General features: G+C 44.2%; 4 protein-coding genes across 10 annotated transcripts; 2 read left to right on the forward strand and 2 right to left on the reverse strand.

Annotated features, from left to right (window-relative positions):
- The first annotated feature begins 9,364 nt into the window (after positions 1–9,364).
- On the forward strand, positions 9,365–155,864 carry GIGYF2 (GRB10 interacting GYF protein 2). Of its 5 annotated transcripts, none has more exons than XM_030327406.1 (30): positions 9,368–9,454; positions 14,404–14,469; positions 41,369–41,452; positions 52,887–53,016; positions 53,947–54,042; positions 64,497–64,538; positions 67,757–67,868; positions 72,864–72,975; positions 73,828–73,868; positions 98,332–98,511; positions 102,373–102,590; positions 102,683–102,845; positions 102,934–103,122; positions 105,639–105,835; positions 106,823–106,982; positions 115,012–115,178; positions 118,546–118,637; positions 119,961–120,068; positions 121,097–121,197; positions 123,761–123,861; positions 126,234–126,395; positions 127,717–127,875; positions 131,199–131,435; positions 139,567–139,689; positions 142,691–142,897; positions 143,027–143,232; positions 144,632–144,786; positions 146,346–146,572; positions 149,314–149,461; positions 154,018–155,864. In XM_030327406.1, exons 3-30 carry the CDS (start codon positions 41,412–41,414, stop codon positions 154,083–154,085), a joined length of 3,942 nt encoding a protein of 1,313 aa, XP_030183266.1. In that variant the 5' UTR covers positions 9,368–9,454; positions 14,404–14,469; positions 41,369–41,411; the 3' UTR covers positions 154,086–155,864. The 5 variants fall into 5 exon arrangements, with proteins under 5 accessions (XP_030183268.1, XP_030183266.1, XP_030183267.1 ...); XM_030327407.1 differs by having other exon boundaries at positions 102,391–102,590; XM_030327408.2 differs by lacking the exon at positions 64,497–64,538 and having other exon boundaries at positions 9,365–9,454.
- KCNJ13 (potassium inwardly rectifying channel subfamily J member 13) lies at positions 80,226–83,152 on the reverse strand. The gene is made up of 2 exons (XM_030327411.1): positions 82,635–83,152; positions 80,226–80,848 (listed from the first exon to the last, which is right to left on the reverse strand). The coding sequence occupies exons 1-2, from the start codon at positions 83,092–83,094 to the stop codon at positions 80,226–80,228; spliced, it is 1,083 nt and encodes a 360-aa protein (XP_030183271.1). The 5' UTR covers positions 83,095–83,152.
- A 13,984-nt stretch (positions 155,865–169,848) lies between the features above and the next one.
- On the forward strand, positions 169,849–176,160 carry SNORC (secondary ossification center associated regulator of chondrocyte maturation). The gene is made up of 3 exons (XM_032594164.1): positions 169,849–170,182; positions 175,787–175,969; positions 176,051–176,160. Exons 1-3 carry the CDS (start codon positions 170,110–170,112, stop codon positions 176,158–176,160), a joined length of 366 nt encoding a protein of 121 aa, XP_032450055.1. The 5' UTR covers positions 169,849–170,109.
- A 1,954-nt stretch (positions 176,161–178,114) lies between these two features.
- Positions 178,115–286,773, reverse strand: NGEF (neuronal guanine nucleotide exchange factor). Of its 3 annotated transcripts, none has more exons than XM_030326480.1 (14): positions 286,573–286,773; positions 249,355–249,469; positions 213,883–214,025; positions 207,262–207,569; positions 190,101–190,261; positions 188,672–188,824; positions 187,127–187,256; positions 184,811–184,885; positions 182,694–182,783; positions 181,518–181,681; positions 181,109–181,264; positions 180,427–180,506; positions 179,592–179,696; positions 178,115–179,074 (listed from the first exon to the last, which is right to left on the reverse strand). In XM_030326480.1, exons 1-14 carry the CDS (start codon positions 286,757–286,759, stop codon positions 178,884–178,886), a joined length of 2,058 nt encoding a protein of 685 aa, XP_030182340.1. In that variant the 5' UTR covers positions 286,760–286,773; the 3' UTR covers positions 178,115–178,883. The 3 variants fall into 3 exon arrangements, with proteins under 3 accessions (XP_030182340.1, XP_030182339.1, XP_030182337.1); XM_030326479.1 differs by lacking the exon at positions 286,573–286,773 and adding an exon at positions 252,108–252,390 and having other exon boundaries at positions 181,518–181,639; XM_030326477.1 differs by lacking the exon at positions 286,573–286,773 and adding an exon at positions 252,108–252,390.
- Between the last annotated feature and the right edge of the window lie 982 nt (positions 286,774–287,755).

Consider the following 287,755-nt stretch of genomic DNA (forward strand, 5'->3'; position numbering starts at 1 on the left):
TTGCCAAAGGCCTTAGTTTGAGCAGCAGGGAAATAAACCAACAGCCAACCTTCTGCCTCTGCCCTGGAGGCTGTGTGATGAAATGGGATTTGGAGTCAGATAGAAGGTAGTAGCTGAGCCTCACTGATCCTGCTTCCTCACCTGTCAAGTAAAGATGATGATTGGGGCGCCTGGGTGGCTCCGTTGAGTGTCCCCTTTCGCCTAGGGTCACGATCTCTCCCGGTTTGTGGGTTCGAGCCCCATGTCGGGCTCTGTGCTGACAGCTCAGAGCCTGGAGCCTGCTTCCGATTCTGTGTCTCCCTCGCTCTCTGCCCCTCCCCCTCTCGCACTCTGCCTCTCTTTCTCTCAAAAATAAATAAACAGTAAAAACAAAAAAGATGATGATCGTCTACCTGGCTGACTCTGTGCTCAGCACTTATTAGTGCTCATGACATAATTGTTTCCGTCTCTATCTTCCACCTTGCGCGATGACCTCAATTCCATCTCCTCCTGAGCCCTGGGTCTCCAAAGTCACAGAAAAAGGATCCCAGGCCAGGGTGGCCCAGAAATGCTCAGTTCTGTCTTCTACCTTGACCCGAGGCACGGGTGCCTACTTTCTCACTTCTCTCTTCTTTTGAGGCTCCCAACCCAACCAGCCCAGGGGCATTCCTGCCAGTGTGCCTGCTCACCTGCCACGCGCCCTGCAGCTGCCACTTGCTGAGCCCTTCCGGCTGGGTCTCGTGACCCAACACCCGTGGCCTTGTCCCCACTCACACTTCTCCCTGCTGACCCTGCCTGTCCACCAGGCCAGATTCTGGCCACATCCCTGCCCACAGGGCTGACTTACAAGAACAGTGGTTCCATGGGGCGCCTGGGTGGCTCAGTCGGTTAAGCGTCCGACTTCAGTTCAGGTCATGATCTCGCAGTTTGTGGGTTCGAGCCCTGCTTTGGGCTCTGTGCTGACAGTTCCGAGCTCAGAGCCTGGAGACTGCTTTGGATTCTCTCTCTCTCTCAAAAATGAAAAAAACATGGGGCGCCTGGGTGGCGCAGTCGGTTAAGCGTCCGACTTCAGCCAGGTCACGATCTCGCGGTCCGGGAGTTCGAGCCCGCGTCGGGCTCTGGGCTGATGGCTCGGAGCCTGGAGCCTGTTTCCGATTCTGTGTCTCCCTCTCTCTCTGCCCCTCCCCTCCCCCGTTCATGCTCTGTCTCTCTCTGTCCCAAAAATAAATAAACGTTGAAAAAAAAATGAAAAAAACATTAAAAAAATTAAAAAAAAGAAGAGGGGTTCCATAGCCACCCTCTGGGTCCTGTACTGGTGGGAGCCCCTGTGGGGCAACTTGGGTTCCGCAACTTAGGGAACTGCTCAGGATGGACCTTATCAGGGGTCAGTTTCCCCTCCCCTGCCTTCTTTCTGAAATGTTTGGCACTCTGCCATGTGGTATTGGTGGGAGTGCGCCTTGCTCTTGCCTTTTTGAAGGGCAATTTGGTAAACTGTTAAAATGTAAAATTGTACCTGTATTATTTATTTTTGCTTTAACGAATCATCCCATCACTTAGCGGCTTAAAACAATAGTTAATATTTATTATCTCACATGGCTTCTGAGGGTCAGGAATTCAGAGGCAGTTTAATTGGGTGGTTCTAGCCCAGGGTATCTCATGAGGCTGCAAAATGTCAATTGGGATTGCACTCAGATGCTCAACCAACTGAGCCACCCAGGTGCCCCCTTTTTTTTATTCTTTGTTTTTCTTTCTGTTTGTTTATTTATTTACTTATTTAGAGAGAGAGGGAGAGGGAGCAGGGGCGGGGTAGAGAGAGAGGGAGACACACATTTGGAAGCAGGCTCCAGGCTCCGAGCTGTCAGTACAGAGCCCGACACGGGGCTCAAACTCACAAACCGTGAGATCGTGACCTGAGCTGTAGTCAGATACTTAGCCCACTGAGCCACCCAGGCGCCCCTAAGCAGGCCTGATTTAAGCAGAAGAGATGCTGATTGAAAGTCACTGAGATGCTCACATGATCACTAGCAGGGCTAGGGGATGAGGCTGAGAAAAGAAACCAGCTGGAGGCCAGGTGGCTGAGACGAGCGTCAAAAACACATCATGGGAACCAGGCAGGCATGTGCCTCTGCCCTGGCTGACCAGACCTTTGGGGTGTCCCGTTTTCTTCAGGTTCTTAATCCAAATCCAGAGTCTGAGGCCGAGCCCAGCCATATGCCCACATGTTGAGGGTAGGAAGGGTTAGTTTGTCTTCTGTAAAAGAGGCAGGCTCTGCCTCTCCCTAAGATTTTTGTTTCTCCCAAACATGGGAAAGTATTGCAGGTGCAGAATAGTTGTGAACGAGTGGCGGATGTCCATTGCAGAGACCTCATGAATTTGATCCAGGGATTTTACTTCTGAGAATTTACCCTACAGGTAAACATAAGTGCGAACCAGGTTATATTTAGAGGCATACTCATTACCGCATTGCTTGTTAATAGCAAAAATACTGGAAACAGTCAGGCTATCAGCAGGGAATCGATCAAGTATATTACAGTTCAAAGACGTAAATGAAGGCTGCTAAGCAATCACTTAAAGAATGCGGAGGACAGCAAGACATTGTTTCTTGGGAAAAGGTCAGGGGTAGAGCAGCATACATAGTAATTCTGAGGTGTTTTGTTTGTTTTACATGAGAGATGCAAAATCATGGCTCTGCCCATGTAGACTGAGGTGCAAGAGGTCAGAGACCAAGCGGATTTGGGGGCAACCATTGTATCCCCAGCACTTCGTGGTGCTGAAGGTGAAGATGTGCATCATGTTTGTTTATGCGTACGGCATTTTGGGGAAAACCATTCAAGAAACTGTCAACAGTGCGTTACCTGAGTGGGGGAGAACCCGAGCGTCCTGGGTAGGTCTTGGAGGGGGATTTAAATTTTTTCCTTTATATGTTTTTTTTTTAATTTTTTTTTTTAACGTTTATTTATTTTTGGGACAGAGAGAGACAGAGCAAGAACGGGGGAGGGGCAGAGAGAGAGGAAGACACAGAATCGGAAGCAGGCTCCAGGCTCTGAGCCATCAGCCCAGAGCCTGATGTGGGGCTCGAACTCACGGACCGCGAGATCGTGACCTGAGCCGAAGTCGGACGCTCAACCGACTGAGCCACCCAGGCGCCCCGATATGTTTTTGCATTCTAAAAATTTAAACACCATAAACGTGTATTACTTTACTACTATTTTTTAAAAGTGTTTCTTTATTTTTGAGGGAGAGAACGCAAGATGGGGAGGGGCAGAGAGGGAGGGAAAGGATCTGGAGTGGTCTCTGCACCAACAGCACAGAGCCCCAAGTGGGGCTCGAATTCACAAACTGTGAGATCATGACCTGAGCCAAAGTCAGACGCTTAACTGACTGAGCCGCCCAGGCATCCCGCTTTACTACTATTTTTAACAACAATTAATAAAAAAGAGAGGGGAGTGTCTGACCACCATGAAAATGAGAAGGGACATACACGTGGGAACCATTTGGGATAGCTGCAGTATAAAATCCTAAATGTGCAAAAGACTCAGGAGAGGGACCCGTGGCTGCCTCAGTCAGTAGAACATGTGACTCTTGATCTCAGGGTTGTAAGTTCGAGCCCCATGTTGGGTATAGAGATTACTTAAAAATAAAATCTTTGGGGTGCCTGGGTAGCTCAGTTGGTTGAGTGTCTGACTTTTGGTTTCCACTTTGATCATGATCTCGTCATGGTTTTGTGAGTTCAAGCCCTGCATTGGGTTCTGTGCTGACAGTTCAGAGCCTGCTTGGGAATCTCTCTCTTCCTCTCTCTCTGCCCCTCCCCCATTCACGCTGTCTCTGTCTCTCTCAAAGTAAATAAATAAACTTAAAAGAAAAAAAGGAAAAAAAGAATAAAATCTTTAAGGGCGTCTGGGTGGCTCTCAGTCAGTTAAATGACCAATTCTTGATTTCAGCTCAGGTCATGATCTCAACGTTGTGAGACGGAGACCTGTATCGGGCCCCATGCTAAGTGTGGAGCCTGTTTGAGATTTTCTCTCTCCCCCTCTCTCTGCCCCTCCTCTGTGCTTCTCTCTCTCTCTCTCTCTCTCTCTCTCTCTCTCTCTTTCTCTCTCAAAATAAATAAAGAGGGGTATCTGGGTGGCTCAGTTGGTTAAGCATCCCATCCGACTTTTGGTTTCAGCTCAGGTCATGATCTTACAGTTCATGAGTTTGAGCCCCTTGTCGGGTTTTATGCTGACAGTGGGAAGCCTGCCTGAGATTCTCTGTCTCTCTTTCTCTGTCCCTCTCCCGCTCACGCACTCTCTCCCAAAATAAATAAGTAAACATTAAAAAGAAAAAGAACGAAATAATTAAATAAACTTTAAAAAATTAAATCTAAAAAAAAAAAAAAAAAGAACCCAGGAGAAAAATAAAAATTTGGGACCCATTGTGGGACATTTATGTACAAGAATACATTTGTTATATTCCAAGATAGTTTTTTATGATTTAATTTTCTTGGTATACATCTGAAGGTTAGAAATGAGAATAGAATTTAAAATATGCAAGTACTTTTATAATAAAAAATGTTTTCAAACATAAAAATGGATCTGTTTCCATAGTTATCATCTGAGCAGCCTTTCCTTGGTGGCTTTGCTCAGCTCTCTGGCTCGGTATCTTCCCCCACTCTCTTACTTGTGTTTTCTCTTTGGTTTTCAGTTGTGTAGGCTACACTTTTAGTTAGGGTCCCATCTAACTAAGAGGGTCCCTCTTCACTAACAAATCCATGTGCCCTTTTCATCTGCTTTCAAGCTTCTACCTCCTTCCTTAAAAAAGAAAAAATTTTTTAATGTTTATTTATTTTTGACAGTGCATGAGTGGGGGAGGGGCAGAGGGAGAGGGAGACACAGAATCCGAAGCAGGCCCAATGCAGAGTTTGCAAAGCACAGAGCCCAATGCAGGGTTTGAACCCATGAGCTCTGAGATCATAACCTCAGCCAAAGTCGGCCATTTAACCGACTAAGCCACCCAGGCGTCCCATGCCTCCTTCCTTCCTTGTCACCTACTCTTGCCTAACCCTCTGTTCTTCCTGCTCTGTACACAATTCCAGTCACCAATTCAACGGCAGGCTCCCCAGCCCCAGACTCCTTGGCAATTCTGTAGATTTGGAATTGCCAATCAATTTCTTCCGGCCTCTGTTCTGAGACTGGCTCCTGCTTCTAACCTGGTCCTGTCTGTCGCTTGTCTCTGCCTGCCAACCATGCGTTTTCTTCCCAAGAGCCTACCTTCATGCTTTCCCCTTCTGCAATTGCTGGGTGTGGGTGATTCTCCATGAGTTCAAAGATCTTCTTCGTATGGATGATTCACAGATCTGTAGCTCAGACCCCCAAAATTTTAGCTGGGGCTGTTGCTGGAGGCAGCTACATGGGCCTCTCCCTGCAGTCTGGGTTCCCTCACAGAATGGCGGCCTCAGAGCCCTCGCATTTACGATCTGGCAGATCTTGCTTCAAAAGAGGCTGTTTTAGCAAATCAGGTGGAAGCTCTATAACCCTTGCATTGGAAATCACTTCTTTCACTTCTGCCATGTTCTATCAGTTACAAGGGCCCCAGGGAGGGGAAATTAGTCTCTACCTCTACGGAAAGGGTGGTGGCAAGGTTTGTTTCTGGCTAAACTCCTTAATCCCTCCTCCCCCACTGTGATCTATTATTATCAACTTCTCTGTTTCTATCAATGATACAATAAAGGTGAAACTTTGTTATTATCCCTCCCTAGAGTAGGCATCAGTCTACTGTTGTAACTTTAAAACCACTATTTAATGAAACATTTGGAGACACTGAAGGCACCCCTCCTGAGAAGGAGATGATCAAGAATTGATTAGATATTTACTTAGTTTCTACCCTGTGACAGGACAATGCCAGGGGCTGAGGGTGCAAAGTCAAGTACTTCTTTCTTCCTCCTTTTCCTCCTCCTTCTCTTCTCTTAGATTTGGTTCCTGCTCTCTGGAAGCCTACACTTTGGAGCTAAAAATGTGGCTAAGGCACTCTGAAAAACAGTTTCACAATTTCTGATAAAGTTAAAAACACCACATAGCCACCAAACCCATTTTGAGGTATTTACCCAAGTGAAATTAAAACCTGTATTCACGCAAATAACTGCTTGTGAATATTCATAATAGCTTTATTAATAATATCCCCAAACTGGAAAGAATCCAAATGTCCCTCAGTTGGGGAATGGATAAGCAAATACATACAATTAAATACTACTCATGAATGAGAGAAGAAGAAGGAGAAGAAGAAGAGGAGGACGAGGAGGAGGAAGAAGGGGAAGGGAGGGGGAGGAGAGGGCAAGAGGAGGGGAAGGAGGAGAAGGAGAAGGAAGTATTTAAACATGCAACGGTATATGGACAAATTTCAAGTACATTATACTAAGTGAAAGAAGCCAGCTGCAAAAGGTTCCATACTCTATGGTTTTATTTATATGATGTTATAAGACAAAACTATAGGGGCGCCTGGGTGGCTCAGTCGGTTAAGCGTCTGACTTCAGCTCAGGTCACGATCTCATGGTCCGTGAGTTCGAGCCCCGCGTCGGGCTCTGGGCTGGCTGATGGCTCAGAGCCTGGAGCCTGCTTCCAATTCTGTGTCTCCCTCTCTCTCTGACCCTCCCCCGTTCATGCTCTGTCTCTCTCTGTCTCAAAAATAAAATAAAAAAAAAAAAGACAAAACTATAAGGACAGAAAACATAACAGTTGCTTCAGGGGCCAAGAGTGGAGGTTAGTGCCAACTACAAAGGGTTGTTGAGAGAACTCTAGTGGATAATGGGACTATTCTGTACTTTAATTTTAGTGGTATTGAACACACCTGTGTATGCATTTGTCAAAAATTGCAGAACGACCACTAAAAATGCTAAATTTTAATATATATTAATTATACCTTAATTATATATATATTTAAATTATATAGTCTCTAGATCAATTACATACATTATCTATATTATCTCTCTATAAAATTACAGGTACAGATGACACAGCATCAGAGAGGCAGTTAGGGACATGGGCTCAGCAGTCAGTCAGCCTGGGCTACAAAGTCTTGGCTGAGATTAGGAGAAAGTAAGCAGTTGTTTCAGGTGCCTGGTTGGTTTTCTTAGTGCTTCAAAGTGCTCTCACCAGGATTACAAGAGAGAATGAAAGTAAAGCACTTAATGAAGTGGTTAGCATATAACAAACATAGTATTACCTTTTTTCTTAAAAATAACAGTTCAAAGGATAAGATCTTTGGTCTAAGGGAGGAGATTAAAAAAAGCTTCACAGAGGCACTAACATATGATTAGGCTTTTAAAGATGAGCAGGAGTTACACAGGTTGGCAGAAGTGGGGTAGGTGTTGGGAATGACATTGTAACAAGAGGGAACAGAATGGGCAAAGGCTAAAACAGAGTGGCATATTTGAGGACCCTCAAACATGGGCATATCCGGAACAATAAATTCAGGGGAAAGAGGAGGGGGAGGGGGACAATGCGGATTATAAAGGGTCTAGAGTTCAACAGCATGGAATTGTGAAGGGCCCATTTGAGGTTTTGCATGTTTGCTTTGTTTTGTTTTCAAGCCCAACAAGGGGCTTGAAATCACAACTCTGAGATCAAGACCTGAGCTGAAATCAAGAGTTGGGTGCTAAACCAACGGAGCCACCCACACGCCCCTGAGATTCTGCGTTTCTAACAAGCTTCCAAGTGATGCTATTGTTGCTGGTTCATTGACCACACTTTGAGCAGCAAGGACATAAAGATCAAGGAAATAAAGTATTGCAGAAAATAGGGAGTGGTCAATCGTATTGAAGATGGAAAAGCACTAAATCAAGATTGGGACTGAAAAACTCCACTTACCAACCTGTAGGTTGAGGTGTCTAAGGACAAGCATTAGGTGGATGAGTCAGAATAGAAGCCACACTGGAGTGGTTGACAATTGCTTGCTTGCCAGGTATGGAAATTGGGAAAGTGAGTATAAACAACTCTTATGTGCGGTTTGGCCTTGAAACAGAGAGGTAGGGAGGTGGAATTGTAGTTTTTACCATTAACTTTTGAGATGGAAGACATTCAAGTATTTTATTTTTTACTTTTTTAAAAAATACTTATTAATTTTTGAGAGAGAGCCAGCATGAGTGGGGGAGGGGCAGAGAGAGGGAGATACAGAATCTAAAGCAGGCTCCAGGCTCTGAGCTGTCAGCACAGAGCTGGATGCTGGGCTGTTAACTCTTGGACCCCAAGATCAAGATCATGACGAGCCAAACTCGAACACTCAGGCGCCCTTATTTTTTTACTTTTTAAAAGGCTAAATGCCCAACATGGAGCTTGAACTCACAACCCTGAGATCAAGAGTCACATGCTCCACCATCTGAACCAGCAATGGGCTCCAACATTTGAGTATTTTAAAACACTGTTAAGGGTGGCTCAGTCAGCGAATTGTGGGACTTCCACTCAGGGCATGAGCTCGTGGTTCTTGAGTTCAAGCCCCACATCAGGTTCTCTGCTGTCAGTGCCGAGCCTACTTCGGATCCCCTGTTCCCCTCTCTCTCAAAAATAAATATTAAAAAAAATTAAAAAGCTGTTCAGAAGGACCCTGTAAAAAAAAAAAAAAAAAAAAAAAAAAAAAAAAAAAAAAAAAAGCTTGGATGTACAAGAAAGAAGAGGATGACCTGAGAAGGGTTGAGTTGTCAGAGCAATAAAAATACAGGGCACCCAGTTAAATCCGATCTTCTGAAAAACGAGTAACTCTTTAGTGTAAATATATTCCCAATATTTCTGGGCGTCCTGTATTTTATTTGGCAGCCCCCAGATGGTAGATTTTTTGGCATAAGGGTTATAGCCCTTGACGCACCAGAAGGGGGTCCAAGCTCTCTAGTCCTTCTGAGCTGTCGCATTTCAACACTCTAGAATGAATTCCCAGTTCTACCAGAACCGTTAACAAGTAGAGAAACTGCTTTGAATTTCGGCTTTTGTCGTTTCCCCGTTTTCTACAGGATGGCAAACGGGCAGGAAAATGCTGGGTTAAAAGCTGTGGAAAAGTTCTAGTGTTGAAAATCAGCTCGTAAATGATGAAGAGCTTTTTGAACTGCGAACTGGCTCTGGATTGGGTGCATAGGACGGTGAGTCACACAGTGCCTGGCCGGGGTCCAACTCTGAACACCAACTCTACTCAACTCAAGGGCAGGCAGGGAGCCCCATCCCAGGGACCCGCTGGCGCCTGCGCCTTGCCGCGGCCCCGCCCTCTTCCAGCTTGACATCCGGGGCTCGGGCAGGGGCGTGTTCGGGGAAGAGGGGCGGGAGGCAGCGGAAAAGAAGGACGTCGTGGGAGGCTGGATCAGCGGGTAAGGGAGGTGAGGCGGGGCGGGGGAGGAGCAAGGGGCGTGGCGGAAGGAGCGCGCTGTCACGTGACGTGCGTGGCGACGTGTCGGCCATCTTGTGTTGTTGAGGCTGAAGACTGACTTGGATTCTGAGAGACTCCCTGTCCCGGACCGCAGGTAACCAGCGACTCCGTCTCACTCCCCTGCCCGGCTCCGCTCCGCGCCCCGACTCCGCTGTCTCCCATCACCCCCCCGCATGGAGCCGCCCGGGACTCCTGCCCGCGGTCGCGTCCCCGCCGCTCCGGTCCGACCCGGCCCAGCCGCATGGACAACCCACAGGCCGCCCCGGCAGCGGCCACGGCCGGCTAGGGCGTCAGGCGAGGGGACAGGTCAGGTGCTGGGCCGGAGGGAGCCTCCTACCCCGCGAGGCGGCACGCCGGGCCCGGGCGCGTCTCGACCGCCGAGCCGGGGAGCCCCCACCTCCGGGGCCCGGTGGCATCGCGGGGGGGGAGCCGAGGAAGGGAAGAGGGTGGTAGGGTGGGCAGTGTCAGGCCGATTTGTTCAGGGCCAGAGGGTTCGCCTTCTGCTACCTGCTCCCCGGGCCAGCCACCCGCCCAGGCTGGGGTGCTCGGGGTAACAGCTGCCTCGGCCAGACAGCTGCTCCTGCCGGCCCTCCTCCCCACACCTGGCCTCCGGGAGGTGCGCCTTTGCCTTCCTCACCGAGCATCTGCACTGTGGAGACTCCTTCCGTGGCGAGAGGACGGGTCTGGACCAGGCCTGAGGCAAGGTGGAGCCATGATCTGAACCTGGGACGGAGGTTGGGAAAGTCGAGCCCGAGGCAGCTTTGGGACCTGAACATTCTTGTCAGATTGAGATGGGTATTAGTCTTTTCAGTGTCAGCAGTTTCCCACGAAGCACTTGGAATACTTGAGTTTTGTGGCTGAAGCCTAAATCAGATTGATACTTCCGGCCACAGAATGGTCTATGAAAGAAGCAGGTTGCATGACCCTGTTTGGGAAGCAACAACGTTGCTTCGCATTTATATGGCACTGTGTTTTGTTTTCTTTTGTTTTGTTTTTTTTTTCCTTTCCCTGAAAGTCAAAGCACGTAAGCACACCTAGTTTCTCTGTAAAGGAAGGTGAGTATTCCAATTACACTTAGAAGAAATTGAGGATGGGGCCGGAAGCTGTGAACAGCCTTTCATCCAGTGTTGTGCGTCTCGGATTATAGGCAGTTTTGATTCCCGGTGGGGTGTGCAGGGAAGATATTTTGTCCTTCCGTAGTATTTCCTTTTTAGAATCTAATCACTTCTTAGATTTAAAACAGTTTTTTTTTTTTGTTTTTTTTTTTCATACCAAGCCCTTTCTGTACGTTAACTTTCACCCGTCTGATATTTGCAGCTCTGACCTTACGGAGTTTGTCCATTTTGGTTAGATCACAAATGTGTTCTCTCACTCATTGATGATTTCCTGTGTCTTACTAATTAGTGTAGCAGGTTTTGGAGTGCTCAGACGAGATGGATGGAATATGTACTTTTCTGTTACATCACATGTTGACATCAGTAGAGGATGCTGGGAAAAAAACTTGAAAGTGGCATGTATCTGGAGAAATGTCACACAATTGTTCCTTTACATTTGACGCCAAGGAATACACTGGTAATGGCACTGATTTATCGGCAAAGAAAGGACTTTACCTTTACACCTTTTCTGTACTTGACGAAGCATTTCAGAATTTTGAGACTGAGAAGGCGGAAGGGACTACGTGCTTCCCTTCCTTCATTCACGCATTCATTCATTTGACAAAGATTGGGACTCTACTACACTGTTTGGTGCTGGGGCCAAAACAGACCAAAAATCCTTTCTCTGGGGAGCTCATTTCTACACACACATAAAAAAACTCGGGTAAAATACATAGTGTTGTGGTAAATGATGCGGGAAAAAAAAAATGAGGCAGAAATCGGATGACCGAGATTTAGGGGTTAATTTTAAGTTGTGTGCCCGGAGAAGGCTGCACGGAGAAGCTCATGTTTGAGGAAGGACCTGACGTAGGTGGAGCGATTCCTGTAGCTGTATGGAGAAGGAATGCTCCAGGCTAGGCAAGCTAGGGCAGGGATACTGAGGCAGAAGCTGAAGTGGGTGCAGGTCAGGTGTTGGGAAAAGTATGGAGGCTAGTTTAGCCAGAGGGACCCGAGAAGACGGAGGCTAGTAGAAAATGTGTACCCTGCTCATTGGTGCTAAGAGGAGTTGTTCAGTGACTTAGAAATTTTTTCCACATCTCTTGTGACTATTGGAAGGGGAGACCAGATTCTGGAAATTTGGGCCAGTATGCCCAGACCCCCTTCCCTCTGTGTATGACACATGCCCCACCCGAGTTTGGAAAAATCCAGGATGCTCATATAACATATTTCAGGAAATTGTCTTGAAAAATCTTTCTTAAAAGTGTTTAAATGAGATGGATGATAGACTGCCTAAAAGATCTGGAATTGCTTTCGAGGGAGGGGATCTTTGGAACACTTAGAATATTTGAAAATGTAGGGAAATTAATTTCCTGTGAGGTTTAGACACATCATTAAGAAATATAACCTGGGAGAATGGTAGAATCAGCATATTAATTTGTTATTCTTAATCTGATTAGTAAGAATTAAGAATTCTTAATCATCTCTCTTCTGTCCATCCTAGTTTTAAATTCCTCAGGGTCTCTTCCGCTAGTTTGTTTGTATGTCTTTTATAGCATTTTACATGTGTAGAACTTTTTGTGCTGAGTGTTTTATTTTTCCCCTTTTGCCTTTCAGACTAGCTGACAAGTTCACCAATTAATTTGATACTTCATAGGCTTTTTTCTTTGGGAAAAAAATTTTTTTTCTGATTTCCTTCCAGCTTATCTCCATATGCTTATTACTGAGCTTTCATAAATGTCTTCTTGCATTTAATTCACCTGAGGAATTTAATATTTTGGTTTTGAAGTGCCTTTGCTGGTGAGTTGAGTTGCATATATGAAAAATAATTTGTCATAGCTTGCCTGAAGCTCATGAGAAGAGAGGAATTTACAACTTCAGGGTGTGAGTGGAGCTCCTTGGCTAAAAGGAGACATAGCAGTGATAGTGATGAGGTGGTATTTTAATGAATTTTCCCCCTCTTGTTCTTTTGTTGAATTTTTGAAATCACATTTTCATATTATGTTTTTGATGTCATATCATCTCATTTGTTCTCATGACTCTGCATTTTAATACTCTGTGTGTCTATTCTCTTTTTGTTGACTTTCACACTGGGAGATGACACTACTGATAGAGATTGCTGTCTGGGAGAACCTTTTGGGTGAAAAGATTATTGCTGACCCTTTTACCCTTGCCATTCTAAAGGATCTTTGATTTGTGCCATTTTCAAAGACTGACTTCATTTGCAGTTCTCCATTATCCCCTGCTGATTAAATTTTCAGTACTTTCTGTTTTATTCTATTTCTTATAGATTGTAGTGGGACCAGTCTCATTAGGTTGAATCTACAAGCCTCTGTTGGTGTTAATCCGGGTATCTTAGAGGCAAGTTAAATGTCCATTTTCCTTCAGCAGTTTGAATTGCCTTAACATCATTTGGTCATCATTGTAAAACTCTGAACCCAAGCCTTTTTTCCCTATTCACCCTCTGCTAGGGTTTTTATGGTAATAGAAGTTCTAGGATTTCCATTCATTTTTAATGCCCTGAAAAGTTACATATTTTTAAATATATGAGTAGATTTTTTACTCCATAGGAAGGCTTACTGATAGTTGGAATCCTAGTATTTCTTAACCCAATTGGCTTTTTTTTTGTTTGTTTTTTATGCTCTCAGATGACTGGGAAATACAGTAGATTAATTATATGGGAATGCAAAATGATACTTTTGTTGAATTGCTGGTAATTTAAAAAAAAATTTTTTTTTAAGTAAGCTCTACACCTAATGTGGGGCTTGAACTCACGACCCTGAGATCAAGTTGTACTGACTGAGCCAGCCAGGCGTCCCGAATTGCCCATAATTTTGTGTGAAGTTGAGGGGGAGGAATAGGGGGAGGTTTGAAAAACGAAAGAATACTCCCTTAAGTGGTTACAATTAATTTTATAAAAATATTTTCAAAGTATTATGTACCTACCTACTTCAAGTAATTAAAGTATACGATTTTATATTTTCTTGTTAACTGCAGAGTTTCATTAACTACAGAGGACTTGAACTTAATTATACTTGCAATAAGAGATACTTGAGAGCTTGTTTTTTTGAGTTAGGCCCAGAGAAGACTTTATTACCTAGTTGTCCCCTCTTTTCCTTTTGCCTGCCCTTATAAAACTAAACTAGACTGCCGTGCATAAAGTTGAATGACCTTTTGGGTATTAAAATAACACGGCTATGTTTTTGCAAAATTAAGGTCAAAAGGCAGAAGTCGCTTTCCCAAGTTACTTTCTTGATGTTAATAAAATCAACTTTAATTTGCAATTACTGTTTTTTTGACACATAACAGCATTCAAAGCATTATTTGATTTTAGCTAAGAAACCACTTGAAGCTGTTGTGTTTCATTCAGTCTACTAGTCAATTGAGATGTCACCATCCTGTGGATTTTTAAGATGCTGTCTCATTAGAGCATTAAATGAAGGTTGTGATTTTGCAACTGAAAGCACACCTGGAGTTTTGCTCCTTGGGCATTCTGGCAGTGGTTATATTTCTTGGGCTCACTGATTATTTGCATAGGATACATACTGTATTGCTGCGTTGGTGGCTGTCATTTTTCTATCAGATACGTTTAAAAATTGGTATCACATCCCTGCAATGTAGTTTGAATGAAAGCCCCAAGTAATCACTTTCCTAAACCCTGTATTGGTGCTCATTTGTCTTTATCAGAATCACTTAGAACTTCTCTTAAAAATATGTATTTTTTTAGTCCCCCTCCAGAGCTACTGAGAAACTCTTTAAATGTTAGGAAAATGGAAGTTAGTTTCTAAGCTAGTTTCTAAGAGACAGGGAGAGAATCCCAAGATGATCCTAATATTTTAACCAGGTTTGGAACCATTTCCTGTAAAACTATTCATTATAAGAGATTGTTTTTAAAAGTTTCCTAAGAGATTGATTGTTGGGTCAATTACTTTAATACTTTTGTTATTTACAGTGTTAAAAGGACCTGAACAAAGTCTGCTTGCACCTCCTGCTGTGAACCAGCAGAACTTTTGAACAGGTGAGTGTTGAAGGGAAGCACAGAGCTGAGGACTTAGGCAAACAGATGATTTTTGCTTTTAAGGTTTCAGGGTTTTTTTGCCTTTTTTTTCCCCCCTCCTGAAGTTATAGATAGTGATAGAAACAACTTCTTAGCTACTGCTCAGATTCCTTATGAACCACAAGAATAATCATACCCTTTCTACACTGTTCCTATTGTGAATTTGTGTCTTAAACTGTTGTCATGATTTTCTGGTGGTGTGAAATAGGAAGAGGAATTCTTTGGGAGCAGAAGTAAGGAGATACTTAAAGAACCTGGGGGCAGTTGGCTTTCATGAAGGACACGAACCAGAAACTGGGAAGCTTCTGGGAAGCGTTTGGGAGCTAAGGCAGTACAGATAGCACTTCCCTCCCTGCTGGCTGTCAGTGTCCTCTCTTGTCTCTTTTTATCCTGCTTTAGTTGTCTTTTCACAGTCTGGCCTTTCCTGCTTTAAAAACACATGGAAGAAAATCACCACTTTCATTCCTGGTGCCACATATGAACTTAAATTCTAGTGCCACTGCAACTGTTACTAGCTCATTGTCTACATTTTAAATTCCTGGGAGGGGAAATTTGATTGGTTGAAGTTTGTCCAGTTCTCCATTATTGGTCTAATTAGTAGGGCCATAGGACTGTAGTCTAGAAGTGCAAACATAATTGAAAGATTCCACTTTAAGAGTGGGGGCAGGTCTCAGAGAAGGTGTAGTGTTGGCTCTTCTAGGCAGAAACTTCTGAACATTTTCCTTTCATAGAAAAATTTCTTATAGGTAGCTTGGCAGTTTCAGTTTATATGTCCTGAAGAATTAAAATATAGGTTTATCTACTGGTCAGTGAGGCCTGGTAGGTTTCACCAAGCATCCTTATTTGAATTTCATAGTGCAGTGTTTTTTGTTTTTGTTTGTTTGTTTGTTTATTTTGAGAGAGAGCGTACGTGCATGTGCATGGGGGAGAGGCAGAGAGAAAATCCCAAGTAGATTCCTTGCTGACAGTGGAGCTTGTCATGACCTGAGCCAAAATCAAGAGTCAGACACATAACCGACTGAGCCACCAGGTCGGCCCCCCTCCGTGGCGTTTTAACAAAAGTTCTTGGTTTAGAAGGTTCAGGGGCACCTGGGTGGCGCAGTCGGTTAAGCGTCCGACTTCAGCCAGGTCACGATCTCGCGGTCCGGGAGTTCGAGCCCCACGTCGGGCTCTGGGCTGATGGCTCAGAGCCTGGAGCCTGTTTCCGATTCTGTGTCTCCCTCTCTCTCTGCCCCTCCCCCGTTCATGCTCTGTCTCTCTCTGTCCCAAAAATAAATAAACGTTGGAAAAAAAAAAATTAAAAAAAAAAAAAAAAAGAAGGTTCAGAGGAGTGTCTGTGGTAAAGGTTAGCAAATGAGAGACTTGGTTTGTGGAAAAATCATTGGTTGGTTATTTTTCATTGATTACTTTTGTAAATTTTAATTTCTGGGTACTTTTTACAGTGTTAAGCAACACTTGAGTATTAGGAAGCTATGGAGAATATGAAGGGTGGAACTTCTACATGTGAACATATATTCACATTATTTGAGCGGTAGCAGGAATTTTCACTGTTGGGAAAGGATCAGTTAGACAGTATATATAAACTTTTGTATTAACATCTTGTATTCTAGAATTATTAGGTAATACTGAAGAAAAACATTTTTTTTTTTTTTCAACGTTTATTTATTTTTGGGACAGAGAGAGACAGAGCATGAACGGGCGAGGGGCAGAGAGAGAGGGAGACACAGAATCGGAAACAGGCTCCAGGCTCTGAGCCATCAGCCCAGAGCCCGACGCGGGGCTCGAACTCACAGACCGCGAGATCGTGACCTGGCTGAAGTCGGACGCTTAACCGACTGCGCCACCCAGGCGCCCCTGAAGAAAAACATTTTTAATGGACCATTTTGAAGCCCTGTTTATTTTTGTTTATAGCTTGTATGTATTTGGTGATACCTGATTACTTAAGTAATTTTTATTGCTTAAATATTCTTAGTATATTGAGATTACTTTTTTAAAGATTTTATTTTTACGTAATCTCTACATCCAACATGGGGCTTGAATTTAGAACCCCAAGATCAAGAGTCACATGCTCTACTGACTGAGCCAGCCTGGTGCCCCTTGTATACCAAGATTTTTAATGCAGAGCCTAGGGATTACTAATAAAAGTCATCTGTTGTAGAGTGATGTATTCAATGACAGGCCACAGATGTGACTTCCTCTGATGCTTTTTTTCAGACAAGGTTTACTTTAGCAGATTGCAGCTGAATTCTTTTTTTTTTCTTAGCTGAATTTATTAAAATTTTTTTTAAATGTTTATTCATTTTTGAGAGAGAGAAAGAGAGACAGAGACAGAGTGTGAGCAGGGGAGGGACAGAGAGAGAGGCAGACACAGAATCTGAAGCAGCTCCAGGGTCTGAACTGTCAGCATGGAGCCTGATGCGGGGCTCGAAGCCACAGACTGTGAGATCATGACCTGTTGCTGAAGTTGGCCACTTAATCAATTGAGCCACCCCGACACCCCTTAGCTGAATTCATTTTTAAGGTAGAATAGCCCTCTCTCATATTGTATGTTCTCTTTAATCTGAATTTTGAGGTGAGGTATATTCAGGCTTACTGAGTTAAGGCTTTGTGAGGTTTTAAAAAGATTTCCACATAATCTGTGTAAAACTTCTCAGGCTCTGGGGTTCCCTTTCTGGAAAACATTGGCTTCTGGTGAGATTATCAAATGACATGGTAATGTTTATGGCCTTGTGATTTTTCCTAGAATAGTTCATTGATTCCTAATTTTGTTCTTCTTTACCAAAAGGAAGGAAAATAGAAATGTTTACATATTGTTCAGAAACAGTGGGGAGAATGACAGTAATAGCATTTCTTCTTACAGTGATATTGTGGCCAGTATGTTCTTTGGGAACAAAGCTCCTTTTATTCAAATTGTCCTGGGCCTGGAGGAAGTCTTGGGAACTCTGGTCTCTTCAGTATTGGTTCTTTGGTTGCAGATCCTGACAGGAATTGGCAGAGGTACTGGCTTGGTACTTTCTAATTGGTAAATCATGACTCAGGCCTTGAAGACATGGCCATATCGAGGGGCTCTCGTGGTTAGGTCCTTGAGAATTGAGGTGATAATGCTCAAGCCATGGCCAGTTGAAGGGCTGGATGTGAAGCCACCCTGCAAGATCAGTGTCAGCCTTAGTTTATGTTTTGGAATCTGATACTCTTTGGCCTTTGATCCTGCTTCCACCATTGTTAATGAAATTTCTTTGTAGCGTGTTAGGAGAAATTTCTTCTTAGTGTGTTTGGATCGTGAGTCTATTCTCTTCCCTACCCCGAGGGCTTAGTATATTGCTTAACTGAGTGATGCAGAGGAGTAGAAGTTAAAGGATAGTGGAGCAGAGTGGAAGATTGGGAAAAGGAGAAAAAGTGACTTCCACAAAATGAATTCCTCTGAAAACTGCAAGGGAATGGAGAAGAAAGAAAAAGGTAACCAAGGAGTATCGAGCATTGTAGAGCATTGTATCATTATGTAGTGAAAAGTTTGTGGCCTTTTAAAGCAGAGAAATGTGGGTTTAATTTTCTGTTACTTAATTACATGTAACTTGAGATAAAAAGTTAACTGCTGGTAGCCTTATTTCCTTCACCTGTAAAGTATATCCCATAGTGGTTGTGGGAATTAAAAATCTAAAATGCCATGGGGCGCCTGGGTGGCTCAGTTGGTTATGCGACCGACTTCGGCTCAGGTCACGATCTCACAGTCCGTGAGTTCGAGCTCCGCGTCGGGCTCTGTGCTGACAGCTCAGAGCCTGGAGCCTGTTTCAGATTCTGTGTCTCCCTCTCTCTCTCTGACCCTCCCCTGTTCATGCTCTGTCTCTCTCTGTCTCAAAAATAAATAAAATTAAAAAAAAAATTAAATGCCAGTGTAATGCCTGGTGCACAGTAAATGGGATTTCAGCAAATGGTAGCTTTTATGATTGTTATTACAATGTAAATAGGTAAATTTTGATTGTAAAATTTCATCTTTATAATTTGAATAGAGACATCAGTGAGTTCTGTTAGTAAGTGTTGTTTTGTTCTCAGTCCAGCAATACTTGAATAGCTGCTTTGTGCCGAGTGCTGGGCTAGCCACAGTGGTGAGCAAAACACATTAGGAACTATCTTCATAGGGTTTATAGCCTAATGGCAGAGGCAACCAAAAAATCATATAAGTAGGGGTGCTTGGTTGGCTCAGTTGGTTAAGCGTCTGACTTTGGCTCAGGTCTTGATCTCACCTTTCCTGAGTTCAGGCCCTGCTTCGGGCTCTGTGCTGACAGCTTGGAGCCTGAGCCTGGTTTGGATTGTGTGTCTCCCTCTCTCTTTGCCCCTCCCCCACTCACCTTTTCTCTCTCTTCTCTCTCTCTCTCTCTTTCTCTTTCAAAAATAAACATTAAACATCATATAAGTAAATTTCAAAATGTGAGAAGTCTCTCTGTCCTTGGAAAAGATACATTTTTAAGACCTAGACACTTAAGTGTCACATTTTGGATCTTGGTGTTCTTGTTGTCAATGATGTTTTATGCCTTTTGATTAGCTTTCCAGGCTACGTATGTTTGTTGTAAGTTAATTTATGTATTCCTTTTGTTTGTCATTTTTCCCTTTTTCTCTGAGATAGACACATCTCAACTAAAAAAAGAAAAAATTTTTTTAAATGTTTGTTTATTTTGAGAGAGAGAGAGAGAGGGAGGGAGAGAGAGAATCCCAAGCAGGCCTTTTGCTGTCAGCACAGAGCCCTATGTGGAGCTCAATTCTATGACCTGTGGGATTATAACCTGAGCTGAAATTGAGAGTTGGATGCTCAACCAACTGAGCCATCCAGATGCCCCAACACTTCTCAACTTTTTGATCTTAGGACTCCTTTATCCTTTTTTTTTTTTTTTTTTTAAGTTCATTTATTTATTTTTTTTGTAATCTCTACACCCATCATGGGCCTTGAACTCACAGCCCTGAGATCGGGAGTCAGATGTGTTCTTCTGACTGAGTCAGCCAGGTGCCTCAGGACTCCTTTATTCTTTAAAAGTTAGAGGACCCCCAAAGAACTTTTAGGCCTCTTAGTTCTATGTGTCTATATTATACTGAGAAATTTAAAATGATTTATTAGTTTAAAAATAATAGTCTCATTATATATTAACATGAATATATTTTTAATGAAGAATACCCATTTTCTAAAACATTTCACAAAAATTTGGTGACAAGAGTGACATTGTTTTATCTTTTTGCAAGTTGCTTTTTATGTCTTGCTTTGTGGAAGGCAGCTGGATTCACATATCTGCTTCTGTGTTCAGTCAGTTGCTCTTTATTACTTTGGTTGAAGTATATGAAGGAAATTAACCCTCACAGAGATATGAATGTAGTTGGAAAAGGGAGCAATATTTTAAGACTTTTTTCAGATAATTGCAGATTATTCTTTGGTATAGTACACCAAAATTCGACAAGTAGTAGCTTTTTAAATTTTTAAAAAATTTATTCATTTTTTGGGGAGAGACAGAGACATCGTGAGTGGGGGAGAGGCAGAGAGAGACAGAGAGAGGGAGAGAGAGAACAGGCTCTGCACTGTCAGCGCAGAGCTGATGTGGGATTTAAACCCATTAAACCATGAGATCATGACCTGAGCTGAAACTAAGAGTCAGACACTTAACAGACACTGAGCCACCCAGGCACCCCTTTAATTTTTCTTTAATGTTTATCTTAGAGAGAGAAAGAGAGAGAGAGAGACAGCACGTGCTTGGGGGAGGGGCAGAGAAGAGAGGGAGACAGAATCTGAAGCAGGCTCCAGGCTGGCAGGGCACAAACTCATGAACCAGGAGCTGGTTCGACTTAATCGACTTAGCTTAATCGACTGAGCCACCCAGGTGCCCGACAAGTAGTAGTTTTTATTTTTTATTTTATCTTATTTTTAGTTTTTTTTTTTAATGTTTGTTTTTGAGAGAGAGAGTACGAGCATGAGTGAGGGAGGGGCAGAGAGAGAGGAAAACACAAAATCTGAAGCAGGCTCTAGACTCTGTCTGAGCTGTCAGCACAGAGCTCTATGTGGGGCTCAAACCCATGAACTGCGAGATCATGACCTGAGCCGGAGTCAGACGCTTAACTGACTGAGCCAACCAGGCACCCCAAGTAGTAGTTTTTAAAGGTTAGTTGCAATATGAAATCTGAATTATGTCAGTGCACTTTTTATATTCTGTAACATTAAAATCCATTGGTCTGTCTTGTACCGTAAATGACTACCTTAAATGACATAGTACCAAAAACTTGCATTCAGGGGTGCTTGTGTGGCTCTGTCGATTAAGCGTTTAACTCTAGATTTTGGCTCAGGTCATGATGGCATGGTTTGTGAGTTCTAGCTCTGCTCTAGCTCTGCGTTGCTCTCTGTGTTGACAGTGGGGGCCTGTTTAGTATTCTGTCCCCCTCTCTCTCTCTCTCCCCTTCCCTAGCTTGCTCTCGATCTCTCTCAAAATAAATAAAAATAAACTTAAAAAATTGCATTTATTAATGTTAGTACTCATCAGGAAAGCCTTGAAGAATTGGGAAAGTCTGAAGTACTGGAAAACCCAGCAAACTCATGGCGAATAGAAGTTTTCCAAAATTCGAATTTTGCTTGAAAGTTCAAATTTTATTATTGGCCACAAGTACTGCCAATTTTTTTGTTTTTGAAGTGATAGTGTCATTTTGTTCATTTTTTTGTTAGGATGATTCTAGTTCTGTGAAGAATGCTGGTGTTACTTTGATAGGGATTGCATTGAATATGTAGATTGCTTTGGGTAGTATTGACATTTTTAAAAAAAAATTTTTTTTTTAAATTAAAAAAAAATTTTTTTTTTTTTTTTTAACGTTTATTTATTTTTGAGACAGAGAGAGACAGAGCATGAACGGGGGAGGGTCAGAGAGAGAGGGAGACACAGAATCCTCAACAGGCTCCAGGCTCTGAGCTGTCAGCACGGAGCCCGATGCGGGGCTCGAACTCACAGACTATGAGATCATGACCTGAGCCGAAGTCGGATGCTCAACCGACTGAGCCACCCACGCGCCCCCCAAAATTTTTTTTTTAACGTTTATTTATTTTTGAGACAGAGACAGAGCATGAACGGGGAAGGGGCAGAGAGAGAGGGAGACACAGAATCGGAAGCAGGCTCTAGGCTCTGAGCCATCAGCCCAGAGCCCGACGCGGGGCTCAAACTCATGGACCGTGAGATTGTGACCCGAGCTGAAGTCAGACGCTTAACCGACTGAGCCACCCAGGCGCCCCGAGTATCGACATTTTAACAGTATTTGTTCTTCCTATCCAGGACCATGGAATTTTTTTCCATTTTTTTTGTGTCTTCAATTTCTTTCATAAGCTTTCTGTAGTTTTCACTGTATGTATATACAGGTGTATAGTTTCACCTCTTTGGTTAGATTTATTCCTAGGTATTTTATGGTTTTTTGTGCAACTGTAAATGGGATTCCTTGATTTCTCTTTCTGTTGCTTCATTGTTGGTGTATATGAATTCAACTGATTTCTGGGCATTGATTTTATATCCTGCAACTTGGCTGAATTCATGGAGCAGTTCTAGCAGTTTTTTGGTGGAATCTTTAAGGTTTTCCATATAGAGTATCATGTCATCTGCGAAGAGTGAAAGTTTGACCTCCTCCTGGTCGATTTGGATGCCTTTTATTTCTTTGTGTTGTCTGATTGCAGAGGCTAAGACTTCCAATACTGTGTTGATTAACAGTGGTGAGAGTGGACATCCCTGTCTTGTTCCTGACCTTAGGGGGAAAGCTCTCAGTTTTTCCCCATTGAGGATGATATTAGCGTTGGGTCGTTCATATGTGGCTTTTATGATCTCGAGGTATGTTCCTTCTGTCCCTACTTTCTTGAGGGTTTTTGTCAAGAAAGGATGCTGTATTTTGTCAAATGCTTTCTCTGCATCTTTTGAGAGGATCATATGGTTCTTGTCCTTTGTTCATTTTTTTTTTAAAGTTTATCAGCAGGAGCGGGGGAGGGGCAGACTGAAGGGGGAGGAGAGAGAGAGAAGGAAAGAATCTCAAGCAGGCTCCACACTATCAGCATGGAGCCTGATGTAGGGCTTGAACTCATGAACCATGAGACCATGACTCAAGCTGAAATCCAGAATCAGATGCTTAACGGAGCCCCCCAGACACCCCACACTTTGATCATTTTTGAAAAAAATGTCTGCTAAATACCCCGGTCTGTGTATCGGTTACTCTTTCACTGCATGATTAGTGCAGCGCCAATACTGAAAAGTGTAATATCTTAGTATTATTGTAATAATAGTTTTGACATCATGGCTACCTTGAAAGAATTTCAGAAGATGTTACTTTGAGAATTGCTACTATGGGGAGTGGAACAGTTTTCAATGTTCTGTTCACATATGATACGTAGTTTTTTTGTTGTTTTGTTTTTTAAAGCATTAAAAAATAAGTAATGGTTTGAAATAGAAATTGAAATAAACATTGAGGTCTTTTAGATTTCATTGAGGGTTTTTAGTGCTGGGTAGATAAAGATTTGTTCATACGTTATGGTTATAAAGTAGCCCTCTGTTTTTAAGACTTTTTTTTAAAAGTTTATTTTGAGGGAGAGAGAGCATTGGTTCTTAAGTTGTGATTAGTGATAAAATAGCCTTCTCTTTTTAAGACTTTTTTAAAGTTTATTTTGAAAGAGAGCACTCGAGTGCACTTGTAAGTTGGGGAGGGGCAGAGAGGGAGAGAGAATCCCAAGCAGTCTCCATGCTGTCAGCACAGAGCCTGACACAGGGCTCACTCCTGTGAACTGTGAGGTCATGACCTAAGCTGAAACCAAGAATCTGATGCTTAACCAACTGAGCCACCCAGGTGCCCTTCAGATTCCCTTGTTTGTTTGTTTGTTTGTTTATTTATTTATTCATTCATTCATTTAAAAAAAAGTTTATTTTTTTCTTGTTCATTTTTTGAGGGAGAGAGACAGAGACAGAGATGGAGACAGAGCACGAGCAGGGGAGGGGAAGAGAGAGAGGGAGACACAGAATCCGAAGCAGGTTTGAGGCTCTGAGCTGTCAGCACAGAGATCGATGTGGGGCTCCAACTCACTAGCCGCAAGATCTTGACCTGAGCTGAAGTTGGATTCCCAACCGGCTGAGTCCCCCAGGTGCCCATATAGTAGTCTTCATTTTTAAGAACAGTTTTAGATTTACAGAGAAACAGAAGATGGTACAGAGATCTCCCATATATACCACACCCGGTTTCCCCTATTATTAATGTTTTATATTACTGTGGTATATATATTTAATGTTTATTTGTTTTTTGTGGGGGGGGGGGTTAGGGAGGCAGGGAGGGGCATAGAGAGAGGGAGACACAGAATCCGAAGCAGACTCTGGGCTCTGAGCTGTCAGCACAGAACCCGACTGGGGGCTTGAACTCACGAACTGTGGGATCATGACCTGAGCTGAAGGTGGACAGCCAACTGACTGAGCCACCCAGGCGCCCCTAATGTTTATTTTTGATAGAGCACAAGTGGGGGAGGGGCAGACAGGGGGGACAGAGGATCTGAAGCTGCTCTTGTGTTGACAGCAGCAAGCCTGTTGTGTGTGGCTTGAACTCATGAACCAAGAAATCATGACCTGAGCTGAAGTCTGATGCTCAACTGACTGGGCCACCCAGATGCCCCTTGCTGTGATATATTTGTTATAGTTAATAAACCAATCTTGATACATCATTATTAGCTGAAGTCCATAGTTTATTCAGATATCCTTGGTTTTTCTGTTCCAGGATCCATCTAGGATACCACATTTGGTCACATATCTATAGGGTCCTCTTGGCTGTGATAGTTTCTCAGACTTCCCTGTTTTTAACAGTCTTGGCAATTTTGAGGAGTTACTGGCTGTTTTTGTAGAATGCCTCTCTGTTGGGATTTATCAGATGTTTTTCTCACAATTAGAGTGGGGTTAAGGGTTTTGGGGAGGAAGACCTCAGAGGTAAATTGCCATTTTTATCAGATTATATTAAGAGCACGTATACTATCAGTGTGCTTTATCATTGTTAATGCTGACCTAGATATACTTGATAATATGGTTGACTTTGATTCCTTGTCAGGTTTGTCCACTGTAAAGTCACTCTTTCCCCGTTGAGGACCTAAATTAAATTTCAGTTGATTTTTACTTAACTTAACTTGATACAGCCACATGTGGCTAATGGGTACTGTTATATAAGACAGAACAGTTTTAGACAGTGTTCCTTGGTTTTATCTAAAACTTTAACATTTTTTTTTTTTTTTTTTTAGATTTCTTTTTAAGTAATCTCTACATGCAACATGGGGCTTGAACTCACAACCCTGAGATCAAAAGTTGCATGTTCTACTGACTGAAGCAGCCAGGCACCCCTAACATTTATTTTAATAGATTTAAAGAAAGATGACTTACGGGTGCCTGGCTGGCTCAGTTGGTGGAACATGTAATTCTTAATCTCAGGGTTGTGAGTTCAAGCCCCATGTTAGGTGTAGATCTTACTTAAAAATAAAATGTTTTTTCTTTTTTTTTTTTTTTTTTTAACGTTTGTTTATTTTTGAGACAGAGAGAGACAGAGCATAAGCAGGGGTGGGGTAGAGAGAGAGAGACACAGAATCCGAAACAGGCTTCAGGCTCCGAGCTGTCAGCACAGAGCCTGATGCAGGGCTCGAATTCATGAGCTGTGAGATCATGACCTGAGCTGAAGTTAGACACTCAACTGACAGAGCCACCCAGGCGCCCCTAAAAATAAAAACTTTAAAAAAATGTATAAAGAGAGATTATTTAATATAAAAGGAATATAAAATGTTCGTCTTGGAATGCATTGCTCTTTGAGGGAGCCAGTCTATTTTTAGTAAGCTCAGTCTTTTTAAAATTCACCTTTTTTTGAAGTATAATTTACATAGAATAAAATGAAGATATTAAGTACACCCATATTAAATGTACATTTTGATGAGTTTTGACAAATGTATGTACTTGTATAACCATCACCACAATCAAAATGTGTAACATTTTCATCACCTGTAGAAGTTTCCTTCTACATTTTGCAGTCATTGTTCCTCCCCCACTGAATTAGTTTCTGTGACTGTAGATTAATTTTGCCTCTTCTAGGGTTTTGCATAAATGGAATTATTCAGTATATTTTCTTTTTTGGTCTGGCTTCTTTGGCTCAGTTCAGTGTCTGATTTCATTCATTCGTGTTGCTGCAGGTATCAGTCATTAGTTTTTTTAGTGCTGAGAATATTGGGTATGACTATTATAGTATTTGTTTATCCATTCAACTTTGAATGAACATTTGGGTTGTTTTTGCTTTGGGGCTGTTAGGAATAAAGCTGACCTTACTTTTATGGCTTGGGTAGTGATTCAGATTGTGCCGGATTACAGTGCTTATCACGACACTGTAAATTAGGGATTGAAATTTCTTTTAGGATGAGGAGAAAAGTGAGCAAAGCATCTATAATTTTTTTAAAGATATGCTACAAAAGGGTAATTAACATGGAAATAAATAGTATTTTGCAAGGTTTCATATATAATACGTGGTCCAGATAGATGTGCATAATTCTTTTGATCTTTGGTAATTTTCTGGGAAAAAAGTTCTTTGTTCCTTTTCCTAGGATTAACTGTTTAGTAATAAAGTAGATAATTGAAGCCTAATTTTGCTTTATGAAGTTTTGTCCTCAGTAAATGTGTTAATAGATCATGTTTTCAAAATTATTCAAAAACATTTGCTTGTTTAGGGGTGCTGGCTGCCTCAGTCAGTAGAGCATGGGACTCTTGATCTCAGGGTTGTAAGTTTGAGCCCCATGTTGGGTGTAGAGATTACTTAAAACCTTAAAAAAAATGTTTGCCTGCTTAAAACTGAAGATCAGATGGGTGCAAAGGGAATAGTGTTTTCTGCTATAATAGCTGAGAGAAGAGTTTCCTTTTATTTTTTTACCTTAAAGTGTGTGTGTGTGTGTGTGTGTGTGTGTGTGTGTGTGTGTGTTTTAGTAATCTCTGTATCCAATGTAAGCCTTGAACTCACAATCCCACGATCAAGAGTCACACTCTACTGACTGAGCCAGCCAGGCACCCTCTTAAAATTATTTAAAAAAAAATTTTTTTTTTCAACGTTTTTTATTTATTTTTGGGACAGAGAGAGAGACAGAGCATGAACGGGGGAGGGGCAGAGAGAGAGGGAGACACAGAATCGGAAACAGGCTCCAGGCTCCGAGCCATCAGCCCAGAGCCTGACGCGGGGCTTGAACTCACGGACCGCGAGATCGTGACCTGGCTGAAGTCGGACGCTTAACTGACTGCGCCACCCAGACGCCCCTTAAAATTATTTTTTAAACTGAGTTAATGTTCAAGAGAATATTAACTTTCTATGACATTTATGTTGGGGTTGGGAAAATATTTCATAGAAACCAGGCAAACACTTCCTGTGAGAATTAAAATATATTTTGTCATAAAAGTAATTGAAGATTATTGTAAATTAGGAAAATAGGGATAAAATCCTTAATCTCATCTCACTAATTTTTCTTCATTTCTGTTTTCTTTTTGTCTTTTAATGACATATGAGTAATTATACTCTTGTGTGCAAACCTCATTGTACCTATATTATGTTGTGTGAATGTGCTGCTTTCATAAGATTGCTTCCTGTCTTTTATGAAGATAAGTGATGTGGTGTATGTGGTTCTCTCCTCATGTTTCCTTTTCATTGTTTTACTTAGCTTTAGCTTTTTTCTGAAGTTTGGGAAAAATACGCATTCTGAGACTTACATATTTTAGCTTAGTGGTTGAGTCTTGCCTTATTTTATTTTTTAAACTTTTAAAGTAATCTTTGCCCCCAACATGGGGCTCAAAGTGATGACCCCGAGATCAAGAGTTGCATGCTCTACTGACTGAGGCAGGTGCTCCTAGTCTTGCTTCATTTTAATGTAGACTTGTTTTTGGTCTTGAATAATAGATGTGTAGATTATTATATCAGTATAGCAGTATAAGTTTTTTTAATTAAAAAGTTTAAGTAGGGAATAAATTTAGTATTTGTTATCCGAAGATTGGCCTTTATTTATTTTTTAAATGTTTAATTTATTTGAGAGAGAGAGTGAGCACGGTGGTGGGGCAGAGAGAGAGAATCCCAAGTAGGCTCCACACTGTCTGTACAGAGCCCGACATGGGGCTGCATCTCACAATCGTGAGATCATGACCTGAGTCAAAATCAAGAGTTTTGAACACTTAACCGACTAAACCACCCAGGCGCCCCAGATGATTTGTATCTAAAATAGCTTTGCTTCGGGGTTCCTGGGTGGCTTAGTTGTTAGAGCATCCAACTCCTGATCTCTCAGGGTTGTTAAAGAGTCCCACATTGGGTGTGGAAATTACTTTAAAAAAAAAAAAAAGCCATCTTAAGGGTGCCTGGCTGGCTCAGTTGGTAGAGCACGCAACTCTTGATTATGGGGTTGTGAGTTCAAGCCCCATGTTGGGCATAGAGCTTATTTAAAAAAATAAAATAGCTGAGCTTCATGTCCACTAAAAAAAATATATTTTAAAGTTTATTTATTTTGAGAGAGATAACAAGCATGGAAGGGGCAGACAGAGGGAGAGACAGAATCCCAAGCCGACTTCACGCTGTTAGTGCAGAGCCCAATGCTGAGCTCAAATGTAAGGAACCATGAGATCATGACCTGAGCTAAGATCAAAATTTGGACGTTCAACCAACTGAGCCATCAGGTGCCCCTAAAATATTTTTAATTGGACTTTTTTTTTTTAGTGAAACTATCTTACGGTTTATTTTAACCTTATTTATTTATTTACTTATTTATTTACCTTTTATTTTTAAGTAATGTCTACAGCCAACATGGGGCTCAAACTCACAACCCTGACATCAAGAGTTACGTGTTCCACTGACTGAGCCAGCCAGGTGCCCCCTATTTCAACGTTTTTTATATTGAGGTATAAAATATAGTAAATAGGTGCACAAATCTGAAGTGTATAGTTGGAAGAAGTTTTACATATTATATACTTACGTAATCACCAGTTAGATCACAATAGTGAACATTTCCAGCACCCCAGAAGGCTTCTTCTTCTCCTTCCTCCTCACGAGTTCTACTTTCCTGATGAGCACATTTCTGACATCTGTCCCCTTTTGATTACTTATTGAACTTGTTTTCAAAGGAATCACACAGTATATATTCTTTGGTAGCTGGGTTCTTTGGTAATGGGTTCTTTTCTTTATTGATGAATGTTTCATTGTAGGAATATACTACAATTTAACTTATTTTGAAATAATTTCGAACTTACAGAAAAGTTGCCAAAAATTACTAAGATTTTTTAGTATGCCCTTCGTGTAGTTTGTTGTCACTAGTTTTTAACATTTTCTGTATTTATTTTATTCATTTCTTTCTCTTTTTCTTTCTTGTATGTGCATGTATGTATGTATATAATTCTTCACATAATTTGTAACATATAGCATTTTATATATGTTTTTTCCATTCCAGGGGCACCTGGGTGGCTCAGTCAGTTAAGCGTCTGACTCTTGATTTTAGCTCCAGTCATCATCTTAGGGCCATGATCTCATGGTTCATGAGTTTGAGCCTGGTGTCAGTTCTTTGCTGACAGCGCAGAGGCTGCTTGGGATTCTCTCTCTCCCTCTTTTTTTGCCCCTTTCCTGCTTGTATACTCTTTCAAAATAAATAAACATTAAAAAAAAAGTTTTCCATTCCATTTGAGAGTTTGATACAGACCTCATGCTCCTTTTCCCATAAGCATTCCAATATTTTTTTTTAAATAAACTTATTATTTTTAAAATGTTTAGGTTTTAGAGAGAGAGTGTGAGTGGGAGAGGGGCAGAGAGAGGGAGACATAGAATCTGAAGCAGGCTCAGTACTGACAGCAGAGAGCCCGATCTGGGGCTCCAGCTCACGAACTGTGAGATTGTGACCTGAGCTAAAGTCTGATGCTTAACAGACTGAGTCACTCAGGCGCGCCTAATTTATTATTATTATTGTTGTTGTTGTTTTTTAAGTAAGCTCTGTATCCATCATAGGGTTTAATTCATGACCCTGACATCAAGAGTCCCATGCTGCACTGACTGAGCCAGCAGCACCCCTTCAGTGTTATTTTCTAAGAATAAGCATTCTCCTACATAATCACAGTAAAAATTTCAGTCATAATTAACATTGATATGGTGCTACTACCTAACTCATTAACTTCTATTCAGATTATTACAGTTGTCTCTTTAATGTCTCTCTTTTTTTTAAAGTTCACTTGTTTTGGGAGAGAGCGAGCTTGTGTGCACTCACAAGTAGGGGAGGGACAGAGAAGGAGAGACAGAATCCCAAGCAGGCTTCATACCATCAGCACAGAGCCTGATGAGGGGCTCTAACTCACGAACTGTGAGATCATGACCTGAACTGGTATCAAGAGTCCATGCTTAACCAGCTGAGCCACCCAGGTGCTCCTCTTTAATATCTCTTATAGCTGGTTTAGGATGAAATTAAGAATCATACAGGCACCTGGTCTTTATATCTCTCAGTCTCCCTTAATCTGGGATGAATCTTCAGCTGTTTTTTTTTTTTTTTGGTGTCTTATGACATTGGTATTTTTGGAGACTACAGTTGATTGGTTTTATGTCTATCAGTTCGGGTAGATCTGATGTTTTTTCAAGATTAGTTTCAGTTTATGCATTATTGTCAGGAATGTAAACATAAATAATGCTGTGTCCTTCTCAGTGCAACACATCAGGAGGCACATGGTGTCTGTTTGTTTGTCTCATTATTTTTGAGAGAGAGAGAGAGAGGGAGGCAGAGCACGTATGTGCCCCAGAGCAGGGGAGGGAGAGAGAGAGAAATAATCTTAAGCAGGTTCCATGCCCAGCCTGGAGCCTGATGCAGGGCTTGATCTCAGGACTGACTGTGAGATCTTGACCTGAGCTGGAATCAAGAGTTGGACGCTTAACTGACTGAGCCACCCAGGTGTCCCTGTTTGTCTCATTATTAATGATGTTACCTTTCTCAGTAACATAGCCAGAGGGAAGAGATGCATAGGGCAAGGGAGCTGTGAGGAGGGGAAGAGCTTCAGTGCTCTGTCTGGCATACCACCCTCTCCTTGAAGCTCCACTGCAGTTTGTTTACCCATTCATCTGTTTGTGGAGATGAACACAGCAGCCAAATGTCAGTTTTTGGTAATTATGAATAAAGCTACTTTGAATAACTTGTCTTTGTCTTTTGGTAGAAGTTTCCCTTGCATATATGTCTAGCAGTGGATTATGGGATCATGGGGTAGGCATATATTTAGATTTGATAGATATTGCCAAACTATTTTTGAAGTGGTTGAACTAATTTGCACTAATGGAGTTATTAATCTTGCGTTATCTTAATCCACATCTGGCTAAGGTAAAAATAGCTTGCTGTTGGAATGGGGACAGAACTATTCATTTATTTGGGACTGTGTACGTGAGGAGTGCTAGAAGAGTAGCTCTTTTTTCTACTCTTGGGAAAATGGAATTAAAGAAGTGTGGGGGCAGATTCAGTTCCTTGGTGTTCATTCTGTTAGTCTTTGTCAGACTATCTGTAGTACTGGCTGGAGTTCATTCCAGATTTGCCATAGTTTTTTCTGGGTAACTTTTACATATCCAGGAGATGGAGGTTTGCATCAGCAGATAATATTTATAAGAAAAATTCAGGAGGTTTTAAAGGAGTATACGTTTTGAATTATTAGTAGCTGTAACTAATTGGTCTGTCAAGACTTCTGGAAGCTGGATCAGTTGAACTCTCCGCTGCTGTGCCGGATTCTGATTCTGCTTTTGCTTCTCCTTGCTGTGTTTCTCCAGTTAGAACTTATTTACGTAGATCTGCAGCTCCTTCATGTTGACAGTGACTATGCCCAGAAGGCGTCTGGCTTCTTGACATTGTGCCAGGTTGTGAGAAAACGGTAGACTTAGAGCTGAGGGACCAGGGTCTCCCTTTTCTTTGTTGCACATCCAATGGTAATATAGAGCTGGGTTGATTTCTTCTCTCTCCTCTCTTGAACATGCAGTCACATGCCCACAGAGTGATTGATGCGGTCCCAAAGAGGAGGTAAGGAACCCAGGAAAACAAAAAAAATACATAGAGAAAATATTTATACTAGTAATCAGAGATAAGATAATTGCCAGTGGGGGCTAATTTAGCACAGAGTGTTTTTTGTTTTTTTGTTTTTTAATTTTCTTTTAGTGTTTATTTAAAAAAAATTTTTTTTTTCAACGTTTATTTATTTTTGGGACAGAGAGAGACAGAGCATGAACGGGGGAGGGGCAGAGAGAGAGGGAGACACAGAATCGGAAACAGGCTCCAGGCTCTGAGCCATCAGCCCAGAGCCCGACGTGGGGCTCGAACTCACGGACCGCAAGATCGTGACCTGGCTGAAGTCGGACGCTTAACCGACTGCGCCACCCAGGCGCCCCTAGTGTTTATTTTTGAGAGAGAGAGAGAGTGAGTGAGTGTGTGAGTGGAGGAGGGGCAGAGAGAGAGAGAGAGAGGGAGACACAGAAACTGAAGTAGGCTCCAGGTTCTGAGCTGTCAGTACGTACAGAGCTCCACACGGGGCTCAAACTCACAAACCACGAGATCATGACCTGAGCTGGAGTTGGATGTTTAACCTACTGAGCCACCCAAGTGACGCTAGCACAGAGTTTTTAGGATGTTGACAAAAAGGCCAGATTATTTTGCATTCATTGTCAAATATAGATTGCAGTTTATCAAACAAGACCGATTTCCTAGTATTAGAAGGAATATATTACTTGAATTCACTTGTAAGGAATTTTGATTAATGGACAAGGTCTGAAATTTTGGTTATATAGGAGTGTTTTATCAGCTGTTTTTAAGTCAGCTCTGAAAATCTGAGGGTAGGCCGATGTCTGAGTTCCTTATCTCAGAATTGGAGTAGCCAAAGGAGAGAAACCGCTAGAGCCTTACCATCTATCTGTGCTGTCATAGTTGCTTTCGGCACGAGAAAGATAGGCTTATAGGGTGGTCTCTGAACTAACAGTATTTTGCACATATTCCAAAAGAAGCACTTTATGCCATTATATCCATTTTATGTCCTTTTCTGAATCCTTCCTGCAAGATTTGGGTGCTTTTATATTTCAGAGATGCTAGGACCAGGACTCGGACCAGGACTCGTTCTCAGAATTTTCCACTGTGCTGTGTGTTACTGTCATCCTTGGTCATGAGATGAATGAGGATCCCTCTGTTTATTCATCCTTTTGTTGTGTCATCTTCATAACCATGGAGTTTCTTTTACTGTTGACCCAGTCTCCTGGTTCTGTTTCAAGAACTATTACTGGGGTCTCTGTAATTTTTGTGTGTTAAACCTTTGCATATGTTAAATTGTTCATAGGATGTTTTTCGGCATTATTAAGGTAACTGAAGTCTATTGTGCCCTGATAATTTTACCTTCTCTTTAGCCCTCTGAGGTTACCAGAACATTTCCCTGTATGGTTGTAGATATGTCTGTTGTTGGTAGGCAGAATCAGGAATTTTATCATTTTATCTTCTTCCATTTATGGCCTGTTCTGTTCCTTGACTAGGGTGACCATTCAACCTGGTTTGCTTCTGTTGTCTCTGTGCAATTATTTATACACCGCTTGCAAATACTATTTTCTGGTGTGTATGTATATAAACCCTACCCCCAGTGTGGGGCTCAAACTCATGACCTTGATATCAAGAGTCACATGCTCTATCAACTGAGCCAGTCAGGTATCCCCCTCACATTTCTATAACTGCTTTTCAGGTCACTAGTGACTTCATTGTGGAAGCCAGTGAAGACTTTTCAATCTTTACCTTTTTTGACTTCAGTGTTTGAAACTTTTGAGTTTTTCCATTAAAAAAAATTGTGCCTGTACTATCTTTGTTGTATACATAAGTTAGAAACTTAATAGGAAAAGGATTATCCATAATTCTACCATTCAGAAGTAAATATTAATAACGTGGGGCATATTTATGTATACTCACTAAGAATATATTTTAGAATGTGTTGAATGTAATGATTCTCTGTGCTCTGTAACCTGCCTTAAACATTTAATATGTTGGTGACCTCTTTTTATGTCTGTGAATGTAGTTATTATTTATTATCATCACCTTTTTCTCTAGGTATATAGGTCTGGCTTCCACAATATCTGCTGAATTTCTAACACCTCTCCTTACCTTTTAGCTTTTTTTTTTTTTTTTTTAGAGAGGCGGGGGTGGGGGGGAGAGAATCCCAAGCAGACTCCATGTTGCCAGTGCAGAGCCCGGTGCAGGGCTTGATCTCGTGAGATAATGATCTGAGCCAAAACCAAGAGCCAGATGCCCAACCAACTGAGCCACCCAGGCATCCTTACGTTAGCTCTTGCTAATTCATTCTCCTCCTGGCATCTTGAATGATCTTCCTGAAGTGCAGATTTCATTCTAGACATTTTCTTGCCTTGATCTTTTTATAGCCTTTCATTGCCCTTGGGATATAAAATACAAAGTCTTCTATGGTATGGGCACTATTTTACCAATCTTCATTTTAGTTTTTAGCCTTATTGAACAAATGGATAATCTTCCCCAAAGATCCTGACTCTTTCTCCATTCTGTTATAGATACAGTGAATGTGGAGAAAGTGAGGGTCCATGATAGGGTGAAAGGTTAGTGTTAGAGATTTTTAACTGCGCAGTCTTTCTCTTCCTGCCAGTATCCTCCCGCATGGTGTTTGCTGGGCTTTGTTCTTGTCCCTTGAGCTTGTTCCTGTTTGATTTCTGCTTTGGGATAGTTTCATTCAATTTTGGTTGCAGTTGTGTAGATTTACTTCCAAATCTGTTTTCTCATCCCCATCTTGACTCTACACTAGAGTTCAAGGTCCATATTAATGGTCTTTTGGGGTGTTTCCTTAGGTGCATTCATTTTGATCAAAACTGTAAGTCTTTGCTCCCAAGTTTTCTTTTCCATTTTCTTTTTGCTTTCAAGTTATATATACTGATTCAAAAAGCACTGCCATCTCAGTATTGAATCCTATAGGTTCCATTCCATTTCTGCATCTTTTTTTGTTTTTTTTTTTTTTAGTTAATTAATTAATTAATTTATTTATTTAAAAAAATTTTTTTTTTCAACGTTTATTTATTTTTGGGACAGAGAGAGACAGAGCATTAACAGGGGAGGGGCAGAGAGAGAGGGAGACACAGAATCGGAAACAGGCTCCAGGCTCTGAGCCATCAGCCCAGAGCCCGACGCAGGGCTCGAACTCCCGGACCGCGAGATCGTGACCTGGCTGAAGTCGGACGCTTAACCGACTGCGCCACCCAGGCGCCCCTGAGTTAATTTATTTTTTAATTTTTTTTTTTTTCAACGTTTATTTATTTTTGGGACAGAGAGAGACAGAGCATGAATGGGGGAGGGGCAGAGAGAGAGGGAGACACAGAATCGGAAACGGGCTCCAGGCTCTGAGCCATCAGCCCAGAGCCCGACGCGGGGCTCGAACTCACGGTCCGCGAGATCGTGACCTGGCTGAAGTCGGACGCTTGAGTTAATTTATTTTTGAGAGAGTGCGTGAGTGGCAGAGGGGCAGGGAGGGAGGGGGAGAATCCCAAGTAGGCTCCACGCGCAGTGCAGAGACTTGACACCAGGTGATCCTATGACTGTGAGATCATTATATGAGCTGGTACCAAGAGTCAGATGCTTAACCAACTGAGCCACCCAGGTGCCCCCATTTCTGCATCTTATGTTTACATTTTCCTTTCCAGAGAGAGCAGTGCTGCTTCTACTTAGGAAATGGAGTAGATACTTGAATGGATCCTTGGTTTTATGCAGGCCATTGAAAGGGAGGTAGAGCAAGGCAGTCCTTCTGAGGCAAAGGAATGGCATGAACAGAGAAGCACAGAAGGACAATGCAGTGGAGAATAGAAAGTTCTCATTTGGCCTTGAGTTTGGAGGTGAAACCATAGGAGGTTGAGTTGAGGAGAGGGGTATAGATTATCAGGTTGGTGGTGACCTGAAATACCAGTTTTGACCCTACATGGTAGGTTTAATTGACTGTTTTACAGAGGGGTAGGCATGACCAGGGTTGTGCTTTAGGAAGATTGATGTTGTTAGATGTCAGTAGTTAGAGGGTGATTCAGGGAAGCAAGTTGGAAACTTTATTGTAATAATCCAAACATGAGTTAACAAAGGTTTAATTATAATGAGAGGAGAATGCAAGAAGAATCTTGAAGGAGGAACTGATTGAATTTTGAGACAGGCAATGAGGAAGAAGGAGCTGCAGATGATTCTGGGTTTTTGAGTCTGGCTGACTATTGGACTGTGAAAAAAAATGGTATCTTGATCTGTTGTTGAGGTAGATATATAGGAGGAGCAGGCAGCTGGAAATGCCATATAGGTCATGGGTGAAAAAAAAATCTGTTATTCACAGCAGGGCTGGGACCCTTCCCAAGGGAAGCAGTTTGGAAATTTGTGGGAGAAGTTTTTATTGCTCTTTTTACAGTCACCCCCCCCCCCCCCCCGTGTGTTCCTTGCTACCCCTGTGATTTAGTAGAGTTCTACCCTAAGTGCCAGTAGAGAACACCGCTGTAGACAACAGAAGGTTCAAGGCAATACCTATACAGTTTGTAGTTAAATAAACCATGGGTATGCTCAGGGAAGTTAGAAACTTTGGGGGAATGGCAGCTAAATAGGAAGGAAATGAAGATAGGAAAGCAGTACCAGTACAGCGCTGGTCATGGAGGAAAGAAGAGGGGATAGTTTCAAGAAAACTCAGTCTAGAGAGACAGAAGAACATGGTGGGAGCACAGCATCCAGAGTCTGGTCCAAATCTTGACTTGCTCTAAAAATTCAGAGCTGTTTTCTAAGGATCACAAACCTGGAGCTTTGCATTGACAACATTTAGCTCACGGCGAAACCTGTGTCATTTCAGTACCTCACTGCATCTTAGAAAGGACAGTTGAGAAATAGGCTCAGTTTCCATTCTAATATATAATTCAGGGGCATTGGGTAAGAGAGTCTCTCTGTTAGATACATAAAAAATTAGGACTGAGCTCATTTAAATCGATTTTGGAAGGAGCAATTTGAGGTGGGGACTTGAGAATTAGAGATTACAGTACTGTAAGAATTTAAATGAGATTTCTTCAGCAGACATGGCTCTTAGATTTCCTGCTTCAATTCATAAAAGAGAGCCTGAGTACAGTATCATTCTGAGTAATGTAGATCTCTTTAGCTGATAATTAAATCACTTGGATGATTATTCTTAGGTTCTTAAGAATTCTTCAGAAATCTTGGGGCGCCTGGGTGGCGCAGTCGGTTAAGCGTCCGACTTCAGCCAGGTCACGATCTCGCGGTCCGTGAGTTCGAGCCCCGTGTCGGGCTCTGGGCTGATGGCTCAGAGCCTGGAGCCTGTTTCCGATTCTGTGTCTCCCTCTCTCTCTGCCCCTCCCCCGTTCATGCTCTGTCTCTCTCTGTCCCAAAAATAAATAAACGTTGAAAAAAAAATTAAAAAAAAAAAAGAATTATTCAGAAATCTTTACATTGGGAAATAATCTTTGTATGGAAACCATGTTATAAATTGGTAATTAGGTTTCCAGCTCAGGGTGTTAAAGAAACTAAGCTTTTAATGTTTGTGTAGTATGGTAGTTGCACACTACCTGAAAGGTTTGTAGGTAGAATGATAAAGGGGACTGGAACAGGATTTCCTTGCCTGCTCCTGGGTTTTGTCTTGGAATTCAAGACTGCTCCCGGCAGTTATACAGGCAGTTATACAGGTTATGCGTTCAACTCCAGGGCCTCCAATTGCATCCTTTGCTGTGATGGTATCCTTGGAGTTTTGTGCTTCCAAGACCTGTGTGGCCTTAAGGTAGTAATTTAAGGGGGGGGGGGGAGGGATTTAAATCTCTAAATGATTTTAATATTTGCATAGCTGTCAAATAATTCAGTTTTTAATTGAGAGTCATTTGCCTTATAAATTCAGCCTGGTTCAAATCTTTTTTTTTTATTCTTTAATTTTAATTTTTTTATTCAAAAAAATTTTTTTAATGTTTATTTATTTTTTTGAGAGAGAGAAAGAGAGAGACAGAGCACAAGCAGGGGAGGGCAGAGAGAGAGGGAGACACAGAAACCGAAGCAGGCTCCAGGCTCTGAGCTGTCAGCACAGAGCCCGATGTGGGGTCGAACTCATGATCCGTGAGATCATGACCTGAGCCGAAGTCAAGACGCCCAACCGAGTGAGCCACCCAGGCGCCCCCATTTGTTCTTTTTTTAAATTTAATTTATTTTTTTAATTTACATCCAAATTAGCATATTGTGTAACAATGACTTCAGGAGTAGATTCCTTAATGCCCCTTACCCATTTAGCCCATCCTTCCTCCCACACCCCCTCTGGTAACCCTTAGTTTGTTCTCCATATTTATGAGTCTCTTCTGTTTTGTCCCCCTCCCTGTTTTTATATTATTTTTGCTTCCCTTCCCTTATGTTCATCTGTTTTGTCTCTTAAAGTCCTCATATGAATGAAGTCATATGATAATTGTTTTTCTCTGACTGACTAATCTCACTTAGCATAATACCCTCTAGTTCCACCCATGTAGTTGCCAGTGGCAAGGTTTCATTCTTTTTGATTGCCGAGTTATACTCCACTGTGTATGTGTGTATATGTGTGTGTGTATATACATATATGCATATATACATATGTGTACATATGTACACATATGTATATATGCATATATGTATATACACCACATCTTCTTTATCCATTCATCCATCGATGGACATTTGGGCTCTTTCCATACTTTGGCTATTGTTGATAGTGCTGCTATAAACATGGGGGTGCATGTGTTCCTTCAAAACAGCACACCTGTATCCTGTGGATAAATGCCTAGTAGTGCAATTGCTGGGTCGTAGGGTAGTTCTATTTTTGGTTTTTTGAGGAAGCTCCATCCTGTTTTCCAGAGTGGCTGCACCAGCTTGCATTCCCCCAATCTGGTTCAAATCTTGACTTGCTTTATAAATTAAGAGCTGTTTTCTGATGGTCAAGGTGCCCCAGGGGTTTGAGTATAAAACAGTTGGCTGGATGGGGTTTAAAATGGTAGTAAAAACACTCCTTCAAGATGTTTTTTATTACAGTAAAGTCTTATAGTTGATGTAGTCTCTGCATGTCTGTTTATTAGTCAAGTAGGTCCACATAGTTTTTAAAGGCACACTGATTGATTTATGCCAAGTATGGTCACAGGGATGATTTGTAAGCAGCATATCTGTATTAATTTACAGTGGGCACCTTACTTGGGGTCTGATCATCATAACCTTGACAAGTCATTTCAGTTGGAATGGAATCTAATGGAATCTAACATGTATCAGTTGGGAGATTCTTTATTTTATGTATTACTAAGGAAGAAATCATCCTGTGAAGTAAACTCTGCTAGAGTTTTTTAATTATTTAAAATTTGTATTTTACATTTTTTTCCCTTCAGTGGTCTGCGAGGGGCGCCTGGGTGGCTCAGTCGGTTAAGTGACCAGCTCTTGATTTTGGCTCAGATCATGAGCTCTCTTACATTAAAAAAAAAATTTTTTTTTTTAGTTTATTTATTTATTTACTTATTTAGAGAGAGTGCACAAGTGGGGAAGAGGCTGACAAGGAGAGACAGAATCCCACACAGGCTCTGTGCCATCAGCACATCAAGAATCAGGTGCTTGACTTACTGCATCACCCAGGCACCCCTTTTTATTTTACATTAAAAATAAATGTTTCTTTTAAGGGAGAGGGAAAGAAGGATGGTGGGAGAGGGGGAGAGGTAGAGAGAGAGAGAGAGGGAGAGAGTGTCAGCACGGAGCCCGATGTGGGTCTCCATCCCACAACCTCGGGATCATGACCTTAACTGAAATCAGGAGTTGGACGCCTAACTGAGCCACCGAGGAGCCCCTTATTTTACATTAAAAAACAATTTTTTTTTAAAGTTTGTTTACTTTTTGAGAGAGAGAGTGCGTGCGAGGTGAGCGGGAGGGGGCAGAGAGAGAGAGAGAGAGAGAGAATCCCAAGAAGGCTCTGTGCTGTCAGTGTAGAGCTTGACTTGGGGCTCAATCTCAGGAACCTGTGAGATCATGGTCTGAGCCAAAATCAAGAGTTGGTCGCTTAACTGACTAAGCCACTCAGTTACCCCTTATGTATTGTATTCTTGAATCACTAGTTGCTTAAGAGGTGGGGCGGGCTCTAAGTTGACCTCAGCTTAAGTCTGGTGTATAAGCTTGCCTGGTCAGGTAGCAGGGAACAGGGTTAAATTAAGTTAGAATACGGACATCTTAGAACCCTCAGGGTTGAAATCGGGCTGGAAATACCTTCCAGGAGGGGGGCAGATAAGTTATTATTTATTTATTATTTTTATTTTTTAAATGTTAATTTGAGAGCGTGCACAAGTAGGAGGAGGGGCAGAGAGAGAGAATCTCAAGCAGGCTCTCATGAAGCGTGAGATCATGACCTGAGCCAAAATCAAGAGTCGGCTGCTCAGTTGACTGAGCCATCCAGATGCCCCTGTTTTTTTTTTTTTTTTATTTTATTTTTTTCCCCCACCCACTGAGCTTCTTCCCTTTTTTTCTTTCCTTTTATTTTTTCCCCACAGGGCAGATAAATTAATAGCTGATTATAGACATTAACGTACTTTTACTTTGCCTTTTTTGCATTTTTGACCAATTTCTGGTTAATATTTTTAAGCCATCTTTCACTCAACATGGGACTTGAACCTATAACTCCAAGATCAAAGTTGAATGCTCTACCAACGGGTGTCCTGAGGCATATTTTTCCAGTTAACTGTTTTTTAGATCTTCTAAACATAAACAAAAGTCAGGGTGATGTGAATTTATCTTGGAGATATTTACAGTATATTTACAATATTTACAGTATTTTCCATTTTTAAGCTCTGATATCCTCCACCCCCTGCCCCATATTTGAGATGTAGTTGACATATAGCATTGTGTAAGTTTAAAGTATATAGTGTGTTGATTTGATACATTTATATATTGCAAAATGATTACCACCATCGCATCAAGCTAACACCTCATTCCAGCACGTAATGGCTATTTCTTTTTGTAGTGAGAAAATTTAAGGTCTAATCTCTTAGTAACTTTCAAGTATATAATATGGTATTATTAGCTATAGTCACCTTGCTGTGCATTAGGTCCCCAGAACTTGTTAATGTTGTAACTAGAACTTTGTACCCTTTGACCAGATATCTCCCCGTTTCCCCCACCGCCCAGCTCCTGGTGACCACCACTCACTCTTGGTTTCTCTGAGTACTCATTGGCACTTTTAGATTCCATACACAAGAAGTACCCTACAGCATTTGGCTTTCCCTGTTTGACTTACTTCACTTTAAGCTCTGATATTTTAAAATGGCTTTTGAAAGGTCACTCATGAAATTGATGGTTCAAGACAGTGTTTTAAAATAATCACTAGCGTGTAAAGTGCTAAGCAGAAAGTGGGGGAGAGTTGTAGGGGAAGCTGTGAGATAGGAAAGGGGGGTGCTTATTTTAAGAATCTTGAATATAGCTCATGGTTGGTTATGGGAGAGTCATTGCAAAGGAGTAATATAAATTAAAATGTAAATCTGTTACCTTTCATTCACTCCCTATTGCTCAGTGGCTGAAGGAGAAAGTCCTTAATTTGGTCCCTGGTGCCCTGTGTGGTCTGCATCCACCCATCTCATGGGCTTCATCTTAATACCACGTCTCCTTTTCCCACATGAGAAGATGTGAATTGAAATGTGAGGTAGATTTGTTAATTTCACATTGCTTGCTAGATTGTTGTAAACGGATTAAAACCCATTGTGATAGCTGCCCGGGAATGAATAAAACACCCTAGCTAGACTTTCTGGGCTGGAATTCTGCATTTGCTCTTGACTAACTGTATGGAGATATTTTTCTCTTTAACAGGTTTCTCCACATATAAAAATCTATTGTAAAAATACGGAAAATAATGGCAGCGGAAACGCAGACACTGAACTTTGGGCCTGAATGGTGAGTTTTCAGAATCTCATCCTGCTTGATATTGGATGTACTACTAGTACAGCAGTAAGGTATTTTTACAGATGTTGGGTGGTTTATAAATGTACATATTTTTGAGATTTTGATTTATGTGCCTAGTTGAAAACAGTGTAGCTTGTCTAGGAATAAATTCTGTTTGGTCAATGACTGCATTCTATATTTAAAAAACTTTTCTTGGTCTGGTTAGATAATAATGAAATTTTCTTGGTCTGGTTTTGTAATGATAATGGACTCCCTGCAGTCCCACCACCCTAGCAAATTACTTGCTTTTTGTTTCAGCCCTTGTCTAGGTACATATAAAATTTTACATATAATTGTAATCTTTTTATCTGTATGTTTTCTGCTACAATACTGTTTTGTAAGTGCTACTCCTAGACATCTTTGAAAACATACTTTTATTGAATTGCTGTTTGAATTTTTTTATTGATGGGCTAGGCAGGTGGTCCAGAATTATACTGGTTATTAACTGTAGCCCATCTAAGATTGGGATAGCATTTGCCATAATAACAATTAATTGACCTTTGAGTCTCTTACAGATGTGTTTGGACCCTGAATATGGAATTCTTATGGAATTTTGAGATCCATCACATTGTAGTGTGACTTTTCCCCCCTCTTCTTCCTTTCCCCCCAGTGTTGGTGATTGAAGATCCTCTCGTCAGTGGCATGAATAGTTGCTTTTTCTTTTCAAACCTTGAACCAGAGGCAGTATATAGTAGATAAATTGGAATAGTGTTTTAAATATTCTTGATTGTTTAGGTGGTGGTGGTTTGAAAAGTGATGCAGACTTCTGTAGTAACTCCCTATTTGAGGACACATATTAACTTATTTTATGCATACTTTTTATATGTAATTCCTAAATTTTCTCGGCCCTTTTAGTTAGCATTTGGAGACTGAGGAGAAATCTCTACTTGAAATTCTAAGAACTGATGCAAGTTCTATACTTTGATAATTTATTTTGGAAATGTTGACCTAAGTAATGCTGTACCTGTTTTAGTTTTTAGTTTATATTTAAAAAATAAGTTTCTTATTATTGAATCAATATGTTTCTAAAGAAATTAGAAATTACAAGTAAGCCAGAGGAAGATACAATTTTACCATCCATGATAACCACTGTAAATAGGTTTATCTCTCCAGGTGGTTCTGTGTATGCTTATTTGTGTGTGTGTACATTAATTTTCACGAAAATGGGATCATACTGTACATTCAACTTTGTAACCTGCTTTTAAAAAATAACCACATCAAAAGTATCTTTTTTTCAATAAATGTTTTCTATCATCTTAAATGGTTGCATTGTATGATGTACCATCGTTTATTTAACTAGACTTGTAGATGTAGCATACATAGGCCGTTCTCAGTTTTCCATTATTACAAAAATATTTTTGATGAACATTCTCATAGTTACATCTTTATTCACATTTTATTAACTTCCTTTATATGGTGGATTTAAATCCATATAGCTCATTTTGTAAACCATTTTGTGTGTGACTCTTCTGCCTTTATCTAGAATTTGTAACTGCTTCTCTTTTGTATTTACACGTGTTTCTTTCATTGTAAAAACATGATTAAAATTGTCAGCTAATTTAAGGAAGTTGTCCCCTACCCCCTCTGTCCCATCATCTATTAAGAAAAAGAGGCAACACCAGGAATTTAGCCTAAACAAAAGAAAAAAACTACTGGAGATGTTCTAGAGTCAGTACACATTTAGCTGGATGCTGTATACCATGGGTTGACAAACTATGGCCCGTGGAAGTATAAATAAAGTTTTTTTGAATAAAATTTTATTGGAACACAGATACACCTGTTTGTTTCCATATTATCAGGCTGTTTTCATACTACAGTGGCAAGGTTGAGTGGTTACAAGAGGGGCCATCTGACTCAAAAAGTTTATTTACTCTCTGGCCTTCTACAGAGAAAAGTTTTCTGGCCCCTGCCCTAAATCATGGGTTCCCAAAGTCATTTCAGTGTGTCAGTCCATCAGTCAGTGACCCAGTCCATCAACAGCATGGTACACATTTTTTCAGTGATGCTCAGAAGTCATGTTTGATGGTGTTTTGTTTGATCAGCCCAGTGCTTTATACCAAATTTGAGTTGAAGTAACTTTACTAGGAGACAGTTACCAGTCTCCTGCTTAAACAGTAGCTTTACCTAATTGTCACCCTTCAGGCATCATTATTAGAGCCTAGGAGCCTTCCCTTAGTCATATGAAATGCATATAAACTGAGGAGTGGGGCTCTAAGTAGGCACACTGCCTTTTTTTTGTTTTACCAGCTATGAAAATTCCTTTTGGCTGGGGCGCCTGGGTGGCTCAGTCGGTTGAGCGTCCGACTTCGGCTCAGGTCATGATCTCACGGTCTGTGAGTTTGAGCCCCGCGTCGGGCTCTGTGCTGACAGCTCAGAGCCTGGAGCTGCTTTGGATTCTGTGTCTCCCTCTCTATCTGCCCCTCCCCCGCTCATGCTCTGTCTGTCTCAAAAATAAATAAACATTAAAAAAAAAAAGAAAATTCCTTTTGGCAAAGGGAATATATGAGAACCTTAAGGAACTCTGGTAACTCTGAACTAGAAAGCTGCAGTATAAATAGAAGCTGCTACTGTGCTTTTCTGCATGTAACATTACATTCGTTGTGAAACTTGAGGCAAGGAGCTGGGTCCAGAATACTTTAGAATCAAAGTTTAGAGTGATTGCATTCAGTCAGTGTGTAACTCTGAACCATACAGAAACATTTAGTTATACTTTATTTCCTAAGATCATAATTTTTATTACGATGTAAAATATAAATGTTCAATGAAAGACGGAGAAAATGAAGAGATGTACTTGGGATAGTAGTGACGATGGGAGAGTGTTGACAGTTATGGTGGAGACAGACTACGGGTGACTGTATACATGGACTTGTTAAGGTAGGTCTGTGGAGTCATTGGGTCTTAGCTTATCTCTGTATTTGGGATAAAGGTATGTATTATATAATCACCAAAGCAATTCAAAAGGGTGTGATAGATTTAATGGAGGAGCACATTGTTTTTAGGAATAAAACCATTGTTTTTACTCAGATGTTGCCACCTTAGACCTCTCCTGACTATCTATATATAATGTCTTCCTCTTATTCCCTATCTTCTCTGCTTATTTTTTTCTTCATGACCTATATCCAAATAGAACATGGTAAACATTGTATTCACTTATTCTCTTTATTATTTATATTCCATTCTCCAGCTCCCACTAGACTGTGAGCTCCACTGAGGGCAAGTACTTTGGTCTCAATTTTTGTATACTTTGTTCACTGCTGTATCTCCAGTGCCTGCAAATAATAGGTACACAATAAATATTTGTTAAATGAGTGAATGAATTGTTGGAAAGTAAAGTTGTTTTTAATGTTTTTCTGTTATAAATATGTGTATACAGCCTTCAACAGTTTTGTTTGTGTTGCTGCTTATTTATTTTGGAATAATTCCCTGGAAGTAGAGTTATTAAATCAGTTTCATTTTTAAGGCTTTGGATGATGTATGGACAGATTGACCACCAGAAAGGTTGTGTTAGTTTAGTTCCCATCCCCTGCCTGTTTGCTTTACCCTTGACCAAACACTAAGTACTACCTTAAGAAAAACAATTTTTTTTGGTTTTAAATCTGGTAGGTTTAGGTTTTTTGAAATTTTTTGTTAGTTTCAGTAACAAGGTAATTCACGCTTGTTCCAGAAAACCTTGGAGGAAACAGTAGTACAAAAAGAAAAAGAAAAAGAAAAGATCCAAGTTATCCTTAATCCTGCCATCCAAAGAACCATCGCTAACATTTGGTTTGCTTCCTCCCATTTTTCTTATTCTTTTTTTTTTTTTTGCAAAATTTTGTTATGTATACTTAAAGACATTTAAAAAAAAACCCAAATTCATTATACTTGTTTTATATATATATATATATATATATATATATATATGTTTATATATATAAATACATACATTGGATTGAAAATAGATAAATGTAGATGATTAAGGAATTTATTATAGGGGGAATGATTGCAGATAGTTAGTCGTATTTATGGGGAAGGAGCCAAGGAATTGCCTTTAGGTTTTCTTGTATCTCATTACATGGTCTTAAGGAAGTTTTCCCAAGTGTTTCCTTGCAAGAAAGTGAGGTATTTGTTTCCCCTAAAGCACTTTGTTTATAACTGTGTTGAAATAGTTACGACTTTGTGTTGTGTTTCTATGTGTTTTCCTTACTCAGAACAGAAGAACGGCACTGTATTTCTCAGTTTTGGTAAGCACATGTTTAGCCTAGCTTACTGGACATAGGCACTTAGTAAATGTTGGATGAAGGCATTCAAGTCTCAAGGGGTGGGGAGAAATGGAGGCAAAGAAGGGAAACCTGAGGTTGCTGGGTTATTAGCCATCATCTTTGTGGGGGATGAGCGAAATTCTGGAGGATGGGATGCATTAATCATCCCAGTTTTCAAAAAGAGTAAAAGACATCTATGCAGTCTGAAGGGATAGTAATTCGATGTTATCCAGGGGTGTATTTTAGAAGAGAATGTTAAGATTTGTTTAGAAAACATTTCTCACCTGCCTCCTATATTCTGTGCCTTGGATTAGGTGCTGACGCAACAAACATGAAAGGACATGGTACCTACTTTTGGATTACTTATTTCTTTTAATCTGAAATACTACTGTGTGCCCATTTGCTCAAGCCGGAAGTCTTGGAGTTTTCTGGATATTCGGTTTCTTTTACTTCTGTATCTCTACATCTAGTTCATCACAGTGTTGTGTCAATTTCGTCTCCAACATATCTCTTGAAATCTGTTCATTTCTGTTTATTGCCATCACCCCAGTATAAGCCACCACCATCTCTGACATAAACCATTGCAGCAGTGGCCTGATGTTTTCGGGCTTTCATTCTTATGGTTCTCCCTACAGCATCCAGAATAATCTTAAGATATAACTTGGGTCAAGTTTTTCTCCAGAATCCTTCGATAGCTGTATGTGTATTTGTATGACCATTTGTTAGTTTTTTTCTTCCAGTAGCCAGTTAGATCCGTGAAGGTTGAGCAGGTACTTTTGTCTAGCCAAGGTCTTAAGGATTTCGACCTCTCTTCCTTTCCCTCTACAATTCTCTTTCCAACCCCTCATCCTCCTCATTCTGACTCGCCTCTTTTTTCCCTTCCTTCCACTTAACCTCTCCTCCTAGGAGCCCAAGTGAAATGGTTTCGAAGTATATTCCTGATAGCAGAAAAGGCACGTGTAAAGACAAGGGGGCAAGAAACAGCAAGTTTGAGAGAGGAACTCTGAGACGTTGTGTTTATTATAGTGTGAAGGGTGGGAGAGATGAGCTTGGAGGCAGCCCTTCTGTGTTAAGAAGCTCTGGGTTTTATTTGATCATCGTGTGTCAGTCAACAGTTGTTAATCAGGGGACATTTTATTCAGGTTTGCATTGGGAATATACGTATAGTTCTGTGGGAGATGGAAGATGACTGGGTACATCAGTTAGGATGCTGTTGCAGCAGTCCAGGTAAGAAATGAAAGTGTGGACAATAATGGGTTAGTTGATCCATGGGATGGCTTGAGAGATTTAGGATTTAATGTTTATTTATTTTTGAGAGAGAGGGAGACAGAGAATCCAAAGCAGGCTCCAGGCTCTGAGCTGTCAGCACAGAGCTCGACGCAGGGCTCGAACTTGTGGACTGTGGGATCATGACCTGAGCTGAAGTTGGATGCTTAACCAACTGAGCCACCCAGGCACCCCAAGATGTAGGATTTAAAACTGGTAGGATCTGGTAATTAGGTATGGGCAATGGTAGAATGAGTAAAGCGTGATTCCCTGACTGGTAATCCAGTGGTTTAGATGGTGGTGTCCTTATCTGCCTTTGGGAATACGGTGATGAAGGGGGTTGGAATGAATAAGCTGATGAGTGGGGTTTGGGGCTAAAGTGGAGAGGCTGTAAGTGATCGTAAATGAAAGCCTTGTTCTCTAGGGGAGAGGTCAGGGCCAGAGTTGAGAATCAGGAGCTTACCCAGAAATGTTTTTTGACTTCACACATCTATATTGACACTTCACATTGCTTTCATAAGCTGACATTAGGATTTGGGACAATAATAAGTGAAGATTTTGGGGGTATCATGGGTTTTAGGAGGCCCTGCTACTGCTACCTGTTAGTTACTACTACTTACAATAGAAGTGGGCCTCTTGTGTTAAACAGATCTCAGTATGGCCAGGAAGATGCTGTCAAAGATAGGAAATTGTCCCTTGGATTTGGTGATGTTATTTGTGAACTCTACTGGAGTAGTGGAATTGAAGGGGAGAATCCAGATTGCTCTGGGTTTTGAAGTGACCCGTAATTGGGGTTGTTGGGGATATTTCTGAATGGAAGAGGTGCGTAACTGGGGGAATGTGGTGCATTGTTTGGGGGTGCATGCAGTGGTGCATAGCTAGGGGGGATGCTGCATTAAAGGGGTTTTAAACAAATCACTGTTACTTATTTTTTAGTTTTAAAAATTATTTCCAGCTTTAAATTTGAAAAAATTGTACTAAAAAATTTTTTTTAATGTTTTTATTTATTTTTGAGACAGAGACAGAGCATGAGCAGGGGAGGGGCAGAGAGAGAGGGAGACACAATCTGAAGCAGGTTCCAGGCTTTGAGCTGTCAGCACAGAGCCTGACGCAGGGCTCGAACTCATGGACTATGAGATCATGACCTGAGCTGAAGTCGGATGCCTAACCGACTGAGCCACCCAGGCACCCCTAACAATTGTATTTTATAGAAAATTTTTTTAAAATTTATTTTTGAGAGAGAGAGCGCAAGCAAGGCAAGGCAGAGAGAGAGGGGACTTTTTTTTTTTAATTTTTATTTTTGAGAGAGAGAGTGCAAGTGGGAGATGGGTAGAGAGAGAGGGGGACACAGAATCTGAAGGAGGCTCCAGGCTCTGACTGTCAGCACAGAGCCTGACACAGGACTCGAACTCGTGAACTGCGAGATCATCACCTGAGCTGAAGTTGGACACTTAAGTGACTGAGGCACTCAGGAACCCCAACTTTTTTTTTTTTAATGTTTATTTTTGAGACCGCGTGAGTGGGGGAGGGACACAGAGAGAGGGGGACGGCGGATCTGAAGCAGACTCTACACTGACTGCAGTGAGCCTGACTTGGGGCTCGAACTCATGACCCATGAGATCATGACCTGAGCTGAAGTCGGACACTCAACTGACTGAGCCACCCAGGGGCCCCTAAACACATCACTTTTAGGTATACTTAGAGACTGAGGGGAAAGCAAATAGGGATTAAATTTCTAGAAGAGAGGCTTGTATGGAGCAAGAGCCAAGAGAGGTTAAAGATCACTGGTGGGGTTTTAGGGATATTTATTACCCAGGTATGAGTTAGCTTTTCCAAATATCTGTAGGTGAAGAGGGCCTTGGAATAGGATTTGTCAATTATTAAGTAGAGCACAATTATCCTTATTCAGGCCACCATCTTTGTTTGAATTACTCTCCATTTGTTTGGCTGTTCTCTTCACAGTAGCTGGAGGAATCTCTTGAGAATGCGCTCTGGTTACATTACTCTTAATAAATGTGGTGCCTATAAGAAGTATTCAGTCCTGGACACTGGAGGAGCTCTTGGGCATGGGTGATGGGGATCCACTGGAAGGGAACCGGGGTGGTGAGTGGATTTGAAGCCACTTGTCAGGAGCTGATGAACAAATTAGGGATGTTGGGCCATGAGAAGGAAAGACTCTTGAGGCATTGTGACTATTTGCCACTTTGGGAATGATTTTCACTTGAAAGAGCACCTAGATATGCCCTCTAGTGGTAGAAACTATTGGCGAGCACATCGGCTCAGTATAAGAAAGATAGGTTAAAATAATTTCTAATAAAATACATATATTTTAAAATTAACGTGTGGCAGAATAAACCCTGGCTATTTTAAATAAAATTTTGAGATATATTGATGGAAGGATTTTGATCTTTTTAGTCATGAAAACCTATGTTTGCATCTTTGCTCTGTCTGTGTGGGCAAGTTGTGTAACCCTTGTTTGTTACTGGGGTTGTTGCAGAGCTGAAATGAAATGAAATGAGGTAGTGCGTATGTAAAATTCCCAGCCTCAGCTCTGAGTGGGTATTAATTCCACTTCGTCAGGAGAGAATCCAGCTTTACGTGAATTTGATGGAAAGCAGTTTCCTGGAAGGTCCTTCAACAGAGGTTGGATCACTTCTTTGCGGGCATGTTGTCTTTCCTGGTTGTTCCAACCTGTCTTACAGGAGTTGGACTAAGTGACCTCAAAGTCCAAGAATAATCGGAAAGAAAACAAAAGACCAACCTAGTAGCAGTGAGTACTCTTGGCCCCTAAATTGTGCTCTTAGTATGTACCAAAGAGAATCAGGCTCCCTGGAGAAGCAGTTGATTCTAGGGCTGAGGCAAGAAATAATAAGCTGTGCCGGGAACATTTTGACACAGCAGATAGAAAAGAAGCTGTTAAAGACTGCTAGGGTTGTGTCAGAATTAGGAGCCAACCTGAAGAATCTCCCACGGCCAAAGAGGAGACAATTTGAGGGGCGCCTGACTGGCTCAGTTGGTGCAGCATACGACTCTTGATCTCAGGGTTGGGAGTTCAAGCCCCACCTTGGGTGGGGAACCTACTTAAAAAGCAAAAAAGGATGAGACAATTTGGACATGGTGAAGTGCATTGAATTGAAATACTTTAATAAAAAATAATTTGTTACCATTGGAGAATGCTAGTGAACTAAGTCCTTATTTTGAAAACTAAGAAGGCTTTTTTTCTAACTTTCCTATAAGAACAACATGAGTTCTTATAGGAACAACCTATTTCCTACCGAGTAACAACACCAAATAGTGTTAAGAGAGAAGTTTCTCCTTGTAGAAATACTCCCGCTAATAAAGAATAAAATAAAATCACTTTGTAACCTTAGTGAACTTAGGGACCTATGCAGGCATTGGTTCAGGGATTGCTAGACCCATAAAACCAGGGACTGCCTCCTGATGGCATTACACACCGCCACATCGAAGTACTCTTCACTTGCAGTCACCAGTGTACAGAAATGCAGAGAACAGCGAAACATGGTAAACCTATATCACCGGAATAAGATCAGCAAAATCCAGACTAGAAAAAAATCCTTATCTTTTAGAACATTCTAAAGTATTTACACATGAAATAACTTCCCTTCAAAAATTTCCTCAAAAAATCTTGAAAATAATTCCCTTCAAAAAATCTTTGAAAGCGTATGATTTCCTTCAAAACGGTATTAAAGAAGGGTTAGATGGGGTGGTGGAACGAGCAGGGTTGGCCATGGGTTATTGAGCTGAGGGCTGGGTGAGTGGTACATGAGAGTTTGTTCTGTAATTCTTGGCTTTTATAAATGTTCAAAATTGCCCATGAATGTTAAAAAAAAGTAAGTGCAAAAGAGAAGATAGAAACATTGAGAAAAGACTCTACCATTGAATTTACTAATACATTCCTTTTTTCCCCCTTTTTTTGGTATTACAATGCTCTGATTTCTTTCTTTTTTTTTTTTTTTTTTTACTGTGTAGATTATTCTTTTCTTTTTTGCTGATGTGAATGAAGTTAGCAATTTGGGGATGTATTTTAATGTTTCTGTTGAATTTTCATTTAGGCTAAAGTACACTGGCCCCTTTTACCCTTGGTACTTACTACTTTATAGAACTTCAGGCGGCCCCCAGACAATGAGTTGCTGCTGATAGTTTTGCCACTTGCTCTTTGACACAGTGCTGCAGTGGGATCTTACTCTTGCCATTTTTTGCTGAGGTTCCCCCACCTTTTTAAAATAAAAGCATCTTATAAAATTAAAAAAATGTTCCTCTTTCCCCAGTTCCATTCCTTTTAGGGTTATATATTTTTTCTGCCTAACAGTAAATATGGGTTAAATTTTTCTTTTTTTTGTATTTTCATTCTTCACTGCATTTTGAATTTCTCTACATTGATCATTGATTGCTTTTATTAAAAATGAATCATGAAATATTACAGGCATATAAAAGTATAAATTGTAGCAAATATCCATGTACCCAGTGCCAAGCTAAGAAAATAAAACATTGCAGGTATAATTAAAACTCCCTTGATGCTGTCTTTTTCTTTGCACATAGAATCTTATGTTGAGTTTTATATTTGTCAGTTCATGTTTGTGTCTATACTTTTGCTACATTTTGTATGGTTCTTAAACAGTGTAAACTTATTTACAGGTTTACGTGTATCTCTTTTTTGTAAGCTGTGTTGTTTTTTTTTTTAAGTTTATTTATTTATTTTGAGAGAGAGCAAGAATCCCAAGCAGGGTCACACTTCCAGTGCGGAGCCCAGTGTGAGGCTCAGTCCCACATACCGTGAGATCATGACCTGAGCCGAGATCAGCAGTTGGATGCTCAACTGACTAAGCCACCCAGGCGCTCCTAACCTTCTGTGTTTGCTTTTTCTTTCGTGTAGTATACTTTGCTAAATATTTTATTAAACATTAGCAGATTATTCTTTGAAGTGCTTGTTCCATTACAATCCCACAGTTACTACTTGAGAATTTCCATTGGTTTTCATACTTACTAGCAACTGATACTCCAGATTTATTAATTAGTATTGTCAGATTTATTAATTCTTATTAATCTAACAGGTAGAAGGTGATATTTCACTTCTTTTTTAAAAAGATTTTATTTTTAGGTAATGTCCATACCCAACGTAGGGGTCGAGTTCACAGCTCCAAGATCAAGAGTCGCATGTTCTTGTGACTGAGCCAGCCAGGTGCCCCTTACTTTAATCAGGTTACCTTTATAATTTCAAGGGGTACCTGCCTGGCTCAGTTGGTTGAGTGTCCAACTCTTGATCTCAGCTCAGGTCTTGATCTCAGGGTGGTGAGTTTAAGCTCCACATTGGGGGGCGCCTGGATGGCTCAGTTGGATGAGCATCTGACTTCGGCTCAGGTCATGATCTCGTGGTTGAGAGTTCGAGCCCCGCGTAGGACTGTGTGCTGACAGCTCGGAGCCTGGAGCCTGTTTCAGATTCTGTCTCCCTCTCTCTGCCCCCCCTCTGCTCAGTGCTCTGTCTCCCTCTGTCTCAAAAATAAATACAGACACTAAAAAAAAAAAAAAAGAATGTAAGCTCCACATTGGGCTCTGTGCTGGGTATGAAGCCTGCTTAAGATATTACAAGTTTGAAACAGTGTCACCTTTTCACTCCAGATTTCTCAAGGATATATCATGATACCTCTTTAAGTTAGGGAATTACCACATGGTTGTCTGTTTCTCAGTGAACTGCTCTCAACGTGTTGTGACAATGGTTATATGAAAGCTAAAATCTTGAGATAATGGGATTTCTTTCTGTTCTTTTAAAGACCTAAAGTGAACATTTTTATAGCACATAAAAACAAAAGTCCTTGGTGCCAGGATATTTGACCCTTCATTTTTGTATTTTATGTCTCTCCTAGGCTCCGAGCTCTGTCCAGTGGTGGGAGTATCACATCCCCTCCTCTTTCTCCAGCTTTGCCGAAGTATAAGTTAGCAGACTATCGTTATGGTAGAGAAGAAATGTTAGCACTTTTCCTTAAAGATAACAAGGTAAGGAAAAAGGAAAGACTTCAGAATTAGGAATGAGATTTCAGGGTATGTACAGTGATACATTGATAGATGATGGACTCATGGTTTTTCTGTTTGTTCCTGCTTTGAAACCTGTAGTAATTGACAGAGAATCTTCTAAGTGTAAGGAGCCCGTGTTTTTTACTGAGGACCTGAGATTTCATTATAGGAATAGAAAACTTCATGGAAACAGAATATTCAGCACTTAATACTTTGTCTGATTTCCTCTCAATGTCTCATTCATGTCCATTTCTATCCCAGTTTGATGTCTGAGAAAGGAGGAATTTCTTGTCTTTATTGTACCTCTTTTCAGTTAGAAGTTACGAGTGAGAAGAGGAGTTGCTGCTTTTTTTCCCTTCTTGTGTTAAATATACGATTTTTAGCAGAGAGAACATCTTAAAATATGTTACCACATTTGTGTTTCCTATAAATGGTCAAAACCCAAACAGTGTAAAGTACACTTAACTATCTGACTAGTGAGAGATAATATTTTCTGTTTTAACAATATACTTTGTTTTTGCTTTTATTAATGGGTTGGGGATGTCACATTTTAATGATGGCTGCTGAGGACAGATAAAATTGCTTATGAAACTCTTTACTGCCTTGTGCCTTGAGTTAAATGTGAGGATATTTACCCTTCCACTGTGCACTCTGGAATGCCAGAGTTAATGCTGTATATCAAATCTAAAGTGGTGGTCTGATGGGAGGGAGAGGAAAGGGACTGGGGTTGTTAATATTTAACCTTCTCAGAATATGTAAGTACTACTGGAGGTAATTGTGGTTGAATAAGCTTTATTCCATATTTGTAACAATCACCAAGAGATAAACAGAAGAGTATTTTTTTCTTTTTTTATAATTTTTGTTAATTGGAGGGATAGCATTAATTTCATGGTCATGTGTTTGGTCATACAGATACCTTCAGACCTTCTGGATAAAGAATTTCTGCCTATCCTACAGGAGGAGCCCCTGCCTCCGTTGGCTCTTGTACCCTTTACAGAAGAAGAACAGGTTTGTGTCTAACTTTGAGCCTTAGGTCAAACCCTTGTTCCTTTCCACTGAGTTATGAAAACAGGGAGTTACCACTTAGGCTCTAAGGCCCCAACATCCCCACAGGTCTGCCACCTGCTTTCTGTTTTCTTGATATGTGAATGCCTATCTTGGTAGATGAGATTCTGCTTTAGTTCTGAAGCTTTGAGTATTCTGTAGAGGTAAGGAAATGTTTCTATTTCCTTATGGATGATAGGAGCCATCCCTTATAATTTACTTGAGTAGAGGTGATTTTGGGGGGAGGTAGGGCCTTCTTTTCAGAAAAATGTAGTTGTCAGAAGTAATTGGCAACCTGATTTCTCACCAGAGCATTCTGCCACTAAAGGAAAATGTAGATTTTCAGCTCAAAATATGCTTAAAAATGTGTAGTTCTATCACAGATTTTTGTGTATGACATTGTGAGAAAGTTAGATTTTTAGGCTGGAAAGTAGATTTAGTGTTGTCTTTATTTATAGTGTGCTCTTTCCAAAGATAAATAAGAGTTTTTGGTTTTATGGAACTTATGGTAATTGCAGTAAATGGAAAAAAAGGAGCTTTGTTGGAATGTTGGAATGCCACTGTAAATGAATCATCACTGTTTTTTTGCTTTTTTAATTTTAAAAACAGCTTTCTTGAGACATAGTTCATATGTCACAATAGTCACTCTTTTCTTTACGTTTATTTATTTTGAGAGTGAGAGAGAGAGTGAGAAGGAGGGAGAGAGAGAGTGGGGGAGGGACAGAGAGAGAAGGAGAGAGAATCCCAAGCAGGCTTTCTACTGTCAGCACAGAGACTGTTGCGGGATTTGAACTCCTGAATCGTGTGATTATGACTGAGCCAAAATCAAGAGTCGGACGCTTAACTGACTGAGCCACCCAGCTGTGCCTATGTTTACTCTTTTAAAGTATACAATTCGGTGAGTTTTAATATATTCACAGAGTTGTATAACCGTCACCACTGTTTAATTCCAGAACATTTCATCATTATTTTTTGTGGTAACTCTGGGTATTTCGTTTACACTCTGGCCATATTTTCTATGAAGATATCACTATTAAGAAAGAGAGGCTGTGGCGCCTGGGTGGCTCAGTCGGTTGAGTGTCTGACTGGCTCAGGTCATGATCTCATGATTCGTGAGTTCAAGCCCCTCATCGGCTCCCTGCTGTCAGTGCAGAGGCCACTTAGGGTCCTCTGTCCCCCTTCACCTCTCTGCCCCTTCCCTGTTTGTGCTCTCTCTCTCAAAAATAAACAAACATTAAAAAAAAAAAAAAAGGCTTGTTAGAAGACCTCTGTCAGAACCGTGTTGAGTTCTAAAACAGGTGTGATATTATTAATCTTTGGTGATTTTCATCACCATAGTGTCATAAGCAGTTTTTGTTTTATGATTTCTTCTGAATTAGGCTAGTTCTGTCTTTATTCCTGAAATGTAATTTCATCTAGAATCATCAGATATTTTCATTGACCAAAAGGTGTTTATTGCTATAAGGAGTACACAGGAAAGGGAGTACACAGTGATGGCTGGGAATTTCCTTTTCAAAACTGGCCAATTTCCTTTTCAAATAGATTTGACATTTGGCTATATTTTGGTTTAGTTTTTCTTAAAAATATTCCTATTATAAAGTATTTGAAACAGACAAATTTGAAAGTATTACTACAAATAACGATACGTTTACAATTCAGATATATAAATCTTAAAACCATTACATATTTGTGTGTGTTTTTGTTTTAAAAAATAAGATTTCTCATTTGAGACTGCCTGGGGTATACTATACCCCTTCTTTCCCAGGGATTACTTTGAATTGGATTATTTTTCTCATTCATGTTTTATTATTTTCATTACATGCTTGTGTATTCTCTTGCTATAAAAGTTTCATTTTATAGGGCTATAAAATTTAAAAAAAATTTGTATTATTATTTTAAAAATATCTTTGAAAGTAATGTCTGCACTTATTGTGGGGCCACTGCCCTGAGATTGAGAGTCACACGCTGTATGTACTGAGCCAGCCAGGTGCCCCTAGAGTTTGTTTTTAAGTAATCTCTGCATTCAACATGGGACTTGAACTCACAACCCTGAGATCAAGACTTGTGTGCTCTACTGACTGAGCCAGCTGGGTGCCCCTATAGGGTTATGAATTTTGTATTGAAGGTAGCATACTATAGTTTTTATTCTGCAGCTTGCTTTTTTTTTTTCAGTCATGATTTTAGATTTATCTATGTTAATACACATAGCTTTAGTTTGTTCATCTCTCTTGCCTAGTATTTCTTAAGTGAGAAAATCCAGAGTTTTTCCAGTCTCTTCTGGTTAGATACGTAGGTTGTTTTCAAACTTTGCTGTTGCAAATTATGCTAAAGTAATCATTCTTAGAACATGTGTTGTAAAATTGGAATTGCTGGATTTGGTTCTGTATTTTTTAAAATTATTATTATTATTATTATTATTTGATTCTTTGTGTTTTTTTAAATATTTAAATATTTCTTTTTTAAAAATTTATATCCAGGTTAGTTAGCATTTAGTGCAACAATGATTTCAGGAGTAGATTCTTTAATGCCCCTTACCCATTTAGCCCATCTCCCCTCCCACAATCCCTCCAGCATCCCTCTGTTTGTTCTCTATATTTAAGAGTCTCTTATGTTTTGTCCCCCTCCCTGTTTTTATATTAGTTTTGCTTCCCTTCCCTTATGTTATCTGTTCTGTGTCTTAAATTCCTCATAGGAGTGAAGTCATATGATATTTATCTTTCTCTGGCTAATTTCACTTAGCATAATACCCTCCAGTTCCACCCATGTAGTTGCCAGTGGCAAGATTTCATTCTTTTTGATTGCCGAATAATACTCCATTGTATGTATATATACCACATCTTCTTTATCCATTCATCCATCGATGGACATTTGGGCTCTTTCCTTACTTTGGCTATTGTCGATAGTGCTGCTATAAACATTAGGGTGCATGTGCCCCTTCAAAACAGCATAGCTGTATCCCGTGGATAAATGCCTAGGTCGTAGGGTAGTTCTATTTTTAATTTTTTGAGGAAGCTCCATCCTGTTTTCCAGAGTGGCTGCAACAATTTGCATTCCCCCCAGCAGTGCAAAAGAGATCCTCTTTCTCCACATCCTCTCCAACATCTGTTGTTGCCTGAGTTGTTAATGTTAGCCATCCTGACAGGTGTGAGGTGGTATCTCATGGTGGTTTTAATTTGTATTTCCCTGATGATGAGTGATGTTGAGCATCTTTTCATGTGTTGGTTGGCCATCTGGATGTCTTCTTTGGAGAAGTGTCTATTCATGTCTTTTGCCCATTTCTTCACTGGATTATTTGTTTTTTGGGTGTTGAGTTTGATAAGTTCTTTGTAGATTTTGGATACTAACCCTTTATCTGATATGTCATTTGCAAATATCTTCTCCCATTCTGTCGATTGCCTTGTAGTTTTGCCGATTGTTTCCTTTGCTGTGCAGAAGCTTTTTATTTTGACGTGGTCCCAATAGTTCATTTTTGCTTTTGTTTTCCTTGCTTCCAGAGACATGTTGAGTGAGAAGTTGATGCAGCCGAGGTCAAAGAGTTTTTTGCCTGCCTTCTTTAGGATTTTGATGGCTTCCTGTCTTAATGTTTAGGTCTTTCATCCATTTTGAGTTCATTTTTGTGTATGGTGTAGGAAAGTGGTCCAGGTTCATTCTTCTGCATGTCGCTGTCCAGTTTCCCCAGCACCACTTGCTGAAGAGACTGTCTTTATTCCACTGGATATTCTTTCCTGCTTTGTCAAAGATTAGTTGGCCGTATGTTTGTGGGTCCATTTGTGGGTTCTCTATTCTGTTCCATTGATCTGAGTGTCTGTTTTTGTGCCAGTACCATATTGTCTTGATGAGTTCAGCTTTGTAATACAGCTTGAAGTCTAGGATTGTGATGCCTTCAGCTTTGGTTTTCTTTTTCAAGATTGCTTTGGCTATTCGGGACCTTTTCTGGTTCTGTACACATTTTAGGATTGTTTGTTCTAGCTCTGTGAAGAATGTTGGTGTTATTTTGATAGGTATTGCATTGACTATGTAGAATGCTTTGGGTAGTATTGACATTTTAACAATATTTGTTCTCCCTATCCAAGAACGTGGAATATTTTTCCATTTTTTTGTGTCTTCAGTTTCTTTCATAAGCTTTCTGTAGTTTTCAGTGTACAGATTTTTCACCTCTTTGGTTTTTGGTGTATGGTTCTTTACATTTTTATAAATGCACAGATGTGGATAATGTAATGTAGGTGTTGCTACATTTGTTTCTGTAGTGTTTTAAGCCCTTTTGCACTTTTACCTGCAGCAAATAAGAGGACTCATTTTTATGCAAACCCCCAGCTTTTGTTTTTTACATTTTGGCCAAAACATTGGCTGTGATAGTTGTTTTTAATTTGTATCTCACTAGTAACTAGTAGCTGGATCATCTTTTCATATGCTCATGGTCATTATGGTTTTTGATTTGCTTGTGTTATTTGTCCATTGTTTTACTCGGTTTGTCTTTCATGGTGATTTTACAATTTCTTTATATACTCTGTATCAATAAAATCTTACGTGTTTTAAAATAAAAGGTACTCATATTCATTGTAGAAAATACAGAAAAGTATAAAGGAGAGAATCTCCCCCATAAACTCATCATGTAGAGATAATTACATGATAATTACTGTTAACATTTAGTATGTTTTATTGCAGTTTGTTTTCTTTGTATATCTTTAGTTGCCAAATATACCAATACAGACTGAATCCAACAGCATATTAAAAGGATTATACACCATGACCGAGTGGAATTTATACTCAGAATGCAAACGTGGTGCAACATAAGGAAAATCAATGTAATATACCACATTAATCGAACCAAAGAAAAACCACTTGATCATCTCAGTTGGCACAGAAAAAGTGTTTGACAAAATTAATCACTTTTCTTGATAAAACTGTCAGCGAAGGTAATAGAAGGGACCTTCAACATGATTAAAGGCATTTTGAAAAACCCACAGCTAACCTCATTCCCAGCTGTGGAAGACTGAAAGCTTTTCCCCTAAAATTGGGAACAAGACAAGGTTACCTGCTTTTACTACTGATATCCAACATTGTGCCAGAGCATTTAGGCTAGAAAAGGACATAAGAGACCTCTAAAAAGGAAGAGTAAAGGGGCACCTGGGTGGCTCAGTCCAGTTGAACATCCAACTCCAGCTCAGATCATGATCTCGCAGTTTGCGATTCCGAGCCCCACATCAGGCTCACTCTTATCAGTGCACAGCCTGCTTTAGATCCTGTCTCCCTCTCTCTGTCCCTGCCCTGCTTGTGCTCTCTCTCAAAAATAAAGAAACATTAAAAAAATAAGAAGGAAGAGAAGAAGTAAAACTATGTCTATTTTCAGGTGACATGATCCTACATGTAGAATATCTTAAAGAATCCACATACAAAAAACTATTAGCACTAATAAATGAATTCAGCACAGTTGTAGGGGTCAGGATTGACATAATCTGCAAAGGGAATTATGAAAATAGTTTCATTTACAATAGCATCAAAAACAATAAAGTACATAGTTACAGATTTAACCAAGGGGATGTAAGACTTTTACATAAAACTACAAAATACTGTTGAAAGAAATTAAAAAAGATCTAAATAAGTGGGAAGCCATCAGTGTTCATTCAGCCTTGGAAGACTTAATATTGCCAGTCAATCTACTCTCGGTGCGGTCTCCATCAAAATCACAGGGGTTTTGGGGTAGAAATTGATAGGCTGGTCCTACAATTCGTACAGAATTGCAAGGGACCCTAAATAGTCAAAATAGTTTTGAGAAAGATCAAAGTTGGAAGATTCATACTCCCCGATTTCAGAACTTTACTACAAAACTACAGGGATCACAACTGTGGTATAAGGATAGACCTACAGGTCAGTGGAATAGAAGTCCAGAAATAACACCAAATTGTTCCATATGCTGAGTTGCTTTTAAGAAGCTTTGTACGAGGATCTTTCTTGTTTCGCTGATGCCATAGCTATAGCATTTTTCTAGTACTTTTGCCATGTTCAGTATTTTTATTTTTTCAGATTTATTTACTTATTTATTGTTTGAATAAAGAATAAGTCATAAGTCACATGGTTTCAAAATAAAAATCTACTGAATAGCATGTAATAGGAAATCGCTTTCCCATCACTTCCCTCAGCCACCAGCATCTCTTTCCCAAAAGCAGCAAGTGTTAGCAGTTCGTTTTATATTTTTCCAAGTAAATATTAAATATGTCTTCCCCCTGGGCACCTGGATGGCTCTGTCTGTTAAATGTCCGACTTTGGCTCAGGTCATGATGTCACAGCTCATGGGTTTGAGCCCCACGTTGGACTCTGTGCTGACATCTTGGAGCCTGTTTCAGATTCTGTGTCTCCCTGTCTCTCTGTCCCTCCTCTGCTCATACTTTGTCTTTCTCTGTCTCAAAAATAAACAGTCATTAAAAAAAATTTTTTTAGATGTCTTCCCCCTTTTATACACGTAATGGTATACACTATGCATTGTTCTGCACTTCAGACATTGAGTATTTTTACTGAAAAATTCACTGCACAATCGGCAAAAATGTTCTTCCATTGTTTTAGTTTGTGTATCTTTCCCCAGTATAGTGAAGAGTTTTTTGAATGTTCGTGTTCATATATAATGTTTTGTTCTTGTCTTTACCAATTTTTCTATGGATAGTAGTCTTTTTCTAGTAACTACTTATGTGAGCTCACCCTAATCCTGCCTGTTAAATTTTGTAAATTTTAATTTTTTTAATTTTAATTTTTAATTTTTCAATTTTAAAAATTTTAAAAGTGCACTTAATGCCTTAGTATACCAGTTTTATTTTATTTATTTATTTATTTTTAAAATTTTTTTTTTCAACGTTTATTTATTTTTGGGACAGAGAGAGACAGAGCATGAACGGGGGAGGGGCAGAGAGAGAGGGAGACACAGAATCGGAAACAGGCTTCAGGCTCCGAGCCATCAGCCCAGAGCCTGACGCGGGGCTTGAACTCACGGACCGCGAGATCGTGACCTGGCTGAAGTCGGACGCCTAACCGACTGCGCCACCTAGGCGCCCCATCTTCCAGTTTTTAAATGTATTTATACATACTTTTAATATTTTCTTTTTATTTTTTTCCTAGATTTCTTACAGGCTAAATGTAAATGGGCCAGAAAAGCTTTTTAAGAAGTAGGGAGGAGGACTTGTTTCTGTTTACCAAAACATGATAGACTTTTAATCAATAGAATAAATAATTGAATCATCTAGAAACACCCTGTAACACTTCTAAGAAATCAGTATTTAGTAAGTGCCAAATAAATCATTTGAAAAATCAAAGATCATTCAACAAAATGCTACTGGGAACTGTTGGTTAACAATTTGAAAAAGAGTCAAGTAAGGTTTGCACTACACCTACACAACAAAAGTATGTCTGGAATGACTAATGGAGTAAATCTTCTTTTGCATTTATAATGGAAAAGTTTATCTTAAGGTGCTATGGTCTGGGTATTATGATTACGATAACCACAGAAGATCATCAGGGTCCATTTCCGGACTCAGTTAAAACACATCATTTTGGATTCCTGACACTTAACTTATGTGAATCCTTTGTCTATAAAGTATGCTGGAGTAGGACAGTGCTTAAAGCAGGCAAAAGATTCACTAGCATTTTGATGTTGTCCTTTTGATGGTTAGGCACTCCCTTCAGGGATTGTTTAGATCTTTGAAGACTAGAATTTTGCATATTGTTTTTTCACCCATACCCTCATAGGGGAGGTGATTAGTTCTAATAACCTACAATAGCTTTTTGTTGCATATGTTAAATTTCTTGAAGTTACCTGAAATAGGTATTTTATGTCTTTAACATGCAAGTTAGTTTTGTGCATTCTCTTTTTGTATTAATGAATGGATGCACGTATGTCTAAAACACAACTTGGAAAAAATTTTTTTAAGTTTACTTATGTATTTTGAGAGAGAACGAGTGAGAAAGGACAGAGAGAAGAGAGAGAGAGAGAGAGAGAGAGAGAGAGAGAGAGAGAGAATCCCAAGCAGGCCCCATGCTGTCAGTGCAGAGCCTCATGTAGGGCTCGAACTCACGAACCATGAGATCATGAACTGAGCCAAAATCAAGAGTTGGACACTTGACTGACTGGGCCACCCAGGCGCCCTGGAATGACATTTTCTTAAAACAAAATTGAGGGGCACCTGGGTGGCTCAGTTGTTTAAGCGCCTGACTTGGGCTCGGGTCATGACACTATGTCAGGATGTTTCCCTGTCTCTCTGCCCCTCCCCTGCTTGCTGTTTCTCTCTCTCTCTCTCTCTCTCTCTCTCTCTCTTTCTCTCTTTCTCTCTTTCTCTCTTTCTCTCTTTCTCTCTCTCTCTCTCTCTCTCAAAAATCAACATTAAAAAAATTTATTAAGAAAAACACAAAAAAACAAAATTGATGCTCAGAAATCTGGTCACTATTTTGGTTTGGCATTTCCCTTGAATACATTTATCAGTTTGAGAAGCGGGACTTTTTACATAGCTGCTACCTAATTTACATTGTTGTATTTTATTTGTTTATTTTTTTAATGTTTGTTTATTTTTGGGAGTGGGCGAGTGGGGGAGGGTCAGAGAGAGAGAGAGAGGGAGACACAGAATCTGAAGCAGGCTCCAGGCTCTGAGCTGTCAGCACAGAGCCCAGCCTGGGACTCAAACACACTAACTGCGAGATTATGACCTGAGAAGTCAGATGCTTAACCATCTGAGCCACCCAGGCGCCCCATACATTGTTGTATTTTATTTATGTGATGTCAAAGGAAATTATGTATGCATTTTTGAATAGATAATAACATGTATTTATGTAAAAAATTAAAAAAGCACATATAGTGGGAAGCAATTATTCTATGAGTCACCCTAATTCTGCCTACTTATATTGTTCCTCAGAAGTAGCCACTGTTTCCATTTTGTGTTTCCTCTCAGTGGTGGTTAATATGTCTGCACCTACTTAAATATCTGTTCCTGTAAAAAAACACATAAACCTAAATGCAGCATGCTATGCACATAGTTCTGTACTTCATTATTTTCGCCTTTGGGTCTGTTGAGATGAGAGCAAATACTTTAGCTTTTAATGTGTCAGACACTGTTTTAAGCACTTGTCATGTAATGGGTTAAGTGCTGGCAGCGGCCCAGGAGGTAGATGTACTATGGTTCCTATCTACTTTATCTAGATGAGGAAAAGGAGGTTCTGAGAAGTGGGTTAAAGGAATAAAAGTCAGTCTCGGGCAATCTGGCCTTTCCATGCTCTTTACTACAGCTGTGCTTTTATCTTTATACATTCAGTTGATCATATGAAATTGCAGTTTTTGTGGGTCAGAAGTGGTTGAATATTAGCAGTTTCATATGGATCAACCTAATAGAGTTGCCTCAGTTTTTGCCTCAGTTTTTAAAACAACTGCATAGAATTTCACATGAAGATGGCCGTGATTTTTTTAATTCTTTTTAAAAGCTCTGTGCTTAACATGGAGCTTGAACACATGATCCCAAGATCAGGAGCGTCATGCTCTTACTGACTGAGCCAGCCAGGCACCCCTCATGATTTTTAAATTGCTCCCATTGGTTGATACTTAGGAGGTCCCCAATTCAATTTTACAACAGTACTGCAGTTAAAGATCTTTTTGCTTATGGGAGTTTTTACATGTGTTACAAGAGGAATTCTGTCAGAGGGTATAGACATCAAAAAAAAATTTTTTTTTAATGTTTATTTATTTGAGAGGGAGAGAGAGAGAGAGCCATAGAGTGTGAGCAGGGAGGGGCAGAGAGAGAGAGGGAGACACAGAATCCATAGCAGGATCCAGGCTCTGAGCTGTCAGCACAGAGCCTGAAACAGGGCTCGAACCCACAAACTGAAATCATGAAGTCGGATGCTTAACTGACTGAGCCATGCAGGCACCCCAAAGGGTATAGACATTTAAATATAGAACTTCCAGAAATTGCTTTCCAGAGAGGATAGAAGTTTGCATTTTCAGCTGCAGTGTGTGAGGGTGTAGGAAAGTATATGCAAGTTTCTCTGCACTCTATTGATGGGTACATTTGAGTTGTATACATGTTTGGTAATGTGTTCACCTGCATGGGATCCTGGCATTAATTAGTGAAGTTAGCTCTGAGCTCTGTTTAAAAAAAAAAAAAAAAATTTAATGTTTATTTTTGAGAGAGACAGAGCATGAGCATGAGCATGGGACAGGCAGAGAGAGAGAGAGGGAGACAGAATCTGAAGCAGGCTCCAGCTCTCAGCTGTCAGCACAGAGCCCAACATGGCGCTTGAACTCATGAATTGTGAGATCATGACCTTAGCCGAAGTTAGAGGCTTAACTGACTGAGCCACCCAGGTGCCCCAGAGCTCTGTTATTCCAGTATTAGATTATATTAATCTAGATTTTGGGACATCATAGCCTTGCTTAATTGTGTTCCCAGAGGCACTTCTTCCCCCGGTTGCTCTGTGCTCTGTGCTATAAGGTAAGTTGACACATTTGTTTCAGCCAGTTTTTTAAAAATTATTATTAGGTACGTTTTTTAACATACAGCTTGAAATAAGTGTTGGGCATCATCCTGTAAATTTTAGTTACTGATTAGACCTTAAATCTTGAGTTTTGAAGTTACTTGATTATACGCTTATATACCTATGAAACTCAAAGGAAAAAAAACTTAACTTACATTATAAATTTCTAAAATTTATCAGAACAAATTGTAATAAATAAAATTCTGAGAAAGATAACTAATGAAGAAGGTAATGAGAAAATGACCCATAAATTAAAAAACAAAAAAAATCAGTAATGGGGGCGCCTGGATGGCTCAGTCGGTTAAGCGTCTGACTTCGGCTCAGGTCATGATCTCAACAGTTTGTGAGTTCGAGCCCTGCATTGGGCTCTGTGTTGACAGCTCAGGGCCTGGAGCCTGCTTTGGCTTCTGTGTCTCCCCCTCTGTCTGCCCCTGCCTGCTCACGTTCTGTCTCTCTCAAAAATAAATTAAAGAATTAAAAAATTCAGTAATGAAAGAAGTTTTTTAACCAGTTGCATGTTGATTTCCTTAGAAGAGGTATAGAATCACATTTCAGTTGATTTTGAATTGAAACTGCAGATGGGGACTTCACAGTGGAAACACAATTTGGATTTTAATTATTAGTTGAATCACAAGATTCTCTTCAACCAAACTCTTAAGCCTTGTTCCTTGTCCTTCCACTAGCAGGGTCCTTAGCTGCAGCCATGCACAAGTTACGTTTTCTTCATTGTGCCATACCTCTGCGTGTTTGCATAAATGTCTGTTAGGTTCTAAGTATACAGAAAGTATTCCTGTAAGGATATATTCCAACATTTTCTGAGTTTAAAACTCCCTTGCAAAATTCTCCTTCAAATGCCCAGGATTTTTATATTTTATAGATCATTTTCAAGATTTTAAAAATTGCTTCTTGTTTTACTGTTTCCTAAGGCCTACGTATTGCATTTATCCAGAAGTGTCAACTAAACATATTTTTTGGCTCCTAGGCTTCCAGTGTTCCTTTATCTTCCCCTTTCCTGTTTGAAGGATTCCCACTCACTACTATCCCATTGTTTTTGACCCTATCCAAATTGGCTGTGGTTGCCAATGCAGGCTAATGACTAATTGGGATTTTGGTTTTTTCAAGCATGCTCTTCCCCTCCCCATTAAGATGGTTGATCTTGTTTATGTAGATTCTTATTTGGCCCTTCCCTTTTATTTATGATTCTTGTCATTCTATTAAATAATACTTGGTGCTACTAATTCACATTGGTGAGCAGAATGAGGCAAAAATGATCATTTTTCTCTTTATCGTGCTACTCTTGATTCAGACTTTTTGGTGACCATCTCTTGTTTCTACCTTTCACTAGTTAAAGAATCCTTTCAGGGGCATCTGGGTGGTTCAGTTGGTTAAGAATCCATTTCTTGATTTTGGCTCAGGTTGTGATCTCGTGGTTCATGAGATTGAGCCCCGAGCCAGGCTCTGTGCTGATAGTGGGGAGCCTTCTTGGGATTTTCTCTCTCCTTCTCTCTGCCTCTTCCCTGCTTGTGCTCTGTCTCTCTCTCTCTCTCTCTCAAAATAAATAAATAAACATTTTCCATTTTTTTGTGTGTCTTCTTCCATTTCTTTTATAAACTTTCTATAGTTTTCAGCGTACAGATCTTTTACCTCCTTGGTTAGGTTTATTCCTATATTTTATGGTTTTTGGTGCTATTGTAAATGGGGTTGATTTCCTTGATTTCTCTTTCTGCTGCTTCATTATTAGTGTATAGATATGCAACCGATTTCTGTACGTTGATTTTATATCCTTTGACTTTACTGAATTCACATATTAGCTCTAGCGGCTTTCTGGTGGAGTCTTTCGGGTTTTCTATGTAGAGTATAATCCAGTGAAGAAATGGGCGGAAGACATGAATAGACACTTTTCCAAGGAAGACATCCGGATGACTAACAGACACATGAAAAGATGCTCAGCATCACTCAGCATCAGAGAAATACAAATCAAAAGCACAATGAGATGCCATGTCACACTGGTGAGAATGGCTAAAATTAACAAGTCGGGTAACAATAGATGTTGGTGAGGATGTGGAGAAAGGGGAACCCTTTTGCATTGTTAGTGGGAATGCAAACTGGTGCAGTCACTCTGGAAAACAGTATGGAGGTTCCTCAAAAAATTAAAAATAGAACTACCCTACGACCCAGCAATTGCAACACTAGGTATTAAGTCAGAGGATACAGGAAGTGCTTTGAAGGGGCACATGCACCCCAATGTTTATAGCAGTATTGTCAACAATAGCCAAAGTATGGAAAGGGCCCAAATGTCCATCGATGGATGAATGGATAAAGAAGATGTGGTACACACACACACACACACACACACACACACACACACACTATGCAGTATTACTCAGCAACAAAAAAAGAATGAAATCTTGCCATTTGCAACAGTGTGGATGGAACTGGAGGGTATTATGCCATGTGAAATAAGTCAGGGAACGATAAATACCATATAATTTCACTCGTGGAATTTAAGAAACAACAGATGAACATAGGGAAAGAGAAGGAAAAATAAGATAAAAACAGGGAGGCAAACCATAAGAGACTCTTAAAATACAGAGAATAAACTGAGGGTTGCTGGAGGGGAGGTGGATGAGGAAGGGATGTGCTAGATGGGTGATGGGCATTAAGGAGGGCACTTGTTGGGATGAACACTGGGTGTCATATGTAGGTGCCGAATCAGTGGGTTCTGCTCCTGAAATCAATACTACATTGTATGTTAACTAAGTTAAATTTAAATAAATCAAAAAAAAAAAACATGACAAAATTTTTTAATAAAATAATAAAGTATCTTTTCAAGCAGGATTTCTTCTACCAAGTTCATTATGGTGCATATTTATCCCGTCTGCTTCTGGATACATACAGTGATTAGAGTTTATTTAATATTTCCTCACAGAACCTAATAAGATATAAGGCATTGGTTGTCAGTGTTTGTTGATCTGAAATGTTAATTTGAGATTTTCAGGTAAAATTAGGTTTTGGATCATCTTAGCATGCGGTGTAGTTATGGTTTCCCATTGTTTGTAGTAATTAGATGCCATTTTATAGTTGGAACGGGAGATGGGGTGAAGCAACATGCAGTTTTATCTGTTTTATCCTTTTTTTCTTTCTTTTTTTTCGTTTTTGTTTTTGTTTTCGACAGAGAAACTTTTCCATGTCTGTTAATAGTGCTGCTGTCCTGCGATTGACAGGACGAGGAGGAGGAGGAACAGTGGTGGGGGCTCCTAGAGGTCGAAGTTCTTCAAGAGGGCGAGGTGAGCTTCCATGTGGCAAATGTAATAATGGAGGAAGAGGAGAGAGAAGTCACTTTAAACATACAATACTTGATTTTAAAAAAACTGCTTTTGACATTCACTCTGTGTTCAGTGTCCGAATATTTGTTTCCTGAATCATTTCTCGGTGTATCAGCTCCACACCTCCTGATTTGGAGCAGAAGAGGGTAATTCTTGAGCGTGAGGGTTCCTCGTTAACTTTGGCAAATCCCCATCCATATTCCTCATCCCCAGGGAGCCTTGCCCTTTGCCATAGCTCCGGGAAGTGCCTTGGCTGCTGAGGCAGCAGCTAAGTCCCCGCAGGCCTTGGTGACACACCCTTTCTATATAAGGCCGTGTGCGAGGAGTGTCCCCAGCCAGAGAGACGCTTTAGTAAAAGCCCTCTGTCTCATCAGCGCCAGGGCTCTTTTAGAGGGTAGAGCAAAAAATAATTATGTATCAGTCAACTTACTTAACCTATGGTTTTATAGATTTGTGTCTCCGAAGAATTATTTTGTTGATATTACTTGTTTTTTCGCTGTCTGTTCCTTGTTTTTTATTCATTGATTTTCTGCAACATGAGGCCATTCTGGATGTTTTCAATATAAATATTCAGCATTTACCTCTTGAGTTGGTTAACTCATTGCAGTAGTCTAGACATCTCTTGTAATTTTTGAAGAAGTGCTTCAGAAGTGGAAGAGTTGGGTGTCTGCAGAGCCAGAGGCCACTGTCTCCACATACCACACCACCCAGGTTGGTGTGATCAAGGGTGTGGAATATCTGGATTCTCTTTTTCTTAAAGTTGTGCCTTATGAATAGAATAATTTATACTCAGCCTTTATAGAGGCCATATTAAGTTCTGCACTCCTGTGAAGAGGACACTTTCGGTAGTCCATTCCGAATGTGGGAATGCAGGGCGCCTGGGTGGCGCAGTCGGTTAAGTGTCTGGCTTTTGATTTCGGCTCAGGTCATGATCTCACGGTTCGTGAGTTTGAGCCCCACGTCAGGCTCTGCGTAGAGCCTGCTTGGGATTCTGTCTCTCCTTCTTTCTGCCCTTTCCTCGCTTGTGCACTCTCTCTGTCTTTCTCTCTCAAAATAAATAAGTAAACTTAAAAAAAAAGTGTAGCATGTGGGAGCGCAGGGGTGGCGAATAATAATGCGGCAGCTGAAGCTCTCCGCTTGTAGGCCACGTACTGTTAGCAAGGTATACGTGGTTTTTCCTTCTGAATTTGTCAGTTTCCAGAACGGTAGTTTTTAACCTGGGGATTTGTTAGAAGTACTTCTGCAGTCGGATCCTGGGTGGTGAGATTTAGGCATGTGTGTGCTTCAAAAGCTCCCCGTGCCATTTAGCTTCTCACGTGCAGTGAGGTTCCGTTGGTCCAGAATTCACCTGAGGTCTTTGTGGTGTGGTGCAGTGGTGATGTGGAGATGGCTCTGGGCTACTGCTTGGGTGTTGCCTATGATTTTCTTTGGTAGGCTGGCAACAGGGGGAGGTTGCACTCAGGTGGCTTTGCCTCCAGTGCTTTTTAGGGTAAGTTGTACAGAGATGATTATTCAAGAAGGGTGGTCCACAAGCCAGCACTTCTGTGAACCTCAAGTGATCACCAACTTTGTGTGCTGTAAATACACACCAGTCTCTCTAAACAGTCTTTAAAAAACTCCATATTGAGAAACAAACTGAAGGATTGGTAAATTTCTCCCTGCTTTCTGATTCTTTCAAGTGGGGGGTTATCGCATAGTGTCCTACATTCAGAATTTAAACTGGGCATGTGCAAAAAGATAGATACTGTGAGAAAAGCAGTGACTTAATTAACATTGATATGAACAAATGGTATGAAACTGGTCAAATGAATGAATTCACTTTGTAAAAAACATTTTTAGCATCATTGTCCAAGATGTGATTTCTTTTCCGATGATTTCATGAGATCATTAATCTGGTTTTGTTTTCTTTAGTTAGTACTTAATTTTAACTTGTTGGTTAAGTGATGATTATTATGGCTCCCCCCCATGGGCAAAACTAACGTTAGATGGTTATTTTGGCTCTTTTTAACTTGAGATTTTGTTTTTTTATTAAAATATTTTATTTATTTTTGAGAGAGAGACACACACACACTCACACACACACACATACACACACAGAGTGTGAGCAGGAGAGGGGCAGTGAGAGAGGGAGACACAGAATCCAATGGAGGCTCCAGGCTCTGAGCTGTCAGCACGGAGCCCGATGCGGGGCTTGAACTCATGAATCACGAGATCATGACCTTAGCCTAAGTTGGATGTTTAACCGACTGAGCCACCCAGGTGCCCCAAACTTGAGGAGATTTTGATGTGAAAACCGACTGACTTCTAGACTTCTAAATATCGGGAACTAGTGAAATTTCAACAAACAAATGGGTGGGGAAACAGTGTAAAATGTCATCTTTCTATTTTACCTGGTTAAGGTGTTTAAGAGCACAGCAGATCCACACAGCTGTCAGCCACTTGTCTTTATCATCGTTTAAAGGAAGTATATTTTAATCCCCCAAAAGAATCGGGTGAAATCTCAGACAATAGGACAGTCCTTTGAATATTTAGCTGTGTGAGAGATTCATCATGTTATGTGTACTTGCTGCTGCTTATATGAGAACTGTATTTAGAGATGATTATGGTCCTTACAACTGGAAAGCTCTAGAATCGGATTCTTTTTATGTGTCTCCTTATAATAAGCTTTAGTCTGATAAGGAGGACCAGTACCAGTGCTAGTTAACTTGGCAGAAAATATTTTTGTCTGTGGTTTGCTTGTTTTTCTGGCAACCTGAAGGCTTTTTTCATATTCAGGTTTCTAAAATAAAATACTTTTTCAAGGTGCTTGGTACTTATTGGTTTACTGAGAAAATTGTCCTCTTCAGAAGAGGGGACTTTCTTACACCCCAAGAATCATCATTGCAGGAGATCCACCCCAGTGTTACATAACACTTGGCATTATACTGTTTTAGGATTTTACATAAAATGTATACATTTGCAGTATCTTATCAAAAGCAGGGATTCCTAGCCTGTGGGTTGATATTCACTGGTAGCCGTGTTATTATAAGCATGTTATCGAATGAGTAATTATGTTATTATAAACGACTGGGAATCCGTATGTGCATCAGGCATTGTCTAAACACTAAATTATATTATTATACACATTTGATACTGTGTTTCAAATAACATGCACTTTTTTGATTAATAGAATGCAGATACTATTTTTTAAAAAATGTATACATTTCCTAAGGAGAGAGGTACTGAAATGGGAAACTGGGGAGTCGACTTTATGTTGATATAAAGTTAGATTGACTGGAAAGTAACTTTTAGATTATTATATTTTAAGCCTAGTCTCATTTCCATTTTACAGATGAAGAAATGTGGGTTACCTGGACTAGTTATGAGGGGTACCCTTCTGTGCATTTCATAATAAGGTTACATAAAAGTACAAGTATATTCTGAGTCAGGTTTTCATACATTATAAGCAGAAAGTAGAAATCCTATGTGGATATTTGAAATAATTATTTAACTCACTTGTATTTAGCTTTGGAATGCATTCTTTCGTTCGTAATTCATCATCATTTTTTTTACACTGTTAAAAATGGTGAGCTACGGATGATGGGTAATATTTTATCTAAGTACAGCTCTAAACTCCCCACCCTTTTCCAGTTTTCTCATCTGTGTGTTGGATACAAATGGTGCGCATTAGTTGAGAAAACCTCACATTGTGCAGAAAGTATAAAGCTAAAACGTTCCTATTGCTTTCTGCCCCCAGAGCACCAGTTGGATGGATATTCCTCCTGATCCCAACAGCCATATAATTTATATAAGCGGAGTTATTTTTATAAGTATTATTCTGTTATTCAACAGAATAACGTAGATTTCTTTTAATGTCACCGTTTTATCTTCTGTGGCTTCATAATGTTCTACTAAAATTTAATATTATTAAAATTTATTTAGGTTATTTCTGGTGTTACACATTGCAGTGAACATCTGCATATATATGTATTTGCATGTTTGTGTATTTCTGTTAGGATAAATTGTGGTTAGAATCGTTGAGTCAGATTTTGATAGATCTGACCAAATTGACTTCAGTAAAGACCAGTTTACATCTGAACATTTAGAACCTCTCAGTCTCTGCATACAGCACATTCTCACTAGCTCCGGTTCAAATTTAGTCCTGATGTTTTTCTTCCTTGAAGACTTGAGCAAAGGGGAAAGAGTGCTTTTGTTGGTGTAGAACATCCTTTACGGAGTTAGTTCCCAAAATTGATAGAGTTGGCCATATTAAATTATCCTTTCTTTTTTTTTTTTTTTTTAAGTTTTTTTTTTAATGTTGATTTGTTTTTTAGAGACAGAGACAGAGCATGAGTGAAGGAGGGGGAGAGAGAGAGAGAGAGAGAGAGAGACAGAATCCAAAGCAGGCTCCCAGGCTCTGAGCTGTCAGCACAGAGGCCGAAGTGGGGCTCCAACTCATGAACTGTGAGATCATGACCTGAGTTGAAGTTGGACGCCCAACCAACTGAGCCACCCAGGCGCCCCTTAAATATCCTTTCTGTGGAGTTAGATAAATTATATTAACGTTTGTGTTTCACTTTTGTATATTTTATCTGCTCTCTTCTGAAGCTCTCTAAATCTTTCATTTTTGTTGAAAATAATCCAATAAAAGGTCCAATTTGTAGTAATAGTTTACCGATCTTCTTAGAATTTTACTGTTAAACTTTTTATTAAAGAACTTAACGTTGACACTGTTTCTTATTCAGGACTGGGACTCTTAACACCTGTTTTCTAACTTGTTTCTTTCAACCTCCTGTGGTCTAGCCTCTTCAGTGCCATTATTGGTCTCTCAGGTAAAGATCCGTCAGGCCTTGCTAAATGTTTAAACATAGACATCCTCTTTGTGTGGAGACAGAACTTCAAAGATTAATCGTTGGTGTTGAATATGTGTCAAATATTGACATCTGAGTATCATTTTTTCTGTTTTCTTATTTTCAGGCAGAGGCAGAGGTGAATGTGGTTTCTACCAAAGAAGCTTTGATGAAGTAGAGGGTGTCTTTGGTCGAGGAGGTGGCAGGGAAATGCATAGGTCACAGAGCTGGGAGGAAAGGTAACTAAAAGATCCAGATCTTGGCAAAAAGACTCCTTGGTGTAAAAAAAATTTTTTTCTGCTTTCTCCAGAGGAGACGTTTCTTTGTATAGTTACAAGATTTCACTTAAAAAATGCTTTTAATTATTGAGTATCAAGATGTATGTTAGAAAGTTTTAAATGATCCTTATTTAATGAAAGAAGCATTGGAGATAAATAGGTTAATATGTTAGTGCCAGCATGGATATTTCATAGTCAGATTTGTTATTTTATTAGTGTTCAGTGGGAGGCATTGACAATTGACATTTTATTTTTTGTTGCTATCAGTCAAAGCATCTTCTCTGTTCTTTGTGACTCTGTGAAGTCTGTTGATGAATGAGGGCAGTTCCACAAAGTTGTATGTACAAAGATGTTCACTGTGATGATATTTATAATATAATTAGAAACAAGCCAAATAGCTTAATATCAGCATGGCTTCTTATGTAATGGTATATCCACACAATAGAATATTCTGTAACCATTAAAAGTTAGGATGATTTTGAAAATACCTAATGATGTGGGAAACCACGTGCCAAAAATAGTATATAAAACTATATATAGTGTGTATCTAAAGTAAAGCATCTATCTAATTTTATCTAATTTTAAAAAACATTTCTGGGTCAATAGAAGCTGGCTTTTGGTAAGTGAGATAGTGGATATTTTTGTTTTCATCTTTGTGTTTTCTTATATTTTCCAAATGTTGGGTGCTGTTTGTTTTTACAATTTGAAAAGGAAAGCAATGCTATTAAGGACAGATACAGCAGTGGTTGTCATGTATAGGAAATCTATATATTACTCCTAAGTCCTGTTTGAAACTTGTTTTATCTTTTCTAGAGGTGACAGACGTTTTGAAAAACCAGGACGAAAAGATGTAGGTAAGGCTTTCTTACTGTTTTGAAGTATTTTTATCTGAACTTCCATGATATTAGTTCCTAAAAGGCTCACATGTAAGGATCCATTTATTTAAAATTGACTCAGTTACCTGTGCCTCTCCAGTAGATGGAGTTGTAGCATTGCTTGGATTTATAATTCCGTGGTTATTTGATGGCTCTGTTGCACAAAACCAGGGGTGATGAACACAACCATTAGGATTTACTTGATTTAACTTTTTAGGTCTATGTATTCTTTGCAAGGCATATATTCTTTATTAAGGCTCTCTTGTGAAGTGAAATTTTAAGTTAGGAACCAGTCTGTTAACTCCTTTTCCAATGTAGATACTTCTCACAGGATGAAAAGAAACAGGGAAAAAGCTAGAATGCTTGTTTTTGTGTCAGAGAGCAAATTTTACAACTATGAATGTTCTTTCTTTAGCCTTTTATTATTGATCTGGTCTTTTTGATACCTAATCTTTGTTTTTTTTCTTGTTTTGAGATGAGAGGAGTCAAAATAAATTATAGTTAAGGTAGCTACTGAATTAAAAGGAACATAGTAAGAGAACAAGGTTTCAGTGTTTGTGATGAATTAATTATAGTTTATATTAAAGAACCTATAATGTTAAGATGGGCTTTTCTGACTGATTAAAGGTACTGCCTTCTAAAGTGCCAGTAGGTATTAAGGTCTGAGAGAAAAAAGGAATGCCAATTCATAGTAACATTGGATTCATTTATTTATGTATTTATGTATTTATTTAGAGAGAATGCGCACATAAGCATGTGTGAGTGGGGAACTTACAGGGGGCAGAGAGAGGGAGAAAGAGAATCCCAAGCAGGCTCTGCTCTGTCAGCATGGAGCCTGATGTGGGCTCAAACCTTTAAACTGTGAGATCGTGACCTGAGCTGAAGTCGGACACTTAACCGACTGAGCCACCAGGCACCCCCCCCCGGCATTGGAGTTATGAAAATTACCTTGTGATTTCCCAATTCCTGGAAGTACCAGAAAAGTTCTCCAGGCATGATTGTATCTGACAATAGTAAGCATTTGTCAAAAATATATGTTAAACATGTAAATATCATTCACAGACTGATTTGCAGATTTAAAAAAAATTTTTTTTTTTAACATTTATTCATTTTTGAGAGACAGAGAGAGACAGAGCATAAGCAGGGGAAGGGCAGAGAGAGAGGGAGACACAGAATCCAAAGCAGGCTCCAGGCTCTGAGCTGTCAGCACAGAGCCCGATGCAGGGCTCGAACCCACAAACCGCAAGATCATGACCTGAGCCGACGTTGGACGCTTAACCGACTGAGCCACCCAGGGGCCCCAAGATTTGCAGATTTTTTAAAACACCAAATAGTCAACTTGGCATCATTGTTTTCACACCAGTTCATTTTAACATATCAGTTATTTAAATTTCTCATTTATTAATATGCATTGGAAATAATCAATTATATTTATATTAATGAAAAGCCATTAAATGAGTGTAGCACCAAGAAATCTGGAACAGACTGGGTAGATAACTTACTGCTAGATGAATGGCTTTACTTGTATTGTAGACTGTTGGATAAATATAATTTGGAGGATGTTTTGAGACCTCTGCTCTCATCCTTGTCTGACTTAATACTTTTGCCAGTGACTAGAGACAGATAATGAGGGGTAGTTTAAAGAGTACACGGTTTTGAATCAGAAGATCACTGGTAATCTAAGCTCTCATATTCAGTAGTCTCATAATAAATACAGGTGAGAATGCCTTACAGAATTTTTAGGATTAAATAAGAGTATATGGACTCCTTTATTTGTTCAACAGTTACTGAATTCTGACTTGTATGATAGGTCTTGTGCTATGTGCTGTATAAACATTCCTTTTCTTTGGATGACAGTGTTGATGTGTGATCAGATTTTCAGATTACTCAGTAGTTAGAGGGGTAGCTATAGAGTGGAACACCTGGGACTTAAGATCAGAATTAAGATGGAACAAGAGACAAGATCTAATCAGATGGAAGTTTAACAGCAGAAAATGTTAACTCTCACGTAAACTCTAGAATTTAAGATATGGAATAATGGTGTAATAGCAACTTGCTGGGGAAAAGCACAGCTTTCTTAGCTGACTGTGGCCTCCGTGTTAACCAGCATAACATTTACTAGAACTGTAGGATCCTCATGAGGCGGGCAATAGGGACGCCTGCTGTCTTATGTTGACACAGGACAGCTTAAATATTGTGTGCAGGACTGGCCACACCTGGAAGGGATCCATATATTGGAGTAGAATGGGGCATTTGCAGCCCTGTGATGGTGAATGCCTGACGGAAATGGGGCTGTTTACACAGCAGACAAAACTGTGGACAGGACAGAGTGGGGAGGAGTGTTTTTAGGGTTACTGTCTGCAAATATTTGCTCAACAATTGAGAAAGAGGAATTAAGTTTGATCTGTGTTAGTCTAAAGGTTAGGTTTAAGGTGGTAGGTACTCAACATAGTCTCAGTTAAAAAGATCTAATAGAGGTGTCTGAAAATGACTTGGGTTGCTTTGGAAAAGCCCTGTGTTCTCTGTTATGACAGTAGCTCAATTTTAACTATTCACCACAGTCATACTTTCGTGGTTTGGTTAGAGTGTAAAGTTCGTTTTCATCATTATTTGCCCAACTTGTATTTTAACTAGTATATTAATTCAACCTGAGAAATCTCTCTGACCACTCTCTTTAAAAATACAGGTTTTGGGGGCATCTGGGTGGCTCTGTCAGTTAGCGACTGACTCTTGATTTCAGCTCAGGTTATCATCTCACAGTTTTGTGAGTTTGAGTCCTGTGTCAGGCTCTGGGCTCACAGCGTGGAGCCCACTTGGGATTCTCTGTCTCCCTCTTTCTCTGTCCCCTCCTTCACTTGTGCTCTCTCAAAAAAAACTTAAAAAAAAAAAACTTAAAAAAATACAGGTTTTTTCCTTTGTATACGTGTATACAAAGGTATATATTTGAAAAGATGAGTTCTGTAAAACTAAATTGATGTGAAGTGATTAAGAGTATAAAGAAAGTTTTCCCTACTAAAATATCAGGGCATGTTCCATATATATATTCAAATAAATCATAGTGGCTTTTATTGAATGTTTTTTGATAAGATGCTCACTTAGGTATATTAACTGTGCTAATAATTTTGAGCCTTTCTTTTTATAAGTAATCTGCTTTTGTTATAAATATTGTAGATTAAAAAGTTTTTTTCTTGGAGGTGCCTGGGTTGCTCAGTTGGTTGAGTGTCTATCTGACTCTTGATTTCAGCTCAGGTAATGATCTCACGGTTTGTGGGATCAAGCTCGGTGTTGGGCTCTGTGCTGACAGCACAGAGCCTGCTTGGGATTCTCTCTTTCCTTTCTCTCTGCCCTGCTCCCTGCTCATGCTGTGCACTTGTTCTCTCTCTCTCTCAAAAAAATTTGCTTTTGTATCTTCCACTTTTCAAGAATGGCAGTACTAAACTAGTTTGTTGGGGCAGAGTGATATATTGGTCACTTGTGAGATGTTCTCTGACATCAAATTAAGATAATTTGAGTACTAAAGGTTTCAGAATGACTTGTTTTTAAAATTAAAGATGGTTTATATCCTGTATTTGCTTCTTCTATTGGAGAGAAATGTGTATATTTATAGACATTGGGACAAGAATTGTACATAACGACTATGAACACATCTATGGGGCAATGTGGAGGTAGAAAAAGGCCTGTGATACTGGAATTATAATTTCTATTCAGTAGGAATTATTGTTGCAGAGGGGGAGATCAGTTCTGGTGATGATCTTGTAGTATGATTCTCTGAGGATGCAGTTGAAAGTTCATTAAATAAAAAATGATCCATTTGATACTAATAGGTTCAGCCTAATGTAATACCAGTTAGTGCATTTTGGTGTAAAATACTTTGAAGTAGACATAGCAGCTTTTGGTTATTAGGTGCTGCCTGCAGTAGGTATTATGGGCTTGTACATATATCAAAACTAGATGTTATGTTTTTAGTAACTGCTTGTGTAGTTTGTTGGGATTGTCATGCTTATCTGTATCAGTTTCCTAAATCATTTTTAAAGTTAATTCCAACATGGTCTTCTTAGTCATGAATCTAAGGTATCATCCTTGGGCTCCCAGGTGCCCCAGATTAGTGAGCTGTGTAGCCAGGAATTAGAGATGCTGTTCCCATCTCCCAGTAATCACCCCCTCTTTCCATTTGTACTCCCTTCTCCTGCCAAGGAGAATGGTATCTTGGCGGAAAACTTAATCCTTAATGTAGAAGCTGTGATTCACTGAAAGTAAGTGAAAGAATCATGAACAGTGCTTTCAGAAGCTTTAAGCCACCTAGACAGAAGTTTCTGATTTTCTGATTGCATTTCTTAGTTGTCTACTTGTGAAACATTTATCAAATAGCATTAGTATACCAACAGTTATTTTGGGGTGTGTGTAGGGGAAGTCACATCTAGTTTTCAGAGGCAGAGCTTATATGTACATTGTGTACTTTGAGAGTGCTCTGACTTGAATGGAGAACATGCTGTGTCTGCAGGGAGACTCATCCCAGATCTTTGGGCAGCTTCACCTAACTGTTGGGAGTTGTAATCTGTGTAAGTGATATAGAGCTCTTAGGAAAAAACATACCATGTAAATCTTTGATACTACTTTATTTTCACAGGTTAGGTGAATCTTGTTACTTTATTATAGAAATAAGAATTCCTGTTGTCTATATGGGTTATGACAGTCCTGGGTTGGAAAAAAAAGTCTGTTGGTCTGGTTAGCATTTAAGGATGCCTAAAAGTTTCAAACAGCAAAAGTTTACAATAATTAAGTTTCTGTGTCCTTGACTTTTTTTTTTTTTTTTTTTTTTTTTTTTTTTGCTGTTATCACGGTTTGACTACTCCAGAGCTCTTCTTTATTTGCTTTTCCTTTTGGTCAAAGAGTAGAAAAATGTGACTGCTGCTCTGCCCTGCTTGTCACACCAGATTGCCTTTACTAGGCTAGTATTTATTCATGGGCTGATTCCTGGCTCGGTCATCACCAGTGGGGAGGGTTAATCTTTTACTTTTCCTACTAAACTTGAAGAAGGAGAATTACAGAAAAGAAGAGCAGCCACAAATCTACTTGAAATCTGATAGGGTGACTTTTTTGGTTCTTGTTTGCTTTGAAGACAGTTTTTTCTTTTTTTAAATCAAAATGAAGGCTATGCAGAGGGAATGGTTTTAAATTAAACTGGAGGTAAGGGAAAGCGTTCATCTAAGTATATATTAAATAAAAATTGAAGCAGAGAGAGAGTATAATTTTCATGGAGTATTAGATTTGGTAAGAAATAATAGAGTTTATCTAGTTCAACCTCCTACTGATGAATAAACACTCATTTTGTGTTTATAGAAAAAACTATTTGAAGTTGGAAACAGGAATTTGGGTTTGAAAATACTTTGTTGCCTAATTATTTTTTGCTTTATCTACTGGAGATTTTTTTCCTATTTGAATTATGTATAAGTAAACCTTTATATCTACAAAAACTTAAATAGCTTTGCATTTATGAGTTATTTAGAGTTGTTGCATTGTTTTATACCATTGAATAGGTCATAGGTAAGAAGGGACTGTTTTTACTTAGAAGCCATTCAGATGAATAGTTGATTATGATTTTTAAATCACTGTTTGATAGTAGATATAATTTTGCATCTCCTTACAAAAATACCACCTTACAGGTTCCATTCAGGCTGGAGCTCTCACTTGATCTCATCACTTCTGCCACAAATATGTGAACATGTGCATGTGTTTGGGTATAATGCCTTTAGAGCTACATATAAATCTCTCCATTGTTTTTCTTGTGAATTTTTTTGTTCTTAGATGTTAAAAATTAAGGGGGGGTAATACTTACTCCAGCTTTGTAGTATGAAGAACCAGAGGAATGATCTTTGCTGTCTTGAAAAAATAACACTTTTAAAAGGATGTTCGCTAAATGTTGTGAAATCATCATTCTACCCAGGGGGCTAGGTTTCAAACTAGACTATTGCTTCAACTTGCAGATGAAAATGAGACATTTGTGGTTGATCTTAGAGTTCGGCTGAGTTAAACTTTACTGTCCCGTTTTCCCTTCATTAGTGGTATCATCCACGTTATGATAAATTCACCAACTTGCTGTTATATAAATATCTGTCATGTTGAGATGCATTGATTTCAGCAGATAACCACAGATACAAACTTATAAGGTAGAATGTTAAATTTCCAGAATGTGTATTATTAGCTCAGCCATTTTTATGGGCATAGGCTTGTTACCATGATATCATCAGAGAGATGTAATCAGCATTGAAAAAAAAGTTATAACGAAGGAAAAGTAGCTGCATAATACATTAAAAAATAGGGTGCCGTGGATACATCTTATTCTGTCAGTCCTGTTTCAGAGATCTGAAAATTGTCCATGCTTTGTCCATTGATACGGATGTCCAGGTCAGTCCTGTTTGGGCTCTTGGAGACCACAGGAGTGGGAAGTTCAGGAACAGTCTTGTCAAAATTCTCCATCTTGATTTGGTATTCACCTTTGGAACCCCGGGTCAACAGAGATGCAAAACAGTGATGTAACATGATTTCAGAGGGTAGGTAGGATGTCCTCCTTTGGCATATTTCTCCAGTCCCTTCCTGCATTGCTGAGAGGAATACAACTAATTCAAAGTGCGGAGGATTTTCATGCTGGAGCAGAGTAGCCAGAGGACTTGATGGTATAATGGAGTGATAGTAGGTTAGTGGAAAGATAAAGAATGGACATTCCTCAGAATTGATGCCATCAAGGTGGAAGTCCACACTGGTCTGGTAGAGTTCACCGTTTTCTCTTTCCTGATAGAGTACAGCGGAGACCCGGACGCTGGTTAGAGGGCTAGGTCGAGTGTTGGCCACTTGGAAAATTAGATTAGGTTTGCCATCTATGTGAGCTACTACTGCTAAGTCTGTAAAGCGAATTGAGAAAGCTCGATTTTTTGGCCGGGCAATCTTCGCCACAAAGGCACCTAAAGTAGAAACCATTGAATTTTTTTTAAAATGAACACTTGAAATATCAGTACCTTTTCTGAATGAGAAGGGTGTATCAAATAGTTACACATTCCTTGATGCGGTGCCTTCTAAGTGAGTCAAGAATTGAACACATTGTTAATTTGGGTAGTCTTACTTGCCTGAAGCATTTTTCAAAATGTACATACATCCTTATTTAAAAACTGTGATTTCAGAATGGTTAAGCAAAATTCACTTTGTTACAAAGAAATGTAACTGCGTCTTCTCATGTCTTATAAAATCAAATGGTCGTTTCCTACATTTCTGTCCCCACTTTAAAAAAAAGTAACAAGATTCACTTGTTACTAGAATCCATTTGTGATTTCGAGTTGAAGTAGAAATTAGATTTAGAGTAGAATGATTTGGGGTGGGGAATGGGACCAGTAGGATGAGGGATACACTGAGGAATTATTTAACGTGGAAACTTCTATAACTCCCCCCCCCCCCCCTTTATTAGAAGGTCTGCCCCTAAGGTGATTTCAGTGCACCTTTCAGAGTGCATCTTCTGTGTGCCCCCAACCTATAGGTTAGGGTTTCTTAACCACTTTTGTGCCACAGATCTTGTTGGCAGGCTGGTGAGGTCTATGGTCTATGGACCTCCTATCAGATTATGCTTTAAATGCATAAAAATAAAATGCATATACAGGAAACCAAATGTACTGAAATCCAGTTGAACATTTAAGAAAATTATAGTACTATATGTGCTTTAATAAAGCATTCAACAACAAGAAAAAATGCATTCAACAATGAAATTTAGTTGTGGGTTTAATAGTGTACTTTTGAAGTATCGGAGTGTGATACGAAAATGCTGATACTATTTTTTTGTTGTTATTGCCTACATTTATAATGGAAGAAATGGCAAATTTCAGTTGGGGTGAGTGAACAAAAATGCAAGTTTTTTCTAAGTTCTTGGATCCTCTAAATTTTATCTAATGACTGACCCAGTTAAAAAACCCTTGTAGAGCAGTTAGGTGATTTGTTACAGGTTATAAAGTTGGTTGGCAGCACAATGGACTTGACTCCAGATCACCCTTCATATGGCCCATTACTTACCTTTTCAGATTATCATTGGGTAGTGTGTTAAAGCCAGGTTTTCTTTTCGGGTTTTTTTTTTTAAATTTTTAAACTGTATGTATCACTTATAAAAATGACACTAACCCTACTTTATTAGAAGAAAGTCTTATGTGTTAATCAGGTTTATATGTAAAATTTCATAATCTTTGTGGCCATATTTCAAGTTAAGTATGTGTATACTTGATCTCTAAATATGCTGACTATGGTGCTCTGGGCTCACTGGTGAATGTTGAGTAAATGTTGAACAGATGAACTCAGAGGAGGAAATTCTAACCCAGTAAAGGGGGAAAAAAAATCAAATTCCTTTGTTAGATAAAACGATTGTCAGAATATGCACTGAAAATATTTATTCACCTATTTAACAAAGCATTTAGCTTCTCTGAAGAATACCCTTTACATCTTCTGTTAATATATTTTTTTGGTATATGGTGTTGCTTGCAAGTTAGTGTCAGAATGACCCTTTCTTTTTTCTTATAGAGTTCTAGTAGGTAAAATTTAAGAGGTTTCTTACAATTTCACCTATCACTTGGCCCCAGACTTTCTTTTCAGTCGTAGAAATTAGCTGCTAATAACGCAAGTAAATGATTCTACAACACAGTTGTTTATAACTGACTATCGCCTCTCCAAAACACTTGTAATTTTTTTTTTTTTTTTAAAAACAAAAACAATTACCTGTGATAAAAGCCTCTAGCATGAGGCCTAGTAGCATTTGTATGGCAAGTAAGGCGATTGCACTTGGACAGTCACCACTGGGGAACATGGTACCATAGCCAATTGTGAGTTGTGTCTCCAGGGAGAAGGAGAATGCAGCTGTGAAACTGGTGATGTACTTCACACAGATAGTGTGGTTTTCAGGTGGGGCATCATGATCTAGTTCCAGATCACCATTCATCTCCGCTAGAACATACCAGAGCACTGCAAAGACAAGCCAGTGGACAACAAAAGAAGCAGAAAAGACCAACATCATCCAGCGCCAGCGCATGTCCATTAGGATTCCCCAAGCATCTCGAAGATATACAAGACCTCTTTGGGCACCATCCATTTGCAGTGTGCTGTGGCCGTCCTTGGTGACCATCCTCCGGTACCTCTGAGTTAGGAGAGGAGCAGTAGCTTTGCAATTACTGCCATCCATCTTGGTCTGTAATTTTCTGAAACCAAGAATAAGTTAGTAAGCTCTTAACTGTTCTATAGCTAATATTAATACATTTTGAGACTTCATTCACTTTGTCCTGTTTTTGGAATGCTTCCCTAGCTACTGGGCCAGCTTTTCCAGTCTGACAGCTCTCTCTCCCCTTTCGTGAAGGGGGCATTTACTGACTAAGCCATTTGTATGCTGCCTGATCAGGGGCTGCCTTAGGATCTTATTGTTTCTTTTGAATGGCTGTTAAACTATTGGCATTTTAATATTTTTGAGTATATTTTAAGATCCCTGAAAGTTGGGGATATGGTTTGTGGCTTGTCAGTGCCCCCTCTCTTGCAAGCGTCCAGGCAAAAGTAGCTGTTGATTTGACTAAACGTTATGTGTTTATCTACTTTTCATAATTAATAATTTAACATTACGAGTAATTCATAATTAAGAGGAATAAGTTAAATATGTGTTCCTCTGTGTAAATAACTAGAAAGCATTTGGAAATGTAGTGTTAAGCTGTCTGCAAATATTTGGAAACCGAACTTCGTGCTAGGACAGGTCTAAGCATTTAGAGACCTATGGTTGTAATGTATACTTTTTTTAAATTAGCCTGTTGAAAGTTTTATGAATAGGCTTTATTTGTTTTTGTCACTTTGTGACCATTTTCATGGATTCTTTCCTTCTTGCTGCCCTCTGAATATTCTAGATTCTGATTTGATTGTTGGGTGGGGAGAGAATTACTTTCTTAAAAAAAAATTTTTTTTTTTTAATTTATTTTTGAGACAGAGACAGAGCATGAGTAGGGGAGGGGCAGCGAGAGAGGGAGACACAGAATCCGAAGCAGGCTCCAGGCTCTGAGCTGTCAGCACAGAGCCCAACGTGGGGCTCGAACTCACGGACTGTGAGATCGTGACCTGAGCCGAAGTTGGATGCTTAACTGACTGAGCCACCCAGGCGCCCTGAGAGAATTATTTTCTTGGTAAATAAGAAATTCCAGGTAGAGATCGCTAGATAATGTTAGTTTTGAAAGTAGGTAAACCAGAAGAAAAAGCTTCAAGTGTAATGAACTGAGATAACCATTAAGGCACCAAATGGCAATTTTTAAAAGTTAATTAATATAATTAGTTTTTAGCTATAAACAGTTAAATTGTAAATCAGTGGGTATGCTTTTCTCTGTGTGGTGAAAAGAAAGCTAAGGTATGCTTTCTATGTGACTGTTCTTGCATGTGTCAAAAGCATCTTAAGACTTTTATGTAGAGCCTACCAGGAACAGAATGGGAATTGAAGCTTTGCATTTGACTCTGCCTAGCTGCTTCCTTCAGAAGTAGGTGTCCTTGAGAGTACTGCATTTCCCCTTCCTACCTTTTGAATGGCAGTGACGCTTAAGAAGAAGGGGACTAGAGGCATTGTTGCTTGGGTTTGCTGGATCCTTCTTGTATCTAGGGACTTGGGGGTCTGTGGAGACTCCCTTCCTGTGTTATGGGAATTGCACATTGGCCAGCTGGATATATACTTTCCCTCCCTCTCCGCCCCCCCCTTCCCGAGGCTAATATAACATTTATTGGTGATAGTAGAGACATTCTCTTGTATTTTCTTCAGATCTGAATTACTGTCGGAACACGGAGATAATTGTTAAAATTTATTTAGAGTGGATAGCCATTTTAGTTTCATATTATAAACTTTAAAAAACTCTTAGGTCATTAATGCTTTATAATTCATTATTCTAACAAGTGGTCATTATCATTTAATGTATTTTTTTCCCTCAGCATGGCTATTTAATGACTCATTTTGCTACATTCTTTAAATGTTTTAGGAGACCTTATCTCTGCCCTTTTGAAAGTAACAACAGAAATAATAAAATTTTCGTAGGCACTTTGCTAGATGTTTTCATATTGCATTATCTTTAATTCTTTGGTATCTCAGCAAGGTAGACATTATTACCCCATTTTTCAGATGAGGTCACCAAGGATCAGACTAGGCAGGTGGGAGCCTTAGATTATTTATGTTATTATCCATGTCTGACTAACTTTACGAGTTAATTTTCTTACTACAAATTTACTTACTATTTCCTAGGATCACAAAAGTAGTAAGTGTTGGTGAATCCCACACCAAATCCAGAGTCAGCATTATATTGCTTAAAAAATAGACATTTTAATCCTGGTTAGCCTTTGTGAGTAATACTATGTTCCATTTGACTAGTTTTGTTTGAGTCATTACAGAATATTTGGTCTTCATGAATGCTTAGGTTCAGCCCTGTGACTTTTAGGCAAGAAATTTATTTTCAGTTAAGGAAGACATTTGTAAAATTTGAAGATTTGCACAACTACAATTATTACATAGTTACATACAATTATTACATCTTTTGGATGTTACTAGATCAGTACAAATTAAAACAAAGTGTGGAGAGGAGAGTTCTTAGTAGCATTGCCTACTTTGTATTTTTCCAGGGAGAAAATAATTGTTAGGATGTATCATCATAATTTTATAAAAGAAAGGCATTTTGACACTCGAAGAGGAAGAAGGAGGATATAAGAAAGGATAGTTGTTGGCTGCCTTCAGAAAGGTTGTGAACCACTGCAGTGTCCTATATGGTTTCTTTTATTTTTTTTTCTGATTTTCAGGTAAAATTGGTATGTAACATTATATTAATTTCACCTTTAATATTCCTTCCTGCTTTGTGTATAAAGGTCTATCATGGGCCTTGTACCCCTGGTGCTTATTCCACCTAGGGAACTGCTGTCCTGGTGAATACTACTAATTGTTTACTGTTTCACAGTAGTTTTTTTTGGTGGGGGAGGGGAGGAGCTGCATGATTCTTAATTTTCAACCTACTTTATTAAATTCTAAAACTCATTATCTAGGGAGATAGCTTTTATATATATATATATATATATATATATATACACACACACACACACACACACACACACACACACACATACTGTTGCTAACAAAATTATTATTATTTGGGCTTTTTCGGGGTTGTTACTTGTTACAGCTTTATAACAGTTAACTCTAGACTTCTACAATTTCATTTTTTCTCTTGCAATTAATCAATACATGAAAAACCCTGTGAACAAGGATGTCAAAAGGCTAATATCAAAACCATGAAGTTTTCTGGTTTTTGTATATAAATCCTTGCTTGAACTTGTTTAGATTGTGTTGAGAAGTGGAGTAGTTGAGAGAAGTAAGATTTTGATCCCCACTTAACAGATTACCCTGAATACGTCCATCTTTGGATTCATGTAAACAGTATGGCTTAGCATAATGAAGACAAGGTGGGGAATCTAGCCTACCATGCTCTGGCTCTGTTGGTTACATAGCTGTGTCAGTTGGGCAAGCTACCCAATCCCCTTGGCCAGGCTTCCTTCTATTTAAAAACAGAAAAAGACAGGGAATTAAATAACACGGTCTCCTAAAACTCTGTGAATTTCTAAACTTACTTCTGCTTCTTTCAACTGACATAGGTTTCTTAGATGATTTTTTTTTTCTTTTCTCTCATGGTTTTACATTTGCTTACATGGTGCTTAAAAATTATATAATTGTTGCCTGATGTATATAGATTTTCTCTCCATCAGATTTAAAAAAGTGACTGATGGGCAGACATTATGTTTATACTATTACATTTCCAAGTAATTTTCATATCCCTACAGGTGTACAAATACTCTTTGAATATATTTGTCTTGGTTTGTATTTATATGATTCTCACTAACTGATCCCAATAGACAATAGAATTGAAGCTTGGGAAGGTTTGTTTGTATCTCCATGTGTGGGCTGGTAAAATATTTGTCCATTTATAAACTTTGGTGGAAAATACTACTTTATAAAAATGATAGTTTGGATGCTTCATTCTGGCTGTCAGGATTATTGATTCATTTTACTTGGTTGTAACATTCAAAATTATGTCTTTTGCCATATTGTAAGGTAGTAGTATCCTTCATGTTAAACAGTTGAGATAATAGGCTGTAACTACAAATGTTAAATGATCACAGCATTGCTCTGTATTTTTTTATGTCTGGTGTGAAAACTGATTGTACAGAGTCTTTTCTCTTCTACCCTCTATAATCAGGGCAGTGTGCTAACTCTTATATAAGCTCAGAGATTCTTGTATATTTTAATTTCTTACTTGTAGAAGAATCTACTAATTTCAGTACTAATTTAAAAAGACATTGAAAATTAGATATTCATCACTTTTTTCATGGATTAAAAAAAATTTTTTTTTGGTCATTTGTTTCTGTAGGCTTATTTTGGATTTTTAAAATCGCTTCCAAAAGAAATATATCTATATATATTTTTAAAAGCCACTGATTTTTTTCTAGGGTCTTTCCTTTCTACTCATTTTTATATTATAATGGGGAGTTAGTATACACTGAATAAAACAAGAAAATTTCCAGTAATGCTTTCAGTAGGGCTATTATCCATTTCTAAAATTTAAGGAAAAAGAATAAAGAACCTTAATATATGACCCTGTAGGTAATATCTTTGTTTAAAGAGTAAAGATACTCAGTTTCTTTCTCTGTTCCTCTTAAGGAAAGAAATAATATTATTTCATGTACTCACCAGTTCTTTTGCTGGGTCAGCCTGTGTGCACAGGTAGGTAGGTCTTGAGAAAACCAGACTTGTGGAGTCTGTCTTTTTGGTAAGGTAATTTTAATCTACAAGCCTAGCTTTTAGGTTCTCTTCTTGGACTGGGTTTACAGTTCACATTCCTCTGTTTATAATGTCGTGGGGGCTAGTTTCAGCTGAAGCTGATGTGATTGGTCACTTAGTCTGCAGGGGGGCCAATTAGCTCTGATCATGTGGAAAAGAATGCTGGTTTGTTAGGAGGTCTTTCTTTACCCAACACAAACCTTAACAATTCTGGAGAAAGCCTCCAGAACTGACTTGGAGAAGGGGTGCATTTTTTCCCTCTAATCAGGACCGGTCTTTAGTAAGTTTGCATAATCTTACTTAAGAGTTTATTTGAAAGTTCAAAGGGATAAAATTCCCTGCAAGGTTTCCTTTCAGCCGTCTTTCCTTATATAGCATGTTGAAGTGTGAGATACTTCCTTTACTATTCTTTTTTTTCCCTCCATTTCTTTGGGGAAGATTTCCTTGGATAAGGAATTTTAGGCATGAATTAATGGATTGATCTTACTAGTTTTCTTTGCATATTCCATCTCACTAGAATGGCTACCACTAATTGTAGAACTGGTTAATATAGGTAATTTAGTTACCTGAATTTGGGGTGGGGGGTGGAGGGGCAAGGAGGCAGGCCTTCCCCCCCCCCCGCCCCCCCATTTTTTTAAGGCTGTGTGTAGAGATCTTGAATAAGAATAAACTTAATTGTTTGGTACCTGGCACTTATCTTTAAAAAACACACCTATGAGAAGGAGCTGAAGAATTTTCTTAAGGCATGTTTTAGTAATGTTTAGGGGATGATTTCCTGAGAAGCATATAGTAATGTTCGGTAAAATGTAGCATTCAGGGTACAGAAAATTTAACTTAATTGTCTAAATAGTGTTTAGGTAGAAAATGTCTGTGATCTAATTTGTAGCAACCTTGAAAGAGCTGTAGGGTGGCTTTGTGTAATGCCTTTACTGAGCAGTACTTTTCTCCACCTCTGTTAGCTGCTGATTTGAAAACTTTGATCAAATGTCACATGTAAGAGGATCTGAGAAACAAAGGCTGTGATTGTTCAAAGTAAAATCATGGAAGGCCTGCTGGGAAAATTATTAATGTAGACCAATATAATGCTACTTAGAAGGTGAAATCCGCCTTTGTAGATTCCTTCCCCTCCCCCCACAATTAAAAAAAAAGTATTAATTCCTTCTTTGTTTTAGTAATGCCAAACATCTCAATACAAGTTCAGACACAGCATTGGAAACTTTGACCTTTAGAACTAGAGAAGGTAAAAACATAAAGTAGGGGCTTGTGATGTGATGCTTGTTCCCTGCACACACTGGTAGGAATTATTTTTTATATCTATTGACAGTTGACTGATTGGGGGAGAAAAAGCCAGAGCAAATATAATGTAACAATGCCTTTCAGAAAGTACTGGAGTGTATCTGCCATATGTCTTGCCTCCACATTATAGTAAACATTATGGTGAAGGATTTTAACCAAACTTAGAAGCCTCTTTCCATAATATACTGTTTCAGAATCTATTAAGGCAAAAATGATTTGGCAAATATCTCAAGTGGAAAAGTATTCTGCTTTCTGAATTTCTACAATTTGAAAGTCTTGCTGTGGTCTATAGACCATGATTGCTAATTGTATGGATATTGTAGACCAGCTTTGGAGTGTCTACTCAGAAGCACAGTACTCCCATTAGAATGTCCTGAGCAGTTCAGTTCATTTGTGGCTGAGGTTGCCAGGTCAACTGAGATGAAACTGATACTGCATAGATGGTATGTCAACTTTACCCCCAAATACACAGGCCTTCCATCTAAACAGAATTCCTGATTTCAGTTGAGATGGCTCTGAAACATCTCTTCTATGAATAAACGTAAATGCTAGATATCTATTCATTGATTTATTTTTTAACGAAAAATTATAATGATTAAGCAAGGTGCCAAGAACAGATACATTCTTCTTTTTCTTTTTTTTTTAATGTTTATTTTTGAGACACAGAGCACAAGCAGGGAGGGGCAGAGAGAGAGGGAGACACACAGAATCTGATGCAGGCTCCAGGGTCTCAGCTGTCAGCACAGAGCCCGATGTGGGGCTTGAAACCGTGAGCCATAAGATCATGACCCGAGCTGAAGTTGGATGCTTACCCGACTGAGCCATCTGAATGCCCCTGTTATTCTTTATTAAATTCAGTTCTCTGTCCCTAAAGGTGTTTGATTTTCTTTCTGACTAAAGTAATCCAGTATGCAGTCCATAATTGTACCAACTTGTACTTGGGAATAACAAAAGCTTTAGTCGAAATGTAGTGTCCTGCCTATGTGTGTACATGGATAATCTCTGAACTTTAAAATGTTGGCCCTAGTCTCTTAGGTTCTTTCGTACATAGTATACTTTCTTCGGAAGGTGCCTCATCCCTTTCCAGTTGTACATTCAAGCCCATCTACTGATCGTCGTCTTCCCCAGAGATTTGAGGCAGTGTCTGGGTGTATACCAGAAGACAACTGAGCATGAAGGATGTAGGGATATGGGGCATATTCAAATCACAAGAGGTACTTTTTCAAAGAGATTTTGATATGCTACAGCCCCTCTAGTCTCTCTTCTAGACAGGAACTGCTGTGTTTTAAGGACCAATGTTAATGAGTGGAGCAGATTGTTATCCCTTAGGGGTTAGGATGGGAGAAAGTTAGAAATCTCTGGATAGGAGATTTAAACTTCTCCATCCAGCCATCTTGAGTTTGTTTACAATTAATTGTGGGGGGAAAAAGTAAATATCAACACTTGGATGGAATTTCCTTTCACTATTTTCTCTGGTATCAGAAAATATTTTTAGTGTTGATCAGAGAATATATATCTGAATAGAGGAATACAAAGTTTCTTACTAGAAAAATTTGCACATAAACAAGCTTCAAAGTCTGTCCCATAATTCCATTTTTGCTTTTGGAGTTTGGGCACTTGTAAGTTCCAAGTCTCACAGCTGTAGATTTTATTGGCTGAGTGCCTCTTTGCTCCATCTGAAGTTTTCCATAAACACCATTTTTGGCTGTGAGTCAAACATGCACACAGGTGCCCTTTTACTGCTCCTTCTCCTTAGGAAGTCTACTCAATTAGACCAGACTAAAACCAATATTACATTTTAATTTAATTTTATTCTTAGAAGAGTCCTATCTAGACTTAATACATTAGGTCAGAAACAACCAAGTATTAACTGCCATTGAGAAAATGTATATATATGTCGTACATTTGCATTTTAGCACCTTCTATACATCTCCAGTTACTGTTGATATAAGAACATAACAACATAACATGTATTACAAAGGTAGTATAGTTTGGTCGTGAAATATTATAAAGGTAGTATAGTTTGGTCGTGAAACAGTCATGTTTGCTACATTGACTAGAAGAAAATACATTTTAAATTTGTGTTTCTTTATCTTTTGGAGGTCATAGATACCTTTAAGACTCTTACAAAAACCTAGACCCTGGGGCGCCTGGGTGGCTCAGTCGGTTAAGTGTCCGACTTCGGCTCAGGTCATGATCTCGCGGTTTGTGAGTTCAAGGTCGGGCTCTGTGCTGACAGCTCAGAGCCTGGGGCCTGTTTCAGATTCTGTGTCTCCCTCTCTCTCTCTGACCCTCCCCCATTCATGCTCTCTCTCTGTCTCAAAAGTAAATAAACGTTTAAAAAAAAAAAACACAAAAAAAACCCTAGACCCTTTTCCTTCTAATTCAGGGATTCATAGCTGCCACGTTCATGTATTAACTATAGGTTAGGAATATTTGAGTCAGGCATTAAATTTATAAATTATTCAATTACATTTACTTCTAAGTCTTGTTTATAAGTTAATCTGTTAAGATTTTAAGATGAAGTCAAAATATGTGGTTACTCAGCTTTATTGTGATGCTGATGTTAATGGAAGGAGGAAGTCTTTGGTTTGAAATGCTAGGGAGGGTCTTGTGGGTGTCCTCACTGGCCACTGTGGGATTCTGGAATTTGTGGACACGAAAAGAACTTTAGATATCATCCTTTAAATTGCCCAGGGATGACTTTTAATATTTAGCTTTTATTTTAAATTATATCAGTAATATACAAATGTATGTGTTTTTTAAAACAAACTATAGAGATGACATTCCCTTTAATACTTTCACTCCCTACCCAAATCTACACAGGTACAAATCTGTAATCATTTAGGTTGTAAAGGATTAATTATTTTAATGTTTTAGAACAGTTCTTGCATGCAGTGTAATTATTAGTTGTATTAGTAGTAATTGGAATAGTGTGTGCATTATATATACAATTTATTTTTAGATTTTATTTTTCTTTAAATTTTTTTCTTTAACATTTATTTATTATTGAGGGACAGAGAGACATAGAGCATGAGCAGGGGAGGGAGGGGCAAGAGAGAGGGAGACACAGAATCTGAAGTAGGCTCCAGGCTCTGAGATATCAGCACAGAGCCCGATGCGGGGCTTGAACTCACAAATTGGGAGATCATGACCTGAGCTGAAGTCAGTTGTTTAACGAACTGAGCCACCCAGGCACCCCTAGATTTTAAGTAAACTCCATACCCAACATTGGGGTTGAGCTCACAACCTCCTCCATCAAGGGTGCCAGCCAGGTGTTCTGGAAATGTGTGTTTATTGGATGGTGCTTGAAGTCATTTTTTTTCTCTTCAAAATAATTTTTAGAGTAAAATATTTATATTGAAGAAACTGGTCGTAACATTTTTTCAAGGGTATACATTTTGACATCATTTCTGCTAGAAGATTAACACATTTAGTTCCATCTTCCCTTTTTAGAGATGTTGGTAGTCTTTGTCTCCAAGCTGAACCATGCATGGTATGTCTGTTGCCCTTTTAGAGTTTGTTAGACTTTGATCCCAGAGCTTCCACTTTCTGTGTTAGTTTTTCTGGATTTTTTTGCTCCTTCCAATGGGTTAAGTTTGTGAGTAAACCCAGGATTAAACCTATGACTTACTCACATAAGTGAGTAAACCTATGTTTTCTTTCTTTTTTTTTTTTTATTTTATTTTTTAAAATTTACATCCAAATTAGTTAGCATATAGTGCAACAGTGATTTCAGGAGTAGATTCCTTAGTGCCCCTGACCCATTTAGCCCATCCCCCCTCCCACAACCCCTCCAGTAACCCTCAGTTTGTTCTCCATATTTATGAGTCTCTTCTGTTTTGTCCCCCTTCCAATTTTTATATTATTTTTGCTTCCCTTCCCTCATGTTCATCTGTTTTGTCTCTTAAAGTCCTCAGATGAGTGAAGTCATATGATTTTTGTCTTTCTCTGACTGACTAATTTCACTTAGCATAATACTCTCCAGTTCCATCCACATAGTTGCAAATGGCAAGATTTCATTCTTTTTGATTGCCGAGTAATACTCCATCGTTTATTTATACCACACCTTCTTTATCCATTCATCCATCGATGGCCATTTGGGCTCTTTCCATACTTTGGCTATTGTTGATAGTGCTGCTATAAACATTGGGGTGCATGTGTCCCTTTGAAACAGCACACCTGTATCCCTCGGATAAATGCCTAGTAGTGCAATTGCTGGGTCGTAGGGTAGTTCTAGTTTTAGTTTTTTGAGGAAGCTCCATCCTGTTTTCCAGAGTGGCTGCACCAGCTTGCATTCCCAACCTATGTTTTATTTCTAATTTGGGCACCACTCAGCTATGTGACCTTGGGAAACCCCCTACAGGTATCTCGTTCCACATAAGAACGATAGAGATGATGATGTTTAACTTAACTCTTGTTATTACAAGGATTAGATGCAGTTTTTCAACTATAATAATCAGGACATGTGTGTCCCTGGGCTATGGACCTGGTGAGTAGGTGCTGTGTCTAAGTCTCTTCTTTATTTTTGATACTACATCTTTAATTGTATTTGTCCATACAGGAGGCAGTCACGTTAACGTTTGCTAGAGGTTTGAGTAAGACAAACAGGTAAAAAATGGTAAAGTAGTGCTATTTCCCTGGAAAAATATTTGGTACTACTAAAGTTGAATATACCTTATTTCACTAATTGGTACATACCAACAGAAATGCAAACATATGTTCCCCAAACTTCATATTCAAGAATGTTCATAGCAGCACAGTTCATAATAGCAAAAAACTAGAAACAACCTAAATCAGCAGCAGAATAATATATATTGCGGTCTGTCCTTACAGTGAGATCATATACAGCAATGCAAAAGAACAAGCAACTGTTCTTTGTATTAATGTGGATGAATCTTCCATGTGTAGCCATTTGTATGAAAAAGTTGAAAATCGGCAAAACTAGCCTTTAGAGAGAAGAATCGGAAATAGTGCTTACCTTGGGAAGGGTTGACTGGTGGGACATAAAGACTTTTGAGAGCTCCTGATATTTTCTTTTTTTAAACCTTAGTTATGTGGGGTGTCTGGGTGGCTCAGTTGGTTAAGGATGTGACTTCGGCTCAGGCCATGATCTCGCGGTTGCTGAGTTTGAGCCCTGCATTGGGCTGAGTGACTACTGTCAGCACAGGGCCAGCTTCAGATTCTCTGTCTCCCTCTCTCTCTGCCCCTCCTGCACACTCGCGCGCACACTCTCTCTCCTTCTCAAAAATAAAAAAATAAAATCTTTTATGTGGATATATTTGCTTTATGGAAACTCTTGAATTGTACATTGGTGATTTATGGACTTTTTGGCAAGAATGTTATATACTTCAGTAATAAGTTTTCACAAAGGGATGGGGAGGGGAGGAGTGAAGTCCACTTAAAAGTTCTTGAATTTGTTTCACCCTTCTCTTGTGAAGATGACAACTCCCGAAGGCAGAGCTCCACCTACCTTGCACTTGCATGTGGGGTATGTGACATATCAAAATTACATTATTCTGGCTTTCCTTGGTTCACTGCAGTTATTAATTATGTAGTATTTGACGTCAAAAAGTATATTGCAGTTTTTAGGAATTGTTTTCTGGAAACAAACACCCAGTAACAAAATTTGAACCCCATTGTTACAGAATTTTTAACCTAGAATGGGCCACTGTGGCTGTAAATTCAGGCAGCTTTACATAACACACGCACACACACACACACACACCCTCCCTCTATCAAATTGAGAATGGTCTTCCCTCCCCTCTCCCTCTCCCTCTCCCTCTCCCTCTCCCTCTCCCTCTCCCTCTCCCTCTGCCTCTGCCTCTGCCTCTGCCTCTGCCTCTGCCTCTGCCTCTGCCTCTGCCTCTGCCTCTCCCTCCCCTCTCCCTTCCCTCTTCCTTTCCTTCCCTTCCCTTCCCTTCCCTTCCCTTCCCTTCCCTTCCCTTCCCTCTTCCTTCCCTTCCCTTGCTTCCTGTCTGTATTCCTTACCTCAGAATTGGGGCCAAAATTTAAAATCAAATGTAGGGACTACAAGATCTTTATTCTTTCTTCAGGACTGTGCTTTTCTGTATCTTCAGAATATCTGTCTCAAATCCTCTTTTGGAACAAGGAGTAGCATAGTTATTCAAACTTTATGAGGTTGAAAATTATGACATAATTTTCAGTAAGTAGAAAAGCCAGATTTTTTTCTTCCTGTATTTTCCCTATATTTACCCTGTCCATTTTTTAAAAGATTATATCTTATTTAAAAATTTTTATAATTATTATTTCTTTTACTTGAGAGAGAGAGAGAGCGAGCAGGGGAGAGGGGCAGAGGGAGAGAGAGAAACCCAAGCAGGCTTCAGGCTCAGTGAGGAGGCTTTTGTGGGGCTGATTCCCATGACCCTGGGATCATGACAAGCCAAAATCCGGAGTCGGATGCTCAACTGACTGAGCCACCCAGGCACCTCTTAAGATTTTATTTTTGAGTAATCCCTGCATCCAACGTGGGGCTCAAACTTAGAACCCCAAGATCAAGAGTCACACACTCTACCAACTGAGCCAGAAAGGTGCCCTGTCCTGTCCTGTTTTTTATATTTTTCTTATTCCTAGGTACTAATATGAAAAAAATATATAGGACTTCACAGTTACAAAGGTGAAGAAGCTGTTAATTTAGAATAAAAATGCAAATAATTAACATAAAGGGACGTAAGATTAGTAAACAATATGAAAAATCTTTGATATGAAAAATTCATCTTTGAGCCACATTAGTATACCATTTTTATAACTGTTAAAGTAGTAAAGGTTTTAAAAGGATAGCTGCACTTAGTGTCCATAATGTAAAATGGTGTGGTGATTTGACCCTTTTTTTTGAGGGGGATAAAGTCGTGTCAGTGGATGAAGTCTGTCATTTCGCTAGTAATTTCACTCTTTTGAGGTTTTTTTCAGAAGACCTAGTTCAGAAAAGCAGATATTTCTTACTTTATCTATAGTTCACAAAAAATTGATGAAAAAGTAAATGTCAAGTGTAGTAGATTATGCAGTAGCAGCAAGGTATACCTAGTGTATATATATACCCACTTGTTAGGACAATGTAGAATCACAGAGAAATATTTGCTATACATGAAGAGTAGATTATAAAATAGTGGGTGTACTGATTACAGCTATATAAAAATACAAAGTTATGTAAAAGCTAACTATGGATAGAGTTCTGTTTCTCAGATTGAGGGATTACTAGTATTTTTATTTTTAATTTTCTTTTTTTGCAGTGTATCCTCTGTTAGGAAGAATTAGTGACCAGTTTTTGATGAGTTAAACATTTTACCATTCATGCTCTTTGCTTACTTTGGTACATTCATTACTTTTTCAAAGGCTTAGTGTAAAAGTAGGTGAAACATAGTGTTTGTGTGGCTCATCCATCATGTGATTACTGCTGTATTCCCAAATTATTGCATGGTACCTGGCACATGTTGCTTGTGACTGACTGTTTACGTGGGTTGAAGGCCATTTCCCATCATGTATCTATATGTGTCTCTTATCTATCTCTTTTTATGTGTTAGGGATTTCTTTAGGTTTCTTTTTTTGAGTGTAGCTACATTTTTCATCAAGTTATGTCAGCAGATGTGGTACTCTGTAAAATGGGTTGCCCCTCTTCTTCTGAGCAAGAGAACCTGGAAGGCCTTCTAACCCAAGGGCAGACATGGGATATCTGTACATGAATTCATAGAACTTGGCACTTAATGTGTAAGAAATATTTGTTGAATGTGTCAGAAGATCGATATTTGAATCCTGTCCATGCTGTTCAAATAGTGGTGTGTAAAAACACTTAAAAATGAGTGTTTTTATTATCTGTGGCTGTGTAACAAAATTACCTCAAGACTTAGTGGTGGCAAACATTTATTATCTTAGTTTCTGTGGTTCAGGAAGGAGCAGCATAGCTGGATGGCTTTGACCCGAGTCTTTCATGAGGCTGTAAGGCTGCTATCAAGGTGTTAGCCGGGGCTGCAGTCATCTGAAGGCTTGACTGGGGTTGGATCCATTTTCGAGCGCACTCATGTGGCTGTTGGCAAGCCTCAGTTCTTTGCCGTGTGAGCATGGCAGCTGGATTGCCTCAGAGAGAGCATCCCAGGGGGAATTCACAGTTGCTTGTGACTTAATATTTGTTGGCAATGACATCTTATCACTTTGTGCTGTATTCTCTTTGTTGGGAGCAAGTCAGTAAGTGAAGCCCACGCTTTGGGTGAGGGGATTACACAAAAGCCATAAGGCAGGGCTTGTTGGGGGCTGTCTTAGAGGCTGCCTGCATAAGAAAGCAGATCGTATTCTGCCCAGCAAATTCTTGCACCCCCCCTTCCCCCCGTTTCCAGGTATTTTATCCTTCAAGAGAATAATAAGCTAGTAACAACCTAATAGCTGTTTGGGCAGACAGGATATTGAATCTCACTACATATGAAATGACATATAAGAGAATGACAAAACATTAGAATTCCCTCATTTTCAGATGGAACTGTACAACATTCTTTCACTTTCACTGTGGTTTAGTGAAAAGAATTGAGGCTGTCACTGAAGTATATGTAACTTTAATTGTTACAAATGGAAGATATCAGTGTATGTTCTGGATTTTCAACTAATGTAAGATTTTATATCATCTGTTACGAATTGTGTTAGAACATGTAGGGTGGTGACTAAAGAATTTGCACAGTTTGGATTTGTCTTGTCCTTTGAAAATACCAGTTTTGTTTGCTTGGTGTATACCAGTCTCTCTTTCATCATTAATAGACTCTTAATTTGCATTAGGTTACACATAGCTTAGCTTTGAATTCTTTTCAAAAGCAATTTGTCTGTCTATAATGTAATAGGTGTTAGAGTGAATGAAAAATTTTAGTTCACACTCTCTACCTTTGAGTTTACAGTGTGTTTTAGGATAAAAGACCAGTTGAATTTCACAGATACCCTATTTGGGCAGAATCGCCAGTAGAAGTTAAATTAAATTAAGATATGTCATATAATTGAAAATCTTATATGACTTAAAAAAAGGTAGTACGTGCTGGGTGAGGTAGGTTGATTCACTTTTCATTGCATGCCCTTTTTTTTTTTTTAATGCACGTATTATCTGAAAAATAATTGCCCAGTCTGTGAACATTAAACTTTAAGAAATGTATCTAGTAATCTATGTATATACCTGCAATTATTTCATTTACACTGCCTGAATGTTGAAATTGACACATTTGCACAAAAGCTTGATTTGGGCAGTCCAGTCTCTTTTCAGAATCCTCAGTGGCCAAGGCACATGGTTACTTATTTTCATTACAGGGAGACCAAATTTTGAGGAAGGTGGACCAACATCAGTGGGAAGAAAGCATGAATTCATACGATCAGAAAGTGAAAATTGGCGCATTTTTAGAGAGGAACAAAATGGAGAAGATGAAGATGGAGGTTGGCGACTAGCTGGATCAAGAAGGGATGGAGAGAGGTGGCGGCCGCACAGTCCTGGTAAGAGATCTGAGTGAGGGCACAGGGACCAAAATAAGTGAGTATTTAATAAGGAAATTTTTACAGATTAAGCAGGAAAGGTAAGCTGGTAAAGAGGCGCCAATTACTTTATGTCATTGTACTCAGGCTTATTACTACAAAACATTTTCTTTCTTTCTTTTCTTTAATTTTTTTATGTTTATTTATTTATTATTATTATTTTTTTAATTTTTAAATTTTTTTTTCGTTTATTTATTTTTGGGACAGAGAGAGACAGAGCATGAACGGGGGAGGGGCAGAGAGAGAGGGAGACACAGAATCGGAAACAGGCTCCAGGCTCTGAGCCATCAGCCCAGAGCCCGACGCGGGGCTCGAACTCACGGACCGCGAGATCGTGACCTGGCTGAAGTCGGACGCTTAACCGACTGCGCCACCCAGGTGCCCCAATGTTTATTTATTTTTAAGAGTGAGAGAGACAGAGCGGGAGCAGGGGAGGGTCAGAGAGAGAGGGAGACACAGAATCGGAAGCAGGCTCCAATCTCTGAGCTGTCAGCACAGATCCCAACATGGGGCTCGAACTCATGGAACATGAGATCATGACCTGAGCCGGAGTCGGATGCTTAACTGACTGGGCCACCCAGGTGCCCCGACAAAACATTTTCAACATGAAAGTTCCCCACATCTATTCATTTGATGAAAATCATCTTTATTTTTCTGGAGCAAATAGTGTTAATGGGAAGCACCTACCCTTAACTGCAAAAACGTAAGAGGGTTTCATTTGGTTTTGTCTAATGCTAAATCTATCTTTTTCAGCATTGCTTTAAAACTTACAAATGTATAATTATATGCTCACTAAGGAATATGTGCTCCTACTCAAATGGGTATTTTTCCTGCGTAATAAAGGATTTATTCTTTCAAATTGTTTTTTGTCCTGAAAATGTGATTTAAGCTTATTTGAAGAATAAACTTTAAACCCAGGTCAAAAACGTAATCACAAGTTCATTCTTTTGTCCTTCTAACTTTAGAAAAAGGAGAGAGAAGAGTAGTGATTAGTGGTTTTGTAAGTTCTTCTGTTTGACTCTTAAGAATGCTTCAAACTGTTCTTCCCTGACATTAGATATGCTGGTAATTGAAGACACTGGTGCTTTGTGTCAAAGTTCATCCCCTACCAAAGTGCTGATTCCATGCCTCATGATAATCAGATGCCACTGTAGTTTGAATCGTGGGGTCATGCAGAACTGAAGCTTACAGAGTGTATATTTGCCTTCTGAATTTCATGTGCGTAACATTATTTTAGCTGTCAACCATATGCCAAAGAAGCTTACTTTTCATAGAAGAAATCATAAGCAAACTGGTTGCATTTACATTTTAAAATCAAATTATTAGCAAAGTCACTAGTCTCAGTCTGAGTAAACATTATAACAAACGTTCAGAGTGCTTTATGTACTTGTAGATAGGTAGAAACAGAATGAAGTTGATCTTTGGATAGAGTTTTGATGCTTTCATCACAGCTCCTCATGGCTGCCTCATGGGTGAGTTTTCTGTCATTAGTAGGCATTGTTTACATCACAGTTAACTAGGCAGTTCTCATCAGTCTGTGTGCTGGGCAACCAAATGTTGTAGTTCTCTTCAAGGCATCACAGCATTTTGTGCTGAGCTTGCCTGTAAGCAAAAGGATTTGTAGACTATGTTCCCAACAAGCATTCAGTGAAAGAATGGACAGGATCTGGACTGAGCGAGAAGAAAAATTCCAGCTGATCAAAAACAAACAAGGTGAATGTTTTGGAAGATCAACAATGTTTGTGAGCCCAAACATCTGATGTTGATTCTTAATAGAATCCCTTTAATAAAGGAGATGAAGTAAAATTTTAGTGTATATTCTACCACTGACCCTTTTCACCCCACACCCCAGCAACTTCGGTTTTGGCTATATGTTGTCTTTTTCTTAAGCCTTTCTCCCTGATACGTGATTTTCATGTCCAATTTATTTGTCATTAAGTTAACAATTTCCCCAAATTTTATATTGGTATATTTTTGAAAGACAGTTTGGGGTATATAACGATACATGGGGCTGAAAAATCAGTGGAAATAGCATTTTTTAAAAAGGACACCATCTGCTTTTTCAACCAAGCATATTAAAAGTTAAGTCTGATTATATCAGTTGTATAAATTACTGTTAACATTTCTTAGATTATACTTTATTCTTTTATGATTTGATTCAAAGTTTAAATATAATGGTTTTGACTGATTTTTTATATTATAAAAATTGTAGCAGACGTATGTGTTGGAAGGCCTTAAAAAGCAGTGATCAGTCTTAATAAGCTATAGATGCGCCTTATCTGCTATGTTTGGTTTAAGTAGGGCTCAAAATTGGATACATACGGAGATGCAACTATTAAGGTAGGGACAGCTAAGCATCCACTCTGGGAAGTGAACTTAAGAAACTCAGTAAGAGGAAAACATGAGCCAGATGCCTAGAAGGATAGATTCCTATCATGGTGCATACTTAACAGACGGTTTAGAAATGATAGTAGTAGAGAGAGTTCTCAGGAATTCAGCACTGGATCATGAATACTTCTTTTGAGTAATGATTCTAGGTTTGCATGGAAGCAAACTGGATATAAAGCTCCTTAGTTTTCGTAGAAGGCAATAGTTGTAAGTAAAAGAGTGTGGGAATAATGTTTCTTATCTTTTTTGTGAGTGACTTACAAGTAGCTACATCTATTGGGCTGATGTTTGCCGCCTTATTTTCAGTTTGAATTTTAGACTGCTAGGTTTAGCAAATTGAGCCTCAGTAGTAAGAACATTTGACTTTGGCTCCTTTCTTTTCTGTATCTCCCACAGAGAAAGCATTCAAAAAGATAGAAAATTTTAATAGGTTAAACCTTGTCTCTCTTTTGAAGGCTTTCTTAGACTCAGGTTTGTCAGATATTAACAAGATTTCCCCTCTGTGTGTGTGTGTGTGTGTGTGTGTGTGTTTAATACGTTAACTGACATCTTTTATTCTTAGGAAGTCTTTTTCTGTTGGAAAGTAGATGTAATAAACAGTGTGCTAGGGTGGATTTAGGAATGTCCCTGGGGGTATTATACAGAAATAAAAACTCCCTGGGGAGAGTTAAGAGTTGAGAATAAAGGAAAAGGAAAGTAAGCATGCTGTTGTGGAAAAAGCAGTATTAGATGCAGAATTCGATTCTAGTTCTGCTTTGCCCAAGTTATGCAAGTTACTTCTGTCAGAATTTTTGTTTCTTAAACTATAAAATTAGGATAGGGGGCTATATAAAATCTTTGACATCTGTCAATGCTGTAATTCCATGACTTTTTGTTGGGAATCAGAATTCCAACTGGAATCTTGTCACTAGCAAGTTGGCATGATGAGTTTGATATTAGGAATTGACACAGGGGGTTGGTCATATCCATAATAAAGAATGGTATTTTTATGAGAAGAAGGAAAAGGTGTAAGACCTGCCAAAGGGAAGGCAGGAACTTCAGTTATGGTCACATGGTGAGTGTAACAGATCTGGGCTAGGAGTGTGCCCTATGAATGGCTAACTGAAGTTTCGGTCACATAGCCAAAGCTTATCCAAAATGTATACTTTGAGTAAAGTGTCCTTTGAAAGTAATTTGTTTCAAATTTATCTTTCAAAACTGTAGAGTATGTTGTGTGGTTCAGTACTTATTGAAGATGACCACTATTGTCACTTAGTGGTATCATTTGTATGCTAAGCTCTTAACTTGATTTAATTTGCCTAATTTTCTCTTTAGTTGATTGATCCATTTGATTTCACAGTTAATCATAGTTTTCTCCTTTATTTCCTATTCATGGTTTTCTTTTTCAAATACTGTCATGAAAGTTTTCTAAGGTCTGTATCCTCCTCATCCCAGATGGCCCTCGTTCTGCAGGCTGGCGTGAACACATGGAACGACGGCGAAGGTTTGAGTTTGATTTTCGAGATCGGGATGATGAACGGGGTTACCGAAGGGTGCGCTCTGGCAGTGGAAGCATGGACGATGACCGGGACAGCTTGCCCGAATGGTGCCTAGAGGATGCTGAAGAAGAGATGGGCACATTTGACTCCTCCGGAGCGTTCCTCTCTCTGAAGGTAGGAAATCTGTTTTAAATGTCATGACACACACCGACCTTCCACCAAAGCCAAATGTACTGTTGACCTTCGGCTTTATTTTCTTGACACAGAAAGTCCAGAAAGAGCCGATTCCAGAAGAGCAGGAGATGGACTTCCGGCCTGTAGAGGAAGGGGGGGAGTGCTCCGATTCTGAGAGCAGCCATAATGAAGAAGCCAAAGAACCTGATAAGACAAATAGGAAAGAGGGAGAGAAGACAGATAGAGTAGGAGTTGGTAAGGCTCATTTTTGTCTTGTACCTTCTTCTTTTCATCAGATCAAAAGCTTCCTAAGGTGCTAATTTAAGATTACTTTATGTTACAGAAGCTAGTGAGGAAACATCCCAGACCTCATCATCATCTGCTAGACCAGGTACTCCTTCAGACCATCAGCCTCAGGAAGCACCACAGTTTGAGAGGAAAGAGGAACCCCAAACTGAGCAAACAGAAAAAGCTGAGGAGGAGAGTCAGACGGAAAATAGCCTGCCAACCAAAGTGCCCAGCAGAGGGGATGGTATGTATTTATGAGAGTAGATAAGCTAAAACAGGATTCTGCCCAGGCCAGTGATCATTGGTAAGATGGGTTTCCGTTTATGCCTCCTGGAGCTGCTTCTAGTGGTGAATTACTGAAACAGATTATTTCACTAGTAAACTTAGTCAAACTCTGCTTCCCATGTACGTGTCCTTCCCAAAGTTCACCGAAACAGAGAGGAAACGAAGGTGGAGCTCGGGAATCTCACTTTCTACAAGGTTATGACATGGTCACCTTGGTTATCAGTGGAGCAGACAGGGTTTCGGATCCTCCACAGTAATTTGATTCTCACATCAGACAGCTACCTTCCCAGTGGCTGCAGGATGTATGTCCAGAAGGCACACTAAAATGCTGTTGTTTCAAAAGAGGCCAGAAAGAATATGGATGAAGCTGTGGAGGTCCTACCACCTTTGCTAGTGAATAAGCTTAAAACATATCTCCTTCTCCAGTATTACTGTTTTGATTTTACTTTGCCTCATATGCCTTAGTGGGTAGTATTAATGTTTACTTCCATGTTTCTTCTGGTACATACTTAAAATTGACATTGTAATTCCTGATGTTGAAGGGTTAATGGATTGAGTCTCCATAAAAAGTCACAACTTTACCGTGGCCTGTGAGACCTTGCATAACCTGGCATCTGCCCGCCTCTGTACAGTTTGAGTGCCACTTCTGTCTCCTTCCTCTGTTCCCCAGCCTCACAGCCTGTTAGGTCCTCAAGTGTGCCCTAGCATGTGCTGTTCTCTGTGCCTGAAACTCTCTCCCATCCGAAGTTCCCAAGCCACGTTAGGTATCTTCTCTAGTTTCTTAAACAATTGACACTATTCCTCACATAGCAATACAGTATTAGAAAGATCTGTTTATTCTTTTTTTTTACTCAGTAGACTAATATTTTGAGGGCTTAAGCCAAAGATTTCTCTTCAGAGTTAAATGTCCAGGACAAAGCTTAGTGAGTGAATTCAGCGAGTATTTGAATCTCTATTAGGCACTGTGCGACTTGTCCATTTTGAGACCTGTTTGATACGTAGTAGTCATTTTTCAGTTACGATGTGCCCCCAAATTACTTGTGGTTCTTTCTCTTGAATGTACATTCCTGGGACCTTACTCTAGGATATCCTAGGATGGAGTCCGGATGTGTATTTTGAGAAAGCTTCATAGATGTGCATTAAAGATGAAAACTCTAGATAGATAATCTGTGAGGGGGATAAAGGATATGTGTATCAGGCATCTAGGGCTAAATTCCCATTTTTAGAGGGTAGGTAAAGAGTAGCCAGAGAAAAATCTTCAGAGACAAGAGTGGACTAGAGTGAAGAGAAAGGAAGGAATGGAGAAGGTTTTAGTTTAGGCTTGGGTAGATAATGTCAGAGGCTACTGAGGTCGGAAGATGAGGACTAGGTAAAGCCATTGCATTTGGGGACTTTGAGTCACTGCTTGTCTTTGGGAGAGAAGCTGTGTTGGAGGGGTGGAAGTGGAAGTCACAGTGTAGCAGGTGTGGGTGGCAGTGCATAGACTGTTCTTTTAAGGAGTTTGGCAAAGAAAGGAAAGACTGAGAGGAATGGGAATGTGGAGAAGCTGTCTGTAATTGAACCAATAAGGTTCCAAAGGGGAAGCTGCAATTGTATCTAATTACTTTCATCCCCCTTTTTATTTTAAGAGCCTGCATCCTGAGAGGTTAGAAACAGGACCCAAAACAGAACCTCTTTTGTGGTCTCTTTTCTTATTGAGAAGACCGTCTGCACTGTACATGTAGACTCCCAGGAGCTCTTTGTTATCCTAAAAACTAATGTATTGCATTACATTTATTATCACCTGAAATAGGTTCTTATTTAAGAGACATGCAGATACGTTTAATCAAAGTTTTGATGGTGAGATACGACATTTTTTGAGGAGATTTGCAGTGCTTTGTTAACAGTCTGCTATTTGGAGACACGTTATAAAGATAACAATGGTCTGATTCTGTTTGTTTTCAAGAGGTAGATGTGTCACTGTTGGGCAGATGCTGTAGTGACACAGGCAGGCACTGTAGGAGGACCTTTTAATCCTTATATTTTGTCATTCTGTAGAGTTAACTGCTGTCATCGTAGGGAGAAATACTACACTTCTCTGTAAGAAGTTGCTGCAGTGAGGGGTGCCTGGTTGGCTCAGTCGGTTAAGCATCCAACTCTTGATTCTGGCTCAGGTCATGATCTCAGGGCTCCTGACCTGTGTTGGGCTCTGTGAGGACAGTGCGGAGCCTGCTTGGGATTCTCATTTTCTCTCTCTGCCCCTACTTAGCTCATACGTGTACGCATGCGCCCACACCCACACCCCCCCCCCAACACCCTCTCTCTCTCTCAAAATAAAAAAAAAAAAAAAAAAAAAAAGCTGCAGTGTTTGATACATTCACCTTTCTGTTGAGCCCATTTAGTGAGTGGCCCAACTTGATGGAGAGCTAGTTATTCTTCATGAGAACCTCCGTAGTTTAAAGGTTTTTCATGTTTCTATGTTTTTTTCCCTTCTAGAAACGGTTTCTGATGTCCAGCAGTCCCTGTCCCAGATTCCTTCAGATGCAGCCTCTCCCCTTCTCATACTTCCACCTCCTGTTCCCAGTCCTCGTCCTGCCCTGCGGCCAGTTGAAACGCCGGTCGTAGGTGCTCCTGGTATGGGCAGTGTGTCCACAGAACCAGATGATGAAGAGGGCCTCAAACATTTGGAGCAGGTAAAAATCATGCAATTCTTTTTTTCTCCTCTCAAAGCACCATAAAAATTGAAAAGCATTGAACAGATATTCAGAAGTGGAACTTTTGTGCATTAGATTTTATGTACTGGAAAAGTTGTTTTAAATCTAGTATTTATTTGTATGAGTAATTGTCTTTCAAATCATTTCATGCTTTTAAGTTTCTGCTATGTAGTAGTCATTATGTCAGGTTATTTTTTCTCTTCTGAGGTTGCCCTTGGCTGTTTGCTTTTCTTTTTTCTTTTTGGAAATTAATGGAATGCCAAAAATGGCAAATACAAGCAGCTGTGGATGGGCACAGCATCTTCTGTATTTTTTACCTAAAGTGTAACTGGGAATAGTTAAACTCTCAGGATATTAACATCGTATTCACATCTCTAGATTTCCCTGAGATTAAGTATACCTTTGTTGGATGTAAATGGTGACCTGCTTTCTACAGAAGAATCTGTTTCCTTTGCTCTGGGGTGGTGGTTGGTGGCAGGAAATGCTTGAAGAAAGAAAGAAAGTGGGCAGTGTGTTAGTAAAACTTGTAAAACTTTTGTAATTGTATTCATTGAGCCTTTGTTGTATTAACACCCATGTTTTTACGGGTTTAGAGTATACGTTTCAGAATTGACCGATGGCTTACTGGTTTTAAAAGTAATCTTCTTAATGTGTTGATTAGAAGAAGCCTGGGCTTTGATCCTTACCAGTTTGTGTTTTAATTTCAGTTTGCTTTGCTTAATAATTTTGAGACTCTGAGCAAGATTTGACCTCTCTGAGCCTTAGTTTCCCCCTCTATAAAGTGGGGATAGTACATATTTTCATGATATTGATGGAAGAATTAAATGGTTGCCTGCTGTGTTTCTTGCACAGTACTACCTTTTACAGATCAAGTCGTTCAAAAAAGGTAGGCATTTTTATTAAGTGTACTAGTGTTAATTTGGGGTCGTTTGTTTCCTCAATCCATTTTTTTTGTTTTTCTATTAGCAAGCTGAGAAGATGGTGGCTTATCTCCAAGATAGCGCACTAGATGATGAGAGATTGGCATCAAAACTGCAAGAGCACAGAGCTAAGGGAGTCTCAATTCCATTGATGCACGAAGCAATGCAGAAGTGGTATTACAAAGATCCTCAGGGAGAAATTCAAGGTAGCTCGTTCCATTCTACTTGAAGCCATTATCTCCTATAAGATGGTCATTATTTAATGTTAATTTGCGTAATAGTGGAAAAAGTCAATTTTTACAGTTTTTCTTTGTGTGTGTGTGTGTGTGTACGTGTACATACACACACACTTACTTACTTATTTAAAGGTTCCTTCCATAATACTTTGCAATTTCAGTGGTGGGGGGGAGGGAGGTCCAGTGAAAATCATTTGAATACAAGGCGGAATGTGATAGTAAATATAATAGGGATGCAGACAAAATGCTTAGGACGCCCTTAGTTCTGGCTTCCCAGCGGGTTAATTGGGCAGGTAAGAGTTACCTTCTCTGCACTTCAGTTTACCTCCCATTAAAGGTGATGGCAATCATAGAAGACCTTACCTGAATGTTTTGCTCAAGTGGAATTGACATCATAAATGGTAAAGAACTATCTGAGAAAGGATAGTACCATATTATAAGCTAATCCCTTAAAAAAGATTTGTATGATGCATAAGTTAGAATGGGTAGAGAATGTTGTAAAAGAAATTTGTTGATTGATTTCCGCTTTTGAATTCTTTGTTTATAACCTGAAATTGATTGACTAATATTAGTGTCAGTTTCATGATACTCTTTTACCAAGTACACCCTGTGATCTCTTTGTGACATACTAACTCCCTTTCCACTCTAAGTCCCCTTACCCTCTATTGTCCTGCATAACATCTATTACTGCCTGGTTCTGATTTGTTCATGACCTGTTCACACCCCCATAGAATGGAAGGTGCTTGGGAGCAGGACAAGTGTGTGTATGTTTTGTTTTGTTTTGTTTTGTTTTGTTTTGTTTGTAAAGCAATCAAAAGTGTTTATCTGATATTTTAAGGCTTACAAATGGAGAGACAAAATGTGCTTCCAAATTCAGGGCTGTGTGTTTTAATTTTTTTTTTTTTTCAACGTTTATTTATTTTTGGGACAGAGAGAGACAGAGCATGAACGGGGGAGGGGCAGAGAGAGGGGGAGACACAGAATCGGAAACAGGCTCCAGGCTCTGAACCGTCAGCCCAGAGCCCGACGCAGGGCTCGAACTCCCGGACCGCGAGATCGTGACCTGGCTGAAGTCGGACACTTAACCGACTGCGCCACCCAGGCGCCCCATCAGGGCTGTGTGTTTTAATTAAAGCATATATGGAACGGCGCCTCGGTGGCTCAGTCAGTGGAGCATCCGACTCTTGATTTTGGCTCAAGTCATGATCCCACGGTTGTGTGATTGAACCCCACATCAGGCTTTGCACTGAGCATGGAGTCTGCTTAAGAGTCTCTCTTCCTCTCTCTTTCCCTGTCTCTCTCAAATAAAATTAAAAAATAAAATATAGATGTGTGCCTTAATTAAATATACTTGAGATAATTGCAACTTTACATGCAGTTGTAACAAATACTACAGAGATTTTATGTACTCTTTACCCAATTGCCGTGAGTGGTAATCTCATGCAAAACTGTAGTACCATATCCAGCCAATGTATTGACTTTGATACAGTTAAGATTTAGAACATTTTCTTTTTTTTTAATGTTTATTTTTCAGAGAGTGAGAGAGAGAGAGCATGCACACGTGCAAGCAGGAGAGAGGCGGGGAGGGGAGGGGGCGGGCAGAGGATTCGAAGCGGGCTCTGTGCTGACAGCAGACAGCTCAATGTGGGGCCTGAACCCATGAACCTCTAGATCATGACCCTAAGCCAGAGTCGGACGCCTAACTGACTGAGCCACCCAGGTGCCCCAAGATTCAGAACATTTTCGTTTCCTGTTGCCCTTGGATGCCCACATGCATTTCCTTTCCACCTGTTCCTGCTCCTTAACACTTGGCAGCCACTAATCTTTTCCCGATTTCTATATTTTGTCATTTCAAGAATTTTGCAGAAATGGAATGCATTTGCATCAAATGGAAAAAAAATTGTTTTCACTCAGCACAATTCTCTGGAGATTCATACAGGTTGTTGCATGTATCAGTAGATTTCTTCTTTTTATTTACTGAGTAGTACATCCATGATATAGATGTATCATTGTTTAACGGTTTATCCATGAAGGGCGTCTGGGTTGTTGCAGTTTCTGGCTGTTATAATAAAGCTGTTAAACATTTATGGATAGGCTTTTGTGTTAATACAACTCTTCATTCCTCTGAGACATAAATGTCCAGGAGTGCAATTGCTAGATTGTATGGTGATGACATGTTTAGTTTTTTTAAGCAACTGCCAAGTTGTTTTGTGGAGGAGCTGTACTATTTTTGTATTTCTGCCAGCAATCTGTGAGTGATTCATTTTCTCCACATCCTTGACAGTATTTGATGTTGCTATTTTTTACCTTAACCATTTGGGCTTGTTATAGTGGTATCTCATTCTAGTTTTTGGCTTGCATTTCCTTAACAGCTAAAGACGTTGGACATCTTTTAATGTGTTTATTGGTGTTTATCCTCTTCAGTAAACGATCTCTTCATGTTTTTTACTTGTGTTCTCATTATTTGCTTTTTTTAACCTTTGAGTTTTGAGACTTCCTTATATATTCTAGATAATAGCCCTTTGTTAGGTATGTGGTTTGCAGATATTTTCTCCCAGTCTGAATCTTTTTATCCTCTTAACAGAGTCTTTCAGAGATCAAAAGTTTTAGATTTTGATGAAGTCCAGTTGATTAGTTTTTTCCTTTAATGGATTGTGTTTTTGGTATTAAGTCAGAGATAGAAGAACTCTTTGCCTAGCTTCAGATCCCAAAATTTCCTTTCCAGAATAATTTAGGTTTTTTTCATTTAAGTCTGTGGTCTATTTTGAGTTAATTTTTGTATAACGTATGGGAATTAGGTCAAAGTTTATTTTTTTGCTGATGGATGTCCAGTTGCTCTGGAACCTTTTGTTGAAAAGCCATCTTTCCTCTTTTGAATTGCTTTTGTACCTTTCTCAAAATTCAGTTGGGCATATTTATGTTGGTCTGTTTCTGTGTTCTTCTATTCCACGGATCCATGTGTCTGCCTCGCCACTAATATCACAGTCTTGATTACTGTAGCTATATAATATGTTTTGAAATTGAGTAGATGGATTTCTTCCGTTTTTTTTTTTCTCCTGGTTTATTTTTAGCAAAGTAGTTTTTAGTTTTTCTAGTTCCCTTTGCCTTTCCATATAAATTTCAGAATAGTCTTGTCTATATTTACCATATAAATGTGTTCAGAAATCTATGTTTATATATCTTGCTGGGATTTTAATAGGAACAGTGTTAAACCTCTGTATCGTTTTGAAGGCTTGACATCTTTTTCATGTTGACTCTTCCAGTCTATGAACTTATGTCATTTTCAGCATAGATTCTGTACATGTTCTATTAGATTTGTACCTACTTGATTTTTTTTTTTTGAGTGATTGTAAGTTTTATTATATTTCAGTGTCTTTGTGTTCATTCCTACTATATAGAATTGGATTTTGGATTTTTGTCATTAGTCTGTGACCTGCTGAGCTCATTTATTAGTTTTAGGAGTTTTTGTTGTTGTTTGGGTAGGTTCCATAGGATTTTCTTTGTAGACATTGTTATCTGCAAACAGGGATCGTTTTAATTTTTCATTTCCAATCTATGCCTTTTATTTCCTTTTGTTGCCTTATTGTATTTTCCAACACTGTGTTGAATATGATGGGTGAGAGCAGACATATTTGCCTTTTTTTTCCTATGTTCCTATCTTAGGGGGAACACTTAGTCTTTAATAATTAAGTATGATGTTAGCTGCTTGGTTTTCTTTCTTTTTTTTTTTTAATTTTTTTAACATTTATTTATTATTATTGAAAGACAGAGAGACACAGAGCATGAGCAGGAGAGGGGTAGAGAGAAGGGGAGAACAGAATCTGAACAGAATCTGAAGTAGGCTCTAGGTTCGAGCTGTCAGCACAGAGCCCGATGCGGGGCTCGAACTCACAAACTGCGAGATCATGACCTGAGCCGAAGTCGGTCGCCTAACTGAGCCACCCAGGTGCCCCAGCTGCTTGGTTTTTATAGATGTTTGTTTGTTTGTTTGTTTGTTTATTTATTTATTTATTTATTTATTTATTTATTTATTTATTTTTAAGTAATTTCTACACCACCATGGGGCTCAAATGCATGACCCTGAGATCAAGAGCAGCAGGCTCCTCTCACTGACTCAGCACCCTTATCGATGCTCTTTATGAAGTTGAGGAAGTACCTTATTGTTTGAGAGTTTTTATCATGATTGGGTATTGGATTTTATCACATCCTTTTTGTGCATTTGTTTCTATGGTCCTGTGGCTTTCCTTCTTTAGTAAGTTTAAGATGGCGGATTAAATTGAGTGCATTTTGAATATTGAACCAGCTTTGCATCCTTGGAGTAAACCCCATTTGGTCATGGTGTGTAATTCTTTTCATATATTGCTGCATCCTATTTGGTAATGTTTAGTTAAGGATTTTTGTGTCTCTGTTCATGAGACATGTTGTTCTGTAGTTTTTTTGGTTTTTTTTTGGTGTTCTCATTGTCTGCTTTTAGTATCAGGGTAATAATATCAGCTTCATAAAATGAGCTGGGAGTTACTCCCTTTTCTATTTTCTGGAAGATTGTTTAGAATTGGTGTTAATTCATCTTTAAATGTTTTGGAGAATTCTCCAGTGAAACCACCTGGGTACCTGTTTTTAGGGAATTTTATTTATTTATTTTCTAAAATAGGCTCCATGCCCAACATATGGTGCTTGAACTCAGGACATCGAGATTGAGAGTCGCTTGCTCTACCGACTGAGCCAGCCAGATGCCCTGTTTTTTGGGAATTTTAAAATTACAAATTCAGTATCCCGAATAGTTACAGAGCTATTTAAATTACTGATTTAGTAAGGGTTGATTTTTGGTGGTTTGTGTTTTTTGACGAATTGGTCCATTTCATCTAAGATGTCAAATCTCTGTGTGTAGAATTGTTTAGAATATTCTCTTACTATCTTTTTGATGTTTGCAGGTACTGTAGTGATAGGCCGTGATTTATTCCTGATGTTCGTAATTTGTTCATTTCTCTTTTTCTCATTGTCAGTCTTGCTAGAGATTTAATTTTACCGATCTTTTCAAAGAATTAACTTTGTTTCATTGATTTTTCCCCCCACTTTTTTGTTTTCAATTGCATTGAGTTCTACTCTTTACTATTTCCTTCCTTTTTCTTAGGGTTTATTTTGCTTTTCTTTTTCTAGGTTCTTGAGGTGGATGCTTATATTATTGATTTGAGACTTTCTTTTCCAATGTAAGCTATAATAAAGACTGTAAATTTCTCTTTCAGCCCTTCTTTAACTGTGTACCACAAATTTTGATACAAGTATTTTTATTTCTGTTCAGTTCAGTGTATTTTTTTTTTGTGATTCCTCTTGAGACCTCCACTTTATTTTTTTTTTTATTTAAAAAAAAATTTTTTTTTTCAACGTTTTTATTTTATTTTTGGGACAGAGAGAAACAGAGCATGAACAGGGGAGGGGCAGAGAGAGAGGGAGACACAGAATCGGAAACAGGCTCCAGGCTCCGAGCCATCAGCCCAGAGCCTGACGCGGGGCTCGAACTCACGGACCGCGAGATCGTGACCTGGCTGAAGTCGGACGCTTAACCGACTGCGCCACCCAGGCGCCCCATTGAGACCTCCACTTTAAATATATATATATATATATATATTTTTTTTTTTTTTTTAATTTTTTTAACGTTTATTTATTTTTGAGACAGAGAGAGACAGAGCATGAACGGGGGAGGGTCAGAGAGAGAGGGAGACATAGAATCTGAAGCAGGCTCCAGGCTCTGAGCTGTCAGCACAGGGCCCGACGCGGGGCTCGAACTCACAGACCGTGAGATTGTGACCTGAGTTGAAGTCGGACGCTTAACCGACTGAGCCACCCAGGCGCCCCTATATTTATTTATTTTTAAGTAATCTCTACAACCCTGAGATCAGGAGTTGTATGCTCCTCCGACTGAGCCAACCAGCTGCCCTAAGAGACCTCCACTTTTACTCATGGATTATTTGGAAGTGTGTTATGTGGTTTCCAAGGGTTTGGAGATTTCCCTGTTACCTGTCTGTTAATGATTTCTAGCTTTATTTTATTGTGGTTGAAACACATCATATTTAATTTCAGCTTTTAAAATTTTATTGAGATTTATTTATGGCTCAGAATATAGTTCGTTTTGCTGTATGTTCTGTGGGTTCTTGAAAGAATGTATACTTTGTTGTTTTGGAGTGTTCTATAAATATCAGTTGAACCTTATTGATGGTGTTGTTGAGTTCTATAATCTTGTTGGTTTTCTGTTTAGTTCTGTCAGTTGTTGAGAGAGTGGTGTTGAAGCCTTCAGCTGTTACTGGAGATTTCTCTGTCTTTTCAGTTTTATTAGATTTTGCTTCACATATTTTGCAGGTTTGTTCAGTGCGTACGCTTTTACCGTTGCTGTGTCTTCCTGGTGGATTGACCCTTTATTAATATATAATATCCTTCTCTGTCTCTGGTAATTTTCTTTGTTCTGAAGTCTACATTATCAAATACTAATATAGCCACTCTAGCTTTTTTTTAAATTTGATTAATGCTTGCATGATATACCTTTTCCTATCCTTTTATTTTCGACCTGCCTATATTGTTATATTTGAAATGATTTTCTTGTAGATAGCATGTACTTGGGTCATGTTTTCAGATGTATATATTGGGTCATGTTTTTTGTTGTTTCTTCATTCTGGAATATATGAAGTAAAATGAAAGGTCAGGGAATTCACCTCCATGTGGTTCCTCAGGCACCAAGGCCAGTCTGCCTTCTCTCTACTGTTCAGAGTGTTCTTTTGTTTCCTTTGTATATATAACGTTAGGGTTTTTAGTTGTATTTAGCAGGAAGAACAGGGAAAAGTAGATCTACTCCATCTTCCCGGAAGTGGACATTATAGGCTTTTGTTTTATTTAACTGTTGTATTCTCATTACCTAGACTCATGTAATTGGTATTTAGTAAATATTTGCTGAATGAATTAATTAATTGTTATTGATCAGCGTGAATCTGTTAATTTTATGTATAAAATATTTGATTTTTAATTGTAAAACATGTAGAGAATGTTACTCTCCCTCCACCCTAAGCCAGATTTAGTCATACCTACGTAAATAATTTATCTTAATGTTTTTTTTTTTAATTATTTTTAACGTTTATTTATTTTTGAGACAGAGAGAGACAGAGCATGAACGGGGGAGGGTCAGAGAGAGGGAGACACAGAATCTGAAACAGGCTCCAGGCTCTGAGCTGTCAGCACAGGGCCCGACACGGGGCTCGAACTCACGGACCGCGAGATCATGACCTGAGCCGAAGTCGGCCGCTCAACCGACTGAGCCACCCAGGCGCCCCTATCTTAATGTTTTTTAATGCTCGGTTATTTTTGAGTGGCAGGGAGGGGCAGAGAGACAGACGGAGATTGAGACACAGAATCCAAAGTAGGTTCCAAGCTCTGAGCTGTCAGCACAGAGCCTGATGCAGGGCTTGAACTCAGAAACTGCAAGATCATGACCTGAGCCAAAGTCAGACACTTAACAGACTAAGCCACCAGTCTGCCTCATAATTTGATTTAATTTGATTATTTATATTTTGCCTAACCTTTAATAATCTGGCAGAAAGTGAAATTTAGAAAAAAGCATATTTAGCCCTACGTGTTTATATTCTTTATACATAAGTGATACAAAGTCTAACCAACACATTTTTCAGTTTTATTATACTTTTCTGAGAAATGAATTTGTAGAGATTGAGTGAGATGGAGACAGTTATGCTCCTTAAAGTAATTAAAACCCCACATACAATTTGGGATATATAGACATAAGTTTTATTTCAAAATCATTTCTGTTGTATTTTATTAGTTAGAAGCCTGTTTACCACTTTTGGAGATAAATTGAATTAAAATATTGTATCAAGTATTTGACAGGTGTTACCTGAAACAAGTTGTACCTCTGGATGAGGATCAGACTTAGGAAATATTTTTTTCCTCTTCAGTCTTAAAGGATTTTTATTGCCCTTCTGTTTAAATGGTGCTATTCTAGGTCCCTTCAATAATCAGGAGATGGCGGAATGGTTTCAGGCGGGCTATTTTACCATGTCTTTATTGGTGAAGAGAGCGTGTGATGAAAGCTTCCAACCTCTTGGTGATATCATGAAAATGTGGGGAAGGGTTCCCTTCTCTCCCGGTCCAGCTCCCCCTCCTCATATGGTAAGTACCGTATAGGTCACTCAGAACACATGCTAGATGCAGAAACACTTGCTTCTCTTTGTAAGCACAACCTAGATACTGTGTCTAATGAGGAAGAAACTGTAGTTCTTTGAAAGTAATTGAAATGGCAGTGGGCAGTCTGATTGGAGACTGCATACCTGTCCATAATGATCTTTTCAAAACTCAAATACCTGTGTCCTCCTCCCTCCCCCCGCCCCCGGTCTCCAAATTCTAAAGAAACAAAATCCTTCAGTAGCTTTCCAGCAGGTGTAGAATAAAAAACATCTTATCCTGACTTGCCTACCAGCTACTACATGTTCTGGCTCCTTACTTTTCTAAGCTCACTTCAGAGCTTTTACCTTTTTTTTTTTTTTAAGTTTATTTATTTTGAGAGAGAGATACTGAGTTCACGTGTGCGTGTGTGCGTGCGTGCGCAAGTTGGGGAGGGGCAGAGAGGGGGGGAGAGAGAATCCCAAGCAGGCTCTGTGCTGGCAGTGTAGAGATCATGACCTGAGCTGACACCCAGAGTCGGACCCTTAACCAACTGATCCCTCTAGGCCGCCCCCCCCCCCCAACCCCGAGCTTTTACTTTTATCCAAGATGCTTCAGTTAGGTGACTTCTTTGGAGTTTCTTTTTGCTTCTAGTTAGAATGCACATTCTCCTCTCCTCCCCTTTCCTTCCCGCCTCTCTGTTTGCCTCTTGCTTTCAGAATCATACATTTTCTGTCTTAGGTTTACCTTAAAGCAAATAAATGTTGCTAGTAGACAATTCCAGTGCTTTGAATATTTTGAAGACTTTTTCTTTTTTTAATGTTAGTTATTGGTATGTTAACTAAAAACTGGATCATAATGTAACCTTCGTTGTGTACTGGCACTGGAAGGCCTTTGAAGGGCAGATCTTCTTACTCCTCTGTAGCTGCGTCTGGGCCTCTTCCTATAGAGTTCGTTTGGGAGGGCTGTGGATCTGCCTTACTTTTCCTTCTCCAGGTTGGGATGTCAGGGGGCTGCCATAGTCAGAAGTGGCCACAGTTAAAAACGTTTAGTGTGAACATTGCATTTCTGCAGTAACATTCACCATTGATTTATTCATCAACTGCATATTGAGGGCCTGTGCTAGGCCTTGTGGTAGGTTCTTATGAGATGAAGGTAAATAGGGCACAACTTCTATGGTCAGAGGAGTTCATAGGTGAGAATAGCAGCTGTCAAACTTATTTGGCCATAGCCCATAGTAAAAAAAAAAAAAAAAGTTTTACACCACTCCTCTGTACATTCATATATACTGTATGTATATTCATAACTGTACACACATATACATATTTGTGCAATAAGCTTCACAAAATATTTAAAAAATTTTTTAATGTTTATTTTGAGAGAGAGAGAGAGAGAGAGAGAAAAACAGTGCATATGGGGGAGGGGCAGAGAGAGAGGAGAGAGAGAATCCCAAGCAGGCTCTGCACTGTTACCACAGAGTCCGATGTGGAGCTCGAACTCATGAAACCGTGAGATCACGTCCTGAGCTGAGATCAAGAGTTGGACCCTTAACTGACTGAGCCACCCAGGCACCCATTATAATATTTTATGCCATGCACTTTTTTCTTTCTTGCTTTCTTGCTTTCTTTCTCCTTCTCTCCCTCTCTATTCCCTTTCCTTTCTCTTCTTTCCTTTCACTCCCTCCTTTTCCTTTTCCGGTTCCTCCCCTCCCCTCCCCCCCCTTCTCTCCCCTCCTCCCCTTCCCTCCCCTCCCCTCCCCTCCTCTTCTTTCACATGTAAATGTTGATCTTGACCCAGTAATTGATGTCAGTCCGTGATGGGTTGAGACCTCCTGTAATTTGGAGAACAGTGAAGATTCCTAGATGAGGGGAATTATTTCTGACATTTCTGTTGTAAATACAAGGGAAAATTGTATTATGTATTATTGTATAAACATTTAATTTATATACCAAGTTGGAACTTTATTTCCATTCTCTGAAATTGGGATGAGTTATCGTGCATGTCTCAGAACTTTTGAAAGTTCATCCCTTGCCCATTGCCTGACTTCCAGTTACAGGGGCTGAGCCTCCATTAGACTGCTTAACAGGAAGAACCATGGCAAGCTGTGTCTCTGTCAGCTATGATTGCTAATCCCTGAATAGCCCTGATAAGAGTTCACCTGGATGATGAATATACCTTGAAGTGTAGGTTTTTATGTAGACATTTTATTTTTATTTTTTAAAAGATTTTATTTTTAGGTAATCTCTACACTCAACATGGGGCTCAAACGTACAACCCCAAGAGTCGCATGCTCTACCAACTGAGCCAGTCAGGCACCCCTTAATAAAAGTAAGCTCTACACCCAGTGTGGGGCTTGAACTCTTGACCCCAAGATCAAGAGTTAACATGCTGTACTGACTGAGCCAGCCAGGTGCCCCCTTATGTAGAAATTTGACATTAACCTAGTGTAGCTTCCAATCTTCAGTGTATAGTGGAAAAGAAAAATGTCCCTGAATTTCAGATGATCTCTACCCCCAAGAAACTGTGTATCAAATGTTTCATCTCAAACCATGATCTGTGCACAATAAAGATGTAAACTGTTCACTAATGATTTACCGTAGTCTGTGTTACCCTTATGCTTTTATTATTTCTTTTATTTTACATAACATTTTACATAACATTTTATTTTTCCGAGTTTTAACTTTGCAAAATTTAAATTCCAGCCATGTTATTTGAAATATAAACTAAACAACAGCTTATTTTTTCTAACTCATGATGTATTAATAGCAATAGAAACACCTAATTTTGGGGTGGAGAATTAGTTTTCAAAGATTTTTCGTATTTTGTTTAAATTAAAATTTTCTCTGCGTCCTTAAGAAGACCTACTTCTATATTGCTTTTCCTGTTCATTATGAGCCATTATAAAATTCTGTAACCTTTCCTTTTAACTTTTTTTTCCCTTTTAGCTTTAGATAATTTTACTCCTTTCTGTTTTGTTCCATTTCTCTAATTTCTACAGGATTCCCAAATTTAAGAATCACTTTTAACATTGGGAAATTATACATTTTTTAGTTACAGTAATGACTGTATGTACAGTACAACATTTAGGTTCAAAAGTAGGAGGGGAGGACAGCTTCTGACGTAAGGACCCTTACCTTACGGGAAATTCCTTACAGGGAATCTCTTAAAATGCAGATACCACCTTCTTCTGCTAGGTGGCACTGTTCAGCTTTTAAAGACGCTGAGTTTTTGCAATAGTTAAGCGTTTTGGGCAGAAAGGTGGAGTGTAATGTGAAGATCTCAGATTCAGTTTGCTCTCAGATATATGTAGTAAATGGCTTTTAGACTCTTTGCAATTTATTCAGTGGTATTTCTTCTCCCACCCCTTTGCTCCCAGGGAGAGTTGGACCAGGAACGACTGACCAGGCAGCAGGAGCTCACGGCCTTGTACCAGATGCAGCACCTTCAGTACCAGCAGTTCTTGATACAGTAAGAGCAGTAATGCTGTAGGTGGTAGTGCAGAATTCAGAGTGCCTTTAGGTAGAACTTCCTAAGTTTCACCTTCTACAGCAGAGAACTAAGAGTTGATAGGATACTTCAGTTACCCATCTAGTGACATGTTACCACTATGTATTTGGAGTTTGGTCTTATCTTCTTATTACCTACCATAAATTTGCAGAAAATGACATATAACTATAATCTTGCAAGCTCTTTGCCTTCTAAAGCAAGAAACAACAAGCATTTTAAGACTCAAACGCCTCCTAAATGGCTGGCTCAACTGTGAATGTCACAGAGAAAAAACATAGATGAGAGGGCAGGAAGAAGTAAAGATTTCTACTGTTAGTAGTGGTGTGGAATGATAGCAGACTCACTTAGATTGTGTGTCCCTTTGGTAGAGGAAGTAAGATTTGCTGTCATCTAGTGCAAAGATTGGCAAACCAGCTTGGTACCTTTTTATGAGCAGAGTTTTAATGGAACATAGCCACACCCATTTGTATATTGTCTGTGGCTGCTTCTGCACTACAGCAGAAGAGTTGAGTAGTTGCATATGGCCTACAAACTTAAAATATTTACCGTCTGGCTCTTTACAGATAAAAATTGTCTACCTCTGATCTAGTGGGGGGAAAAAAAACCCAGATTTTCCAAGCTGAAACATAAATTTTGAGAATTTTTATACAAGTGATTTTAGTTTTGGAAAGGGTGCTTCATTTGGAAATAGGTATTAGTTTGACTCTGTTTTATTAAAAAAGTTTTTTTTTTAACGTTTAATCAGTTTTGAGAGAATGAGAGACAGAGCATGAGCTGGGGAGGGGCAGAGAGAGAGAGGCACAGAATCCGAAGCAGGCTCCAGGCCTTGAGCTGTCAGCACAGAGCCCAACATGGGGCTCAAACCCAGAAACCACAAGATTATGACCTGAGCTGAAGTCAGACGCTTAACCAACTAAGCCACCCGGTTTCCCTGAATCTGTTTATTTTTCACTTGGTTTCTGATGAAAGGCTATTATTTTCAGAGAGTTTGCCAGTTTTTGACATTTTGTGATTTTTTTTTTCTATCCTCTTATAGACGACATCCTGAGGATATATATGTTGTCTATAAGTTCAGTTCTTTCTAGGATGAAGTAGACAACTTTCTGTGTAACTGTCGTTACCATGAAGCGTTGTTAAAATATACTTGATAGCTCTTTCTCATGGTATTTTTGGGGGGTGGTGGACTGGCCTTTTAGCGTCTTTAGTGTCTTTTAGTCTTTTAGTGTCTCAGTAAAGTGCACTAAATGTGGATAGACAGGTTATGCTTTATTTTACTTTTTGAAGACAACAATATGCGCAGGTTTTGGCTCAACAACAGAAAGCAGCCCTGTCTTCGCAGCAGCAACAACAGTTGGCACTTCTTCTCCAACAGTTCCAGGCTCTGAAGATGAGGTTGGTGGTCACCCCATGATGGGTCACGTACGTGTGTGTGTGTGTGTGTGTGTGTTAAAGAGAAGAAAGGAAATTTGGTATCGTGTGAACTCTGATATCAAAATACCCACACACGACACATTTTTGTGTATTGTGTATAAAAACAGGATATAGTTTTTAAAAATAATAATCTGTCAATGAAGCATTTTTAGTCTCTTTACTCATAGAGGATAAATTTGGAATAGTAACCAAGGAATAAAGAAAACATTTGAGAAGTAGTATATTCTTATAGAACCAGCAATAAAAAAATTATAGTCTAGAAGTTTAATCTCATTTCACCCATGGTATGTCAAAAGAGATATGAACATTGCCACACAGAGTTAAAATTTTCCAGAACCCAAAAGCCCCTAAGATAAGTCTGAGGAAAAGGAAATTATGCTTGAAGCCTTAAATTTCTATTATAGATTTCAGATTATCATTCAGTGTAGTACTTGCATTTCCTTCAAGTATATCGCTGACTGTCCTAAAAACCTTACTGTCCAATTTAACCAAAGCCTTTCACATTTCTCTTTTGAGTCATAACCCATCTTGTGGGGAAAACAGGTTAGGTAGGTGGTTAAGGTACCAGTTTACACCCTGGGAGGCTGAAGGACTTGGTTGACATAATACACAGAAAACTTCAGAGATAGAAAAAAATGAAGCCTTTTGACTTAAGGTCTGTGGGTTTTTCATTATAACATGCTGTCTCTATGACTTCTACTGGCTTTTTATTCTGGGGTGTTTTTTTTTTTTTCAAGACAGTTGGTATATTCATTATTTAGAAATCAACATTTGTTAACACCTTGACTCCAGAAGTGGGATGAATGTGCCTCTATCTTTGTTCCTCTCCTAAATGCTTTTTTGGTAGTGTTGTATTTTAGTTAAAACAGTGAAGGAGTTTTCTGGCCATATTGCCTGGAAAACCTACAGATCATGTAGAAATTTCTCTTTATTATTTTTTTTTTTGCAAATGACAAGAACACGTGAATTTTTTTATTTCCTTTTTGCAGAATATCTGATCAGAACATCATTCCTTCAGTAACTAGGTCTGTGTCAGTGCCAGATACTGGTTCTATCTGGGAGCTTCAGCCAACAGCCTCACAGCCTACAGGTAAAAATTTAGATTCGCCTTTAGTATAGCTCCAAGGATTTAGACTCTTACTTTGTAATTCAATTTTTAAAAAATGTGTCCATTTTTGAACCATTTTATTTATTTTTGAACCATTTTATATTGAATATTAACAAAGAGTCTCATTAGACCCCAGAAAAGGACTGAAAATACTGTTGAAACTATACTGTTAAAGATTTGCTAAAAGTCTTTAGTAGATAAATTTCATGAATTTGAGCTAGCCTCTCTTTTTTGTGTTGCTCTAATTGGTGTGGGAAAGTGTTTTAAATTTTGATTGATTTATTCTGCCAGAGTGAAAAAAAAAAGCTTTAGTAAAAACGTCTCTTCTTTTGAGTGAAGGGTTAATACATAGCTTAACACTCCAGGTACCCAGAAGTTTTGGGATGAGAAAAGCCTGCTTTATTTTATTGAAAAAATTTTTGATGTTTGTTTAATTTTGAGAGAGAGTGCGCGCGCGAGCAGGGGAGGGACAGAGAGAGGGAGACACAATATGAAGCAGGCTTCAGGCTCTGAGCTGTTAGCACAGAGCCCAATGCAGGGCTCAAAATCACGAACCATTAGATCATGATCTGAGCCTAAGTCGGACGCTTAACCAACTAAGCCACCCAGGCACCCCGAGGAAAGCTTGCTTTAAAGTGAACACCCTATTTCATTCTCTGATCTTTTTACATCAAATTAGGAAATTTGGGGCTGAGATTTTTTTTTGTTGTTTAAAGCCTTGATATTGCTGGAACACTTTTGGTTTTTCATGTCTGATACCTGCAGAAGTAGGTAGTTTGAGTGAACCGTAGACAAATCCTTACAAGAGGTTATAGTTAATGTTGACAATTCTCAGGAACCATGGGCATTGGTAGATTTTTCTTTTCTTTCTTTCTTTTTTTAATGTTTATTTTTTAGAGAAAGAGCACAAGTGGGGAAGGGCCGAGAGAGACACACACACATATAGAATCTGAAGCAGGCTCTAGGCTCTGAGCTGTCGGCACAGAGCCTGATGCAGGGCTCAAACTCACAAGATTGGCGGATTTTTCTTAGAGCCATTGAGCTATTCAGGCTATAGTTCTTTTACTAACATTGATCTTGGGGATTATAGCAGGAGAAGGACTGATTATCATCAACTTTTCCTGCTCTGTGTACTTGATTTTTTTTTGGTAGTCATTTATAGTTGTGATGTTAAAATATTCTCCAATGTTGGGAGACGTATTTTTAAGTACCTTATTGAACAGTTTCTTTTTGGGTATGATACAGTCAAGGCCCTTTAAAATTGTCCATTGGTTTTATACAAACAATAATTTATAGTATAGAAATAGGAGTGTAGGGAATAGAGAATGCTGAAAAGTGGTGTCCGTGGACCTTTTGCTGGCAGTAGGAAAGCAGACTCAGAAGACTTTATTTGTTTACTTCTGCATTTGACCCTGTGCTGCCTTTCAGGTCAGCAGGACCCATTGTGATTTGTGAGACTTGCCCAGCTTTTCCAGAGGCCTCCCTTCCTCCAGCTGTACCTCTTTCTCTTTGGCATGAAATTCATATAACATAAAATTAACGATTTAAGAAAATTAAAAAATTTTTTTGATGTTTATTTATTTTTGAGAGAGAGAGAGAGACACAGACAGACAGACAGATAGGCAGACAGCATGAGCTGGGGACGGGCAGAGAGAGAGGGGGAGACACAGAATCCGAAGCAGGCTCCAGGCTCTAAGCTGTCAGTACAGAGCATGACACAGGGCTTGAAGCCACAAACTGAGTGATCATGCCCTGAGCCAAAGTCGGATGCTCAACTGACTGAGCCACCTTGGTGCCCCAAGAAAAAATTTTTAATGCTTATTTATTTTTGAAAGACAGAGAGAGAGAACGAGCAGGAGAGGGGCAGAGAGAAAGGGAGACACAGAATTTGAAGCAGGTTCCAGGCTATCAGACAGAGCCTGATGTGGGGCTCAAACTCATGAGCCGCGAGATCATGACCTGAGCCCACATTGGACGCCTAACAGACTGAGCTACCCAGGCGCCCCCAAATTAATCATTTTTAGATGAACAATTCAGTGGCATAGAACACATTCACAGTATCATGCAACTACTCAGTTCTCTCCAGTTTCACAGTTACATACCTCTCTTGACCCCACTCCTCTTGGTTTGCGATAAGAGGTTGTATGGCTACTGGAAATACTGTGGGCTTTAGGGTCTAATGCACTGGGATTTAAATCCTGGCATGGCCATGTGCATGGTATGTGTCCTTGGGAATGTTACAGAACTACCCCCAACCCTTAGCATGTTCATCAGTAAAAATGGGGTGTGTGAACAGAAGTAGGGTTTTTGAGGATGAAATTAGTTTCCCAGTACATGCCTGGTAATTTCTTTTCTTCCAGATGTGTTGAAGAATACTGATTTAAACCAGAGCCCATATGCAGTTCAGTCTACCTAAAAGCAGCCCAGATTTGTATGATGGAGCTTATTCAGGGACAGGGAAATAGCTTTTTTCGTTATGCTTGTGGAGATGTGACCATGTACATAAGCTCTGATATTCCTCATTTTAACCCTTGTTGTCTTACAGTTTGGGAAAGTGGTAGTGTATGGGATCTTCCCCTTGACACCACGACTCCAGGACCTGCCCTTGAACAGCTTCAGCAGATGGAGAAGGCCAAAGCTGCAAAGGTCTGAACCTTATTCTTCTGTAATAAAGCATGCTTTCCAGCTGTCAGACACAGGGGTTTGTTTACTGACATCTCTGTCTCTCTGGCCACTTAGGCTTTGCCCTGTTAGTTTACTGTACTTACCTGTTATAAGCACTTTCGTATTCTAACCTTATTATTCCCTTTTCTCCCAGAAAAGACCTCAAACAATTAAAATTAGCAAGTTTAAATTAAATCAATTAAAATTGGTTGGTTAACACATTTATGATTATGATTATATGGATACTTTAATTACATTATTCATGGTGTAAACACCTGTTACAAATACTAAAACCTAAGAAAATATACACTGCGTTCTTATTAGACCCTTGATTTATGGCTTGAATTCCCACACCGAATCTTTATAGTGATGTTAGTTTATATTTCTTAGTGTCTCCAGACATGTGGCTGAAAAGTTCCAACATTAACATTAGATTCTATGTTCCATTCACATTTTCTGGAGGAGCAAGGAATCTTGCCAGCTGAGGATGTCTTATCAACACTTACGTCATTGTAATGACTTTTGGGTTCTCATTCCTCAGGGAAAATCTCGTTCCTATTTTATACTTAATGTGTTCTTATCCTCTGCAGTAGTGATAGTCCTTAGAGTGCCCAGAATGTAGAAAGGGTTCATGGTCAGAGTCTGTCTCCATAAACAAGTGAGAGACCATAATTCAAATAATTCTTGAGAGTTTTCTAGTACTGTAGTGCTTTGTGGTGGGAACACATGGGATAAAGGATAGGAATTTGCAGTCTTTTGTGTCTGGGGTATGTGTGTTGAAGGAGCGAGGGCAATGACAATCAGGCAAGTAACACAGTTACAAAATACTACCTACTCTCACCCACTTAGGTGGGCATCATGAATTGGGTGACACTGCTGATGGACAGAAATACATACACTAATTTTCAGTTGAAGAATAGTAGAATTTAACCCACTTGAAAGAAATAATTCCTGTAATGGCTCAGAAATGCCTGAGAACATACTGGTTCAGGAAGCAGCTAAATAATTTGGTTTGGCTTGGAGCCATGGTGTGTCTGAGGGATACATGATGAGAAGGCTAAGATGAGGCAGGCCAGTCACGAGTGCCCTTACACATGTCATGTTAGAGAGTAAGGATTTATTTTCAGGGTGAAGGATGATGTTAAATGTAAGCCCGGGAGTGATTTTTTTTTTTTTTTTTTTTTTTTTGGTGGAGCTTAAGATGTTGTGCTGGGGAATGTGGGCAAAACTGTATGCTGGGAAGACAAGTAAGGGACTCTTAGAAATGTGGTTGAGAGAGTGAAGGCTCAGGGGCGCCTGAGTGGCCCAGTCAGTTGAGCATCTGACTCTTGGTTTTGGCTCAGGTCATGAGATCAAGCCCTGCATTGGGCTGTGTGCTGACAGTGAGGATCCTGCTTGAAATACATTCATTCATTCATTCTCTCTTTCCCTCCCTTCCTCCCTCTGTCCCTGTCCCCTGCTCATGCATGTGCTTGCCTGCTGCCTCTTAAAAAAAAAAAAAAAAAAAAAAAAAAAAGGAGGTGAAGGCCTGAAATGTACGTGTGGCCGTGGGCTGGGCTTGGAGACTAGGGTCTGGGTTGAGCTGGTATCTCAGAACCGTAAATGATAGAATTTGTTAAGTGGTAGTTCTTCAAATTTTAAAGAACTCTATGATTCATGCTACCAGCTTTATAACATTGCTGTTGAAGCCTAACAGTGTAGACACTTCAGTCAGAAAATCTTCAGTAGATGTGAAGAAAATCAGTAGATCTTCAGTCAGAAAATCCTTTGTTAGAGATGAGCAAAGAGGTGCTGCCCCAAAAGAATTCTGACGTGACTCTTGTATTGGCCACTTTCACCCATCCCTAGAAGATCAGGTATGGTAGTGTGGAGCGAGGAGGCAGGTAAATGTCAGGGAGAGTGCATTCAATTTAGAAGAGCAGAACACTGTTCTGCTTATTGGGACATATCAGAGCTTAGTTCTCGTTTTTCGTTTTTGAAGTTTATTTTTTCAGAGAGAGAGAGAGCACGAGTGGGAGAGGGGGAGGAGAGAGAGAGAGACTATGAGAATGAGAATATCGTAAGCAGGCTCTGTGCTGTCAGCACAGAGCCCGCTGTGGGGCTCAAACTCATGAAGCCATGAGATCATGACCTTAGCCAAGATCAAGAGTCAGACGCTTAATCAACTGGGCCACCCAGGTGCCCCCAGAGCTTAGTTCTTACAGAGCTGGTTTCATCACTCAGCTGCAGTACAGGCACCTGTGAGTGGTGTAGTGTCTGCACCTTCCAGTTTCTCTTAATGGCAGTGGTCAGTCATGTTGGAGTGTTTCTGTGCTTGGCTTTAAGTTTCTAAGAGTATTTTCATGTCATCACAGCTAGAACAGGAGAGAAGAGAGGCAGAAATGAGGGCAAAACGGGAAGAGGAGGAGCGAAAGAGGCAAGAAGAACTCCGGAGACAACAGGAGGAAATCCTTCGGAGGCAGCAGGAGGAAGAAAGGAAGAGGCGGGAAGAGGAAGAGCTCGCCCGAAGGAAACAGGTATACCTTGGAGAGCGCTGACCCCAGCATTAGCCCTAAACCAGATTCATGGTTCTCGGAGACGGTCTTTTGAAGTTGGGAAGGAGTTAACAGCAGGATCGAGATTAGAAATTTAGGAGAGTCACTTCCTTTAGAATAAATGTCTGTTACCCGCTAGCAGCCCCTGCTGCTAGTTTCAGTCCGGGTAGATCTGGAGTTGCTTTTTTTTTTTTTTTTTTAATATTTTCAGTTAGATTTCAGAAGTAACTAAGTCCTTGCTTATTTATTTATTTATTTGTTTCTTTTTATTTACTTATTAGAGAGAGAGAGCAGGGGAGAGGGGCAGAGAGAGGGAGAGAGAGAAAATCTTAAGCAGGCTCCACACTCAATGGGAAGCTCGACTTAAGTATTTATGACCAGTGTCGAATGGCTTTCATGTATTTTAACCACTTATGTATCTTTTTTTGTGAATTCTCTTTTCATTTGCTCGACCTGTTTCTCTGTTGGGATTTTTTACTTATCCCAGTTGAAAGAATCCACTCTGAAATAGCTCCTAAGTGCAGTGTTATCTCACATTTCATCCCATTGTTGGCCCCAAGAAGTACTCTGTGAAAAACAAAAAGGTCCATGCTGAAATTAGATTTGAACTACTAATACTTCTTAGAGTTACATTCTACACTAGCTTGTAAGGGCTCTAAGAAGTATTGCAGTAAAGAAATCAGTTGAATCCTGTGTTGCTCAGTATTTCCTAAATTATTTTGACGATGAGACCCTTTTCTGTGTACTTGCGACTTTGTTCTTCAGAATAAGTTCTAGAATACATGGCTTTACTCAGTACTTCTGACTAGAGAACTTATTCCTACGACACCAGGCATTTTGGATTGCTATGGTGATTTGATCTGTGTTCTAGGTTCCCGGTTGATTGATTGATTGATTGATAGATAAAAGGAGGACTAATGGTACCAGCAGAGAAGCCAAAGTGTGAGGCCTCATGTGGCCCTTTCTGGGGTTAATCAGTAAATGATGTAGCTAATGTAGAACCCAGGGTAGACTCTCATTATAGTGCTGTGTAACTACTAATACTTCAAATACAAATTATTTTAATGGTTGATATGTCTGTCTCCTAACTCACATACTTACTTTTTACTCTAGATCCTGATTATATCCTTTTTATATTTACTGTTAAAGAACCTTAGCACATAGTCTATTTCTTTTCAAATTATAATGGGATATATTGAGATCCAGAGTTTTTCTCTCTCTTTCTCTCTCTCCCTCCCTCCCTTGTCCTCCCTCCCCCCCACACACCTTTTTTTTTTTTTTTTTTTTTTTTTTTTAAATTTAGGAAGAAGCTCTGCGACGTCAAAGGGAGCAAGAAATTGCATTAAGGCGACAGCGAGAAGAGGAAGAAAGACAACAGCAAGAAGAAGCTCTTAGGAGACTGGAAGAGCGGAGGAGAGAAGAGGAGGAAAGGCGGAAGCAGGAGGAGTTGTTACGCAAGCAGGTGACACCTGGCTTGCTCTTCTCATTGCTTCTTTGAAGCTAGGGGTTTGTGATTAGAAAGTGTTTGGATGCGAGGATGGCCTGTTGACTTAAAATTACCGTGAGACCTAACTCTTACTACTTTTATAATGACTGTTCCACGTGTAATTATAAAAGCTGAATGAAATATCAAAGAACCAAGAAACCCTCAGAGTACTGGACAGAAATCTAAAGGCCTTTAAAATACCAGCTGTGAGATCTGCAAGTTCACTGCTTCTGCTTGAGGGTGCTCTGCAGTTTTTTAAAGTGCACTGTTCAGTGCTGCGTGGTATTTTCACAGGCTATGAGCAGTCACCACTATCCAGTCCCAGGCCAGCCAGGCCATTCTGCCTCTGCAGCCAGCCAGAACACCTAAAGCATTTCCTTTTAATGTTTAAGAACTTTGTTTTTTTTGTTTTTTTTTTTAATTTAGGAGACTTTATTTTTAGAACAGTATTAATTAGATTTTCAAAAACGTTCGGTTGATAATATGGCTTCTTCTAGTATTATCTTACATTAGTACAGTACATTTGTCAACAGTAAACCAATGTTGATCCATTATTTTATTATTTATTTATTTTTTTCAACGTTTATTTATTTTTGGGACAGAGAGAGACAGAGCATGGACGGGGGAGGGGCAGAGAGAGAGGGAGACACAGAATCGGAAACGGGCTCCAGGCTCTGAGCCATCAGCCCAGAGCCCGACGCGGGGCTCGAACTCACGGACCGCGAGATTGTGACCTGGCTGAAGTCGGACGCTTAACCGACTGCGCCACCCAGGCGCCCCAGATCCATTATTTTAAACTAAAGTCTATGGTTTTTTCACATTTCCTCAGTTTCCTCCCAGTGTTCTTTTTCTGTTCCCAGATCCCAAATCCAAAATAGTACATTTAGTTGTCTCCTTAGCTGCTTCTTCACTGTGACAGTTTTTCAGGCTTTCCTTGTTTTTGATGACTTGACAGTTTTAAGGAATAATTAATGGTCAGTATTAGGTTAACCCTCTATTGGAATTTATCTGACGTTTTTCTCACAATTAAACTGAGGTTATGGGTATTTGTAAAGTAGATCACACAAAGGCAAAGTGCCATTTTCATCATCCTCTATCAAGGGTGCATATTATCAACATGACTAATGACCACTGGTGTAGACCTTGGTCACCTGGCTGCGGCCATGCTTGTTTGTTTTCTCCGCTGTAAAGTTACTCTTGTCCCCACGTACTATACTCTCTGGAAGGAAATTACTATGGGCAATCCACACTTCTAGGTGTAGATTGACGCAAGCTGGAGATAACCTGCTTTTGGCTAAATTCTGGATTGAAGCTCTTTGAACAACCTAAATACAATTAGAGGTAGAGAGCCTCAAGGGTACATTGTGTATTGATTTGTCATTTGGTTTATTCATTTAACAGTTAACATGTTTGGTTGAGGTACTATATGCCGCTTACTGGGCATGTTTCTCTGGTAGAATGTGAAACTTTTAAAGAAATTGTTTCTGTCCTCAGAAGTTCACAGGCTATGTTGGTGATGATTGTACAAGAAATAAATGCCACAGTTAGGATACATCAGCTGCAACACCAAAGTATTCACCTAAAAATAGTTGGTTTTTTTTTATTATTAAATATAATTTGTTATCAAATTGGTTTCCATACAACACCCAGTGCTCATCCCAACAGGTGCCCTCCTCAATGCCCATCACCCATTAAAATAGTTTAAACAACAGATCACATGTCAAGTAAGGCAGTTACGACTTGAGTAACTCAGAGGTGTCATTAAGGATCCGCGTCCTTTGCAGACTTCTGCTCTGTTTTTTAGGTGGGTTGACTTTTAACTTTAGATTTTTCATGTCCTGATTAGGCGTTTTGTATACCATATCCTTGGAAAGCCTGTAAGGGAATGGCCCTTCTCTTGTGCTTCTTTTGTTTCAGAAGAATATCTTCTCTAGAAGCCTTCCAGCAGGCATCCCTTTGGCCTAAATCATATCACATGATTCTAGTTACATTGGAAGCAAAATCTGGCATTTTGGACCTCTGAGGTGACATAGAGGCTCTGTCTATAAGGAAGACACCTAAAAGGAATGGTTGTTGGATAGGTAGAAATAATTGTTGACACAGGTGGTATAGGAGCAAACAGGAGGACAGGGTATAATTGGAGATCATGAAAAGGTGGGGGAGCAGGGAGGTGTCTGGGTGGTTCAGTTGGTTAAGTGTCTAAGTCTTGATCTCAGCTCAGGTCTTGATCTCAGAGTCGTGAGTTCAAGTCTTGCCTTGGGCTCCACACTGGATGTGAAGGCTATTTTTAAAAAAAAAAAAAAAAAAAAAGGAAAGAAAAAAGGCAGAGGGGAAGTCTGCCTCCTAAAGACTAGGGAAGTCATTCATAGAGTAGTTGACATCTGCCTTCAGTTTTGGAAAATGAAGGGGAATGTGCTATCAGGAAAAACCAGCATTGTAGGCACAGTAAGCAGACTCTGTGGAGGAAGGTGAGGAGCGTTCCAGAGGGCATAGTGGAATGGCTTTGAAGAAGGGAAGCAGAAGGAAAATGAGCCAAGGTACAGGACAGAGTAGTAGAGGGAGGGACAATAGGTCAAGGAGAGATGTTCCAAAGGACCTGTGGGACCTCCAGAGGTGTGAATCGGGGATGGAATTTAAATGATCTTGTAAGGTTGCTCTGGTTCCACAACTGGGTGAGGCTTTCCTGGTAATCTGTCCTTGCAAGGTCCTGGTAGGTTTTCAAACTCAGCATCCTGAAAAGCTAACTCTGCCTTAACGGAGGAACAGTTGCCAGAAGCTTTGCTACAGTCGGCGGGTGATCTCTCAGATCAGTACTTACTACAAATGGTCAAAGTGACATTTCTTTTATGGCGAAATTAGCAAATAAATTATAATTTTTTTTTAATTTTTTTTAATGTTTATTTATTTTTGAGACAGAGAGAGACAGAGCATGAACAGGGGAGGGGCAGAGAGAGAGGGAGACGCAGAATCTGAAATGGGCTCCAGGCTCTGAGCTGTCAGCACAGAGCCCAGCGCGGGGCTTGAACTCACGGACCGTGAGATCATGACCTGAGCTGAAGTCGGACGCTTAACTGACTGAGCCACCCAGGCGCCCCAAATAAATTATAATTTTATCCTGTGAGCATTCTAGGCTTTTGTGGCTATTGTAAATAGATTTTAAAAGAAATCTTCCGTCTTACATCATCATAAACAAAGTTCCTGATTTTTCTGGTGTATCTATAAGCCTTCAAAAGTGATTCAGACTTTTTTTTTTTTTTTTTTAACAAATTTTATTCTCTTTTATTTTTCTTTCTGGGAAGGAGGAGGAGGCTGCAAAATGGGCCCGGGAAGAAGAAGAAGCCCAGCGTCGATTAGAGGAGAACCGGCTGAGAATGGAAGAGGAGGCGGCCCGACTCCGGCATGAAGAGGAGGAGCGGAAGAGGAAGGAGCTGGAGCTGCAGAGGCAGAAGGAGTTAATGCGCCAGAGGCAGCAGCAGCAAGAGGCCCTCCGGAGGCTGCAGCAGCAACAGCAGCAGCAGCAGCTGGCGCAAATGAAGGTGAAGCCCAGACGCCCACCACACACGCTGCTCGCCGGTGTTGGGAGGTGGATGCCAGCAGCGGCAGGAGCAGTGGCGCAGTGTGCTTTCTTTACTCTGAATATTACCACTGTGGCTTCCTTTGTTTTTCCCCTAAGTAAGCTTCATGCCCAGTGTGGGGCCTGAACTCGCCACCCCAAGATCAAAAGTCACAGGCTCTAGGGGCGCCTTGGTGGCTCAGTTGGTTGAGCGTCTAACTCTTGATTTCGGCTCAGGTCATGATTTCAGGGCCGTAGGATCAAGCCCTGTGTCAGGCTCTGTGCTGAGCATGGATACTGCTTAGGATTCTCTTCCCATCTCCTCCCCCCCACCCCCCACCCCCTTAATAGCAGCCAGCAAGACTTGGTGACCTTCTGGAAATGAGGCACAAAGGGAGATCTGGGGAGGCTCCTAGAGAGGAAGCCTTTGGTGACCATAAAGTTGTGGCACGAGTGATGGAGTGAGAGTAATTGGGAGAGAGGGACAGCTTTGTGGCAGGGCCCACATAACTTTACACGGGGTCTGTGGTTAGCAGTGTGGTTTAGTGTGTCCTGTCTTCAGGGGTTCACAGGAGAAAGACATAGGAATGGGACACTCGAATACAGAGCGGTGAGTGTAATGAGAGAGATGGCATCAGGCAGCAGTTCTCAGAGTATGAGCCCCTGGGAATTTGTTAGGAATGCAGATACTCAGGAGACCCACTCCAGAACCTCTTGGGGTGGGATGCAGCAATCTATGTTCAAACAAAGCCTCCAGGAGTTCTGATGCTTACTAAAATGTGAGAGCCCCTGTCTACGTGGGAAGTTGGGAAAGACTTGCTACAAAATGATAACTCTTAAACTGAGGTATTAGTGAGGGAAAATTAAAAAAAAAAAAAAAAAAAGGAAAAGCCCAACAGGCAGTTTGGAGAATGGAGGGGGTTTTTGAGAGAGAAGACCTGGGGTGAGCAGAGGAATGAAGTTCAGAAACACTGTGGTACTTCGGGGGGAATTTGAAAGTGGTTACTGTTGTTGGAGAGTGAGGTATGAGAGAAGCATGGGCAGGGTCTGGGTCACCATGGCTTGTATATACTCTTTTAGAGAACCAGGACTTAAAGGTGTGTAAAACAGAGTGGGCCACTCGAGTGTTTTCAGCTAGGAAATAGCACTGTCAGATGTGCAGGAACAAATCTAAATGGAAGATGAATTTGGAAGGAGCAAAACGAGGTCAGCAGAGTGATTGCAAGGGGCTGATGGAGCAGTCCAGAAGGAGAAGGTGGCGATAATGGGATTGGAAAGGAGGAATTGAAGATAGCACTGATTATTGAGTGCTTGCTTTGTGTCAAGCACTGGACAACAGCTCTCCATATGTTACCTCATTTCATCTTTACAGCCACACTTAAAAGCTTAGGTGTGGATACCTGTGTTTTACCAAAGAGTAAAAATGTTCAGGAGCGAGAGCAGAGCCCTGTATTAGAACCCATATGTCTGTGTCTTCAGGGCTTGGAGGCCACATCATAGAATATGGTGACTGATAAGAAGGTGGGTCTGAGGGGGAAGAAAAGTCATGGGTAACCTCCAGATCTCTAACTTCTCTGACTGTATCTGTTGTGTGTCTGGCTTTGGCTTGTTATCTTCCAGTATTTTATAGATCAACATTCTGCACGAAGATAAAGAATTTGAGATTCAGTTATGAGGAATGGCTAAAGGCTCTCCTGAAAAAGGTTTTTTAAAGATGGTTTTATTGAGATACAGCTCACATACCATATAATTAAACCAAAGTATACAATTCAGTAGTTTTAGAATATTCACAGATAAGTGCAACCATTACCACAGTGGACTTTAACATTTTCAATACCACCCTAGGCCCCTCCTCCAAAAATCCTTTGGCGGTCACACCCTACTCCCTATTCTCCCAGCCCAAAGTTACCCCTAACTTACTTTCTCTCTTTATAGGTTTGCCTGTTCTAGACATTTGAAATGAATCATATAATCTACGTTCTTTTGTGACTGACTTTGTTCAATTAGCGTAATGGTTTCAAGGTTCACTTACACTGTAGTACGGCTCAGTACTTCATTCCTTTTTATGGTTGAATAATATTCCATGGTATGGACATCCTACATTTGTATTCATCAGTTGATGGACATTTGAGAGGTTTCTATCTTTTGGCTGTTGTGAGTATTGCTGCTATAAATCAATATTCACGGACGAGCTTTTATGTAGTTGTATATACCTAGGAGTGGAATTGCTGGGTCATAAGAGAACTAAATTTGATGGTTTGTGGAACTACCAGACTATTTTCCAAAGTGGCTGCACCATTTTCCATTACCACCAGCAGTATATGGGGATTCACATATCTCCACATCCTCATTAATCCTTATTATCTCACTTTTTGATTATAGCCATTCTTGTAGGTGTGACATGATATCTCATTGTGGTTTTGGTTTGCATTTCTCTGATGACTAATGATGTCGAGCAATACTGGCCCTGAAAAATGAGTTGAGAAATGTTTCCTCTTCTGTACTCTGGGAGAGTTTGTGAAGAAGTGGTATTACTTCTTTAAATGTTCTGTAGAATTCGGCAGTTAAACCATTTGGCCTAGGGTTTTTTTTTTGTGGATAGTTGTTTGATTACTAATTCTATATATTTGCTTCTTAACAGGTCTATTTAGCTTGTCTGTTTGTTCTTAAGTTTTTGGTAGTTTGCATCTTTACAATCTTTTTATTTAAGTTTATTCTGAGAAAGAAAGAGTGCAAGTGGGGTGGGGGGTAGGGGTGGGCAGAGAGAGAGAGAGAGGGAAAGAGAGAGAATCCCCAGCAGGCTCTGTGCTGTCGGTGCAGAGCTGGACGTGGGGCTTGAACTCACAAACTGTAAGATCACAACCTGAGCCGAAATCGAGTTGACACTTAATTGACTGAGCCACCTGGGCAGCCCCATAGTTTATAGTTTTATAGGAATCTGTCATCTTCATGTGGGTTATCTGAGTGGCAGACAGCTGGTGTTGGTATTCCTTTATATCCCTTTTTGTTTCTTTAAGATCAGCAGTGAGGTCCTTCTTTCTTTCCTGATTGTAATAATTTGAGTCTTCTCTCTTTTCTTGGACAGTCGAGCTAAGTTAATTTTGTTGATCTTTTTAAAGAACCAGCCTTTGAGTCTACTGACCTGTTCCTGTTATATCTGTTTAACTTCTCTAATTTTATTATTTTTTTCTGCTTGCTTTAAGTTTAATTTCCTCTCTTTTTCTAGTATTTTAAGGTGTAGCAGGTTAGTTTATTGATTTGACGTCTTCTTGTTCGGATGGTCATTTGCAGTTAGAAATTTCCCTCTAAGTATGGTTTAGGTGCTACCCATAAGTTTTGATTTGTTCTGGGACTCATTGGTTATGTAGAAGTGTTTTGTTTAATTTCTACTGATTTGTGAGTTTCCAGAATTTCTTTTTTGTTATTTCTCGTTCATTGTGATCGGAGAACATACTTTATATAATTTTTATTTTTATTTTATTTTACTTTATGTTTGTATTTTAAGTAGGCTCCATACCCAATGTGGGGCTTGAACTCATGACCCTGAGATCAAGAGTCACTCTACTGACTGAGCCAGCCAGACACTGCTGTTTTTCCCTTTAAATGAATTATTGAAGTTATGTCTTAGGTTTTACCTTCATTAGATGTATCCTGGAGATCTTTCTTTGAGAAGAATGTATATTCTACTGTTGCTGGCTCGGGTGTTATATATAGATGTCTTTCAGGTCCAATTGGTTATTATAGTGTCACCTAGTTGCTTGTTGATCTCCACCTAATTGGTCTGTTTTTGAAAGTGGAATATTGAAGTAATGATGTCTTTATTTTTTAAAGGCAGAGGCATCCCTACTCCTATTCTATTCTATTCTATTCTATTCTATTCTATTCTATTCTATTCTATTCTATTCTATTCTATGTTTTTAAATAACTCACATGTGCGAGTGAGCAGGGGAGGGCCAGACAGAGAGAGGGAGAGAGAGAATTCCAAGCAAGCTCCACACACAGCTTGGGGGTGGGGCGGGGGGGGGGCAGTGCAAGGCTCTATCCCACGACTGAACCGAAATCTAGAGTCGATGCTCAATTGACTGAGCCACCCAGACCCCCTAAGATTTTCTCCTTTTTGGCTTTCAGCATTTTTACCATAGTAATGTCTAATTATGGATCTCTGTGTTTATCTTGTTATAGTTAAGCTTCCTGGATGTATAAATTAATGTTTTTAAATAAATTTCAGCCATGGTTTCTTCAGATATTTTTTCTGCTCCTTTCCTCTCCTGCTACTTGTATTGTGCACATGTTGGTGTGCTCAGTGATATTTCCCATTTCTCTAAGGCTGTCTTCGTTTCTCTCCATTCTTTCTTTCAGTCGGTTTTTTGGATTGTGTAATCTCTGTTGATCTGCAAGTTTCATTAATTTCTTTGACCAGTTCAGATATACTTTTATTTTTATTTATTTATTTTTTTTTAATTTTTTTCAACGTTTATTTATTTTTGGGACAGAGAGCGACAGAGCATGAACGGGGGAGGGGCAGAGAGAGAGGGAAACACAGAATCGGAAGCAGGCTCCAGGCTCCGAGCCATCAGCCCAGAGCCTGACGCGGGGCTCGAACTCGCGGAGCGCGAGATCGTGACCTGGCTGAAGTCGGACGCTTAACCGACTGCGCCACCCAGGCGCCCCCAGATATACTTTTAGTTCCTCTAGTGATTTCTCATTTTAGTTACCCGGCTTTCAAACTCCAGGATTTCCTTCTGGTCTAGAAATAATCTTTATCCCTTTATTGATATTCTTTGTTTTGACATTGTCATCATGCCTTCCTTTACCACTTCAATCAAGGTTTTATTTAGTTCTCTGAACGTATTTATAAAACTTGGATGTTTTTGTTAAATCTGACATCTGGTCACTTTTGTAGGTGGTTGCCGGCTTCTTTCCTGGCGTATAGGCCATTCTTTCTTGTCGCTTTACAGTTCTCATATTATTTTGTTGGAAACTGGACTTGTTTTTGATCATATGTTGTAGGAACTCTGGTTACTGGTCCTGCAAGCCCCATCATTGTTTTGTGCCTGACTGAATTAATTTAGTGACCTCCCAGTCTCTCACTGCCTCCCCAGCAGGGTGGATGGAAATCTGCTGCTGCTCCTCAGGCATGCCCACGGTCACTCTGGGATCCCTGGTTTTGGCAGGACTCTTTGATTATCTTTTTCTAGCTTTGTCTATAGCTTTGTCTAACTGTTAACCTCCACTGATTGCTACCTGCATTGCTTTCCTGTTCTCAGAAGTGCCCTGGGGCGTAGATTGCTTCACCAACTGATCCAGTGAAATTCAGGCTTCTTTGAAGAGACACTTCCTGAGGTCTATTTTTGAGATTGTTTCTGACCCCAGGAGAACCACTTTCAGCAATTTCCTTGGTTCTCTGAGACAGAGTAGGGGCCCGCAGTTTAACCTGTGTATCTCCAGTAAATCTACTGATCTCCTCCTGGTTGCCTTTCACCTAGCCTCCACTGTTTTTAAAAGCGCCCTTTGGCTTGGACTTCTCATTCTCCTCAGTCTGTTACAAATAAAGTCAGTTCCTTTAGGAAGAGGTCCGGAACTCTGCATATTCCCATCTGTTCCTCTCACCTCCACCCCAAGGCAAAAGTATGAGTCACAGCTCTGGCGCTGGTGACAGTGGTGTGCTTTTCTAAGTGGTACTCTGCTTAGGAATTGAGCCCTTGGGGGAGGGACAGCGGCCTCGATTTTTCTTGGCTTGGCTCTGCCGGTGCATGGTAGCCGTTTGAGTCAGGGCAGTGGCACTCAGGACCCTAGTAGCCCTGGTGGCACTGTACTCAAGGGAGTTTCCATTCCACAAGTTGGGGGCTGGGCATAAAAAGGCCCCCCCCCCCCCCAGCTGTCCTTGCCGGTGCCTTCACCTTTGCAGCAGGTAGCTGTAGCCAGGAGGGGACATGCTGGTGTTGTGCTCTTTGTAAGAAGCTAGCCCACTGACTGGCGGTTGACAGGGACAGGGAGCCTGTGTTCTGAGCTGTGCTCATCTGGAGTGGCGCTTCTGTCTGGCTGAGCTGGGAGTCAGGAGAGAGTGGATGGATCTTGGTGCAAGTACCGCAGACTCTCAGTTCTTACCGAGTTTTACCAGGTTTTCTTGAAGACCTGTTTCTTCATATTCCTGTATGTTCACTTCCAGAGGCTTTAAGTAATTTTTTGAAAAGCAATTTTCACCCATTTTGCCGCGGAGAAGGTCTACAGAGCACTTTGTACTATCCTAGCAGAGGTGTAATGGTTATTTTTCAAAATAAAGTACAGTGCTGGAAAGTAAGGTAGCAATGTCATGGCAGAAAAAAATAGTAAATTTTTCTTACATTAGTGAAAGATACGAGGCATTCAGGTGATGAAGAATGTGCTGAACTCCCTATTAGTTTCTGATTTGGGAGTGAGTTGTTCTGAAAAGTATGATTGATAAACTGTAGTTCTCTGAGTGGGCAGTACAGGACATTGGTTGAATTGGAAAATGTCCTGAGGCAGTGTTGACGGAGCGATGGGATATCATTTTCTATGCGCAAATAAGACTTAAAGAAAATGATAGGTATCTGCAGACGTTTGTCTGTCATGTGAAGAAGACGGCTTTGTTCTCCATTAGTCCACAGAGCAGACCTGTGAGTCAGGAGCATAGAGTACAGTGAAGCGTATTTTGGCACAGCGGTGGGAAGGAACTCAGAGGTGCCGGAAGGGGGAACAGGCCATCTTGTGGAGGGAGAGTGCATCTCTTCCTGTGCTGATTGAGGCTCTGAAGAGGGCTGGGGATGGGTTCCTAGGGTACGCTGGGGTGACACATCTGGGATTTGAGATAGCTTTGGGGGTTACTGGCTGAATGCATCAGAATTAAAAACATATAAATTCTCTGGCCTCACCTTTGGATCTTCTGATTCATCGAATATGGGGCCAGGGCATCTGCATTTTTATAGGCCTTCCCAAATGCTGCTGTTGTGTTTGAGATCTACTGCCTTATTTGATCTTGATAGTGCCTTCCAATATGTCATTTCCTGTGGATAATACGAGTTCGTTTGTGCTTAATGTTGCCCACCTAGTGCCCAGTCTTTCTCTCTTAGCTTCCCTCCTCACTTCTCCCCGGTGACAGCAGGGGTGTATTTTGAGAGAAATGCCCCTGCTACCTCCTCTATCAGCCCCAGACGTAAACGTTCAGGACCGATGGTATTCTGTAGTGCTGAAGGTACTCCTTCCGAGAGCTGTTTGGTAATATCAGTGACAGCTTAAACTGTGTCCTTATTCCACCAGCTCCAGGTTACAGAGATTTCTGCTATAGAGCCATTCTTCTTTGGGCTTTTTGGGCATTTTGTATGATTTTTATTAAACATATTTCAAGTCTAGTTAGATTTGGTTTTTCTTGTTTGTTTGTTAAGAGCCACAAGATGTCTTGAAATTAAAGTGTGTGTTTTTTTGGCTCAGACAACCAAGAGATTCCCTTAAAATAATCAAGCATTTGAGAACATTAAAGTCTTCTGGACCCAAAAAATATTTACACTCTATTTTAGTCAGTGATTTTAAAGGATAGGAAAAATAGAATTATTTATTAAAAACAGCCTAGTGCTCATGACTAGAAGCTACAGCCTGGTTAACAGTGATTCACTTGTATAAAATACTGATTAAGAACTATGCCTGGCATCTTCTGTGAGCTCCCCACCTCAGCTTTTTCTTCAGAAATCTTGTCTTTCAGCTTTTCACTAAAAGTAGCATATCATGTCCTTCATTGCCCCCTTGGATTAAAAATGTAGTGATTGTTTTGTTTTACTCCTTACTCGTTGTATCTGTATATTGTTGTATATATATATCAGTGCCAGGTGTAACAAATTTGCAGTCCAAAATGGTAGATAAAAGTGTACCATGTATATTTTAAGTTCTAAAATAATCTGAGGTTTAGAGTAGTGATAAAAGTTTCAAAAGCAAACTGGGAGAATTCTAATATGCACAAGGATTGCAGGATGGAATCTTGAGTTAAATGTTTAAGTGGAGTTGAAGGAAACATGAATTCCCTGCCTATATATAATGCAGTATTGCCTCTTTGTTTCCTGTCCACATTTCCTCATGAACTCTTCTGCCTTCCTTTTTGTTAGCTTCCCTCTTCTTCCACGTGGGGCCAGCAGTCCAATACAACAGCATGTCAGTCCCAGGCAACGCTGTCATTGGCTGAAATCCAAAAACTAGAAGAGGAACGAGAACGGCAGCTTCGAGAAGAGGTACGTTTTAAAAGTAAAAGTGCTCTAGTCAGTGTTCCAGGATAGCTGGGGTGCATTATGGGTGGGTGGTTAGTAAAGGTCATGATTATTGTCATAGTTGCTGTGTGTCTGAATTGGATGTTCATCATTAAGCTCTTTAGCGAGTCTAGAATTTGGTGACTCCAGCAACTGTGAAGTTGCTGATAGGAATAACATTAAGATTAGGTAACATGAGGGGCACCTGGGTGGCTCAGTTGGTTAAGCGTCCAACTCTTGATTTTGGCTCAGATCGTGATCTCACAGTTCATGGGATCGAGCTCTGAGTCGGGCTCTGCTCTGACAGTGCGGAGCCTGCTTGGGATTCTCTCTCTACACCCCTCCCCTGCTCATGCTCACTTGCTCTCTTAAAATAAATAAGCATTTAAAAAAGATTAGGTAATGTGAATGTTCTTGAGGAAGTAGCTAATAAATAAAAGTACATGGAGTTTTCATAATTATGGGTGAGTTTTATATAGATATGTTTCTTACAAATTAGATTTTTAGAATGCAGAATACATCTCTTTAAGGATACTGGGTTTTCTGACTAGCCTAGAAAAATTTAAATATGACAGAAATAAAGTCTCTCTACTTGTGAGTCTACATCCTACCGTTTATCATTAGGATAAGACGGATACAAAAGAGTGAAGTAAAGGGAGGAAAGGGAAGAATACAGTTCTTGACAGAAGAGAAAATGAATAAGAAAATGGTTTGGTTCAGCATGCTATTAGGTACCGTATTAATTCATCCGTTCACCCATCCATTTGTCCGTTTATCCATCACATATTTGCTGACACCTACTCAGTTGTAGGTGAGTTTAGCTGATTCTAAAACAGACAAAATTCTCTGCTTTTATAAAGCTTGCCTTCGGGTTGAAGGGAGATGGAGAAAAATTGGTGGTGGTAGCAACTGAGTGCCTCATTTTAGGTCATGTGATCTAGGGAGGCCTCTGAAAAGATGGCAGGAGTAGCAGAGTCTTGAAGAAAGTGCTTTTCGTGGATATGAGTTGAGGCAGAGCAGTCGTCATTTTTGGATCTGGGGGGTGTGGTTCACTGAAGGCCGTGGGTACACAGAGAAGGGGGAGTTGTCTATACATACTCACCATGTAGAGTGCTTGACCTTATCCAGTAGGTGAAACTTTCTTCATCTTAAAAATTACCTTCTTTCCCACCCTCTAAAAAAAGAAGGACCACTTCCTGTAAAATAATTTATTTTCTAAAAAGTTACCAACAAGTAGATGCAGAGCAGAATAGATCTACTCTAAGACTAGAAACTGTTCCAGTATCTTTGGTCTCTGCTGAATGAAAAAATAATAGTGGTCATCAGAGTTGGAATCCTGGGACTTGTTCATCATTCAGTCAGTCAGAAGTTAATGGTTGCCTTATTTGTGTTTTCATTTGATTAATTCTCTTTGAACTGTTACTTTTTCACACTCTTCAAGAGGTATAAAATGCTACTCAGTAGATATTTCTCATGTAGGTAAACCTAGGATAATTGTATTTCATTCTTTCCTGGAGGTACCCTTTGCATGCCCCCCCCCCCCCATCCTGTTCAAATCTGGGTGCTCTTGGTTTGCTGCACAGCTTGGTCTATTTTCTTTCTCAAATTCTTACCATTTGTATGTTGCCCTCCTGGACTGTTTTTTTTCTCATAATTTCTCTCTTATTTTTAACCGTTTTATCTTTTTTGATGGGAGCATTTCCTTTATCTTCCGTTTCAGTCCTTCTGTTGAGCTGTAATGTATGTGATCTTATTTCAAATTTCCCTGAGTATTTTGTTCTCTAAGTGTTTCTTTTTACAGCCTCTTTTTTTTTTCATTGAATTCACTTCTTACCTTTCTAAAATTACTTACTGATACCTTTTAAAAAAGCTAGCTTGTTCCCATTTTCCCTTGTTTGTGTTTCCACTGAATTTCTTTTTTTTTTTTTTTTTCTTTTAATTTGATCTTTGGCTTTCATTTTAGAAGCTTATGTCAAATCGGTCCTGAGCTGTTTATTTATATTTAGGATTAGAGATTCTGGCATACACAAGACTTTGGTGGGCTTTGCCGCAGTGATCTCTCGCAGGGCTGTTCTGTTGGGGGAGTCCTCCCATCTATTTGTATTTTATAGGTGTATCCTTTTGTGCTAGGTCAGCTTCCCCACAGAATAACCCACCAATCTGGCTCAGCCTCTCTAAAGAGGAACTTTTCCGTTTTCTGAGAGCTGCCCACTTACGTCGCCTTGCAGAGGCAGCTGGGATCTTAACTGCTACTTTTTACAGATTTTCAGGCAGGTTTTCCTCTGTTACCCACACTTTTAATTCCTGAGCTTTCTAGATGAATTAGCCTGTTTCTGAGCTTCATTTACTTAGGTTTCAGTTTACTGGGTCTGTTACATTGGGTGTCATTATTTGCTTTTCTTTTTTCTTTCTTTCTTTTTTTAAAGACCTGAGATTTTTTTTCTTTTTTTCTTTTTTTTTTTTTAAAGTTTATTTATTTATTTTGAGAGAGAGAGTGCATGCGCTCTCATGTCGGGGGGTGGGGAGCAGAGAGAGGGACGGGCACCCCTGCTTTTCAGCTTGTAAAATCTGTTTTGTTGTTTTTGTCCTTATGGGTTTATGCTTTTTAAAAGCATATGTATATGTGCATACATACATACATATATATACACACACATATACGTATGTATGTGTATGTATCTGTGTATTTTATTATTTTTTTCCTGTCATTTTGGTAGGGCTTTAGGAAGTTCATATGATTTTCATTTCTATACTTAACCAAAAGTCCTACTTAATTTTTAAGAAGGAATTCTGCATTTGATCTTTTTATTCTCCTTTCGGCACCTCTGGTAGTTTACATCTTTATTTGAAGCAAAGTAGTTAACCCTGTCAGGCGCTTAATTTTGTACAGCTATTATGTATTTCCATTCCATTTACCACACTGGATATTTGTAACCAGTATTTTAAAATCCAGAATCTTAAGCTAGCTCCTATTTTTGTGCAACAGCAAAGGCGGCAGCAGAGGGAATTGATGAAAGCTCTCCAGCAGCAGCAGCAGCAGCAGCAGCAAAAACTCTCAGGTTGGGGGAATGTCAGCAAACCTGCAGGTACTGCGAAGTCTCTTCTAGAGATACAGCAGGAAGAAGCCAGGCAGATGCAGAAGCAACAGCAGCAGCAGCAGCACCAGCAACCAAACAGAGCCCGGAACAATACGGTGGGTTCGGCTTCCTAAGCACGCATGGTGTGGATTGGTGTTAGAAGTGACCTTTTCAAACTTTTGTGGACTCTCTTTTTATATTTTTGGTATTGTTAACCACATCATTTGTTTCTTCTTCCTTAACAGCATTCCAACTTGCACACCAGCATTGGGAATTCTGTTTGGGGCTCTATAAATACTGGTCCCCCTAATCAGTGGGCGTCTGACCTAGTCAGTAGTATCTGGAGTAATGCAGACACTAAAAACTCCAACATGGGATTCTGGGATGATGCAGTGAAAGAGGTGGGACCTAGGAATTCTACAAATAAAAATAAAAACAACGCCAGTCTCAGGTAGGGCTCAAAATGATCACACCTATGCTCCTCGGAGGGTTGGGGGATGGGGAGGGGCGTGTGTGGAGTGGGGATATTGGGTGGGCGTGAAAAGGTAGCTCTTCAGGTTTTGCTGGTTTTCATCCATGTCCAAGCATGGAAGGCTGTAGTTTGGTGACTGCTTTCTTCCCTATGGAAACATATCTGTATTATGTCTAGGGGCTCTTTGTATTGCTGGGCACTTAGTCCATTGCCTGTCACTTGGTAACCACTTAATAAATATTAGGAGTAGTATATATATATATAAAGTTTATTTGTTTTGAGAGAGAGAGAAAGTATTAGTCAGTGAGGGGCAAAGAGAGAGAGAAAGAATCCCAAGCAGGCTCCACACTGTCAGTGAAGAGCCCGATATGGGACTTGATCTCACAAACCGTGAGATCATGACCTGAGCCAAAGTCAGACACTCAACTGACTGAGCCACCCAGACATCCCGAGGAATAGAGTATTTTTTGTTGTCGTTGAACATTTCTCCAAGATATTCTCTAGATCTTAGCATTTTTTCCTAAATGTATATTTTTAAGTTAGTTAGACTGTAGGGAGTATTATAAACACCTCTCTAATGACCTTAAACCTATTTATTTTTATGGTAAATTAATTACATTTCACCTTTGTCTTTCTTTCCTCAGTATACGGTGTTCTTGGATGAGCATGGGTTTTAATGATAAATACATGAATCAAATCCCAGCACTACCACTTATTAGCTGTGTGACCTTGGGCAAGAGGGAACCTCTTTGAGCCTCAGTTCCCTCATCTGTAAAATGAAGATGATAATAACGATTTCATGGGCGTGGTTGTACAGATTAAATGAATGCACACGAAGTAGTTAGTGAAGTGCCTGGCACATAGTGACTACTTAATAAATGGTAGTGTTGTCAGATTGTCTCTTCTCGTTTGAGGGTCTCACATATTAAGAATAGGACTCTAAACAACGGTCAGTTTATTGAGCATCTTTGCCAGGCACTGTGCTCTAGGCCTTGACATACGATATCTTTTTTCCTTATAATCCAAAGAAGTATTAGTACCATTTTACAGATGAGTAAACTGAGGCTTAGCAAAATTTAAAAACTTACCAAAAGACACATAGGAATAATTTAACCATTTTTGTGGCAAGGCACCCTATATTCACAAATCAGAATGTATTAGCTGAGGCTAGGTTGTAAGCAGGTATTGAGTCCCCCTGGCCCCCAATCCATTTGAAGTATGGGGTTTTTTTGTTTTATGTTTTTCTTCGTTTTTGGAGCCAAGCGTTGGATTACTGGACAGCCATCCAGTGTTGCCAAGACATTATTTATGGTGTTGTAGTATAATCATATAGTAACAGTTTCTGGGAATATAATATCGCCCTATTGTTTTGCTTTAGTAAATCTGTAGGTGTGTCTAACCGGCAGAATAAGAAAGTAGAAGAAGAAGAAAAGTTGCTGAAGCTCTTTCAGGGAGTAAATAAAGCCCAAGATGGATTTACCCAGTGGTGTGAACAGATGCTTCATGCCCTTAATACGGCAAATAACTTGGATGGTAAGAATTGGGGAGGGAAACCCAGCATGTGGAATGGCAGAGTAGGAGCCCCAAAAAGGTTTGCAAATTGGAATAATGGGCCAAAACTCAGGAGGTGAAAGGTAATGGAGGTCAGATCCTGTACCTACCGTAAGAACTTGACTCTTTCATAGTATTGTAAATACTGCTTGTGAGAAAAGTCCTGTAATACTGTGCTCAAATAGGTTATCACTGGTTGCCAAAAAATAAGTACTATTGTCAGGCTGTCTTATGATGTACAGGACAGAGAAGGTCACGGTTCCATATGGGTCATTTTGTGGGGGACATGCCAGCCAGTCCACGTCCATAGGAAGGTAACTCATGGTAGAGACAAAGGTTATCCTGGGCGAGAAAAGCCTGAAGTGATGTGAGAACTTTCCCTTCCTGCCTTTGGCGGCAGGGGTGGGAATTGTGTGACAGAGCGAGTAGACTCATTTTGTGCTGGACGAAACTAGGACCAGTGAGTGGAAGTGAAAAGGTTTGAGGGCAATTTGAAGAAAACTTTCTAAGTGTTAGTTGATCACAGAAGAGAATCATCTGCCTTAGATGGAAATGAGTCCTTGCCCCTCCCCTCAAATGTTTGAACCAGAGACCAGCTTGGTGTGGAAGGGATTCCTGTAACTGATAGGCTACGTTGAACTAGTCTATCTCCAGTATCTTAACTACTAAAACCAAGGATGTTTTAAAAACAGAACAGTAAAGGAACGGAAGCGTTCCTTTGCATCATCGTTAACAATATCTAATGGTCTGAAAGAACCAGGGAAAACAATAGTAAATAATAGTAATGGCTACCATTCATTAAGCACCTGTCATGTGCTAGGCACTTTCTAGCAGTTAACATATGTTATTCCAGTTATTTAATTTTTGCAATAATTTCTTAAGGTACCTTTACAATGTAGGTGATATTATCCCCATTTTATAAATTAGGAAACAGAGGCTCAGAATGGTTAAGTAATTCATCAAGGTCACACAGCGAGCAAATTTCAGAGTCAGGTTTTCAACCCATGTCTGTCTAATTCTGATACTTGTGCTTTTTCTCCTGCACCACACTGCTTGCAATGCTCCATTTGATTCCTTTCTAAACAAATGATATCTCCATGAAGTGAAAGTTCCCGGGGCGTATGGTTGTATTTTTAGTTATCTGTCATGGTGCCCGACACACATCATAGCACTTAATAAATAATTGATTGAATTTAAGGAAAGAAAAAATGAATTTCCGGGTGACTTCTTAGGCAAGCAGTTTTTTCAATCAATATAACATTTAGTTTTTACTAAAGTAACATTTAGTGAAACTAAGCATGCATGATGTGTCTTTGTTGGACTTGATGCTATTTGAGATGATTTTGGTCATTGCAATGACAGTGGGCTTTTTTTTTTTTCCTCAGTAGATTAAAGAATATTTAACACAGTAACTGCTTACCTTTCAAGTTTACATGATTGAGTTGGTCGTAGGTGTGACAGTATATTAAAAACTGAAACCGATTTCTTGCATGTGATATTTCATTGTTACTTTTTATGTCTTCTCCCCTCTCATGTTGCAGTTCCCACATTTGTTTCTTTCCTGAAAGAAGTAGAATCTCCTTATGAGGTCCATGATTATATTAGGGCCTATCTAGGAGATACATCTGAGGCCAAGGAGTTTGCCAAGCAGTTCCTCGAGCGCCGTGCCAAACAGAAAGCCAACCAACGGCAGCAGCAGCAGCAACAGCAGCAGCAGCAGCAGCAACAGCAGCAGCAGCAGCAGCAGCAGCAGCAGCAGCAGCAGCAGGTATGAATGAGGCAGTAGTTTGTATGGTGCTCCTGAGAGGCAGTTAAAAAATTTTTGTTTTAATGTTTGTTTATTTTTGAGAGAGACAGAGGCAGAATGCGAGTGGGTGAGGGGCAGAGAGAGAGGGAGACACAGAATCCGAAACAGGCTCCAGGCTCCGAGCTGTCAGCACAGAGCCCGACGCGGGGCTTGAACTCACGAGCTATGAGATCATGAGCTGAGCTGAAGTTGGACGCTTGGCTGACTAAGCCACCCAGGTGCCCCAAAGATACCATTTTTAAAAAATGTTTATTTTGAGAGAGAGAGCGAGCATGCATGCAAGCGGAGGAGGGGCAGAGAGAGAGGGGAGACAGAGGATCCAAAGTGGGCTCTGCACTGATAGCAGAGAGTCCGGTGTGGGCTCGAACTCACGAACTGTGACACCGTGACCTGAGCCGAAGTCAAACTCTTAACTGACTGAGCTACCTAGGTGCCCCAGAAGATACCATTTTTATACCGTAGCTTTTTAAAATGTGGTAGATTTGGGGCACCTGGGTCCATCGTCCGACTCTGAATTTCGGCTCAGGTCATGATCTTGTGCTTCATGGGATCGAGCCCCACATTGGGCTCCTCCCTGGCAGCACAGAGCCTACTTGGGATTCTTTCTCTCTCTGCCCCACCCCTGCTCATTCCCTTTCTCTTTCTTTCTCTCTCTCTCTCTCTCTCTCTGTCTCTCTGTCTCTGTCTCTGTCTCTCGATTAAATAAATACACTTAAGAAGAAATGTGGCAGACTTGATAATTTCAAATTACATATCCAGAGACTTTTTGCAAATTTCCCAAATAGCACATATAATCGTTCTCTGTTCCATTTTCCGTGGTGCGTACATCTTCCTCAAATTGCAAATTCCAATTTGTCATAGACCCATAAATTTTTTGAGTAGTTAACACCTACAAATGTTAAATCTCCAGTGCGCAGGATCCACTGTACCCAATATTGACACTACTGTAGCATGTCAGACGTTCGTGTGTTGTTGATGGGGATGTAAAAGTACAGTCAGTTCTCGTTATTCGTGGTAGTTCTGTTTTGTAGATCACCACTGACACTGAATTAGCGGAGAGTGAACCTGTTGCTCCAGGGGAAACATCCAGTTAGGTTTCTGTGAACCTCTGGTCACAACATTTTTGTCAGCCGATCAATATGTAACCTTGTTTTATGCGTGTTTCTGTTTAAAGATGCCTTATTTAATATATTGTTAATTCCTTAACATTGCACTCATGGCCAGCAGCATAAGAGCTCATGCCTGAATAACGCTTATCTAACAAGTGTATTTTCTCCATAAGGTGTGGCACAGCCTTCTTGCACTGAGGAACACCAGACAGCACTTTAAACGTGGGGTCATTGCAAACAGTGACAGCACCAACAAGCATAAAAATGTGAAAATCATGACACTAAATAGGCTGAAAAAGATACTTGTTCACAGTATGGGAGCTAAGACAAGAAGGCAGCTTACTGCCCTGTTCCACCTTAGCTGGAAATGTGTTCCTCAGGCAAGGCAGAGTTTTCACTGCTCTGTACATTTGCATATTCAGAATAACCATAAAAGCATTGCAAGTTTTGATTTTGGGGTTACAAATAAACTATAGCCAGTGAGTGAATTTGCAAATCTGGAATCTGTGAATAATGAGGATCAGTTATACAAGTTTTATGAAAGATGAGCTGGCAAGGCTCATGGAGAGCTTAAGAATATTCGTGTTCTTTAGTCCTGTAATTGTGTTAGAGATCATGTTTGTTATCGGTCATTTCATATCGGTCATTACATATATTCACTGTATAAAAGATACAGTGAAGTACAAGGCGTTTAAAATCCATTTGGGTAGATGGGCTAACGGGGATCAAGTGAAGGAAAGTGAGAGGTATAAACATGAACAGCACCAGGAGAAATGAGGGATCAGAAGGGAAGATGTTGTGTAGCAATACAGACCGCTCTTTGCATTTGTGAGATGGCGTCGCCGTGTGCCTAAATTGGAAGGTGGAGGCCCCTTGTGCGTGCACATGTGCACATAGCCGGGCTTGTCCTTTCACCGCGCTCTCTCCACTCTTCCCCTGCCACTGCCACCACCTGTGCCTTCCACTAGCTCATTGAATCAGATCCCAGTTTAAAATGGAATTGTTCTAGTAAGAGCAACAGGCAAGTGTGAATGGCTTATAGACTGTTTCATAGTTTAACTAGTTGGTACAAAGTGTATGGATAACATTTGGGGACCAGATCTCTTCTAGGATTGCCAGTGGGAATAAAATACATGATACTAATTTTGTTTGGTAACATGCTGCCAGCTAGCCTGCAGCCTGTCCTCGCTGTCCTGGGGCTCAGAGACAAAGGGACCTTATACTCTGCTGTAAATTGCTGGAGTACAGAAGTCTGTTTGATTATTTGCTGTGTATTTGGTTTCCTGGTGGATGGTACAGACTCCTTGTATACCAGAGACATTTTGACGGATGTGTTGTCACGGTGGGGTGGATACCTGGAGTTACCAGGACAGGCCTTTTGGAGGCACAGAACTTGAATGGGATGTCTGAATCTAAGTGAAGGGAAAGAGTGGCCCAGTGAATTCCTCTTGGTTTCCCTATTACCAGAATCCATGATAGGCATTCTGTTTTTAATCTCGTACCTGATAAGGTAAGGGCAAATCCACCATTTTCTTAGAGGGGACCACACTTGTGTCCACTGTGTAACCTCAGTTGTGACATCTTGTTTCACAGGACTCTGTGTGGGGAATGAATCACAGTGCACTCCATTCAGTATTTCAGACCAATCAAAGCAACAACCAACAATCCAATTTTGAGGCCGTACAAAGTGGCAAGAAGAAGAAAAAGCAGAAGATGGTCCGAGCAGATCCCAGTTTATTAGGTGAGCAAAGGCCTAAAGTCTCAGCTGGGTGTTGGGGTGTGCAGGTTATAGCAGTATCATTGAGTCCCATGATGGAATGTTTTTCATAAAGGGAAATATTTCTTATATAAAATTAATTTTTTAAACCAGCTTAAATTAAGTAATATTTACTCGGCACATCAGTGTAAGAGCTATGCCTTGTGTGCTCTAGGGAATACGAAAAGTATTTACTTACATTGTCTGGTGCTGTAAACTTTGAAGGCTTAAATTTCATATTTAATATGAATTTTCCTGAAAGACCTTTTAATTTAGTTGGAAGATAATGCTAATGGAGAAAAGTAAAAGTTGTAAAAATTTAAATGCTGATTTGTAAGAAGCTGACCATAAATCCAATCAGGTATTCAAACAACTAGTATTTGTCGATATCCATTATGTATGTATGTATATCCAATTTTCAGAGTCATTCTGCCTTCCCAGGTCATGTTTCCAGTTTACCAGTGAGTAAATCAAGGCCCAGAGGATTTAGAACATTTTCTAAAGTCACGTAGCTGCTCAGCAGTAGGGCTGGGATTTCATAGGAGGCCTGTTTCCTTCCCACTCTTCCGTTGGCCACAGCTATTCTTGTCTAGCATTGAGAACCAGAATCTTCTTGCTAGGACAGCTTCATGGGAATGGTGACACCAGAACTGGGGCTTTGAAAGACTGGCAGGAAGGACAGGCATTAGTGTTTCTGGAATAATAAACCATCTAGACAAAGTTGATGCAGGCCCCTTGTGTTTCTTAAATAGGCCTCACACCCTCACAGGCTATGATGAAATTAAGATGATTCTCTCTCTCTCTTTTTTTTTAATGAATGTAAAATAGGCTATTAAAGACCATGCTTTCTGGAATAGAATGATTATATTGGCAAAGATAGCAGGTTGGGATGTTGGCCCAGGCAGGAGACAGACTAATAAGGCTGCACTATAGACCAGGTGAAAGGTCCTGGTGGCCTGGAATAGGGTTTTGGCAGTAGATGGAGAGGAGTTAGATGGATTTCAGAAACTTAGGGGACAGAATTGGCTGGACACGGGGAATGGAAGGGTTTGGGCAGCAGGATGGGTAGTGTTGCCATTTGCTGAAAGGATGAGCCCTGGAAAATGGAGCAGGCTGATGGAGTAAGGATGTGGTTGTTGAAGTGTGTTGGGTGGGTCCAGGGTGACATCAGGTGGTGATGCCCCTGTGAGCCGCAAACGCAGTGAGAGGTGGATTGCCATCCTCCTCTGCCCTCAGGGTCCCTGCCTTCCCTGCGCAGTTTCCTGCCCTGGAGAAAAACAAAATGTCAGTAATAAAAACCTACCTTTGTGGATTGTCCTTTGGAACTGAGGCCTGAAAGCTGGCTTGGAACCAGAGAGGTCTGGTGAAACGCTGTTTTCTTCTGCCTGTCTCAGAAATTTATGTTAAGAATGGATTGAACAGTCTCACATCTCATCCAGTTTTGACAGAAGTGGGTGAATATAGATTTAAAAGTGTTCCTAAAATTCTGGATGTGGGCTCTACCTAAGGAGACCTTATTTATTGCTCTTTAGCTGTGGCTCTCGAAGGGTAGGCTATCAGAGAAAAGGTTCTTCTGAAAAGGAGGTAAAGCTCTTTGAATTAAATATTCAGTCTGACCCCATCCCTCTTACAGACCCCAGAAAGAAAGGGACTTAAAACTCCCTTCAGGAGAATGAGAGATTATTTTAGGAATAGAGTTTAAGGAATCGATTTATCTTGAAGGGGAAGAAAAAATATATATAAGGGAAATAAAACGTTCAACAGAGTATAGAGAAGACTCATTTGTGTGGGCTTGTACCTTTTAATGAAAATTTCTGCTCATTTAAATTTCTCTCTGAAAATGCTTCTGATAATTACTAATTTCTGTCCCTTACCTTCTCATTTCTATTTATTACTATTTTAATTGATACATGTCTTAATTGGTTTACAGATTGAGAAAGATTAATAAATGTCCATCAGTCACAGTAACCCATGCACAGAATAGACAGGTTCTAATTTGGTCCAGAATTATCCATTGAGAAAGTAGTCACTGATCAAAAGAGAACTTTGCTTCTAAAATAGAAGGGTGCCCTTGTGAACCAGTATCCATTATTTGGATATGATAAGTTTCACACACAACAGCATTTCCCCCCAGTCATACTTCCCTTATAAGAACAGTCGCTCAGGGGTGCCTGGGTGGTTCAGTAGGTTATGCATCCGACTTCTGCTCAGGTCATGATTTCAGCATTTGTGAGTTTGAGCCCCACATCGGGCTCTCTGCTGTCAGTATAGAGCCTGCTTCGGATCCTCTGTCTCCCTCCCTCTCTGTCCCTTTCCTGCTCTCACACACTCTCTCTCTCTCAAAAATAAACACTAAAAAAAAAAAAAAAAAAAAAGAAAAAGATCTCTCAGACCTTAAAGAAGTCATGTGAGTGAGAGGTAGTCATTTGTTCTGATCCTAACAGAGTGTAGTCTTTAGAACCAGGCACAGTGGGCTTACATCCTCCTTTGTATTGCCCATTGTGCTGGGTTTTGTGACCAGTAAATGAAACCATGTCTGCTAAAAGCTTAGCCCAGTAATTGACATATTGTCGATTAATAAGTACTGACATGGGTAAGGAACTTTTTTTTGGCCCACTTTTTTTCCGTCTTCACATGATTAAAATTAATTTAGTTTGTGTTTTTATTACGTTTCCACTTTTATCACATGTAGCTCATTGTTTTTATCACGGTTCATCTGTTCTTGAGATACATGTGAAGTCAAAAACCTGCTTCTGAATAGAGTCATAGCTCATTTCATAAGCTGTTTGGTCTTTAAGTTTTTATAGTTACCTAATTAAACTGTTACTTTCAAATAGGGACACTAAGCCTTTTGTTATTTTCAAGACAAAAGTCTCGTGGGCTGTGGGAACACAGTTGATGGGTAGAACTACGGTTGGGGTTTGGAACCCTAACCCCTTGTAGTCTTAGGCCTTGTAAGCAACTTGTACCACAGCTTCCTCGCTCACTCTCCCTCTTGCTCTCCCTGTCTGTCTCTTCCTCTTGAGGAATATCAAATCTTGATATTTTGAGTCAAGAATATAGTGTAATTAAGCTATTTTTATTATGTGAGCCTTTTTAATTATTTTTTTTTAAAGTTAATTTATTTTGAGAGAGAGAAAGTGTGAGTGGGGGAAGGGCAGAGAGAGACAGAGACAGAGACAGAGAGAGACAGAGAATATCCCACGCAGGCTCTACACTGTCAGCACAGAGCCTGATGTGGGGCTCAGACCTATGAACCGTGAGATCATGACCTGATCCAAAGTCGGACGCTTACGTGACAGTGCTACCCTGGTGCCCCTATTATCCATACATTTAAAATGTGTCTTTGTTTGGGGCACCGTTATGGTGCAGTTGGCTAAACGTCGGACTTCGGCTCAGGTCGTGATCTTGCGGTTCGTGGGTCTGAGCCCCGCATCAGGCTCTGTGCTGACAGCTCAGAGGCTGGAGCCTGCCTCGGGTTCTGTCTCTCTCTGTCATAAACAAACAAACATTAAAAAAATAAATAAAATGTGTCTTTGTTTGAAAACTTGAACATTAAAGAAAAAAGGGGGCAGAACACTCAAGTAATGTTAACAACTAACTGCTTTTACATAGGAGAGTTTACTTTTTGATACTCAAATAAGAGCTGAAACAGATTGAACAGATTTCATTTAGAGTAGATGAACTGAAAGCTTTTTGGGAGTCCCTTGTTCCAAAGAAGCCCTGTTAATAATACTTTATCTATCTCTGGTTATGAAGTTTATCGAAAAATTACATATGTGTGGCTGAAGGGATTAGGTTTTCAAACGTTGGTAGTGTTTGTGAGTACTGATCGTTGCCTTCGATGGTGGTACTAAGATTACTTTCTCTAAACCAGATTCCATTTTGGTTAATCCATATGGCTAACTGAAATCCCTTCCTTTGCAAGCACTGTAATCTTTTTGTGCTCTCTACTCTCAGGGCTCACAGGATCATGTAGTGGATCTTGCCTGAAGCGTCCTATCCTCGAATGGCAAAAGCTCTTGGCCGAAACTTTGAAAAAGTTTTTGACCCATTGAGGGGGAAAAAGTATTCCCAATAGCCAGTGGGACTGAAGTAATATCTATCCCACTTAGAATTCAGTCTTCTGGTCAGGTAGTTACAAAGTATTTGGCATATGTTATTCTCTCTCTCCCCTCTGCCCACATCTCTATTAAAGTGCCCATCCTGAATGAACTTTCCCCGCCAGCCCCCCTGACTTGGCCTTAACACATGCTTACAGCCAGATTGTTCTCAGGAATCGCTAAGGCACTAGTTCGTAATTCATTTTTTCCCTCCCTAATTAAATTATACCAGAACCCTGAGGAGTAAATAAAAATAAAGAATCTCTCACTGCAAGGGCAGAATACCACTCTCCGACCTTCATTCTTCTTTCTTCTTCCTTTCTTTAGTATCCCTATGGCAAGCTAAAACACGAGAGACTTCTCTTTCAGCCCACTGATGGGAATTCAAGCCCCATGGTTGTTCGGGTGTGGTCACTCATTGCCAATTTTTTCCGGCAGGGTTTTCAGTCAATGCTTCATCAGAGCGACTCAATATGGGTGAAATCGAGACTTTGGATGACTACTGAGCACCTGCCAGTGGACTGGCCTTCCTTCTCCTCTCTGCTGACCATGGATTCTCCACCTTTGGACACAACACTTACTCACCATTTACTCTTTATCACTCTGCAACAAATCACAGAACCGATCATCTCAGGCTTTTTCTTCTAGCCCTTTGTGTCCAAGATTCTTTAAATTGTTTTCGTTGGTGAGCATCTCAGACTAGATAAGTGGACTGGACCCTGTGTCTTGGGGGTGGCAGTGGGGATTCCTCCCCAACAAGGCTGATTTTGGGCAGCACCTGTTTACTGTGCCGTGATTTCATCTACTGTGTCCCAGAAAGTGTGTTGGGATCTGCCAATAGCTATTTACTTTCTTATGTCACTTTTTTCCCTCCTATTTTCTTTTTCTTCTTTTTAACTCCCCGTAAGAGCAAGGGGTCTAACTGGTGCAATCGTGAAGAGAGTTAATGGTAACAGACATTGGCCAGCCACACAATGCCATGAACTGTGACTTGAGTGTCCAACAAGACAGTCAGAGCACCCCCAGTCTGAAGGTTGCATTGCCACTGTTAACTCTGGGATTGCATCAAAGAGGCCCTGAGTGGGGTGGAGTTTAGATTGGATTGGTTTGATGTTGCACACCCCTCGCCTGTTCTTTCTGAGCATCCTTTCGGAGAAAGGATTCATGTTTTTCTTCATTAGGTAGTGACTTCCAAGCAAGCTGACTTCTCCCTTGGCATACTCCAACCTGATTGGACAAAGGAAACTCTATGGCCTGGGAGAAGAACTTATTCTTAATTTTTCCTTTCTTACAAAAACTGATTTTTCCCATAAATATTTTTACTTCAGAGGACTAGGACCAGTTTGTTTTGGGCCTTTCTGCTGAAAATTTGTCTCGTTTAAGAGGCAGCTAGGATCTTTACCATATGTATGAATTTGTATAATTTCATTTTGGATAGGGATAAACTTTTGCTTCTGATAAAAGCCCGGAATTTCATCTGGTTCCTCAGAGCATTGTGTGTGTGTCTTGCTGTGGCCCCAAAAGGTTCTGTTTAAAGATTCTGGAATGGCAAGTTGCTTGCCTTTTCCGAAAAGAAAACATACAAAACCTGACCATCTTTAAGACCTTCATCCATGGAAACCACTACACAGGAGAATGCAGTGGGGTGGAGGGGATGGGAGAGAATGGGGGAGAGAAGCCTGGCTTTGGCTTCTGATCATGGCCCCCTAATACCCCTTCACTTCAGTTACAGACGTATTCAAGCCCTATTTATAAACAAGTACTCTTCCTGCCTCCCTCAGCCCCCCACAGAACATCACCTGGAATTGCCAATCACACTTTGGTCTGGAGCCATTGGACCGTCCGTCCCTGTGTGAGAAGTGCTGTGGTTCGGTGGCTCCTAGTCGAGCACCTTTTCTTTCTGTCATCATTGCCTGAAGAAGGCTGGAGTTGCTCTGAGAGCAGTTTGGTTTTGGCTGATTATATTTGGTTTCTATTTTTATTCTTTTGGGTCACCATTCTCCCTATCCCTTCTTGCCTTCCTCCCTCCCTCCCAAACATGTACAATAACTATACAGAGACTGCTACAAACTTGTATATAGTTTTTGGATCAAATAGCATGAGGAGATGGGGAACCATTCAAACTTGGGACTCCTGCTCTCCTTTGCTTTGTAAATTCAAAAGTGGGGGGTGGGGAAGAGGGATAGTTAAAATGTTTACAAAACTTTAAGCTCCCTCGGAACTTTTGCCAGTGTGGAGGAAAATAAAAAAGAACTTAAATAAAACATGGTGGTATTCTGTCTGAGCGCACCTCGTGTACTCACCTTTGTCAAGGCTAAGTTTTGCGCTAAACTGTTTTCTTGGCACCGTGGAGAAGCTCCAGGCACGTGAGCACCCGAGACATCGAAGCAGCCGTGACTTTTCCTGCCAGGTTATGGAACACTGGCTGGTTCTGTATTTGCGAATGTAGAGGTCACGATAAACACGGGTAAGTTTGACCAAATGTCTTTACTCCCTTTCACTGTCCCTTTCTGCTGACTTGTGGGTCGTCTCCTGCCCGCACACCACAGACACACACGCCTGAATGTGCCTTCCAGAGCCTGCCCACACCTTCCAAACTAGACTCCACCGTGTGCTTGTTCAGAGAAAATAAAAATAAATAGAACACAAACATTTGGGGTGGGGTAGGTACATTTGGGGGAGCAAAGTCATTTTTATCATGGAACATTCCATTTAACCAAGAACCTTGCTTCTACTTGAGGAATTTCCCACTTAGTGGAAACAAGCCACTCTTCCCCAGAAATGTTCTTCTGTTTCAGTCCTGCTCCTTTCCACATTCTCATCTGTTCACTCCACACACCACATTATATCCCTTCCAACCACCACATTATATCCCTTCCTGTAAACTTATTTGCAAATTAACGTAACTCTTTCTGAGTTTTAAAGTACTTGTTTTGTACGTGGTTTGCTTTTACTTATTTTAATTTGGATGTTTAAAAAACATACCCAGACGAGACAGTTTTATTATGGAGACTTTCCCCCCCCCCCAGGTAGTTGGTGTTCTCGTCACTGTTGCTGCATAACAACTTACCTCAAACTTATTTACAACAACCCCCTCATTTTGTTGGCAACTTTAAGAGTCACAATTTGGGGGAAGGGCTTAGCTGGGCAGTTCTCGCATGGGGTCTCCTCTGGTCGCGGTAAGATGTCAGCTGGGACAATCTTAGGGAGCTTCGATTAGGTTGGCAGGCCAAGACGGATCACTCAGTGTGGCTGGCAGTTGATTCTGGTTGTTGGCTGGGAGCTCAGCTGGGTTCGCGGCTGGAGGAACCATATACTCCTTTTCACGGTATCCTCAGGGTGGGTGGGCTTAGGTGGCACCTGGCTCCCACCCACCCCGAGGAGAACCAAGCAGAGGCTGCATCACCTTTTCTGACCTAAACTCAGAAGTTCCGTAATGTCACTTCTGTGGTACTTTTATTCTGGCAAAGCCCGTGCACACCCATCCAGCTTCAGCGGGCTGGGGACATGGGACTCTCCCCATCCTCGTTGAGCGATGTGGTAAGGTCACATCGTAGGAGAGCATGTGGGGTGGGCGATGTTGCCATTTGGGAGAGTTTTCTGCATAAGATGAGTTATGCATCTACATCAAGGAGTTTTAACTCTTCATTAGCTCTAAGTTGGGGGATTACTTTTTAATTTTAGGATAGGTAATAGCACTCCTGGCTTTATCTCAGTTACCTTTCTTTTAGGCATCCATTGTATAAATATGTAACATAGTGGTGTGTGTGTCCTTTTATACACTTTCTTTAAACTGATCAGATTAAGAAATTGAAATTTATACAAAATGCCCTCTCTGTGTTACTAATAAAAATAAAAAATCTGTATGACAGAAATGCTTCCGTGAAATGAACCCGTTTCTCTCTTGTGCTTCCAGTGTGGGAAGTAGAATTCCCTCACAGGAGCCTCAGGCGTGCACACTCCAAATAGGTGGTAACTTACAACCAAGAGCACATTCCAGATGGAGGTTGGCCTCCCAGTTGATGGGTTTCTTGGAGCGAAAAGAAATAGCCCAGCTCTGGAGATGGATTTGGCCCTGCTTGAGTGCAGGCAGTTCCTGGTGAGGAAGCTGCAGTGCTTGCTGAGATCGTGGGGAGCCTGGGACCTTGAAGCAGCCAGATGTGTGGGGTTTATTTGAAGGGTGTCACCGGATGTCCTGGGAATGATGAACCCGTACAGCTTGTGGTAGTTCTAGTAGTTCCCAGTTCTAGACCGGGAACCTTTGAGAGGAGAGTTTCCCTCCAGGGATCCATCAGTGGGAATGTTTTGCAACTAAAACAGCATAGCTATGGTTCACTGTATGGGAGGAACAGCACATAGCTGCTGGAAGCAAGGGAAGAGAAGTGGGCTCTTTCCTTCATTACTCCTCTGCGGCCTAAAATCTATCACTGCCCCCCTGTCATTGCTGGCAAAGTGATGACCTCGTGAGGACAAGACTCAAAATAGCACCGACACTGAGTTCAGTTCAGGGGGTATTAAGCAGAGCCATCATTTCTCAAAGATTGTTCACTTGAGTATGGTGGTAGAATAGCATTCCTTGACCGAAAATTACTTTTTCTTTTGAGTTTCTCGGAGAAGCAGTCCTGAAAATTGTCAGTGGGTCAGTTTGAAGTTCGGTTGCGTATGAAACAAGATGGTTTCTCAAGTGAAATCTGGAGGTCATCAATCCAAGGCTGGCATGTTGCTCAGGGACCTGGGTTCTTTTGTTTCACCATCCTGATTGTGGCTTACATACTCACAGTCACTCGTGGTCCAAGGTGACTGCTAGAGCACCAGTCTTCAAGCCCATATTCCAGGCAGGAGGAAAGGAGTGAGTGGAAGCAAAAGAAGCACACCTCCCTGCTTCTAGCCCCCAATAAGGAGCTTTTTTAAAATCTTAACCTGTCAGGAATGTAAACACATGACTAAAGTTAGTTGCAAGAAAGGCTGGAAATTTGGGGCTTTTAGTTGAGTGTGCTGCCACCCGAAGTGCCACTGGAGTTCTGTTTCTAAGCACTGGGGAGAGTGGATATTGCATTGGCGGTTAGCAGTCTCTGACAGTAATATTCTCTAGTGTTCTCTTTTGAAGTTGCACAAGTTTGGGGTAGTTGGTGCACATAGACCATGGGAAAGGAATCTTAGTAACTACCCCAGTTTGGCCTCTGGACTGAGGACCTCCATCTTTTCTAATGAGCGGGCTCAGAACAGGCTCTGGTTTCCATTCTTGTGCAGAGCTGGGAACCCAGAGCAGTTTCCAAAGGCCCAGCCTTGTTGTGTCCAGAATCTCCCAGTTCTACCCAGAGTCTGCGTTTTGGGTGGGTTTTTTTAAAGGTACTCTGTGGAATGAACCTGCAAGTAGTTTCGGGAATGGAGGTCCTAGAGTCGAGCTGTCAGATTTGAATGTTGGTCCTACCACCACCACCTCCTCTGGGCAAGGTTCCCCCCCACCCCGCCCCAATCCGTGAAATGGGAACTATCAAGTAGTTGGGACTAATAAGTTACAATACAAGAGCGTATTACGGTGCCCAGTGCATAAATGCTGGATGACTACCATTTGTGGGCCATTTTGCAAGGGAGAAGGGAGTTTGTGGGCTCATGTAGGTTCAGTAAAGCATATCAAGTAGGGGGCATGGGATATCCACTTTTTTTGGATATCGTAAGATTAGTGCAAAGAAGCCTTCAAGGAGGCACTGTGTCATGGGTTCTAGGGGGCTGTATATTAGCTGGCACCAGGTTATCTGTGGCACTTGGAAGCAAAAATCGGTCCTTGAGTTCCATGAACCCAGAGTTTCTAGTTGGATGCTTAACTGACTAAGCCACAAAGGCACCCCTGTTTTTAAGTTCTGAATGGGAAGTTTGGAGACCATTGCTTAGCTGAGGTTTCACTCATCTCCAATCTCTGGAGTATGGATGATCTGTGTGTACATCTGTACATGCTTGCCTTGCAGCATACTGCTGACCCAGGGTATTTTCTGATTTAGCACTTGTGTTTCAGTGTGGGTCCTGGATGATGCATGATAAGCACCCTTTACAGTTTTCCTGAAGCAGACCCAAGTTGAAATGCAAGTGTGGTAAGCCTCATATAGGGCACACTTAACTGATTTTCTGTCTTTAGTAATATGAAATTAAGCCTTAAGCAGCTTAGGGTCCCATTATGAAATAGAAACCACCTTAACTATTCAATCAAAAAAAATGAGGAAAAAAACAAACAAACCTGGAGTTGAAAAGGTTGGTAGCAAAAATGGGAAAAGGTAAGGTTACTGAAAAACCGGTAATTTGTAGGGAAACCCTTAACACAGTATCCAGTGATCCCATCAGTCATTCTGTCCATTTGTAGGTGATACCAATGCCTCTCCACTTACGATCTCGCCTGGATCGTGTGTGTGTGTGTGCGCGTGCGCGCGTGTGAGAGAGAATATGGAAAAATAGAAAAATTGGCTTATATCTACAAACATATATGTAAAAGAAGCTAGGAAGGGGGCACCTAATTGGCTCAGTTGGTGGAGCACATGACTCTTGGTCTTGGGGTTGTGAGTTCAAGCCCCACATTAGGTGTAGAGGTTACTTAGAAATAAGATCTTTAAAAAAAAAAGTAAACCATCTTGAGAAGAGGGTAATCCCACCTACAAAAAGTAAGGAATAAAAATATACATAGCTGCTACAGTTGTTTCCGTACCAGCTCATGAGACGGTGGCTGATATTTATACAACTTCTTTCCTTCCTACCCGTTCTATGTTCCTTTTGCCCTCCACCAGCCCCTCAGCTGCTGGGGTGACCTGAACCTTCATTCCTGAGGGGTTTGAGTCCTTAATAGTCCAGAGGTCATTGCAACTTTTGTCTTTGATTAGCTTTTCCCCCCAAGTTCAGGTTTTCTTTTTAATGAAATTTCAAACATACATAGGAGTAGACTCGTGTCTTAGAAGTGTCTGGGAAGGCCCACGATCTGAGTGCCAGCGAATTCTGTGTCTGGTGAGGGCCCTTTTCCTGGTTTGCAGACAGGCATCTTCTTGCTGTGTCCTTGGCTGGCAGAGACCTTTCCTGTCTCTTTTTTTTCTTTTATCCATCTTTAGATGTTTCATGTATATAAAGAAGAATTCTTTAAGATTTTTACTCTAATTCCAGTATAGCTAACATGCAGTGTTGTATTAATTTCAGGCGGACAGTATAGTGATTGAACAATTCCATACATTACTCAGTGCTCATCCTGGTAAGCGTACTCTTAATTCCCTTCACCTACTTCACTCACCCCCCGCCCCCCCCCCCCCTCAATCCATCTCCCTTCTGGTGACCATCAGTTCTCTGGTTAAGAGTCTGTTTCTTGGTTTGTGTCTCTTTTTTTTTCTTGGCTCATTTGTTCTGTTTCCTTTTTGTTTTGTTTCTTAAATTCTACATGTAAGTGAAATCATATGGTATTTGTCTTTCTCTGACTGACTTCCCTTAGCGTTATGCTCTCTAGCTCCATCCATGTCATTGCAGATGGCAAGATTTCATTCTTTTGCATAAAGAAGGTTGTGTGCGTGTGTGTATCTCCTTCATCCATCCATTTGTTGATGGACACTTGGGATGCTTTTATAGTTTGGCTAGATAATGCTGCTGTAAATATAAGGGTTCATGTATACCTTTGAATTAGTTCTTTTGTGTTCTTTGGCTAAATACCCAGTACTGCAATTCCTGGATCACAGGATAGGTCTATTTTTAACTTTTTGAGGAAACTCCGTACCGTTTGCCATAGTGGCTGCACCAGTTTGCAATCCCACCAGCCGTGCATGAGTGTTTTCTCCACATCCTCACCAACACCTGCTGTTTCTTGTGTTGTTGATTTTAGCCATTCTGATAGGTGTGAGGTGATTCTCATTTCCCTAATGCTGAGTGATGTTGAGCATCGTTTCATGTGTCTGTTGGCCATCTGGGTGTCATCTTTAGAGAAATGTCTGTTCGTGTCTTCTGCATATCAGTTCTTTATGCATTTTGGATACTAACCCTTTATCATCTTTTGATCTTTTAAAAATCATCTTTCTTTTGCATTATCAGGGCCCCACCCTCATGACCTACTCTAACCCTAATCACTCCCCAAAAGCCCCATTTCCAAGCACCATCACTAGAGGGTTAGGGCTTCAACATGTGAATCTTGGGGGACACGGTTATAGCAACTAGTGTAACAAACTCCTACCTAACATAACCCAGCTTCAACAATTGATATTTTGCCAATTTTGTTTTAATTATTTCACCTGTTTTTTTCCTTAGACTATTTTAAGACAAATTCTAGATATGTCACTCAAACATTTTAGTGTGCACGGTAACAGATAAGGATGCCTTAAAAAAAAAAAACAGACTACATGCAATTATCATGTTAGCAATGTTGATAAAATATCCAAACCCAGTCCATATGTGATTTTCTCAGATTGTCTTAAAGGTGTGTTTTAACAAAAGTTTGAATCAAAAAATGAAGTTCATGGATTTGCATTTGGTTGCAATCCGGTTCCTCCTCAAAATAAGAAATTGGTGGGAATGCATGCTGGTGCAGCCACTGTGGAAAAAAGTATGGAGGTTCCTCAGAAAACTAAAAATAGAATTACCCTATGACCCAGCAATTGCACTACTAGGCATTTATCCAAGGGATACCGTTGTGCTGTTTCAAAGGGACACATGCACCCCCGTGTTTATAGCAGCACTATCAACAATAGCCAAAGTATGGAAAGAGCCCAAATGTCCATCGATGGATGAATGGATAAAGAAGATGTGGTGTATATACATATACACACACACACACACACACACACACACACACACACACACATATGCATACATACACAATGGAGTATTACTCAGCAATCAAAAAGAATGAAATCTTGCCATTTGCAACTATGTGGATGGAACCAGAGGGTATTATGCTAAGCAAAGTTAGAGAAAGACAAGTATCATATGATTTCACTCATATGAGAACTTTAAGAGACAAAACAGATAAACATAAGGGAAACAAAAATATAAAAACAGGGAGGGGACAAAACAAGAGACTCATAAATATGGAAAACACAGAGGGTTACAGGAGGGGGTACGTGAGGGGGGATGGGCTAAGTGGGTAAGGGGCACTACTAAGGAATCTACTCCCGAAGTCATTGATGTACTATATACTAACTAATTTGGATGTAAACTAAATAAATAAAATTTTAAAAAATTAAAATATTTTAATATTTGCCTAAATGATGACAATATAATATTAAATGAGAAAGCAGGAAAAGATACTATGTATTCAATATAATACACATTTTAACTCGCTGAATTATTTTTTTCAGTAGAATAGTCATTGGCAATTTTAAGTTAAAGTAGATATATAAGCAATTTTAAATATACACATTATATAATTACACGTTAAAAGGAATTGTATAAAATAAAAAACAGGAAAGGAACACCAATAAAGGTTATCTTGAGATGATAGGATTTCAGTTGATTTTTATTTTTCAAATTATCTATAGAGAATGTTGTAATCAGAATAAAAACTGCTGCTTTTATCTATGTTTTGGGGTTTGCACTGTGAACTAATCTTAAACTTAAGAATGTCTTGATTACTGGGGCGCCCGGGTGGCTCAGTCGGTCAGGCGTCCGACTTCGGCTCAGGTCATGATCTTGCGGTCCGTGAGTTCAAGCCCCACGTTGGGCTCTGTGCCGACAGCTCAGAGCCTGGAGCCTGTTTCAGATTCTGTGTCTCCCTCTCTCTCTGACCCTCCCCCGTTCATGCTCTGTCTTTCTGTCTCAAAAATAAATAAACGTTAAAAAAATTAAAAAAAGAAAAAGAACATCTTGATTACTGACTACTTACTGGAATAAATGAAATGAAAAAAATGAAACGAAAAAAATATCCTATATCTATTCATTAAAAAAAAAAGTTAAAGAAACTGGATCATTTATCCATAGAACATCTCATATTTTGGATTCAGTAAGGAGCCTCTTTATAGTGTCAATCTGTTCATCTGTCATATTTTCTGTAAATTAGGAGTCCAATCGAGAGGCTTGACTACATTCAGATCCCCCCCCCCCCCCCCCCAAGAATACTGAGTTGTTGACAGGACGTACATTGGTGGCATCTTATCAGTCACATAGGCTGGTACCAGTGTCTGGTTTTCCATTTTTCTCATGTTGAAATTCAGTTGGTTCCACTGCTGCCAAGTTGACCCATTATATCGACCATTCACGTAGCAGTTTTAACATTCCTCAGTGGTCATTGTCTAGGTCCTATTATTGCATTTGTCATTGATAAATAGTTACTTTGGGGGGGAAGGGGGACTTTATTTTGAATAATTTCAGATTTATAAACTTGCAAGACCATTAGAAAGAACTCCAACATGACTTTCACTCTCACCTGTTAACATCACATCTCCTTTACCAGTTTTTCTTGATAACTATAGTCAATAATGACTGTCAGTAACTATCATTTTATGAACCATTTGGAAGTAAACTGCAGGCGTTATGTCCCTTTACCTCTTACCCGTTTCAGGGCATGCTTCCTTGAAACAAGGACATTTTTTTTTTCTTTTTAAATATATTTTTTTTTAAGTTTACTTATTTAGTTTTAGAGCATGTACATGAGCAGAGGGGCAGAGACAGAGGGAGAGAAAGAATCCTAAGCAGGCCCTGCGCTGTCAGTGCAGAGCCTGATGCGGGGCTTGATCTCATGAACCCGTGAGATTATGACCTGAGCCTAAATCAAGAGTCAAGTGCTTAACCAACTGAGCCACCCAGGCACCTCAGGACATTTTCTTTTGTAACCACAGTCTAATTAAAATTAGGAGATAAATGATATATTATTAATATCCAGATCATATTTTCCAATAGTTCTGCTAATATCTTTTATAAAGAAAAAATAAAAAGGTACAGGATGCCATCCATGATCACTTTTGTGTTTAGTGGTCATGTTCTTGAGTGACGGTTCCTCTGTCTGTCTTTGTCTTTCATATCTTGACACATCTTAAAGGTGCAGTACAATTATTTTGTAGAATGTCCTCAATTTGTGTTTGTCTGGTGTTTTCTCAGGATTTGATTGAGATTGTGCAATTAGGAATAATACAGAAGTTGATGTTATGTCCTCGATGTATCCTATCATGAGTACCATGATGTTGGTTTCAGCCATTACTGGTGATTTAATTTTAATCACTTGATTAAGGTGGTGTCTGCGAGGTTTCTCCACCATAGGATTTTTTTTAATGTTTATTTATTTTTGAGGGGCGGGGGAGGAGCAGAGAGAGAGGGAGACACAGAATCTGAAGCAGGCTCCAGCCTCTGACCTGTCAGTGAAGAGCCCGACGTGGGGCCTGAACTCACAAACCATGAGACCGTGACCTGAGCTGAAGTCGGATGCCCAACCAACTGTGCCACCCAGGCGTCCTGGACTTTTTTTTTTTTTTTTTTTTTTTTTTTTTAAATGGGAGATACTTTGAGACTTTGTAAATACCCATTTCCTCTCAAACTTTTATCCACTAGTTTTACTAGCCATTGATTCTTACTTGAACAATTAATACTTCCCAAGCTTTACTTTTATATTTATTAGCACTCTGCCAAAAGGAAGAGTTTTGAGTCACACACACACACACACGGCATGTGCACACACTATAGATTATAATCTGATACTATTTTTTCATGCAGATTGTCCATTTGGTGCCCTTCCAAGTTGGCTTTTGGGTGCCTTTGCTGTATCCCCATCATTTTTTGAGTACTTTCTTTGGCATGAGATGTTTTAGGCTCATCACCTGCATTTCCTTTCCCAGATTTGGAATTAGCCATTTTCTCTAAGGAGTCTGCTGTTGCTGCAAGGGAGGCCTGAGGGTTTGTGAGTGGAAGAGACTCAGATTGGTTTGAGTCTACCCAAATATCCCCATTTCAAATCTCCAGGTCTCACTCCTTTTCAATCAGTGCATAGGTTTCACCTAAGAGAACTGGCATGGCTGTGAATTCTAGATTGTAATTCTGCAACTCATGAAATTTGGGGCCTGATTTGTAGCCAGTTATGCCCTGTATCTCCACGAATTGAGATATTTTTTTAAGAGTGCCATAGAAGTGCTCTAGTTCTCTGATCATGACTTGGCTTTCAAAGTTAAGGCCTGAACTTGTTGTTTTCTGTGAGTACACAATACAATAAAAAGTAGCCAGTTCATTTCACTCTCCTGTTGATCATCATCACCATTATAAACATCAAGTGTAGCATCTAAACTTGGTCTTTTGAGCCTTGTCTTCAATAGGCACTTCATGCAAAACAACTGTAAGTCTTTTTTGTTTTGTTTTCTTAGTGTTTGAGAGAGAGAGCTTGGGCGGGGGAGGGGCAGAGAGAGGTGGGCAGAAGATCCCAAGCGGGCGCCATGCTGACAGCAGCGAGCCCTGTGTGGGGCTCTAACTCAGGAACTGTGAGATCATGACCTGAGCCGAAGCCAGACGTTCAACTGGCTGAGCCACCCAGGTGCCCCCAAACGACTACAAATCTTAACATACGGCATGGCATATGTTACCAGATCTAAGTTTCTACTGGCAGTGAGGTCTTCCCTGAATTCAAGCTCAAACATGGTGGTGAACTAAATGCAGAAACACATCTTTGAGGGCCTGTTTCTCAGGACCACTCCAGGTGCAAAGCTTTGTACTGGTCAGTGTCTGACTTGGAAACAGAGTTCACTCTAGGTATTTCAAACAGAAGAGATTTAATGCAGGGATATGTTATAAGGATGTCTAAAGGACTGAAGGAGCAAAAGAGAGAAGGGAAGGTTACTTATAAACAGACAACTGCAACTAGGCAACTGACATCAGCCAGGGCTGGAGAGAGATTACTCAGAGGCCACAGCACATTGGTGGGGCTGGATTTCAGCTACCTGGCAAGGACCCAGAGCCTGTACGTCCAACTTCATGTGGCTGCCCCTGAAGCCCCCACCACCTGACCCTTAGTCCCTGATGTTCTTACAGCCAATGCTGCTATAGCCAGGGTCGCTGGCAGAAATCTGGACAGGGGTGCCTGGGTGGCTGTCGGTTGAGTGTCTGATTCTTGATTTTGGCTCAGGTCATGATCCTGGGGTGGTGGGATCAAACTCTGTGCTGTCAGCACAGAGCCTGCTTGGGATTCTCTCTCTCCCTCTCTGCCCCCCTACCCCAAATAATAAACATTTTCTAAAAACCTGAACAGAAAGAATCATTTTTCCTCACCCAGCTTGCATCTCATAGCAGTGCCTCCCATTGGTAGATGCTAAATGGAAGTCCGCTTAGTAAGGAAGTCTCAGAATGTAATTTGGGGATCTGACTACATTATGTTGTTACGTTACATTTCAGGGCACAGAAAGTTGAAGATAGGAGACTGGGAGCAAAACAGCAACACAAACAAATGAATAAACAAATGAGAAGATGCTCAAAGTGAACTCTATCCCAGAAATCCCAACTGGTTGAATCCAAATACTGAGCTCCTGTTGCATGCTGGGCATGGTGGCGCTAGGCTTTGGAAATGCATTGGGGAACAAAACACAGTCCCTGCTGTCCTGGGATTTACAGTCACAGGGTAGGGATAGACAGCCAATAAGCACTTCATCTAAAGGCACCATTACCTATATCTGACAAAGAATTTTTATCTTGATACACAACACACAAAACAAAAATAAATGTAGAAAGATAGACCACCCTAATAAATGGTCAAAGAAAATTGAGCAGACCATTCACAAAAGACGATATTCCTTTGGTCCATAAATATGAAAGGGTGCTCAACTGTGTCAGTCATGGAAATGCAATCACAATGAGACACCACTACATACCTACAGCTTGGCTAGAAATTAAAAAAAAAAAAAAGAAAAAAAGGCTGGCAACGCCACCAGGTGTGGCAAAGTGTGGAACAAGGATATGGTCCATTGGAACGAACACTTTGGAAATCCTAGTCAGAAACATCTACAGAAGCTAAACATTATACCTACCCTCTGACCTGGCAATTCTATCGTTAGATTTACAACCAAGAGAAGTTCAAGTATATGTTCATGAAAAGACATGTGTAAGACTATCCATAGGAGCTGTATTCATGAAAGTTCAGACCTGGAAATCACCTAGATGGCCACATGGATAAAAGAAAGGTTAAAAGTTGTGACATATTGGGACACCTGGGTGGCTTAGTCAGTTTGGTGTCCGACTTCAGCTCGAGTCATGATCTCGCAGTTTGGAGTTCGAGCCCCACGTCAGGCTCTGAGCTGACGGCTCGGAGCCTGGAGCCTGTTTCCGATTCTGTGTCTCCCTCTCTCTCTGCCCCTCCCCTACTCGTGCTCTGTCTCTCTCTCAAATATAAACATTTAAAATGAAAAAGTTGTGACATATTTAGATAATTGAACACTATTCAATAAAAGCGAGTGAGCTGCTGCTACATGCAGCAACGTATGGATGAAACTCACAGAATGTTCAACAAAAAAAGCCAGATATAAGAGTTTATATCCCATTTATTTGAAGTTCGAGAGTAGACAAAACTCATCTTTGGTGATAGAAGACAGAATCATGCTTTGGTGGTATTGATGGGGTAGAGGCAGGAAGGATCCTGCTGGTGTGCTCAAAATGTTCTGTATTGATTTGGATGGTGTTTCCACTGGTGTATATATGAATAAAAGCTCCACAAGCTGTAAACCTAAGATTTGTGCATTTCACAGTATGTATGTTATTCCTTAAAAAATTACCAACAAAAAAAAGCAAAAGAAATGAGAGTGTCATGTAAATGTAAGTGCTAAGAAGGAATTAAGTGATGTGATGGGTAGATGGGAGGTTGACTGACCAGAGCTGAGACCTGAATGGCGATGAGGAGGTAGCCACATAATGAGTGGAGGGACTTCCTGTGAGAGGGGACAGCAAGTGCAAAGGCCCTGAGGCAGGACCACATTTGCTGTGTTGGAGGAACATAGTCAAGGCCAATGGACTGGAACACTGTAAGCAGGGCCAAAGCAAGCCTTTATTTAGGGTGGCTTTTTTAACAGCGAGTGGAAAGCATGAAGGGTATGAGATAAGGGGTGCTGGGTATACTTTCTCATGAGTAAGGGAGAGAGAAACCTTTGATGACTTTTATTTTTTTTTATTTAAAAAAAAAATTTTTTTTAACATTTATTTATTTTTGAGACAGAGAGAGACAGAGCATGAACAGGGGACGGTCAGAGGAAGAGGGAGACACAGAATCTGAAACAGGCTCCAGGCTCTGAGCTGTCAGCACAGAGCCCAACGTGGGGCTCGAACCCACGGACCGTGAGCTCATGACCTGAGCCGAAGTCAGACGCTTAACCGACTGAGCCACCCAGGTGCCCCTGATGACTTTTCATTCTGTGGCTGGGACATCTGGAAGGCCGGATGCTGGGGTTCCACTGACAGCAGGACTGGGGAGGCAGTGGAGTCAGGGTTGGTTTGGACCCTTTAAAGTGGACCTACTTTTTAATATCCCTGGAGTTGTTGGGGAGGCAGTGGGCGGTGGGGCTGAAGTTCTGCACCAGCCCCAGGCTAGGCACTCATGTCTGGAGCACACAGGTGGCATTCCCAGCTTCAGGCACCTGGGGGAACAGAGAGCAAGAAGGAACACAAGGTGTTTAATGACATGAGGTTTTCTGGAAGGAGACTCGAACTGCTGAGGGTTTGGATTGAGACTGTTTTAAAAGTGCTTCTTTAGGGGCGCCTGGGTGGCGCAGTCGGTTAAGCGTCCGACTTCAGCCAGGTCACGATCTCGCGGTCCGTGAGTTCGAGCCCCACATCAGGCTCTGGGCTGATGGCTCGGAGCCTGGAGCCTGCTTCCGATTCTGTGTCTCCCTCTCTCTCTGCCCCTCCCCCGTTCGTGCTCTGTCTCTCTCTGTCCCAAAAATAAATAAACGTTGGAAAAAAAAATTAAAAAAAGAAAAAAAGTGCTTCTTTAACAAGCTCTCTTGAGTGCTCTCCCCACCAGGCACTGAGCGCCCGAAGGTGAGCAGACTGCCTGGGCTTCCGTGTCCAGAGCCAGAACCGCAGGCACTGAAATGCAGATCCCAGGGCCCACCTGTGACCTTCTGATACGGAGTGCTGGAGGCATCTGCATTTTCCAAGTTCCGTGGGTGAGTCTTTTTGCATACTGAAGTTTGAGAATCTCTTACTTCCAGTGGCTGAGGAGTGTGTACGTGTGTGTGTGTGTGTGTGTGTGTGTGTGTGTGAGAGAGAGAGAAAGGGGGGCAAGGTGGGGGAGAGAGAGGAGAGAGGGAAAGAGAGCAATTTCCTCTTTCTTTCCCTCTCTGAGGGTGGGGCTACTCTGGAGTTCAGGAAAGCAGTCAGTTCTGTAAGCTTTGCTGTGTGTGTGTGTGTGTGTGTGTGTGTGTGTGTGCGCGCGCGCGCGCGGGTGCGCGTACACGCTAATGTGTGGGGGCGGGCACGGTGTCCCAGGAGGACAGAGTCTGCATTGATGAAAACCCTTCCCAGCCCTTTGATACCTCTTTCCCGCCGCTCTGAAGTCAACTAGCTCCGTCCTCCTGCGTCCTGCTCTCCAGCTGCACCAGCTGCCCTCGCTCACGGGCCAGGATGGGATTCTGTCTGGCCCTACGCATGGTGCTGCTGCTCCTGTCCGGGGCCCTGGCCCCTGCAGTGCTCACAGGTAAGGGTGCCCCCTCAACTCTGCTGCCACCAACCACCCAGGGCCAAGAAGCACCTAGAGCCGGATTCTCCACGGCCCACCGGGCAGAAGCAGCCCTTCCCTCACAGAAGGTGGAACCGCCATTTGGGGTGCTTCTTTGGAAGGCTCCTGGGAGACAGGCCGCCAGGAGCCGCGTTGATGTCCTGGGAGTTGTCAGCCGTGGGGACGATGGCCCCTGAAGCAGGAGGGCAGTTTAAGCAGCAGGGCCAGGGACGTTAGCTGCCTGGGGGGACATGGGGGTACCCCAGCATGCTAAAATCTGAAGGCTTCCAGTCAGGAAAGGGCACTAGGCACAGGGCAAGCAGCCGAGGGACCAGAGGCCCCAGGCTCCTAGACAGAAAACCACAGAGCCCTGCCGTTTTACGTTTCAACCCTGCAAGCCCTTCTCTGCTGGCTTTCTGAAATGTCCTTCCAGAGTGAAGACCCAGGTACTAGTCTCAGCCCGGGAAAAATTCCAGAAAGAGCACAGAGCCTGAGACTCCTTGGCAAAACCATGATGAGGACACTGGACTTGGGCTCTGTACTTAGGTCAAAACGGCTGGGTGTGGGATTCAGTGAGAAGGAAGGTCCCACCAGGCTCAGGGTGGCAGGCTGGCTGGACCTCAGGCCCGGTCCTGGGCATGGCTCTAGGGCCCTCTGCTGGGAAGGGCTGTCCCAGGCCAGCTTCAGAGCCTGAGAGAGAAAAAGCCCAGGTAGTTCACGGATGGTCTTTCTCTGTTGGCTGTGAGGTGGGCCACCGGAGAAATATTTCAGGGCCCTTGTTGGGGGTGGTCCTGGGGCTAGGGGAACGAGTGGGAGGAGAGACCCCCAGAGACCTTCTCTGCAGCACCGACTTTGGGGGGAATGTCTGTGGATCTTTAGGAGTGGCAGCTGGATGCCAGCCACATGAGCATGGCCCTGGGGAGAGTTACTGGGGGACGTGAGGCCCGGTGGGACAGCCACACTCAGGCACACACGCCAGGAAGAAGAGGGTGATGGCAAATTGCCTGTGGGCATGCAGGCCCCTCTAGACGTCCTAGGAAGAACCTCTGGTCCTTGGGACCGGTCCTTGCAGATCCCCCACCCCCCACCCCAGCCCTGCCTGGTGGTCAAAGTGGGTAGGGGTGAAGGTGCTGGCGCCTGCCTGCCCAGGCTCTGGGACCGTCTGGGGGAGCTCCTGTCCAGTTTCTTGTTTCCAGAGTAGCCAGCTCTCCCAGCCCAGGATGCTGGCCAGAGGCCCTGGATCACACTGCATCCACAGCCTGGGTGGGTGGGCTCTGTCCACTGCCACAGGAATGTTTGGGGACGTGTTTGGCACCTCTGGGGCCTCACCCGGCCTCACCTCCCTCCACGTGTCCTACCGAGAACAGGCAGGCCAGCTCCACCCCGGAGTCTTCGGGGTTTTGGCCGGCTGTCGTTCTTCCTGCCGTTTGGGGAGGGAGGATGTTTGGGAGCCTCTCGGCTACCCCACTTTGGGCCAGAAGCTCTGAGCAGGTGTGTATAGGGCCCAGCAGGCCCCCTGCCCTTTGCTCGGTGGGCTGGGGTCCTGTGGCAGGCAGGCAGGCAGGGAAGGAGTGGCCCCGTGGCTGAGCTGCGGGCCCTGCCTGCCGTCCTCCGTCCTCCGTGTTGGTTGCCTGTGGCTGCCGCTACTGGGTAGGGGGAGCAGGCCAGGTTGAGCAGGCGGGAGGCCAGGCCAGGGATGAAAAGGCCCTTCATGGCTGGCACAAAGGCTGTCTGTGAGCACGGGTGCCTGGCCTCGGGGCCCAGTGGTCAGAGTGAGTGTTAAACAAACCTATTTACCGAAAGGCAGGGCGGTGGAGGCGGTGCCCTTGGCGGTGTCCCCAGGCCCCTTACTTGTCCTGGTTTCCTTGGTCAGAGTCGCAGGACGTTGCTAACTCTGGCCTTTGGAGCTTAGATGTCCTCGCAGGTCCCCCGTGGGGTTCTCAGCTCACCTTCCGTGCCCGTGGGCTCATGTCTTTGTTCACGCGGGGCCCTCTGCCCGTCTTGCTTTCCCTCATCTTCGCTTGTCTGCAGACGGGGCCTCCTGCTGGCAAACTCCCTGACAACTTCTTCTGTTTATGGCTCCCCCAACATAGATTTGGGGGCAAAGGGGGTTATTGCCTTTAAACGTTGTTTTTCCCTTTTACTACAGCAAGTTGAGAAAATACAGAGACAGGTAGGTGCGCGTAAGAAAATGCTTTGGCCCCTTCCTGGCGGCTGTACTTCCTTCGCCGGAAGGCTGGTGGCCGAGTCCAGGTTGCAGTTCTGGGCTGTGTATGCTGCCGGGCCACCCCCCTGGGCTTGCAGGGAGCTGGCAGGCCTTTGGGACGCTGGATATTTGGGTGCAGGTGAGCCCTGGGCCAGCCTTTGGGGGTCTCCCATGATGGTCAGCTGCGGCAAATGGACAGCACACAGATCTGCCCGGCCCGTGTCCGGCCGGAGGGCCCCGGGGGCCAAGGCGGCAGCTGGTGATGGCAATGACAGCACAGTTACAACTTGTGGGGGCCACGAGAGGCATGGCCCAACCCCCATTTCACAGACTGGGAAGTGAAGTCGGGGAGAAGGGAGCAGAGTCAGCCTGCTGGGGTCCCGGGGTGACGTGACGGACCCAGCCCTCTTGATTTGGAAACCCATGGGTTCCAAACCCCCTAAAGCTTCAGGGACTGGTTGAGTGTCGGAGGAGGGGTTGGAGGGGGGTACACGCAGCAGGGATGAGGCGGCCTGGGCCAGTGTGTCTGGCAAGGAGAATCCAGGCTTCTGTGGGGAGCCACAGAGTGGGGCTGGGTTACTGGGAGCAGAAGGGGAGAAGGCCTGGGTGTGTCCCCAACTGCCCTGCTCTGAGGGCCCACTCTCCTCCAGAGATGGCTTCTGAGCTCTGGCAGAGGGCAGAAGTAGATGCTTACCTGGGCCTACTCCAGGCAGCTGAATCCCCAGATGCCACCCAGGTTGGCTGGGCCTGGTCCCCAGTAGCCCTGTGGTGGCTTCCCTGTCGCCGGTGTATGGAGAGCAAGTGAGGGCCAGTGGTTTGTCTGTTTATCTGGGAAGATAGGCATTCTGTGAGCCTCACACTTCAGGGCCTAAGGGGTGGGCATTTTTCTTTGGCCTAGCCCCCGGGAGCCTGAGGCAAGCATGTCCGGGGGCCTGGCACTTTCCATAGCAGCTAAGAGGCTTGCAGACCCCTGCCCTCCCAGGCAGTGACAGAGGACGCCCGGCAGGGTTGCTTCCCCACTCTGCACAGCGTGGTCTTTGCAGCTGGTGGGAGGCCGGGGGCGGGGGGGGGGGCCAGACATGGGCACTGCAGTTCAGCCTCAGGTCCTTCAGGTGGGAAGCTTCCCCTACACTGGGTGCCAGGGACCTTCTGCCCCCAGGAGGGCTCCTTGCCAGGGCTGTTTTCCGAACAGGGATGCTGGCTGGGGTAACCCCTGGGGAATAGGACAGTGGTCCGGTCTGCAGGCTGAGCCTCAGAACTGACCCAGAGCCCAGGCCTGGGAGAGGCTGCAGGGACAGGGCGTCTTGGGGAGTCTTGTACAGTTGGGGGAAAGATTTTAAGTTGACAGCAAACTTGCAAGGATAATCCAGCGAGCTCTGGTACACTCTGCTTAGATTCACTTTTGCCATCGTTGCTCTTCCTGTCTCTGTCTGACCCCGCCCCGACCCCAATCTGAATGCTGACCAGTCTAGAGTAAGTTGCAGATGTCATGCCTTTCTGCCCCGAAATGCTTCTAAGAACAAGGATATTTTCTCACATAACCGGTCAGTTACCCAAGATAAGACACGGACATTGATACAGCACTGTTCTCTAAGCTACATATTCACACTTCCCCAGTGGAGCCCGGGGTGCTCTTATCCAGGAATACGTGCTGCATTCTCACATCCTTAGTCTCTTACTTGGAACAGTTCCTCAACCTTTCTTTGTCTTTCCTGACCTGGATGTTTTAGAAAGCACAGTTAATTTAAGACTGGCCCTGAATTTGGGCTTGGCGGATGGCTCCTCGCGATTTGCCCCAGGTGGGCACTGTTAGCAGGAAAGACCCAGAGCAGCCCCCCTCTGGAAGCCGGCGAGTCTGTAAGCAGCTTGGCTCTGGCCCGTCTGTGCCAGAGGGAGTTCTCAGGGGTGACGCCTGTAGAGGAAACGGTGCCCCAGGGACCTGCGGGTGGGTGGCTGGGGCTGCGTTAACTCCACAACCTCCCTGGCTTACCCCTGGGAATTGCATCCAGTTGTTGCATCCTCCGGGGGGCTTCCCGCTCCCGGCAGCACCCCGTGCAGTGCCCGCCTGAGCCTGGGTTTCCTCAGCTCTGAAGCAGGGATACGACCGTTCCAGGCTACTAGGCCACGGAGCAGCTGGAGTCCACGAGGTGGTGCCGTGCTGCCCGCACTACCCTCTCTAAGGACGATGTGGGGGCTGGGCATCCCTGGGTCACAATTGAGATTAGGTGCTGGCGAGCCCTGACCCTGCCAAAGCCCCCCCAGGGCTGGGGTGGGAAGGCGTGGAGACTGCCGGCCATTCTGGTCTTGACCGTTAAACTGGGCGCTGGGGCCTCCTGTCGGGGAAGGACGGATGTGGGCCCAGGGTTCGGGAAGTGCCGTGGGGCTCCTCAGACCAGGACCCTTGGTGGGGAGGGGAGCGCAATTGGCATAGCGGAGGTGGGGATATGGGGCTGGTGGCTAGCACCCAGGCCTCTGAGTCTCAGCCTGCCCTGCTCCCTGGGCCTGCCAGGTCCTCCACACCTTGCTAACTCCCACCCCACGAGCAGAGAAAGGCTCCTGCAGAAAACACTGCACAGGGATTGATGTGCTGACTGAGCCCCAGCTTGTGTGGGGACAGGGGAGCAGCTCCCTTTTCTTGGGGCTTCCCTTACCCTGACCACAGACACCCCTGCGCACCCCTCTGGCCCTGTTCTCTCTGGAAGCAGCAATATGCTGGCATCACAGTTTCTCAAGATCTAGAGCCCCCTTGGGGTTTCAGCCTTGGGACACGGGGTGTGTGTGGGCGTCGGGCCCCGTGGCCTGCGGGCTGCACGGCTCTGCCCCGGGTGAGGACAAAAGAGGGGGCGCAGGTCTGCTCCTGGGCTGTGGAGTTTGCCTCCCCTCCCCACCTCCTGCAACAGTAGCCTCGTGGGGCTCTGGGGAGGCAGGGACCCTGGTTCCTGCAAGGAGAGTTGCCTCATCTCCCCCGCCTCTTCTCCAGGACGAAGGCGGACCCCTGCCTGCCTCGCAGGGGAAGGGGGCCCCTCGCCAGTGTCATCTCACCCAGGCCTACAGGGCCCTGCAGTTCAGATGAGGGACCGCAGTCTGTGCTGGGAGAGGTGAAGTGCCCCTGCTGCGGGCTCAGGCTCCTCAGGCCCTCTGCGAGAGAACCCGTTGGTGCCCTTACTCCCCTCCTCCACCTCCGGGTCTGTCTTCACTGCAGCCCGGCCGCAGTAAGCCCTCCGGGAGGGCCAGTGCAGCGCCCACCCCGCAGTCCCGCACACAGCGCCACCTCCGCGGCCGGTTAACCGCGCGGGGCCACGTCCCCGTCGGCCCCGCCGCCTGCGCCCCAGCGCCCCAGGGCCTCAGCGCCTGAGCGCCTGTCCTTGGCCTTGCAGCCGAGGGCCCGCAGGAGCCCGCGCCCACCCTGTGGAACGAGCCCGCCGAGCTGCCGTCGGGAGAAGACCCCGTGGAGAGCACCAGCCCCGCCCGGGAGCCCGAGGCCACCGGGCCCCCGGCCCCCACCGCCGCGCCGAGCCCCGAGGACAGCACGGCGCGGGAGCGTCTGGACCAGGGTGGCGGTAGGCGCGGGCCGGGCGGGGGCGGGGGCGCGGGCGCGGCGGGGGCCGCGGGGCTGACCTGCCGCCCTCCGTCCTCCGCAGGCTCGCTGGGGCCCGGCGCCATCGCGGCCATCGTCATCGCCGCCCTGCTGGCCACCTGCGTGGTGCTGGCGCTCGTGGTCGTCGCGCTGAGAAAGTTTTCCGCCTCCTGAAGCGAATAAAGGGGCCGCGCCCCCGCCGCGGCGCGACTCGGCTCTACCCTCGGTGGCGCCCCGGTGTCTCGAGTGTGTCCGCGCGTCCGCGTGGGGGCGAGCGGGGCGGGCGACGACTCGCACCACGTGCGCGCGGGGCCGCCAGCAGGAACCGCGAGTGCTCGCGTGGGGTCCCCCGCCCCCCGGCACAGCCCCGGTCCCCACACCCCCTCCCCGTCCCAGCCCCTGTCCCGGGGGGAAGTGCCCGGGGCCCGCCCCCTGCGCTCCCGCTCTGACTCAAGCGTGGCCGCGGGCGCAGGAGAGGGGCCGAGCCGTCGGGGCTCCCAGACCAAGGCTGGGTTATTTTGGGGCCCGATCTGGCCAGCCGGGCCCCGTCTGCGGAGCTCCAGACCCGCCCCGCCAGCGTCCCCAGGAACCCCTCCGCCCCAGAGAGCCGCAGGAGCAACCCGGTTCCCAGACCGACCGCAGCCCCAGGCTGCCTCCCTCCTCCCAGCAGCTTGGCCCCGGCCCTCAGTTCTTGGTCACGTCTTTTGTTTTCCCTGCTTCCTGGGAAACCTAGCTTTTATAATTTAGAAGGAGATTTAAAATAGAGGCTGAGCTGCTCGGAGCACAGCAGGGAAGAAGCCAGAACTGCGTCCCTTTGGAGTGAAATAGAAGACTGGAGGCCCGGAGGAGGGGCCGTCTGCGCACCCGGGATGGTTTGATAGCCAGGGCCCTGGGCGGCCCGTGCGTGGTGCCGGTGGAGGGAAGCTGTTCGTCCTCTTCTTTGCTCTTTGTAGCAACTCTTTTGGCTTCGTTGGCTTCCCTGAGCTCCCGACCACGCCTGCTCCAGCTAAGACCAGTGTCCCCCCCCCTCCTGAATACTCCAGATGAGCACTCGCTCAAAACACACGAAGGGTTAAAAGTTTCTGCTTCTGTTATAAAGGACTGTTGTAAAACCGACCAGCTTTCATGCAGCGGTTTACATGACTTCATCGCACACAACCTCGTAACCAAAGCCCTAGTCGGCACAGATGATCCAAATCAGCATGCTTCAAAAAGATAAACTGGACAAGGGCCAGAACCAAGGGTCACTCCCTCCCCTTTGCCCCAAGGTCCCCGCCCCCAAGAGCAGCACAGGGCTCAGGAATGGCCCCTCTCCCCCTCTGCCCACTCTTGGGGGCCTTGAGTGGGGGGGGGTCTTCCCCCTGGGGGTGTAACAGAGGCCCCACGAGCAGCAGTCCGTCACTGTTGAGGCAGAGTGTCGCGCGTCTGCATCCTCAGAAATCCATCCAAGTCTCAAAGGGTCTGAGGTCTCGAGAATGCAAGAGCCATGATGCTGTGGCCTGTGGGAAAAAGGCTACGAAGTCCCACTTGACCCAAATCCCGGGCTTCTAACGAAAGGCCTGTTCCGGCACGGAGCAGAGTGCATCCCGGCGGAAAGAGTGTGGTCCCAGGTAGGGCTGGGCAGGGTCAGATTCCAGGCCCGCCACACTCCGGGACAGAACCGGGAGTGGGGCTGGGGTGTCTGTGAGGGTTACCTGGGCTGAGGGAGGAGCTGCAGCCTTTGGGGGAACTTGCTAGCACCAAAAGCGGGAAGCAGTGTCCGAGGTATGACGCCCCAGCCCCATGCCTGGTGTTAGACATCCTGTGGGACCACCACCCACTGATACCTCAGTCCCACCGCGGTTTTCCAAACACGAGTTCTCACTTCCACCGCGGCAGAAGGGTGTCCCCGACTCCCTCAAATTGCCTCTTCTGTTTCTGGAATCCTTCCATTGGTGGAGCCCCAAATCTCCTTCCATTCTGAGATCCTAACCCTGGCTGCTTTTCCTTATCCTGGAAGCCATCTCAACCCCTTTCTTCAGGAGCTGCCTCCTCCATTAGCCTTGAAAGGAGTTCTTCTCTCCCTGCCCAGAACCAAACACCTCATTCCCGTGTGCAGCAAGGCAATAAAGAGTAGACCTTCACCTCCTTTATTTTATACATGATGCTTCTTTTAATGCAGCCAAAAATGATATTTGCTTTTCTCGGGACCAAAACCGATACAGGATGCAGTGACCAATTCATTCCTTACAACACCTGGGCTCCTGAAGGGGCCAGAAGACACAAGTTACATCCAGCTTGTCAGGGAGCCAGAGGTGGCGTGGGCCCTCGGCCAAGCTCTGGTAGGCCTGCTGTGAAGCAGGGCCTGGCCGTGCAGCCAGAGGCTGGCGGAGGCTTGGGGAGGGGAGGACGGAGGCATTTGGTCTCTTGGTCCTTTGAATCGGAGACCAAGGGCTGCTCAGCAAGCTCAGGCAAGGGCGGGCCATCTGCACGCACGCACGCACGGAGGATTCCGATGGCTTCCAGGGGAGAGAAGGACATGTGCAGGCGGTCACGACAGTCCTTCCACCCTGCCCTCGGCCAGGGACACCCCCGGTCTGGGGCTTCCTCCAGCGCCTGGGGAGGCGCCGATGCACCTCCGCCCCCTCTGAGAGACAAGAGGGACAGGTGGCATAATACTGTTGAAAATACACTTTCTCGTTTACAAATGCGGCGGAGGAAGGACGTAGGCACCCCTTCTCCCGTTTGCAAGCAAGGGGGCCGAGACGCAAGTGGCAGGGGGAGGGGCGGGGGTGACTCCCGCGCGAGGCGCCTGCCGTCCCCCAGAGCCCTCCACCATCTGTCGGGGGCTGCCTGCCCCGCGGCGCTGCTCCAGACCGCCCACGTCCTTCCCCCAGGCTGGCGACCGGGGCCGGGGGTCATTGCCGATTTCGACTGCCCAGCTTCCTGCGGTCCTTATTCTGGCTGCGCTGAGGGTCGTCCATCTTGTGGACACGGAAACATTCTTTGAGGTTCTGGGACCGGATCTTGGGATTCAGGATCTCCTCAGTCATGGAGCTGGGGAACCAGCCTCTCTCCTGGTCATGCAGACGCTCGCCAAAGATCCACCCTGTGTAGAGAGGGGTCGGGGAGGGTAAGCAGCTCTTGTGGGGGTGAGAGCTGAGGGCTGAGCCCCCCGCCCGGCCAGGGAGTCCGGCTGGCCCCTCCAGAGGACACCTGCTCGACGAACCCCTGCCGGAGACAGGGAGTTTGGGTCTGTCTCCCCAGAAGCTGGGAGAGCACTGCCCTGACCCCCTCCTGGGGAACGTGGTCCTAGGGTGCCACGGGGTGTCCCAAATATATTGACTTTGGAACCCATTCCCGAGCCCTCAGCAACTGTCGGCTGCCCAAGGTGAGGCCAGGAGACCCCAGGGACGCCCCCCAAGGGAGAGGTACCTAAGCTGACCACCTGGTGTCTGGAATGCCACCATCACTCTGTTGGGCAGCCTGTCTCTGAGCCCCGGCCTCATGACATCTGCTTCTGCACACGGGGTGTAGACACCCCCACCTTATCCCTCAGGCTGGTGCAGAGTCCCGGGGGTGGGGGCGGCACGAGTGGGAGATGCACCCAGACCCCCAGCCCTCACCGTCTTCCGTCTTTTCCAGGATGTTCAGGATGTCGGCCAACTCCAGGGTCAGCTCGTCTGGCTGCTGGGCCACATACGGGTGCACACACTGGACCTGAGGGCAGTCTGAGGGGAGGACGGGGAGGTGGCACGTCCTCGTCACCACGTCACCCGCCCTGCTCGGGACCCAGCAAACCCTGGACACCCCCCGTCGGTAGCAGGGCAGGCCTGCCTGTAACAGAGCACCTGGAAAGGGTCTGTTTGAGGGAGAGGAGAGTTTGGCTGCAGAGAAAACGTGACTAAGATAGCCAGGGGCTCTGGAGAAAAACAGTATATGGGTAAAGGGCTGGACGGGCTGGGAGGGGGTCTGATTTTGGACTTGAGAAGGCACTCCCTGGACCTGATGTGCTGGCCGCAGTTTGGGAGGCCCGGACTCGGCGAGCACAGGCAGGGCTAGGAGCTGCTCTGTGAGGCAGGTGCACGGGCACCCTTTAATATCTTATAAGGTTTTCAGAGAGCGGGCAACCCCAAAAAGATCACTGGCATTTGTCTTCTGGGCCCAGATTCCTTTCGTTTCCTGGTGGTACCTGTCACTTAAGACTCAGTGACTTATCTCTTCACTAAGCACACAAACGTTTGCAAAGCTCAGGCAGCCCGATGTCCACCAGCAGGGTACTAAGCTCACAGCTCACACACAGGCCCTCTGGGCCGGGGAAGCGGAGCTGGCCTCTGGGGGCTGGTAAGCACTGCCCCACCAGGAATGTGGAGAATGCCTGCCCCTCACCTGCCCTCATCCGTCCTCACCTGCCCTTGCCTGCCCCACCCAGCAGGCAGCCTCCTCCCTGAGGGCACTCACCCAGCAGCCGAGAAGTGAAGGAAACAAACTTGGTTCTCCGGTTGGGGGCCAGCGAGGTCATCCAACGCTTCATCTCACTCCTGGGACACAGAGGACGACTGCCGGAAACACAGAGCGACCGCCCTTCCTCCCCCCGGGGAGCTTGGTGCCCAAGCATCCCACGAGGCCACAGCAGGACAGCTCGGGAGGAGGAGGGGGGGGCCAGAATCCGGGCAGAGGCACGGGGGAGTCCTGTAGACTCTCCCCGACACACCTGAATGTCAGCTGGTGAGGGAGAGCCCTCCCGGACACCCCCAAAGGCACCCCGGAAACCGCAAGCTCTCAGACATGTCATTGTCCCCGTCTGGATGGTGGGAGCTGGACGGAGATGGGTGGGGTGGCCTGTGAGCTCTGGCGGGGACAAGCGCCGGGGTGATGAGATGACCCCGGGGCTGTCCAAGGATGTGGTGCACTGGTCAGCCTGGCCCGAGGCTTCTACGTCTCATCAGAAAAGGCCCTTCCAGGGTCCGGGCCCCAGAGGGCACACACACGCACCCCCGACAGAAGCCCTGCCCTTGGGGCCTGGGCGGCCAGGGGGCCACGAAGCATGTGCTGAACCAGAGCCCTGGTCCGCCAGGGAAGGAGGCACGGAGGTGCCGTGGGGCCGGGGCTGGGGCCGGGGCCGGCGGTGCTGGGCACTCACTGCGAGGTCGCCTTCAGCATGTAGGTGGCCTCCCGGTCGTCCGCATTCTCCAGCAGCCGCAGGATGAACACGTTGGCCAGCGTCTGGCCCTGGTCCTCCAGCTCCTCCACGCGGAGGAGGCCTCTCGGGGCCGAGTCAAACACTTGGTACTTGTCTCTGGGGACCGAGGGGGGCAGAGTTGAGGGTGCCGGCCCCCAGGAGGCCCCAGGGTCCCAGGGAACCACCCTGCCAGTCCTGCTGGCCCCACCGTCTGGCCACGCCTCACCTCATTCTGGAAGCCCTGGATGTCAACACGGGTCCCTCTCACCCCGAGACTTCCTCCTCCCACCGCCCCACCGTGGCCCCCAGGCCAGTTAAGCCTCATCCTCCGCTGTTCCTGCCCCGCAGCGGCAGCAACCTCACTGCTTACCCAGGAATCTGCCGGCAAATCACCAGCAGGTCGTTGAAGAGGAAGAGGTAAATTTCCCGGAAGAGTTTCTTGGTCCGCAGGGTTCGGGATGTCTTGGGGCCCGCCATCTGCCGCAGCTCGCCCTGCTTCAGCAGCCAGCGGGAGTGGGAGATGATGGGCACCGACTGGGTGGGTGGGGGGTGGCGTCAGAACAGCTGTGCCCCCCCGAGGTCCCCCTGGGCCTCGCTGGAGTCCTAACCCGAGAGACAGCTTGGGGGAGCTGCACTGGGGGGTTGAGGGGAAGGAGCAGTCCTGGGCAAATGTAGGAAGGGCAGCGCGCGCGCGCGTGTGTGTGTGTGTGTGCACGTGCACAAGGGTGCACGCTCCCATGGACACGTATGTGGCTGTGTATGTGTATCTGTGCCTGTGTGTAGCTGTGCATTTGTCTGTTGTGCATGTGTCTGTGTGTGCTTCTGTGTATATGTGCTTGTGTCTATGGGGACTTGTGTCTGTACCTGTGTGAGGGTCGTCGTTCCCTACCAGGCTCAGCCCGTGTGATGCGGAATCAGAAGGGGAGCCAAGGTCACAGGGGAGAGGAGAACTGGGTCCCCTGGGGCAAGGAGGCCAGGTCTGCAGGTCCCCACTGCATGGCTCGGGGACGGGTTCCTGGCGGTGGTCGGCCCAGCAGGTGGAGATATGGCAGGAGCCCTGAAGGCCACGTCTGCGTCCTCACCTGGGGCTCACCTCCTAAACATGGCATGACCTCAGGGACCCTCAGTGTGTGCTCATGTGACCACGTCACCAGAAACCCAGGACCCTGGGACCCTTGGGGCACACTAATGCCTGAAGCTTTACGTAAAGTTGGGGCAGATTGGTAACTGCTGTCAGATTTTCAGTTTCCCCCGATTTAAGAGTCCTTGGAATGGTCCCTGTCACGTGCTTCATGTCAACTAACTGCTCCAGGTCACACGGACAAGAAATGAGAGCAGGTGGCTCCAGGGTCCTTGCACACCATCTCTCAGAAGGTAAGTGCAGGCCAATGTGATGGCCTGGTCACAGGGGGCTCTTAGGGCCAGCTAGGGGTGTCAAGAGACCTCAATGAAGGCGACACCGAACTGAGACCCAAGGGTGGCCAATCACTGAGTTCGACCAGGCCAGCCCGGCTGGGTGGGGACACACGGACGGGCACAGGTTCACCTTGATCTTAAACTCCATCTTCTTCTGAATGCTGATCATCTGCTCCGTGCGGCTCATTTTCCTGACACCCTCGTTGCATGCTTTTACCACCTGGCAGAAGAAGGGGGACACGTGAGGCCACCTGCAGCCAGCCGCTTCCCCGCCACTGCCTTTGGCCCGCTCAGGCCCCCGAGGGTGAGCAGACGCTGCCTGCAGCGGAGACTGGCTGGCCAGCACCTCCTGCAACAAAGGCCAGCGGGAAAGCCCGTCAGGCTGTGGCTGCGGCTCTCGGTTCTGGGGGAGAAAGTTAGCGTCTTGTCCCTGCTAGAAAGGACACTCCAGAGCACACATAAAATGATGCCTGACCTGTCATGTCACCTAAGAAAACAAAACAGCAAGGTGCCCATTCTCATCTGCCAGACTGGAAAAGTTAGACTGGTCACCTCCGGGTTCGCCGGGGTGTGGGGAGACAGGATCTGTCACACACTGTGGGACGGGGCGGGGGGAGGGGGTGCAGATTCCCCCCACCTTCCTGGGAGGCCACCCAGATTCCAAGAAGCCTAATAAAACCACACTTCCTGGGATTTCCAGGGGCTCAGTCTGCAGAAACAGTATTCCACGATGGATCGCCGGTGTTTAGAATGGAGCCTGGCATCCAGCACGCTCCCACTATGTGCCCAAAACGTTCCCTGCGCTGTTGTTTCAAACGAGAAAAACTGTCGTCAACCTAAATGTCCACTGACTGGGATTGATTAACATTTATATGCACCTCACCCTGTACCACGAAATCATTAAAAATGGCAATAACTTTACATGCACCAAAACAGAGAGCAAAGAAAGCCAGCCTCGAAACCACAATCCCTGTTTTGCAAAAATTAGTTGTGTGTGCAGGTGTCTGTTTGCAAGGGCAAGAACCCACATGTCAGCTGGGACGTGTGGGACACTTGGTGACCTTACCACCTTCTGTGTACTCATGAGCACTTGCTGAATTTTTTTTTTTTTGTATCCAACATCATTTTTATACATTAGAAAGAAAATCCACCTTTATAAAGAAAAGGTAAACCGCGAGAAGCAAGTACAGCTTTTGTTAGAAGGGAAAGGAGATGGTGGCAGAGACCTTTAGAAACAGAGAGCGCTCTCCTGGCTCCCGGCATGCGGGACCCCTCACGGGCTGAGGCGGTCACTGGACTCACCTTAGGTGGCCCAGTGGGTGCCGGGACGAACCCCCGACCCGATCAGGTGCGGGAGTACCAGGGGAGGGCAGAGGGCCCTAGAAGATGCCGCCCGGGGCACTGACCCTCCCTGACCAGCCTGCCAGGTGGCCAACTGGTAAGGGACAAAAGGAGCGGCCGGGAGGAGACCACTGTGAAATGGAGCCCTTGGGGCCCCAAGTGGCTTAGAACTGCCATCAGATGCCCATGGAGGCCAGTCCTTTCACTGAGCTGCTGCCTCTGGGACAAGAAGTGGAAAGGACCACACGCTAGGCTCTTGTCCACTACAGTCGCTGGCACGACAGAGTGGCCCCGTGCCGCTTCCAAGAGCTGGCCTGCAGCTCCAGCAACACCAGGAGCCGAGCACACGAGCCAGCGCCGGGAGAGGGAAGGGAGGACCCGCGTGACCCGAGCGCTGGAGAACGGACATCGGGTGTCATTCCTCCGGCACAGCCCCGACTCTGCTGGCCACCCCAGGAGGAGCCGCTTCTCCTAGGACAAGGAATGGACGTGCTCTCCTCCCTCTCGGGCAGGAACAGCCCAGGACTCGGCAGGGCCAGTGAGTCGTCTCGCAGAGATAGGAGGGAGGGGAGCAGCGTGGGGAGAGGGAGAGGCGGGGGGAGAAGGCACAGGGCAGTGTCGGGGCACAAGAAGAGCCAGACCCAGCCTCCTCGCCTGTCACAGGAGGGAAGACCCCAGAGACAGGCAAGGACAAGCGTGGGGCTTGAACTCAGGACCCCGAGATCAAGAGTCGGGTGCTCTACCTGCCCGAGCCAGCCAGGTGCCCCTCGATGACTTTCTTTTGATATTAAACTGAATTTGCAGTTTCCAAAGACCCACCAACACAGGAGGAAGCAGGGCCAGATGGTGGGTGTCCAGACAAGGACAACGGTTTGTTGGGAGAGAGAAAGAGAAAGCGGGGCTCACCATCTCCAGTTCTTTGTGGGCGTCCAAGGCAGTGCACTCACGCTCAGATCTCTCTTCCACTCTCTTCAGAATGTTCTGAGCACGGGAAAATCTGCATTAATACGACCACCTGTGGCCTTTCCTCCCCTCCCCGCCCCCATGAGCAGCAGCACATCGAAGAGCCCGACTGGCAGGAGAACCTATGACCGGGCCCAGGACCGGGCATCCCCACCCACAGCCGGGCCCAGCTCTAAAATGATGACCCCGAGGCAGTCTCCCGAGAGGGTTAACTATGGAGACCAGGCTACATCCCAAGATCCCGTGGGGCTCACCAGGAGACCACAGCAAAGCAGGTGACCCCACGCTGGCGGGGTGGACCCAGCATTGGGGGAAAGGCATGCTCGGGATGGCCCTGTCCCCGCGGGGAGCCCTATGCTCACGGTGGGCACCGGGGAGGGAGCCCTAGGCTCACGGTGGGCACCGGGGCCTTCCCCACCCTTTCCCCTGGGATCAAGTCGCAAGAACCCCGAGGCTTTGTTAACTGTTCTTATTGATGAAAACGTCTCTTTTCCAACTGTTTGATTTTCTTGGGTTAACGTCTTGCTTACTGTCCCTCTGCCTTGAGCGTGCTTCCCGGGAACGCTTCCCTGATGGCTCCACCGGCCATCCCCTGGCCCCTCTGTTTCCTCGAGACCACAGCAAGATGGGTCTTGATCTTAGTTTTGTTGGTTTTCATCGTACAAAAATTAATTTTTTTATATATCCACACATGCTCTTTTCCTACAGAATCTCTTTTATTTCCTATAAAATTTCTTAATAATTTCTCCGTTTTTCTGTTTCGGTTTTTCCAAGTGAAAAAAAAAATTTCACACGTAGCCCCCCTACTCACTGGTGTCCTGTGACTTGGGCTCGCACTCCTTCTCTGCCAGAGCTCTCTCCTGCCCTCCTGGGGGCGCGGGGGGCGCTTCCTCTGACATCCCATCTCTGTGGTCCTGGGCCTTGAGCCCTGGTCCCCCTCCCCCTGCCGAGGGCTGTGACCTCCCCGCCTTACTACTGCCACCGTGGAGCTAGCCAGCTGCCCCAGGTCTTTGGCCTGCTGTCTGCCTGGCCTCTGACCTCCCCTAACTGTGGCTCCTGGGTCATCGTCTCAGCCCGGGCCCCTAGAGCCACGGCCAGATCCACACCATCCCCTCCGTGTGACTGGTGGACTCCCAGCAGCCCAGGAGCGAGTGCCAGGCACAGCGCGTGTCTGCCCTGCTGGAGACCCCCTTTCAGGAAGTGTCACCCCCTCCAGGCAGCCCTCCTGGTCTTCCTTCCTCACCACTGTTCCTTCTTGGCCACTGTGTCCCACAGCCGGGTCTGGGGACCCCTTTCTCTCCTTCCTGGCCGGTCTCCCTTCACTAAATGCCACCTCGATGCCCACAGGCCCTGCTCAGACTTCTCCCTAACTCTGAACTTGGAGATTTGACTGCTCAGTCACCACAAGCTCAGCTAGTCCACACTGAGTCCTGCTGTCTTCCCACCGGCTCCCCGCCTCGGGGAAGACTGCGCCATCACGCCCACTGCTCAAGTTCACACTCTCTTCCCTCTGACCCGAAGTAGCAAGTAGGCGTCTCAGTTCATCTCAATTCCGGTTTCCCTCCAACATCTCCCCTCTTCCCTCCCCCACCTCTCCCCCAGACTAAACTTCTTTCTCCGGTGGCTTCCTAACCCCTTCTCCCATTTCCCTCCTGCTCTCCTGCCCATCACTCTGCACAGGCAGCCTGTGTGCTCTCGCAGAGGCAGTTAGATCAGGGGACTCCCCGACATGCTGAAGAATGACCCCAGCGTCTTACCTGGTCCCTTAGGGCCCCAACTGGCCTCTCTCCCCATCTCTGCACTCACTCCCGTCAAGTTCCCTCAGTTCACCACTGGCCTTCCTGGCTGTGAACCCGGCTGCCCCAGAGCCTTTGTGCAAAAGCAGTTCCTTGGCACCTGAATGGCTCCTCCCTGTCAGCCAAGTCTCGGCTCAAACGCCACTTGTCTGTCCTTCTTGACCCCCTGAACTGGCACTGACCAGGCAGTCACCCCCATCGTGTCACCCTATTTCACCGTCCTTCCAGCCGCGACCACTTCCCAGTTGTGCGGGCTTGTCTGTCTCTCCCCCAGATTGTGGGGACAGGGGAACAGGGGCCGAGTCCCCACTGCTCAGCACACAGTAGGAGCTTCACGAGGATTTGTGGAACAAGTGAACTTCCCAGAAAGCTAGCAGGGACCTGGGATGACCACAGGAAGCCCTCTGCAGCCGGAGAAGCCTGGGCAAGTCCGGTCCGCGTGCCGGGTCGGGGAGGCCAGTACCTGCACCAACAGCTTGAGGCGCGTGATCCTCTGGAAAGGCAGGATGAGGAAGGAGGACAAGGGCAGCCCCCTGCACTTGGGGTCCAGCTCCAGCTGCGCAATCAGCTCCCGAAAGGCCGCCTTCTCCTGGCTGGGGACACAGACACGAGAGTCGGTCTCCGGCTCGCAGGAGGCGTGAATCAGAAGAGCACGGGGGGCCTCGTAGGAGCCAGACGGCCCACGGGCACAGGATACGTGTTGATGTCTTTCCTTCTTTCCTTTTCACGGAAAAGAAACTGTTCGTGTACAAGTCAAATAACAACAGGGGCTTCACATGCCTGGCCCCTGAAAACTTAGCAAAGTGTGCTGTGTGTGGGAAGGCAAGGATTCCTCGTGTGGCCAAGTCTGTGACTCAGACGCACAAGTTGGTGGTTTGCCCTGCAGGGAACCGTGGCGAGGTGAACCCACGTAGTGACGGGGACAGCGGCGGGCTGGGGGCGGCTGCCAGAGGAAAGCTGTGCTGTTCCTGCCAGCAGAGATGGCCTGTGTGCAGGTGGCTCAGCGGGGGGGGGGGGGGGGGGGGGGGGTGGGAGGGGCGACAAGGGCTCCGGGGACCTGCAGGGCCGCTCTGCCTCTTTCTCAGGTACACGGGGTGCACACCAGCACACCCTCAGCACAGCAACGCCTACGTCCTGTTCCCCTGTATGCTCGTCTCCCCCAGGTTTGTCCTCAAAACGGACATCCTGATTCCCTCAAGTCCCAATTTTCAACCCCCAAATGTAAAACCTCCAAACCCCCGAATGCTCAAGTTTTAAAACATCCACAGTTAGCCACAAGGCTTGACAGCAAGGCCCAGGGCAGCGTAACGTTCGGATGTTACTTCTCAGAGAGACCTTCCGTGCTCCTGAGTCCAGGTAGGGACACATCACTGGTGACGGTCACTGACACGTGGCGCACAAGTGTGGACACTTCAGAAGAGGCTAGTTGACTGAGAAGTTATCTCATCAATGGAAACCCCAGGCGGGTTTACAAGGGGGCAGATCAGGGACGCCTGGGGGGCTCAGCCGGTTCAGCATCTGACTTCAGCTCAGGTCACGATCTCACGGTTCATGAGTTCGAGTCCCGCATCGGGTGAGCTCGTGCCCTACTTGTCTCCCATTCTCTCTGCCCCTTGCTAACTTGTGACCTCTCTCTCTCAAAAAAAGAAAAAAAAAATTAAAAAAAACAATTGGGCAGATTAGTAATGAACTCACCACCAAAGACTTCCTCCTGCCCCGTCCTTGCCTTTGTCTCTGGTTCAAACCATTTTCCTGACCTCTTGGGCCCCAAGGGCGCCTCTGGGCCTCAGACCCTCTTCTCTAAACCTCACAGAACTCAGCCCAGCCGTTCTGGACACAGGCCCAGTGGGTGCCACGGCTGACTGTCTTGGGGTCGACATTTCTCTAGTGACCCCGAAACCCCCGGCACGTGCCAGGCTTGGGCACCATCCCGGGAAAGCAGAGGTCCAAGGACTGAGCGCGGTGGCACCATGGGAGGAGCCACGGCCCCACTGCCGGGCGCACTCACAGCAGCTGCTTGTAGGTCCTCTCCTGGTAGGTCTGGTTGCTGACGTAGGTGATGTAGACTGAGAAGTGGTTGGCCGCGTAATGGTACACGATGTCGCACACGTCCGAGATGACGATGTTCTCCTCCATCCGGCGCTCTAGCTCCAGGAGAAACCTGCAGGGGGGCAGTGGCTGGGGTTAAGGGCGCCTGGACGGCGACACTGAGGACAGACACGTCTCCACCACCGGGCCTGGCTCCGACAAACCAACAAACGCGACGGGCCGCGATCCCTGCGCCGACGGCACGTTCGGTCACATCGAGGAATTCTACACTCAGTGTTTTTAGGTGCGTACCAGCACCAGGGCTATTTTTTAAAGAGACAGCAAGAGACTTTATGTTTCGCATACATATCGACGTGTTCACGGATGAGGGGACCACAGGGGTTTGCTTCAGAGGATCCTGTGGGTGGTGGGGAGGCGTGGGGCCGGGACGCAGGCAAACCTAGATGCTGGGCTAGGGGTGGGCTCGTTATACTGGCGTGTCTACTTCTGCATGATTGGAATTTTCCACGGTAAAACGGAAGTCAGTACATATGTAAAAAGACACCCCTTTCCCAACGGGGTCAGGGGGCAAAGGCCAACAAGTCTCTCGGCAACCATGTGCCCAAGCCCACTGGGTGGGGCTGCCCCAGGGAGGTGGGTGTCAGTGCGGAGGGGGGACCCACCCAGGGGCCCACAGGGGGCCAGCAGCGCCCGGGGCGCCCCAGGGGGTGGAGGAGCCCCTCCTGCCACACCTTGGCTTCACGTCTGAACGTGCACGGTTGGACCAGCTCATCCAGAAGCCGAGTTTTGCGCTCTGGGCTGCAGGCTCCGTGGCCTCCAGGGAAAATGGTCACTGGATCCTCTACCCTAACGGTACGACTGGCATGCTTTTCTTTTTTGCAAGAACCGATTAGCGCTTGTTTATTCCTCCTCCAGTTAAGTTCCTCCCACCCTTCAAATAGGCAAAACGTAAGCACAGTTCCAAAAATTACTGGAAATGCCATCTAACTGGGGAGAGAAAGCCTACGTCCAGGGCCAGGCTCTGTGCTGGCTCTCAGAGGGCCCCGGGGCCCCGCGAGCCAGGGTTTCCAGAGTCAGGATGAAGAGCAGCTCACACGGACACCCCTGGACCTGGTCAGGACACCCGCCGCAGACCTGCCTGACTGTGGGGGCTCATGGACACTTGTGCTGATGGGAAGGAGCCCCCAGGCCCGTTCGGGGGGACGTGACCTGCCGTGGCACCGTTCAGGTGGCAGAGGGCTGGGTTTACGTATTCATTTATACCTTACTATAGGTCATCCCAACACACACAAGCAGAGAAGCCAGGGCACCACAGGTTTCAGCCGGGCCCTGGCTGAGGAGAAGGTTCCGGAAGCCAGGCCCCACAAGGACCCGAGCCGGTGGCTCACCGCTCACTGACGGCCATGACGTCCAGGACGTTGGAGAAGAGGATGTGCGCCTCAGACGGGTGCAGGGTCTTCTTCAGACGCTCATTCTCCATGAAGTGAGACACGAGCAGGCTCAGGCTTTTGTAGTACGAGGCCTCGGAAGTGACCAGCTCGAACATGGCCTGCGTCGGGGCAAACACGGAGGAGGAGAGCTGGTGGTCACGTCCCGGGCCTCACCTCGCAGGAGGGCGTCTACCCCGCTCCCAGCGAGACGCAGGCCTGTGTGCACGAGGCCGCGGGGAGCAAGGACTTCCGCACGCCGACGGCCAGTGCGCCTCTGCCTAAAAGACACCACGCGCTCCTGGCTCGCGACACTGAAGCCGGAGACCGCCTGACGTCCGAAACACAGAGCATGCGCGAACCCAAGAGGTCAGCCGTGCCCCGAAGCCCCAGCAGCCGCGACGGGTGGCTCTGATGGTCTCCAGGTGCCGAATGGGTGTGAAAATCGGTATAGAGGGACGCCCACCTTGACACGCCCCCGAGGACGGCTGGAAGGCCACAACTGTCAACCACAGGTATCAGCAGGGGGTGCAACGTTTACCTGTATCTTTTCACCCTTTAACTTGTCTGAAAACTGAAAAGTGAGCATCTGTGATTTCCTCCGTGGCTTAATTTTAAAATGTAATCGATAAAGCAATTTTCATTTTGAAAAAGAGAAATAAATCCAGAATCTAATGAACTTTTGGGAGGCACCCCTATTCTGTACCATGACTGTCATCTGATCACCGAGCCCACGCACACAACAACAGAGTCCAAGGGCCATCCTCCGCGGCATGGGGCTTCCGTGCGGCGAGGGCGCTCGGATGTCAGCTCACCTTCCTCCCTTGCTCACAAGCAAGGCACCCACCTTCCTGAGACCGCCCTGGGGTCATCCTCACCTTCTGCGGTTCCCTGACCGAGGACGGGTTCAGGTTCCACAATAGCTGCCCAGAGGGACCGAGTAGTGGGGTCCCCGCTCCCGAACTGTGTTCACATTCTAAGCTCTGGCAACCTATGAATGTGAACTTGTTTGGGAAAAAATCCTTTGCAGATGCAAGTTAAGGATATTAAGGACACAGAGGTGCCTGGGTGGCTCAGTTGGTTAAGCGTCCGGCTTCGGCACCCAGTTTATGAGTTTGAGCCCCATGTCAGGCTCTGTGCTGACGGCTCGGATCCTGGAGCCCGCTTCGGATTCTGTGACTCCCTCTCTCTCTCTGCCCCTCCCCCGCTCACACTCTGTGTCTCTCTCTCAAATAAATGTTAAAAATTTTTTTTTTAAAAAAAGGATGTCAAGGATATCACCCTGGGCTGAGAGTCTAAACCCAATGGCGGGTCTCTTTATAAGAGAGATATTTGACACACGAGGGACATGGGACACAGAGACAAAGCAGGGATGTGAAGCCAAGGCAGGGATGGGGTGACGCAGCAGCCAGTAGGGGCAGACGGATTCCTGGAGTCCGCAGAGGCAACGAGGCCCGAGGACACCGTGAGTTCAGGTTTCTGGTCCCCCAGCTGGGTGCGAACAAACCCTGACAAGCCACCTAGTCAGTGCTAATTTCTTGTAACAGCCCCAGGAAGCTATCACAGGTGCACAGAGGAGGGACGGGGAGCAGGAGAGGGATGAGCAGGAGAGGTCAGTGTCCCGGGCGCCCCACATCTCACTGTAGCCTCCCCTCCGTCCAGAAGCCTGGTCCGGGGCCGGAGGCTCTGGCTGTGAAAGGTGGAGCTCCAGGGCTCGGGAAGGACAGGTGGAAGGAGACAGGGAGGGACCAGCGTTCGTTCCAAGTCCTCCCGGGTCCCCTGGGAAAGGGCACCCGGAAGCTGCCGTTTCTCCAAAAGGAACCAGCAGACGCAGGGGTGGGGTGATGCCCCCACAGTTACCGCTGGACGGCTGAGGGGTTTTCCGAGCGCCGGGCTCCCCTTCTACGCCGCCGCAGGCAGAGCAGGGGGCAAAGTAAGCGACGTGTTTGTGATCTGGGGGACACTCGATGGCATAAACCTGCCCAGCGACAGTGAGAAAGTCCACAGCGAAGCCCCTCAGGGGACGCCCACCCATCAGAGCCTGGGCCACCGCAGAAGAGAGCCCACCTGGTGCCCTAGTGCCCGCGGCTGACCGGAGACAAGCTGGTGGCCTCTCTGGAATCATCCCTGAGTCCCGGTGGCCTGGTCTCCTTACAGGACGGAGCCACAGAAAGCACAACCCACCGGCCTCGCCAGCGGCCCCAGCACTGAATGACTCTGTCCACGGCCACCCAGGCCCCGCTAACAAGGGCGCCATCAGGACGACGGGAAGCTTCTCTCTCAGGGGTGAAGTCAAACCTTTTTCCTGCTGCTAAATTTAAGTTTCCTAAGAAAACGTCAAGCCACCGCAGCTTGCAAGTTCTAAGCAAATATGACTAACTCCCCACCCCCCCCACCCCCCACCCCCAACTGACACAGGGGTGTTGCAGACAGGGAAGAAACGCCGGCCCTCACACAGCACTGTGAGCACGTAACCCATGGACCCTTTGGTTCAGACCCCACGGTCCCGGCTCCGTGTCCCACAACACGTGCCAGCCAGAGGGGGTGACGGCCACCTTGTTCTGCTGAAGGCCGGGCTCTGTGCTCCGATGCTCAGCCCCCGTGCACCCCACACACCCCGAAGATGAGCCGGAGGCCCGAGGGCCCGAGACCACCCCGGCCACTCGGGTGAGCTGTCCACGCACGGCCACACGCTCCCTGTCTCCTCTGCGGGTGTGGCCGAAGCCAGGGAAAAGAAAGGGGCGGCCAGGCCCTTCCATCAGAGGCAGAGTCCTTTCGTGCCGGCGAAGCCACCCCGGGTAGACGCGCTTCCACACCCTGTCAGACCGGTCCTCCGAGAGCTGGAACGGCCCAAAGCTTCCCTCACTTCTGCACCGTAATTCACAGCCCACAGGCATTAAGCTGGACAGAAGTGGTTCCCAAAAGGCCCTGAGGGGGGAAGAAGCCCTTCCGAGTGTCTCTTTCTTCCAAGGATGAGGACGAAGTCAGATTCCAGAGCCCACCCCTCCACCCACTGCAGTGAGGTCTGGTCCACGTGGGAAGCTCAAGGAGGGACGAGACGGAGCAAGTTCCCAGGGCCTCGGCCGTCGCATGGCGTGGCGACAACTGCCTCGTGGTGTTGCTACGGGCCTGGGCGTCACGTATGAAATTCGAGCTCGCCTGCAGCCTCCGGGGGCCCTGGTGCGCCCCCCACACCACCGGCAAAAGCCCACCCGTCACCAGCCCCAATTATGGTTTCCCCAGACGACCTGGTTAATAAGGTAATTTGTGAAAAAGTTTACACTAAAGTAGGTGGAAACTTAAAAACCTCCATTCTTGAAAAGATGTGCAGCCTCACTCACGTAAGAGAAAGGCAAATCAAAACCACAACGAGGTATCATTTATGGTCCAGCACCGTGGTCAGGACAAAACGGCTAGATGACGGAGACCGGTGATGCCGAAGCAGGACCCGCCCACCTGAGCGTGAAGGCCATTGGGCAATATCTTCCCCAAACTTGCACAACAGGTAACGTTTAACTCAATGGTTCCACCTGGCAATTCCCACAGCAACCCACTGCGTGGCTCTCAGTCTTAAATAACGCAGCGCCGAATGTCCTCGATCCACAACGTTTCTAATGGCAAATGTCCACTGATGGGGGACGGGTAAAATAAATTATAGAACATCATAAACACTGGAGGCCCATAACGCTAACAACAAGAACAAAAAGAATGGGGTGCTCCATTTGGGCTGATACAGAAAGACTTTCAAAACATTTTGCCACGTTAAAAAAAACAACAACAGGGGCGCCTGGGTGGCTCAGTCGGTTAAGCGTCCGACTTCACCTCAGGTCACGATCTCGCGGTCCGTGAGTTCGAGCCCCGCGTTGGGCTCTGGGCTGATGGCTCAGAGCCTGAGCCTGCTTCCGATTCTGTGTCTCCCTCTCTCTCTGCCCCTCCCCCGTTCATGCTCTGTCTCTGTCTCAAAAATAAAAAAAAATTAAAAACAACAACAACAACAACAAAAAACCACAGCATTGACAAGGTAGTAACAGTTCACCATTTGGGCGACACACATATGCGGGCCCTGAGGGCCAGGCAGGAAACAGACGGTTTTCACTTTTTGCACTTTAGATCAGGTACATAAATTACTTATCCAAAAGATTCCTTTTAAAAATGACAAATGCTGGGGCGCCTGGGTGGCGCAGTCGGTTAAGCGTCCGACTTCAGCCAGGTCACGATCTTGCGGTCCGTGAGTTCGAGCCCCGCGTCAGGCTCTGGGCTGATGGCTCGGAGCCTGGAGCCTGTTTCCGATTCTGTGTCTCCCTCTCTCTCTGCCCCTCCCCCGTTCATGCTCTGTCTCTCTCTGTCCCAAAAATAAATAAACGTTGAAAAAAAAAAATTTAAAAATGACAAATGCTAACTTCGCTTCGTTAAAATAGTTCCAGGTATTTGTTATAAAACAGGAGATAACTGATGTGCTGTGTGGTGGCTATTGTCCGGCTTAGGCCACAGGGCAAAATTCCCTGCCCCATCCCGACTAGAGACTAATCCGCTGCATTGTTAAGGTTTTTCCTGAGGGGACAAATATGTGATTCAATGAGGGTTGGTGAGCAAAGTAACAATCACGATTTAATTTCTTGATAGAAGGATATCATATTAAAAACCCACAATTTCCTTCTAAAAGGGATAGTTTTCTTTTGGAAAAACGAAACAAACATGTAAGTTCTAAGTTGTGCAAACAGGAAAAAACCTCCCCAGCGTCGCAGGCTGAGCAGACTCAGGTTGTCTGAGTGATACCAGAGCTGGACAGATGCCCCAGAAGGCCCACACAGGACGGCCACTGGGTCCCCTCCCTGCTTGTCCTGGGCTGGATGTAGCTGGAGTTCTGTCTGCACACGTTGGGGCTGTCCGGCTGCCAGTCAGCACCAGTCTGGGCAGGCGGTCCTCTGGGAGTGTATGTGTGACCCCGTTTCCCTGGAGATACTCAAAATATCATTTCCCGCTCCTTTTTTTTCAGGCTGTGCACACCCAGCTCACCAAGACTGAGGACCAGGGCAACTCTGTCTTTTACTATCTCTTTGCCGAGCCAGGTTACTGGCCCTCGCCGGGGACACAAGCCACACCAGCCGCAGGAGTGACCACTCCCAGTGCATGCTGGGGACGGACGGCCCCTCCAGATTCTTCTGGCGGGTCAGGCCTGGTGAGAGTCAAGTGCTGTCTGATGTTTCCTCCTGCTAGTGACTGTCCCCACCGCTCCCCAGTCCTGGTCCCTCCTCCTTGCTTTTTGCTCCCTTTCAGGACAATTCTGTGTTCCATGGCTTTCCGGGGAAGCCCCTGCCCTCCCCCCGTTGAACACCTTACCCTCTCTACAGCTGCCCCTCCTAACCTTGTCACTTGAATGTACGACGGATTATTTTCTCAGACCGTTGTGTTCTCAAACAGGAACTCCCAGACCTCTCCAAGGAGGACAGTGGGAACCAAGAGCTTCAGAATAAGTTTAAAAACCAAAAAACAAAACCAAGAAAATCCTACCCGACACCTAAGATGGGGTTTTCCAATTTCAGCTACCTACTTACTGAGAAAGGCAGGGAAACGCACAGTTTTACTCTTAAATCCTGGCTTTTCGATGACTAAGACTCGGGCCGGCCAAAAGGCCATCGTTCGGGGTATTTTCCGTGTGTGAACAGTAGTTCACTGCAACCTGCTGCTTGTGTAGCTTAAGGAGGAAAAGACGTTCCAACAACAGATGGGGCTGGCGGTACAAGTTGCCCGACTTGCTCTGATAAACGAGGAGCTCTGATGCAGAAGTCACCGGTTTGGAACAAAAAATCTGAAGGTCTCCCTGTGGTGTCCCTCGCCACGTTTTAACAAAATAGAAACTCACATTCAGCTTTTTAAAATAAACATGAAGGGCGCCTGGGTGGCTCAGTCGGTTAAGTGTCCGACTTCGGCTCAGGTCATGATCTCGCGGTCCGTGAGTTCGAGCCCCGCGTCGGGCTCTGTGCTGACAGCTCAGAGCCTGAAGCCGCTTCGGATTCTGTGTCTCCCTCTCTCTCTGCCCCTCCCCTACTCATGCTCTGTGTCTGTCTCTCAGTAATAAATAAACGTTAAAAATTTTTTTTAAATAAATGTGAAAAGTCAGACCATAAAGACTCAGAGCAAGACACACAGAAGCCTGCGTGCCCGCGTTATTTGCTACTGCGCGGGACTATTTTTACGGTGAGCTCATCCTAGTTGTTTACAGATCTTTATCGGATCCATAGAAAATGACAAACATGAAATGTATTAAATATCTTTATTTCCTATGCCAATTCTACTATAGATGTCATGTTCCACCATGATTTTTTTTAATTTAAAATATTTTTTTAATGTCTGTTTATTTATTTTGAGAGAGAGAGAGCGGGTGTGCGGCACAAGTGGGGGAGAGGCAGAGAGAGGGAGGGAGAGAGAATCCCAAGTAGGCTCCACGCCGAATGCAGGGCTCAGTCTCACAACCATGAGATCACAACCTGAGCTGCTATCAACAGAGATGCTTAACAGACCGAGCCATCCAGGTGCCTATGCGGCCTTTTAAAATTTTCTAATGTGTCGTAAATTCTAGTTCATTCGTTTTTTTCCTTTTTTTAAATGTTTATTTATTTTTGAGAGAGAGAGAGACAGAGCATGAGTGGAGGAGGGGCAGAGAGAGAGGGAGACACAGAATCCGAAGCAGACTCCAGGCTCTGAGCTGTCAGCACAGAGCCCGACGCAGGTCTCAAACTCATGAACCACGAGATCATGACCTGAGCTGAAGTCAGATGCTTTACTGACTGAGCCACCCAGACGCCCACATTCGTTCTTTTAAAACACGTTTTTTACATGTTTTGCCTTTGTACGCTGTCTTACTAGATAGTTCCCCCATGATTGGGCATGTCAGGTTCTTACCCCCATTCTTCCCCTAATTTTTGCTGGAATGAACATCCTAATAAATATTTGTGCACGTTTCTGATTATTTTTCAAGATGAATTTCTAGGAATAGTAACACTGGACAGTGTACAAACATACTCTTGTAGGGGGTTGGTACAAATATTGGTATACTCTCCCTATCAGCTGGGTTTGAGAGTACTCATTTAAAAATCTCCCCAACACCAGGTTTTAAATATATTTAAAAGTCTCTGCCATTTGCAAGGCCTATACTTCAATGCTGCTTTAATTTGGACCTCGTTGATTAAACCAGTGACTTTTTTTTTCCTCCTTTTTTTAATCACTGGCCGCTTGGCAGTTTTCCTGAGAATTGTTTTGTCCATTTTCCTTTGGGATACTCATCTTTTTCTTATTGATAGAGCTTACTAATTGATTGAAGCCTGGGTTTTGCTGATACCTACAACAACTAAGTTTTGTATGTTTTTCTTAGAATCAGGCATTTCCCTCAACTGCCTTATCAGATCCAGGACTTTTGAATCCTTCAGGATTTTTATTTTTTATTTATTTTTAAAATATTTATTTTTGAGAGAGCGCCAGCAGGGGAGGGGCAGAAACAGGGAGACAGAGGATATGAGGCACCCTTTGCACTGACAGGCTGACAGCGGTGAGCCCGACGTGGGGCTCGAACTCACGAACTGCGAGATCATGAGCTGAGCCGAAGTCGGACACTCAATTGACTGAGCCACCTAGGCGCCCCCACCCCAAGATTTTTAAGTAGGCAGCCATCCTTCATTGGCAGGTAAGAGTGGCTTTGACTTTCCTTCTTTATTGCTTTTTATCTCTTGTCACGTTGGCCTGGCTTGAACTTCCAGAACATCAGCGTTAGCAAGATTCATTGTCTTGCCTTTATTGCCTCCAACAAATCTTTGTTCAATGTGATCTTGGCTATAGACTTAAGATATTCCTTATACATTTCAGACAGTATCCTGAGTTTTGTTTAGATGGAAATAAATGGACTACTTCCCTTTTCAATGTCTTTGAAGATCAGGACGTTCTTCTCCTCTGGCCTATTGACATGACTCATTTTGGCCCAAACTTGACACTATCTTTGTATTCATGCATATGTGCTCAATGTATGTTATTCTTTTAATGTAGCTGCAGGTTTGATTTTCTTGTGTTTTAGGTAAATTTTTGCCTTAATTCACAGTGAGACAGATCTAGGTTTTATCTTTGGGGGGAGTGTGGGAAAGAGTGCTGATTTTGTTGGGCTGAACAGAAGGAGGACATTCAACCCTTTTTTTTTTTTATTTTAGTTTTTAAATTAATATGCAGTAAAATTGACTGTTTTGGGGTGCGTAGTTCTGTGAATTTTAACACAAGTATAGATACTTATAACCAATACTGCAACCAGGGCGCACAAGGGTTTTATCAAAGGGCCCCTATGCTATCCTGCTCTGGTCACACCGTCCCCAACCCTCACCCCTGGCAATCATCCATCTGGTCTCTGTCACTGTAACTGTTCTCAGAATGTCCTATACATGGAATCACTGAGTGTGGAAACTTTCTGGTTTCTTTTGCTCAGCCAGATGCCTCTGAAATTCATCTAGGCCGTGCGTATCAATAGATCTTCTTTTTAGCACAGAGCAGCATGCCATTGTACGGACCTGTATCCATATCCAACGGAGATGTATCCGTATCTGTTAAAGGATAATTGGGTTGTTCCAAGTCTTGGGCAATTATTAATAGAGATACTATAAACCTTCATGTGCAGGCTTTTGCGTAAATGTGAGTTTTTTATGTATGTATCTAAAGTTTTTTATGTGTCTAGAGCAATGGTTCTCAACGAGGAAGTATTTTTGCTCCCCAGGGTACATTCAGCTAGATCGAGACACATTTGTGGTTGTCACAACTGGGGGTAGAAACGTGTTACAATGCACAGGAGAGCTCCCCCCAACCCCCAACAAAGAATGATCCAGCCCCAAATGTCATAATGTTGCTCGAGACACGGGTCTAGGTAGACACCTACGAATGGGACTGCTGGGCTCTACGCTGTCTGTTTCACTTATAAGAGCCCTGAGTTAGGCTCTGTGTTGAGTATGGCACCTGCTTCAGATTCTCCCTCTCTCTCTGCCCCCTCCCCCACTTGTGTTCTTTCTCTCTAAAACAAAACACAAAACAAAATAAAAAGAAACCACCCACTCTTCTCCAGAGCAGCCATTTTGCAATCCTACCAGTGATGTACATGAATTCTAGTTCTCCCACATCCACACCAGCACTTGGTATTGTATTTTTTTTTTTTTTAGCTAGTGTGTATCATTATTATTAGTTTTTTTTTAATGTTTATTTATGTTTAAGAGAGAGAGCATGAGTGAGAGGGACACAGAGAGAGGGGGTGACAAAATCCAAAGCGGGCTCCGAGCTGACAGCAGACAGCCTGATGCAGGGCTCGAACTCACGAACCATGAGATCATGACCTGAGCCGAAGTCGGCCGCTTAACCGACTGAGCCACCCAGGCGCCCCTCTGTTTTGTCTCTTAAAGTCCTCATATGAGTGAAGTCATATGATATTTGTCTTTCTCTGACTAATTTCGCTTAGCATAATACCCTCTAGTTCCATCCATGTAGTTGCCAATGGCAAGATTTCATTCTTTTTGATTGCCAAGTAATACTCCATTGTATATATGAACCACATCTTATTTATCCATTCAACCATCAATGGACATTTGGGCTCTTTCCATACTTTGGCTATTGTTGATAGTGCTGCTATAAACATTGGGGTGCATGTGCCCCTTCAAAACAGCATCCCTGTATCCCTTGGATAGATACCTAGTAATGCAATTGCTGGGTCATAGGGTAGTTCTATTTTTAATTTTTTGAGGAACCCCAATTCTGTTTCCCAGAGTGGCTGCACCAGCTTGCATTCCCACCAGCAGTGCAAAAGAGATCCTCTTTCTCCGCATCCTCGCCAACATCTGTTGTTGCCTGAGTTGTTAATTTTAGCCATTCTGACAGGTGTGAGGTGGTCTCTCAGTGTGGCTTTGATTTGTGTTTCCCTGATGATGAGTGATGTTGAGCATGGTTTCATGTGTCGGTTGGCCCTCTGGATGTCTTCTTTGGAGAAGTGTCTATTCATGTCTTTTGCCCCTTTCTTCACTGGATTATTTGTTTTTTGGATATTGAGTGTGATAAGGTCTGTATAGATGGATACTAACCCTTTATCTGATATGTCGTTTGCAAATATCTTCTCCCATCCCGTCAGTTGCCTTTTAGTTTTGCTGATTGTTTCTTTTGCTGTATAGAAGCTTTTTATTTTGATGAGGTCTCAATAGTTCATTGATCTGAATTCTTTAAAATTTCTTAAAGCGTGCTATGATCCATCTTGGTGAATGTTCTGTGTGCACTTGAAAAAAAAAAAAAAAAACCTGTATTCTACTAGTGTTGAGTGGGGTGTCCTATAAATGTCATTAGTTCCAGTTGGTTGATGACAGTCAATTATTCTCCTTTATTTTTTTTTTAAAGAAAGTAGATTCTGTTTTATTATTTATTTGATATTCTTTTAAGTAGGCCAGCACAGAGCCCAGTGAGGGGCTTGAACTCACGACCCTGAGATCAAGACCTGAGCTGAGATCAAGAGTTGAACACTTAAGTGACTGACCCACCCAGGCACCACCCCCCACTTCCTAAATTTTTTTTTTTTTTTTTTTTTTTGAGAGAGGGAGAGAGCATGCATGTGTGCACGTTGAGGAGGGGCAGAGGCAGAGAGAGAGAGAGAATGTTAAGCAGCCTTCAAGCCCAGCAAGGAGCTGGTCGAGGGACTCAATCCCACCATCCTGGGATCATGACCTGAGCTGAAATCAAGAGTCAGACGCTCAACTGACTGAGCCACCCAGGCGCCTGAATGACATTCAACTCTTCTATGTCCTGATTTCATGCCTCCAGGTCCTACTGATTATGGAGAGAGGGAGTGTTTAAGTGGATTTGTTGCAATGTGTGTGTGCACTACTGATCAGATTTGGTTACTAAGATTTTCAAATTATGTGTGTATTTCCCTCTTTGCCATGTTCTAGACCAGGGGTCAGTACACCATAGCCCATGGGCCGGCCAGCTGTAACTGTAAAGTTTAACTGGAATGTCCATCCCTTTGCATGGTGTCTATCTGCGGCTATGACATTATAATGGAGAGCTGAGTGGTTGTGAAGGAGGCCGTATGGCCTGCAAAGCCTAAAATATTTACTATCTGGTCCTTTACTAATGGATGATTCCTGCTCTAGACTTGTCCTGACCAATACAGTGGCAACCTGGAGCTCTTGAAATGGAGGTTGGTTTAAATTAAGTAAAATTAAACGTTTGGTTCCTCAGTTGCACTAACTGGGTTTCAAATGCTCAACAGTCACATGTTGACTGGAGACTTTTGGAGATGCAGTTATAGAACATGTCCGGTGTTGCAGAAAATGCTGCTGGCCAGCAGTGTTCTAGGCTATTCTAAGCAACAAGGGACTCCTCTGTGCTTTGACCACTTGGCACAACTCAGTCATCTGGGTGCAACATCTCTTTTGTAGATTTTTTTGGTTACCTGGTATATTTTGGTGTTTAAAAAATTTTTATTTTTGAGGTAATTTTTGGTAGCTTACATTTTCCTAGAAAATAATTCTTTACTCAAAACTTACGTTATCTTGGGGTGCCTGGGTGGCGCAGTCGGTTAAGCGTCCGACTTCAGCCAGGTCACGATCTCGCAGTCCGTGAGTTCGAGCCCCGCGTCAGGCTCTGGGCTGATGGCTCAGAGCCTGGAGCCTGTTTCCGATTCTGTGTCTCCATCTCTCTCTGCCCCTCCCTTGCTTTCTCTCTGTCTCTCTCTCTCACTCTCTCAAAAATAAATAAATATTAAAAAAAAAAAAAAAAACTTACGTTATCTTTTGATCTCTACCCTGTCTGCTTTCCTTAAGAGTATGTTTGTGTGGGGGTTTTCCCACCGTATGTCTCAAGCTGACATCTTAGTTCAGTTGATTTTGTATTTATTCCTTATTTAATAATGAAAGCATGTAAGGTTGTGAATTTTTATCCAAATGCAGCTTTGGCAGCATTCCGTATGTTTTTAAAAATGTAGCATCTTCCTCATCCTCTTTGAAAAAGTCTATAATTATAAGATTTACTTTCTTATCTCAAAGGTTAGGAGCATTTAAACATTTCTGATGTGAGGTTTTTACACTGTTTACATTTATTTTCTTGTTTCACTGCATTTTATGGCGGAGAGATTCCGGCCTGTACAATTTTAATAAACATTTATCGAGCTTTTTCTTATGGCTATCGAACATGGCCACTCTTTGGTGGTATTTCTGGACACTGGAAAATAAAAGATTGCTTCTCTTAGGAGCAGTGCTGTCCAAAAGAAATAGCAGTCTCAGGTACAATTTTAAATTTCTTAGTAACCACATTAAAAAAGGTAAAAAAAAAAAAAATGGGAAAATTTTCATCTGTTTTACCTAACCTAGTATATCCAGGATATTATGTCAACATGCAATATAGAAATTATTAATAAAGTACTTTGCTTTCTTTTTATTTGTGCTAAGCCCTCAAAATTTGGTGTGTATTTTACACGCACAGCATGTTCCGTTGGGGTTAACCGCGTTAAGGGATCCGTAGCTCCACGTGGAGACAGGCTACCAGTGGGCGACACGCCTTCAGTGACTACAGAGATCTGTAAAAATGTCTTAAACCCACCTCATGACTGTCTTCAGATTGCTTATGTCTGTGGTATATCCCACCCCGACAGAGACAGTATATTGTATGTGTCAGCTTCTGCTAGCGTTTCTGACGGATTCTGCTCTGTCTGGCTGCCGGTTCATAATAGTTTGTAATATTACCTTTTCATTGTAGAGTGCACCTCTTGGGAATGGCCTTCCTACTTCCTAATCATAAGACAGAACATCTAGGAGACTAGGTTGAAAACAGTAAAAAGACTGGCAGGTTTCCTATAAAAATGACAAAATATTTTTATGTGAAAAAAGATACAACAGACAAAGCAGGAAGCCAGGGCACCATTGAGATCAGCCCGTATGGCTCTTTATCCTCCTGAGTCGATGTGCCTGGCAGCCCTGTGATACAGGTACTATGATTATCTCCATTTTACAGATAAGGAAACAAAGGCACAGAGAGGTTAAGCAACAGGCCCAAGGTCACACAGCTAGGGAGTAGCAGAACTGGGATTCAAACCCAGGCAGTTGGGCTCCGGTGCCTGTGCGCATAACCACCATGCTAAATCACTTCCCCCATGCTTTATGACAGAAGAAAACATTTTAAATGTACATAAAAAAATGTAACATCCAGAACATACAAAAAGCTGCTATCGATCAAGAAGAGAAATACAGTAAAACCTTGACTTGTGAGCATAATTTGCTCTGGAAACATGCTCGTAATCCAAAGCACTCATATATCAAAGCAGATTTCAAGAACTATTGACTCAGTTGTGATCGTGTGACATGTGGCGTCATGTCCTACTTGTACTGCAAGACATGGCTCACTTGTCAAGTTAAAATTCATTAGAGGTGTTTGCTCGTCTTGCGGAACCCTCGCTGAACAAGGTACCCGAAATCCAAGGTCCTACTGGATAAACGCCCCAGTAGAAAAATGGGCAAAGGATAAGAACAGGTAATTCTTAGATAAAGAAACGGAAACAGCCAACAAACATATGAAAAGATGCTCAATTTACACGTCATCGATACAGGCGGGTTAAAACGAAGTACGATTTCTTTCACCCAACAGACTGGGGCAAACATCTTGCGGTTTGCTAACTGGCACCCCTGGGGCGGTACGGAACCTGCCTTGCCTCTTTGAATGGCAAGCTGGCAGTGCCCACCACCATTTAAACTGTTCTTTGCGGCGACATTTACCCCAATGTTTACAGCGGTGCTGTCAACAGAAGCCAAATTATGGAAAGAGCCCAAATGTCCATCAAGTGATGGATGAATAGATTAGATGTGGTTTATACATACAATGGAGTACTACTCGGCGATGAAAAAGAATGAAATCTGGCCATTTGCAGCAACACGGATGGAACCGGAGGATATTATGCTAAGCCAAAGAAGTCAGAGAAAGACAGATATCACATGATTTCAATCATACGTGGAATTTGAGAAACTTTACAGATTTTCATAGGGGGAGGGAAGGAAAAATAAGATAAAAACAGAGGGAGGCAAACCATAAGAAACTCTTAAATACAGAGAACAAACTGATGGTTGAGGGGGTGGGGGAAATGGGGGCTGGGCATTAAGGTGGGCACTTGTTGGGATGGTCACTGGGTGTCATACGTAAGTGATGAATCACTGGGTTCTACTCCTGAAGCCAAGACTACACTCTATGTTAGCTAACTTGAGAATTAAAAAAAAAAAGCATACATACGAACTTAGAAAACCTTAAAATAAACTGTTCACTTTTTACTTTTTTCACTTAAAAAAAATTTTCTTTTGATTATGTAATCTCTACACCCAAGAGGGCTCGAACTCAAGACCCTGAGTTCAAGAGTCACATGCTCTTCCGACTGAACCAGCCAGGTGCCCCTAGAGCGCACTTTGACACATGAGCACGGAGATACATGCACACAGAAGCTCTTCCGCGGGACCACTTGCTGAGTCGATGGCACTGTTTCCCTGCAAAGCTGTGCGGGGGTCCGCTGAGCTCTTTGGTCACCAGGCCACCTGCACACTTCCCTCCCCACCTATGAGCCGTCCGCCCCCGTGCTTGCCGTCACACTCATTCAAGCCAGCTGTACTGCAGGCCACAGGGAGCGGTTTTCATGAAAATTAAGCTGAAGGCTCTTAAGAGGCCAACAAAAAGCAAGTTGCTAAAAACCAAAACCCAAATCAAACTGCTCTTGAATAAAACAACTGTAAGTATGGGGGGAAACCTCACAAACATCCGTAAGGATTTTGCCCCTACGAGTCTCTGTAAGTGTCTGAACTCCAAAACCAGAGTTTTGTGACATTGTGACTACACTTTAAACAGGAAAGAGAAGACACACACAGCTGGTCCCCCGGTGAGAAGCCAGGAGCCGAGAAAAGGGCCGGCACACGTCTGCACTGTGTTTTCTTGAACAACGAAAACGTGTTCATGAATTGCCTATTTAATTCTAAAACACTTAAAAATAAAGCGATACCTTCATCAACGTAAAGGATCCCTTTAACAATACAAGATGATTCGCTCCCTTTGTTAACTTATCCGAATTCGACTCTGTCCCACAATGTAACGGGTCTAGTTTTCCAATCGATTGGAGGATTTCGGTCTTTCCATGGAGGATTTAAGCAATTTACACTTATTCTAACTGATAAGTTTGCTACGGACTCTGCCGCCTTATTTTATGTTGTTGGTTTTTGTGTGTGTGTGTGTTTTATGGTTTTCTTTCATTACAAAGAATATGGTTTTCTTTTATTACAAAGACAGCCCTGTGCTCTCTGCTTTAACTTTACTTATGCTGTAGAAAGCTTATAAGTTCTACTAGAGTTTATCCCTAAGCTTTCTGAAGTAGTTCAAATCTTTATTTCTCTAATTATCAAGGTAAGAAAAAGAAATATTTACCCAGAAATTGGTCTTTTTTCCTTGTTCCAGGGACCAAAAAAAAAAAAAAAAAAGGCCCCATGGTGGTAATACTGTGTGAAACAAGTCAAATACAAAATAGTATTGTATAATTCCTAGTTAGGGACGGCGGCCGCGTCTGCGGCTGGGGAAGCCTCTAGGAGGGACGGACAGCTGCGGGGGTGGGAGGGGTGTCTCTCCACGTGTTCCGGCACCTTCCTCAAGGTTGCTTTTCTCAATCCAGCGCCCCCTGCCTCCGGGGAGGTACCCCTATACATCTTCATTTCCGTGGGGGCGACTGGCTTCTTTATGCCTCCTCCAGTATTTTTTATGCAAAACTGGGGAGAAGCCACATCGGGAATGGATGCCTACACATTATTTACATCAGAAGTTTCATAAGAAAAAACAAAACTCTTGACACAGCCATTTACAAGTCACTGCTCACAAGTCCCAAGGGATGTCAAGTTTTAATCCATCCCTCCTGATCGTCCCTGACCCTCCTGGGTGGGGTGCCAGCGGCTCTGCACAAAATACCGCCCCGCCGCCCCCAACGGCCCCCTAGCCTTCCCTGAGCAGCTGTCAAGCACACTTGTGAGCCTGAGTCCACGTTAGGGGACTCTGGTCAGGAGTGCTCTCGTTCCCGGTCGTGGGCTGTGGGCACACGTTACTTGTGCCTTTTAAATAAACAAGAAGAACAAATGTTTCTGTAGACTCCGGTGCAGAAGGCACAGGGGTTAAACAGGGCAGGCCATCTGGAGACCCGGCCGCCTCTAGGAACAAGTTCCAGTATGGTCTTGAAGGGGCACGTGAGTGTGGGTGAGAGACAGATGATGAAACTGAACAGATTGAAAAAAACCCCAAATCTCTCCACCTATCTATCCACCTTTTAAAATTCCCGGTGAGCACCCACGTGGATCCTCGCCATTTCCCCCCAGCAGTCTCTGTCCTCACCGCCGACCGGCCACGCCCTGGTGACTCTGGACCACAGGTGCGCTTTCTGCACCCAAGTAATCTTTGCTCAACTAAATGAACACGTAGATTTCTTAGCGACGCGTTTCTGTCACTGTTAATTTTTCATGGGTTATTTCTCCCTGCCTGCGACAAACCGTTAGGCAACCCAGTGCTTTTGCCTCAGCCTAGCTCACAGGCAAGGTCTGGCTGAACCATCAAGTGGAGCAGAGAAGGCACGCAAGTCCCGGATTTCCCGTTCAGGGAAGATTCGCTCGGGCAAGGTGGCAGGGGCTCCAGAATGACGCGGTGAAGGTGAGCCACAGATGACTGACTTCCTTCCCAGGCCCAGCGAGCTCGGCATCACCGAGTGCATGGGCGCTCACGTGCGCCCCACAAACACCCGACGGCAATGGCGGGGACAAAAGAATGCCACCTTGCTCTCTAATGAAACAGCTATGCTGTGAACAGGCAGGCTTGGGCTGAGCTCTCCTGGAAGGTAATGAGGTATTTTTTGCTGCCTGTGAAATGATGTGAATTTCCCTGCATGTTCTGGATGGCTGAGCCCTGCCTGGAACTCTTCTGGTTAGCCAGCTGGAGGTCCTCCCCTCACAGAAGAAGCTTCACCGCCGCCGCCCCCCCCCCCCCCCACCCCTGGTTAAAACACCTGTATGTTCTGAAAGGAGATAAGGAGATCCCACCCCCTCCCTTGCGGGCAGCCCTTTACCTCCTGCAGTTTGATCTCCTCGGGCTGGAGGATTTCCAGCACCCCGCTGCTCTGAATCTCTGGAAGATCCTGCCAGAGGTTAAATCGCGAGTGGGGGTTACTGAGCAGGCAGATCTGGGGCAGAGCCTTCCTCTCGGGTGGGCTTGCCGGCTCGTCCTCCTCCTCCTCCTCCTCGTCCTCCTCCTCTCCTGGAGTCTCCTCGCTGGCCGGGGAAACATGGGCATTGGTTTGTATCTCTGCATCCTGTTGTCTCCTGGTTTCAATTTCCTGGAGTGTCGATTTGTCTCGGTATTCCTGATACAAGAGCCCTGAAGTCAAACGGATTTGTAATGAAGAAAAGGGAAAGATTTCAGACAAAGATCTTTCTGAATCACTAGGTCAAGGCTCGGTACTCTTATCAAGGGCAGGTGCTGCACCTTATGACTACGTAAAGCCAGCCAGCCCCGCACACCCGTCTCCCCAAAAGGCTCCGGGTGGCCCAACGAACTGCCACTATCTTCATTTCTCAGGAACGATCAGCCTATGGAAGTTTTGTTCAACAAATAAAGAAATCCATGAATGCATTCAAAATCCAATCACACAAATATACCCGGCAAATCTAGAACTTGATGTGTTAATAACCACTGTGCACAGAGTTGATGGAGACGTCCCAATTACGTTTCAGTATCCCAACAGGATGCTTTCCCTAGCCTTAAATGCTTCAATATTAAAGACCCAAGTATGTTCATTTGTGAAATGGGAGTAGTTGTAAATTCTCATCGTGAAGGAAAGACCAGTAATTCATTCCATTTTTTTTTTTTTTTTTTTTTTTGCTTTTGCAATTTCAGACTTACCTCCCTGACCAATTGTACTTAAAATAAAAGCACTCTATGTCTCCAAGGAGATTTGGAGGTACATATGAATCAGCACAAACGTAGCATCTCCATAGGGAAAACCCACTTCAGACATCCTGGCTGCAGGGTGGAGGGAGGGTCTCCTCACAGCAGATAAGCTTCAGTGGCCAGGGGGTTCCCGGCCTAGCGAGACTGGGGTGGGGCCTGCGTGAGGAGGGGGTCAGACCCCTTGGGTCTTGTCTACCTGCCATGCCATGAAGGTGGTGGTCTATCCTGTTGGGATGAGAGAGGCCCCGAATGACCCGAGGCAAGCAGCTCTGCCCCCATTTTTGGATGGGTGTGGTTAGGAAGAAAGACGCTGGGGTAATTCCCCAGGGGGGTGATGATGGAGACGTGCACTACCTGTGGGGGATGGGGCCAAGTACCCAATTCAGGGGACAGTGATAATAAGGTACAAGTCGGGTCCTGGTGACTGCCTGTTGCTGGGTCATGAATGGCATCCAGGTGACCAGCATGGCCACAGGGTGTGGTGGCCCCACTCAAAGAGACCAGGAACACAGGGAGAGGGTACAACTGGGGGATGGGGTGGTGGAGAGATCAGGTGCACCTGAGGGGCACCCAGGAGGAGAGGTCGAGTGGGCAGCTAGCTGGATGTACTGGTCTGAACGGCAGTTGGGGCCCCTTGATATGTCCACCTATAAAACAAAGATGATTTTCCCAAAGAAATTCTAATTGGGATAAATGTACCACTTGTAAAGCACTTTCTCTTACAATGAACGACGTACAAACATTAGCTATTATTCCTTCCTTATCTAATTGTTAAATATATCTAAACAGGAGACAAAGGAACGAAAGAAAAACAGACTGACTTTGAAATCCTGAATGTGGCCAGATAAATTATATTCATAAACAGGAGCCAAACAAACTTGCCCTGTGGAATTAGTTGGCTTCCTATGCTCCGTAATGCAAAATTGTACAGCCTTTATGGTAAGTATAGCGTTTACTTAAAAAAAAAAAAAAAAAAAAAATTAAGATCCAGGGCATCTGGGTGGCTCAGTCGGTTGAGCAGCTGACTTCAGCTCAGGTCGTGATCTCATAGCTCGTGAGTTCGAGCCCCGCGTCGGGCTCTGTGCTGACGGCTCAGAGCCCGGAGCCTGCTTTGGATTCTGTGTCTCCCTCTCTCTCTGCCCCTAACCCACTCACATTCTGTCTCTAGCTCTCTCAAAAATAAAAATAAACATTAAAATAATAAATAATTAATTAATTAAAAAAATAAAAAAAATTAAAATCCTATGATGTTGCAGTGTTAGAATCCTGTGATTTTCCAATGTTACAGTGAAAAAAGAAAAGCAAAGTCTTCGTTAAATGCAATCCAGACTGAAGATCTATAAGACAGAGGTTTAACGTCACTACCTAAACTGGTTCAGTCATGAGCGTAAGATTTTACTGTTGTGCTGACATTGACCCAGTCATTCTCCTGTGATTCCAGTGCACAGTGTTTCCAGAGGCTTAAAGAAATCAAGTTTGAGTTGACTTGGATTCACGTTTCCAGGTGAATGAGCCTCTCACATAGTAGGTACTCATATATTTGTTGGACGCCTTTAAAAAAAAATGCCGTTTCTAAAGTTTCACCAAAGCGCTTACTAATCTGGCATCTTTTTGAAGGTTCAAAAAATATGTCTTACATATGCTACGGTCGGCATATCATGAGTAAATCCTATCTCCGGCATCTCACTGTGATACGTCTGGTGAAAAGCAGCAAAAATATCAGCATTGTGGGTAGCTGGGTTGAAAATAATAATTCGGAAATCACACGGTTGGCTGCCTCTCCCCCATCTCCTCACACCCCTCGCTCCCAGCTGGCAGGGGAGGAGTTTGTTTGGGTGCTGACCCTTCTGTGCTCTGGGAAGTGGGGAATGTTGCCTGATCAAAACCTGCCGTGATGCTGTATTGCACACCTGGAACTAATATTACTTTATATGTTAACTAACTGGACTTAAAATAAAAGCTTAAAAAATAGAAGTAAAAACTTTCTCCAAAGGGTGGGGGGAAAAAAAACCCAAACCAACCAAACACACAAAATTCTTTAGAGAGAGCTCTCAATTATCTTAGCAGTATAATGGCTAGCTCCAGGGGACTCCCTTGACAAGATAAAATCACAGAAATTCGTCTTAAGATTTAGAAATAAATGTCCACATCCAATGTAAATTTCCCTTAAAATCTGGCTTCATCTGCCTAAAGGGCCTCATCTGCCCTATAAGATTCACAGGGGACACTCAGCCCTAATCTCTAAGTTCAAAGTATACAGGTTGTTCATGTATATGCTGAAAGCCAGAAAGTAAGTTTAACAAAACCACCTGAAACAAACAAACAAACAAACAAACAAACAAACAAGCCCTACCGTGATAGTTTCCTCCTTCTTGCCAGTGGTGGGTTTAGACATAAGCATGACATAACCTAACCCGGCCAAGGAGAGTAAGGGGACATCCTACATCTCTGAGAAGGGCTTCCCAAAAAGATGTTCCTTACCAATAAACACTTGAAGAATAAACACTTCCCTTTTTTGCTTTTATACATGGCTGCTTGAAGATGTGATGCCTGGAGCTCTGGCAGCCATCTTGTGACATGAAGCCCAAATGTTGAGAACGGTGGAGGGAAAGGAGCTGGGTGAGGAAACCAATTCCAGAATTTTCTACCTTTGAGATACAATATTGCCATTGTGTAATGTCATTTTTTGCTGGATATTCTGTTACTTTTGGTCAACGACTCCCACTACCAGTAATTTTAGGATTTTCTTAAAACTCTATAGTTCTTTCTGAAGCATTCAGAATACGAATTTCAACACTGTTTTTCCTGGAATTACTGTGACTACAAAGAGTTATCTGACACACTGTGTAACCATTTTTCATAACTTGTTTATTTTTATTGGTCTTAAAATTCAGATAGAGTAGCTTTACCCGAGAAGCTACATGTTAACTGATTAAATTTCTCCTTGTACTGTTAATACGATTTCCTATTTTATATCTTGTACACTCAGCAAGCACAACTTTATGTGAAAATTAACTTTACTGGTAAAATCTTTCACCTGGTGTATATATTTTTAATTGTTTTAAATATTTATTTTTGAGACACACACACACACACAGTGCAAGCAGGGGAGGGGCAGAGAGAGAGAGAGGAAGACACAGAATCTGAAGCAGGTTCCAGGCTCTGAGCTGTCAGCACAGAGCCCGACGTGGGGCTCAAACTCACAAGGTCATGACCTGAGCCGAAGTCAGATGCTTAACTGACTGAGCCACCCAGGGGCTCCTTTCACCTGGCATATTATTATTATTTTTTTAATGTTTATTTATTCTAAGTGAGAGACAGAAAGAGTGCGTGTGTGCACACAGAGGAGGGGCAGAGAGAGACAGGGAGACAGAGAATCCAGCGCAGCGCCCGACGCGGGGCTCCATCTCACAAGCCGTGAGATCAGGACCTGAGCCAAAATCAAGAGTCAGACGCTCAACCGACCGAGCCACCCAGGGGCTCCCCGCCTGGTGTATTATATTCATGCACGATTAGAAGACCCAGTTCCCATCTTTCCTACTTAAAATGATTTGTACCAGGCTGGCTGTGCTGCCCCGTGAAAGAGGGGGAGTCCTCCGCTCCTCTTGCCCAAGCTCCTGGAGTCGTTCAAAATCTCACTTTTTGAATCACTCACATAGAAACTTCTAAAGGGTGGGGGATTCATTTAATTTTAAGTGAACACCTTTCACGTGTCAAGCATCTGTTAGGGGTCAGAGACAACAACAGCACACCTGTGCACACGAAGCCCGTCTCAGGGTCCATCACAGGGTCTCGGGGTCCGTGGTCTGTAACGACAGCTGTGGGCCACAGCGTGCACCATCCTGAGCAATTCTGCTCTGGCCTCCGTGGGCGACGCTGCAGAACCCAAGAGCAGGCTACAAAATGCCCACACCTGCCTTCGCCTTTGCCTCCCTGCTTGATTCCCCTGTGGCTTTAGGAACTCGTCCTTATCTGATACCTGGCAGGGAACTCCCTTCCTTCCGGGAGGTAAGGGCAGATAGGGCTGTTGGAGGAGTCTGTTCGGCACCGGCCTCAAGCCCATAAGGGAAGAAGCGAGAAGGTGCTGACAGCTCTGGGTTGTCGTCCATCCACCACAGCCGGTGAGCCCTTACTACGGATCCAGCCCAGGAGCCGGACAGAGATATTCACCAACGACACCAGCGGATGCTGGAAGGGGGTGGCGGGAGAAAGGACTTGGAATATTAGTCCCTGCGGTTTGCCACATGCCGAGGGCCAGCCCGAGTGCACACCAGCGCTCAGGTCCCCTGACTCCCTGCTTCAAGCTTGTGCCAGTAGCCTAACAGGACCGGCCACCTCCAGGAGGGGTGTCTCCACACGCCCGTGATGCAGAGGACAGCCCCTCTCTCCTCGAAAGGAGGCATGGAGCTCCCCACCCTCCCCACACTCTACGTCCCTCCCAGTGATGACACTGATTTTAGCCACAGAAGATCCCTTTCGAGAGGGTGGAAGTCAAGGTTTCCAGCGTATGCTAAGGCAGAGGTGGGTTTCCTCACTACGAGGGACAATGTGGCAGAGAGGCGGGAGGAAAAGGTTTCTAAGGGTCTTTGCTCTCGGCCCCTGTCCGTTACCCCAGCAAACAAAGGGAAAACCTGCCACCATCACCCAGCCTGACACACAGGAAGCCCTGGTAACAACATTCCTGGAGTCAGCGCAGCCCAACAGCTCGCAGAATGCGCCCCACCCCCTCTGCTGTGCGCGGGGCTCGGCTCCTCTCGGGGTTCAGTCTGGAAAAATCCCTTCCAGGGAAGAGTGGGCTGGCCCGAGAAGTCTCCCACAGACAGGGTCTCCTGGGGCAACGGAAACTCTGTTTCCACTCAAGACGCCTCACGTCTGCCTCAGTGACTCAGAGAGAGGACAGTAATGATGTATTGGGGGATAAAATTTCCCAACCTGGCGTTTTAATTTAACGGACAAACTGCTGCTCTGACGACACCGAAGGACAAAAAGATTTTCTAAGCAGCCGGTACCATTTTCCAAATAACGGAGCCCACGTTGCCCCCCTTCGCTACCGCCGGTGGAGACTGTCACGGGATGGACCTAGTCTGACGTTGTTAGTAATTTTTGACTTTTAAATCCAAGTGCTTGAGTTCTCGGGACACCTTCTCAACCCACTCTGCGTTCACACGGTTCTTGAGCCACAGCTGTGCCCCGCACCCTGGGCCACGTTCCTGGAGAAGCAGGTGACACCAGCCTTCCCTTCCTAACCCAGGGGCCTCCGGGGCTCCCACTCCGTCTCCATTTTACCCTTCCTTCCCACCACTGCCTCTCCTTCCTGAGCCTGGGTCTCCGCAGAAGCCATTCTCAGACCTGGCTGTCTTCCCAGGTCTTTCCCAGGCCCCTCCCAGGAGGGGCTCCCACAGCACCCCTTCCTGCAAAACCCAGCAGGGCCTCACGCCTGGTCTTTTGGGCAGAAGTGACAAGGGGGCAGAGGGCCCTCCCCCGGAAAGGGCTGGGCAGGCAGACCTCTCTGGAGAGCAGGACTCAAATGCACTTGCTGGGGCCCAATTATACAGCACTATTAAAATGTGGCAGTTTTGCCTGTGGAACCACTTGGAACCGAACGTGTCAAAAACGTCCCTTAGCCACACGGGATACGGTGCTCGCAGAAATGCAACGGCATCTCACGGGCAGGGGGACCCTCCGAGTCCACCAGGGCGCTTCCCAGTGGAGCCCCGCCGCCGCCGCCAAGGACACCCACCTATCTGTTCGATGAGGTTTCTCCACGAGTCTGCGGGAATGGGGTGGATCATCTGCAGGGCCTCGGTGAGCGTGGTCGGGCTGTCGGCGAGCGCCGGGCACTCCTCGGGCGTGGCCCCATTTCCCGGCGTGGAGGACGACTCGCTGCCCGAGAGAAGGAGGCGCAGCGCCGGTTATTTTTAAGCAACGACAACCTTGGCCGGCTCGCGCGTGCTGTCCGCACAAGTGGCCCCGGCCAACTGGACCCCAACGCGGGACGGGCCAGGCGGGCCCCACAGGCCCTTTTGGTCACCGCGCCCGGGCGCGACCGGGGTGATTCATTCCCACACCGGCCCGCCCAAACCCTTCATGTTTTCGGAGCTCGCGGGCAGGCGTCGGAAACTTGGCGCGCCCCTGCCTGCTCCGCGGCGCCGACCGGCCGCCCCGACGGGTCGGGCGGCCGGAATCCCAGCCGGCGCTGCTCACCCCCTGCCGTCCGCTTGTCGCGCGACCCCGGCACCCGACTCCCCTCCGGCTCCGATCCTCGCGTCCCAGGGCCACGCGGCGCGAAGAGGGGTGCGGGGGGGGGGCGCCGAGCGGGAGCGACGCGCCAGGGCGCCTGGGGAGGGGGAGCGGGAGGAGCCACGGGGCGGGGATCAGGGCGTCGGCGGCCCGGGCTGGCGCGCACCCCCAGCCCCGGGCGCGGAGCCCGCGCGACCCCGGCCGCAGGTGGAAGTGGCGGGCGGCGGGGGCACCGGAGGCCGGGGGCGGGCGCTAGGCCGCGGGGGGGTCGGCGTCCCCCGCGCGGGGGCCAGAGGCGCGCGGGGGCGGCGCGCGGGGGTCGACGGCGGCCGCGGTCCCTCACCTGACCCGGCAGGTGTCCCGCCGCCGAGTCGCGCGCGTCGCTATCCGAGGTGGACTGTCGTGGTCCACGGCGCAGGCGGCACTGAAGGCAGCGGCCAGCAGCTCCATGGGGCCGGCGGCGTGCGGGCGCTGTGGCCGGTCTCGGGCCGCGCTGGGGTCTCTGTCTCACCGGGCGGTTGGGCTACGGCGGTCGCCAGAACGGGGTCGCAGCGCGCGCGGCTGTAGCCGGAGCCGCCTCTGCCGCCGCCGCTGGGCCGCTGCCGACGCTCCCGCTGGCTGGCGGGCGGGCGGGCGACCGTCGGGCGCGCGCCCGAGGCTCCGTTTGCCACGTCAACGTGCGAGGCTGTGAGTGGCGCGCTCGGCTGGGCGATGCCGGCGGCTGCGGGTTTCGCATCGCGGGCTGTCTCTACCGGGGCCCCGCTTGGTCCTCCTACTTCCTCCGGCCTCCTGTCTCCTGCCTCCCTCTCCCTGGTCGCTTGAGAGTGTCATGCAGCACGGGCGGGGGCCGGCGACCTGCGCCTTCGCCTCCCGCCCTCTCCTCGTCGCCTGGCCTGCCCGCCCCGCACCCCTCCCCCTCCCCCGGCTCGCACGGCGAACTTGGAAGGTACCGGCGAGGTGACTGACCCTCTGCCCCGCCCCCCCCCTCGAACCTCCGCCCTGCCCACGCCGCGCAGCCCCTGCAGCCCCGCCGCCCCCGACAGGCACCCGCCCGGGGACCAGCCTCGGTGGAGTGCGTCCTCGCTGGAGGTGCCCCTGTCCGAGGGAGTCCGAGGTGGAGCCTGGGGTCCTGGAGACACCCTGCACCCCGGCTCCTGACACAGACTATGCAGACGGGGCCAACCGGAGGCCTCTCCGGGAGAGGCCTGAGGCCCCGAGGCCCTGGTGGCCGGGGCTGGGTATGGAGGGGCGAGAAGGGAGAAACAAAGTGCCCCCAAACTTGCACCCGGTTTCCCTGCCTGGTCACATTGTCTCTGGAATCTGCACGTTCGCGGTTAGTTCAGTCCGTTTCTGGATGCACAAAGCAGACAAAAGGGGTAACGGGAGTCTAGTGGAATGTCAGTGATCCGGAGTGACGTGGAAATCTAGAGGTATTTTCACACAGCAAGACGACCGGCCTAGTCCTTGTGTCCCTTTCTGAGGCCAGCCTGCCCGCTCCCTTGATGGGCCCCCGGTGACAGCGCCTGCTTCTGCAGGCCGGAGCCAGTGTCTGAGGAGGCCTGGGGCCTGGGGACTGGAGCGCAAAGAGGAAAAAAATCTTCCTCTGAGCATTGCCCTGCACGTTCCACCCACCGGGCATTTGTTTAAATGAACCAATTCCTCCTTTGGGGATGCAAATACTCCTGGTGGGAGCGGTTTAGCTACTGGTTAGTAGGTTGGCCCTGATGGGTTCCTTAGCCAGCCATCTGGAACACAGTGGCGGTGGTGGTGGTGGTAAAGGCAGAGGGGCAGGGATTGGGTGGGGAGGAAAGAAAGTAGCTTGAGGGGAGGCTTGTGGCCTGGGAGAGAACTCCCCTCCCCGGACAGTATCAGGGGAACCCCATGGACCTTGCCTGGTCCGTCCTCCCCCGTTCTGACTCTGGGGAAGGGTGCTTAGGTTGTCTGAAATCCAGTTCCTAAAGCCGCTACCTCACTGTCCGTCCCCTCTAGGGTCTAAAGTCTTGCTCATAAGGCCTCAGATTATTTGCATGACAACCATCTGCTCTCCTCTTTTTCCGAGCCAAACCCCTTCCTTCCTTGACTCATTCCACACGTCCTCTCTTCAACTCCACATTTTCGTCTGCTCTCTGGCCCTTTTCACCGGGATGCCTCTTAATCATTCCACCAGTGCACTCACATGTCCCCACCGCCCCCAGCAGCCAACCAGGGCACCAGGCCCAAGGTGAGAGGTGGCCTCAGCCTTCTTCGTGTCACTCCAGGTGTCAGTGCCTCACTGAGCCCCCTGGATCCCTGAAGTGCTTCAAGGCAGGACGCACCCCGCACCCCCTGCATTTGGACCTCTCCCCAGTCCATGCCTGTCTCTGTCCCTTTTCTAAATTATGGGTCTGCTTTGGTCCCTTCTCTCTGCTTAAACACCTGTGTTGGAGTCCCAGGGCCACCAGCTTCCTGGTGCTGTAGCAGGCTCGTCACCAGCCTCCTCCTTGCCTGCTTCCTCGGGGCCCCTGCCCTTGCCGGCAACTCTGAGGCTTTGGCTTCCCCATACGCTCGTCTGGGCTCTGAGCTTTGCAAGTGCTGTTCCCTCTGCTGGAACTCTGTTCCCCTAGTAAAGTCCTCCCTCTTGCAGATGGAGCCACACTGGGGCTTCCCCACCAGGCCCTTTCCCCTGCAGCAGCATTACCTGGCACTAGAATTCTCTGTGAATAGGGCCATCCTTACACTAAGCCATGGATGGGTTCCTGCCTCCTGCAGGGCGAGCACCCTGGTGTCCTATTCATCTTCCATCAGGGCCCAAGGAAGAACAGTGTATGGGCATCACTGGGACCTGCAGTCAGGTTGGCTTCACCGTCCCTTAAAGATGTAGCACTCTGTGGAAGCTGCTCCCATCATACTTTGCTTCACCAAGGGGAAAAGATTCAGTTTTTTCAAAATCAGAAAATACTCAAGTGAAATTACATATATTAAGATGAGCGTAATAAAACCTTCCAATTGAAAAAGAAGCTAAAAATATCCTCCTAATTATAAAATCGGTTTAGAAAGTCATTGAGTTCTGAAGGCACATAACTTTAAGCGAAAAGCTGCGTGTTCTCTTTCCTGTCGTGTTTGGTGCTTAACAGGCTCTTACAAAAACTCCATTTAACCAACATCTGCTCAGGATCGTTCACAAGATACGGATAAATATTTCAAATATTTATACCTGGTTAGTACGTGGTAGGTGCCGCATACGATTTGCTAAGGAACGAATGGTATGTTTTGAAAAATATTCAGTTATTTTATATATTTAACCTAAAGGTTGTGTATTTCTTCCTTTGGGTTATAAAAGTTAAATATTGGAAACAAGGTGGATTCTTATTTATGTAGCAAGCTCAGCCTTGAAGGGTCCTCACTTGTATTTACAAAAGGTTACTTTATTCTGAAGGAGAAAAGGGAGAACCAGAGGAAATTTAGAAATAATCTGATCCGATACTTTTGTTTTACAGAAAACAAAGCCGAACCAGGGGGTTAAAATGACAGGCCCAAGATCACACAGCTGGCTAACGGCAGACTTTTGAAGTATTTGCTGGTAAGTATGCTATGCTGTGTGGGACAAAGGAACTGTACATTTCTATTCGCTTATGCTAAGTGTTTTTTAGGGTCACGTGTATGTCACCAGGCTCTCAAATGTTAAGGCACATTTGTATTTTTTTTTTAATTTTTTTTTTCAACGTTTATTTATTTTTGGGACAGAGAGAGATAGAGCATGAACGGGGGAGGGGCAGAGAGAGAGGGAGACACAGAATCGGAAACAGGCTCCGGGCTCTGAGCCGTCAGCCCAGAGCCTGACGCGGGGCTCGAACTCACGGACCGCGAGATCGTGACCTGGCTGAAGTCGGACGCTTAACCGACTGCGCCACCCAGGCGCCCCAGACACATTTGTATTTTTAAATCTAGTAGGAAAATGACTTGGTTTTTTTTTTTTTTTTTTTTTCGGTAGTAAGAGGGTAATCCTTACATAAATGTTGGAAATTTCTAGAAACAAGTGCTTGATAGTGTTTAATTACCTGTGTCTTCTAACGCCATGAATGAACTGTAGTTTATTTTTGTCACTCTCAAAAGGCTTTTTAGTTGCTTTGAAAATCAACACGTTGAAACCACCTAGGTAGCCCCAACAGTCCATCCGCAAGGGGCCACTGCCTCGAGGTTAAATGGCCCCCCAAAATTCAGGGAGAAAGTCAGGAAAAGGACAAGACGTACCTCTCTCCTGCAGTGCAACCCTCTGTAGTAAAGAGTTAATCTTACACAACGAGAAGTTTAGCCTTTCTCTTGGGCTCCAGGCAGGTGATCTCTGAGCCACCGGAATGTGGGAATGTGACGTCTGATAGGAGTGTCTCTGCTTGCCTGGAGACCTGGGAGCAGATAAGGTGGGGGCCTTGGACTGTGTGATAATAGCTCAATCTCCAGAGAGGCTGAGGACTGTGTGGCCAGCCTGTTCCAGGTGATGGAGCCCCTTTAAACACTCTGGACGCTAAGGCTCAGGTAAGCCTTCCCGACTGTCACACATTGCTGCCAGGGAGTGGTAGCACTGTCCATAGCTCCGCAGACACTTGGAATTCCAAGTAGAACTTTTCTGGGCCCTGTCCATGCATCTCTGCCCTTGGCTGATTCAAATCTGTAGCCTTGCACTGAATAAGCCATCACTGTGAGTATAATAGCTCTCCGCGAGTCCTGAGTCCTTCTACTGAATTTTTGAACCTGAGGGGGGGTCTTGGGGACTCTCAGCTTCTGCAGTTGGTGTCATAAGTGAGGGCGGACTTGTAAGTTGTCCCCACACATCACAAGCCTCTAATTTGATTTAGAGTATGGTGGCCGTGTTCCCTTCACAGGCTTCCTCTCCATGATGCCTTATTCTCCCCCTCAGTGTGCCCTAAGCACAGTGGCCGGGGTAGTTTTCCCCAGACATATCCGATCCCCACATCTGTTACCTTCAGTGACTCCCCAGTACCTTGTTGGTCATTCGTGGCCAGTGAAGTTAATGTAGAGTCCAGTCTGGGGCTGCCCAGATGAAAGCTGGGTCACCCCTGAGAGCTCCCGACCCTGCCTTTTGCTCTGTTAGTCCTGCTCTGTTATTACCCACTTGTGTGGTATCCCTTCCCGGTGAATTTGAGATTTGGGGGGAAGCTATGAAGGTGTCATTTATCTTTGCGTCCCCAGCATCCAGCACATCCAGGAGGCATCAGGAAATAGTTGGTGAATAGGCAAATACGGGGGAAGTCGGTAGGTGTTACACTGATGTGTTCTTTTCAGTCTCTCTCCTACAGTTACTGAATGCAGCATTGGCGTTCCCTTGCTGGGACATCTTGGCCTTCTTTGGTCAATGAAGATTTCTTTAACTGATCTCTTTGGGAACTAGCAGGCTTCTGGGGTAGCTGCCTCAAGTTTGGGGCAGGTAGCTGTGACCCGTTTTGGGGAGTCAAAAAAAAAAAAACCCCAACCCAAACCTCGTTTTAAACCGGATTCACTGTTTTGGTAAAGTGAGGAATATTTTGTGTTTGTTCATCTTCTTTTTTGGTATGGTTGCTATGGTGGACAGTTATTATAGTTTTGGTTAAATAGGGAAAAGCTCAGAGGGACAAAGAGATACATAGGAATCTCCGTCTGGCTTAAGGAGATATGCCCACATTGGATAGGTTTCAGTGATTGAGGTTTGTTGGGCTTGCTTGCTAGAGATTGATACTGTTCTGCTGAATTACGTTTTCAGAATCAAAAATACGTGGCCAAGCTTCGCTTTGCTTCCAGCTGTGAGAGGCAGCCTGGGTGAGGTTGCGTGGCTAGTGAAACGTTGGAATTTCCAAAGCATTTTGGTGGTTTATGTGTCCTTATGGTGTCCTTAAAAGGCTGGGAAAATGGCGGCCTTATCTTCGATTATGAGGTGCAGACAGTTGTATGGCCTTGATAGAAATGTCTTTCTCAACACTGGCTCCCCAAAATGACTCATGGACAAGAAGCTGTCATGCTGTGTGTTTATCTGAAACTGTGGAAAATGATAGAAGGCCTGGGCTATGGATTTCTTTGGAATATTCCCAACCAAGGAGCCTGGGACACATAGGGCCCCAAAATTTTGGCTGCGGGTGATGTCATGGACTTTTGACCATTAGGAGCATCTTGAAATAAGCGCAATCTAAGGAAAAAACACTGTCATTGCAGGGTATTTTGAGGATGAAATTTAGAGTAAATAAGGAATTGCCTCAATACACATAATTTACATTTTAGGTTGTGGCCATGGGGGTTTATACACTCTTGGTTGAAACTCACACTGTAAAGGAATTAATATCCCACTTCCTTTGCTTAAGTTTATTCATTTTAAATTACCTTATACACTATATAGTTAGATCTAATTTAGTCTTACATATGGTGAGTCCTATATGTACTTTACAAAGAGAAATTATTATTATTATTATTATTATTATTATTATTATTATTGCTACTACTGTTACTACTACTTAGGAAGCCAACATTTAGCACTAAAATACATTCACTATTAGAAAATTTATTGCCTTGGTGCGCCTGGGTGGCTCAGTCGGTTAAGCGTCCGACTTCAGCTCAGGTCACGATCTCACGGTCCATGAGTTCGAGCCCCGTGTTGGGCTCTGTGCTGACGGCTCAGCGCCTGGAGCCTGTTTCCGATTCTGTGTCTCCCTCTCTCTCTGCCCCTCCCCTGTTCATGCTCTGTCTCTCTCTGTCTCAGAAATAAATAAACGTTAAAAAAAAATTAAAAAAAAATTTATTGCCTATTGCCTTAACCATTAGCCAAATGTAGCAAAATTGTATAGGTGTGAAATGAGAAAGGAAACGATGTCCATTCATAAGCAAAGCAGACTTGAAGGAATGGCATGTAGTTAACAAAATTAATAACTAGCAATTGTTCAGACATTGTTCCTTGAAAATCGCAAATAACTAGATTTTAAAGAAGTACTTTTCGTAACAAGAAGTGTGTGGTGGGGTCACTTTTCATTTTCTACGGAAACAAATTCACCTCACCCTTAACATCCAGGAGAAACAATGTTTCTTGTGGAGTCACCAGGAGTAAGCGGAAGGATTTAGAATCTCATAAAAAGGCCAGTAGGTGTTTGGTGGAGACCCATCACTTTACGAAAGGTGTTAGAGACAAGAACGAGATGTGCCATCAGACAAAGTGCCCCTTTCTGGGTTTTAACTGCCCGTCATAATGTTGACAGAAACACCTCCCCCCGCCCCCCCCCCCAGAAATTCAAAGGTTTTACTACTTTTGATATTTCTATTTTGAGGACTCTAATAAGGGAACTGGCCACCACGGCATACATATCAGCACCAAACATTAGCTGTCGTAAAGAGGAAGCACGATTTTTCAAAAGCAGATCAGAGACACAGCGGTGAAAGTGTTTTAAAATGAACAGCCAGTGTTAGCCAAGGCTTGGAAACTGTCATTTGCGTCTGGGGGTGAGAGTGTGAATTCAACCTTTCTAGAGGGCACCCTGGCAACCCATATCATAAACCTGCAAATGTTCCTACTCTTTGGCAAAGAGGTTCTATTTCTAGGAATATATCCTAATAAACTGTAAGAATCTGTGTGAGAAAAACGGCTATAAGAATGTTTACCATAGTGTTATTTTTATTAGTGAAATGTTTGGAGCAACCTAAATGTCCAGTAACAGGAGATCGGCTCTTTAAATTATGACACAGCTCTAAAATGGAATTTCATTAAAATGATGTAGAAAATATTTCATAATCTGGAAAGATGTCCGTAATACATTGAATGGAAAAGGCAGGTTTCTGGATGGTAGTATGATCTTATTTGTTTATAAATAGACTTCAATACATGAAACTTTAGTGCATACATTATATTCGAGAGGAGGGCTGGAAGAATGATCAACGAGAACATTTCACAGTACTTGTAGTTGGTTGGATTCTGAGGGAATTTTCCTTTTTATTCATGTGCTTAAAAATTTTTTTTCTGCAATAAATGTGTCACTTATGTAACAAGGGGGAAAAAGTTACTTTCGAAACAACATCAATATCTTAATGGGCATAATTTAGAGCATGAGTTAAAGTGCTCATGTAACCATAGGGGAATCCTGATGACCTTGAAAAAGGGGCTGAGCTGTTGGCATTCTCTGGATTTACTTGGGGGCAGGGAAACACCTCAATTCATTACATAAATCTTGTAAAAAGCTCGTCAGTTTCCAAGGAATCGTGAATTCAGATCTTACAGTAGATTACATCCCGGCATCTCTAAAACTAAAGCCCTTACCTGATAGTGTAATTTGCCTGGTTATAAAAATAGTCCCTTTCCCAGAAATTCCCCTTTTCCTTCTAGAATTCCACAAGTATGACTTCTAACCAGGTTGCTTTTCTGCCTTTTAATTGAAGTCATGATGTCATAAAGGAGTCATCAGAGAAATTACTGCCTCCTGTCAAAGGCAGGTCTTTCTAATGCCACAGCCCTCCCCTGCCTGGCTGCGGGGCTACATCCCACTTGTGCTGCTTCAGATGCCTCCTCCTCCGGGAAGCCCACCCGCCATCCCATCCCATTGCTGGCTGTTTTCACTCACTCTCAGGATCTCCTGTAGCACTTCACTAAGGCTTCTCTTAAAGCTTGATTACTTTCTTGGAGAATTAATTCTCTGTCCTGTGGGACGGTGCAAGGAGACAGGACTCAGCCTGATTGATGTCGCCTCCTTTACTGTGCGGGCAGAGACCTTGTACATGCTGGAAGCTCTGGACATGTTTGCTGAACGGAGCCAGAGTTGGGGGAGGCTGGAGAGCAGACAGACATGCTATTGGTATCATCCCAGTGCATGATGGGTAAGTTATAGTCTTAGAAACACCTCATGGACCCTTGTCCTTTACCCACTAAATACAAACCTTTCCTTGCTGCTCCCTAGAAAGTTCAGTGCACCTTTAGCTGGAGGACCATTATTACCTGGGGCAGGTGTGTGTGTGTGTAGGGCGGTGGGTATCAGTTTACCAGCAAAGAAGTGAAATTTCACTTTGGCTTCTTTACCTATTTATTGTTTACCCCTCCGCCAAGCAGACCAGTTGATGCTTCTTTTCCTAATTTTAAACCCTGCCTCATTTTTTCCGGGCAGTGAAGATTGCATGCTAAATTATTGCTCTTTCTAAAATGTTGTTCAGCCTGGAGTAGCTTTTATTTGTCAGAGTCAGCGGGATCTCTTGGCCTGTCGCTCTATTAGGCTCCGGATAAAAAGACAGTCCTTAATAGGTCTCTCTTTTCTTCTTAACCATGAGGATCTTTTGTAGGGGTCTCAGAGGAGGGTCTTAAGCTCCCCAGAAATACATTCTTCTGTTTGAAATTAGCATTTGTTCTTAAAAAAGAAAGAGACTCTAACCTGTCATCAGTTGAGTGTTTTTGCTTAGAAGTGATGGATTCTTACCAGGAGAGAGGAGAGCTTCCTTGACACAGTGAGTCAGAGAAATGACAGCACGGAACGGAAAAATTCCTTCCCCTTGAAAACACCTTAGACTACATAATGTCCCTTCCTCAACCCCAGGCCCTCATTTTCAGCACTTTACCTGCTGTGACTCTCCATCGATTATGCACCTGTCTTAAAGGTGAGGGGCTCTAAGCTTTCTGGATTGAAATCCACTTTATTATCAAACTGAACATCTTCAGGGAAAACATGCACTCATATATGTTGCTGATGGGAGAGCAAAACTGTCCAACCTCACACGGAAGGGAATTTGCCTGTAACTGGCAAAAGCACATATGTGCAGCGGACTGACTGTTCGTCTGCCCCCAGTTCATATGCTGGAATCCTAACCCTAAGGTGTTGGCGTTTGGAGGTGGGGCCTTTGGGAGCCGATCAGGTCATGACGGCGGAGTCCTCATGAATGAGATTGGTGTCTTTATAAAAGACACCACAGAGAGATCCCTTGCCTTGGTTTTGGATTTCTCAGCTTCCAGAACTGTGAAATGAAATGTTCTATACAATGGTATTCTGTTATAGCAGCCCAGGCTTATGGAGACAATGTGCATTTGCCCTGTGCTCCAGCAATTTCTAAGAATTTACCCTGAAATACGAAACAAGATGTGCGCAAAGTCATTCACCGTGGCATTATTTTTTATGGCAACATGTTGGAAACAACCTCCGTATCCAGGAGCCTGGGTAAATACATTATGAGGTAGTCACACAACGGACTACTATGCTTTCTGAATGGACGTGCGTGATTTCCAGCATTGTGTGAAAGAAGCAACGTGTGAAAAAGCATATGTAGTATGTGAACTGAAGAAAGGGGGAAGTTACCCAGGTACACATGCACATTTTTTTTTTTTTTTAAATCTCAGGTAAGAATCCCAGGAAGGAAAACAGAGAAACTAGTAAAATTGGTTACTTCCAGAGGTGGGGTCGAGGGTAAGACTTCTGAGCATACCTTTTCCCATAGTTTTGACTTGTAAACCATGGAGATGGTTTACCTATTCAATAAATAAGAATTCATTAATAAAGAAAAAACTGAACATGTGCAGAAAAAACAAAGTCTAGCATTGAAAAAAGACAAATGAATCTAAGTAATTATCAAATTGATAACAGAAAAAAATTAATTTAAGGAATTTCTGAATAGCATATGTTATACCATTACTGAGATCTATTCTGGGACTAAAAAAGCAAAGAAATCTTAAACTTTACTTAGGAGGTGGTGTGGGCTGAGCTGTGTCCCCTGAAAAGAGGTGCTGAAATCTTAGCCCCTGATACCCATGAAGGTGATGGGACTTGGAAATAGGGTCTTTGCAGATGTAACGGAGTTCAGAAGATGTCATACTAGATATCCAATAATGGGTATCTTTGTAAGAAGAGAGAAATTTGGACACAGAAATGCACAGACAGGAGATTGCCCTGTGAATATGTTGGCAGAGGTTGAAATGATGCATCTATTAAAAAAATTTTTTTTAAATGTTTGTTTATTTTTGAAAGAGAGAGAGAGAGACAGAGAGAGACAGAGAGTCAGCGGGGAAGGGACACAGAGAGAGGGAGACACAGATTCTGAAGCAGGCTCCAGGCTCTGAGCTGTCAGCACAGAGCCCAACGCAGGGCTCGAACTCTCGAATCGTGAGATCATGACCTGAGCTGAAGTCAGAGGCTTAACCTTCTGAGCCACCCAGGAGCCTCCCCCCCTTTTTATTTTTTTTTTACTTTTTTATTTAAAAAAAATTTTTTTTTCAACGTTTTTATTTATTTTTGGGACAGAGAGAGACAGAGCATGAACGGGGGAGGGGCAGAGAGAGAGGGAGACACAGAATCGGAAACAGGCTCCAGGCTCCGAGCCATCAGCCCAGAGCCTGACGCGGGGCTCGAACTCATGGACCGCGAGATCGTGACCTGGCTGAAGTCGGACGCTCAACCGACTGCGCCACTCAGGCGCCCCTAGCCTCCCCCTTTTTAAAAAAAAAAAAAAAATTTTTTTTAAATGTGGAATGATGCATCTACTAAGCTAAGGAAAGTCAAGGGTTGCCTGCAACCCACAAACACTAGGAAAGAGACTTACTGACTCTCCCCTACAGCCCTCGGAGGGAGCATGGCCTTGCCATTGCTTCGGTTTTGGACTTCTCATCTCCAGAACTGAGAGAGAACAAATTTCTATTGTTTTTAAGCCACTCTGTCTGTGGTACTTTCTCACCGCAGCCCTAGGAAATGAATATGGTGGGTTTGTTGCAGGGGATGGCACAGAGTAATTGTGAAATTCTGTAATTGTAGACTAAGGAAATATCCTACAGTATACTGATGTTGAGAACCAGCGTCCTGACTTGTAGAAAAGGGAGATGCAAACATGAATCGAGAGTAAGGAGGAGCACTGTGTGTTGAATGGGAACGGAAGGGATCGATATGTGCGTGCAGGTGCGCACGCACGTTTCCTAGCCGTGTGCACTGAAAAGCAGTGCTAGCAACAGACAGCCCCCAGATATTGGTTTCTAAATACTATTTTCACTAACAGGAGCTAGGACTCTGGAGAAATGGCTGGCTGCAGGTTTAGAATATAGAAAGTATAAGAAAGTGGGGCACCCGGGTGACTGGGTTAAGCGTCTGACTCCTGATCTCGGCTCAGGTCGTGATCTCATGGTTTGTGGGTTTGAGCCCCACGTCAGGCTCTGTGCCAACAGCCCAGAGTCTGCTTCGGATCCTCTGTCCCCCTCTGTCTGTCTCTCCCCTGCTCGTTGTCACTCTCTCTCTCTGAAGTAAATAAATAAAAACTTTTAAAAACATTAAAGAAAATAGAGAACTAAAAAAAAAAAAGACAGACTGAAAACAAACCCACTGTGAATCCATACTGATACTCAAAAAACAAAGCAAATCAAAAAACAAAGGAGGAGTTTTCTTGATAGAAGAATATCAACTAATATAAATAGAAGGAACACCAGAACATTCCCATTTTGCAATTCTCAATGTAATGGTTAACTCAGGAAGGATTATTAATGGATGTTAAAAGCCACTGAGTTAAAGGTTAATAGGAAGAAGATATTTATGTGGTTACAAACTGTCTCTGCGGATAACTTAGTAGTTGTGAAAGGAAAAAATTGTGCCTTTACTTCTGAACAATCTGGCAGCTTCCAGTTAACTAAATGATCAAATTTAGCACCAGGAATAGTAGGCCAGCTGACTTTAGTGCTTCCTGATAAGATGCAATTTGAAGTACACATCACCTGGATGCATTCTTGCTAAAAATGGGTAAACTGAATCTAATTAAGCATCTAGGCCTAACTTCCCGTTTAAAGAAAAGACGGGCAGTAAAGGAACAAGTCAAAACACTGCGCGAGGAGGCAGTGAGACAAATCCATAGTGGGGGCCATACCACAGTCCACAACCCTGGATTCTCAAAAGGTCAGTCCCGGTAAACCAAATGGAGAGATGTTCTAGGTTACAGCAGTCTAAAGAGAGCAAGCTGCCAAAGGCAGTCCTTGAAACTTGGTGACATTCTTGATTCCCAAATCCCAGCTTGAAAGGCATTTGGGGGACAATCAGGAGAAGTTTGAATATAGATTGGACATTAGATAGACTATGGAGAGATTGTGGATTTTCTTATGTGTGATAATGACATTCTGAATCTGTACAAGAACAGCCTTATTCTTAGAAGTTGTAACTCTAGAGGGGCAGCTGGGCGGCTCAGTCCGTTAAGGCTCCGACCTCAGCTCAGGTCATGATCTCACGGCCTGTGAGTTCAAGCCCCACGTCAGGATCTCTGCCGTCAGCACAGAGCCCTTTGCCTTCCTCTCTGTCTGCCCCTCCCCTGCTTGTGTGGCTCTCTCTCTCTCTCTCAAAAATAAACGTTAAAAAAAAAAAGAAGTCGTACTTTGGATATTCAAGTGTGAACTGTTACGATGCCTGCAATTTACATTCATATGGTCCAGTGGAAACAGAAAGTACAAATACGCAGGGTGCTAGTTTTTTGAATCTAAGCTGAGGGTGTGTAGGAGGCCATTGTATTATTCTCTCATTTATTCTGTATGTTTAATTTTTTCTTTATAAAAGTTGGGAGAAAGGAAAGAATATTAAGAGAAATAGCACATTTGTTTTAAAGAAACGTATTAATGATCAAGTTTAAATGTAGTCAGGTGTAAGGTATAGAATACTGCGTTCAGGATGGTATAAAGGCCAAGGGAGTGAAATGGAATTTGCCAGTCACCTTGCCGGACTTGGGGGCTCTGGGGTGCCAAGGCCCATGGTATATAAACCCCGTGTACCTAGAGCAAAGCCTGGATCATAGTAAATGCCCAGTAAACACCCATCTGATGAAATGAAGTGTAAATAACTCAGTGATAAACGTCTTTGTCTGATGTCTGATGATTTTTTCCAGGATAGACTTTTGGTCAAAGATTAAGAGCATTTTTCTGCTTTTCACATATATTATGAAATTACGAAAGGTTTTACTGCTTTCTGCCCAACTAGTATCTCTCTCTGCATTCTTTCTAATAGTATTAGAATTAAAAAACTTTTTTAAAAATGTTTATTCATTTTTGAGAGAGAGTGAGAGAGAGACAGCATGAGTGGGGGGGTGGGAAGAGAGAGAGGGAGACACAGAATCCGAAGCAGACTCCAGGCTCTGAGCTGTCAGCACAGAGCCCAACATGGGGCTCAAACCCCCGAGCAGTGAGGGGCTCAAACCCCCGAGCAGTGCGATCATGACCTGAGCCAAAGTCAGACGCTTAAACCAACTGAGCCACCCAGGTGACCCAGTATTAGAATTTTAAACAATTCACCAATTTGATACATGAAAAATGATATATTGTTCTATTTTACATTTCTTTCTTTACTAATAAAATTTTTTTTTGTTTGTTTTTGGTTTTTTGATTGTTTTGCCTAGTTCTTTTGTGAATAATCTTTTCATGTCTTTGGCTTGTTTTTCTTTTTTTAAGTTTATTTATTTATTTACTTATTTAGAGAGAGGGAGAATGATCGGCAGTGAGAGAGAGGGAGAGAGAGAGAGAATCCCAGGCAGGCTCTGCACTGTTGGGACAGAGCCTGACTCAGGGCTCAAACTCATGAACCGTGAGATCATTATCTGAGCTGAAGTCAAGGGTCCGAAGCTTAACCGACTGAGCCACCCAGGCACCCCAATGCTTGGTTTAAATTTAGGACGTGCGTGTTTGCCTAACTGATTAAAAAAAATTTTTTTTAATGTTTTTTATTTATTTTTGAGACAGAGAGAGAGCACAGGCAGGGAAGGGGCAGTGAGAGGGAGACACAGAATCCGAAGCAGCTCCAGGCTCTGAGCTGTCAGCACAGAGCCCGACGCGGGGCTCGAACTCACGGACCGCGAGATCATGACCTGAGCCGAAGTCGGACGCTGAACCGACTGAGCCACCCAGGTGCCCTTTGCCTAACTGATTTTAAATACAGTGTGCCATGTTGTTTATATGAGCTTTAAAAAAAAAAAAAAAAACAAAAACAGAACTGGCTCATTTTGTAGGAAAGATCAAGAATCAGAGGATGTTGAGTGGAGGGTGGTGGGGTGAGCCCTATAGCCACCCTCCTTGGCTCCCCCAGGAGTCCTGGTTCTTCTCTCCTCCTGGAATGTGGGCAGGGGTGCTGGGCCTGGAGATGAGGGTCTGGAGGGCAGAGAGGAACCTCACCATGTCTTTTGGGCCAGCACCTGCCTTTGGGCAGGCAAGACCGTCGTGTTATGATTTTATAGAAGAAATCTGTAGGGGGTGAGGCTCAGGGGAGGCTCTTCAGTCCTGACTAGTTGCTGAGACATCTGGTCACCTGCAGGAGATCCCCTGGCCACTGCCTGTCCCCCTTCCTCTGTCTGAGACAGTTGGATCTGAACCTGTCACCATCAAAACCAGACTCGCCTTGTCTGCCGGGTCAGTCTTTTTCTCACTAACATATGATAGATTTCACCACATGCTTTCGAAAAAAAAATGCAAGGCAGAACAGCTGACAAATTTATGTCAACTGCCAACTGTTTAGTAATTTATTTATTCCACAAGTGACTGTTGAGGATCCACTGCCCACAAAGCCCTTGTAGACAGTCGGGCCTCAGCACCCACTGTGGCACCCAATGCGTGTGCGGCTGGCTGTTGCTGACTTGAATGATCATTACGTGGAAACCCCAAAACATCGCACAAGAAAATACCAATAAGGTTACACCGACGCTTTCTGAAAAGACTCCTCTTTTGAGGACACATTATTTCATCTTTGTAGTCTCTGAAGGATTTGTTTTATTGTCTTTCACATAATAAAGGCCTAGTAAATAATTTTTGGAAAACTTCTGGGTAAATTACATCCAAGTAAAACCTTGGTTTGTGAGCATAATTCATTCTGGAAACATGCTTGTAATCCAAAGCACTCGTATATCAAAGCGAATTTTAAGAACTATTGACTCAGTTGTGATCATGTGATGTTTGACATCACGTACTACTTGTGTTGCAAGACATCGCTTGTTTATCAAGTTAAAATTTATCGGAGATGTTTGCTCGTCTTGTGGGACGCTCGCAGAACGAGTTACTCGCAATCCAGGGTTTTACTGTATTTAAAGCTGTGAACTTACAGTTTCTTTGTTTAAAAGCTATCTAAAAAGGGGCGCCTGGGTGGCGCAGTCGGTTAAGCGTCCGACTTCAGCCAGGTCACGATCTCGCGGTCCGTGAGTTCGAGCCCCGCGTCGGGCTCTGGGCTGATGGCTCAGAGCCTGGAGCCTGTTTCCGATTCTGTGTCTCCCTCTCTCTCTGCCCCTCCCCCGTTCATGCTCTGCCTCTCTCTGTCCCAAAAATAAATAAACGTTGAAAAAAATAAATAAATAAATAAAAAATAAAAGCTATCTAAATGAATTATGGGAATGGAAGAATGTCTTTAAGAATCTGATAACCTTAAGGAAATTTCAGTAAGATGTGATCTTTAAAAATTAATTACGTTTATTTTTTAGAGAAAGTGAGAGTGAACGGGGGAGGGGCGGAGAGAGGAAAAGAGAGGGACTCTTAAGCAGGCTCCCTGCTTATAGCGTGGAGCCCAACTCAGGGCTGGATCTCAGGACTCTGAGATCATCACCTGAGCCGAAATCAAGAGTCAGATGCTTAACTGACTGAGCCACCCGGGTGCCCCAGTAAGATACGATGTTTTTAATGTTCATTTTTCACATGGGGTATCTTAGGTCAGGTTCCCTGGAGGGAAAGACTGGTGCAGATGATTCATTAAGGAAGGGCTCCGGGGAAAGTGCAGGGGAGAGGGGAAGCAAACCAGGGAGAGGAGAGTGCCAAGCAAGGAAGTGGTTTCAGGCAGAGCCCTGGTCCCAGCTGCCCCACAGGGGCTCCAGAGCATAACTGCCCCTTGGGGTTTGTCCCCATTGTGACAAGGAAGATGGAGTTTTATACTTTGGCAACAGTCATTGCTAAGGGCTGTATGGCATGTGTGTGTGTTGGGGGACAGGGCAACCCTCAGGCATGGGGAACAGGAGAGAGTCAGGTGGACTTAGAAGGACTTGATGCTAAGCATTTCTGCCAGCATCTGATGTGTTTACATCGAATTCACCTTCTATCCCAGGTTTTAGAATGTTCCCGATAAAGGGGTTATCTACTGCTGGGTACCAAGCGGCCCCAGGACTTTGCAGCTTACACCAACGTTCATTCTCTCATGTAGCTTCTGAGGGTCAGGAAGCCTGTGGCTCTGGCTCAGGGTCTCTCACGAGGCTGCGGTCCAGCTGCTGGCCAGGCCTGGAGGCTCCCCTTTCAAGCTCATCCATGTGCTGTTGGCCAGAAGCCTCAGTTTCTCGCCACATGGACTTTTCCTTGGGCTGTCTGCTACGTGTCCTCCCCACATGGAATCTGGCCTCCCCAGAGTGAGTGAGCCCTGAGAGGGAGAGACAGATGCCCACTGCCCTCTGTGACCTTGACTTGCATTCACAGCCATTATGTCTGCCCGGCAGTTAAAAATGGCCATGACGTCCAGGCCGCACTCAGTGGGAGGGTGTGAATACTGGGTGCTGGGGTCCTTGGGGGCCATCTTGGAGGTGGGTTCCCACACTCCTTCAGCTTTTTGCCAGTAAGGTTCCAGGACAACTAGCGTTGCTGCCCCGTTTTGTGAGTTTGACGCTCGCCAAAGCAGCGACTCCAAAGCGGACCGAGACGCTGGGTCCTTTCTGCCTCTCCGGTGGGCCGGCAGTGCTGGGTTTTCCATAGGTCGTGTGTCATCATCCCAGGCACTTCCTGTGGCCCTTCAGGTAGAGCAGACTTTTTGTATAAAACGAGCCGCTTGTGATTCGCTCTTCTCCCTTGACCCCCCGTCCAGCCGTCTCATTTCTTTTGCTCACACACAGGTCCTTAGCTCTCTGTCCCCCAAGGGAGACAGCCTGCTCTTGGCAGACGTGTGACTTTGCAACCTGGGGAAGATCTGACTCCTGGCATAATAATTAAACTTGGCCCAAGTGGAGGTTGCGATTATTATTCTACTGCACAGAGTCAAGATCTTAATTTGGAGGTTTTAGAGGTGCATGACTGGCAGTGTCGGGATTTAAGAGGCCGACAGCACCAATTACCCTTGTCAGAGAGAAGAAAGGAAACGGGGAGATCTGACACTCCCTCTCAGGGCGGGCCTACCAACGGGGTGCCCAGGGCCCCACTGCTCATTCGCTTGCTCTTTTCTCTCTCTGTAGCCTGCACCCCACTCCTTCCACTTCCCTAAGTGCAGTGGAAACCCCAGTGTATCATTTCTGGGCCGAACAAATTATTGCGGCCGTGGATTCTCATACTGTACGAAGGCTGCTATTGCTAAGGTCAGTGTAACAGGAAGTTTTGAGCAGCGGCTTTTTTATAGCCTCCTTTAAAGTAAGCCAGAGGCATGATATGGAAAAAAGTGTCCGTGGAGGTTTGGCTGCAGAGCTGAAGGGTGGAAGGAGAGCATAAAATCATCAAGTCCAAGCACCGATGCCTGTGGGGGAGGGCCTGGTGCAGCCCGGGGGTAAAGCCCGGATGATCAAAATGCCAGGTGTCTCTTCATCCCGAGTGAGGCCTTGCCCCGCACCCTCGAAGGGCTCTGTTGAGCCAGGACGGGGCTCGAGCCTCAGACAAGGACCTGGGATGTGCACGCGCTGTGCGGTGGTTAAGGCAGATCTTGAACAATGAAGCTGAGGAAAGCTACTGAACCCTGGAAACATGAACGGGAAGTCCAAGGACGATACCTGGGAATCAGGCTAACGTAAGAATTGCAGAGGAAACTCAAGCTCTTCCCGCCCCAACCAACATTTATTTTCCAAGCACCTACTGTGTGGCAAGCGCTGTTTTGCGTGTTTTCCACGCATTTTTTTTTCCGTGTATTTCTCACAACGCTGTGGGTAGGGTTAATCTTCTAAATTTCAGACATGCTTTTGGTCAATGGCGTTCACTCTGTTGTCTTGAACGCCTCTTTGTCCATCAGCAGGGGAGTTCTAGGACTTTTGGAAGATGATCTATCAGAGCATCTAGTACCCTTTCAATGGAGATATTGATTACTCTCACAGTGATTACTATGTTCTTCTAATTGTAGATCATAAGAAATTGTCTTATTTGCCAAATAACATTTTGGGACTTTGCGTTTTTTTACTTGGGCATCTTTTTGCTGGAAAGTCTTAGAAACACAATTAATTGCTTTGATTAACCTATCTTTGTAAAGGGGTTGATGTATCTGCCTCTGGATATTGATTATTTCTTTATTAAAATTGTTTTTTAATGTTTTATTTTTGAGAGAGGGAGAGGATGAGAGGGGGAGGGGCAGAAAGAGAGGGAGACAGAATCCGGAGCAGGCTCCGGGCTCTGAACTGTCAGCACAGAGCCCAATGTGAGGCTCGAACTCGTGAACCACGAGATCATGGACGCTTAAGCAAAGCTGGACGCTTCACTGACTGGGTCACCCAGGTGCCCCCAGATATTGATCGTTTAAATTTGAGACAGCTACTCCTACACAACCGATATGCTCAAAACAAATGAATGAATAAATAAGTCCAGAGGATGGCTGACATATATCCTTTCATGAAAATTAGGAAGTGGGACGAAATCCTCAGTATCCCTGTCCCCTGCTGGGGATGATCTGCCCAGAGCCATCGTCTTCCCTAGAAGAGCAGCTCTGGGCTTGTTCCAGGACATGTGCAGTCAAGGCCACAGTTTCCTCCGTGGAGCATGACTAAGGGAATTGAGGCCTGGAAGCCTTTCCAAGCAACAATGCATCAGAGCTACACAACTAAGGCCCAACAGTGGGCCCCTGGACCGTGGGTTTTAGGACACTGGAGTCTTCCAGGAAGCTTCTTTTGGAAGTGGTTGCTAAACATCCCCCTGAGTCACCAAATAAAGAGTTTTCTGATAGAAATCAGCCCTCAGAAGAGTGAAGGTGCTCAGTAAATACTCATGAAATGAACATATAAATGAATGGATCTCTACACTCTGCATGTATGAAACATCTACCAAAATGAATGATTTTTGTTCTAGAGCAGCTAACTACAAAAATAATACGTCCTTCCTATTGATATACGGATAACAGAACAGACCATCTATGAAGGCAACTGTTCATTTGTGGTCAGGACTGGGGTGCACAGTAGCTCAGGCTGTGCACTGCTCAACTCCAGGCTACCTTTTACATAGCTGAAAATGTGAATGGTGCTCCCTAGAATGGGGTCCTCCCTAGAATAACATCCATGACTTAAAAGTGGGCACTTCGGGGCACCTGGGTGGCGCAGTCGGTTAAGCGTCCGACTTCAGCCAGGTCACGATCTCGCGGTCCGTGAGTTCGAGCCCCGCGTCGGGCTCTGGGCTGATGGCTCAGAGCCTGGAGCCTGTTTCCGATTCTGTGTCTCCCTCTCTCTCTGCCCCTCCCCCGTTCATGCTCTGTCTCTCTCTGTCCCAAAAATAAATAAACGTTGAAAAAAAAAAATTAAAAAAAAAAAAAAAAAAGTGGGCACTTCATTTGTACTCTCTGACAGGGGAGGCACGACTCTAGGTCATTCATTCATTTGTTTATTCGGCTGTCTTAAGCCTTGGGGTATGACAGTGAATAAAGATACCAGCCCAGCCCTGGAACTAGTCATCATCTAATCTAATAGACAACTCGTGGGGAAATCATAAATTAGGATATATGATGGGGGTATTACATGGTGCTATGAGAGCTCAGGAGAGGAGTTTCTAATGCAGCCTGAAGCAGGGAGTTCGAGGGAGGGGCGGTAGGTTAGGGGAGGCTTTCTGGAAGAGGCTGAGGCCTGAAGTATGAGCAGAATTCTGCAGGCAACATGGCGGGGCTGGGGGAGGGGTAGAGTGCAGCACGTACAAATGAGTGAGACGTAATAACAGGTAACACCCATGTTGCGTAACAATCATTGTTCTTGGTGCTCTGTAGATATTAACTTATTGTTTCCTTCATAACACATATAATGAGTGAAGCATTATTATTATCTCCGATTTAAAGATGAGTAAACTAAGGGAAAGAATGACTAAGTAACTTGCCTTGTTAATGATGGACAAAGAGTCGAGCGGGGGAGTCTAGATGTAGAGCCCTGTGGCCTTTTATTTTCCCTCAAGACATTTAAACGATTATCTTTTTTATATTTTGAAAGGATCTAGAAAATTATAAGTACAGCTGATCCTTGAACATGAATTTGAACCGTGTAGGTCCACTTCTATGTGCATTTTTTTTTTTTATACGGGCTAATAATGTAAGTGTATTTTCTTTTATGATTTTTCTTAGTAACATTTTCTTTTCTCTAGTCCACTTTATTATAAGAACACAGGGTATAGTACACATACAAAATATGTTAATCAACTATTTATGTTATCACTGGGGACTCAGACCAATAGTAGGCTGCTAGTAGTTAATTTTGGGGGGGAGTCAGAAGTTAGACGTGAAGTTTTGACTGTGTGGAGGTCAGTGCCCCTGACCCCTATCCATGTCTTTCAAAGGCCAAGTGTATAATACAAATAACTTTTTTTGAGTACTTTTCCTGAACCGATGGGGAGTCAGTTGCTGACCTAATGAGCCACTGTTATCAAACACTTTTTAGTGTGTGTTTTCCACAACCAAAGACAAGCTCCTATGTAACCAAAATACAAACACCCAAATCAGGAAGTCAGCTTTGCTACTTTATGGCCAACTAATGTTCAGACTCCATTCAAATGTTGTCTATTGTCCCAATAACGTCCTTTAGAGCAAAAAGACCCAATCCAGGGTTACTCATTGCATTCAGGTGTCTGGCCTCTTTGGGTTTTTTCGGTCTGGAAGTCTTTGTTCGATTTGTTTCACCTTGACACTTACCAAAGATTTCAGGCCAATTCTTTTGTAGAACGTTTCTTGATTTGGACTTTCCTGATGTTTTCTGTGATTAGATTCAGGTTTTGCATTTGGGGCAGACTACCTTGTTTAGTTTGGCAGAGTTTTGAATTTTGCAAAAATGAAACCACACTGTCTGTTCTTCTGTGACCTGTCCCGGGTACAGGGGGGCAGTTTTCCACGTGCTTGCACACTTGGCCTGTCCTGTCTGTGTATTTCTGTGTTCACACTCAGCTCTTCTCCTTTATAGTAGGAGGTGACTGAGGTGTGGGGAGAGGGAAGATCTATTTACCCAAAGCCACATGCTGGTGTGAGGTGACCCAGGACTCAAATTCTGCTCTGAGCTTCTCTGATCTCTTGCCTGTATGGGGACCCTCTCGGGCCTCCAAAGGTCAGCGAAGTCAGGTCTTGAGGCCTAGGGAGACAGGCTTCCTAGGTCCCCTACCCAGCCTTCCACATCCTCCCCGGAGCCAGCCCGTAAGGTACAAACATTTTCAAATTAAGAATTCAAAAGAATTTGGGAAAAAACACAATCAGTAAGATATAAGACCATGACTAATAAAAAAAAAAAAAAAAAAAAACCAAACAGGATAATTAACATTATGCATGAAGGGTAGAGAGAACCAAGAAAATAATTTAAGAACCAAAATTAGGTTGCTGAAAAGTTAATGTTATAAACAGTCAAGCAAACAAAATAAAAGGGCGTATGAAGGATTATAGTTAAAAAGAAATCGGAAGTAAAACAATAAGTTAAAGCCAACAAAACCCCAGAAGCTTAGGGAATGTAAATGGTAAGATACAAGTAAAATAAAAGGAAAAGAAGGGATTTGACATTAAAATTCATAAAATTCAGAAGCCATGAATTTTAATAGTGGTAATCATTATAAAAGTCAAACACTAAAGGAAAACATTTAAAATGTGATTAAAATAGAGAGAAAATTAGAAGGAAGATACAAGGGCAAAGTAAGGAAGTTTGAAAATGAATGACAGCTGAGATGGACCAGAATCAGCAAAATTAGGCAAAATTAACCCCAGTGGACCATTTAACAAGTGGGAAGGTGTCAGTAGTTTAAAACACTGAAGATGTAATTATGAGTGGGTAAAATCCATGCTCCAAGCCTAGCCCAAAGGCCATTATTACTGTTATTTTAAAAGTTTGGGGCGCCTGGGTGGCGCAGTCGGTTAAGCGTCCGACTTCAGCCAGGTCACGATCTCGCGGTCCGTGAGTTCGAGCCCCGCGTCGGGCTCTGGGCTGATGGCTCAGAGCCTGGAGCCTGTTTCCGATTCTGTGTCTCCCTCTCTCTCTGCCCCTCCCCCGTTCATGCTCTGTCTCTCTCTGTCCCAAAAATAAATAAACGTTGAAAAAAAAAATTAAAAAAAAAAAAAAAGTTAAGGGGGTCAGCAAGGCCAAGAAACTGTCCACATGACCCCTTAAGATCTGAGCTGCTGGCTGGTTCCTGAGCCTGTCACTTCTGGGTGGGGCGGGGAAAGAGGGCGGGGCCGGAGTGGGAGGACCACGCCCATCTCGAACCCCACCCCCACCCAGAGCCACTTGTCCCCCCCAGCCCACGTCAAGGAGGCCTTGTGGGGAAGTAGGGAATATGCAACTTCAACTTCCCAATGGGGAAAAAGTTTAGAACGGCTGAAAATAAGATATAGCTGTCAGAAGTATATGAAATTAGCTGCATAAACTGTGAAACATAAGTCACAGTTGTATTTGTTCTGAGACGGTGTAAAAATAGAAACAATTTCAGAGATCGAAAATTCAAACCTCTTCCGTCACCATGTCCAAGTGGCCTGAGATCCTCTGAATGCTTTCCTGTCTTTTGTTTATGGTCCACAGACTGACTGGGTGGGCAATCCGGGGGGCCTCAGCCAGTGCCCGGGTGGGGGGAAGCCAGAGAGGAAATTAATTATGAAGCTCTATTTGCATTTTTAGTGTTGAGGGCGTTGGGCCTCCTCTCTTGCTGGGGGAGGTGGGAAAGTGCGTTATTTCCAAAAGGCAGCTGGGCAGGCAAATCCCTGTGCGCTAGAGATGTTGCATTTTTTTGCCGAAGCTGCAGGGAGTATTTATCCATCCTGGTGATGTTGTTTGTGTTGTTGTTTGTTTGTTTTAAGTTTATTTATTTTTGAGAGAGAGAGAGAGAGAGAGAGGGAGGGAGAGAGAGAACCAGCGGGGTAGAGGCAGAGACAAAGGAGGACAGAGGATCTGAAGCAGGCTCTGTGCTTTCGGTAGAGATCCAGATGCGGGGCTCAAACTCACGAACCAGGAGATCATGACATGAGCCAAAGTCAGGCACTTCACTGACTGAGCCACCCAGGTGCTCCCATCCTGGTGACATTGGAACCTGGCTTTGCAAGAACCTTAATCTGCCCGTTCTTGGGCCACTGCTGGACCAGTCTGCACAGGCATGTCGTCAGGTTCCCGGGTACAAACCTCTGCCCGGGGAAACTGCATGCATGCATGCATTCATTCATTCATCAATCTTCATTAGTCGTTTGCAAATATTGAGTGCCTCTGGTCTGTCAGATGTGTGCTAGGTACTTAGGAGGGAGCAAAACTTGCCATTTTCCTGCCTGCAAGGACTCTACAGTGAATGCCCCCCAGGCCACCATGGCCAGCGGTGAGAGCTGATGATTCTGCCCAACCTTCTGGAAAGGGGCACATGGGCAGGAGTGGGACAGGACTGGAGGATTGCTTTACCTCAGCTCCTGCCTATTTCTTCTCTTTTTTTTTTTTTTTTAATCAGCTTTCAAAAAACTAACCCTAATAAAAATTAAACTTTTTATTACGGGCAATTTCAAACAGACACTAAAGTAGACAAAAACTCTAAGGAACTGTCTAAGGACTTACCGCCCACCTCCAACAGCAATGGATGATTGACTTATTTTCTTGCATCTCTACTCCTACCCACTCCTTCCTGGGATTATTTTGAAGCAAGCCCCATTGAGAATATTTCCCTGATTGCGTTGAACCTTTCCTTCCCAGAGTGTTTGTCCGAAACAGGATTCACATGGGGTCTACACGGAGCAGTTGGTTAATATCCCTTTCTTTTCTCCTTGCACTTTGTTGAGAAATTGGGTCATTTGTCCTGTTTGGATTTTGCTGAATGCATCTGTACTATGTTGTTCCTGTTTCTCTCTTTCCTGTGTTTCTCATACATCAGTAGAGGCTTGACTACAGTCAGCCTGCATTTCTTCAGCTCCCGTATTGTCTCAAATGACTGACTAATGGCGAAGCTCGAAAGAAAGTAGTTTCCTTGAATAAAAGAGGCAGCCCCGGGGGCGCCTGGGTGGCTCAGTCGGTTAAGCGTCCGACTTCATTCAGCTCAGGTCACGATCTCGCGGTCCGCGAGTTCGAGCCCCGCGTCGGGCTCTGGGCTGATGGCTCAGAGCCTGGAGCCTGCTTCCGATTCTGTGTCTCCCTCTCTCTCTGCTGTGTCTCCCCCATTCGTGCTGTGTCTCTCTCTGTCTCAAAAATAAATAAACGTTAAAAAAAATTAAAAAAAAAAATAAAAGAGGCAGACCCAGACCTGAAGTGATTCAGTATTTCTTTCAGTTATTCAGTAAATAGGCATTTACAGTTTGTGAAGACTCTGACTCTCCTAGGAACAACCCAAACTAGCACTGATGAACATCTGACAAGCTGCCCCCAGGGTTATGGTACCTGGAACTTGCACATTTCCATGGAAACATGTACAGTTTCCAATATGGAAACTGTTCCTTGCCCTGCGTCAGCACTCAAAGACTCACGGTGCCATGCATGACTCTTCGGTGGCGATGAAGGATTTGATGACAGTGACCATTTGGGAAATGGATCCAGGAATAATGGTCACAGTATTTAATAGTCAGGAGGGTCTGGCTGAACCAGCTGGAGCAGAGTTGTTAACACTTAGTGAGGCTGCCTCCATCTTCCCCCTGAGTGTCAGCCCCGGGGTGATTCTAATGTTTAATGCAGACTGACCATCCGTGGAATAATGAACTCCTGCAGTTCCCTCAGAGCACTGCCAGGAAAAGACAAGGGTATTTTTGGTTGGACGATCAGTGGACAAATATTTTAAGCATCAGCCTGCTCGGTTCATGCAGAAAAAGTGTTCACATGAAATTGTATAATGTAGCTTAATTTGATGTAGAAATGTCAATTTATAAAAGTTCATGTTTGAGTTCTGTTCTATCTATCTATCTGTCCATTTGGTAGTTTATGATACGACATGATTTCTGGGACTAGAACCCTGATTTGTGACATTGCAGCAATAGTAAAGACCCAATGTGCAATGCTTTGACTTGAGAGAACCCCTAAGGGACCAAGCTGGCAGTGGACTAGAGAGAGGAGGCTCCCTGTGCCTCCTGACTTTGCCCCTGTGAGGTTAATAGGAACACCCTCCTTCTTACAGCCAAGTTTATCCTGGCAGGACTTTCATCTGGGGCAGCCTGGGAAGTGAGAGATCATGGCGTGTGGGGCCCGGGGTTCATGGTCTAATTGTCTCACCGGCTGTGCACAGGTGACCTAGTTACCAACTTTTGTTGAGTCTTAGTTTTCTTGTCTGTGAAATGGGGATAACAATAAGGATTTATTTTATTATTTTTTTTTTTTAATTTTTTTTTTTCAACGTTTATTTATTTTTGGGACAGAGAGAGACAGAGCATGAACGGGGGAGGGGCAGGGAGAGAGGGAGACACAGAATCGGAAACAGGCTCCAGGCTCTGAGCAGTCAGCACAGAGCCCGACGCGGGGCTCGAACTCACGGACCGCGAGATCGTGACCTGGCTGAAGTCGGACGCTTAACCGACTGCGCCACCCAGGCGCCCCAAGGATTTATTTTTTAAAATTGTTTTAGTATTTATTTTTGACCGAAAGAGAGACAGAGAGAGAGAGACAGACAGACAGACAGCACGAGCTGGGGAGGGTCGGAGAGAGGGAGACACAGAATCTGAAACAGGCTCCAGGCTCTGAGCTGTCAGCACAGAGCCCAATACGGGGCTCCAACTCATGAACCCATGAGATCATGACCCGAGCCGGAGTCGGATGCTTATCTGGTTGAACCACCCAGGCACCCCATGATAAGAGAATTTAAAGAGCTGATGCACATAAAGGCACTCAACAAATGTTAGTTCCCTTCCTGCACCCCTCTTTATAGCACATTTGTCCACAGTAATTGTGCTTCCCTCTGGTTCAGCAGCCCTGTGACACTGCTGTCACTGGCCTATGAAAGAAGACTTGCAGGACACCCTTGGGTGTGTTGTGGACAATTCACCTCTGGGGGCAGGCACTGACTAAGAAGGTCACACACTCCAGAGCAGCACCGTCCAAGCTTCTTGCAAACTGGAGGACTGGTTCCTGGGCCACTCTGAGTTTCAGAGGACCTCAGTCTTCTAATCTACTGCCTCCAGTCCCTACTGTTCCTACCTGCATTTTGCTGCTCCTTACCTTACTCGTGTCCCCTTTGGCAGCCTCGTGTGCAGGAGACCCAGACTCTACTACACTGGGTGTGTTTTGGGTGCCTGGCTATCCTTCGCAGACATCTCCAAGATACTCCCAAACATGGTTCCCTGTGATACCTGGGAATGGCCCCATTGATCCTACCTCCTATTCTTTTAAGCGATTGGCCCAGCGATAAACATTTGGCCAACCAGATTCTTTTCTTTCGAAAGTCTTTCTCTCTGAGAGACACAAAAGGAGGTATCCACTAGCTGTGGAGAACCAAACTGAAAGGTCATACTGTCCATATCTGCCATTTTGGGTCATGCACCAGCTGATAGGCAGTGAGAAGAAGCTGGTCTGGGGGAGAGCAGGAGAATAGAGCAGTCCATAGAGAGAAGTAGAGAGGAATGGAGGCCGTGGCCTTCCGTGGCCTTCTAACCAGAAAGTGGCTCTGGTTCCTGATAGCTTTTCCATCTCTGTAAAGCTGGGTTTTATCTTTTATACTTGGATTCTTCAGGATTCCAGCATCTTTTTTTTACTTGAACAAATTTAAGTTATTCAATATCCCTCTTCTACTTGAACACGTTTAAGTAGGTTTCTGGTCTTTGCAATCAAAGCATTCTTGACCAGGACCTAAAACAGGGATATCTACTCACAGCACGTCTATCCAGCCTTGTAATGGAGACTTTGCCACTGCAATAAAGCAAGAAAAAACAAGGAGAACGCATGAAACTTGGGGGAAAAGAAGAACTAAAGCCATCTTTATTCACGGATGGCAGTGTTGTGTGCATAGAAAAATCAAAGAAATATACAAATAATTAGAGCTAATAAGTGATGTATCAAGGTCACAGGATGCTAGGTAGCTATGCAAAAATTAATTGTATGTGAACATACTACCAGTGAACAATTGAAAAGTGAAATTACAAAACACTGGCATTTAAAATAGGATCAAAAGCATTAAAATCCTCAGAACAATGCGATTAAAATATGTGTAAATCGTCAATGCTAAAAACTGCAAATGGTTGCTGGGTTAATTTAAAAAAAATCTAAATAAACAGAAGGTTAGGACATGTTCATAGATTGAACAATTTAAGGTGCTAATATTAAGGTGTCAGTGATATCCAAATTTATATAGAGAGACGATGCAATCTTAACCAAAATCCTGGCAGACATTTTTTTTTTTTTTTAGAAATTGACAAACTGATTCTAAAATTTATATGGAAATGCAAAGGACTGAAAATATCCAAGACAATCTTTAAAAAGAACAAAGTAGGAGAGCTTTCACTACCAGATTTTAAGACTTAGTATAAAGCTACAGTATTTAAGTCAGTGTGATATTGGCATAAGGAAAGACACTTAGATCAATAAAACAGAATAAAAGTCCGGAAAAGATCCACATGTCTGCAGTCAGCGGATTTTTTTTTTGGGGGGGGGGGTGGTGGGCGCCTGAGTGGCTCAGTCAGTTAAGCGTCTGATTTCGGCTCAGGTCATTATCTCACAGTTCGTGGGTTTGAGCCCTGCATCCGGCTCTGTGCTGACAGCTCAGAGCCTGGAGCCTGCTTCGGATTCTGTGTCTCCCTCTTGCTCTCTGCTCCTCCCCTGCTTGCACTCTGTCTTTCTCTCTCTCTCTCTCTCTCAAAAATAAATAAAAATTTTTAAAAATCTACTAAATAAATAAATAAATGACTCTAGAGCAACTTGTATGCATATGGAGCACAGACCTAAATGGGAAAGCTAAAAGTATAAAGCTCTTTTTTTTTTTTAAGTTTGTTTATTTATTTTGAGAGAGAGAGAGGGAGTGGAGGAGGGACAGAGAGAGAGAGACAGAGAGAGAGGGAGAATCCCAAGCAGTGGCAGAGCCGGATGTGGGGCTCAAACCCACTAACTACGAGATCATGACTTGAGCCAAAATCAAGAGTCAGATGCCCAGCTGACTGAGCCACCCAGGCACCCCAAAGTATAACGTTCTTATAAGAAAAACATAGAATATTTTTATGACTTCGAAGTAGTCAAATATCTCTTAGGATGGAAAAGGAAAAGCAAGGGAAAAAATTGATAAATTAGTCTTCATCAAGATGAAAATTTCTGATCATTAAAGGACAAGAATATTAAAAGAGAAGCCCCAGACTGGTAGAATATCCATATCTATATCTATATCTATATCTATATCTATATCTATATCTATATCTATATCTATATCTATATCTATATCTATATCTATCTATATTTGACCAAGGACTTGTCTTCAAGATATATAAAGAATTACTAAAAATTAAAAACATAAAATTTTAAAAAATGCACAAAAGACTTGAAGAGGAACTTCACAAAAGAAGATATGTGAATGGCCAATGAGTATACGAAAAGGGATTCAACATCATTTGTCATCAGCAACATACAAATTAAAACCACATTGAGGAACTTCAGTATATCAGAACAGGTGCAGAGTTGGCCAGCACCTGGTGTGACCAGTATTTTGATACCTTGCTGGTAGGAGTGTGGAATAGTACAACTGTTTTGAAAAATTATTTGGCTCTTCTAATACTGTTAAGCACGTACCTATCCTAAAACTCAGCACTTCGACTCCTGGGCATACACCAAGAGAAACAACTACATGCATTCACAAAAAGACGTGTCTGAGAATGTTCACAGCAACTTTATGCGTAATAGTCGAAAACTGGAAACAATCCAAATATCCAACATAAAGACGGGTAAACAAATGGTGGTGATACTTCTCAGCAATAAAAGAGCAATCTGATGTAGATACACTGATGAATCTGGAAAAAATATGTTCAGAAAGTCAGACAGCATTGCGTGCACACCGTGTGATCGATCGCATTCCCATGAGGGTCAAGAACCAGCAAAACTAAGCAAATGGTCATGGAGGTCAGAAAATGGTGATGTGTGAGAGGGCTAGGTATTGACCAGAAAAAAAAAAAAAAGAGTCTTAGGGAGACTCATGGGCCAATGGAAATGTTGTTTTTGGTCTGGTTGATGGTGTGATGGTGTTAAAAAGAAAATCACAGGCCCAAGATGGTGCCACTGAGGTTAAGACCCTAAGTCATTAAACCAAGATTCAACATTTAACCTAATGGGAGTTTCAAGACCCCAGGACTATAGCCTGTACCTGGTCAGCCAGGAAGTTTTTGATCAGCACGGATAAGATAATCTGTCACCTGGGCCCTCTTCACCCCCTAAAGGAAGATGAGGTAATCCACCAACTGAAACCCTTTTGTCCCCAAATGAAGGTGACCTCTCCTGAAATAATCCTTTCTTCCTGTTTATGATATTCTCGTCTTGCCTTGAAAAACCCTTCCGTTGTAGCGCCCTTCAGAGCTGCCCTCTACTTGCGGGATGGGGTGCTGCCTGATTCAGGAATGGATCAGTAAAGCCAATCAGACCTTTAAAATCATTCAGTTGAATTTTTTTATGTAACAATGGTCAAGTGGGTGTATATGTATGTAAAAATGTATTGCTGTCGACTGAATCGTGTCCCCCACCCCTCTCAAATTCACACGTTAGAGCCCTAACCCCCACGTGATGGTATTTGGAGGTAGGACCTTTGGAATTAGGTTTAGATGAGGTCATGAGGGTGGAGCCCCCATGAAGAGGAAGAGGCCAGACCTTGCTTCCCCCTCTCTGTCCACGACGTGAGGACCTATGAGAAAGCAGCTGTTCGCAAGCCAGGCAGAGAGCCCTCCCACAGTCTGACCACAGTGGCACCCTGATCTTGGGCTTCAAATTTCCAGAATGAGGAGAAAATCGCCGTCTGCTGTTTAAGCACCCAATCTGTGCTATTTTGTTACAGCAACTGAGCTGACTAATACATTCATCACACCGTGTGCCCAAGATTTGCACGTTTTGTTGTAATGTAAAATTTCCTTCAATGAGTCCCTTTAAAATTACCTTTACGAAGACACTAACTATAGTAGCAATTACAGAAAAGAGGGGGAAACCATTTGGGGCCCTGCATGAGGTAGACGCTCTAGTCCCTCCTCAGTTGTTTCCAGCCTTTGTACCATGGAGGGTTCTTTCCTTTCCTTTTCTGTTTTCTTCTGTCCTCTGTTAAATTTGGATCACAAAACCTGCATTTACATGCACGAATCTAGGTGACAGAGTTATTTTCCCAACTTAGAATAAAAGGGCGTCCAGCAGGAACGGGTAGCTACAGGCCCTGGGAATGTGTCTGTGGAAACATAGCGAGAGACAACTGGACTTATGGAACCAGGGCACTCTGAATGAGGGACACGGCGTGCGAAGGTGGGGACACAGGATGTGGGCCAGAGCAGGGATCACATTACTTTACATAAAGGTCCGAGCCTCCAAATGCTGGGGTGCCTAGTGAAATGAGGCGTGAGCAGAGGAATAGAAGAGAATGGATGGTCCTCGTGCACGGCACCCACAAATGTTATCTCAGACGTGTCACATCTAACGCATCCTGATGTGGTAGCTTCTTGACCGTCGAAGGGTAACATTTCCCAGGAGAAACTTACATTTTGGTTTTTACCTTTAAAAGCAATAGCTTGGGGCCCTGGGTGGCTCAGTCGGTTAAGCGTCTGACTTTGGCTCAGGTCATGATCTCACGGTTCGTGGGTTCAAGCCCCGCGTCAGGCTCTGTGCAGACAGCTGGGAGCCTGGAGCCTGTTTTGGATTCTGTGTCTCCCTCTCTCTCAGCCCCTCCCGCACTCGCACTCTGTCTCTCTCAGAAATCAATAATAAAAACTTAAAAAACAAAAAAACAAAAAAACAATAGCTCAAGCCCTGGGAGCCCGATGGCCCATCAGGAGGTTTTCCTCTAGAAAACTTTTCCAGAGCGGATACATTGTGACTTACCCTGCCACAGGTATCTAGTTCAGAGAACATAACAGAAACAAATCTCACAGTGGGGATCCTGAGATCCACCTACGTAAGCTCTCCAGAACCTCCGTCCTCACTAGGTCACAAGACGGAGGTGTGCGCAGGGACCCCCTGGACTGGGGAGGGTGCAAACAGGAAGGGTCCCCAGGCTTCCTCTCCAGCCCCAATTCCATCTGCTTGTGCTTGGCCTTGCGTGAAATCTCAGGCAGACCACGTGCAAAGCTCTTCTGGTCACTCTTGGGTTACCAACAAATGCTCTCTTTCCCTAGGTGTTCAGAAGTGCACCCCAACGTTATTTCTGGGCGCCTCTCTTCTCCCAGTGCCGGCCACAGCTGGGAATCTTCTGCTTCCTGCCCTGTCGTCTCCTGCCCACCCCCCCCCCCAGCTGCTGTTTGGGCCCTCAAAGTGGGGCACTTGTGGGGAGCTCCTTGGAGATACCTCACGGGGGGTCTCTGGCCATGGTTCTCTGGCGGGTGCAAAGCTCTCGAGCCGGCCACTTTCGGCTGCTTTCTGCCAAGATCCACCTGGCCCCTAGCAGGAAGCCGTGTTGGGTGGAGTCCTTTTCAAAGTGATTCATGGCTGGTCCCCTCCCTTGAGATCTATACTTGGCTCCAAGAAAACATGTGCCCCTGCCTTGCCTTTGGGGTAGATGCCCCTCACTCCCTGCTCTGCCCTCTCCCCACCCCTCCCATGAGGCCGTCAGCCAGCTCATCTCTAGATGTTTCCAGGAGCAAACCAGGTTCTGGTCCTTGTGTTCCACACCGCTCCCCCCCCACCCCCCGTTTACAGAGATCTCTTGAAACCCCCCTCACTAGGGTGAAAATGGGGGATATGATGGTTGATTTCAGGTGTCAACTTGGCTGGGCCGTGGTGCCTAGATATTTGGTCAAATATCATTCTGGGTGTTTCTGTGAAGATGTTTTTTGAGATTAACACTTAAGTCAGTGGACTTTGAGCAGAGCAGTTTATCCTCCATAATGTGGGTGGGCCTCATCTAAACAGTTGAAGGTCTTAACAGAACAAAGACTAAGTAACCTCACAGGGCAAAAAGGAATTGTGCGGCGGGCCTCCTCTGGACTCCGACTGTGGCTCTTCCCTGAGTCTCCGGCCCCAGACTCACCGAGCGGATTCTGCACTCATCAAGCCTCCACAACTGTGAACCAGTTCCTTACATGGAACGTCCCCCACCCTCTCTCTCCACATCCTGCTGGCTCTGTCTCTCCAGGGAGCCCCAGCAACTACAAGGGGGAACCCCCGTGGGAAGGTGTGGGCAGCTCCCGGAACTCTGACAATGATCCCCCAGCAAAAACAAAGCCTGGTAACCAGTCTCCTTAGCCTCACCCTCTTTTTTATTGATTGTGAAAATATGGAAACATTTGTGTGCTGCTTGGGAAAGAGCCATGTCCTGAGTCCTTTCCCTTTCCCCTACTCCCAGGGTCTTCCGCTGCCCCTCTGGGACAGCAGTTGGGCCCTGCTTGTGAAATATTTGCACTGTCACTCCTGCTGACCCCTGGACAAGAGGGATGAGCTAAGAGTGACTTCCCCCACCATCTCTTGAGCGTCCTGTGTGGGTGGGAAGATATTTGCGGTGTCGTTCTTTGGCTCTTAAGCCCAAACACACGCAACAGGAGGCAGCTGCCTTTATTATATAATTACATGTAAGTGAAATAGGTCCGTGTATATATTTTTTATTAAGTTATGTATTTAAATGATTAAATTATATGTATAATCAAGGGCCCGTGGTCAAAGCCGTGTCAGGGAGCAAAAGAATGCCCACCACCTGTTTCTGCGACAGGATGTCTATCCCGTACTTCCCCAGTACAAATATGGGAACACGACTTCCCTGTAACCCGGGATTTGTAGAAGGTGCGAAGTTTCTAAGAACTTAAGGAAATAAGGAGGAATGGGTGTCAGGATTTTGCTACGACGATATTTCTCATAGTGTGGCTTATAGACCAGCAAAAAATTGGAACTCCCTTGGATTGGACATTGCTGTTGCCTCCCCCGTATCCATTCTCTTTTATTCCTTGGTGTGGAGCCAATTTCCGGAGGTGGAAACAGACCTGGTTTGAAAGAGATACATTTCCCGGCTTTCCTGGCGTGCAAATGGAGGTGGCCGTGTGACCCAGTCAGTTTGGGCCAATGAGATGTAAGCACCAGTAGTTGAGTGGGCTTCAGGGAAGCTCCATAAGAGGAGAACAGAGTAGGCCACCACGAGTCCCCACCACCCTCTGCTTTTCTTCTTCCTGCCATCTAAACTATGGCTGTGATGGCCGGAGCTCTGGCAGCCACCTTGATAGCTGAAGGCATGAAGTAGTTGCTGTCACAACCCCCCAGGCTTCTTTCACTCAAGAGTCAAATAGATCTCTGTCATTCTAAGCTGTGTTTTTTGGTTACAAGCAGCTAAATTTAGTCCTAGCTGCTACAATACCCAAACATCCAACAACCATAACATGATTAATGAATTATAATCCTATCATACTATAGATTACTTTATAGCCATTGAATAATTGTGTAGAAAAATATTTAGTAACATGCAGAAGGGTTTGTGATACACTATTAAGTAGGTTTGAAGACAGGATATATAGGAAGATCCTACTTTATGGAGAGAAAATAGGCATAAAACATACAGGAAAAAGCACCTTGCAACAGATACAACATATTAATGCCTCTCTGGGTGGTGGCACCACACAGGGATTTTCCTTTTCTACTTCTCGAAATCAGTAATGTCTACAATTTCCCAGTTTTATGATGGAAGAGTAACAATGGGTTATTTTTTTTTTTAAAGGAGATGGTGAAGTTTTGTTTTTTTTTTTTTAAACACAGGCAAATAAAAATTACTTAAAAAAAAAACAAACACACATAAGACATCCTTGCAGCTGTCCGTACTTTGCACCAACCGGTCCTGATACATCTTGTCATGAACTGGCCCCTCCTCTGATTTGCCCTCTCTTACCTTGTTCTCTTGGCTCCTGGGTCTGGCTGTACTGGGGTTCTCCACCGAGGCATTCTGCCCTGGGGGACATTCACGGTCAGGGGCTTATCCACAGACTGTGCATTTTCCAGTGAACCTGTGACATTTAAGAAAGGCAGAGAGCTAGAAAACGTGCATCTTCCCCCTTTCAGGCAATTCTCTCTGCATAGTAGCAGCTTCACCCCAGGAGGGAAGAAGGAGGGAAGAGGGCTTTCTTCCGGTCACGCCCCTGGAGGGGAATTTGCCACGGCTTGCACGTATTTGGTGACCTGGCACGCCATCTCTACAAAAATTATAATTATGATGCAAGAAACTTCACATGCATGTACACACACACACACACACACACACACGTGCAGATGCACTCAGTGGAAAAAAGAATATTGGAAATGGGATTGCAAACTTAGATACAAACCTGGTTAATGTCTGAGAGGGCAGTAAAACCAGAACCATTGGTGTTACTGTTTCTACCGAACAAAAAATCATTTGCAACGTGTCAATCTTTTAACACGTCACTTTGCAAGTCCTAATCGATATTAAATAAGTCAAGTTCCCTCCCCTGGGGCGTCAGACCGCCGGTAGGTGGGTGGTCAGTCAGTGTTCTGGTGTGACTTTGAAAGGGCACCCATTCAGCTGACCTCGCACACCTAAGTCACAAACTGTGAACTGGGAGCACAAGCCTTCTTTTGTTGTGTGGGAGGGGAGGAGAAGCCCCGCGCCATTGGCCGGCTTGTGCGCTCCCCCCAGCGAGAGCAGGGGGGGCATTTTCTCCTTGGACATCAGAAAGCTCTGGGCTGTCTTAGGAGTTAACTGCAGGGAGGGGAAACAGGGAGTCATTTTAAAAATACAACTCTGAGTCTGATGAAAACCTTATGGTCTGGACATAAATGGCAGCTATGATGATGGCAAGAAGCGAAGCGACCCTGTTCTAGTCTACATGGGCGTCAGGGTTCCCGACTGGGCTTGAGAAGCCACAAACTCTTTCCCCCCTGACCTGGGTCCCCTCTCCAGCCTCACCTCAGATACTCGCCTTTGCCTCTGCTCAGAAAGACCCCCGGCCCCTGGCCTTGGGCAGCCGTATCTGCTTTTCTGTCTGCTTGTCGTGCTCTAACCCTGTGCCATCCCTGGGCCACTGTCAGCCACGTGTGGCCGTTATGCATTTGAAACGTGGCTGGTGTGACCCAGGAAGTAAATTCTTCATTTTTTTAAGACTTAAATTCGTTTAAATTGAAATGTAAAAACTGATACTCAGTTCAGTTATTGGAAAACTTTTAAGGATATTTGGAACAATCTGGATATGTAAATCTTTTTCTGACTGTACATTTTATGAAAGCTAAATCCAGATCAAATATTTCCAGTGAAAACTGAGCATGCAAATTGAGAGGGGCCATAAGTATAAAATACTCAACAGATTTTAAAGACTGAGTGCAAAAAAAATGCAAAATGTCTTATTACAAATTTTTTATATTGATTATTGACTACATGATAGAACGATAATATTTTGGATGCATTGTGTTCACTAACATGTTAAAATGAATATTAGCCATTTCTTTTTCCTTTTTAAATGTGGCCCCTGGAAAATTTTAAATGATGTACGTGGCTTGCGTTACATTTCTGTTAGAGAGAGCCACCCTAACCCCTTCTCCCCATGCACAGGCTTTGGGACTAGAAGGATCTAAACTCCAGTTCAAGCCCGGCCACTCACTAGCTGTGTGATTTAGGGTAAGTGACTCAATTTCCGTTTGCTTCAGGGTTTGTTTTTTTTAATCTGTGAAATGGGTATGGTAAGGGCACCCTTAGCACTGAGTACCTACAAGTGCTCAGCCAAGTTAGCTCCTGTTCTCTCTCTGGCCATGTCCTTATGCACCCTTCATGACTCGTCTAAAATATCATCTTCTTTGAGGAATCTTTCCTAACCCCACCAGAAGGGTCTCGTTTTTTGCCGTTACCTCTCTTGTATGATGCGTCACTTGCAGTAGAATGACATCATCACAATATTGTGGGTCCGTCAAGGGCAGAGACTCTAACTTCCTTTGCGTGTGGGTGTGTTTCTAACTTTTAATTTATTAAGATTTTCGAACACACACGAAAGTCAAGAGAGTAATATAATGTACCGTCCACCCAGCTTCCACGAATATAGTATTTCAGTCGTAGCTCTGACAACTCCCCCGTTTGTAAAAGTTTCTGAGCTTCATTCTGCTCAAGAAATACACTTCGGGCAGATAAAATATACTTCGGGCAGATATACTAGGAGCTGGGTTAAAAGATTAAGGGATCCAGCTGCAAAGCTATTCCCCAGGTATTCATCTCAGATATTCCCAGGACAGCAGGAGCTCTGGCCGTCGCAGCACCAGTGAGAGAACAAGGGTGAGATGTCACCACTCAGGAAACTCCTGTCCCCTGATGCACCCAAATGTGGACACCTCCAAGCCTCCCTGCTGGGATGCGTGCACATCTGGGTGTTCTGTTGAGTCCTAGAGCAAGCTGTCTCTTTTCGATAGAAGCCAGTCTTATCTTACAGTTTGGGTCAACACTTTCTCCTGAAGGACCCTCATCATCATCTTGGGGGAATTTGAATTCTTTAGGTAACAACTTCAAAATGTTTCCTTTAATGGACCTGTCCTTGCTAGGTTGCAAGCCCTCTTATTCTTCTTTATTTTCATCAGGGCCTTTCAGCCCTGATGGCTTCACCTGCGTGTCAAGGGACAGCTGTGCCAGCGGCCCATGGTACTGACCTGCCGGGTGGCGGGTGTTCTGTTCAGGAGCGTCTCTGGCTTTGCCTTTGCTTCTGCGTCTCATGGAGCGATTGAAGATGGAGTTTCTCTGAATTCGGATGAAGCCGTGGGCTTCTGTGTCTTGTGTCTCTCGGTCCAGGGCGTGGGGCATCGCCTCTTCTGAGGCTACGTCGGGTCTCACCTTGGCCCGTTCGTCATCAGTCTCCCGAGGACCACTCATCAGTTTCTTCCAGGGCTTTTTCAAACCTTCAGATATCTTCTCCAGCTCCATCGGTTTGAGCGCTTTGGAATAGAAAGAGAACACTTTGCAGTTAGGGTCATCGGGGCTAAATAGTCCATTCAGAGTCTGGCCTTCCACTCCCATTCGGATTTGATGAAATTTGGAATAATCTGCATATCTGGGTGGCTGTGTCTTTGTCAATGAAAATTACAGTTTAACCACTGCAATTATGGATGCACTCCAGTATCATTTTAGAATTGAAGTTTGTTTATTCTATTCATAGGATGTGCTTTGGGGAAAATGCTTCAAGTGGCTTGTATAACTAGCTTTCAAGTAAACATCTTCTGAGTCATTCAAGAGAGAGAGTGCAAAAACAGGAGAACTCCAGGAAACCAAAGCAAAGAAAGGGAAGACGTGTGAACAGACTCAAAACTAAAGTCTTGCGGAAACTCAAAAGGGCCATCAGCGAGTAGTGGTCACACAACAGTGAATTCGGGGATGCAAAACTTGAATCCTGCAAGGACAAACCTCTTGCCATCCTCTGGTGGCTAGGTCTAGTTGTGGGTTAGTGGCCTCTCTGATGGGATGATGTATGGCTGCTGTGGGGACAAGCCCTCCCCCACCCCACCGACCTGGGTAACAGAACGGTTCTCTCCCTCTGGGGAGACCATAGTGGATATCATCTGAACCAGGGCTCTCTTCATAGGAAAAGGGGTGTAATAGGATTACGCCAGGACTGTCCAGGCAAACCCCAGTTTCTTCCCAACATGGGCCTTCTAGGGTACGGGCTCTCAGAGTGGCGAGGGACCAGGTGGCTCCTTGAGCGGAGCATACGCCGGTTAGGACGGTGTGCAGACAGGAGAGCACGCTCGCGATCTCTGTGGCTTCCCATCCCTCCGAGGGTTCAGAACCTGGGGTCCCACGGACTCTGTGGAGGTTTAAGTGGTCCTTAAATTGTATGCAGAGGCGGTACATGTGCAGGTACATCTTTCTTGATTACAGGTGCAGAACTTCTATTGAGTGGTCAACGACTTTAGAGACTCAGGAAAGCTTAAGAACCGCCTTTTCTGCCTCTGTTTTCCTCTGTAAAACGTAAAGAATGGGGACCTGGACTTGAGGCACCCCACTTCCCAGCGCCCCCCTCTGCTCACGCTAGTGCTCGGCTTCCCCGAGCCCCGCCCTCCGAGTTCCTCACGGGTGAGTTCCCAACCCCCTTCTCCTCCCCTCACCTCAGTCCAAGTCCCTTTCAGGGCAGGTGGTCAGGTGATCTTAGAATATTCAGGAGGGTGGCTTCCCTTGCTCCAGGCAGAGCATATCTTTTTAAATCTTTTTTTTTTTTTGCCTAATGACACAGATACAGGAGGTTTGTCCTGGGACGTTGCCTCCTTTCCTACCTGCCTGCAAGTCTGAGGATGTTTGATTAATGACCCTGCCCATAAATAATCAGCCAAGCGAAACACGTGTTGAGGGGTTAGAGGTCAGAGAGCACTAAGACAAGGGCCTGCCTTGGGGCAGCTTGACCCGACTTGTGGGGGCCTAGGGAGCTCCTTCGGCACCAGGGCCAGCTGCGTGACCCCAGCAAGCCCCCGGTAGTCCCAGCATTCATGTCCCAATCTCTAAATGCTAGGTATGCCCTGTAGGATCTATTGGAGAGGTCCCATCCTGCTGGCCAATCCTTTGCCTCAGTAGAGCTGTGATTTCAGGTGGCCAGAGACGAGTGGCCAAGAGGTCACGTCTGGAGGGACATCCCTCTCAGGAGTCCCTGGGAGGGCAGAGTTTATTACAAACGTGGCGAGGAACCCACAGCCCGCAGGCAGGAGGGGCGGTTTCCATTCCCAGCAAGGGGATGAGAGAGAGAGAGAATGAGAGGCTTCTGTTCTGGCCAAATGGACGGGGAGGCTGTCTGCCCTGAGCTCGGGCTGGGAGAGAAGACCCAGGAGGGCTGAGGTCAAGGTCGTCACACAACTGCTCTCTGGGGTCTGGGGCAGGGAGCGGGGCGAATTCAGACCACAGGCAAGGACAGACTTCAGCTCTGGATTTCAGAGCTGGCGGAAGGCGAGCGGCTGCTCTGGGGGGTGGCGAGGGGCCGTGAATTGCCCATTGCTGGCCGCGTCCAGACGGAAGCCGTTGAGGTTTTTAGGATGTTAGGACGCCTGACTCGCTGACGTCTCCTTCTCCCCCCTTTCCCTTGCCTTTATGCCTCCTAAGGGTCGAGACTCTGGTGCTAAGGCTGTTCTCAGCTTGATCTGGGGGCAGCAAGTGGGCAGAGGTCCTGTGGCTGCAGTTGGCAGGGGAGCAGGCAGGGCAGGAGTTAACTGTGCTGGGGCCAGTCCGTGGAAGTCCCTGAACCAGGCCCGGGAGCTCTGAGCGCGTCCTTGCTGACCGTGGGTGAGGAGGTGGCAGGGCCCCAGGAGCTCCGGGCAGGCTGGGCTGGGGGCCCAAGGCCAGAGGGCAGGTATCACACAGGTATCACCAGGCGTGGCAGGTCGACGCTGGGGCGGGGAAGGTGTGCAAGAGGAATGACAGGATCGGTGACACACGGAGGTTTGGGGAGCAGCAGGGAGGGGCCGTCCCAACGGCCGGCGATGGGCCAGGGCGACGGGGCAGGTCAATGCCGCTCACTGCCCGCGAGGTAAGAGGAAGCAAAGCCCGCTTGGGGTTGGGGCATGCTGATTTGGGGGTGTGCGGTTGAAAAACCTCCTGGGAAGAGTGTCTGAAGCTGACTGTTAGGAGTAGGGCATCTCCCTGCTCTGACCGAGAGCATCTCCAAGGCCTCCACGTCGTGGCCCTGAACACAGACCGGGTTTTGGCATTGAAGATGATGATTCTTATCATCACCACGTATTATTTTAGGTTGCTTTTTTAAATTTTTTTTTTTTTAGCATTTATTTATTTTTGAGACAGAGAGAGACAGAGCATGAACGGGGGAGGGGCAGAGAGAGAGGGAGACACAGAATCGGAAGCAGGCTCCAGGCTCCGAGCCGTCAGCCCAGAGCCCGACGCGGGGCTTGAACTCACGGACCGCGAGATCGTGACCTGAGCTGAAGTCGGATGCTCAACTGACTGAGCCACCCAGGCGCCCCTAGGTTGCTTTTTTAAAAATGGTGGTATATCGGGGCGCCTGGGTGGCGCAGTTGGTTAAGCGTCCGACTTCAGCCAGGTCACGATCTCGCGGTCCGTGAGTTCGAGCCCCACGTCAGGCTCTGGGCTGACGGCTCGGAGCCTGGAGCCTGTTTCCGATTCTGTGTCTCCCTCTCTCTCTGCCCCTCCCCCGTTCATGCTCTGTCTCTCTCTGTCCCAAAAATAAATAAACTTTGAAAAAAAAAAAATTTAAAAATGGTGGTATAATTTACACACAGTAGGTTTGGCCCTTGTTAATGTGTGGTTCTAGGAGTTTTGGCGAATGTGTACATTTAGTGTAACCACCACCCTGATCAAGATACAGGACACATTCTCACCCCAAAAGTTCCCTGTGCCCCACTACAGTCGGCACCCCCCCCCCATCGCACCCACTGGTGACCACCCATCTGTGTACATTTCCCATTTGCCTTTGCCTGGCTGTCCTGGAGATAGAACTACGCGGCAGGGAGCCTCGGGCGTCTGGCTCCCTTTGGTTGGCACGATCCACTGGAGATTCAGCCTGGTTGTATCAGTGCTGACTGCCAGTGTTGGCCGGGCGTTGTTGTGAGCTCACGGAAGCCTGCACGATGTCCAGTGAAGGGCGTTTGGCTGGGAAGCAGGGGACTTGGGTTTGAATATCCATTTTCTGCTGCCTGTAATCACCTGCTTACACTGGGCAAGTATGGGCCTCAATGTCTCATCCAGAAAACGTGGGTGCAGGTGCGTGTTGTTGTGGCTCCTAGCTGGCTCTCCAAATCTGAGATCCAGGGCGGCTCAGAGAGCCCTGAGAGGGAAGCACACGGCATGGTAAGAGCCCTGGGGTTGTTCTCAAACCATCCGTATCATTGTCTGTAAGTGGCAGGTCTCTGAAACCCTGAGAAAATGTATTCCATCTTTAAGACACACACACACACACACACACACGCACACACACACACACTGAAAAATTGTGGAACTCTGAAAAACAACTCTGATTCCACCTCAATTATCGCCTATTTCAGGCAATGTGTTCTACATCTGAAATATTTTTATAATGACTCCAATTCTTCTAGATCCATTAACTGCTGGAGAGCCCGGCAGCCCTCCTCCCATCTCCTCATGATTTTCTTAAACTCCTCAGTGGCCTTAAGCCAACATCTCTCTGTTCCAGGTGGCTTCAGGGTGGACGAGCATGGGGTACCTTTGTGATTGGAACAGGGAGGGCTTGTGGAGAAGCTGTATTTGTGTCATTCATTCATTCGTTCATCCACTCACTCACTCAACTGAGCCCTGCTGATGTGTTGTTCATGCCTGGCACCTGCTGGCAGTGTTTACACGTCTTTGCTCCGCGTCTGCCCACATTTCCTTCTTAGGAAGCTCCTGAAGGACAGGATATGGTCTCTTCTGCTCAGTGCTGTCTCTGGTGCTGGGCACACAACAGCACCCTGTAAACCGTGGTCATTCACAGCAATGAACAAATGGATGAATTACCTCCCTGAGGTCCACGTGCTAATTACCACTGCTTTACAGATAAGGAAGCCGCAAGTCGGAGAGCTCTGGCACCTTGCCTGGGATCACACAGCCAGTAAATGGCATGGCGAGGACCACACCCCCATCTGTCTGACTTGTTTGCTGGGGGAACCTGGACTCCATGTGATGTGGTTAAAAGATGCCGTTGTAAAGATTGGTTGAAGGCTGGCAGGGATGAATCAGAGGCAGGGGTGGGGGTTCTAGTCTGTTCTCTGTGCTAGCTGTGTGGCTTCGGGCACGTGAGCCAAGGGTGACTGTTAAACCTCCCAGCGTTAGGCTGAGGGCCAGGGGGGCTCCCCACATGAGTCGGTAGCCTGGGAGGTCAGGGCACATGGGAGACGGAGGTGGGGAGGGGAGGAGAAAGCTGGCTGCGAGCCCAGCTGTGGCAACCCAAACCAGCTGCTGGGGGCGGGGGCGATGGCACGGTGGGCAGGGGCAGGTACGTCCCCTAGACCGGGGCTTTTCAGATGCTCATGCAAGGAGTCACCTCGGGCTCTTGTTAAGACACAGAGTCTGACTCAAGACATCCAGGGTGAGGCCTGGGATGCCAATACAGTGAGTCCGCAGACCAGCCTTGAGCAAGATCCTTATGGAGGAGCAGAACTGCTGCATCTTCAGCAGGTGTGGGGGCAGGGGCCACCCAGGAGCTCGGCCCCATGCTGCCCCTCGCTTTGGCCAGGTTGGGTCATGTCAGCTGCCTGTCGGAGACAGAAGTCTTGCTGGAGAGCAGAGCTGGGTGGGAGAGAGGAGGGGGTGTCAGGAGACAGTCGAGGGGGGAGGAAGCAAGTGCTGTAGGGAAGAATCTTCTACAGGGGTTGAGGGCATGCAGTCCATCCAGATGAGTCATCTGGGCACTTGCTCTGAAGCAGACCCATGGGAGCACCAGGGACAGCCCGGAAGACCAGGCCTGGCCTTCGCATGGCTAGTAGGGGCCACAGGGGAGAACAAGTACCACGAAGAAGAGAAGGCAAACTATGCACAGGGACGGCGGGGGAGGGTATTTGCAAGGAAGGGTTGGGGTGAGCAGCAGATCATGGGGAGCCCTGAGTGGGGGCGCTGTGCTCCCTGGTCAATCAGAACATCACAGAGGGCAGTTCAAGGTCACTGCCTGGAGCTGGGGGCAGAGCATGGGTTATCCAGCAGAAGGCCCCGGCAACTCCAGGAAGAAACACTTGGGGAGGATTGTTAGTAGGACCCCGCTGAAGACCCCGCCTTGTCTTCAGGGAGGAACCCAGGGTGCTGGTGACTGTGGGGTGTGTCAGCCATCCAGGCAGAGGGTGGGAGGAGGTGGCCTAGAGGGAACAGGGCTTGAATGCCGTCACAAGGGACAGGTGGGCCTCCACGAGAACATGGGCTCCTTAGGAGGGAGGCAGGCCCGGCCTCTCCCAGGTCAGCTGCGCCATTTCAGCTGTTATTCCTGGTCCTAGAATCTGTATCTTAGAATCCCGAGTACATGCAGTGCTTGCCTTGTTCTGTGAGCACTCCCACAACCCCACCCCCACCAGCAAAGTAGGAAAGCCGGAGAGGAGGGGTTCAGGTAGTAGAGGAAAACGATGAAGTTTCTGGTTTGGTAGAAAAGCCCCAGCAAGAGAAGGAGCTCGTAAAGCTGCCTTAGAAGACGCTCTGCGGTCAGGGTGACCTGCCACCACGCGTGCGCTCGTTGTAGGAAACGTAGAAAAGCAGAGGCCAGGAGGAAGACACAGGTTGCGCTGCTGTGGACGTGCCGCTGAGAACATTTAGGTGTTTTCAGCAGGAACAAAGGAGAGGAAGGGAATGGAATACCCAAACAGAGGAGAGACGGACCCTAGGAAATTTTGAAGTGGAAATTCAGAAATTGGGGAGTCAGTGGTGGGAAGGGCAGGATCAGAAAAGTGGCAGGAGAAGGGCGATGGGGGGGGGGGGGCAAGGCACAGGCACCAGCCGGCTCTGCACATGGGGCAAAGCCCCAGTGCATCATGGCCGCATGGGGGCAGCACTAGCTTCAGAGGTGGTGAGGGGAGGGGTTCTCTGAGGCCCTGGTTCTTGTGGAACCCAGACGGTGGCTGAATAGGAAATATAACTGTATAGAAATAACTGAGGGGGAGGGGGATAGAAGTAACTGAGGGGAAAACCCAAACAGTCTGCTACTGGCACAAAAATAGACACATAGACCAATGAAACAGAATAAACAGCCCAGAAAAAAAACCCATGCTTATATGGTCGATTAATCTACAACAAAGGAGACAAGAACGTACAATGGGGAAAAGGCAATCTCCGATAAATGGCGCCGGGAAACCCAGACAGCTACATGCACAAGAATGAAACTGGACCGCTTTCTTATGCTGTACACAAAAGTAAACCCAAAATGGGTTAAGGATCTAAATGTGAGACCTGAAACCATAAAAATCCTAGAAGAGAACACAGGCAGTAATTTCTCTGACATTGGCTGTAGAAACATGTTTCTAGATATGTCTCCTCAGGCAAGGGAAACAAAAGCAAAAATAAACTGTTGGGACTACACCAGAATAAAAAGCCTTTGCATGGCAAAGTAAAGTGTCAACAAAATGACAAGGCAATCTAGTGAACGAGAGAAGCTATTTGCAAATGACACATCTGATAAAGGGTTAGTATCCAAAATATATAAAGAACACATACAGCTCAACACCAAAAAACCAAACAACCCAATTAAAATGGGCAATTGACATTTCTCCAAAGAAGACATCCAGATGGCCAACGGACGCATGTCAAAAGATGCTCAGCATGACTCATCATCAGGGAAATCAAATCAAACCCGCAATGTGATATCAACTTATACCTGTCAGAATGGCTAGAATCAAAAAGACGAGAAACAACAAATGTTGGCGAGGATGTGGAGAAAAAGGAACCCTTGTGCGGTGTCGGCAGGAATGCAAACTTGCGCGGCTACTGTGGAAAACAGAATGGAGCTTCCTTAAAAAATTAAAAACAGAATTAACCTATGATCCAGTCATCCCACGACTGGGTATTTAGCCAAAGAAAATGAAAACACTAATTCAAAAAGATATAAACAGTCCTATGTTTTTGGCAGCGTTATTTACCATAGCCAAGATCGGGAAGCAACCCACGTGTGGAAGCTCGGTGACCCCAGCAAGCCCCTGTCTCTCCAGCAAGTGGAGACACGGTTTGTGCTCTTGAGCTCCTTCGCGATTCTCCCCACCCACGCTCCCTGACTTTCACATCCTAATTCCTGGTTGTCTGCTTACACCGAACACCTACTGAAGCAGAAATGGTGTACCTCCAAATGGTTAACTGATGCAGAGGGGGTACAAATAACTGAAAGAGAAGGGAGGGAGGGTACTAGACGCAATCAGCTGCCTTCTCCGAGAGGAAGTTGAAGCAGAGACCTGAAGGAAGCCAGAGAGCAAGGCCCTGGGGATGACAGAGGCAGAACTTCCAGACTGGATTTGTTGGTTTGCTTTTGGCTCGAGACGGAGAAAAGTGAAGATGAACCCTGGTTTTCCTTTAGGGCTATTGAGCTGATACGGTGGGAAAGGAAGCAGGAATTCGAGGGGAGAGTCGGGCCAGAGGTCAGGGAGAGGTGGCACATTGGCAGGAAGCTGGATTTGAACACGGTCCTTGTAACAGGGTCTGAACCCACCAGAACCTGGAAGGTTAGATACCAATTACAGTGACAGCTCATTGGGCATCGGCTTAGTGAGTTTCCAACCCAAGCAACATTTCTTTAGAGGCGAGATGAGGAACGTTCTCAAGGCCACGTAGCTGCTGAGTTCCAGCTGGGCCCTGAGTCCTCCGGAGCCACGTGCTTCCCGCCACGCCACCTGTCAGTGATACATCCTAGCAGCCCGGCACACTCGCACAGAAGACAGGAAGGGGGGTAGGTCCTGAGACAAGATCTATGCCTAAGACGAAATCGATTGTGGTGGACCAACTGTGAACAGCACTGCTTCCCTGATGATGCCACAGAAATTGGTGAAATTAATTTTAAACCTGGAAACTAGACAGTGATAAAGAGGGGTTGAGCACATTTCTTTTCCACAGGCAGTTGTTCAAATGACAGAGTGGTGAGATATTCATCTATATTTCTATCTCTCTGTCTACCTACCTATTCTGTCTATCTACCTATCATAGCTATCATCATCTATCTATCTATATCTATCTATCTATCTATCTATCTATCTATCTATCATCTATCATGTACAGAATCTACAACATGAAGAAAGCCCTTGAGAGAAAAAGAAAACCGGAGGCCCAAAGGACAAACTAGACGTTCCTATTGGCAAAAAGCGGTAAATGACAAGCACCAGGAGAAGGGCCGTGGAGAACAGATGGCAGAGGCCAGAACACGACTGAGCCGTGTCAGAGTGTGTGATGGAGGAAGGAGAAGGTAGTCTCGAAGGACCCCAGATGAAGAGGCCTGCGGGTGATGGCAGGCACAAGGGAGGGCAGAAAAACCTCGGCTGTTGTAAAATAAATAAATAAATAAATAAATAAATAAATAAATAAATAAATAAATAAGCCTTTTACTTTAGATTTCTGGAAAAGTTGAGGATGATGGAATTTTTAAAGCAGCCCTTCAAGGAACCAAAGCACTCTGAGAACAAGATGAAGTATTTAATCATTTGGAGGTCTTCCCCATTTCTTTTTTTGTTTATTTATTTTGAATTTTATTTTTTGAATTTACATCCAAATTAGTTAGCATATAGTGCAACAATGATTTCAGGAGTAGCTTCCTTAGTGCCCCTGACCCATTTAGCCCACCCCCGCTCCCACAACCCTTCCAGTAACCCTCAGTTTGTTCTCCGTATTTATGAGTCTCTTCTGTTTTGTCCCCCTCCCTGTTTTTATATTATTTTTGCTTCCCTTCCCTTATGTTCATCTGTTCTGTGTCTTAATGTCCTCGTATGAGTGAAGTCATCTGAATTTGTCTTTCTCTGACTGACTAATTTCACTTAGCATAATACCTCCGGTTCCATCCACATAGTTGCAAATGGCAACATTTCATTCTTTTTGATTGCCGAATAATACTCCATTGTATATGTATACTACATCTTCTTTATCCATTCATCTGTCGATGGCCATTTGGGCTCTTTCCATACTTTGGCTATTGTTGATAGTGCTGCTATAAACATGGGGTGCATGTGTCCCTTCGAAACAGCACACCTGTATCCCTTGGATAAATGCCTAGTAGTGCAATTGCTGGGTCGTAGGGTAGTTCTATCTTTAATTTTTTGAAGAACCTCCATACTGTTTTCCAGAGTAGCTGCACCAGCTTGCATTCCCACCAGCAGTGCAAAAGAGATCCACTTTCTCCGCATCCTTGCCAACATCCGTCGTTGCCTGAATTGTTCATGTTAGCCATTCTGACAGGTGTGAGGTGGTATCTCATTGTGGTTTTGATTTGTATTTCCCTGATGTTGAGCATGTTTTCATATGTCGGTTGGCCCTCTGGATGTCTTCTTTGGAGAAGTGTCTATTCATGTCTTTTGCCCATTTCTTCACTGGGTTATTTGGTTTTTGGGTGTTGAGTTTGGTAAGTTCTTTATAGATTTTGGATACTAACCCTTTATCTGATATGCCGTTTGCAAATCTCTTCTCCCATTCTGTCGATTGCCTTTTAGTTTTGCCGATTGTTTCCTTCGCTGTGCAGAAGCTTTTTGTTTTGATGAGGTCCCAATAGTTCATTTTTGCTTTTGTTTCTGTTGCCTCCAGAGATATGTTGAGTAAGAAGTTGCTGTGGCTAAGATCAAAGAGGTCTTTGCCTGCTTTCTCCTCTAGGATTTTGATGGTTTCCTGTCTTACATTTAGGTCTTTCATCCATTTTGAGTTTATTTTTGTGTCTGGTGTAGGAAAGTGGTCCAGGTTCATTCTTCTGCATGTCGCTGTCCAGTTTTCCCAGCACCATTTGCTGAAGAGACTGTCTTTATTCCATTGGATATTCTTTCCTGCTTTGTCAAAGATTAGTTGGCCATATGTTTGTGGGTCCATTTCTGGGTTCTCTATTCTGTTCCATTGATCTGAGTGTCTATTTTTGTGCCACATTTATTTATTTATTTTGAGAGAGAGAGAGAGAACTGGGGAGGGATAGAGAGAGAGGGAGAGAGAGAATCCTAAGCAGGCTCTGTGCCACCAGCGCAGAGCCTGACATGGGGCCTGAACTCATGAACTGAGTGGTCATGAACCCAGCTGAAACCAAGAGTCAGACACTTAATCGACTGAGCCACCCAGGTGCCCCGGGCCTCACCATTTCTGCACACAGCAGGTGTTCAGTGGAAGCAAGCAACAAAGAATTAGGATGTGAAAGTCAGAGCGAGTGGGTGGGGAGAATTGAGAAGGCGCCCAAGAGCCCCCAGCCTATCCCCGCTTGCCGGAGGGACAGGGGCTTGCTGAGGTCACAGAACTGACACAACCAGGAACGGAACCTTCCCCCATTCCTTGATGTCCACTCCGTGTGTACTTTCCTGCTCTCTGTCTGGCCCGTGTGGGGAGTTTGAGCATTTGTCCTTTATCAGCAGGAGACCAGAGTGAACTCTTGGGAGAGGTACCCTCAGCTGTCAGCTCCCACTAAAATACCAGTGACAGGTCAGAGAAAGACAAATATCATATGACCTCACTCGTATGTGGCATTTAAGTTACAACACCGATGAACATAAAGGAAAGGGAGCAAAAATAATATAAAAACAAGGAGGGGGACAAAACAGAAGAGACTCTTAAATACAGAGAACAAACTGAGGGTTGCTGGAGGGGTTGTGGGTGGGGGGGGGTGGGCTAAATGTGTAAGGGGCATTAAGTGTGAGCACTGGGCGTTATGCATAGGGGATGAGTCACTGGAATATATTCCTGAAATCATTATTGCACTATATGCTAAGTAACTTGGCTGTAAATTAAAAACAAACAAACAAACAAACAAACCAGTGACAGCCACCTCTGCACCAGAAGCTGAAGTTAAGAATCGAGCTATGGCAATGCCAGCAGGCTCATCCACTAAATATACTAATTAAGATTAAGAAGCGTCACCGATGACTGACTTGTACTTTGAAGTTCTTGAAAAACTGTGCACATGGTTTATAAACCAAAAGGCAAGATTAGAAGGGGAATATATAAAGGAGAACGCTCAGAACAGGGTGATGAAAGCCTCGGAGGCTGTAGAGCAGGATTTTTCCAGTTGTTCTGGAATTGCTGTTTAGTTCTATTCAAATTTCTGCTGCAGCTTAGGGCGCCCCCCTCCCTGCACCCTGCCTTGATAAAAGGTAAGGAGGAAGTGGGGAGGAGCTTGGGTTTTGGGGGTGCCACGTTCCATGCAAAGAGGGCAGTGGTTCCCAGGTTCCTTGGAAAAATCCCTGGGCTCCTGCAAGAACGGAGGCTCAGCCAGGAGTCACAGGGCTGTGGAGCCTGTAGGCCCGCTCCCAAGTCTCCTGGGAGAGGGTTCTGAGAGCAGAGGCTAGGGTGTCTTGTCCTTTCTGTTGCGCTCCCCCTTCCCCATGCTTCTCAAGGCCTGGGATACACTGAATATGGGACTGGTGCTGCTTTCCGTCGAAGAATTTCTGAAGGCAGGGGCCTGCTGGGGGACTTCATGCTGTGAGGTTTGAGGGGAGTATGGCCTGGTGTGCCCTAGAAGATGAAGCATACTGACCTCCTCTTTGTTCTTGTGGCCTTCAGAACAGCCCTTGCAAAGAAGAGCCCAGAATTCCTTGAGGTTCCCTGGAGCCCAGAGATTAGCAAGTGCTAGGGGTAGGGGGCCGCCCAGGTGGCCAGGTGCCCAGGGGCTGCCCAAGCTGGAGAAAGGGTTGGGAGCATGTATGTACCTCTAGGACCAGACAGACATATGGTGGCCTCTCTGGGAGGGATGGTCTCCAGTGGGGGGAGGGCGGGAAAGGGGAGGAGGTGCAGGTGAACTCTGGCCCAAGGCAACCTTAAATACCCCATCAGAGGAGGCATCAGAGTCAGGCTGAATCAGAGGGATGCCTCCGACCAGGGACACACAGGCAGCCATGGAAGGACACCTGATCCCTGCCCCCGCCCCCACGGCTGAGGAAGGGGAGGAGGGTGAGGTGGTTTCTTTAGGGCCAGTCTCCCACCCTCCAAATACCCTAGCCTGTGCTAGAAAAACTTGGAATCACGTGAAGTTGGATTTTGGAAAATCTGCACATGACAAATGGGCAAAGGCTACGAACAGTGCACAGAAACTGAAATACAAATCACTCTCAAAAACCGGGGAAAGTTTCAACCTCGTGTCTCGTAAGGAGAGAGGAAATCCAAAACACACTGAGATCCCATGTTTCACTTCTTAAATTGGCAAAAAATCAGAAGTTTGAGAAGTGATTGGTGAAGCCAAGGGGCAGGCCCCCCGAAATGGCTGGCAGGATCTTGTAGGATTCCGCTTTTAGGCAGGCAGTTTGGCAATGCCTATCAAAGCTCCCGCCTGCAGGCATTTGGCCCAAGGACCTGCTCGCACAAGTGAGGAGGGGTCTGTGCAGGTATCTGACAGCAAGCGGTTGGAGACGCTACAATGTCTCAGTAAGGAATGGGTCACGCCAATTAGAAATTTCTGAACATTTCCAGGGCGCCTGGGTGGCTCAGTCGGTAAAGCGTCCAACTTCGGCTCAGGTCATGATCTCACAGTTCCTGGGTTCGAGCCCCGCGTCGGGGTCTGTGCTGACAGCTCGGGGCCTGGAGCCTGCCTCGGATTCTGTGTCTCCCTCTCTCTCTGCCCCTCCCCTGCTCATGCTCTGTCTCTGTCTCTCCATAATAAATAAAAGATTTAAAAAATTTAAAAAAAAAGAAATTTCTAAACATTTCCATCTATGGAATAAGATGCAGTTGTAGAAGCAAGAAAGAGCTCTAAATTCTGATAAAGAAAGGATCCTAGGGGAGCCTGGATGGCTCAGCCAGTTAAGTGTCTGACTCAGGTCATGACCTCACGAGATGGAGCCCCAAATCGGGCTCTGTGGTGACAGCTGGAAGCCTGCTTGGGATTCTCTCTTTCAGTTTCTCTCTGCCCCCACCCCCAAGCCCCCCATGCTCTCTCTCTGTCTCAATATAAATAAATAAACTTAAAAAGAAAAAAAAACAAAGGATCTAGGATATTTCAAGAAAACAAAAAGAGTAGAAGAGTATGTATTTGTGTGTTTCCATCAGTGTAGAGGGGGAAATATATTCAAATATATTTGGATGTGCCTAAAAACTTCTGGAAGGAGTTAAAAGAAATGTGTCAACAATCAGTTAGAGGAGGGAGCCCGGGCAGGTGAGGAACAGGACTGGGAGGGAAGGAGACTTTAATGTACATACCTTTTAATATTTTTTTTATTTTTTTAAAGGTATGTATTCATAAATAGACAAATCTTTTGAGAAGAAAAATGAATAGGATAGATCTTAGATGCAGAAATGAATCACTTCTGGGGTGCCTTGTTGGCTTAGTTAAGCGTCTGACTCTTGCTTTCGGGTCACGTCATGATCTCACGGTTTGTGGGATCGAGCCCAGTGGCAGCTCTGGGCTGAGAACATGGAGCCTGTTTGGGATTCTCTGTCACCCTCTCTCTCTGCCCCTCCCCGCTTGCACTCACTCTCAAAAATAAATAAATAAACATTAAAAAAACAAAAAAAGGAATCCCTTCTGAAAATGGAGTCAGAGAAGTTATGGAATCTGACCAAGGGGCCTCTAAGAATCCTGCTATACAGCCGGGTAGTGAGTTTGGAGAGGAAAACTGGTAGCCATGATGGGAAAAAATAAAGCTGTCTTATGTTTATACCTTCAAAAAATCCAAATTCCCCCCCCCCCCCCCAGAAATCAGATACAGAAGAAATGGTTATATGCGATCTTTTAATTCTCTAATTAAAATGTTCTCGGGGTGATTTAAATAAAAGAGGCCATTTTGTAATCATTAAGCAATCTTAATACAATATAGCACATCCGTGGGTTAGTGACAAAATTGAATACCAATCTCTAAGAAAGACCTTTAAAAGTGAGACTCGGAGGAAAATTTATCATGATAAAGAGTACTGTGCAGATCAAAAAAACAGTGATGCTGGAAAACCAGGCAGGATCCTGCTCTCCTCATTATTAACATGTTTCATGGGGATTGACCAACGTAATGAGACATAAAACAAATGTTATCAGAACAGAAGTTTAAATAATCATAATTTGGGGGTGCCTGGGTGGCTCCGTCGGTTAAGCGTCCGACTTCGGCTCAGGTCGCGATCTCGCGGTCCGTGAGTTGGAGCCCCGCGTCGGGCTCTGTGCCGACGGCTCGGAGCCCGGAGCCTGCTTCGGATTCTGTGTCTCCCCGTCTCTCGGCCCCTCCCCTGATCGTGCTCTGTCTCTCTCTGTCTCTCAATAATAAATAAATGTTAAACAAATTTTAAAAAACAATCATAATTTGCAGGTGATATGATTTGTGCGCCTAGAAAACCCAAGAGAACCAATTGAAACTATTGAAATTACAGAGAATTCATCCTGGAGCCAGAATAGGATAGATACACTACATGTCAACAATAACAAGAAAGTAGAGAGATATCAGTCATAGGAGTAACAAAACCAGAAAACAAAGAATAACCATATTAATAAACTCAAACAACCTGTATAAAGGAAAAACTTGAGAGATACAAGGAGACTCACATCTTTAGAGAAGCATGGGTTTTTCCTGGATTGGAAAATTAAAAACATGTCAATTCTCATCAGGTTAATATATAGTTTTAGTGACATTACAATTAAAAAATCCAATTACGAAAAACCTGTTGGAATGTTTTGATGAGATGATTATGAAATTCATTGTAGGATAGACAGGGAAGATTAGCTCAAACATTTTGAGACATATATGTAGTGGAGAGAGTCTACTTCTCCTAAATATCATGAAATGCTACAATAATACAAGGAATGTGGTATTACCCCAAGGCAGTCAATCAGTGGGACAGAATGGCCAGCCCAGAAATGAATTCTTATCTGTAAAAACGCTCTTATAGAAGAGGCATCACAAACATAAAAAATGGAGGGATTAAGAAAGCAAACTAAACATCACAAGAAAACTACACACCACTATCTCTTATTAGCATAGATGAAAAGACCCTAACAAAATGCCAGGAAACTGATATATGAAAGGATTATACACCATGACCGAGTAGAATTTATCTCAGGAATGCAAGGTTGGTTTAACATGCAAAAATCAATTAATATAATGCACTATACCAATGAAATAAAGGACACAAATTATATGATCATCTCAGTAGACATCTGGCATCAAAGAGCATTTGACAAAATTCAACACTTCTTCACGATAAAAGTACTCAACAAACCAGGTATAGAAAACTTCTTGAACTTGATAAAAGACATTTATGAAAACCCCACAAAAATGATCTACTGGGACCTCTGCACAGCAGAGGAAACAATCAGCAAAACTAAAAGGCGACTGACAGAATGGGAGAAGATATTTGCAAATGACATATCGGATAAAGGGTTAGTATCTAATATCTACAAAGAACTTATCAAACTCAACACCCAGAAAACAAATAACCCAGTGAAGAAATGGGCAAAAGACATGAATAGACACTTCTCCAAAGAAGACATCCAGATGGCCAACCGACACATGAAAAATGCTCAACGTCACTCATCATCAGGGCAATACAAATCAAAACCACAATGAGATACCACCTCACACCTGTCAGAAGGGCCAACATTAACAACTCAGGCAACAACAGATGTTGGCGAGGTTGTGGAGAAAGAAGATCTCTTTTGCACTGCTGGTGGGAATGCAAGCTGGTGCAGCTACTCTGGAAAACAGTATGGGGGTTCCTCAAAAAACTAAAAATAGAACTACCCTACGACCCAGCAATTGCACTACTAGGCATTTATCCAAGGGATACAGGTGTGCTGTTTCGAAGGGACACATGCACCCCCATGTTTATAGCAGCACTATCAACAATAGCCAAAGTATGGAAAGAGCCCAAATGGCCATCGAAGGATGAATGGATAAAGAAGGTGTGGTATATATACACAATGGAGTATTACTCGGCAATCAAGAAGAATGAAATCTTGCCATTTGCAACTACGTGGATGGAACTGGAGGGTATTATGCTGAGTGAAATTAGAGAAAGACAAAAATCATATGACTTCACTCATATGAGGACGTTAAGAGACAAAACAGATGAACATAAGGGAAGGGAAACAATAATGTAAAAACAGGGAGGGGAACAAAACAGAAGAGACTCACAAATATGGAGAACAAACAGAGGGTTACTGGAGGGATTGTGGGAGGGGGGATGGGCTAAATGGGTAAGGGGCACTAAGGAAGCTACTCCTGAAATCATTGTTGCACTATATGCTAACTAATTTGGATGTAAAGTTTAAAAAATAAAAGATAAAATAATAATAATAGTAATAACAATAATAATAAAAGAAAACCCCACAGCTAATATCATACTTAATTATGAAAGTCTGGGTATTTTCCTATAAAATCAGGAGGATGATAAGGATGCCCATCCAATGGAAAGTCTATCCAGGATGATTAGTCAAGAAAAAGAAATAAAGGATTGGAAAGGAAGGAATTAAACTCTCTCTATTCGCAGATGCCATAGTCTCGTATTTAGAAAATCCTAGGGAATCTCCTAAAAAACTGTTGGAAATGAACAAATTCAGCAAGGCTTCAGGATATAAGATGAATATACAAATATCAACTGTATTTCTATATGGTAGGAATGAGCACACCCAGAAGTGAAATTAAGAAAAGAATTCCATTTATGATGTCAAAAAAGATTTCAAAATATAAATTTAACAGAAAAAGCACAAAACATATTCTGAAAACTATAAAATATCATTGAAAGAAATTAAAGAAAATCTAAATACATGTGAAGACATTCCATTTTCGTGGAGCAGAAGAATTAATATTGTTAAGATGGTATTACTCCCCAAATTGATTCAACACAATCAAAATCAAAATCCCAGCTGGCTTCTTTGCAGAAATTAATAAACTGATTGTAAAATTCATATGGAAATTCGAGGGACCCATGCAAAAACAACCCTGAAAAAGAAGAGTAAAATTGGACCCATTTTCCTGATATCAAAAATTACTACAAAGCAATAGTAATCAAGACCGACATAAGGGTATATATATCTATAGGTTAATGGAATAGGATTGAAAATCCATAAATCAACCCATACATCTATGGCCAGTTGATTTTTTAAAATGTTCATTTATTTTTGAGAGAGAGAGAGAGAGACAGAACACAAGCAGGGGAGGGGGAGAGAGAGGGAGACAGAGAATCCACAGCAGGCTCCAGGCTCCGAGCTGTCAGCACAGAGCCTGACGTGGGTCTCAAACCCACAATCTGTGAGATCATGACCTGAGCTGAAGTTAGATGCTCAACTAACTGGGCCACCCAGGTGCCCCTATGATCAATTGATTTTTGACCATAGATGCCAAAAGTTCCAAGACAATTCAGTGGAGTAAGGATAGTCTTTTCCACAAATGGTGCTGGGGCAACTGAATATTCACACACAAAAGAATGCATTTGGATCTCTACCTCACACCGTATACAAAAATTAAGTCAAAATGGATCAAATGCCTAAATGTAAGAGCTAAAACTATAAAACTCTTAGCTGACAACATACGTGTAAATGTTCTTGACATCAGATTAGACAATGGTGTTTTAGATAACACCAAAACATGGCAAAGGATCTGAATAGACATTTCTCCAAAGAAGGTATACAGTTAGCACATGAAAATTTGCTCAACGTCACTACTAATTAGGGAAATGCAAATCAAAACAACAATGAGATTGCATTATATCCATTAGGATATTGCATTATATCCACTAGGGTGGCTATAATAAAAAAGACAGATAATAACAAATACTGGTGAGGATATAGAGAAGTTGGAACCCTCATACACTGCTGATGGGAGCATACAGTGGTGCAGGCATTTTGGGAAATAGCCTGGCAGTTCCTCAAAGGGCTAAACATGGAATTACCATATGACCTAGCAATTCCATTCCTAAGTGTACTCCCACGAGAAATGCAAACGTATGTCCGCACAGAAAGTTGTACATGAATGTTCATAGGAGCATTATTCATAACTGGCAAGAAGTGGAAATAATCCAAGTGTCTACCAACTGATGAACGGATAAACAAATATGATATTTCCACACAATGGAATGTTATTCGGCCCTCAAAATAAATTAAATATTGACACATGCTATAACATGAACCAAACATCGAAAGCATTTTGCTACGTGAAAAAAAGCCAGGCACAAAACACCACATTGTCTTATTTCATGTGTAAGAACTGTCCGGAACAGGCAAATGCGTAGAGGTGGAAAATAGATTGGTGTTTGCCTAGGGCTGGAAGGATGGTGGGGTGTGGGGTTGAGGAACCGCTAATGGGGGCGGGATCTCTTTTGAGATGATGCAAATGTTCTAAAATTGGTTGTGGTGGTGGTTGTACTTTAAAAACCGTTGAACTGTGTGCTCTAAAAAGGTGAATTGTGTGGAATGTGAATTATATCTCCATAAAATTGTTATTAAGAAAGGAGGAACGTCAATAAAAGTTTGGAATGCTAGTAAGCAGTTTGGGAAAAACATTTGAGTTTTGATCTTCAAAATAAATTCCCTAAATAAACAGCAACAGAATTAAAGCATTAAATATTTTCTTCAAACTAGAGAACATTAAAAAAAAATTGCGTATGGTTTTATGACTTTTTCCTCCCCTTAAACAACTAGTTTTGGAAAATGTGGCATTCCGATGAACTAGGTATATACATCCCCCTTTTAATATTTGCATAATATTCTACGATACATCATTTCTATTTCCTTTGTTTTACTATTATTTGGTTTGTTTTCATTGTTTTTTTTTTTTAATGTGTGTTTAAGTTAGGCTCTCTTTTGGTTAGAGAAAGAGACAGTTATTCAGGTTACTTGAAGAAAAGATACACAAGGCTGAAACTAGGTCAAGGCAGTGTGGGGACAGTCCCCTCCACCTGTCGGGGGTCAGAAAATAGAACATTTGGAGAAGGAAGTCCACGGTTTCCAAATCTTGCTATGGAACGCTGGGGAAAGCAGTATAGGCACTAAGCACCGTGGTTCCCTGGCACCAAGCAAGCATGGGCTGTCAACCCTGTTCAGTCCCTTACGGGTCGCACAGGCAGTACACGTCTCCTCCCCTTGGGCCTCCTGTTCCTCTACTGTCAGGGAGGCAGGACAGATCTTCGCTAAATACTGGGACTAATGTGAGGATGCACAGTGCTGGCACACAATGTGTGGTCGCTGTTTTTTCTAAGAATTATTATGCAAATCAACACAGGTAATATTTCCATCTATAAAAATAACAATATTCCTACTTATGTCTCGCTCATCCAACATGGCGTAAATCAAAAAGGGGACAACAGAAAGAGGAATGAAGGAGTAGAGACATAAAACTCAATGGGGGATAAGTTTTAAAGAATTCCTATTACAAAGACTTTTGCTATGGGCGTGGTCAAATTGTGCCTAAGCTTCCTAGGAGCCAAGGTGAAAAGGGGGAATGTGTCAGTGACTCATTCTACTGCAGTCGGGGATAAAAACTGACCACGTGCTCAGGAGAAATTGCATTGGCACTAGGACGAGCTAAGTGATCTCTCTCAAGGGCTTTTATGGAAGAAGGAGCTTCGTGCAGTGATTTTTAAACTTTAAAGAGTTCCTTAAATACATGGATTCCCGGATTTATGTCCCATTTGGGGCAAGGCTAACGTGGATCCCAGGAACGTGCATTGTAGAGGAAGTCCAGGTAATACATGGACCCTAGTCTATTCCATCCAGTAGAGTCTCTCTCCTGGACCCACAAAGTTTGCACAGGCACACGCCAACAGGCTTAAGACTCTTCTGTGCCTCCTTTGCTGTAAACTGGTGGCTTCTCGTAAAAAACACAACCAAGCACAAGTCATTCTGCAGGGTGACGTGGTTCAGGCTTCTGCCTGAGCAGGGGAGGCTCTAGAGGGGTTTAGGAAGGAAACATGGATTCTCCGTCTCCCCCGTGGAATCTCTGGGGAAGCTTTGGTGGAATCATCTTGGGACAGAGCTCCTAGATAAGCCACATAGGGGTGGTGTGTGTGTTGCCTGTTAACTACCCACTCCGAGTAGACTGGGGGTGGGGGAGAATCGACATCCTTAAGGAAAATGAGCCCACGGGATCCCTCCAGGTGGGCCAAGATTTTCCTCATAAGGGACAGTGTTACGAATCTACTCTAGCCCACAGGCAGATAGACAATGGAGCCACAAAGCTCCATGCTGTGGCGTCAAGGCCTTGAAACGTCTGGCCTGGAAAAATTCCTTGGCAAGTGAGATGAGATTCTTCTTTTGGCCCCCATCCCACCCCCAACACCGGAGTCAAACATCCGCAGAATGTCTTGCCTTGTGCAACATTACTTCCTGGTATCCCTTCCAAGGTAAACCCTTTGTGAAATAGCCACCAAGGTAATTGAAAGAGGCGGCTTGTTCTCTGAAAACATTATCTCTAAACCCGAGACAAGGTCGGGGCAACAGCATTTACCAAATATGGCAGCGTTACTTGTGGATGTGTGCTTTCTGGTTTTAATTAGCCTGCTTCTTCTGACGTCTGTTGAGGCCGTTTTTTAGGTTGAATTCATAAGACCTTTTTGGCCAAGGATAAAAGAAAGCCCAGCTTTCTACTCTCTGGATTAGAGGGACAGAACTCCGGGTTATCCCTGTGCGGTTGCAACCGAGCGTTAGGCTAGTCAAGAAGAGGCAGGTAGTGGTTCTATTTTGCCTTTCATGGAGTTAAGAAAAAAGTATTTAAAAAAATTTTTTTTTAATGTTTTATTTATTTTTGAGACAGAGAGAGACAGAGCATGAACGGGGGAGGGTCAGAGAGAGAAGGAAACACAGAATCTGAAGCAGGCTCCAGGCTCTGAGCCGTCAGCACGGAGCCCGACGCACGGCTCTAACTCACGGACCGTGAGATCATGACCTGAGCCGAAGTCGGATGTTTAACCGACTGAGCCACCCAGGTGCCCCAAGAAAAAAGTATTTTTTAATGTTTATTTATTTTAGAGAGACAGAGACAGAGTGTGAGCAGGGGAGGGGCAGAGAGGGAGAGAAACACAGAATCCGAAGCAGACTCCAGGCTCTGAGCTGTCAGCACAGAGCCTGACGTGGAGCTTGAACCCATGAACCCCAAGATCATGACCTGAGCCGAGGTCAGACGCTTAACCAACTGAGTCCCCAGGCGCCCTCCAAAAACATCTTAATATAATCCTAGAATCATTCCCTTGTGTAACCAGCACCCGCACCCAGAAGGAGAACGTCACTGCCGCTCCAGACAGTCTCTCTGCCCTTTCCCCTGCCCTGCTCCTAAGGGTAACCTCTGACTTCTAACCGCGTGGATTGCTCCTGGCCTGGTTCGGTACTTTGTGTAAATGGAATAGTTCAGAATGTTCTCTTTTGTGTCTGACTTCTCGTGACATCGGCTTGTGAGATCCGTCCACACTGTTCCATGTTATTTTGTGTCTTTGCTGGAGAGTTTGTTCTCATGGCTGGGAAGCAGTGATTCTCACAGTGGAGCGGGCCTCAGGGGGTTAAAACACAGATTGCTGAGTGCCCCCCTCAGAGTTTCTGATGCAGGAGGGCTGGGGTGGGGCTGAAAGTTTGTATTTCTTCCTTTTTTTTTTTTTTTTTAATGTTTCCTTTTGAAAGAGAGAGAGTCAGAGTGCAAGCAGGAGAGGCAGAGAGAGACAGAGAGAAACACAGAATCTGAAGCAGGCTCCGGGTTCTGAGCTGTCAGCTCAGAGCCCAATGCAGGGCTCGGACCACAAACCGTGAGATCGTGACCTGAGCCACCGACTGCGCCGCCCGGGCGCCCCAGAGAGAGTTTGTATTTCTAGCACGTTCTCAGCTGTTACCGCTGGGCACGCCTTGAGAACTACCTCTTGGGCAAATCCCCTTTCCTCTGGAAAAGGAGTCTGGGCTTGTTGTTACTGTTGTTTCCAGAAATCACTGAGGGGCAACACCGAGTGGCAGGAGGGGTGGAGGGACAGGGTGGGGTGGAGGCCGGAGCTGGCGTTCCCAGGGCCAGGGTGGAACCCAGGACACTGTCCTGAGCTGACGCTGGCCTCTGTGGTGAGTGGTCAGCTGGGGTCAGAGAGGATTTAGTTTCTCTGCTGTCCTGTGCCTAATAGGAGGCTGTTAACGATTTGAATTCTTGTGGCCTCGCCAGGGCTCTCTGGCTCCCTCAGGAGTGGGCAGGATACGGTGGGGGCTTCCAGAACATAAACTGGTCGGATACCAGAGGCCCCAGGGTCCAGCTGCGCCCAGCACCAGCGGGCTCACTTTCTTCTTCTTTCCAATGTCTGCCATCGTTCCGGCTTCAGACGCAGGCGGGCAAGGCCCCCAGTGCCCTTCCTCTGTGTTGCCCCTCACCCTGCACCATGTATCATACACCCTTGTTTTTTAGCCTGGGTCCTCTGCCAGATCTTCCCACTCCTTCTCTCAGGGCCTCATCTGCTTCAGGGGTTTAACTGTTTCCCACGGCCATGCCCTCCTCCGAGAAGCTCAGTCATTTGCCTAAGATCACACAGCCGGTAAGTGGCCGAGGCTGAATTCGAACCCGGGTCTTGCGGTCCCGGGGCCCTGCCCCACGGCTGAGGGGAAAGGAGTGACTGCAGTGGACACAGGGGAAGGCCAGGCATGAGCTTAGGAAGCAGCGTAGCCCTAATCAGAGAGCAAAGATCAGACAGGGCACATGGCAGGAGACAAAGCCAGAAGCAAGGCCAGACCAGCCCTGTTCTCTCTGGGGGCTGATCTATCAGTTCCCGGGGCCTGTCCGGCAAGCCCCTCCCTCCACGTGGTATGGTGGCTTCTTCATGGGGAGCCCGGGGCAGTTTGGCAGCAGGGGCTCAGGCCAGGTGCAGGGGTCCTCCCCACAGTGGCTGTGGCCTGCAGGTATCCCGGTGACAATGACGGCCAGTCCCAGGCTTCCTAGTGAGTGGCGGTGGGTGGCCGCCCGAGCAGCTCACCTCTTGTACTGCCCAGCAAGTGTTGGGCGGTCTTCCTTCTGTAGAGCCCAAGTCAGGCTGAAGTCAAGGGACCCGGGAGTGGAGGGGACCCCAAGGTGTGGCTCGCCCTGGCAGGCTCTCAGGATGGGTCTCCTTGGGCTCTTGAGATAGCCTCGGTCCTCAGCTTCCCATGTGAGGGTGGGCCGTACCTAGCTGGCACGGGGTTGAACTGGTCAGTCATTGTCCTCGGTGGGTTCCATTTATTCACCCGCCGAGCGTGGCTCTGTCTGACTCTGCACTGGGCCCCGGGGGAGCAAGCGGGGGCCATAGTCTGACACCTGCCATCATCCGAAACATGAGAGCACCCCATCCTCAGGCTTCTCTCTCCCTCTGGAAACATCTCTCACTTGTGCGGTGGTAAGGCAAGCATTCAACGAGATTAGGGTGCCTGCCATCACATCAACTTGCCTAAGCGTTAGTGACACTCCCTAAAAAGGCTACACTTTTTACTCTTTCCAAGTAAAGAGTAAAGGACTGATCCACTTCTTCAAATTGTCTTTACTTTTTAGTAAAAAAAAAAAAAATCAAGATGGTAAAATGTTTATAATTTTCAATATAAAAAGCAGGGATAGGGTTTGGAAAAAAGGAAGCAGGGGTCATCAGAGCCTTGGCTGTGTCCCAGTGAGTGAAATCTATGCCTTGTCCCTGGGGACTGGCTGGTGGCAGTTCCTGAGAGTCCTGTCCCCTCTGGGCACCTTGGTGACAGCAGTCACTCTCAGCTGGCTGGGGGAGGAGAGGGCTCAACCTACTTTCTCAAAGCCCCAGCAGCTCCTGGAGTGTTTCCTTTATTAAGAGAACTTTTACCTAATTAATGGAAGCTGACCCTCTTTCACTGTTTTCCAAATCCAGTCATCAGACAGGCTGTGAGCGAGAGGAGGGAGTGAGCTGGGGACAAGGACCGCTCCTTCGGGGTGAGTGGCCTCAGCTGGCCACCGCCCTTGGCAAGCTCCCGCCCCGCCAGTGGGCCAAGGTCTGCTGGACGCAGCCAGAGGGACGCCGGCCAGGGCAGCCAGGCTCCCCGTCACAGAGCAAAGCAGACGCTACAGAAAAGTGGGCATGTCATTTCCGTAGCCAAACAGGGATATTTATATGCAGGAAGTTGCACACTCAACACTGGGTCTTTGTGGAGTTCTAGTTGTGGGGCCATTTGCATGTTGGAGTTGCTGTGAACTCATCTATCAACCCACATTCGAGAGGATTTATAAAAAGGCCTGCTAAAAATGACAAGACCGGTATTGATGTCTTAGTCAGCTCGGGCTGCCTTAACAAAATACCACAGACTGGGTGGCTTCAACAACAGAAATTTCTTTTCCCATAGTTCTGGAGGCTGGAGGTGTGAGATCGGGGTGCGGGGTTCTGGTGAGGGCTCTCTTCCTGGCCTGTAGACAGCCACCTTCTAGATATGTCCTCACATGGCCTTTCTTGGTGTGTGCCCAGGAGACAGAGGAGGAAGGAAAGAGGGAGAGAGACTTCTTCTTAGAAGGCGACTAATATCGTCATGAAGACCCACCTTCTTTTTTTCTTTTTTAATTTTTTTAATGTTCATTTATTTATTGAGAAAGACAGACCAAGCACGAGTGGGGGAGGGGCAGAGAGAGAGGGAGACACAGAATCCGAAGCAGGCTCCAGGTTCCGAGCTGTCAGCACAGAGACTGATGCAGGGCTCGAACCCATGAACCCTGAGATCATGACCTGAGTCGAAGTTGGGTGCTTAACTGACTGAGCCACCCAGCCCCCACAACCTTTAAAAAAATTTTTTTAAGGCTGAGGACCCCACCTTCTTGACCTCCCAAAGGCCCCATCCCCAAATGCCATTACACTGGGGCTTTGGGCTTTAACATGAATTTTGGGGAACATGAATATTCGGCACATAACAACTGGCAAAGGAACAAAGGGGGGTGCGATCAAAACGGCTCCGGGGATCCAGTCCTTTTGCCAGAAAGCGGCCGTCCTTCCCTCCTGTTCTAGAACCCCTTCCTAGAGAGTTGGCTTCATCCTCAGCCCTGGAAGGGGAGGACCCTGAGTGCCCCTGGTGCCAGCCCCCTGGCCACAGCTGCCCAGAAGAGAGTGGACCTTTGACCCAGGAGGAATCAAGCCAGAGGCTGGGGCTGAGCGAATCAGATTTGCTCTCCCAGTGATGAAGATTGAGATGAGGACCAGGCCAGTTAAGCAGGGGGGCTCCGGGCTGGATGGCCATGGGTGGGGGGCGGCGCATTTTTAATTGTCCAGGACAAGTCATATATAGGTGTAGCAGTGCAGCCAATGTGGAGAGAGACAGAGACAGAGACGGAGACAGAGACAGAGACAGAGAGAGAGTGTGCAAGGCAGAATGAAAGCCCAGGGAGAGAGACATGCGTGGCATTCCCATCTCCCATTTCTGGTTCCCAGCCCTCGGCAGGCTGGGTGTTAGTTTTGCCCTTCAGTTCCTTGTATTTTCCCAGTAAAATCTCTTAAAGTTGTTTTCTTACCCTGGTTTGAAGGGATTCTAATGCATCACTTCCCAGTGGTCCAACACTGGATGCCCTATCTGTGGGTGTGTCTGGTTGAGGACGTGAGGTTGAGCTGGGTCCATTGTGACCTTGGGTCGCGGGTGGTTTCTGTCCACCCACACGTTAGTATCCGCACAGTGCTAGGCCCTGGGGCCCCAGCAGAGCAGGCAGCAGGGAATTCCCCAACATGGCTCATCATTCCAAGCATGACTCCTCTGGCTTCTCTCTTCCTTCTAGAACCTTCTGTCATCCGTGCAGTGCTGGAAGCATTCTAAGCGACTCTGTGTGCCTCCTGGTAAGTCCTGTGATCTCCCCAGAGGCCCGCAAGTGGGAGGGAGGTGACTCAGGCCCTGAGGAAGGTTTACCGAGGAGGTTAGGTAAACTGAGGTTTATGGAGGTGTGCACTGTCACAATTAAGACCCATTTGCCTGTGCCTGGGCAGAGAGGGGAGTAGGAATAGCCAAAAATTGCAGAATGCTAGAGGCCTGTGGAAGGTGAGAGAGCCGTGAGCTAACAGGGGAAGAAGGGCCAGGGTTTGTTTGTTTCTTTCTTTCTTCCTTCCTTTCTTTTTTTCTTTCTTTCTTTTTTTTTTTTTTTAAGTTTATTTATTTATTTTGAGAGAGCGCACGTGCACACACACGTGAATGAATGTGGCAGGGGCAGAGAGAGAGGGAGAGAGAGAATCCCAAGCAGGCTCCCTCCCGACTGTCAACACAGAATCGTGAGATCGTGACCTGAGCCGAAATCTAGAATCGGATACTTAGCTGAGCCACCCAGGAGCCCCAGGGCTAGGATTTCTGTGTTGGTTTGGGTAAGTGAGTTATTCAAGAGGGAGATCTTAAAAAAAACAAAAACAAAAACAAAACAGCAATAGTGGCAGAGAAGTTGGGGGGCCTTTGGTTTCCTTCACCTATTTCTCCCCTAAAATATTCAGAGGATTGGGATGAACCTAGATAGTCCCCTGTTCTCCTTCCAGCTGCACGGGATTTTGAACCAGTGGCTGTGAGCTGATTTTTAGAAGTACAACCAAATATCAAAAAATTAATAGCTACAGAGTTGATGCACCTTAGAAAAATTCCAGTTAGCACATCAGACCTGCGATTTCATAGGAATTAATACTTAGGACGAAAATAAATAGAGAATATCCTGTAAAGCCAATCTGTGGAAAATATTAACAACACAGGTGGTACACAGCTATGTTAACAATCGTAAACGTGCAGGGTAGATGAGCGACATTCCAGAAACACTGGATTGAAATTACCTGGATGACCTAGACACCACAGAATTCATTTGTCTTCCCACCTAAGGCTCTCTTCCCTCTCTAGTGTGGCAGGGCTTCCCAGAACGAGGCTCACTCTGAGCAGCTGCGATATCTGGGAGCTCTTAAGACGTGCAGAATCACGGGCTCTCCCCCAGACCCGCTCAGCCAGCAGCCCTGGGCAGGCTGGGGTGGGAGGGGACGGCGCTGTGTGGTGACAAGCCCTCCGGGGGTTCTGAGAAATTCTCCTCTTCAGCCTTCTGCGACAGGACCTCAGTGAGGCTGAAAGTCTTTTGAAACCGAGGGTAGGAGGGTGTGTTTGTACGTTGTGCGGGGTGGGCTGGGGCGGGGCCGTCCACGGCTTTCCTCAGGCCCCCAGAGGGCGAAGACCACCGCTCTGATGTTCCTGCACCCCGTTTCTCTGCCGCTTATTGCCGTGTTCGTGAATCCGTGCGCTTTAATCATAAATAACCCAAACCTTGCTGGGCCATCGGCTAGGGACATCCAGCATGAACAAAGTGGCCGGTGGGTACGTGGGACCTCCCCACACCAAGGAGACCCTCGAGGACCTAACCCGGGGCTGCCCAAACCCCCCAAATCACAGCAGAACTGGCTGGCACTGTCTCCTCAGAGCCTGGGTCTCTTTGTGTTTGTGCCCCTTCCCGAGTCCATGCTGTCTGTCCGTCTGGGCTGCTCCTTTTATTCCTCCTGACAGGGCTCTGGGTGTGGCTTCCAGCTTAGACCGACCGTTGGGTCCATGCTGGTGCCCCACGTGGTCCCGCCATCTAGCTCCTCAGAGCTCTGTCCTCCAGGGCTCCACCCGAGGGCCGGGCCCACTCAGTCCACAGTGAAGCCCACAGAGACTCCTGTTCATCCACTGACCCCTTCCTCTATCCAGTGACTGCCAAGCACCCACATGCCCCTGGCCCTGCTGTAAAGGATGAGTGGGTCCGATGGTCATAGCACCCGACCATAGGCCACGCTGAGGTCTCCTGGGGCTACAGCTGGCCAGCCCCCACTCCAAACTCCACCTGGCGGGGTTCTCTGGTCCTGCAGAACCTGGTACATAGCACAGATGCTCAAATCACAGACCAGGGTCTGCTTCTCCAACTCGGCCACTGCTGTGTGGCCACCCCCCCACCCCGGTGTAATCACCAGGGTCCTTATAAGAGGAGAGCAAGAGGGGCAGAGACAGATTTGCAGGTGCTACCATTGGTGGCTTTGAAAAGGGAAGAGGAGGCCACAGGACAAGGAATGGGGGCGGTCTCGAGAGGCTGGAAAAGACAAGGAAATGTTGTCCCCAGGAGCTTCCAGAAGAAAAGTGGCCCAGATGACACCTTGATGTTAGCCCAGTGAGACCCATTTTGGACTCCTGTCTTCAAGAACTGAAAGGTGATGTGTCTATATTGTTGTTAAGTCACTAAGCATGTGCTCATTTGTTACAGCAGCAACATGAAGCTAATACACTCTTTCCAAGTGGAGCCCTAAATCCTGGAGGTTCACCCACCATTGATTTCCTCAAATTTTCTTTCCTTCCTTCCTTCCTTCCTTCCTTCCTTCCTTCCTTCCTTCCTTCCTCTTTCTTTCTTTCTTTCTTTCTTTCTTTCTTTCTTTCTTTCTTTCTTTCTTTCTTAGAGAGACAGAGCACGAGCATGAGCCGGGGAGGGGAAGAGAGAGAGAGAGAGAGGGAGACACAGAATCCGAAGCAGGCTCCAGGCTCGGAGCTGTCAGCACAGAGGCCGACGTGGGGCTCAAACTCACGAGCTGTGAGATCATGACCTGAGCCGAAGTCGGACGTTTAACAGACTGAGCCACTCAGGTGCCCCATCCTCAAACTCTTTCCATACCAGCAGTTACCAGACTTGGCTTTTTCAGATTAGAGCATTATGGTTTTGCCAGAAAAAGTACCTTCACTTGTCAAGAAATACTCACTGGAGGGAAATAATTACTGGGTCAGATGAGCTGAGACCTTGGGCAGGTGTACCGTCTCCCCTATGGACAACAGGCAGACCTGAGTGGTGCCATCAGGGGAAGGGAGTTTCCCAAAGCTGGTTGGGCTCCAAGCCCTTGTAGCAGGAGGGCAGACTTGTCCGAGGACATCAGTTCTCTTTACATTTGAGGGTTCTCATGTACACTTTCGTGCTGAGTGCTCAGTTTTCTATGTGAACTGATACATCTCTACTGCTTTAAGTCAACTTTTATATTAGAAAAGAGGATCTATTCTTTTTTTTCTCTATTGGGATAACAGTGAAAACCAAGCCCGATAGAGTCATCATCTCACGGAACATTCAGGGCAGTCCTAATGATCATTACTACCTTTGCCCCATGTCCTCCATGTGTACCATGGAGGACGTAGAAGTTCAGAGAGGTTAACCAACTCAGCGAACGTCACACAGCCAGAACGTGGCGGAGGCAGCCTGGCTCCGGCAAAGAGCAGGATTTCTAAACTATTCCTTGCCACCTTTAACTTAGGACATTCTGACGTGGAGCAAACAGCCTTTCCTGAGAAAACAGCCTTGTAAGATTATAGAGAATTCAGAGAGAGATAAAAAGGAGACAGTGACCCAGCCTGGGGCCAAGCAGTTAGAGTATGGCCACCTTGGCCTCCAAAGCCTGTGCCCCGCCCCCAGTTAAAAGATGCATGCACATGTACCCATGCTCCTTTATTTTGACAATTTCTGTGATATTTCTCCAAGGGATACACAAATAATAATGTTTTTCCAAACACAGCCTAGGTGGGTCTATTTATATTAGATTCAGCATCAAGATGGCTTCCTTGTGACCCCCAGCTAGAATCTCTCCGTGTCTCACCGTTGACTTGGAACCCAAGTTTGCCTAATACAAGGGACTTCGGTCTTTGCCTCTGGACAGGTTCCCAAGAGGCCAGAAAACTGCAGAAAGAACGTTCCAGGGAACAGTTCTGATACCGCAGGCACTAGGAAAAATTGTCCAAGTGCCAGCTGCCTTTTCACTCCGGAAACAAAAAACCTTACCATCATTTTGAAGTTCAAAGCTAACTGCCTTAAAAAGGAACTTCAAGAAAAGAAGGCTGTCCGGCATTCAAGAATCCACCAAGGAATGTTTTTATCACTCAGATGAGAGCAAAAAAAAATATCTTCATAGACATACTCACTTTCATGAGTGGATTTAGGTCTATAGAGCATCATGAAAAATAAAGCCCATTATGCCAGGGTTTTATAAACGTAAAAATGCTTGGAAGTTTTTTGTCCCATTAGTGGGATTTAACGGGAATCTGTTTTGGCTCAGCGATGCCGAGTGAATCAGCTGTGAGTGGAAATTGGGTTTTCTTAACCTACCTGTTTGGACAGCAGTAAGGAGGGGAGGAGAGGCAGCCGAGGGGCCCTGGGAAAGGGGCAGGGGTTGTCCGTCTTTGTCACATCTTAACGGCCCAGGGCAGGCGTGCAGCAGACACTGACTGGCTGAAGGCAGTGCTAACAGGTCAGTGTGGCAGGAGCTCACTGCTGGTGGCGGGGGGCGGGGGGGGATTGAAACACTGACACAAGCAGGTCGTATGAACTTGTACTCGGGATTGAGCAACACTTCCTGAGTCAGCCACAGAGAAAAACCCTTGCCACTTCCAGATAGGACCTGGGGGTCAGGGTCCTCAGGCCCAGCTTGCCTTCCTTCCTTATCCCAGCTGGTCCCTGCCCCAGGGGATCCCAAGCTTCTCTGAGCCTCTGAAGGCATCATCCGAGATGCTTGTTCTCTGGGAAGCCTGTCCTGGAGGCTTTGTCTCTGGAGGAAGCATACTCATTAAATAATAATGAGTCAGCGCCCCATTTTTAGACTCATCAAAGACCTGGAAAACTGACGGGCAGAGCTTCTAGCCGTGGGAGACACCGGTGCTGGTGTGTGAACCTCCAGCCGAAAGTGAAGGCAACTGAGGCAAGGCCAGCTAGTGCTGGAGTACGAGTGCAGGGTGAGTTCCCCGTGGGGTGTGTTGGCCATACAGACGCCCCACTGTGATCTCCAGGAGGCTTTGGGGTCCAGGCATCGTGGGTGGCGGACCCCCTCCACCCACCCTCCCTCCTCTCCAGCACACCTGTCCTCATGCTTCACCAGGTCCACACCTCTGCCTCTTCCCATCCCATGCCCTGGGGGGCTCCCGCTCCACCTTGCTAAAACTCTGCTGTCCCTTTCCCGAGAGTGTGCTATTTGAAGAGCTTGCGACATTCTGTTAGGGTAAGTGTGAAAAAAATGACCTTATTTTCAAGTTAGAGAGCCTGCTTTATAATACATGAAACCCTACCCATCAATTCTCCTCTTGTAAATAATTAAGAAGTGATGTAAGGTTGTTTAATGACACTCAGCCCCAAGGCCACTTCTCCACGCATCCCTTTGATGATAACCCCCACCTTCATTCCCCCGTCCCAAAGGGTGGGCCAGTTGAGGGAGAAAGAGTGAGACGTGGCCTGACTCAGGTTCCCAGACACCCAGGTTCTTAATTAGCCACTTGAGCTATTCTCCCAAAAAACACGAAGAGATGTTCCAGGCAAACGCCCCCCCCCCCCTTTTTAACATTTATCTATTTTTGAGAGAGAGAGAGAGACAGAGACAGAGACAGAGCACGAGCAGGGGAGGGGCAGAGAGAGAGGGAGACACAGAAGCTGAAGCAGGCTCCAGCTCTAAGCTGTCAGCACAGAGCCCGACGTGGGGCTCGAACTCACGGACTGTGAGATCCTGACCTGAGCTGAAGTCGGCCGCTCAATCGACTGAGCTACCCAGGCGCCCCTAGTGCTCAGTCTTTTGCCCTGACCCAGTGTGGCCTCTGGGGACTCTCAAGGACAACTGCCAATCAGGGAAAGGGGTGCAGGCTGACAGTCTTCCCTTGGGTATTTCCTCCATGCCTGGAGCTCCACAGCTCCCAAAGTGGGGAAAGGTGACCCCAAGGTGAGGAGGCTGAGGGGAGCTCCCTGAGACGCCAAGGAGAGTTCTGGAAAGAAACGCCGGTAGGCTCAGAGATGTAACCTCCTGGCTGAGCACACCAAAATGCCTCTGAGCCCCACAATCCACCCCCATCTCTGGAGTGAGGAGGGTATACTGTGCCCCCTTCCTGGAGGGAGTGCCCCTAACCTGGCCTTGGGGTTCTGATTCTCCTCTGTCACCCTGGTCGCATCTGTGCCCCCAGCCCCTTTGGGAAGCCTCACCTGCCCAAGGTGCTCGGCAGTTGTTTGATGAAGGAATAAAGGAAGGAATTGTGTCATTCTGTGGTGGTGCCAGGGGTAACTCCAGGCGACAGAGCTGACTCCTTACTTGGGGAGGCAAAGGGCTCATGTGCGTGGGGGACGCTGGACTTCGGGCTGGCGGGCCCGCTGGCTGCCCAGACAGGGTCTGCAGCGGAGCCAGTAAGGCTGGGCTGTTAGATCGGCCTCCGCTGAGCCTCTGGGCTGCTTTGTCCGCTGATGTAAGCCCCCTGGGCCTCCGAGCTGAGGCCAGAGAGGCCTCCCACAGGCAAGGTGGGGCTCTCCAGGCAATTGTCTTCCTCCATCTCGGGCCACCGGGGACAAAGCTGTGGCCCCCTACTCACACTGCCTTGGTTCTAGCCCCCCTCTCCAGGGGCCGGAGGAGGGGGTCCTCCCAAGGGAGGGGTTTGCAAGACACAACACTTGGGACTCCAGGAAGGGGCGGGGTTGAGAGTGGGGCTGAGGAGATGGTCTGATGTCTGATTTCCCAGAAAGCTTAGGACACCCACGGAGACACTAGTTCCCAGTGCTGTGAGCTGCGCAATGCCAAGGGCACTGGAGAAGGGGCAGGAATGAAAAAGGAAGCGAAAGCCTGAGTGAGAAACGGAGAGGGGAGGATAGAGATGTGATGGTGGGCGGGGAGGGGGTAGGCAGTTGGGACGTTCCCACCAATGGTCTCACTGCATTGACACGAGCCTTTGCCCGAAAGGCAAACACGTGTGGGCAGTCGGCACAACACGGCAGAACGGTCACGCGTACGGGAGCAGCGGGTCCTACCTGAGCTTTGCCAATGACCGCGAACGTCCCGAATTTCAAACCGAGAGACAGAATGAAAGAAACTACCCCACCACATCCAAGAGCACGGTGTCCCCAGACATTTGAGTCACACCATGCTTTGGCTTGACGCCAGACAGGTGTGCAAGTCTGGAAGGTTGGGGGGAGCGGGCCTTTTGTCCTTTTGAGATGGGACCCTGAGCAGCAGAGGCCCCGGCAGAGGGGGCAGCATTGCGATGGGCTACCACTTCGGGGCTAAGATTTCCGTTCCCAGGTGTGCTTCCTGACCTTGAGATTTGAGCCACGGCACATAGTAATCACGGTTTGTTTGGCCCTTCACAGTTTACATACACGTTTTTTTATTACGGCTGGAGCCACGAGCAAGTGACCTAGGCGGCCACACAGGGCTCTGCTCTTAGAAAAGCCCCTCACTTGGTTTAATGCTCTACTGTTGCCATTCTTAATAATTTTTCATTCTTAATTTTTGAAATTCTTAATTAATTTTGAACCTAGGGCCTCACAAATTCATCTTTCATGGGGCCCTGCAAATTATGTAGTCAGTCCTGGGTTATTATTTTTTTAATCTCACTTGCCCCCCCCCCCAGAGCCATCACAGGAGAAGAGCCTGGAATGGATCATTACCCCACTTCACAGATGGGGAAACTGAGTCCCGGGAGGCTGTGGTGAAGCCAAGACTAGACTTGGTCTCCACAGTGAAATCTGGGGCTGTCTTCTCTCTTGGGGCTGTCTCTCAATGAGTGGGTGGGTGGTGGCCTCCTTCCCCTTCACGCACCTGCCTGGGGTGTCTCCAATCCTGCCAAAACCCCCATTCCATCTCTTATTTCATTTTCTTTCATTAAAAATACCAAGATCATTTGCTCACCTGCCAATGAGGTGCTCCTGGGGAGTTGGGCCCCCCTCGACGACTCCTTCACCTCTCCTCTGTCTTGTCTGGGGCCCCAGAGCAAGCCGCCGTGTCCCCAGCAAGATCTGTGCACCCTCCACCCCGTCTCAGAGAGCCTGCAGCCAGGCAATTTGTCCTCTCCTGGAGAAGGCTCCCTGTGAAGCATTTCTGACCTTCAGACCCACGTCGGCTCAGAGCTGGCCCCGTGCCCGTGACAATCACTTCCTGGCTGGGTGTTTACCTTCCTGGGCTCCATGGGCCCAGACAGGGTGGAGGCTGAACACCTGGCCAGAGGATACAGGAATGCAGGTGCTTACCCATGGTCAAGGCCGGCAACGGCCGTCACCAAACCCTGGTACAAGGTAACAGGCCCAGTGGTCCCGTGGCACACCTGATCCCTCACCCCTCAGCAATAGCTAGGCAGCCACACGGCACTAGAATCTGAAGCTTGGGAATGCGCTTGGGGTCCCCCAGGGTTCCGTTCACTTCTTGCACGTTGCCATCGTGCCTCAGCTTGATCACTTCCGGGTGTGGGACACTCGCCATTTTGTGAGGGAACTTGCTCCATTATCATTCTTGCTAGCACCTACCTTCTATTCGGGGACAGGTACCGAGCTAAGTCCTTTATTTAAGCACTTCAAGTAATCCTTGTGTATTCTCTATGAGCAGAGACTTCTACCCATTTTAAGAATGCCAGAACAGAGGCTCAGAGAAGTTGATCATCTTGCCGAAGGTCACACAGCTAGTAAGTTGGGGATCCAGGATTCAAACTAGCCCAGTTGGTTCTAGAACCTGGATTCTTAACCACTACCATCATTTGCCAAGTTTAATTGTCAGAATGTTCATTTTTGTAAACTCAAATCAGCCATTGTGTTCGCTATCTCTTGCTGGCCACAAATTAATCCCAGACGGGGTGGCTTGAAACAGCACACATTTGTTGTCTCACAGTTTCTGTGGGTCAGGCATCAGGGCACAGCTTAGGTGGTTCTCTGCTCAGGGCCTCACACAGGCTGTAATGCAGGTGCTGGTGGGGCTGGGATTATGTATCAAAGCTCCACTGGGGAAGGGTCTCCTTCCTTTTGCTTAAGAGGTTGTTGGCAGCATTCAGTTCCTTGTGGGCTGTTGGGCTGAGGGCCTCAGCTCCTCACTGACTGTTGGCCTA

The sequence above is a fragment of the Lynx canadensis genome, chromosome C1 (assembly GCF_007474595.2).
Source record: "Lynx canadensis isolate LIC74 chromosome C1, mLynCan4.pri.v2, whole genome shotgun sequence".
Classification (NCBI taxonomy): Eukaryota; Metazoa; Chordata; class Mammalia; order Carnivora; family Felidae; genus Lynx; species Lynx canadensis.

Excerpts from the sequence above, each read along its gene's own strand:
- SNORC (XM_032594164.1), top strand. The coding sequence starts at position 170,110 with ATGGGATTCTGTCTGGCCCTACGCATGGTGCTGCTGCTCCTGTCCGGG. Across the intron at positions 170,183-175,786 it reads GGCCCCTGCAGTGCTCACAG|CCGAGGGCCCGCAGGAGCCC; the intron begins GTAAGGGTGCCC and ends TTGGCCTTGCAG. Across the intron at positions 175,970-176,050 it reads GCGTCTGGACCAGGGTGGCG|GCTCGCTGGGGCCCGGCGCC; the intron begins GTAGGCGCGGGC and ends CGTCCTCCGCAG.
- KCNJ13 (XM_030327411.1), bottom strand. The coding sequence starts at position 83,094 with ATGGATGGCAGTAATTGCAAAGCTACTGCTCCTCTCCTAACTCAGAGG. Across the intron at positions 80,849-82,634 it reads GCTAGAGGCTTTTATCACAG|GTGCCTTTGTGGCGAAGATT; the intron begins GTAATTGTTTTT and ends TTTCTACTTTAG.
- NGEF (XM_030326477.1), bottom strand. The coding sequence starts at position 252,378 with ATGGAGCTGGAGAAGATATCTGAAGGTTTGAAAAAGCCCTGGAAGAAA. Across the intron at positions 188,825-190,100 it reads GTCATGGCCGTCAGTGAGCG|GTTTCTCCTGGAGCTAGAGC; the intron begins GTGAGCCACCGG and ends GCCCCCCTGCAG. Across the intron at positions 181,682-182,693 it reads AGATGGAGTTTAAGATCAAG|TCGGTGCCCATCATCTCCCA; the intron begins GTGAACCTGTGC and ends CCACCCACCCAG.
- GIGYF2 (XM_030327406.1), top strand. The coding sequence starts at position 41,412 with ATGGCAGCGGAAACGCAGACACTGAACTTTGGGCCTGAATG. Across the intron at positions 121,198-123,760 it reads AACAGCCTCACAGCCTACAG|TTTGGGAAAGTGGTAGTGTA; the intron begins GTAAAAATTTAG and ends GTTGTCTTACAG. Across the intron at positions 131,436-139,566 it reads AGCAGCTGGCGCAAATGAAG|CTTCCCTCTTCTTCCACGTG; the intron begins GTGAAGCCCAGA and ends CCTTTTTGTTAG.